The sequence below is a fragment of the Acanthochromis polyacanthus genome, chromosome 17 (assembly GCF_021347895.1).
Source record: "Acanthochromis polyacanthus isolate Apoly-LR-REF ecotype Palm Island chromosome 17, KAUST_Apoly_ChrSc, whole genome shotgun sequence".
Classification (NCBI taxonomy): domain Eukaryota; kingdom Metazoa; phylum Chordata; class Actinopteri; family Pomacentridae; genus Acanthochromis; species Acanthochromis polyacanthus.
In genome coordinates this window covers 28,161,579-28,449,936 of record NC_067129.1, presented here as the reverse complement: position 1 = coordinate 28,449,936, position 288,358 = coordinate 28,161,579, and the positions used below count along the sequence as shown (strand labels likewise).

Here is a 288,358-nt window from a genome sequence, read left to right as displayed (position 1 = left end):
AGAAATGCTTTTTTTTGACCAATGTTTACATGAACACTTTTAATATGTTAAGTTGCCATGGCAACTGCACCCTGCTGAGCTGACTGCTCCCCTTATCATTGCTTGCAGCAGTTTTTGAATTATTAGTTTTAATCAGAGCAGTTGTATTATGATGTGTTCATAGAAAACTGGTAAACTGCTCATACTGTATTGCAGTTGAGAGCTAAAATGTAATTTTCTTCATGTTGAACAGACGTTTCTCTCTGAGGTCGCCTCTACAAACACCTGGATTGGGTTGAATGACATCCAAACAGAAGGGACCTGGATGTGGGTGGACGGAACTCCTCTGACTCTGAGGTAAGTCTTCACTTTAGCATAGCATCGATATTAGCATCCACATGGAGTCACAAACCGCTCACCAACTGAACCATTCACATCATATCTACATGCTATCATCATAGAAGAAGGCTATTCACACATCAGACACCGATCTGATCCAATTCCGATTCCTTTGTCAAAGAAAAACAGTCTAATAATTATTTTTTTTTCTGAACTGCCAGCTACTGGGACACAAACCAGCCTGACAATGAAGGAGGTGAAGACTGTGCTCAAATCAGAACTCCTCCCAACACTCGTTGGAATGATCTTCCATGTATAATGTCTCTGCAGTGGATCTGTGAAAAACAACCATAATCTTGCTGCATTATTTGTTTGAGGATCATGTGTATTTGAAGGTCAGATATCTGAAGAAATAACTGTGAGAACTTCAGGCTTTTATATTAAGTATTTCCAGAACTGCTGTCATTCACACACAGCCTTAAAATTCAATACCTAAACAAATTTGCTGAAAGTGGATCATTGAGTATTTTAAAAAAAAAAGACATCATTGTTGTAGCAAAATGTCATTAGTACTTGGATGAACTGTATTTGTACTGTAACCATCACAAACCAGTGTGTTAATCAGAGCACATAATAGATCTGACTGTGAATGTTTTCTACTATTTTGTTCTGGTGTGTGATTCTGTTGTGACCAGTGTCAACACCAAGGTCTAATAACACCCAGACCTTGTGTCGTCTTCATGAGGAAACAAAGCTGTGGTGTGTAAAGAACTGATGCTATTATAAGTTTGCATTTCTTGTTTGAATGTGGATCAGATCTCTGAACACTACTCCGGTGTCAGAGCTCTGCTCTTCAGCTGAAATATTCACTCTGCATTTCTCTGCTTTATTATTCTTTAATAAATTACAAAGACAAATACTGTGTGTTGACTAACTGTTAAAGGGGAAACTGCATCAAAAAAGCTGATAAATGTCACTAGAGGAAAATTAGAAACCAAATAGATGTAGTTCTGAAAGGGCCTCATTCTTTAGTCAGCGCCAAGAAGCGATAAAAGGAGTAATTCCTCTTTTTAAAATCATTCTAAAAACATGTTTTTGTTAGTGTACATCACTGTACTTGTAAATCTATCTGTGTGAAGACCAGTTTGAATTTCACATCATCATCATCATCCTTTACACCCAGTGGTGTGAAGGGCAGCAACAAAGTTCCTCCACTTCTGCCTGTCCTGGGCCAGCCTTGTCAATGTACTCCAAGAGTGCTGCATGGACTCCATCTCACCCTCTACTGTTCTTCTCCATGTTGTTCTTGGTCTTCCTCTCTTTCTTTTGCCATCTGAGGTCCAGTGCAGTGCTGTTCTTGTGATTGACTGTGGGTCTTTACGGAGTGTGTGTCCAATCCATTTCCATCGTCGCCTTGCGATGATGGTGCCCATGTCTTGTTGTTGGCATTTCCTTAGCAGTTCTTCATTGGAGATCTTTTCGGGCCAAAATATTCTTTGAATTCGCCGGAGACATGTGGTGTGGAAGGATCAAAGCTCGGAAAGATCTGCTTCCGTCATTCTCCAGCATTCTGCTCCATACAGCAGTGTTGATACAACGCAGCTCTGGTATAGTTTCAGCTTGGTATTTGTGTTGTACTGTGTTGATCTCCAGACATTGTTCATTCCCTTAAACACACTCCTTGCCTTGCTTAGTCTACTGTGGATGTCTTCTTTTGTGCCGCCCTCGGGTTTGATGATGCTTCCCAAGTATGTAAAGCTATCTGCTTGTCGTATATACTTGCGTATATGTACATCTGTCTGTGAAAACAAAAATCCGCAAAACAAAAAAAATCTGTGAAAATCTCACAGCAAGATTGCCACAAAAAAGTATGTTGAAAAAGAAAGTTGAAAAACTTTAAAAATCTGTGAAAATAACAGAAAATGTGTGTGAAATAGTGATACTGTTGCTGATGGCTGCAGCTGAAAACATGTAAATTAATTTAAATTTTTTGTGATTTTCATAGATCTGAAGGGAAAATCTGTAAAATAATTGCTTCAAAAATGACAACTAAAAACAGTAAAGAAAAACAAAAAACAAATGAACAAAAACATTTATTTCTTCCAGTATATTTATGTGTGTGTGTTTTAAGGATAGTAGGTTTTACCTCTTCCTGTGCCGGTAGTGCAACAAAACAACAACTGTGAAAGGAACAAATCAAGTTTTAGTTTAAAAATGGATCAATCTGGAATTTAGGGACTTTTGAAGTCCATGGGATACATCTTGCATACATTTTTGTTAAAAGTAAAAAAAATAAAATAAATGTTTTTATGTTCATTATGATCATGTCTTTATAAATTCTATAATTATTCATGAAAGAAACAATCACTTATTGATAAAAACTGACTAAAATGTCAACTAACAATAAAAATGAAAGAGATGGAAGCAAATATGAGTAAAGACACGTATAATCGAACCAGATAGAACTGAGAGCTGCAATAAGAAGAAAACATGAAGACAAATCAAATGCAAGCTACAAATAAAGAAACACACATGCAAACAAACACAGAAAACAATGTAAAGAATAAACTAAACAAATATTAATATGTAGCTATCAGCACAATCCACCAAACTCACTATATAACTAATAATAATCTAATAATAATCTTATAAAAAAGCCTTTCATATTCTGTGGAACACAAACATACATTAAAGCATTACAAATGTCACTGGCTCCATCTAGTGGTACAAACATGAAGCAACCCTGACACACCTTTTAAAAAGCCCAGGAAACATCCATCCATCCATCCTCTATACACCGCTTTATCCTCATTAGGGTCGCGGGGGGTGCTGGAGCCTATCCCAGCTGACTCGGGCGAAGGCAGGGGACACCCTGGACAGGTCGCCAGTCTGTCACAGGGCTACATACACAGACAAACACTCACACTCGCATTCACACCTACGGACAATTTAGAGTACTCAATTAACCTCAGCATATTTTTGGACTGTGGGAGGAAGCCGGAGTACCCGGAGAAAACCCACATGCTCAGGGAGAACATGCAAACTCCATGTAGAAAGATCCCAGGCCCACCCCGGGAGTCGAACCAGGGATCTTCTTGCTGCAAGGCGAAAGTGCTAACCACTACGCCACTGAGCAGCCCCCAGGAAACATCATTTACACTAAAGATCCATAAAACACTTTGGAACAGACAAATCAAATGAAGTCCATTAAGGACCTGCTTTTAAAAGAAATGGTTCAATGTATAATTCTGGGAGTTTTTGTATCACAGTGGACATTTTTGCTGTTTTCAGGCCGAAAATCAACATGGCCACCTAAAACCAAACACCACATGGCATTTTTACATCGGTTGATGCTACAGGTATGGACCCGTACCTGTAGCATCTGTACTAGAGGTACGGACCTGTACCCGTAGCATCTGTACTAGAGGTACGGACCCGTTAAGGTCACTGAAGAGCTGGCGCCGGTTAACTACTATTTGCTGCACATTACAGGCAGTTTATATGAATGACTTTGACGGCGAACATTGTATAATTTAACCAAAAATACACCGTCTCCTCTCACACTTTAGACATTACAGTTTTTACGCTTTTCGACGCCGTGTATAAATTGTTTGAAGTCCAGTTCCTATTAATTAGTTTACCGCGTTCAGTGGTGGAAGCGGCTGACGAACTCCATTGCAAATGTTCCCATTTAATTTCGGACGCTAATTTACAAGATAAAGTTAAGGATGTCGCATATGAAACAAACACTGGTGAATGGTGAGGAGCAGCTCTTTAATTCGGCATGAATTAAAAAAAACCCACAAACTCGATTTACTGTGATATTGTGAGATTTGTTTGTGGTTATGTAACTTAGCCATTCAACAGAGTCCGCTAACCTTAAAGGTAGTGTCTACAGATACGGACCCGTACCCGTAGCCTGTGGCCTACGGATACGGCACTTTGCCTTACCATAAATATTAATGAGACGTACATGAATATCAATGAACCGGCTGATGAACGCGCTTTGTGATTGGCTGGTAATCCGACGTACATAAATATTAATGAGCCGTCTTGGTAATCCGAGTGATGAAGGCGCTTCCGTGATTCGAGGTGAATCTGCGTGCCGAGCCTGTCATATCAGTCATCTGCTGTTCTCTTTTCTATCATGCATAATGTCTTATAAATATCATTATCTGACTTTTTCACGGACAGCGATTTGGGGGTTGAAAACAGCACTACTATTAAAAATAGCAAAACTTTTTATTCACGTGACCCTGTTCTAATAAAGCACAAACAGCAAACAAAACAAATGGCGGAACTAACAGCCAGCAAACTACAAGTATTTTTTTACCTTCAAAAGTAGCGACAGACTATTACATATTAACAACCTAAACAAAACCCTGACGTATTTTCTACATCTGTCAACACAGACACTGCACGTCAGTCACTTTAATGTTAGCGGACTCTGTTGAATGGCTAAGTTACATAATCACAAACAAATCTCACAATATCACAGTAAATCGAGTTTGTGGGTTTTTTAATTCATGCCGAATTAAAGAGCTGCTCATCACCATTCACGAGTGTTTGTTTCATATGCGACATCGTTAACTTTATCTTGTAAATTAGCGTCCGAAATTAAATGGGAACATTTGCAATGGAGTTCGTCAGCCGCTTCCACCACTGAACGCGGTAAACTACTTAATAGAAGCTGGACTTCAAACAATTTATACACGGCGTCGAAAAGCGTAAAAACCGTAATGTCTGAAGTGTGAGAGGAGACGGTGTATTTTTGGTTAAATTATACAATGTTCGCCGTCAAAGTCATTCATATAAACTGCCTGTAATGTGCAGCAAATAGTAGTTAACCGGCGCCAGCTCTTCAGTGACCTTAACGGGTCCGTACCTCTAGTACAGATGCTACGGGTACGGGTCCGTGTCACGTGAAGCGAGTCAAATAACGTTTGGCGTTCAATGAGTTGTCGCGCATGAGCAGAAGCACTGAGGGTTGTAATGTTTAATAAAGTTCCTGGCATGAAAACGGAGCTGAGGGTGTCCGTTATCTCTCTGATAAGAACCCCGATAGAAGCGTACAAAAACGCCACATGGTGTCAGAAGCCAAACCGAGTGTGAGAGAAGAAGTCTATCGTTCGCCTTAAGTCGCTTTGGACGGGTTAGTGCATCGCCATGGCCAAGTTTTGTCCTCCGGATCCGCTGGACTTTACAAAGCCCGAAACCTGGCCGGACTGGAAACAAAGGTTTTCGCGGTACAGGCAAACTACCAAGCTAACGGAAGACGACGAGTCTGTGCAGGTTAGCGCATTGATTTATTCAATGGGAGCAGAGGCTGAGCACATATTTAAATCATTCACTTTCGCCGATGCAGAAGATGCAAGAAAGTATGACGCGGTGCTCGCAAAGTTTGATGAACATTTCATACCAAAGCGTAACGTCATATATGAGAGGGCTAAATTCCATTCAAGGAGACAGCTTGCCGGAGAAAGCATGGAGGGCTATATCAGGCAGCTGTACGAGTTAGCTGAAAACTGCGACTTTGGCGCTCAAAAAGAGGAGCAGCTGCGAGACAGGATAGTGATCGGGATTCGTGACACAGCGCTGTCCCAAAGGTTGCAAATGAAAGAGGACCTAACCCTGCGAGGTGCAATAGAGATGGCGAGACATTATGAGCTCGTGAAAGGACAAAACCAAGAACGTCCTAGCTCAGCTAATATGGATGAAATAAAGACATTCAGGAATAAGGGGAAGTGCGACTATGGCGCCAGAGCAGCTAAAACACACAAACAGAGGCATGACAACGCAAAGAAGTGTGGGAGATGCAACAGAGAACACGGTCAGTCTGAACAATGTCCAGCAAAAGGGAAAAGATGCAACAAGTGCAAAAAGTTGGGCCACTTTGCAGTAGCATGTTATACAAAGGAAGTGCAAGAAATAACTGTAAGCAACTGTAGAGATGACAGCGATGAGGACCAAGTATTTTTGGGTTCACTTACAGAGGTAAAAACAACGGTGAATGAGGTAATCACAGAAGATGAGCCACCCTGGTACACAGTAATGAACATTGCAAATACTCCTGTGACATTTAAAATAGACTCGGGGGCTGACACATCAGTGATTACAGAAGCTACATATGATAGCCTAAAGAAAAAGCCTCAACTCAAACCTATAAAAGGACCACCACTTCGCAGCCCAGGCGGCGCTGTGACCACAAAAGGACAGTTTATGGCCAAAATCAAAGCTGAGGTCAAAGATAAGCTGCAGGACTGCTATTTCAGAGTAGTAGTTGTCAAGTCATGTGGGGACAATCTCCTGGGCAGAGCCACCGCTACTAAGCTAGGCTTGATCAAACATGTAAAGCTGGACGAAGTGAACGTTTTCGGTGATGTGGGCTTATTAAAGGGAGACCCTGTGAGGATTGTGCTTAAAGATGGAGCAAAGCCCTACAGTGTAGCCACACCCCGACGTGTCCCAGTCCCACTACTGCCTAAAGTGGAGGAGGAGCTGAAACGAATGGAGTCAATGGGCATAATAGAAAAAGTCACACAACCAACACAATGGTGCGCACCCATGGTTCCAGTTATGAAGAAAAACAACAAACCCAGGATTTGTGTTGACTTGAAGAAACTAAATGAATGTGTGGAACGTGAAAAGTATATTTTACCCACTATTGATGATCTTCTTCCCAAGCTAGCAGGGAGTACTGTTTTCTCAAGCCTGGATGCTGCTAGTGGGTTCTGGCAGATCCCCTTAGCAGAGGACTGCGCCCTGCTGACAACATTCATCACCCCACTGGGCAGGTACTGTTTTAAAAGGCTGCCATTTGGCATCACATCTGCACCAGAAATATTTCAAAGGAAAATGTCAGAGCTATTGCAAGGTCATGACGGTGTGATTGTATATATGGACGACATTTTGGTTTTTGGAGAAACACAGGAGCAGCATGACACGAGACTCAGCAGGGTGATGGAGTCTATCAGGAAGTCTGGCCTTAAGCTCAATAAAGAGAAATGCAGATTGTCGCAGCCAAAGTTGGAGTTCCTGGGTCACATGGTGAGCAAAGATGGCATAAGGCCGAACCCAGCAAGAGTGGCTGCCATCACAGGAATGAGAGCACCCACAAGCATTGAGGAACTACGACGCTTCCTGGGCATGGTGAATTACATAGGTCGCTACCTGCCAAATCTGTCGACCTGTCTCCAGCCATTGAATGACCTGCTGAAGTCCAACAGAGTCTGGACCTGGGGTCCCCAACAAGACCAGGCCTTTTCAGAGGTCAAAACACTGATCTCATCAGCCCCTGCTTTGGCCTACTTTGACCCCAAGAGACCCACAGTTGTGAGTGCTGATGCGAGTAGCTATGGCCTCGGAGGCCTGCTGTTACAGGATCACAAAGGAACGCTGAAGCCAGTGGCATTCTGCTCTCGGACACTGACTGATGCTGAACAGAGATACGCCCAGATAGAGAAAGAATGCCTGGCAGGCGTATGGGCTTCAGAACGTTTCTACCAGTATCTGTGTGGCTTAGAGTCATACACACGTGGACAAAATTGTTGGTACCCCTCAGTTAAAGAAGGAAAAACCCACAATTCTCACTGAAATCACTTGAAACTCACAAAAGTAACAATAAATAAAAATTTATTGAAAATTAAATAATCAAAATCAGCCATCACTTTTGAATTGTTGATTAACATAATTATTTAAAAAAACAAACTAATGAAATAGGGCTGGACAAAAATGATGGTACCCATAACTTAATATTTTGTTGCACAACCTTCTGAGGCAATCACTGCAATTAAACGATTTCTGTATTTGTCAATGAGCGTTCTGCAGCTGTCAACAGGTATTTTGGCCCACTCCTCATGAGCAAACAGCTCCAGTTGTCTCAGGTTTGATGGGTGTCTTCTCCAAATGGCATGTTTCAGCTCCTTCCACATATGTTCAATGGGATTCAGATCTGGGCTCATAGAAGGCCACTTTAGAATAGTCCAACGCTTTTCTCTCAGCCATTCTTGGCTGTTTTTGGCTGTGTGTTTTGGATCGTTGTCCTGTTGGAAGACCCATGACCTGCGACTGAGACCAAGCTTTCTGACACTAGGCAGCACATTTCTCTCCAGAATGCCTTGATAGTCTTCAGATTTCATCGTACCTTGCACACTTTCAAGACACCCTGTGCCAGATGCAGCAAAGCAGCCCCAAAACATTACTGAGCCTCCTCCATGTTTCACCGTAGGGACAGTGTTCTTTTCTTCGTATGCTTGGTTTTTGAGTCTATGAACATAGAGTTGATGTGCCTTACCAAAAAGCTCCAGTTTGGTCTCATCTGTCCAAAGGACATTCTCCCAGAAGCTTTGTGGCTTGTCAACATGCATTTTTGCAAATTCCAGTCTGGCTTTTTTATGAGTTTTTTTCAGCAGTGGTGTCCTCCTTGGTCGTCTCCCATGAAGTCCACTTTGGCTCAAACAACGACGAATGGTGCGATCTGACACTGATGTACCTTGGCCTTGGAGTTCACCTTTAATTTCTTTGGAGGTTGCTCTGGGCTCTTTGGATACAATTCGAACGATCCGTCTCTTCAATTTGTCATCAATTTTCCTCTTGCGGCCACGTCCAGGGAGGTTGGCTACTGTCCCGTGGGTCTTGAACTTCTGAATAATATGAGCCACTGTTGTCACAGGAACTTCAAGCTGTTTAGAGATGGTCTTATAGCCTTTACCTTTAAGATGTTTGTCTATCATTTTTTTTCGGATGTCCTGGGACAATTCTCTCCTTCGCTTTCTGTTGTCCATGTTCAGTGTGGTACACACCTTTTCACCAAACAGCAGGGTGACTACTTGTCTCCCTTTAAATAGGCAGACTGACTGATTATGAGTTTGGAAACACCTGTGATGTCAATTAAATGACACACCTGAGTTAATCATGTCACTCTGGTCAAATAGTTTTCAATCTTTTATAGAGGTACCATCATTTTTGTCCAGGCCTGTTTCATTAGTTTGTTTTTTTAAATAATTATGTTAATCAACAATTCAAAAGTAAAGGCTGTTTTTGATTATTTAATTTTCAATAAATTTTTATTTATTGTTACTTTTGTGAGTTTCAAGTGATTTCAGTGAGAATTGTGGGTTTTTCCTTCTTTAACTGAGGGGTACCAACAATTTTGTCCACGTGTGTACAAGCTCTACACAGACCACAAGCCTTTGGTCCCACTAATCAATTCAAAAGACTTGGACACAACGCCCCTCCGCTGCCAACGCCTTTTAATCAGACTGATGAAGTTTAATCCTGTGGCAGTGTATGTCCCGGGGAAAAACCTTGTCGCCGCTGACACACTGTCAAGGCACCCTTTACAGAGCACAGAGCAGAACGACCTGGAACAGGAGATTCAGTCATATGTGGATGCTGTTGAGGAGACTGTTGGAGTGAGGAAGCCAGTCTTAGAACAGGTCAAAGATCAGACAGAGAGGGATGATGAGTTGCGAGTCATCCTAAACTACACAAGGAATGGTTGGCCCGACCATATTAAAAGCACAACTATGTCAGCTAAGCAGTATTTTCCTGAACGTGCAGCACTGAGTGAGTTGAATGGAGTCCTGAGACGTGGCACCCAGATCGTCATCCCACGTAGCATGCGAGATGATATGCTCCAGAGAATACATCAAGGTCACCAGGGGCTGACAAAATGTAGACAGCGCTACAAGAACGCCATCTGGTGGCCAGGCATTGGCAATGATGTTAGAGAACTCATACAGTCATGCCAACACTGCAGAATCAACCGACCGAGCCAGCAGAGAGAGCCTCTAATAACCACACCCCTGCCGGAGCTGCCCTGGCAGAAAATCGCAGCCGATCTCTGTGAGTACAAAGGACACACGTACCTGGTCATCATTGACTATTTTTCAAGATGGCTAGAAGTTCTAAATCTGCCAAAGACAAACAGCGAAACTGTTATTGGGAAGCTAAAAAGTACCTTCAGCCGCTGGGGAATACCAGAAGAGGTCAGGACGGACGATGGACCGCAGTTCTCTGCTGAATTGTTTAAGAAATTTGCAGCAGAGTTCGATTTTCAGCATGTCACCTCCAGTCCTCATTTTCCCCAGTCAAATGGTATGGCTGAACGTGCTGTCCAAACAGCCAAAACCATCCTTAAGCAGGAGGACCCTCACCTGGCACTCTTGATGTACCACTCAACACCAACAGAGCCGACAGGAGAGAGCCCTGCGAAACTCATGATGGGCAGGAGTCTACGTACGACCCTGCCAACTTTCAGAGAAAATCTAAGACCTACCTGGCCTGATCTTGAGAGAGTGAAAAAGAATGACCAGCGAGCCAAGCGGTCTTATGAGAGGTTCTACAACCGCCGGTACTCAACAAAGCCACTTCCTCCTCTCAGCTGTGGGGACCGGGTTCGTCTAAAAATTGATGGAGAGAAAACGTGGGAGACAAAAGCAGTGGTGCAGCATGAGGATGTAACGCCACGGTCATTCATATTACAAACAGCCAGAGGCGACACTCCGAGGCGGAACCGCAGGAACATCCAACTCGTGAACAACGAACTTCCAGAAGGGCCGGCACACCCAAAAACAATTCACCAAGAGCCACAGGCGGTCATGCATGAATCAGTACCCACCTTCACTCCACCTGTTGACCGTAACCCGGCAACAGATCTTGGAGGTCCAGTAGTCACAAGGAGTGGAAGAGTGATAAAGCCGAACAGACGTTATGTTAGCTAGACAGAGATGGTTGGCATATAGGGCAGAATAAACCCTGCCTCCATTCTCTTAAGGGACTGTGGTAGTCTACCCACTTCCCTTTAGTTCAGCTGTTTGCACTAAATTGTCATTTTCAGCTTATTTATGTTCATGTGTTCACTCTTAATGCTGAAACAAAACGACACTTAGTTTGCACTTGTTTATTTGCACTTTGTAAAAGAGAGTGATGTGTAAAGGAACAACAGTAAAGTATCACTAAGTTTGAACAAGCTGAATTTGAAGTTTAACCAGACTTGAAGTTAAATATTTAGACTAAGGAATCTTTATTTAGAGGGGGAGATGTCACGTGAAGCGAGTCAAATAAAGTTTGGCGTTCAATGAGTTGTCGCGCATGAGCAGAAGCACTGAGGGTTGTAATGTTTAATAAAGTTCCTGGCATGAAAACGGAGCTGAGGGTGTCCGTTATCTCTCTGATAAGAACCCCGATAAAAGCGTACAAAAACGCCACAAAACTGATCATAAAATCCAAGAACGAAGGAGCCCAAACAACAAGTTAACAGTATGTAGCTTTAAATGTACATTCTGGTTTTATGTGCTTTTAATTTATTTTTATCATGGCCACTGACATGTGTCATTCGGCTTTTCCATTTAAAGGGCTTACAATAGCTCATTTGAACATCTGCAGTTTGAGATATAAAACTCATGATATTAATCATATTGTGCAGTCCAACCGCATACAGATCCTAGCTCTTTCTGAAACACGCCTTGACTCTACTTATACAGACGATGAAGTAAAGATAGAAGGATACAGATTATTCAGGAGGGACAGAGATAAACATGGTGGTGGTATTGCATTTTATGTAAGAGAAGATATCCCTGTTAAAGTTTGAGGACCTCTTGTGGCAGAACATTGAAGCTCTGTGGGTACAAGTTCATTTACCACACCTGAAGCCTGTCTTAGTTGGCTGTGTATATAGACCCCCGAGTGCTAATATCCAATATTTAGATGACATCTGCGACATGTTTGATACTGTTTGCGGTCCAAATACAGAGATATTTATATTAGGTGATTTTAACATTGACTGGCTTTCACCAAACTGTCCCATGCATAAAAGACTGAAGTCTACAGCCATGGCAGGTGGCCTAAAACAGATCATGACTCAGAACATCAAGAGCTGCCACCACTGCACAAGGCACATCTAGTACCTGTATAGACCATATTTTCACAAATGTTTTTCAACAGTGCTCCAAAGCTGTCTCAGAACCTACTGGCTGCAGTGACCATAACAAGGAAAACAAAACTACCTAAAGGTGGCTGTAAAATAATTCATAAAAGATCCTACAGACATTTCAACCAAGAAGAGTATGTTGGTGAAATTCAAGCTGTAGACGGGTCAAAAGTGTGTGAAGACAACGACCCAAACGCAGCTCTCGAAAGGTTTATGGATATACTGATGAAAAATGTTGACAAACACGCCCCGTTAAGAAAAAGGAGCGTAAGAAATAAATTTGCCCCATGGTTGGATAAAAACCTTGAAGATTTAATGCTAGATTGAGACAAAGCTAAAAGAAAGGCAAACCTATCTGGTGAACTAGCCAATCAGGAACAGTACAGAATTCTCAGAAATAAAATAGTTAAAATCAATAAAAAGAGGAAAAGAGAGTACTTTGCAGAAAAGATCAGTAAGGCAAAAAATGACAGCAGAAAACTATGGAGTACGTTAAATGAAGTCGGCACTCAGAGGCATCATTTATAGAAAATAATGGAGTTTTCATTTCAAAACCAGTAAAAATTGCAAGTTATTTTAATGATTATTTCATAAATAAAGTAGAAACATTAAGATCTAGCATGTGCCTAAATAATCCTGTGTCTTATGATGTCATTTTAAGCAAACTAATGCATGAGAAGAACTGTATTTTTGCATTCCATCAAGTTGACAGAGTGTTTGTCGAAACAATTCTTACAGCTCTCCCTGAGGGAAAGGCATCTGGAATGGACCATTTAGACCAGGGGTGTCAAACTCAGTTCCTGGAGGGCCACTATCCTGCATGTTTTAGATGTTTCCCTCTTCCAACACACCTGATTCAAATGATCAGCTAATCATCAAGCTCAGCAGAAGCCTGATAATGAGCCTGATCATTTGAATCAGGTGTGTTGGAAGAAGGAAGCATCTAAAACATGCAGGATAGTGGCCCTCCAGGAACTGAGTTTGACACCCCTGATTTAGACCCAAGGCTTATAAGAGTGGCAGCTCAAACCTTGTCCTCTCCCATTGCCCATTAGGTAAATTTAAGCTTATCAAATGGTGCATTTCCAGAGAAATGGAAGGAGGCCAAAATTATACCATTGCCTAAAAATAAGAGAGCAACATTTACAGGACAGAATAGTAGACCTATTAGCTTACTACCATTGCTTAGCAAAGTAATGGAAAAAAAAGCATTCGAACAAGTTCATAAATATTTTTTTTCTAATAATTTAATCACAAAGTAGCAGCAGGCATATCGAGAAGGTCACTCCACAAGTACTGCTTTAACTCACATGACTGACAACTGGTTGGATGAAATGAATGCAAGCAGATTAGTTGGTGCAGTGATGTTGGATTTTAGTGCAGCATTTGACCTGATTGATCACACAATATTACTTAAAAAACTAGAATGTTATGGTTTTTCCCCATCATCTCTGTCATGGATGAAAAGCTGTCTGTCTGACAGAAAGCAGTGTGTGTTCTTTAATGGCAGATATTCCTGTACCAGAGCAGTACACTGTGGAGTGCCCCAGGGCAGCTGCCTTGGGCCTTTGCTCTACTCAGTTTTTACGAACGATCTACCTTTAGTTGTGGAGAACTCAAATGTAGTCATGTACGTGGATGATTCTACGCTGTACTGTTCAGCAGAAACTCCTAACTCGGTGTCAGACATGTTAAATCATGATTTACTAAATATTAGCAAGTGGGTGAAAGATAACAAACTGGCTTTAAATGTAGGTAAATCCACATCCATAGTTTTTGGTAGTAGATCAAAATTAACGAATGACACTCATTTGAACTTATCAGTTAATGGGCTTCAGTTAAAGCAGGAGAAGCAAACAAGTTATTGGGCGTCACTTTAGATTGTTACTTGTCTTGGTCTGCTCATATCGACGACGTAACATCAAAATGTGCAAAGGCATTGCAATGTGCAGAAAATGTATGGCATTTATTCCTATGTCTATTGCTAAACAGGTTGTTCAGTCTCTTGTTCTGTGTCCTTTAGAATACTGTCCAGTCATATGGTCATCTGCATCACAAACAGAAATACACAAACTTCAAGTGGCACAAAACAGAGCAGCAGGACTGTACTCCAGTGCTCCTACAGAACCAATGTTGCAGTCCTGCACTCACGCCTTTCTTGGCTCACAGTTGAGAACAAAATTAAAGTACGATTATCTTTATTGATTTGGAATGCAGTTTTTTAGAAATCACCCACAGTTTCTCTCTCAGCGACTAGTTTTTGTCAAAAGCACTCACAAATATCCCACAAGACAGGCACTAGGTGGAGATTTAAAACTCCCACACAAAGGTAAAAAATCTCTAAAGCGTACAGTGTTTTACAGAGCTGTATTTAACTGGAATAGACTTTCATCCTCTTTGCGAAAAATTAAAAACAAAAATAAATTCAAGAAGGCATTAGTGCAAGAACTTCTGCAGATGACGATGTGAAAACTTAAGTCCTTGGCATGTTTTAAATGTAAAATGTTTCACTGTATATGCTAATGTGAATGTAAAATGTTTTGTGTAAATTATATATTTTTCTTTTTTTAAAGGACCCCAGGAAGACCAGCGGCCATTCAAAGGGCAGCGAATGGGGATCCTAATTAAACAATAAACAATAAACAATGACGTCCTGCAGTCTGATGACGTAGAAACAGCTTCTAATATCCTGAAGGCTGGAGACAGTGAGACTAAAACAATCCTGTAAAAAGTCCCTCATTCAGGTCAAAGAATGTGTTAGTGCGGTTAAATGAGCATCTATGGAGGTCAATGAAGCAAAGAGACTGAACACTGAAGGCTGCTGTAGCACTCCTAAACATCCTTCAACTGGATCTATAAGTTATTATTGAGCTGTTTGGATGTTGTTTGACAAACTGGAATTACATTTGATGACATTTTTCATCATTTTATGACTGCCGAACAATAAAAATATAAAATTATTGTTATGAGTGGAAGCCTCTGTTCTGCTTAATAATTTGAGTTTCCTGTTTTGTTTTTGTTTGTTTTTGATGACTGTGACAGAGTTCCATTTTAAGTTCAAGGGATCTCTTGTCTGAGCCATTTCTATGCTGTTCTATTTCCAGGGACTTTTATTTTGAGATTTTTTTTATCACTTTCTATCATCACATTCTCTGATATCAACTTTACAGGAATAAACTGTTTATAAAGTCTACAGTACAAACCGTAAAATAACAGTATAATGGCACCAGAATACTGACAGTAACATACTGAAAGCATGAACTGTAAACAGCACAATATTGTGATATTTATACGGTAATAAACTGGTAGAATGCAGCAGGTTTACTGTAGAATAACAACGTCCTGCTGGAAACTTTAGCTGACAGCTCTTTACTGTAAATTTACAGGAAATTTCTCAGCGTGTAGGTTCAGAAATGTTTTTCTGTCGCTGAAATAACCTCTGAATGAAAGCAGAGAGACTCTTTTTATTCAGGCCACATGTAAATATGAGTGAGCAGCCCCCGTCTGTGATTGGCTGAGCAGCTCCCGTCTGTGATTGGCTGAGCAGCTCCCGTCTGTGATTGGCTGAGCAGCCCCCGTCTGTGATTGGCTGAGCAGCCCCCGTCTGTGATTGGCTGAGCAGCTCCCGTCTGTGATTGGCTGAGCAGCCCCCGTCTGTGATTGGCTGAGCAGCTCCCGTCTGTGATTGGCTGAGCAGCTCCCGTCTGTGATTGGCTGAGCAGCCCCCGTCTGTGATTGGCTGAGCAGCCCCCGTCTGTGATTGGCTGAGCAGCTCCCGTCTGTGATTGGCTGAGCAGCCCCCGTCTGTGATTGGCTGAGCAGCTCCCGTCTGTGATTGGCTGAGCAGCCCCCGTCTGTGATTGGCTGAGCAGCCCCCGTCTGTGATTGGCTGAGCAGCCCCCGTCTGTGATTGGCTGAGCAGCTCCCGTCTGTGATTGGCTGAGCAGCCCCCGTCTGTGATTGGCTGAGCAGCTCCCGTCTGTGATTGGCTGAGCAGCTCCCGTCTGTGATTGGCTGAGCAGCTTTAAACTCAGAACAGAAACAGGAAGAAGTCAGGAGACCTCTGACTTCAGCTTCTATCATCTGGATCATAAATTACAATTAATACATGTGTCTGATGATTTATGTTCTCACCTCTTCTGGGAAAACAGATCTTTGTCGTGGCTTTAAATGAGCCTCTGTGTGTTCAGATAGTTACAGTTTTTCATGGTGGTTGTTTTAGAACTCTAACACACATCCATAAAATTCCACTAAATTACTGTTTATCTGTGAAAAAAAATCCTGATTTTTATGTGTCATAGAAGCTAAACTTCCTTTCAAATGTTGTCTTCTCTTATTCACCTGTTAAATGTTGATGTCTTCTGTGGAATTTATTGAATGAGACTGAAATTGTTTTTATTTCTTCTTAGGTCACAGTTTTAGATTTCTTGAAACACAAAGCTTTAGCAGTGTGTTTATTTTATGAGGCAACCTGAACCAAGTATCTTACCTGTCTGTTTGAGAACTAGTTTGAGGATCTTTTCATGAGTTCATGAAGCTCTTAATGGTCTTTATCCTTCATATTTATCTGATTTGCTTTTATCTCATGAACCCTTCAGAACTTTCAGGTCTTCTAGTTTTTAATTAAACCTAAACTCAGAACAAAACAGTCTTTCATTTCTCCTTTTTTTCAAAAGATAAAACATTTCAGTGGAATGATTCTTCCCAGAGTCTTATGTGTCCAAAACATAGAACACTGACAGAGACATCAGTTTTTATTCAGTCTGTATTTCTCTACGTTTCAGGAGAAATGAAAGATTTACAACTTGTTTCCCCGAAAGCCTCTCTGGTGGTTTCCTGTTTGAACTTCAGTTCCTCTTAATGAAGGTTGAGACACAGCTTCTTGTCTCCATGTGAAGCTCCTCATAAAGGTAAGAACAGCAGCTTTTTCTGGTAAACTTGGTAAATTCTGTTAACAGATGAAAGCTCCTCCTTCACTGCACTTTAACTGCAGCTGTAAAGTCAGGACAAACAGCTGTTCATCATGTCCTCCATTTAGTGTCTGCATGTGTTTGAGTCATTTGATGGTCAGCAGCTGAACACAGTTCCTGTTGAAGAAGTTTATTTCTGATTCAGCAGCTAATGAAAAAAGTTAAGGGAAATTAGTTTACAGCATCGAGTGACTGAGTCTCATAGACAGTTCCTGCTTGATCATTAATGATTTACTTAAATATATATTGAGCATAAAATAATGACTATTTATGAATAGATACCAAATTATAGACTCATGTATGAAATACTTAGTGAGATAAATCACATTGAAATGTGATGTTTTTCATCATTTCGACTCAGAATCCACAATAATGACGTCATGAAAACAATGAAAACAGTGATATTGTCAGAACCATCTGAAACAACACATGTAGAATACTTTAACATGAAATACTTCATCACTAAAATGAGATAAACAAAGTTGAACTAAACTTTCAGAAGTGATGGAGCAGCTATGACAAGTTTTAGCATCCAGACAGAAATATTGGTGTTAGCCTGATGCTAGTTAAAGAGTTCTGGAGGTTTAAAATGTTCCATCTCACCCACAACCACTGATTATTGGATCTACTTTTACAGTGTTCCTTTTCTTGCCTTTTCTTCAGCAATGAGGTCTTCCTTCTTAAAAAAAAAAAAAAAAAAAAGCAATGAGGTCTTCCTTGACCTTCGCCCATGAAGCTCTGCTTGGTTCAGTGTGGTGTATGGTACATGATGAAACCATTACTCCAGATGGTTCCAGGTCAGCTTTCAGGTCTTCGGATGTTTTACGTGGTGTTTTTTTTTCCATAGTTTACACCAACCTTCAAAGACTTCTCTCATCAGTTTTCCTCTTCCCCCCATGTCCAGGCAGGTTCTTGACAGTTCCATGTTTAGCCAACGTCTTAATAACATTGGACACTGTTGGAACACAGACACTGAGGTTCTTGGAGATGGGCTTAGACCCTTTAGAAGTTTTGTGTTTGCTCATAAAAACACTTCTGATGTCCTCAGACAGCTCTCTAGTCTTCACCATCATGACAAAGAAACAGGGGATAATATGAGGCTTTTTAAAACATTAAAGTCATCATTCATTGGCTAATTTATGTCATGTGGGCTCTGACAGTTTATCATCAGGTGATTCTAATTTCTGATTAACCGCAGCTGCTTCAAAATGTTTAGTTTTTTTTCTACATTGATTTAAAGGGAGTCAATACCAATGTCACAGCACTTTTGTTTTCTATTTTTTCCTCCTATTGCTTTATTTTAATTGTTGTTCCATCATTTGCTGTCAGTATCAAGCATGAATTGTCTGTAGACCAAAGCTGTTTCACTAGATTCACTTTTTCAGGGGATATTCTACATTATGCATTTATATTTCACTGGTGTCAGTTATAGTGACCAGGACTGTATCAGTTTAAAGTGTTGCAGGTATCATTTTAAAATCCATAGTTTATGACAAAAAAGATATAAAGATATAGTGGAGCAGAAAGCCTCTGATGACTGGAGATAGAATAATGTAGAAAACCATTTAGACCACATTAGACCAGCTCTAACAGATCTACATCCACCTGATATGGACATGTCAGATCTGGACTAGATTGTCCCACAGAGGCTCAAGATCCTCTAAAATTTCTTCTGATTTGTAAAACCTTAATTGTATTCAGAAAAACATAAAAATGCAAGATTTCTTTGCCCCACTTTGCAACTCACAGGACCAAATGACCTGTGGCCAACATCCTGGTGTCAGACACAACAGAACACCTGTAGAGGTCCTGTTACCATGACTACAGGTGGGTTTAATGTTTAATGGTGTAGCTGACCATTTAGTCGGGCAGGTGAAAATAAGTGTTTTCCCTCAAACCAAAATTTAGTAACCCAGCACGACAAAATAAAACATATTTGAAGAAATGTTTGGAATTTTGTAAGTAAAACTGAAATGTGTCCATATAAACGTGTTCAGAGTCTATATTCAGACTTTGTTGAGCTCCTTTGGCAGCAGATTCCAGACGTCTTGTTTCAGTCTCTGAGGAACTGGACATCAGACTCAGGCTCTGGGAGTAATAGTTCAAATTTAATGTTTTATCTGTCGAAAAAAGGAGAAATTAAAGATTCATAGCTTGCTGAGAGGTGTGGTTGTGGTTTGCTGTTTCGTGTTTAAATGGCGTGAAAAAGATAACTGGTTTCCTGTTTGAACTTCAGTTCCTCTTAATGAAGGTTGAGACACAGCTTCTTGTCTCCGTGTGAAGCTCCTCATAAAGGTAAGAACAGCAGCTTTTTCTGGTAAACTTGGTAAATTCTGTTAACAGATGAAAGCTCCTCCTTCACTGCACTTTAACTGCAGCTGTAAAGTCAGGACAAACAGCTGTTCATCATGTCCTCCATTTAGTGTCTGCATGTGTTTGAGTCATTTGATGGTCAGCAGCTGAACACAGTTCCTGTTGAAGAAGTTTCTATTTGATTCAGCAGCTAATGAAAAAAGTTAAGGGAAATTAGTTTAGAGCATCGAGTGACTGAGTCTCATAGACAGTTCCTGCTTGATCATTAATGATTTACTTAAATATATATTGAGCATAAAATAATGACTATTTATGAAGAGATACCAAATTGTAGACTCATGTATGAAATACTTAGTGAGATAAATGACATTGAAATGTGATGTTTTTCATCATTTCTCATCATGACATGGACTCAGAATCCACAATAATGACGTCATGAAAACAATGAAAACAGTGATATTGTCAGAACCATCTGAAACAACACATGTAGAATACTTTAACATGAAATACTTCATCACTAAAATGAGATAAACAAAGTTGAACTAAACTTTCAGAAGTGATGGAGCAGCTATGACAAGTTTTAGCATCCAGACAGAAATATTGGTGTTAGCCTGATGCTAGTTAAAGAGTTCTGGAGGTTTAAAATGTTCCATCTCACCCACAGCCACTGATTATTGGATCTACTTTTAGAATGTGCAGATTCTGAGTGAATGACAGAATGAGACAAACTGAAAGTTTATAAGAAAAAAAATCCTCAGATGTTGCTGTTCAAACATCCTCAAATGTTCAATGTGTGGAAAAAACAAACCTGCTGAAAGTAAAGAGTAAATTATTGAAAACATTTTATTGTGTAACACATTTTACAGATCAGTCCTGATCACCACTATTGACACCTTTTCATTGTTTACATAACCTGTCAAATATCTTCAGAAATAAATGGAAATGTACCAAATTCTTATGATCAGAGTTTTATAATTGGATGTCCAGCGTAATTTAACAAAAATATCATTTTTCAACTTACATGTTGTATTTTCCAAGAGGAAACAGAACAAATGGCATGGACAGTAGTGAAGCACCCCTCCTTAATATTTGTTGGTACTTCCTTTGGCAGTGATGACTGCCTCCAAACGTTTCTTGTAGCATCTATAAGCTTCTTGCTATTCTCAGCTGGTATTTTCTCCCTCTCTTCTTTTGCAGTTTGTCCTAGCTGTTGAACATTTGCAGGATTCCTTGGCCCAATGGCAGATTTCAGCTCATGCCATAGAGTTTTGATGAGACTGAGATCAGGACTCATTGCTGGCTCCATTTCTTTCTTTTCAACCATTCCTGTGTGCTTTGGGTCTTTATCTTGCTGGAAAACCCATCATCTTCAACGCACACCAAGTGTTCTTACACTGGGTAGCACATTTCTCTCTTAAATTTGTTGGTAACCTTTGATTTCATGATTCCTGTGATATGACCAAGGCCTCCAGTACCACATGCAGCAAAGCAGCCCCCCAACATTACAGATCCTCCACCAAGCTTAACTGCTGGTCGGGTGTTCTTTTCTTCATGTGCTTGTTTGTGACATCTGGAAACAAATTGTTGGTGTGCATTGCCAAAAAGCTGTATATTTGTTTTGTCTGTCCACAGAATATTTTTCCAGGAGGACTGTGGTTTGTCCAGGTACTCTTTGGCAAAGATCAGTCGTTCCTTTTCTTGCCTTTTCTTCAGCAATGAGGTCTTCCTTGACCTTCGCCCATGAAGCCCTGCTTGGTTCAGTCTGTGGTGTATGGTACATGATGAAACCATTACCCAAGATGGTCCAGCTCAGCCTTCAGGTCTTTGGATGTTTTATGTGGTGTTTTTTTCCACAGTTCATGCCAACCTTTGAACACAACTGCTGCAGCCAGTAAGGAAAAGTGTAAAAACACTGCAACAGACTGAGAACCAGCTCTGATCAGTCTGATTAATATCACTGTCTCTCTGTGTGGAAACTGATCAGAGGTCAGTTTCTGATCGAACATTCAGCTGAATTACCTTCAAACATCACAGACTGTAAAATGAAATTATAGCTGTGGTTCCCTCATGGAGCTCACAAACGGAGAGATATTGTAAAGAATCGATAATCAACAGAAATCAAACAGTTTCCATGGCGATGTGGACGATGAATTCAGTGATCTCACATTCAGTCTCCTTCTTCTGACTGTCAGACACTTTTATTCTTTCAGCTACTTGTTGCTGTTAAACAGTCATTGGAGCAAAGAGCCAATAAAAGCCATCATTGATCTGATCAGTAGACTGAGTGTAAATCTGATCAATCAACCATCAGCTGAAAAGTTTTAGTGTTTCATCACTTCCTGTTTTAGGATTCTATCACTCTACAAAGACATACAGAACTATGAAATGTAAGTGGAACTTTGATTCTCTTTGATTAAGACAGAAAATTTTTAAAGCTGAAGGAAAATCTTGTGGTAGATCTTGTTCATTACTGTCAGTAGAAATGTTATCAGAAGAATCCTCACAGAAGTTGGGGTTTTGTTCAAAACTTGAAGAATGAAATGTATGTGGAGTCCATCAGAGACATTTATTGCAGTAATGAGCTGTTTAGTAGCAGTCAGTGGAAATAACAACCTCCACCACACCAACAACACAACTGTTCATTAACTGCTGATGTGTTGTTTGACTTTATCAGGGAGCCACCATGATGTCAGAGCTCCTCAAAAACATCCTGGATGATCTGGATGATGGTGAGCTGTCTACATTCCAGTGGTTCCTGCAGAAGACCAACAATGTTCGAGACCTTCCAACCATCAAAAAGAGCCGACTACAGACAACAGACAGGTGTAACACTGTGGATGTGATGGTGCAGACTTATGGAGATCAGAGAGCTGTGCAGGTGACCAGGGTGGTTTTAGAGAAGATCCACAGGAATGATCTGCTGCAGAGTTTACCTGCCAGCAGCTCAGGACCAGAAGGTCAGTCACAAGACAAGAACAACATGATATCATTACAGTCAGAAAGATGCATGATGGTGCTGCTACAGTTTGATAGAGTTCAGGTTCTGTCAGTTTTTCCTGAGTCCACTTTAAAGTCAGTTCCTCTGTACAATCTACTGATCAACCCTACTGACTGAATGCTGCCCCCTGCTGGTTAAACCTTGATATAACACCAAAATTAGTTCTGTAAGAGCTGACCTTCTGTGGAAGCAAAGCATGTCCTCACCTGTGTTCACTAAATTATGAGTCGATCAGACAGTTTCTGAATATTCTTCATTCATGCTGTTTAGCTGGGAGTGGTCCTGCAGTTTACAACCAGAGGGAAGCTGACCAATCAGCTCTCAGTAAGGACAGAGACATGTTGAAGCAGCTGCATTCCAAACCACAAACTTTTGCATTTAAATACATCCTACACAAAGTATTCACTGTGTCCTGCATACAATTAGAACATTCTATTTCATAATATGGAGCCTTAAACTGACTATCCCAGTCTGTAGTAATGTGGTGTCATCTGACTGTGAGTATCAGCAGCTCAAACTTATTTCTATTTTCACGACACACGGTTAAGTGCTATGACTTTTCATAAAATGTGGGTCAGAACGGCCAGAAAAACATGTCAGTTTGCGTTCTACAAAATCAGTTTGAATGCTGTAGGACAGGGGTCACCAAGTATATTTGCCAGAGGGCCAGAATTTTACTGGACAGTCACTTTGGGGGCCGGACCCTCAAACAAAAATAAATAAAAATCGAATTTTGGCATAACATTATTATTTGATGTTTATTTTTTATATTTTTTCCATTTCATTACAAAACTGAAGGCATTTTTAGCCTTTATGAGTCAGTGCTCCTATCACCTGTACCACAGTCAACCACTAGGAGTGATAGAGATATTTTGCCTCATCTCTAGTCAACTTTATTCACAGAGCACTTGAAAAAGAAACACGGCAGAAGTGACAGGAAAAGGCCTCTTAACACGGGTAAAATGGCACTCTCTAAGGCCACGAAACGAAAAGTTGATGTGGAAAACAGATCCTTTAATAATGACTGGACTGACTGCTTTAATAGTGTGGACCACATGATATTTTCTCTTTGATCCTCACAATTTTGGAATCCAGTCGCGGGCCGGATTGGACGGTTCGGTTCGACGTGTGTAATATCTGGTATGTTAGTATGTAGCACTATGTAACATTATGTTATACTTTTAAACCATCAACAACCTCCCAGTGACCTACCACACTGGAAATGTCAAGTCTTCAGAGGGTTTGGATCCAGCAATAAGGCAGCCATGTTGGCTGACTACTTAAGGGGACACTGTTGCTGCATCCTGGGCTTAGCTCCACCCTGGATGACTGTGGCTGCTTTAAAAAGACAGACCTTCTTCCCTCTATAGCAGAATGTTAATGAGGTGAAGCCAGAACACTCTGTTCTTCAGAATGGTCTGGATATGGCAGACTAATGTCAGAGGAACATTAGGTTTTACTTTGAAGGAGCAGTTTGGTGTCAGAAAACCAGAGTTAATCAGCACCATAAACTCATCAACAAATGCCAACATAAAGTCTCTTCTAAGTCTGTTGTAAGTGAAATAAAAAGACATAAATCAAAGCAGTAAGCAGTGGAGAATCTAACATGTGATCTCTGACTGTCTGTCAGTGAATGTCAGTGATGTTGGAGAGACTTCAGAGAACAGAGAATCTTCCTCCTCTCAGACTCAGCCTCCTCTTCCTCAGACTGAAGGTAAAACTGATGGATTCTTTGGTCTGTAAATAAAGATGGCAGCAGTTCATCGTCTGAAATTAAGTGGTTGTCTATGAAGTTTCATGAGGCAGCAGGTTGTAGTGTAGCTGTAGCAGAATGGTCAGTTTTGTTGCTGGTGATCTTCAAATCCAGTTTTCTAAACTGGTGTCCATTTTAAGCTGGGTTAGAAACATAAACATTCTCCAGTTCCACTCCTGCATCGCTGTGGTTCCTGTGACTCCTTCAGTGAATCAACTTTGACAAGGACCTTGGTGAGCCCAGAACAGGGCTGCTGGGCCAGATCTCTGTTTTTAGGTTCTATTGTCTAAATAGTCTTAAACTAAGTGGAACTCTGAGAACATTTTTAATTGGAGTTGAGAGAACTCCCCTACCTTCTCACTGTCTCCATCCAAATCTCTATCCTGTTTTCTCTGATAGTTAACCATCTGGGTAGTCCTTCAGCGGAGGTAATCTTTCACTCAGGTTTTTCAGTCACTTTCCTCCAAATGATCAGGGTAAGTTGTTGCATTTTGTGCAGAGGTTAGGATGAAACCCCAAGAAATAATTGTATACATTTACAATTCCCATTGACTAGAACCACCTTTCGGGAGCATTAAAAATCACACACAAACAATTGACCAATGTTTTTTTTTTATCATCAGATGTTATAGGTGAAGTCACCCATTAAGTCCAACCTCTTTTTAATTGCTTAGTATCTTCTATTAACTTTTTCTACCAACAACAGAGGTTTCTGCAGACACACACCTCACACTGTTCCCTTCATGTTTGAAACAGATGAGACTGTTCCGGTATCAGAACCACGTCCCATCACATATTACCAACAGAAGCTTCAGTCAAACTTCCAGGACAAGTTTCTGTGTGCAGCAGATGAACAGCGTCTGGTTGATGTGGATCCTCTCAGGTACCTTTTAGCCAATCTAAGTGCAAAGAGTGGAAGCAGAAGAACACTCTTAGTTCAGTCACGCATCATGACTGAAGGGAAGGGGAAACTGTTAGCCTGCTTGGCATAATGAATGGAAACAGAAGGAAGCTGTTAGCCTAGCATAGCATAAAACCATCAAACAGAAAACTGTTAGCCTGAATTAGCACAAACTCTGGAAGCAGTATTTTATTACAAAGACGAAGTAAACGAAAACGGTTGGCTGACCTTAACACAACTACTTTAAGCAGGAGGACACTGTTAGCATAGCTTAGCACAAAGACAGGAAACAGAGTAACTGTTAGCCTAGCTCCCTGAAAAGAGGAAACATCAATGAGTAAAGCTGAATAATGAGTGTAAACTGAGCTGGAACGTGAAGAGCACAGGACAGGACTTTAGAGATGCTGCATTCAGGTGTCTGTGTCTCCATGTTGGACTGGTCCTTTATCAGTGGAACAGTGTGAGAGCCATGTAACGTCCATGTGTGCTGCTGAAAGAGTCTCTGCTGCTCTGACCGTCCTCCTCCTTTCAGGGTGACGCCTGCTGGAGTCCGATGGTTGACACCAGGTCTGAGGAAGTGTAAGTGTGTTTTAATGGATTGATGGAAACAAAGCAGCACATTCAAGCATCTTCAAAGTGTCACATCTCTGAGGTCATCATCAAAGCTTTAATACTGATCACATGATCCATCAATAACTGCAGCTGTGTTGTGTTTGTTCTCTCCATCAGATTCCTGTCAACTCACAGTCGACACAAACACAATAAACAAATTCCTGAAACTGTCTGACAACAACAAGAAGGTGACACGTGTGGAGGAGGATCAGTCATATCCTGATCATCCAGACAGGTTTATCTGGTGGGAACAGCTGCTGTGTAGAACTGGTCTGACTGGTCACTGTTACTGGGAGGTGGAGTGGAGAGGAGAGGTTAATATATCAGTGAGTTACAGAGGAATCAGAAGGAAAGTACTCAGCAATGAATGTGTTTTTGGATTTAATGATCAGTCCTGGAGTCTGATCTGCTCTGATGATGATGGTTACTCTGTCAGACACGATAACATAGAAACACCCATCTGGTCCTCCTCAGTCTCTCACAGAGTTTCAGTTTATGTGGACGTTGATGCTGGAACTCTGTCCTTCTACAGAGTCTCCTCTGACTCTCTGATCCACCTCCACACCTTCAACACCACATTCACTGAAACTCTCTATCCTGGATTTGGGTTCTTGTCATTTGGTTCTTCAGTATTTCTGTGCTGAGTTCAGTCTCCAGATTCTCCTCCTGATAGAGAAACGGTGTTGAACAGATGGTTGAGTCTCTCCATGACTCTGTCCCTCACAAACATGTTTTCACATTCATGGATTAAATGTGTTTCTTTGTCAAATCCTTCTAAATGATTCCTTGTAAACTTGTTCCTCTTCAAAGATGGAAGTTGTGATTCTTCCAGGAGCCAAATGTGGTGTTTGTGTCTTTTTCCAGTCAAATGTTGAGAGTTAAATCAGGATGTGGTGTTCCTCTGACGCTCACTTCAGCTAAACCATTTCGTTCTTCAAATGATTTCATGAAAGTTCTTGTCTTTTTCTATTATTCTCCTGTGAAGCACTGAAGCTCGTATTACTGGAAGGTTTTCAACACAGTCCTCTTTGGTGACATCTGGTGGCCAAAAGTATGAAGAGCAGTTTGGATCTCCAACCTGAAATGAAGTGCTCCATTCTGGTTTCCTCTACAGTGGAGTTGACAGCTTGTGTTTAATATCATGTGACAGGTGTGTCTGATATCAGGCTGTCGTTGTGCTGCTGTGAACATGGATTTTATGGATGGAAAAATCACCTAATGTTGACCTGAATAATAAATAATGTTGATATATTAACTTTCTTTGTTCAAACATGTGCCATGGTGTGGTCTCCCTTTGCTTGGGACTGCTTGACATTTGTGAACATAATAGATAGAAAAAACGTGATATATAATAAAGTACAATATGATCTTATAATACCTTGGGAATATGATTGTGCTGTGAGGTCCCTGCCTCCACGTGCTTCTAATAATATAATAATACCTTTATTTAAATAGCAGCCTTAAGAACAACATTTATAAAGTGCTTTGACAGTTAAAACATGCAACACCGACAATCAAGCCAGATATAGGAGACGAGTCAGAGCAGTCATAATTCCATAACACAACATTTATCCATATACAAACCCAATTCCAATGAAGTTGGGACGTTGTGTTAAACATAAATAAAAAACAGAATACAATGATTTGCAAATCATGTTCAACCTATATTTCATTGAATACACTACAAAGACAAGATATTTAATGTTCAAACTGATAAACTTTATTGTTTTTAGTAAATAATCATTAATGTAGAATTTTATGCCTACAACTTGTTCCAAAAAAGCTGGGACAGGTGGCAAAAAAGACTAAGAAAGTTGAGGAATGCTCATCAAACGCCTGTTTGGGACATCCCACAGGTGAACAGGCTAATTGGGAACAGGTGGGTGCCATGCTTGGGTATAAAAGGAGCTTCCCTGAATTGCTCAGTCATTCACAAGTTAAGATGGGGCGAGGTTCACCTCTTTGTGAACAAGTGCATGAGAAAATAGTCAAACAGTTTAAGGACAATGTTCCTCAACGTACAATTGCAAGGAATTTAGGGATTTCATCATCTATGGTCCATAATATCATCAAAAAGTTCAGAGAATCGGGAGAAATCACTGCATGTAAGCGGCAAGGCCGAAAACCAACACTGAATGCCCGTGACCTTTGATCCCTCAGGCGGCACTGCATCAAAAACCGACATCAATGTGTAAAAGACATCACCACATGGTGCTACATCCGTAAGTGCAACTTAAAACTCTACTATGCAAAGGAAAAGCCATTTATCAACAACACCCAGAAACGCTGCCGGCTTCTCTGGGCCGTAGCTCATCTAAGATGGACTGATGCAAAGTGGAAAAGTGTTCGGTGGTCTGACGAGTCCACGTTTCAAATTGTTTTTGGAAATTGTGGACGTCATGTCCAAGAGGAAAAGAACCATCCGGACTGTTATGGACGCAAAGTTAAAAAGCCAGCATCTGTGATGGTATGGGGCTGTCTTAGTGCCAATGGCATGGGTAACTTACACATCTGTGAAGGAACCATTAATGCTGAAAGGTACATACAGGTTTTGGAAAAACATACACACGTGGACAAAATTGTTGGTACCCCTCAGTTAAAGAAGGAAAAACCCACAATTCTCACTGAAATCACTTGAAACTCACAAAAGTAACAATAAATAAAAATTTATTGAAAATTAAATAATCAAAAACAGCCATCACTTTTGAATTGTTGATTAACATAATTATTTAAAAAACAAACTAATGAAATAGGGCTGGACAAAAATGATGGTACCCATAACTTAATATTTTGTTGCACAACCTTTTGAGGCAATCACTGCAATTAAACGATTTCTGTATTTGTCAATGAGCGTTCTGCAGCTGTCAACAGGTATTTTGGCCCACTCCTCATGAGCAAACAGCTCCAGTTGTCTCAGGTTTGATGGGTGTCTTCTCCAAATGGCATGTTTCAGCTCCTTCCACATATGTTCAATGGGATTCAGATCTGGGCTCATAGAAGGCCACTTTAGAATAGTCCAACGCTTTTCTCTCAGCCATTCTTGGGTGTTTTTGGCTGTGTGTTTTGGATCGTTGTCCTGTTGGAAGACCCATGACCTGCGACTGAGACCAAGCTTTCTGACACTCGGCAACACATTTCTCTCCAGAATGCCTTGATAGTCTTCAGATTTCATCGTACCTTGCACACTTTCAAGACACCCTGTGCCAGATGCAGCAAAGCAGCCCCAAAACATTACTGAGCCTCCTCCATGTTTCACCGTAGGGACAGTGTTCTTTTCTTCGTATGCTTGGTTTTTGAGTCTATGAACATAGAGTTGATGTGCCTTACCAAAAAGCTCCAGTTTGGTCTCATCTGTCCAAAGGACATTCTCCCAGAAGCTTTGTGGCTTGTCAACATGCATTTTTGCAAATTCCAGTCTGGCTTTTTTATGAGTTTTTTTCAGCAGTGGTGTCCTCCTTGGTCGTCTCCCATGAAGTCCACTTTGGCTCAAACAACGACGAATGGTGCGATCTGACACTGATGTACCTTGGCCTTGGAGTTCACCTTTAATTTCTTTGGAGGTTGCTCTGGGCTCTTTGGATACAATTCCAACGATCCGTCTCTTCAATTTGTCATCAATTTTCCTCTTGCGGCCACGTCCAGGGAGGTTGGCTACTGTCCCGTGGGTCTTGAACTTCTGAATAATATGAGCCACTGTTGTCACAGGAACTTCAAGCTGTTTAGAGATGGTCTTATAGCCTTTACCTTTAAGATGTTTGTCTATCATTTTTTTTCGGATGTCCTGGGACAATTCTCTCCTTCGCTTTCTGTTGTCCATGTTCAGTGTGGTACACACCTTTTCACCAAACAGCAGGGTGACTACTTGTCTCCCTTTAAATAGGCAGACTGACTGATTATGAGTTTGGAAACACCTGTGATGTCAATTAAATGACACACCTGAGTTAATCATGTCACTCTGGTCAAATAGTTTTCAATCTTTTATAGAGGTACCATCATTTTTGTCCAGGCCTGTTTCATTAGTTTGTTTGGTAACACTTTCTATGAAGCCCACATTTATAATGCATTATAATGGCTTCCATAATGCATTATAATGCATTCATAATGCCTCATAACTACACTTATAAGCAAACATAATGCTTCATGATGCTTTATATTAATGGTCATAAAACATTATAATGTCATTTATAATGAATTATAATGACTTGTTCCATGGATGCTCATGAATACTCATGAACACTACATTCATAATGCTTTATGAGGTATGAAGCCCCGACAATCACAATGCATTATGAGGGCATTCATAACACTTCATAACTACACTCATAATGCTTTATGATGCACTATATCAACAGTCATAAAACATTATATCACTTATAATGAATTATAATGGCTAGTTATATGGATGCTCTTGAGTACTTATGAACACTTATATTATGCTTCATGAGGGCACTCACAGTGCATTATAATGCACTCTTCACTGACTGCTCAGAATACATTATGATTACCTATACACACAACTCAAGTCAACTGTAGTGACAACTCATAGTATGTAATAATAGCCTATGAAGTATCATTAGTCATCATTGTATGCATTAAGCAAAGTGACATACATCTGGATGCATTTATAATAATGCATAATCCATCATAACGCTTCATTGTAGGGGCTAAGTAAAGTGTGATGCATTTGGATGCATTTATAAGAATATATGTTGCATCTTAAGTGATTAGTATGCAAAACATAACACAGTAAATGCGGGTTCTGTAGAAATGGAAACTCAAGGTATTCAAAATACATATTCAAAGTAAGAAAAAGACCAAATATATTTTTACAGTTTATTCAGGGTGTCAAACAAACTAGCTACTATTATAAGAGATATAAAATACAAAATTTAACCGAAGAACGCCCTCCCCCCAGAGGGGCATTAAAGGACGTTTGCTTGAAGCAGCTTTTTAAAGTGCATCTTAACACTTACAGGTAAACAGTATACATATGTAAACACTTGGCCCTTAAGGGCACGATCACACTGAAGTATGTTTGCCAGCTGGGATATGACCATGCCCTAATAGTACAAACAAATAAATTTATTTACAAATACAAGTTTATTCAGGGTGCTCGAACAAACAAGCAACTATTTAAAAAGAGGTATAAAACAATACAAAGAACCTTTCATAAATCCATATCAACACTCATGAACATTAAATTTTCTAATATCATGAAAAAGGCACCCGAGAATGCCATTTCTATGCGATCTCCCAAGCCAGTACTAACACTCAATTACTCTTAAATGCTCTTTTAACAGCTTGGTCGTTCGATTGCCTCCATGACGCCAAATCTCACATTTAAATGTTTGCCAGGCCCTCTCTAAGTTTTGTGTATGGGCTCTGGTTACAGAATCTACAAAGTGTCTCCTGTGGCAGACAGTATGGTGATCATAACCTTCCTCTGACAGAGCTCTTCACTCATCGGTCACAATGCTGGATCCCCTCCTAATATGGAGCTGTATGATGGGAAGAAGCTGCTCTTTGGAACGCTTTGCGAGGATCTTGAAAATGGGTCTCCTGGTGGTCTGCGCAACTTCCAGCATACCAAATACCCATTTTTTATTCCGTCTCCATGCTGGTCCCATTCTCCCCCGGTTGTACTGTCAAACATATTTTTTGTAATTTTCGGATTAATAGTTACATGCACAGGTAATGACATTTCCTTGAATAGAAATACACACACACACACACACACACACACACACACAGACACACACACAGACACACACACCTTACCTTTCTTTTGTGTGAGAACTTGCTTTCGTCCAGCATAACAAAGCAATGATGGCCACCAACTTTCATTTGACATTGAACTCAAAGTTCGCACACAGCACGACTGCAGACCTGCATGTAGGAAACAATGACAATTCAGTTAAGCTGCTTTGTTAAGGTGTATTACTATATTCACACATCCAGCCTCAACTATGGTACTCAAAAACTAACTGTAAAGCCATGGTAGGTTTTGACAAAATTTCAAATCATGCAGCCCATCTGCATGATTTGAAATTCTGTTCCTGTTAACAAAGGCTTCAATCATATTCCACTTTGGAAATTTAATTTGAGATGTTATTCTCCTTTTCACGTTACACAAATTCAATTTTGAATGGCCTGATTATGGTCCCTGCACATTTGATTCAAGTAGGTTAAATAAAAGCAAATATGTGGTCTGTTTTTATACTTTTCTCAGAGATGAAGCCATCTTGGTTAAGGTCCTGCTACTGCCTGTAACACCATCTTCAATAAGATCTGTCTGCTTCAGACGTAATCCTTGGGAGAACCTACAAAGAGATGAAAACAACTTCAAAACCACTTGCCCAATGGACAAAACATTCCATTAACAAAAGGTGGCTCATTGTTATTCTTATGAGTGAGCCACAGTGGCTTTTCATTTCAAATTCCTAGTGCAAGCATAGCTTCCCTGTAGTTGAATGAGAAATATTTAGTTATAAAGTAGGTAATCATTTGTTTCATAGAACACAAATACCCTTTGATATTGACAGAACTTGCTAAAATGTGTAGCTTTAGGAGTCCTTCATGATTCCATTTTAAACCAGCTAAAATAATTATTGCATAAAATAATTGTTTTCCTAATGTCACATTTGCTAATGCTTCCCAAAAATGTGTAATATTGTGGCAACTTCAATATTAATCATAATTTAAGGAAATTCAAGTAAACTGAAAAATGCTTGGAAAAAATAATTTCAGCAGTGAATCTAGAAATAATCCAAATTTTACATTTTCACATCAAATATGGTAAATGCAATTGCCACCTATTTTATACACCTGACTTGAAAACCTTAAAGCAGAAGAACAGTAAGATCAAAATAAAATATTGAGACTTAACCACCTCTAGTTTTTTATACTGTGTTTGTTCAGCATATGGCTAAAACACAAAACTTCATAGAAACTCTTCTCAAACAGAATAACATTAAGCAATGGTCGATACCACCAGCAACTGGACTGCTTGAACGACCACTGAGCCATCTTCTGTTGTTTTTTTAATACCGTGAGACCAATATCGACCCTCCCCCACCCCCTGCACCTGCGATTTCAGCACAGAAATGATTCCCGGTTGAACTCCGGTCACCGTAGGAAAACGCTATGAGCCGCGGTTGGTGTCAACCGCCCTGCCCGCAACAGCTATTTTCTAAATGGAGATATCGTGCCCGCTTCAGCCCCGGTCGCCGGTCCGCCGCCGGACAACACAATAAGCCCCGGGAGTCGCCGGCGGTCGGGGCAAATGTCAACCGGGCTCATTATGTCGTCCGGCGACAGACCGCCTCCGCCAACAGCCGCGACGTAAGGCGGCGGTGGCTGTGACCGTGGCTACTTTGACATAATGAGCCCCAGAAACCGTCACAGCGACTTCTAGCTGAGAAACGTTGTCACCGTTAACTACTAACGAATATCAGGTTCAGTTAGCCAGGTACTTGCTAGCTAAGGTTAGAACAATGTATGCTAACATTAGCGCTAGCTAAAACATGCTATCACACACACGCTCTCCATCGTAAAGCCAAAGGCAGATACACATTTACTTGAATTTAAGTTACCGTCGTCGGTATATAATGTCTACTATTTAATACTCACTACAAAAGTTGCTTTTCGTGCCACGGGCTCTCTGAAAACAGTGAGGTTGTCCTGGTTACTGTCCTCCGTCTCTTCACTTTTGCCGCCACTTCGACCTTTTTCGTATCAATCCTCCGTCTTCTTTCATTTTCTTGGTCAGGCAGGTGCAACCACCATTCTGGCGCGTTACCGCCCCCTAGAAATACGTGTGTACTACACCCACAAACCACATTCAATTTAAAACAATATCCTGATCAAATGAAGAATTCCAGTTTCATGTTCTGCGGCAAATTTTACATTCATTAAATGTAAAAAATACTAGATTCAAACCTAAAAAACATTTGATTCAGTGATCAACCAAATAATTTTCAGTTATTCAAATGTGAAAATATACATTAAATGTACAATAGCTTTGTTTTACTTTTTCAGTGCATAAAGCATTATGAGTGTAGTTATGAAGCATTATGAATGCCCTCATAATGCATTGTGATTGTCGGGGCTTCATACCTCATAAAGCATTATGAATGTAGTGTTCATGAGTATTCATGAGCATCCATGGAACAAGTCATTATAATTCATTATAAATGACATTATAATGTTTTATGACCATTAATATAAAGCATCATGAAGCATTATGTTTGCTTATAAGTGTAGTTATGAGGCATTATGAATGCATTATAATGCATTATGGAAGCCATTTTTATGCATTATAAATGTGGGCTTCATAGAAAGCGTTACCGTTTGTTTTTTTCAATAATTATGTTAATCAACAATTCAAAAGTAATGGCTGATTTTGATTATTTCATTTTCAATAAATTTTTATTTATTGTTACTTTTGTGAGTTTCAAGTGATTTCAGTGAGAATTGTGGGTTTTTCCTTCTTTAACTGAGGGGTACCAACAATTTTGTCCACGTGTGTATTTGCAGTCACTGTGAAGTGTTTCTATTCATTCTGGACCTTTTTCCAGTGATTAGACGCTGTTTGGACATTTCCAGCTGCTCCGATTAAACCTGTTTTGGACATCAAGACGTTTTTCCATCTTTTTCTGAGCTAATATTCAGGAAACAGTGAGTCCTGTGCTGAACCAGAGACTCCTCTGTTCTCCTCTTTTTGTAATAATCTGTCATCATTCTGGGAGGTATTCAGGCAGTTCTGTGTCAGTTTGCAATTCTGTGAACATTTACAAAGGAATAGTTTGAAGAGTTTCAGTCGGGCTTCAGGATGCATCATAGCACAGAAACAGCTCTGTTAAAAGTTACTAATGACCTTCTCATAGCATCAGATAATGCCCTGGGGCCTCATTTATAAAGCTTGCGTACGCACAAAACAGGGCTAGAAAGTGGCGTACGCCACGTTCTACGCAAAGGTTGTGATTTATAAAAACAAACTTGGCGTGAGAATGTGCGCCAACTTTGATTCTTGCTTAAGCACATTTTGGAGACAGAGGGAACGGCAGTGCTGGAGGGTGAAGTGGCGAATTGAAACCAGACTGATCTCAAACCTTTATTGTTATCACATATTAGACTTGTAGAGCCGGATAATCATAAACCCTCATTGTTGTAGATGTTCCTATAGTGCGCCATTCAGCTGACGACTGTATTTGCAGAACTATGTTCATATATCAACAGGAGCGGATTGAACGTTATTTCATTCGGTCGTTTGACCGAAGGGCCGGTATCTGGGGCCGGTGCGGTGATCTTTATTAAATAATTTTGTTTACTGATCACCCGGCGCCCGTATGGCTCATCCATTTGTAGGGCTGGTCTCCGACGCAGTGGCCCGGGTTCGGTTCCTGCCCGCGGCACTTTTATGCACGTCTTCCCCAGACTCTTCCCCCCATTTCCTGTCACTCTTCACTGCAACTATCACAGTAAAAAGGCAAAAAAAAAAGTAAAGAATTTTGTTTATTTATCCATATGCGGCCGAATGGGATGAGCGTCCAACCATTAATCAGCCCTGTACAGGCACACATGCTTCACACCACAACCCCCCAGTGAAAATGAATTTCTCTATGTGAACCGATAAAATGTACATTCAATCAGTGTGCAAATTATTTGTACATCGGACATGATCATAACAAATTTAGTGGCAGGGTGTCCTGGGTCAACACGTGATTCATTCATCCTGACACACAGCAGTGAAGACTGCCGGCCGGCGCTGCGTGAAATGCCGTGGATCAGCAGCTTATTTATATACAGATACATTCATGAGTTACTTTGCATTGACCATTCATGGTAAAATGTGGGCGTGTTGTGGGCGGAATGTGAGGTGGATCCACCTGTGCAATCTTCCAGCTGGTGTCTGATTTATCAAGAAATTGCGTGCAGCTGTGCTTACGCAAAGTTTTATAAATCAGGGGCGAAGGGCATACGCCCATTTTGTATTTTCGGCGTATGCAAACTTTAGTATGGATCCTACGCAATGTTTTATAAATGAGGCCCCTGGTCTCCAGGCCTGTCGCGATAATCAATAAATCAGTTAACCGGAAGATAAATAAAAACATACCCGATAATTTTGTCGGCCTCCATAAATTAATATGTGCGGGCATCATGTTTGTTTCCTCCTCTAAGCTATCAACCACGCTGGATGACAAGAGAGGGTTCACTCTGTGCATTATTCTTGACACCTGGGTGCATAGGATCTATAGCGGAAAGAACGTAATAAGTGAACCCTCCTGTCACTCACTCAGTGTCTTTGTCTCATTCGGAGGAGGCGAAGCCCCTAATGCTAGTGCTAGGAGTAAAAAGTTAGCAAACGTCAATGGCAGAAGAAACGACAGTGCTGGTCTGTAAGCCGAATGCCACAGCCCCAGTGTGGCAATATTTCGCCTTCAAACCGAATGACAAAGGTGAGCCAATAAACACGGACGGTCAGGGGCCAAAAGTATAATCTGTTTTTCTGACCAAACCAACAAACGAAAAAGGGAAAAACGGCTCAATTTTCGTTTTTTCGTTTTCAACCAAAAACGAAAAAACGTTTTTTTTCTTTCTCAATTCAAAACCAAAAATGAAACCAACACAAGCAAATTACGGCCGAATTTCGTTTTTTGGATTTCAATTTTCCGTTTTTTCGTTTCAGGTCTCAAAACGAAAAAACGGAAGCACGTGACCCCTGACCGGGTCAAATGGACTCCCTACCAAAAGAAAAGCCTTACTGATAAATGGGTGATAAAAGATAAATTACGTTAAATAGCGTTTTTATTTTTGCACAGTATTTATTATATACACTACTAGGCTTGTGATAATGTTAGAAAATAATAATAATTATTATTATTAACAACAATACTACTACTACTACTATAATGATAATAATAATGATAGTAATAATAATTACAGGTCTGCTGCCTGGCCTGGATACATCTAATGCACGGACGCGAGATCGTTAAATGTTCACCTTTGCGATAAGTGTGACATCAACCGGCACTCCGGTTGATGCTATGTCTGTTGATCATAAAATACGTGGCTCATTTTAACTTTGTGACATGTCAGCTGCATGGCGTGTCCTGTTGAGAAACTCGGTCGTCCAGGAGGAGCTTGGAGTAGAACTGCTGCTCCTTCATGCCGCTTTACGCGTTGAGAACAGCTGGATGAGGCAGCTCGAAAAGAACCGTTTCCCTTAACTTACTAGGCTACCATTCAGACAGTTATTCCCTGTAATATTATTACGATTACAAAGGAATACATTTAAAGTTACGCATTGATCCGGGCTGTTCTCCACGCCGTCTCTCTCTCTTTTACAGCTGCAGCGGTGTTGCACTTCTTTCTTAAAACGTGTTCAAACTCGCCATATGAGCGCGTTAAAAACTTCCAGTTCAAAAACGCAGACTTTCGCTTCCCCGTTTCCATGGTGACTCGTCGAATCGGGGTTCCATTGATGCTGTCTTTTCAGAGTTGCGGTGCACGCGCTTAACTCCGGGTCAAACTACTCCGAGTTGATTAAACCAACTCAAATCAGCCGTTGTGAAACCGAAAACTCAGAGTTTTCTATCTCAGAGTAGATCAACTCAGAGTTAAGGAGTAAACTCAGAGTTTCTTGAACCTGCTTCGTGAAACGGGCCCCTGGACGACCGAGTTTCTCATCAGCACAGGCCATGCAGCTGACATGTCACAAAGTTAAAATGAGCCACGTATTTTATGATCAACAGACTTAACATCAACCGGAGTGCCGGTTGATGTCACACTTATCGCAAAGGTGAACATTTAACGATCTCGCATCCTCGCATTAGATGTATCCAGGCCAGGCAGCAGACCTGTAATTATTATTATTATCATTATTATTATTATAGTAGTAGTAGTAGTATTGTTGTTAATAATAATAATTATTATTATTTTCTAACATTATCACAAGCCTAGTAGTGTATATAATAAATACTGTGCAAAAATAAAAACGCTATTTAACGTAATTTATCTTTTATCACCCATTTATCAGTAAGGCTTTTCTTTTGGTAGGGAGTCCATTTGACCCGTGACAGTCAGAGGTCACGTGCTTCCGTTTTTTCGTTTTGAGACCTGAAACGAAAAAACGGAAAATTGAAATCCAAAAAACGAAATTCGGCCGTAATTTGCTTGTGTTGGTTTCATTTTTGGTTTTGAATTGAGAAAGAAAAAAAACGTTTTTTCGTTTTTGGTTGAAAACGAAAAAACGAAAATTGAGCCGTTTTTCCCTTTTTCGTTTGTTGGTTTGGTCAGAAAAACAGATTATACTTTTGGCCCCTGACCATGCAGGCTCATCTCAGGCACAACCACACACTCCAGTTTTCCCACCTTGGAGTTACAACGGCCACTCGAGGTGCAGCGGAGCCTTCGTCCCGACAGACAACCATTAATGAGGCTTTTGGTCAGCAAAGTAAATATAAACAGACCAGCGCTAAATGGTGCGCACTCACAGACAGCATCGTTCACTATATTGAGAAAGAAATGCAACCTTTTAATACAGTAGAAAAGCCAGCTTTTTGAGAAATGTTACACGCATTTGACAGACAGTACGAATTGCCTGGTAAAACATACATATCACAAAAAGCAATCCCTGGACTCTATAACCGAGTGAAAGAAGACGTATTGGATGACATCAAAAACACTGCATTTTACTCCGCTCAAACATGACCCCCTACATTAGTTTAACTACACACTACATAACTGCTGACTGGACCCTGTCCTCCAACTGCTTAGAGACCAGGTATGTGCCAGAGAACCACACTGCTGACATCCTGGGAGAAAACCTTAAAGCTGCTGTCCGGAGTTTCCGTTTGTTTTCAATTTATGTATCATTTTTTAACAAAGCTTAAATGTGTTAGTCTAGTTCGATACTATAATATAAAGTTAGTATAACGCGATATGAAAATTTATTCCTGAGCTCCGCCTTCCTCTCATAGACCCCCATGTTATTCCAAAAAGCGCCGGTTGCTGCCGACCAATCAAGTTCGAGCTTCAGCTTTGTCATGCTGTCAATCAACGGTTACGCGCACAGCAAGCAAGCCCATGCAGAGGTGGGCGAGCTACGCACTACGCAACCGCGCGCACATTTGTTTTGCTTGTGGAGGAGAGAGCATCAGGGATCAGCAACTTCCAGAAAAGTTACCAATCCCACGGCTTGTCAGGCCAAGAGACTGCAGGACGTTTTTTGGCTCGGGGTGCTCGCCTCGCTCCCCGACCACGGCCTCCATAGCCCGCCTGACGGCTTCGTTTAGATGCCCGACCTCTGGAGAAGATGTTGGGGCGTCTGGGACGTACTCTTCGTCAGAGGAGTCATGCAATTCTGAACTCTAGATAGAAATAAATAAACAATGTAACACATATACACGCGTAAATGCACTAAGTTTGATAAACAACGTCATCCAGAGGGATACACGAGCGTAATCACATATTGAAACTTTACTCGTTCGTCCTAGCAGATTCATGTTATTTTGGTATTAGGACAAGTTAGACTCAATACAGCATTCTAACGTAATTCCTTTATTATTTACTAAATGTACTAAATGTAGAAGAGGGGAAAACAGCAAAACAGGCGAGATGCTGCAGCACTCCGGGCACTTCTCTCATGTGCACAAATAAAGGGGTGAAATCAGAGGGAGGGACCAACAGTGTTTTGGGAGACGCTGAGATTCAAACTCCGGACAGCAGCTTTAAGACAGCTTTAGCAGACTGGGGACTGGATGAGGACACATTAGTCTGCATCACTACAGACAATGGTGCAAACATTGAGGCAGCAATAAGGAATCTTGGCTGGACCTGGCTTAATTGCTTCAGGCACAGCCTCCATCTTGCTGTGTCCCATGGTCTGGACAGCGACAAAGACCGGACAGCCCGTGCCATAGAACTCTGTAGAAATTTGGTGAACACATTTGACCTGAGTTGGATTAAGAAGAGAGACCTGAGGAAGGCACAGGCTGAGGCCAATCTTCCCCAACACAGTCTAATACTGGTGAGTGATATTTAATTCATTGATAGATAATATATAACACAGTGTGTGTGCACATATGTTAACAGTGGGAATGGAAAAAGACACTACTGAAATAATAACAAATATTATCTTTTCTCCATTATGTTGCCACACTTTGGGGTACTAAGCAGAAGATGGTCGAGAGGGTGCTGGAACAGCTGCCAGCCATAAGATGTGTCCTAGTTGAGGACAGAAAACATGGCCACCTCAACCCAACCTGGCAGGATGTTTCCGTATTGGAGTCCATCAATGCAGCAATGAAGCCACTGGCCGATTTCACCGATGTCCTCTCAGGAGAAAAATGTGTCACAGTGTCCTCGGTTAAGCCTGTGCTGGAACTAATGAAAGGTGACCTTCTCTCTCCAAGCCCTGATGACACTGGACTGTCAGCTAATGTTAAACAAAACATATGCAGGGTATTGACTGAAAAATACAGCCCACCAGCAATCCAAGCCCTCCTAAGAAAGTCCACCATCTTGGATCCAATTATCGTGGCACCATGGAAGAGGAAGGGGCACTGGATGATGTCAAACATCAGCTTGTACAAGAGCTGCTGGACTTAAGAGCCCGAAGGAAGTGGAGAAGGTACCAGTGGTGTGAGCTGCAGCAGATCTGCAGCTGGAGGAAATAAGGATGAACCTCCTGCACCCACAAAGAAGAAGAGGCTGAGTGACCTTCTTCAGAACAGAAGAGCTCAACTCACAGGACAGGTCCGGGCTGCGGCTCCAAAAAGAGAGCAGGCTGACGCAGAGCTGACCAAATTCCTCCAGGAAGATGTACTTGATGCATCTTCTGATCCTTTAATGTGGTGGTATGACAATCAAAAAGATATCCGTTGATGGCCAAGTTGGCACAGAAATACCTCAGCATTTGTGCAACAAACACCAGCTCAGAGAGAATGTTTAGCACAGCTGGCAACATTGTGACACCAGAGAGATCCTGCCTTAAACCAGACAAGGTCAACATGTTGGTGTTCCTTGCTCAGAATCTGCCAAACTAAAGTGGCTACAGATTTGCATTTGGCCTGTGGCTCGTCTGCACTTTTGTTTACCTGTTGTTCTTGTTTACCTGTTAAGGAATAACACCCAATGTTAATTATTTATTGAGGTGCAATTTTGTTTACAGAGACTTGATACTCCATTTTTTTAAAATTGTGTGTTAAGTGTAGTTTTTATTTGTTTTTATTTTCTTAACAGAGACAGGGTCTATTCTTTGTTATTGGTTGTAATTGTGAATTTTATTTAAGTGCAAGTTTTGTTAAAAGAGACTGAGGCTATTTTATTTTCATTCTTTTTGGTTTATTATGTTTGTTCAATTTACATTCCAGTCTTGAGAAATAAAAGTTTATTGTCTTTGACATGGTGTACTTGCATTATTAGGCCATATATTATATGTAACTGACAGTTACATATATGTCCATACATGCACTGAGCAAGACAATGAGAGAACTAAATGTACGCACAGTCCAGAGCACCTTCTTTTTCAAACAATAAAGGAGGAAAGATGAGAGAAAACAAGGACTATTGAGTAGTGATGGCGAGATGAAGCTTCATGAAGCACTGAGGCTTTCCATCCAGTTGGTTCATTCATGGTGCTTCATTTGCTCTACTGCGCCATCAAGTGGACAAATAAAGGTAAAACAGGCAGAGTGCCTATAATGACACACTGGCTTTGCTATGTGAAGCTCTGAATTGTGTTTAAATGATAATGCCAATAAACAAGTAATATACCTAATATAGTGTCTGTTTTTCCTGATAGAGATGGAGAGGAGTGTGGAAACAAATGGGGAGAGATTTGAGATCTGTAGTTTGACTGATTACGGTCAGGTTCTGGTTTTCTGTTTAAATACTTTTAATTGTAATAAGGGCTATGTAAGTAAAACATGCTTGTGGTACCAGTGAAAAACAAAAGTAGGGACAGTATTGTATTTGATTTTATTCAAAACTATGAACATTTTTCCACAGTGCTGGGATTTAGGTGGTTTCTTTTTATTTTTTTGGACAATATTTCTCCAGCTCTTTGGAACACAAACAGACACTTCAACTTTTAAAATACTAGAAAAAAAAATTGAACAAGCGATGTGCGGTGTTGTCACAGTTACTCATATTACACTTCACTTGTCATGTGCCACTTTATTAGGAGAAATCAGGACAAAGTGTTCCCAGAAAGGGGAGAATCTTCTGTTTTTGGTCTTCTTCTATGGAGAAAAAAAAACAGTCTCAAACCGATTGCAAGCAAAGATGCAGCAGACAAAAATCCAACAAATGTGAACGGGGAATCCATTGTGTTTCACTGCCCCTTATATTTTGAATTGCAGATCAAACCTACGAACCAGTTCCTGAACCAGTCGCGCAGTATAACCAGCTCATGAGGCTTTGAACGTCATCATTTTAGACTCCTCCCCTAAATGAAGCAAGCCTCGATACGCGCTTCGTGGAAACGCCCCCTCCATTACTCGACAGACTTCGAATCCTCGGCACATCTCATAACATCACTACTACTGAGTCTTCATTGTCTTTAAAGTTCAGCCAAAAGAAATAGAAATGTTCAGCACAGATGAAAGTAACAGGTTTTTTCTGGAAGCAGTGCAGCTGATGCTTGTATAGTTAAATCATGTAGTCATTTGTAAAGCACACATTACTCCCAACATGTAGGAGTAAAGTAATAAACTCGAATAACCAATGAGGATAAACTCACCAAGGAAGAATAACGGAAAGAAAGGGGTGGACAGTGTTAACCTGTCGTAATCTGACCTAAAACAGGAAAAGTTCATTCTGATTTAATGCCAGACACTGGGGGGAAAAAAGGTTGTCATTTTTATATGGTGTATGTAAACTTCTGGTTTCAACTGTTGCTGAGATATGCGAACATCCACTGAGCTCTAATGGGTAAATGAAGATTTAGTTACCAGATACATCATCAATATAGCCTAGCCACGCTAGACCTATGTTTCTGACGGCACAAGGGTCTAGGGAAGCTCGACAGGGAGGGAGGCGGGCTAAAAGGTTGTCTATCAAATCACTCTGCAGCAGTTGGGCAGGTATACAACCAATCAACGCAACGAATAGGCTGACGTAGTTCCTAGAGCGCCGGCGGATTGTGGCTAAGTCCCATTAGCTTCCCAACCAGCGGAGTCAACTGGTACATTAAGGATTTGCCATATCCCGTCGGCATAAGTCCAAATACGTCTTTCTTCTCAATGAAACACTTCAGTGCCGTCCTTTGTTTATCTTTCAAGTTGAATTTTAGCTTCAAATCTTTAAGGGCTGTGGCCAAAGCCGAGTCCAAAGATAACTGTTTATTGTGCGCCGGTTGTTTCTGTCAGAATCGTCACGCCTCTGTCGTCACTTAGTTACGCCCGCCTTCTGACTCTACACTTCATGGTGATTGGTCCGGCCAGTTTTAGGAGCATCCAACCTCAAGCCTTATGGAGGGTAACTAGACCCACCCTGGCAGAGAATTAAATTCGTTGCCGTGGGTTGTCTAGCGCGGCTAGGCTATCATCAACATATAATTTCTGAGTTTGTTGCTGAAATAACCACTGTACCAACGAACACTTTCTCCATGTTTTTCCATAATTTGTTACAAGCTGCACTAATCTCCAGCTGGATCTAAGATGATTTTTAGGGTAACTGGTAGAAAAATAATGGACTGTCACTTTTCAAAAGATCCACAAACTTACTGTGTCAAAGATAAAAATGTGAAAACGTGAAGTTTATTTGCAAAAACAGATAACTCAATTTTTATAATTATTCACAAAACTTACTTTCTTATTGTTTACTTAATTTTTTTCTCTATTGTCACATATTTTCTACTGAATCAAATCCACTCAACTTCAGTTTGACTGATCTTATCTCAAGTAAATAAAACGTTTTCCAAAAAACCCATAAAAATGGACTTATCCGTTTTTGCAAACTCTTCACTTGCTGATTTGATTGTTCCATCGGCCAGCAGATGTCGCCATTTATATTTAAAGTTTCCTAAACTTACTGGAAGCCAGACCAAGAGTCAAAGAACATCAAAAATAACAATAAAGACAAAAACTGTTTATTTCTACTTGCCTTTATTAAAAAATACCAACAGAATCCTGACATGCACGCAGCCACACACACACAAAGCAGAATCCATCCATGTGAACGACACACACACTGTTTGACATCATATAGAGAAACCGTGAAAATGAAAAGAAAAAACAACAAAAGCACATTCTTGGCAAGCCGACACTTAATCTACAACAAAACCAAACCATGGATAAGTGAAGGGTTTCATTTCAAAAGACTTTGCATCCAATTTGCTGCTAATTAAAGGTAGAGGATAAAAATGACCTGACGTTCCCCATTTGAGTTCCAAAAATATACAATATTTATATAATTACATGCAGTGAAATCTCCGGCTGGCAGCTCGTTTTGGAAGGAAACTCTTCACTTTAGAAAACCTGACGACCAAACTGCTGCTGCTCACTTCTGGTTCACATTCAGACCAAACAAAAAACAGGAAATCTACAAAAATAGACCATTTTACACTTTGCATGTTGAGGAACCATCACCGCTTCTTCTTCTTTAACCTTACAGGTCGTCTCTATTCACATATGGACAGATGAACAGGAGCTACCGTCGCTAAGCTAACGGACGCTTTTATTCACTTGGAATGAAACCGAGTCAGTGGCGGTGATCAAGAACGCAGCTCTTTGTTTAGAGTCGAACGAGTACATCTGGTACTTTTATTCTGAAGATATGACGACACTTTTCAAACAGGCAGAGGAGAAAAAAAACCGCTCCTGTTATCGACGAGAACTTCCAAATAATAAACCTGGAAATGAGAGTAAATGTGGTTTAAATCCAAGCTGCAGTTTCATGTTTCAGTTTGTTTTCTGTTAACCCGGAGGCCTCACAGCGTTCTGGAGGTTTTACTTTGGTTTCTGCACAGAATGAAAATCAGCGACATGAAGAACATTTACAGTCAGTTAGGTGGTTTTAAATGTGTTGCTGTTCAGTTTAGTGCTGCTGTAATTATCGACAAATCTAAATGAAATCAATTCAACAAAAGCTTAACAAAAACAGGATTTTCAGACTGATGCTTAGATCTCCTTCCTCTGACGGTTTCTTGGCTTCATTTCACAATAATTCCAACGAACATCACTAAAACAGCAGCAAACCAAAGAAAACAAACCTGACGTTGATTCTTCCATCCTACTTAGAGATTATGATTCCAGATGTGATGTTTTCAGACACGTTTCTAAATCAATGAAGACTTTGATAATGACCTCTGAGGCCTTTTTGTGCTGAATGTTTCCAAACTTCCTGCTCTAAATCAACAGTCTTCATGCTTTCAGGATGATTTTCAATCAGAAATGGGAGGAAACCAGCAGCCACGAGTTCTACACAGGAGTGTTTCTTTTTGGTTGTTTGACTTAAATAATATTTGGAGGAACTCAAGAAAAATAGAAGATTTACTTTGTCTTTAATGGTTGTTTGGATAAAATGAGACATTTCACCACCTGTTTGTTTTCTGCTGGACTCTGTTCTCCAATGAGAACCACTGATCTACAGCAGCATCAAACTGTGAGGTGCCTCAGCTGATCCCTCACTAGAACCTTAATTTGAAATCCAGTCACTTCCTGTTGACGGCGTCTAAAACTGAACTAAACTTTCTGTTTAGACGCTCTTTTCCTTGAACTCTGCGTCGTGGTTTCATGACGTTCGAGCGGCTAAGACCGTCTTCCCGTTTGCACCGGTGTGACATCACTTCCTGCTCTGCGCTGTCATTGGCTGACGATGAGCTGCCTCAGGTAGGACTGGGTGAGGCCTCGCAGCTCCTCCAGGGTGTAGTCCTCCGGCATCGGCAGGCGGCTGATGTGTGGCGCCAGCTGAGCCAGCGGGACGCCGAGCGAGTCGGACGAAGCGTCGCCCTGCTGGAGGCTCAGAACCACACGGAGGATGTTCGCCACACGCTTCGCCATTTCTGGGAGGAGGCAGGAGGGCGGAGCTTAGTTAGACTGCAGGTTCCACCAGACTGAGCAGAACGTTCTCTCAACACTTTAGGAAACATTGTGGAACAACTTGTGGTCATAGAATGTATTTCTACAAAAAAGCTCAGAACACTGGAGACTAAAGGTTCCACTCTGGTTAATAGATCACGGTACTGGAACATTTTAAATAAAAAAAAAATCATCTAAAGCTCTGATCAACTCTGAAAAACATTCCTGACTTTATGAGAACGTTCTTCCTTTGTTATCACAGAACAGAACCTACAGAATCCTCCAAACATCCTCTGAATGTTAAAACGTTCTCTTAACTCACAGGAACGTTCTGAAATGAGGAACATCATTAAAGGATCATGTGAACATTAGATTTAAACTTGTAAGTTTCTAAAGTTTGCAGCTCGACGACGTCAGATCGTCTAAAAACAGCAGAGAACTCTAAACTGAAGTCATTTTTCTTAAATTTCAGGTTGTTGATGTTTAGTAAAAAGATAATTCCTTAAGTGTGCTCTAAATCAGAGGAACCATGAGGAGCTGTGGTTATTTACAGGTTATTATGCTCTGGTTTTACTGGTTTTACTGGAGATCAGACTGGACTGGATGTGGTCCTTTGACTCCTCTGGTCTACAGTTACATCACCAACTACCAGCTGGCATGTACACCAGTGTTTTCAGTCCTACTCGTGTTCCCATGGAAACGCAGATCGTTTTCTCTCAAAGCAAAGGAAATACTTCAGTGTTTTCAGGTGACACGTTGTCATGGATCACCAGCTGATGTATCTTTCAGAATGAGCAGCTGGTCTGTAAAACAATCAGACTGAAACGGTTTAGCGTCGGTCAAACATGGCCGCCGTGCTCCTACCTGATTGGGCGAGCCGGTCTCTGGCGGTGCTGCAGGGCAGCAGCTCGATTCTGCTGCAGAGAGACGTCACGTCGGTGTAGAGACGCTCCAGCTCGTAGCCGGCGCTCTCCATCTGAGGAGGAGAGAGTCACGGGTTAGAGGTGGAAATCACAGTGATTAGTGAAAAACAACCACAGTACGTCCAGTTTACAGTCACTGATGTGTGGAAACAATACAAAGGTTATTAACACTGTACACAAACATCCAAGCTGCTGAGGATTTAGAGTTTCAATGTTCAGGTTAGAGACATTTTCTAGTGTTCATATTCAAGTTATTGACAGTTTTATTAATTAACATCCAAGTTCTTGACAGTTTTGTGCATCAACCTCCAGGTTACTGATGGTTTTATGTGTTGGTTACTGATGTTTTCAGAATAATATTTTACATAGAAATCATCAGAGAACACAGCGTGGTGTAACAGATGCTGTGCTTTGTCTTTTTCTGGATGTGTAGCAGCTCTTAGAGGAGCTCTGAGGGGTTTTACCTGCTGGATGTCCTGCAGAGTCTTGATGACCCTGATGTAGTCCAGGTAAACCCTCCCTGCAGTGTCCCAGTCCTGGATGGTGGCGCTGTGTTCAGGGACCGCCAGACCCTCCAGGAACTCCAGCAGGTAGTCGTGGTTGTCGTTGATGATGCAGTCTGCAGGAAAAATCAGAAGCTTTTATCATGATGTCATCATCTGGACGATGTGAGACCAAACTATCATTCAGCGGACCTTCATGACTCCTCTGGGTGTCGACTACCAGAATATTCATACTTCTGTGAGATGTTAAAGTTTTAATGCCTCTGAGCATTAATATTTTAGGTTTTTGATGCTTTACTGTGTTAATATCCAGGTTACTGATGCCTCTGTGAGTTAACAGATTATTATGAGGTTATAACCGCGTTTCCAATAATTTTGTAAAGTAATATGAAGGTTATTAATATTTTTGTGTGTTAATATCTGGGTTTATCATACATTGCATGTTAGAATTCAGTTAATTGATACTTTTGTGCGTTAATATCCAGTTTAGTAACCAACATTTCCCAGTAACGGTGACTCCAACCAGCCCTACCTGAGGCCAGGTGCTGGATGAGCAGGCGATGGCACTGGTTCCAGTATCCGGCCCGGTACAGGTGCAGCGCCTGCTGGTGCCGGTCGGCGTCGCGTCGGGCCCGGGTGGCCTTGGCCTCGTGGATCCAGCGCTCCGGGACCAGCAGCCTCTCGGTCAGGAAGCGCTCTCTGCGGACCGACTCGTCCGTCTCCTGCAGGGGGCAGTGGAGGGTCAGCATCTCCCTCACGGCTCGCTCCCGCTGGCTGAACACGAGCAGAACAAGCAGAACGTTAGACAGACCAAAGAGCTCACTGCTGCCCCCTACAGCCACAAACCGTCACTACAGCTCCACATTCTGACTCAGAAAAACCTTTTACTGCTTTACATGCAGCTGCACAGATCATACATGTGGCATAGATGTACGCAGACTGCACACGTTAAGGGTTGTTTGGATCATTTACACTGTAAAAAAAAAAAAACATCCTGTGGAAGAAAATGGCAGCAAAAGTGCCACAAAACTGGACAAAACTGTTGAAGTACTTTCTCTCTAAATATAGCTTCATATAACAGGAACTGGTGAAGTTTTTGAGAGCAAAATAAATATTTTTTTTATCTTAAATTGAATGTTCTACTTACTATGATGAAAACTGTTCCATTTTTTTTTTGCTATTTTCAGTCATAAATTCAACATTAAGAGAAAAAAACAAGTCTGATGCACATTATTGATTCAAAATAGTGTAAAACTTACAGAGAAGACATTAACTGCAGATTGTAAATTAGTAAAACTATAAATTTAAAATCATTTCCAGACCACGACAAGTTGTTTGGATCAGAAAGGAAAATACTGGATTGTTGGTTTGCGTCTCATTTTTGTGATATTTTGTCTTGTTTTTGTCATTTTGCTTTGCTCTAGTCGTTGTTTTGTGTATTGTAGGTTTTGCTTCTCACTTATGTCATTTTTTGTCTCGTTTTGTCGTTTGTCCATTTTTTTGTCAGTTTGTAACTTTTTTGTCAAATTTTTGGTGTTTTGTCTCATTTTGTTTCTTGTTTGTGTTTCCTTTGTCTACCTTCTATTTCTTGTCATTTTGTCTCATTTCTGTAACGTTTTGTCTGTTTTTGTCTGAGTTTTGTCGTTTTGTTTCCTTTTTTGTCTCACTTGTGTCGTTTGGTTTTTGTCATTACTGTCTCATTTTTGTAATATTTTGTCTTTTTTGTCGTCTTTTTGTCTGAGTTTTATTTGTCTCATGTTTTGTGTCTAGTTTTTGTCGTTTGTCCATTTTTTTGTCTAATTTTTTTTGTCTTTTTGTGTTGTTGTGTGCATTTGTCTCATTTTTGAAGTGTTTTGTCTTGTTTTGTTGTCTTTTTTGTTTGACTTTTGTGGTTGTGATCCTCCAGTAAATCCTCTGGTTCAGGTCCAGGTGACTAAACGTTGTGTTCCTTTGTAGACACTCTGATCTGGAAGTTGTGATGTGGAAATGATAAACTGAGGATGAATGCTGATGAAGCTGAATTCATTTTTCTTGATAAATTTCAGGTTCTTCATACTGTTTTGTAAAAAGATAAATCCCTAAATGTGACCTTTTCTGTGCTAAAACAGAGGAACCATGAGGAGTTGTGGTTATTTATCTGTTACTGTGTGGTGGTTTTACGGCTGTCATTTACCAATTATCCACTGCAGATATAACTGGGTTGACTGTGGACCCTGAACTGGAATGAGTTCGACCCCTCTGCTCTCAGGTGCAGCCGATTGGATGAAAGAAAAGCGTCCTAGCCGGCCTCCCTGTGGACCTACCTGTGGTCGGGGATGTGCAGCAGGATGAAGACGGCCATGTGCCAGAGGCCGGCGCTCTCCAGCTGGGCGGCGTAGCTGGTGTGGAGGAGTCCCTGCCGAGAGGAGCTCAGGTGTCCGTAGTGCAGCGCCTGCAGGACGCCCCACAGGTGCCAGCTGAGGCGGTAGTCCAGACGCTCCCAGGTGACGGTGAGAGGATCCAACAGCTGCTGCAGGCTGTAATGTCTGCAGGGGGAGACGTCCAGCATCAGGCCAGGAGAACAACAACGTGATCACAACGTCATCTCAGCTGACGGATATGAACCCATAACGGTCTGACATATGTGATGTTGAACAAGCAGACGCAAAGGAAGCCAGAAAGCTGCATTATGGGAAACGTAGGAACAGATCAGAGCATCTTAACCCTTTATTTATCCGTCTGTTTTAACTTTAATAGAGCAAAATAATTACTGCAGTAAATGTTTCCTCCTGCAGAACAAACACACATCAGGGTTTTAAATGTTTAACACCAACACATTCATTCCTAACACTCACATGCATTTCCAGATTAAAAACAGGAGCAAATTCAAAGTGAACATACCGTTAAAAACTGTATTTAAGTCCTTTGGTTCACAGTAATTTGGCACTAAAACTCACCTTAAACATACTTTTTTAGACACATTAGTGATAACAGATTAACAGTCTAACAGCAGTTTTCCTTTTTAAATGAATGAGTGTGTTTTAGTTTTTCAGTTCTTTAAAAGCAAACAAAGTCAGTTCCTTCTAAATGTTCACGTACTCGGCCGTAACCATCAAAATGAGAATTCCCACGTCGTGAACAAACCTTGAATGTGCCTGAAAGTATTCTGAATGACTGAGGTTTATTTATTCACAGCTTTCATCCTCCTGCAGCTTTGAAATGTTTCAGATCATCCAGAAACTGTAAAAACTGAAATAATCTTAATATTCAGGTCCAGTCCTAGTTGACACGCTCAATAATGCAGATCTTTCTGTCCTCCAGACTCTGATATGAACGTCTACATTCTTCTCTGCAGCAGTGGTGAGCGCTGTGTGTTTACCTGTCGCTGTAGAGTTTGAGCAGGTGGAAGCAGATGTCGTACAGCGGCCGTTTGGACTCCTCCTCCTCCTCTGAATCTGGCTGATCTGCCTCTAAGTAGGGCGGTAGAGGGGCGCAGGCGTATTTTCCGCTCTCACAGGAGCCCTACGGGGGAACAATAAACGGTTAATGGTAAAACCAGTAAAGCAGATGAAGGAAGCCCCTCTAAGTATCCAGGACTCCAGCGGCTCACCTGAAAGGCGGCTTCGTATCTGGCGAGGGCGTCGGCCACAGAGGCGGTGGGAGGCAGCATGAACCAGAGGTGGACGGCCACGCAGCGCTTCCAGTCCAACTCAGAGCAAACGTTCACCACCGACTCAGACGACTGCCACACCTGCAACCAGGAAACACATTTAGACTGACGGCTGAGGTAAAACCATGAAACCTTTATAACGTAAAAAGTTCAGCAGCAGAGAGGCCAATCGTGTCACTTTTACCATGACTCTGATTCTGTCATCGACCCAAACCCTACAGGGTCCACGTGCAGCCCAACAGTTCAGATCAAGAAAATGGATAAACAGCTTTAAAATTCATCATGACAGAGCTGGAATCCAAGCATTCTCTGCAGGACTGTGGAATAACACAGCCAAAACACGGTGGGAAGTTTCAAATTCTCAGTCTCTGATCTATGGATATTCTACAACTAGTCGTCCCCAAAGTACGATCTGAACCGGGCAAGAAAGCGTTTAGGTTTTCTGCACCAAATACTCGGAATAAATTACAACTTCAAGTGCTTGTTCCACTGAGAGAGTTTAAAGTTCTGGTGGAATCATTACAGTCTACCTGGTCTGTGTGCAGGCTTTAATGTTAGTTTGATCTGTAGTTTACGGTTTGTAATGTGACAATCAGGTCTCTGATCTCAATCGGACTAACCGGGTTAAATAAAAAAAAGTTAGAAAAAACTACCAGTAAGTTCTGTGAAAAGGAACCTGGTTTGTTGGGTTTCTTACTTCACCTTACCTTGTGAAGTTCCTACAGAAAACAGATGCCATTTATTGACGGTGTGTAAACAAAATCGATTCTGTCTGCTGACTGCTCAAAACCCCTCACCAAAAAAAGCAACAACAGGAAGGCGTGTTAGACGTAATTAAACCGTCTGCACAAGTCCGTTAGGGTCCACGGACCATCAGTGGCAGCCCAACATGAGCGACTGTTTGCACTACAAGTGTGGTAACTGCCAGGAAAACTAATTTTTGTTCTGAGGACAGGCGATGAGATTCTCCATCATCCACACCTTTACTATTATCAGTAACAGAGCTGTGACTGAAGGAGTTTCTGCAGGACTTCAGAGATGCTTTGATTTAGACGTCAAAGGAGCCAAAACAGTGAGAAGTTCTACATTCTCCAGATATCCTGAGTTCAGCCACTACCTGCTTTACAGCAAATAAACAGTATGGTGCTACAGTTTAATAATGAAGTAGATATTCTGTATTTTGGTTCAGGTGTAGTCTGAACAGAATCACATCCGTTCATCAGAAAGAGCTCATCGATGCAGAAAACATGAACTGGCCTTTAGGAGGAAAGTAACTCCAGTGTGTTGTACGCAGAGAAGAAAACAGTTTTACACCAAATGTTTATCTTGCTTCACTAATAAACTCTGGAAATAAACCCAGCGTGTCGTACAGGTTTGCCAGCGAGCAGCGTGAAGATGCGAAGTCGTTCTTCTGGCAGGTAGCAGTCGGTCTGCATGCGGTTCCAGTCGGCCAGCTGGAGGGCCAGGAGGTCCCGGCAGTACTGAGAGCCCATGGCCTGGGACAGCAGCAGGGATAGACGGTGGTCTCCTGGACGGACAAACAGGTGGACGTTAACACTTCACATTATTTACTTTCTGTAAGTCCAGATAAGGTGACTCAGACCTTTCTGCGGGTTACTGACACATTTTGGATCAGATTAATTTGAAGAATCCACTTTCTGCACATTTACAGGTTCATGGAGTCCTTTCAGGGTCTACTGATGTACCGTTAGACACTTTAAAGGCCACATCACATGGTTTCTCTCATTTCTTCTCAGCTTCCGTCTGAAACGCTCCAGAACCTACTTTTACGTCGTCTTCATATTGACCCTCCAGTTTCCTGCTCACCTTCCTTCTGAGCGAGTCGACACGCCTCGCTGATGCGGTTTCCTGTCAGGTAGCTGAACATGGCCTCCGTGTGGCGCCCCTTCCCCACCAGAGCCACCTCCTCCTCCACCCTGCAGGTGGCGCCGTGGGACAGCCAGGCAGAGAAGGTCCGCCGCCTCTCCAGCTGCTGCTCGTAGTCGCTGGGCGCCTCGACGTCGGGCTCCTGATCCGAGGGGCCCAGCCGGCCCCACAGAGCCTCACACAGGGTCCAGACCTCGGCCCAGTGACCCAGGAGGGCTGGAAGGGAAACAGAGAGTTAAGAAGAAAATCCTACAGAACAGCAGAGTGGACTGAAAACTGGAGGACCTGAACAGACCGTAAAACCTCTGGTCCCTCAGATATGACATGCTGCACATCATTACTATAGCAGTGTAAACAGAAGGAGCCAAATAAAGGGTGTCCTGATCAATAAAATGACCGACAGATTGTTGCTTAAAATCAAACTGAATGCATAAATGAATTCCCCTGGAGGACCCCTCTGAACAGTTTAAGTGTTTTTTGTTTCTGTCTCATTTTTCAAGTCCTGCAGCTCTACAGAAACAGAAAAACCACGAAGGAGAGAAAACTCAGAGAGAAAGAGGAATCATTACCAGAGAATTCTGATATCTGAATATCTTGGTTTAAGGCTCCGATTTTGTTTATTCTGGTGAAACCAAAAGTCAAATCTGACACGTTAAGGGAACATCAGAATGTTAGACATCAGATAAGTGTATTTTTGTCTAATTTTTCAGTTCCTTGCTCTGATCCTTTATGTAACTTTGACCTGCCTTTTAAATCCAGTGGCAGGTTTTCAGATTCACTTACGGTCTGCGTCTCCCTGCTTGTCGTTCAGCTCGGTGATCCACTCGGCATACTCGTGCAGCGCCGCCACGCCAAGCTGCGGTCGCACCAGCGGGCAGGCGGAGGCATCAGGGGTGCTGATGGTGCTGTGCTTCAGGCAGATCTCCAGGGGGCGCTGCAGCACCGCCTGGCTCTCTTCATCCTCCTCCTCCTCGCCGGTCTTCCCCTGTGGAGGCTCCAGACCCACCAGCTGCTCCACCACCACCTTATAGGGGCTTTCTGTCAGTCTGAAGAAAAACAGTTCAGTTTGGAAAGGATTTTTCCTTTTAATCAAATTCAAGCCTTTATTCTGTAAACTACACCTCAGCTAATAAAGGTTTCCTAATCCACTCCATCTCTGCTCTTCTGACTCAGACACAAATCAACAGTGCTTCCTTTATTTCTGAGCAAAGTAAACACAAAATATAAAACCTTTTCCTGTCACATTTGAACAAAAATGTAAACAGACATTAAATGCATCACGACATCAGTCAGTTCTTCATAAAGCCATTAATACCAACGACGTTCATGCACGTATGAATCATTTTACAAGAAGATAACAGAACATGATGCACCGTTTTTACAACTTGATCTAATAATGTCGATGTTGGTTGGTGTTTGGCTGCTGTCAGATCATATCTGCACGTCCTCTCTACCATGTTAAGAAAACAGTGAATCTAGTTTCACCACTAAACGGTCTTACATGTGTTTTACAAATATCTTGCGTCTTGTCTGACATGAGAAGATGGAACAGCTTTGAATGTAGTTCCACTAGGGACTAGATGATATCAAAATACGTTGTTGCTCTTCTTTTTCTGTCTTTTGACTGATATAAATGTGAAAACAGTGTTAAATTACGAATACAAGGGGTCCTCGGTTTATGACGTCCTCAACCTACGACGTTTCCTTGTTATGTTGGAACTGGTTACGTTGAGCTAGTTGGTGAGTGGAGTGGATAAATATGTCGTCATGCAGTGCTATCAGACGGCTTTGTTTCCATTCTCTGGTTGTACTCCACCTTGGGCTGTTCTATACTGACAGTCAATAGAAGCTTTGAGGTATAAATGTAGACAGAATTCTACTTGTAGGGGGGTTGTAATTATTCATGGTGGATTTACTGATGATCTAGTGCCCTGGTAGTTGAGATAATGATGAGTTGTCATTTTGTCATGATTCATTGCACATGGGTTGGTCACTTTGCAAAAGTGAACCAAATACACACCAAGCCATACTCAGTGAGTATCTGCACAATGTGAGAATGGGTTTGAAGGCCTATATAAAGGCCCAAAAAAGGCCACCATTGTTAGTCCAGTGAACAGCATCGTGCCGCGTCTATCACATGAACAACGTCTCCGGGCACTGGGTATGGTGGAGGCCGCTTTGAGCTACAGTGATGTATCCAGGCGTATGGGCTGTTCCCAACCCACAATCAGAAGCCTGGTCCAAAGCATGCGCCGACGGATTGCTGCCTGCATCCAAGCAGATGGAGGCCATACTCGGTATTGACTGTTGTGACTTTGTGTTTGGCAGGTGCCGTTTTCTTTTGTGAAATTCTTTATTTTGAAATCATTCTTGAAACTTTAGATTTTTGTTTCTGTATGCCAACATGCTAAACAAATGATTCATATGAAGAAAATCCAGTTTGGGGCTTCAAAATAAAAATTATGTTGAAAAATATGGTCTCAAAGTTTCTATTGACTGTCAGTGTACATTCACTAACTTTTACCTTCATTATGGCTCCCAGTGTAAGTCAGACTCTTCTGATGCTTGGAAGAAAAGGAAAGCCGTCTCCATGGAAGTGAAATTGGACAGAATAAAACGCTGGGAACAGGGCAAAACACCTATGAACATCAGCCGGTTGCTTTGCCTAAGTCACACGAAGAACTGATCGATATCGTGATGCACGTAAAGGCTTCGTTTACATTTTCGCCAAAGATCCGAAGTACGGCGAAAATCAATTTAAGTCACGGCGTAGGAATGGGACTCTGATGTCAAGGACTAGCTGCTATAAATAATTATTGAGGGCAAAACAACCTAATCTATTGTTATTTTGTCCTGTGCAGTCGGCATGTTTGCGTCTCTTACGGTTTGCTCCTGGCAGGTTTAGGCAGGAAGCTGAAGTCGGTCTTGGATGCCAGGTCTTGGTACTCCAGCTGTTTGGATGTTGGTGAACTCAGCCGGCTGCCGCAGTGAGCCAGCGTCCAGCCAGGACCCCACCCGACCCGGAAGGAACGGACCGCAAACAGCCCAGTGTCCATCAGCAAAGCTCCCTGCAAAACAACAATACGGGTTTCTACTGTGGAGGACAGCGGTCACACCAAGACAAAACTCACTGTAAGCACCTGAAACGTTTCCACATGACTGAACAAACCACTGACCTTCCCCTGAGTGACCGACTCCTTCATGGGGACGGGGCCACCCAGCCGCCGGACGCCGACCGTCCTGATCGAAGGCTCCGGAGTCCTGGGAGGAACCAGGAAGGAGGAAGGTCCAGGCCCCGCCCACTGCAGCGAGCGGGCGGGTTCGATCACTGACGGAGACGCCCGAGACAACGGCAGAGGAGGGCAGGGAGAGTCCGAGAGCTGAGAGAGGAGGCCGGAGGTGAAACGAGCCTGAAGGAGACCGCCGACTGTAGGGGGAGAGAAGGTTTGTCCAGTCAGACAGCGACTGATCAGAAACGAGCTGAGAGGACAGATTTGTGTTTCGTACCAGAGGGTCGGCCGTGAGCTCCCGGCAGGACGAGGCGGGGAGACGAGACATCAGCGGAAACCTTCATCGCTGCCTGATCCTGGAACATGTCGCTGTCATCCTCATCCTCAGCGAACAGAGACGCCTTCATGATCTGCAGACAGAGCGACAGATTCATTCAATCCGTCACACAAACAGCAAGGGCTTAGATTCAGAAATGGGATTATAGGGATCGTAATATTATCAGTTAATTCATTGCTGTTAATAAATTGGCAGCCCCCTGATGCAACTAGGTTTGTTATTTGGTCAAACCTTCCACCTTGTCAAAGGCACACATCACTAGCAGAACATCTTCTTAAGGACAGACACTACGTTTTACCAAAGTTTAATAAAGGACTGACGGTGAAGGATGTGGAAGCTGCTCAGACAATCACACATGACCTTGAAAAGAGAAAATCAGGGCGTTCTAACATCAGATCTGTCCAAGGTGAACACGACTGATTTTTTCTACCTGCTCTTTTCTACGAGCGGAAAACTGCATAGATACCACAATACTCCGAAAGTATAACAGTACTACTTCCCACCACTGTGGTTATAAGAGCAGCTGTCTGTGCCGGCTGGAGTGACTTTAAAACAGCTTCATGATCATCATCAACGTCATCACTTTAAATTTTAACATTCTCACAAACAGTTTGGTCACAGTCTGCAGCCCTGTTTAAATGCGGAAAAATATTTTAACCGATTATGCAGTGGAGGAGGGATATGTTGACTAACTGTAGTACCTGGTTGTTCCACCAGGTGGAGCTTCTTCCTGTTTAACACTGTAGGCACGACATAACGTGATTTATGTCTCAAGTCGTAACTCACAGATGTACATATACGCCTATGTCATTCACCTATGGTGACAGTCATAAAATCATAATTTAAGACATAGAAACTGTATGGTCAAAAAAGAAAAAACTAAGGAAGACAATTTGTTTTAACATCGTAACTGCCGTATGTTGGAATGACGGAACAAGATTTTCTTTAATGTAAGGGAATTGGCAACAAAAATACGAAATGCCTTAAGCTGAGGACATCGTAAACCGAGGACGTCCTGTAGCAAACCACAAAGACGCGGAGCAAAAATTAATATGAACCCTTTCTTAGATTGTTTTTATGTATAGGTCAGTTGTGTGTGTGCTCCGTTTCCATACTTGGGGAGGACGACTCGCTTGAAGCTGCTCATCTATAATTCTGTCAACACTGTGCTTCCATGTTTTCTCACTGAGGTTTGTGCTACTTTTCATGGGAATCAAGGTTGTCTTGATCCGTACAGATCAGGTTTATGTAATTAAATCCGACTCTACCTGGAGCGTGTGCGGATTGATGCCAAACGAAGACGCGATGTGTCCGGACGTGGAGACGCCGTCATGCTCTGCAGACGTGAATCCTCCGAGCTTCCTGGCCGTCGTGTCCATTTCACTCGCTGGCAGGTCGCCATCCTCCTCTCCTCCCAGCATGCCGTCTGTCGGAAAGCTCTGGGTGATGTCGGCCATGTCGCTGTCCAGCTCCGAGACGCCGCCCGGAAGATCCACGACGACCGTGGACTGAAAAACACAACGACAGTCACGACTTCTGACGTCACAAACAAATCCACAGAATCCCGCTGAGGTAACGGAACATCAGTGACTCATGTCTGATCATATGACGAGCAGAAAGTCTGCCAGAATGCCTTTATGAGTTTAAAACTCCTCAGTACCATCTAGGACCAAAACAAACATCTAGGGGATTGAGCTGCTTGGTGGAGGTCTGAAATCTGAGTCGTTCCTCAGTATTTGATGGAGCAGCTTACATTTGAACGTCAAAAACCATTTTATCTGTGCACAGTAAGAAACCTGAACCTTTAATCTCATGTTAATTGATCCATTACAACACCCAAAGGAGATGTCCTCCAACCCTATTTTTTCTAAAAAACAAAAAATGCCCCAAATGTGTATTTACAGCTATTTTGAGACCCAAAAAAACCCCAACAAATTCTTAGATTTCAGAACCTCAAACAGACAAATGTTTTGGGTTTTTGTCTGAAAACAAGGTATTTTTCCAGTTAGTCTCTACATGCAGCTCAAATACAAACCACTACTTTAGACACACATGAGAAGTTAAGTCCGACTGGTGCAGCTTCAAATAGTATTCATCTTCACACAAACGTTACAGACCAAAACTTAAATGTCAGTGACTTTATTTTTCTTTCAGAACGTCAAAGTGAAAATTAGTACAACTTAAGTCAAACATCTTAAAGCAGATCGGTCTAAAGCGTTTCTCATAACTTTGATGTCAAACATTAGATAAAATGTGTGACTACCATTAATCAGAATAATATCACATTGTTTAAACACAAACCTTAAACACAATATAACATCTGGCAAAGAAAAGGTTTCAGAAAAGTGAAATAACTTCTTCAAAGAAAATCACTTAAAGAGCGCTTCCCAACATCTGCATGATGAACGTAGGAGGTGCGATCAAGAAGTCCTGGGACTGTGAGGTGTGGTGCTACAGACATCAGAACCTGCTGGTTGGTGTACGTTTACAAACTCAAACATCTCAGTCTGTTCAAGACAGCAGCTGGATGATCCAATGACGAGGGTCTACAGCTACCACCAATGGATCAAACAACAATCTCAGACTGGAAGAGGAGAATTTCTGTGGTCGTGCTCTGTGAATTTGTCATAACCTCCTTTAACTTCGTAATTCAAACCACCCAAACTCTGGAGCCTGTTGGTGGTCCAACAATGATCCTCACCTTCCTCCTGCCTGACTCATTAAATATATCTCCCTCTTCCCCTAAACAAAACTACAGTTCAAGGGTTCTGCTTACATGATTCCACTGCTTTACAGGAAGGAGAACACCGCAGTGATGAAAGACACCAAACGTAAATCTGTTATTTTGTCATTATAGGATCAGTCTCAGAATCATTTGATCACACCTCCGATGAGCCACATAAACTCTTTGTTCGATTCACAGATAGTCGAGCTACATTAGCAGCAGAATCAGAGCTTTCTTCTGACTAAAGATGAAGATTAAACTTTAGACATTCAGAGTCTGTAAGAAAAAGCTTCCTCTGTTGATTTATTCTCGATATAATTTCTGCCGTTCTCACTGCGTCTAGAGGAGTTCTCTGGTTGTTCTGTTTCTACGGAGAAGCAGGATTTTATATCGCAGTGAAAAATGAGTCAAAAACTCTTATTATATGCAGTTGTTCTTACACTTTATATCTTATAAAACTCACTTGTAATGTCCTTATAAATAAAAAATATTAAAAACATTTCTTCCTTGTACATGGAGAAATCAAATCTGGAAGTGGAGCTCCCATCTAAAAGACTGGTTCACGTCTGCAGTCTGAAGTCATCAAGATGTTTTAATAAAGAGCTGCTATCAGATCAGAGGGAGGAACTACAGATCAACACGTTAGCTTCCTTTAAAGTTTGAGTTTTTAATGTCACAGCGCTGGCTATCGTTCAAACTAAACCACCAGAGTTAACGTGGGATTTAAAACAGTTTCCTGGTGATTCTCACTGATACTTTATCTGCACACCCACTGAGCTTTGTCAGTAATCCCACTGAACAAAGCTGTACTGCTACAGTATCACATCATATGCGTTGCCATAGAAACCCACATTCATTCAGTTGGTAATGCAGAAAGATCACAAGTATGTTTGTGTGTTTAGTCCTGATTTTAAGTCCAAACTGAAGTGATTTCCATGTCTCCATTATGTGCCCGACTTAAAGCACCGCATGTTTAAGAAGTCAGTCTGAACTTCCAGAGCGCTAATGTTGCGCTAAAGTGAAACAATCTGTTCCTAGTGACTGAATGAGGCACTACGAGATCGATCCTGATGAAGAATCAGCCTTTTACATGAACGTAAAACTAATAAAGCTGATAAACACCAAAATCACACGGTGTATTTCTGACATTTTAGGTTTTGTCTCAATAAAGTCTAAGTGAAACCTGCTCCATATTTCAGCCCTTTCCTTTCTCTGCAGTGACTTTAATTAAAAATAATAATAACAAAATTTAAAGTAATGAATGTGTTAAAATGAGAAATCACAAAAATAAGTTTTTGCAGCTGCAGACTCAAAGAAATGAAACCAGAACAGACGGTGGCTCTGCTACGAGCAGACAGCTGGACACAGGACTGAGTGGAAGTTCCTTTAATCAGCTCAGGTGTGTCAGTGAGGATGAAGAGTGTGGATGGGCGCAGGCTGCTCTACCTGAGCCTGTGGCGCCACCTGCTGCTGGGAGGGGGGAATCTGCTGCTGCAGCCTGGAGGGAGGAAGAGTCATCGTCGTCTTCAGCTTCTTGGGGTCGGCTTTAGGCGGCACGTCCTCGTCTTCATCCGAGTCCTGGAGGCCATATTTGGAGAAATGGGCCACCTGAGACAGAGAGGGGGCGGAGTCAGTTACACCTGAGGTCAACATGAGCATAAACAGCTGCTGGTGTTTTCACAGCATCTTTTAGGTTGTCAGCTTTAGTGTTCTCTCTGAGGCTGATCTAGGACAATAAACACGACAAACAGGAAGGGAGCTGAGTATCGATCAGAGACGATGTTAACTCTCTCATGCTTCCAGCTACATTCAAACTCAGAGCTTTGGGAATGATAAAAGCTGCTGAGACAGGATTTCTGATGTTCAAGGCAGAGACCTGCATCAGCCAGAACAATCACAGGTCCTCTTAACATAATATCCTCAGTCAGACATTGAGCTTTGGTGTTTTAAAAGAACTGCGACCACAATAAAGGATGAACAGGACTGTTGGTGGAAAATCTTTTTATCATCTCTCATAAAAACAAGAACTATTGGACTGATTTTACTCTTTGGGATGTCTGCATACAGATCCTGAGATCAAGATCAGGACAGATCAAAGCATTTTTTAACTTAAACTTCAGCTCAAACTTATATAGATATAAATACAGCGTTACTAATCAATAACCAGTTAATTCATATTTCAAACTGAATACACTGGACCTTCGTTCTGTTTTCTGTTTTCAGCTACAGACACATGATGCAGCAGATAGCAGTGTGCCACTGGAAACAGAAACACCGTCGTAGTTGACTCTATGACCGACTGGTCAGAGGTCATTAAGCACCACACAAGTCTTTGTCATGGTGCCCCTTTACTAGCTAAACCCTCTCAATGTTCTCTAGTGGGCAACATGAACTTCATGTAGTCCAACTGACCACCTCATCTGGCTGCAGCAAGAAGCTCCACCTGGTGGAGCAACCAGGTACTACAGCTTATCGACAGTACTTGGTAATAGCTGAGTAAATGGAATGGGAATGGGACTCAGTATAGTAAATACAGGAGGTCCTCAATGTCAATTTCTGTAAGTAGGAACTCCGGTGAAAATGTAAAAAGAGCTATTATGAGCATTAGTCCTCCTGAGAAGTCATGAATACCAGCGACTTTCATGCATGTATGAATCATTTTACAAGAAAAACACGCTGCACTGTTTTTACAACCTGATCTAATAATTACGATATTTGTCGGTGTTTCTGTTCCCAGCGTTTTATTCTGTCTAATTTCACCTCCATAGAGACGGCTTTCCTTTTCATCAAAGCATCAGAAGAGTCTGACTTATGCTGGGAGCCATAATGAAGGTAAAAAGTTAGTGAATGTAGCACAATCCAAGGTGGAGTATAACCAGAGAATGGAAACAAAGACGTCTGATAGCACCGCGTGATGACGTATTCATCCACTCACCAACTAGTTCCACATAACCAGTTAAGATGGAACAACAAAACGCACGCTGGTCGAGGACAACGTAAACCGAGGACTTTCTGTATTAAATGATTCTGGTCGGACCGGGGGCAAAAATACTAGATCAGAACATCTTTCCTTTGTCCTGACACCAAAACATGATCCTTGACGGTTATCATTTTGTATGTAGGACACTAAGGAGGGACACAAAGAGAAACTGAGATTATTACATCAGATACTATCGAAAGGAAAAGTTCAGGTAACCGACCTCGAACACCCAGGAGCCGGTCTCGGGCCGGTACTCGAGGAAACGGGCTCCCTGTTTGCGCGAGGCCTTCTCCAGCCGGCCCTCGTAGTTCATGTCGGTGAGGCGTTCAGGGCTCCTGATCTGAGTGCAGGTCGTCTTGTCGTTGGGCCAGACGCCGTCCAGAGTCACCTCTGCTCGCCTACCAACACAAAATACGACATAAACAAAAACATATTGAACTGTGTGAGTCGTTTACAGTTTATTTTGTGTTTTCACGGCTCATATTCATCGCTTTAATGTGTTCTTGGTTTATTACTGAAGTGTAAAGGCTCCCGTCACTCACCTGTTAAGCCCCTCCCCCTCTGGAGGCTTGTTCTTGTCATCTGGGTACACGATCACCTCTTTACGTCTGAAGTGGACAATCTCGTCGAGGTTCAGTCCCGTCACGTTCACCTCGCCAGGGAAGAAGATGGAGCCGTAACCTGTGAGGGCCAATCAGAGCAGAGATGACCGTCCACTCAGTGATGGCTACAGCTTAGTGGAAAAATCACACACCGAGTTAGCTGATGTCAGTTTAGTGAACAGGAAGACTGATCATTTAGAATCAGCTGTTTGGTACCTTTCCTGCCGATGGTGAAGTTTTCTACGACACACTCTCCGTTCTCGTCCACCATCTCAGCGAGGTCGTCCATGGAGGGGATTGTGTAATAACCCACACGGTTCAGAACGATGCCTGAAGAGCAGGAAGAAACAGTGTGATGATCGATCCCGGTCACAGAAACAGGTTTAAGTTTGTAAACGAGTGGATCTGACCTGCAGGATGAGGAGACTGCTGGGACTCCGGCTGCTCCTCCTCCCTCTCCTCCTGCAGAGATTCTTCTCCCAGAGACGCCGACACGTCATCGCTGCTCAGCTGAGGACACAAATAAAAACATAACATTCAACATCATCAAATTCAGCGTTACTGCTTCTGTCGAAGCCCAGATCATCTCTTCGGCGAGGCGGCTCACCTCCAGGCCGTTCCTGGACGGTTTGTGCATGTTCAGGTCGCTGATGGTGTCCTGCAGGCTGGTCTGGGCTCGGCCCTGAGGGATCGGCTTGGCGATGGGGTTCACGTAGAAGTGGGTGACCTCCGGGTCGTCGTCTGGCCGGCTGCTGGGTCCCGGAGCCTCCCTCAGCTCCTCCTCCTCCTCCACATGGCTGCACAACAGGAGGCAGTAGAAGGTTGAGGCAACGTTACAGCATCAAATGAAGCATTCAACGTACCAAGGAACCAACGGGAGACAGATGGGAATGAATGCTATACTGTCTTCATGTGGACACAAATAAAATACTAAATACAGACTGAGGCACCATCTATGGTCACACACAACCGTTCAAATGTCTGTACAGCAACAGTAACTAATATAGAGCAACTTTAATGTAGAGCAACAATAACTAATATGGAGCAATTTTAACTAATATAGAACAACTTTTATTGATAGCATTCAGAAGTTTATGATCATATAGAAATGTCCTTATTTTTTTAAAGAAAAACTATTTTTTTTCCCCCAATAAAGATAGCATTAAATGAATGATAAATCCAGTGTAGACATAGTTAATGTGGTAAATGACTATTCTAGCTGGAATATCTCCATAGGGGTACAGAGGAACATTTCCAGCAACCATCACTCTGTGTTCTAATGCTACATTGTGTTAGCTAATGGTGTTGAAAGGCTCATTGATGATTGGAAAACCCTTGTTCAGTTATGTTAGCACATGGATAAAATTGTGAGTTTTCATGGACAACATGAAACTTTTAAACAGTAGTACAGGTGCACCCATCAACTCATTACATTTATGAATTTTATTCATATTTTTACTACTGCAGTGTCTATTTTTAACCTGTTTCAGTGTTTCTAGCTGTGATTTAGATGCTCTGAAATTTAATTCTCCTTCACATCTTCTTTGAATGATGATAAAGGAAACCTTGATCTCAGCCTGGACGTCAATCTCTCACCACAAAACTAAAATTACTGCTTCAGCTTATATTCAGGCATTAGTCCTATATTTAGCAAAATGGAGGTAGAGGAGGAAAGCAAACAAGTCCCGGTCTTTGTGGACACTGAGCTTAGATGAAACAGCCGTTAGATAGAAGGACTGATGATTTGTCCAACATTTACAGACAGGAGGACATCTATCAGGAGCTAAAGATGGAAACCTGCAATGAGGTCCACTTTCAGACTGTGCTGGAGCTGCTTTGTTTGGCCTTAAATCACAGCTAAACAGCCGCTATCAGGCTTTAAACTGCGGTGGAAACGCAGAAAAACGACTGAAAAAACTGATTCCTCATTAAGTTCATGCTTGTGGCAGAAGAAAAATATATATATTCTGAGATGCAGTCTCAGTGAGTTTGAGCTTCTGGTTCTTAGGTTTTTTTGGCTGGATGAGGGCTCAAACCTCCATGAAATGTAAAATCTCCTCCCTGGATGTGATTTAAATCAAAGCTCAGTGCTGAACAGTCCTGAAACAGGAAAGTGTGCAAACCTGTGTCCGTTCTGTGGATACTCTGGGGGCGAGGCCAGGTCGTCGCTCTCTTTGTTAATCGGACTGTTGTACTGACTGCTGTTCAGGTTCTTCAGCACCAGCTTCTTTATGCTCTTCCTGCAGAGAAAACAGGCACAGATATTGTAGTACAGAAGCCGGTCTGTGACAGGACGCAATCTGTGGATAGTTGATGATGAGGCGGTACCTCGGGATGAAGGCTCCGTTGGTGAGCGACGGCTCATCGTCATCCAGGCCGTCGAACAGCTGCGACTTGGAGCCGCCCGAAGACGTCAGCGCTTTGGGCCGGACTCTGGTCGCAGGACGGGGCGTCAGCTTGTAGTGGGTGGGCGTGGTCAGGGCCTTCTGAGCCGTCGGATTGGTTGGTTTCAGACGCTGTTGGAACAGAGGAGGAGCTGTGATTGGACGATTCAAACAAACAACCTGAGCTGCTCTTTGTTTCCATCGTGGAATGATTTTTTTTCCTCTTTCAAAGAGTGAGAGTTTGTAGAATTAAAAGTTCGACACATTCGGATGACGTGATGGAGTAGCGTGGAATCATGGGAGTTGTGGTTTTTAATCACACTTAGGCAGATATCACATTCACAGATGAGGGGATGGATTAAAGTTTGTTTTCACACGTTTCTCAGGCTACAGCAGGTAAAGGTGATATGACGACACTGACAGGCGATTAAAATGAAGCACACCTGTTAGCCTGAATAAAATACAGACTTCTGTTGTAAATAGTTAAACTACATGATCCCACAGGATAACAGAATATGTAGCGTGGTGTCTTAAAATGGAAATGAGACCTATAATCCCTTTAGCCTTTTTGTCATTGCAGTCATTCTCACCTCCTCCTTCTTCTTGGGGTCTGACAGCGGGTTTCTGAACAGAGGCGAGTCTCCGTACGGTGAGTAGGCCAGAACGCTGAGCTGCTGCTGAAGCATGGCCTGCTGGGCGGCAGCAGCGTTTGGATCTGTGAGGGCTGAAAGACAAGAAACCGAAGCACAAACACAGTCAGAACGAAGCAAAGACGGAACAAACGGCTGGTCCGATGGGACTGTTTAGAATAAGAGCTGGACGAGATGGTCAGTAAAAGCACTATTATATAAAACAGGAGTCAGAATCATCTTAGTCCTGATCTCCAGTAAAACCACAGCACAGTAACGGATAAATAACTCCTCATGGTTCCTGTGTTATAGTGCGCAAATGTTCACATTTAAGGAATTCTCTTTTTTACTAAACATCATGAACAACCTGAAATTTATCAAGAAAAATAAATTCAGTTTCACCAACATTCATCCTCAGTTTATCATTTCCTCATTAAACTTCCAGATCACAGAGTGTCTACAAAGGAACACATTTAGACACCTGGAACTGAACCAGAGGATTTACTGGAGGATCACAACCACAGATGTCAGACCAAAAAAAAAAAAAGAGAGACAACAACAAAAACAAGATAAAATATTACAAAAGGGAGACAAAACTACAAAAACCAGACAACAAAAGCAAGACAAAAAGAAAAAAGAAACGACAATATTACAAAAATGACACAAAAACAATCTAGTATTCTACTTTAGGATCAAACAACAAAAAAGACAAAAACAAGACAAAATACTACAAAAATAAGACACAAAACGAAAGAAAATGAGACAAGCATCAAAACAAAAAAGAATATAAAATCAGACAAAAAAGTTACAAAGCGCCAAAAAAAATGGACAAAACACACAAACGGGACAAAAAGGAAACACAAAACAAAAACATGATAAACAGCAAGTCAGACAAAAACAAGAAAAAGATTACAAAAATAAGACACAAAATGACAAATAATGATAAAAACACGAGTGAGACAAAAAGGAACCAAAATGACAAAAATGAGAAACAAAAGTCTGACAAAAGAAAAAACAAAAAGACGAAATATGAAAAAATGAGACAGAATGACAAAAGAACAATCTAGTATTTTACTTTATGATCAAAACTACTTGTCATCGTCTAGAAATGATTTTAAATTTATAGTTTTACTAATTTACAATCTGCAGTTAATGTCTTCCCTGGAATTTTTAGACTTTGAGGGATTGGACCCTCTGGAGGACCACTTTTGGCCCATGGGCCTCATGTTGGACACCCCTGCTCTAAAAGACAAACTGAACTGTTTAAATTATTTCTCATTCCTTCTTAAACTTTTTTAAACACAGAATGAAACAAGCAGCTGCTCACCGACGGGCTGCTGTGGCGCTCCGAAGCCCAGCGTGCTCGTTCCGCTGTTGAATCCCGTCGTTCCGAACGTTCCCATCGTTCCCAGTGTGGTGCCCAGTTTGTTCTGGTTGTTCGCAAACAGAGTCTGTCCTGTGCCCACTGCTGGACGCACACAGCTTAGTGTTAGCATGTAAGAGGACAGACTAAACACTAACAGACCAGTCCTGTGTGCTGCAGTCCGACTAGTGCTGAAATAATTAACTCCAGGGTTCTCGCCAGCGCATTTCAACGGGCCGTTACGCTGTCGTAACGGGCCGTTACGCTGTCAGTTTAAAAGATTACGCTGTGATTAGGGCCGTTACGCCAGCGCATTTCAAAGATTACGTTGTTATGAGAGTGTGTGGCTCCGTCATGAGAGAGAGAGAGAGAGAGAGAGCAGCGTGTGTGTGTTTGAGAGAGGGGGAGAGCGAGATGTCCAAGCGACCTTGAATGCAGCGCGAGCGAGAGAGACGGCAGTCGGTTCAGTCAGAGGAGAGAAGGTGTGTAGTTGCTGGGTTGGCGGTACTGTGCAGTTCACCCACTGTTTATAGACAATAAAGGCTGCAGTGTTCTTCGATACGGCTGCTGAGGAAGTGAAGGGGGTTAACCCCGGGCTTCCTGACCACGGTCGGGGGCCGAACAGGAAGGGTTAACACTGTGATTAGGGCCTCTATGCTGTTAGTTTGACAGATAACGCCATGTGCGTTTGTTTTTATCGACTGGGTGCCTATCTAGGTTAATTTATGTCTCCCCACCTCAGCCGTACTTTCCTGTCGATTGACCCGTTCCCGTCTATTGCACATGCAAGAGGACCTGCCGTTACGCTGAAAAAAAATCCTGGTGAGAACCCTGAACTCATGTAAAATTAACTGTCAACTATTATCATAATCTGACAATTTTTCTTGGTCAAAACACATAAAAAATATAGGATTTACTGTTCTAGTCTCAAAATCATCCGTCACATCCTCCCATCCTTGTTTAGTCCACAAAGAGCTGATTAACTGCAATGATTTTTGCTGAGCTACAACATAAACACCTTTATATAAAATTCTAGGGTTCCTTACACATACAGCCAAAATAAATACTTTCAATACAATTATATATGACTGAAGTGGCCCAGAAACGTGTTTGTGCGTTACCTGTTCCAAAGCTGGTTCCCAGTCCGGTCCCCAGTCCCCCGGTGGTCGACTTGTTCCCAAACAGATTCCCTCCAGGAGGGGTCGCCCCAAAACCTACAGCCGGAGAAGAAACAAAAACATTAAAACAGTAAAATTTAAAAAGCCTGATTGCTTACATTAAACACTAAATTTAAAAATGTGCTAAAAAAAAACAACCAAATCTGTCAGCCAAGGGTTCAGTCGCTTTCTGATTTGGTACAAATCAGAAACTAGAAAAGCCCTCATAGAGCTCAGTCCTCCTCCAAAGCTGCTCATTCTCATTCCCATTTATTTATTAGTTATTGATGATCAGAAATCACAGCAACATACAATGTGTCCATTTAATATAGATGTACCCAAAAACACAATGACCTTGACCTCAGTACAGGCGTGTGTTCTGCATGTGTACGTTATGTACGGATACTGAATCACATGACCTAAATATGTAGCGGGTGGTGAGAATTGATGGGACTCAGAAACACCCCCAAAGCTTAATCAATTGTTCCTTGGATCATTTCTAAGTTCCTGATAAGTCCTCAGTGGTGGATTTGCAGAAGGATCAGTCATGTGATGTAGTGATCACTTGTTGTCATGGTTACAGTGACACCGTGTCGCCATCTCACAATGATACAGAAATCTTTAACAAATCTCCATATTTGACCAAAATGTTTAGAAATTTGTCCACTGCTTGATCAAAAAAAATTCTCTTTTCCTGTTCACAATCTGTCCAAAATGAGTTAAACTTCCAGGATGGCTCAGAAGGGTTCCACAAATGACCAAAAACTATAAAAAAATGTCCAAAATGACTCAAATTTGACCTCATAAAATAAGTGTGTTCTCTAAATGTTGTTAAAATTTGTCAAAAGTCACTAAATATGTGAAAAAAATACTAGAATATATTTGGTAGTGTCTACAGATACGGACCCGTACCCGTAGCCTGTGGCCTACGGATACGGCACTTTCCCTTAACATAAATATTAATGAGACGTACATTAATGAGCCGGCTGATGAACGCGCTTTGTGATTGGCTGGTAATCCTACGTACATAAATATTAATGAGCTGGCTTGGTAAACCGAGTGATGAAGGCGCTTCCGTGATTCGAGGTGAATCTGCGTGCCGAGCCTGTCATGTCAGTCATCTGCTGTTCTCTTTTCTATCATGCATAATGTCTTATAAATATCATTATCTGACTTTTTCACGGACGGGGTTGAAATCAGCACTACTATTAAAAATAGCAAAACTTTTTATTCACGTGACCCTGTTCTAATAAAGCACAAACAGCAAACAAAACAAATGGCGGAACTAACAGCCAGCAAACTACAAGTATTTTTTACCTTCAAAAGTAGCGACAGACTATTACATATTAACAACCTAAACAAAACCCTGACGTATTTTCTACGTCTGTCAACACAGACCCTGTCACAGTCACTTTAATGTTAGCGGACTCTGTTGAATGGCTAAGTTACATAACCACAAACAAATCTCACAATATCACAGTAAATCGAGTTTGTGGGTTTTTTTTTTATTCATGCCGAATTAAAGAGCTGCTCCTCACCATTCACGAGTGTTTGTTTCATATTCGACATCCTTAACTTTATCTTGTAAATTAGCGTCCGAAATTAAATGGGAACATTTGCAATGGAGTTCGTCAGCCGCTTCCACCACTGAATGCGGTAAACTAATTAATAGGAACTGGACTTCAAACAATTTAGACACGGCGTCTAAAAGCGTAAAAACTGCAATGTCTAAAGTGTGAGAGGAAACGGTGCATTTTTGGTTAAATTATACAATGTTCGCCGTCAAAGTCATTCATATAAACTGCCTGTAATGTGCAGCAAATAGTAGTTAACCGGCGCCAGCTCTTCAGTGACCTTAACGGTTCCGTACCTCTAGTACAGATGCTACGGGTACGGGTCCGTACCTGTAGCATCAACCAATATATTTAGTATTATTTGTCCAGAGTTTGCTCAAAAAAACCCTCCTTTAATGTTCAACAACTGTCCAAAATGAGTTTATCACCTACTATGGCTGAGAAGGGTTTAAAAAATGCTAAAATGGGTCCAAAATGACTTTAAATGTCTTCAAAGTAATTCAGTTTTCTTTAAAAAGTAAGAATTATTCACAGCTAACGTTCGTGGTCCTGAGTGGTGGATTTGTAGTAGGATCACAATCAGCTGATGTAGTGATCACTGGTTGTCATGGTTACAGTGACGCCGTGCCACTATCTCACAATGATACAGAAATCTTGAACAAATCCATGGATCCAGACTATAAGCTGCATCACTACCAGAATCTAATCACTTGGTCCTTGTGTCATTTCTGACCTTCACTGAAGATTTCATCCAAATTCGTTGGGTTTGTTTTTGAGTAATGCTGATATCAGACAGACGCCGATCGTCACATAACTCCACCGTTCCTTTGTGCTTCTAATGTGTTTCAAACTGAGCCTGACTTACCGAAGGTGGAGGTGTTGGTTCCGGTTCCCAGTGTGAGAGCCGGCTTGTTTCCAAACAGCCCGGTGCCAAAGGACGGAGCACTGGTGGTGGTGGTGCCGAACCCGGCCGTCTTAGTCCCGAACAGACTCTGCTGTAAAAGGCAGCACGAGGAAAACACTCAGAACCCTGCAAGAACGGTCTGACTTAACAGCAACAGATTATGATGAATCTTTACCTGCGTGCCCACGTTTCCAAACCCAGTGTTGGTTTGACCGAACAGCCCGGTGGCCGTCCCAAAACCGGTGGCGGTGCTGGTCTGAGCCGTGCCGAACAGGCCGCTGGACTGAGACGCTGCCGTGTTCCCAAACAAACCCTGAACAAACACCAACACATCCTCACTTTAAAACACACACATCCTGACACATCCAGGCTGTCGCTGTGTCAAAATAAAACTCCAGTTTGAAATGTAAAAACCTGCGATACAGTGAGACCGAGTTATGGCGAGGAATGATTGTATTTGTGAAACCAGCAACTTTACATTAAAAAAAAACACCAATCAAACTAACATATGACAGTTTAAGTTGTAGTGACGAACACATTAACAGGGTTTCTGCAGAAATCAGTCAAATCTAATGCTGTTTAACCCCTTAAGCTTCAGTGTATCGCCGGCGGTACACCTACTAATTTGCATAGGAATTTCAAGAATGTCCGACGGCTGCAAACACGATTATACAAACACTATACGCCGATGGAAAGCTTAGATTCTCATGAATCCGCCGGTATAAACCACTTTCAGATGTGATTACCACAGCGGGTGAGAAAAACACATTTGTCCGACAAAAACAAATATTCATCCATCCGTTCTCTATACACGGCTTCAACGCACACAGCGCGACTCACATTTCTGGGTTCATTATTACACACAGATGAAAATATTCCACAAAAAACGGCCATAATCCAACCTTTTACATCCAGACGACACAAGCCAGTAAACTATTTTGTCCAAAACATGTCCTGAAGTCGTATAAAATCCCCGAATCGGTCATTTTCAAGGAAATGCACCTCGTGATGCCCGTCCAATATTCCCCGTATTTTTCGTAATTTTTTAAATTTAAAAATAGAATATTAGCGATTTTTTGTACTGAAAACGGCTGGAATTGACTGAAGCTAAAAGGGTTAATGCCATTTTAATGCTATACAGTAAACATTTTAATGCCATCACTGTGAACTCAACAAATTACACAGGTTTGCTTTATTGTAAAACATGATTTTTATATAAAAACTGTCCCTACATTTCACTATTTCTGAATCCAGAAACCACCCCTGACCACCCACTGGCTGCAGTCATTCTCTGGATTTCACGTTTTCTGGTCATTTTTGCTGGAATTTGCATTTCCCCATTACCCAGCTCTCCTCCACCTGGTCCAGCCTGCCGGTCGCTTTACAAACATGCAGTTTTTAGCAACTGTACCCGACCGGTCGGAACCGTCATCACAATGCTTCAGCACATTTACGCAGACAAATCACAGTGTATAATTACATATTATCATAATCAAACATTTTTATTGGAAACTGCAGAAAGAATTTTAATGCCACTAAGAATCAAATTTAATGATTCTTAATGCCATTTAAGGCCTTAATTTTCACAGTCAATGTAATGCCTTTTAATGTCCTGCAGAAACCCTGATTAATGCCATCAGAGTGTAACAAACACAGCTCAGGGTTCTCACCATGCTGCTGGTGTTGGCCTGTCCCATGGTGTTGGTGTTGCCGAAGGAGAAGCCGGTGCTCTGAGCGGCGGTGGTGGTCTGACCGAACGGCTTGAAGAGGCTGCTGGCTTGCTGCTGCGTCTGACCGCCGAACAGACCTCCTGTGGTCGTACCGAAGCCGCCGGTGGCTGCTGGAGAGAGGAAAACACACGGCATGTAGCTTCATCAGCTCCAACGCTCGAGGTCGACCCTCCAGGTTCTGTCTTCGTCGTCACTTACCGCCTCCAAAGGTGCTCTTGTTCTGGCCGAAAGAGAAGCTGGTGTTGGGGGCCGCGGAGCCGAACAGGCCGGTGGTGGCGCTGGATGTGGCGGTGGCCGGACCAAACAGGCCGCCGGTCCCTGGAGCCATCGGGTTGGTCGGACCTTTCCTGCCCGCCTGGTAGTCCTCCAGCCTCAACTCCTGCAGGCGGACGGACAGAAATCAGGTCATGATGGTGCAGAATGACATGTTGTTTAAGGGAAACGGAACACATCAGGGCCCATTTAAAAAACCATTTCTGCTGCAACGCCTCTGATTCGCCTCAAAGTTTTATGGAAGGGGGGCTAAATTCATTCTAGTCCAGGTTCCACAATCAGCCCAGTCTGAGCTCCAGTAAAACCAGTAAAACCACAGCAGAATAACCTGTAAATAACCACAACTCCTCATGGTTCCTTTGTTTTAGTGCAAAAATGTTCATATGCAAGGAATTCTATTTTTACAAAACATTGTGAACAATGCGACTCGGCCCCGGATAAGCGGAGGAAAATGTATGGATGGATTGTGAACAAATTGAAGTTTATTAAGAAAAATAAATTCAACCAGAGTGTCTACAAAAGAACAACATTTAGTCCTCTGGAACTGAACCAGAGAGGATTTTACTTTATGATCAAAATGACAAAAGTCAGACAAACACAAGACAAAATATTACAGAAATGAGACACAAAATGAAACAAAACGAAGAGAAAAATTAGACAAAAAAGTTGAAGTTTTTTGTACGGGCTACCAGAAATTTAGATTTGGCAAGAGTTGGTGGCCCGTATTTTCCTGTAGGGCCACCAGAGATTTTGATGAAGCTTACACATTGAAATAATACAAAAATGAGACACGACACGAAACAAAAAAAGAGGAAAAAGTCAAAAAGTGATTTTTTAAAAATGGATAAATTACAAAAACTAAACAAAAAGGACAAAAGCGAGAAACCAAATGCCCAAAAAAATAGACAAACGACACAAGCAAGACAGAAAACCCACGAAATGACAAAAGTGACGCACAAAATGAATAAAGAAAAACACAAAATGACAAAAATAAGACAAAAAACACAAGACAAAAAGGAAACAAAATGATGAAAACATGAAACAACAAAAGGCTGGCAAAAAAGACAAAATATGAAAACAACGAGGCACAAAAGAACAAGGATCATTCTAGTACTTCACTCCAGTAAGTGGAAATTACTTTAAATTTATAATTTTACTAATTTACAATGTGCAGTTAATGTCTTCTCTGGAATTTTTATACTTTCAGGACCGGATTGGACCCTCTGGAGGACCACTTTTGGCCCGTGGGCCTCGTGTTGGACACCCTTGTTTTTTGGCAAACATGATTATTATATAAAGATATTTGGAAAATTTCAGCTTGATAACTCATAGTTTCTGTGACGTATTGTTTTCAGATCGATGTCTTGGTCGTGCTCATGTTATTCTGATGCCATTTATTTGATCTAATGCAGTAAAAATTACACAGAACAGACATGACAAGGTTTAAATCTGCAAAGTGGGGTCTGAAAATTAAAAAAAATTCCATTTATGAATATTTATATTTTCATTACTATTCTAAAACTCCAGACTTCCACACAGATTTCAGTTCATGTCAAACCCACTCAATCAGCTATGAAGCTTCACTGTAAATAACCGTTCTGGATTTTTGTGACAAACTTTTCCAAAACAAACTATTCTACATGTTTTGTAATTTGTGACCTGCAGCTACGTACGGTTCAGAAAACATCATTGGTTGACTTCTGATATTTTTCTTAATGAGCTCAGAGATTAAACTTTTCATGACAGCTTCAGCTTCTTGTTTTTGTTCGTCATATTACAACTCGCCTTGTTAGATTGAAAATGCTGGAATAATTCACTGGTTGGCGTCAGATTGCTGACGTCGCTAGGCTTATGCTATCTCCAGGAGTTCTGCTGTTCCCTGTAGCCTGCTGCTAACGCTATCTGGAGCACTGTAACGTTCTCCTAAAGCCACATTAAGTGAATCAATTCTCTAACTGACAGAAAGATCTCCTGAGCAGAGACACAACCTGTAAAAACTGAAGAAGCAGCACAGAAATCAGTACAAATCAGGATTTTAGCTGCTTTCACTGTAGCTAAGGCTAGGCTAGCAGCTCAGAGTAAACAGAGGTGATGATACTTTACTTCCATTACTGTGATGTATATTCAGTTACAGTAATCCTGATTAAGCAGTAATCTTATTCTCTGTATAATATAATAAACATTTTAACACATGAGGCTCCAAACTGACCTCCAAGGACTTGTTCTCGTACTCCTTCATGGCGGTGATGCACTGGTGCTTCGTGTTGATGCTCGTGGTCACTCCTGCTTTTACCATCGTGTCACTTCCAGTTGGGGGCTAAAAGAGGGAAAAAAAGTCAAAAAAATAAAGCAGAAAACGTGTGAATAAGCTGCACTGTTTGTCTGCAATAAAACGGTTTAAGCTGCCTTTTAATCACCAACAATTCAGTGTTTCCACGACAACTGCACAGGCTAACAAGAACCCGCTGCCAGGCCAAAACATTTAGCTTTAATGCTAAAAACAAATATTTATTTGGAAATACAGTCTGTCCCTTTATTAACCAACACTGTGTTTTTCATTGGCAACCCATCTTAATAAACTATTGTTGTTTTAAAGTCCGTTTCCAGGGCAGTTTACACTGAATAAAACATAAAAATGAGAATTATTCCCTCATTATATCGGGAAAATGATTCACTGAAGGGAAAACAGTCGAGCAAACTGAACGCTGCAAAGCAGTCGACTGTTTCAGCAAACTAAAGATGCAAATTTTATGGTTTTTGGTCAGTCAAATAGTCCTTAAAGGAAACGAGACAGTGGCTGTTTGTGAAGTCATTTTTAACATTTAACTGATGTTTGCCACAAAATCATCTCCTCTGACTGCTGTTCCCAATAAACATTTCCTTGTTTCTTAAACAAGAACACGAAACCATTAACCATCACTAACTGCTACAGAAGCCTTCACACGGTGTCTGTTGATTGATAAACGTCCACAAAGCTCTCTGGAACCAACTCTGGAAAATACTTCACAAATCTACAACAACAAATCACTAAACTACAAACACTTTGGATTTCAACAATAACGTTCTCGTGGTTCTTTGAGTCCGATTGACGGCCTCCTCTTGCAGCTACAGCACTAAACAGAAGGATGTTCCACCTGGTGGTGCAACCAGGTACTACAGGGCTTTTGGGCGAAGTAACGGCCTTATATTTATTTTATAATTTATGGCTTTATAAACCCTTCCACACTCATAAACACTCCTCATGCTCTAAAGTTTATGATGTGAAATAAACAAGGCGAGCTGCTGAACGCCGCTATACGTCCTACAGAAAGCATGAATGATGCTACGCTCTCTCAGCATTTTATTTCCATTTAATATTACTTCAACCCTTCTGTTAGGTTCGTTTCTCAGGAACAGCAATGAAATTTAATTATTCAAAAAATACCAGAAACCTAAAAATCCCAATAAACATAGTTTATATCTCATTATTAACTCCATTATGAACCACTTCTACCAATATTTATTATGATGGTGTTCTTTATCTTTCACAGATCAGGTTCAAGGAGAATTCCCGACTTTTTCCCATAAAAAAATCCACATTAAAACTTTTATGACATTAGAAAGACCTACACACAAAACAGTTTAACATGACAATGATTTTTTTTATTACTTTTACATTAAGACTTTTCTTTTTATGGAGTGAAGTTGATAAATTAACATCTCTTCTGTTGACGGAAGGTTTGAGAATATGTCAAATGAACCACTTTATATGTTGATTACACTTAAGTCAAACAGAAGAAACTTCATAATGAAAAAACACCTTCAATAATTGTTTTTAGCTTATTTCTACTTTTAAATGGACCCACAACATAACAGGAGAGTTAATGGGTTTTAATTATTACTCTTTATATCGTTTACATTTTTTTAGGTTAGAAAACGTTTATTTTGCCGCAAAAATTATTTAAATTATATTGCAAAATCCAGCAATATAGCAGAAAATCCGTGATACAAAATTAGATATAAACAACTTAAAAGTCTGTGACACAGTGAGAGCGTTAAAAGAGAACGGTGATTTGGTGAGGGATGAATGTAGCATTAGAACACAGGAGTGATGGTTGCTGGAAATGTTCCTCTGTACCCCTATGGAGATATTCCATTAAAAATCAGCTGTTTACAGCGACAATAGTCATTTACCACATTAACTATGTCTACACTGGATTTATCATTCATTTAATTTTATCTTCACTGGGAAAAAAAACTGTTTTTCTTTAAAAAATAAGGACATTTCTAAGTGACCCCAACCTTTAGAACCATAGTTCACACTGACATTCATGTTCTTTATGAGTTAATAATTCAACCAGTTAAAAATCTCTTGGCGGTTTCTGAGTACAGGCGGACAGACGGAGCTCTGCAGAAACAGACCTAGTGAGGAAATGTCAGACTGGAAGCTTCTCGTTCTTTATTTGAGGGTCAGACCAGCTGTTAGGCCACACGTTATAAGGTGACAGACATAACTAACAGAAGACAAGCCTGGACTTCAAACATGGAGTTCCATGTGGAAGAGAGCGACTAACGTTTGACATGGACTTTGTGAATTTGCAGATTTTTACATCTGAAGACAAACTGAAGGAAAAAAGGAACTAAACAGAGGAACGTCGGCTCTTTGAAGTCTACAGAACAACATTACACAAACCCTTTACCAACGTGCTGTTGAGAAAAACATTTTAAACATTGCTTCTGTTGGAGTTTCCCTGAGATCCTGTTAATTCTCATCACTGAGGACTTTTTCTCTCAAAGCAGTGAAACAAATTACGACACCTCCAGCCCACATCAGAGTATCTTATCTGTCAGCTGCAGACCTTCTCACTGGTCGGTCTGCCTCCTGAACTGATAAACTCCTTTTATCGTTTTCTACGTCACTTCTACCTCTACAGTAAAGACGTCAGAGACCATATGAACATTTTAGACTGAAAACATTTGATAATTCTGTAGAACACTATGTTTTGTGTCAGTCTCTCTATTCAACAACAATATGATGATGATCTGCTGATCATGTCAACACAGCGCAGGAAACTTCAGGGAGCAAAATGCAGCCAGATTAAAAAGTAGACAGTAATCACCAACATGTAGGACTAAATAAAATCTGTGACAGGACACTCCCTCATGTCAGGGTTTCATAGCTGTGGTCTGATTCCTGCTGTTTGACAGAATTAACACACGAACAGCTGCTAGTTCTGTCAAGAGTTAAACTGAGTGTAATCCTCCTTTTTCATTGGTGCGGTTCTGGAAATAACATTTCTCCAACACCAAATATGAAGACAGGTGGCTTCATACAGGATGGATGCTTTCCTAAATTGGTCACTACACACAAACGGGTCTTTGGATTTTTGTCGCTGAACTACAGCTGCAGCTATCGATCATTTTGATGACTCATTATTCCATCGATTATTCTGGTGATTAATCTACTAACCTGATTCCATGCCTAGCCTTACAGCATCAATAGTGGAAGTGAGCGTACTGTGCAGCAGAAATAACCGTCCTGGTGGAACAAAGGCGGACATCTGTGGTGTGTTGTTCATACCCGGTATAGTACAGAGGTATTTAAAACTAAAGCCATGGGAACCCACATGCATTTAGCTGGAGATGCAGAAATCACATTAATCTGTTTTTATCTTTGCTTTGTTTAGATCAGCAACTTTAGTTTCACTTTGACTTGGTTCAAATTAAAGTGATTTCCTTCATTATGAGACAGTGTCAGACCTACAAGCACCTCAATACAAAATCATGTTTAATATATGAAGTCTGACAGTTTCATTGTTCAGCTGTCTGTTATCAATAATCAGCCGCATTGATCAGCAAAAAAAAAAATATTAAAGCACAATTAACAGTTTTCTACGAGCCTTCCTGTGTGATATAACTTACAGTAGCAGCTTTTTACTGTCATAAATGCTTACGTTACTCATTGTTCTCCATTAAAACAACCTGAACACCGTCGGTTCACTTAGTGCAGAAAATGATGAAATGATCGTTAATCCTTCTGTTTATGTGACGAGTTTGAAGCAGAAAGTCTGAGTGAACAAAGAAAACCACCTTCATACCTGTTAACTCTGACTGAGGTTCTAGTTTTTGTTGAGTCACACACAGAAAGTCTGACTGTTAAACTGCCTTTGTGTTCAGTTCTGATCTGATAAACGCCGTAAACACTAGAAAAGCTGCTCTGGTTAAAATAGAAGCGTCCTGTCAAATTTAAAATCGGGTGAAGTCTGTGTCCAGACCAGTTAGTGACCTGGGATCTAGGATGTCGTAGATTAAATGACGCCTCGATTCAGAGAATTTTGCCTCGAGGAATTTTAGAAATTGAGTTACTGGAATAACTGGAGGCTCAACCACAGTTCTTGGAGACATTCTGAGCATTTTTGCCATCGCTCATTTCCAAAACTATAAGTGTGTAACAGTTTCACTTTTCAACATCAGACGGCCCAGACTTTCTCAAAAAATCACATAATGTTTTACATTTGAGCCAGTCAAGCGCAGCTAATAGTCAATAATAATGATTCTACAGTCAGTAGACAGACAGACAGAGTTTAAGCAGCTGCAGCAGAAAGCACGAGTCTGCATCCTGTCTGCGTGTGAAAAACTCACGTTGAATTTCACGGTGGTTCCTGGCTGCTGTGCGGCAGAAAACCCGGAGCCTCCGAACAACGAGTTGGTTCCACCGAAAGGGTTGGAGGTGGTGTTGGTGGACCCGAACAGGCCACCGCTGCTGGTGCTCGTCCCAAAGCCTGGAGGGCACGAAGACAGGGAGGTTCAGACGTAGAAGTTTAACCTTAATGACAGACATTCTGAGCTCTATAACAGGGATAAAAACAGCCCTAAATGTGATGCAGCATGGCGGGTTCTCACTTCCAAAAGAGGTGGGTTTGTTGGCACCGAAGGCATTGTTCTGCTGGGAGAAAAGTCCGCCGCTGGTGCCCGTTCCAGTGTTGCCAAACAGGCTGGTGGACGTGCCGCTGGCTGCACCAAAACCGAAGCCGGTGCTGGTGGAGGAAGTCGCTGGTTGGCTGAAGGTACTGGAGCCGAAAAGACCACCTGGAGGAAGCAACGGGGATGGATCAGTGTTCAGTAATGCAGCTTTTAAACACTCGGCCTCCTTTTATTGTGCACCAACGTGTCTCCTACAGGCTAAAGTAAACTAAACATGTTTCTCCAACATTGGTCCAAGGGTCCACAGGTGTTTCTAACAGTACATAAAAAGCGACGCCTCATATATTGTAGATATATTCACTATTTCTACAAACTCTAGAAAGAAGTTTCACCGTGATGGATGTATCCTCCACCAACTTGCTCCTCTGTTCACTGTTTTTGAGCCATGCTGCATTTATTTTATTCAACTTTTTGTGGGTTTGGGCAGATTTCGAATCCGTTTGGACAATTTGAATATTTCTGGACACATTTGATGTCAACAACACTGACGTCAGTGTAGTTTACATTTGCTAACCCTACTCTAATCACAGTAACAGGGTTGCTAATCCATGCTAATGTGATCTTTTTCTCAGCAGTAGAAGCTAGATATTTAGCTAGCTGTTACTGCTGACCAAGAGGACAAACTGACTGACGGAAAACAGTCCAAAGAATGAGTCTGATCCTGATAATATGAGGTAGAGTGAGACATTCTGTCAAGGCTGACAATGTGAGGAAAATAGAAGAGAGGACATAGCTTTGATCTACCCATTCTTTAGGAACACTGTTGGATGATGTAAACGACAAAAACAAAACATAAAATGACACAAATTGGCAAACACAAGACACAAAATGACAAAAATACACAAAATGGCAAAAACAAGACACAAAAAGACAAAACGAGTCAAAACGACAAAAACAAGTCAGAAAATGACAAAAACAAGACATAAAATTACAAAAACAAGTCAGAAAACAACAAAAACAAGACAAAAAAAACCTACCAAAGCCACTGAAACACACCTGGTTTATTCTGTGTGGAACCAAACAGTCCTCCGGTGTTGGTGGTCGTCCCGAATGCAGACGTCCCAAAGCCTCCCGGTGTCCCAAAGCCTGTGTCTGCAGAAACACAGTTCACATGAGGACACGTGGACGTGGACGATTTAAATCACCGGCTTTACGATCGTCTATAAACCGACTTACTTTGCTGACCAAAGGTTGATGAGGTTCCAAACCCTCCCGTCCCTCCACCAAAGGGAGTACCAAACGACTTGTTGAACATGTTGGCCTGCTAGCAGGACCGCATAAGTCTTCTGTAGGGAGACAAATGGGAACAACCAGGTTAAACACGACTCAGATGAGTTTTGTTCTGAATCTAAACTAGAACCAGCCTGATTTATGTGACTGCTGCTGAGGCTTATTTCTAAGTGACATATGCAGAAAAACAGGCTGGACATGAGTAAAACGTGGAGTTATCAGATAGTTTGTCCAGACATATAGAGTTTTATTTAACGTTTACAATAAAGGCGCTATTTCTGTCTTCACTTAGAAGTACTGCACAATGAGCGACTGTTTGTAAACATCAACAGTGAGTCTGCTAAAGATGACATTATGAAAAGAAAGAAGAAAAAAAACAGCTCTGGATATAAAAACACTAAACCAGGGGTGTCCAACATGAGGCCCGTGGACCAAAAGTGGTCCTCCAGAGGGTCCAATCCGGCCCTCAAAGTGTAAAAATTCCAGAGAAGACATTAACTGCAGATTGTAAATTAGTAAAACTATAAATTTAAAATAATTTCTAGACCAAGAACGTAAAGTAAAATACTAGATTGTTCTTTTGTCATTTTCGGTCTCGTTTTTGTCTCATTTTTGTAATGTTTGGTCTCGTTTTTGATTTTTGTGTTTTTCTGTCTGACTTGTCGTTTGTTTCTTTTTTTGTCATTTTGTCTTTTGTTTTTGTAATATTTTGTCCTGTTCTTGTTGTTTTTTGTATTTTTATTGTCGTTTTCATCCAAAAAATACTAGATTGTTCTTTTGCCATTTTGTCATTTTTGTAATATTTTTGTCTTGTGTTGTTGTTTCGCATTTCCTTTTGTCTTGTTTGTGTTTTGTTTTATTTGCCATTTTGTGTATCTTTGCCATTTTGAGTTTTTTGTCTCACTTCGGTTGTTAGTCTATGCTTTGTCGTTTTGTTTCTTGCTTTGTCCTTTTTTGTCATTAATCCATTTTTATAGTCATTTTATAACTTTCTAATTTTGTGTCTATTTCCATTAATTGTCATTTTGGGTCCCAATTTTGTAATATTTTGTCTCATTTTTGCAATATTTTGGTTTGTTTTTTGTCGTTTTGATCGTAAAGTGAAATCCTGTATGGTTCAGTTTCAGAGGACTAAATGTTGGGTTTGACATCCCTGTCAAACACAATAATAATAGTACCTTTAATTGTACAGCAGCTATACAAATAAAGGCGTTATTATTATTATTATTATCGTTACAGACACTGCAGAATGTTTCAAGCAGGGTTTATGTCTCTTTTTTGTGCATGTTTACATCAGCAAAAACAGTCCCGGTTCAAACCAAACTGTGAATCCTGAGTTTTTGTGATGTAGACCAGAGTAAACAGAACACTGGCTGCGAGGAGACACAATGGACCTGACATGTGGGGTCTGAGTCCTACTGATGCTACTGAATCAGATGGAAGTCTGGAGGACGAAGCAGCACATCAGGTTTTTTTTTTTTTTTTTTTTTTTTAAAGTGTATCTGTTGTTCTGTAAATCCTGGAGGGTCAGAATCAGATCCAACAACAGCACCGGACCCCGGCTCGCCCCTCGCCACCTCACCTGACCTCCAGCTCCACGTGCTAACAGCTAACCGGGCTGCACCGTCGGTCGGCACCGCTCTTCCAAAACACAACATTACTGTCACGTGCGTGCTATCTGGGTGAGTTTAAACCGGTTGGGAAACAAACCAGGGAGGGACCGAGCCAGATGAGGCCAGTTAGAAACCAACCGCACCTCAACCCGGCTAGCTGACGCCGCTAGCATAATATCCACTCCAGCTAACAACAAGTTCGCTCAGTGGATTCACCGAACAAACCAAACCGAATCGAACTGCTGCCGTTTACGGGCAGCCGGCACACCGATATTATCCGGTGTCGGATATTTACCGCCGTATTGACAGTTGGAAGTTACCTGCGTCAAGCTAACGTTAGCCTGCTAACTAGCTACTCAGCTAGCGCACCCACTAACTTTGGAAAACAAACGAGGGCAGAGAAGGAACAGCCGCTACTTTCACCGACATTTACCGTTAGCGGTGTCCGGTCTCTCTGTTCGCCGTCCTCCAGCAGTGGTGAAGCCACAGAGTCCAAAATGTTCAGCGAAGGAAGTGAGTTTGCCTGAACATCAGCTTAGCTTCATCCGCGAGGAGGGAAAACTGTCCACCAGCAACCGTCACCACGCACTTTCATCGTCCTACGTCATGACGTCGAGGACGCAAACGCAGCACCAAATAAAATAAATTAAAACGCGTTTTATTATTTAAACTGTTTAAAATTAATCAATCAATAAATACAATTTTGAATAAATAAACACTGAATTTATTTTATTTTTGGAAATTGCATATAGTTGTCAAAAACTATTTAAAAAACGACCCAACTTGTATGTATTCATTAAAACGTTTAAAATCAAAATTAAGTAAATATACAAATGAATAACACACCTGTTTGCTAAATTGCAGGTATGTAGTCAAAACATTATATAAAGATTTCACAGACATTTAAACAAAGAAAAGCTAAAAAAAAATATAATGTGTATTAATTTAATAACAATCAATTAATATTTTGTGTCTCATTAAATTAATAAACAAATTCTAACCAGTGCAAAATTTTATTCAACAAGTTTTTATTTGTATTGATTAGTTTAAAATAATTAGATGATATTTATGTCTCTCATTATATAATTTTTTGGGTTGTATGTATTTATTGAAAACATTTATTGTTAATAATATATTTTATTAATAAATACAATAAAATATAATGTTAATGTAAAACAATTAGATAATATATTAGTCTTTATTGTACGCTTTAATTAAAAAAGTAGTGATATTTTATTTACCATTTAAATAAATACTGAAACAAATATCATGTTATATTTATTTAATAGTATATAAGCATGAAAATGATTTTATATGCCAATATTTTATATACTATTAAAATAAATTGTTACATAAATCCAATAGAGTATTTATACAACACTATTCTAGAGATTCTGGGGGTTATCATTATTATTACACACGTGGACAAAATTGTTGGTACCCCTCAGTTAAAGAAGGAAAAACCCACAATTCTCACTGAAATCACTTGAAACTCACAAAAGTAACAATAAATAAAAATTTATTGAAAATTAAATAATCAAAATCAGCCATCACTTTTGAATTGTTGATTAACATAATTATTTAAAAAAACAAACTAATGAAATAGGGCTGGACAAAAATGATGGTACCCATAACTTAATATTTTGTTGCACAACCTTTTGAGGCAATCACTGCAATTAAACGATTTCTGTATTTGTCAATGAGCGTTCTGCAGCTGTCAACAGGTATTTTGGCCCACTCCTCATGAGCAAACAGCTCCAGTTGTCTCAGGTTTGATGGGTGTCTTCTCCAAATGGCATGTTTCAGCTCCTTCCACATATGTTCAATGGGATTCAGATCTGGGCTGATAGAAGGCCACTTTAGAATAGTCCAACGCTTTTCTCTCAGCCATTCTTGGGTGTTTTTGGCTGTGTGTTTTGGATCGTTGTCCTGTTGGAAGACCCATGACCTGCGACTGAGACCAAGCTTTCTGACACTAGGCAGCACATTTCTCTCCAGAATGCCTTGATAGTCTTCAGATTTCATCGTACCTTGCACACTTTCAAGACACCCTGTGCCAGATGCAGCAAAGCAGCCCCAAAACATTACTGAGCCTCCTCCATGTTTCACCGTAGGGACAGTGTTCTTTTCTTCGTATGCTTGGTTTTTGAGTCTACGAACATAGAGTTGATGTGCCTTACCAAAAAGCTCCAGTTTGGTCTCATCTGTCCAAAGGACATTCTCCCAGAAGCTTTGTGGCTTGTCAACATGCATTTTTGCAAATTCCAGTCTGGCTTTTTTATGAGTTTTTTTCAGCAGTGGTGTCCTCCTTGGTCGTCTCCCATGAAGTCCACTTTGGCTCAAACAACGACGAATGGTGCGATCTGACACTGATGTACCTTGGCCTTGGAGTTCACCTTTAATTTCTTTGGAGGTTGCTCTGGGCTCTTTGGATACAATTCCAACGATCCGTCTCTTCAATTTGTCATCAATTTTCCTCTTGCGGCCACGTCCAGGGAGGTTGGCTACTGTCCCGTGGGTCTTGAACTTCTGAATAATATGAGCCACTGTTGTCACAGGAACTTCAAGCTGTTTAGAGATGGTCTTATAGCCTTTACCTTTAAGATGTTTGTCTATCATTTTTTTTCGGATGTCCTGGGACAATTCTCTCCTTCGCTTTCTGTTGTCCATGTTCAGTGTGGTACACACCTTTTCACCAAACAGCAGGGTGACTACTTGTCTCCCTTTAAATAGGCAGACTGACTGATTATGAGTTTGGAAACACCTGTGATGTCAATTAAATGACACACCTGAGTTAATCATGTCACTCTGGTCAAATAGTTTTCAATCTTTTATAGAGGTACCATCATTTTTGTCCAGGCCTGTTTCATTAGTTTGTTTTTTTAAATAATTATGTTAATCAACAATTCAAAAGTAATGGCTGTTTTGATTATTTAATTTTCAATAAATTTTTATTTATTGTTACTTTTGTGAGTTTCAAGTGATTTCAGTGAGAATTGTGGGTTTTTCCTTCTTTAACTGAGGGGTACCAACAATTTTGTCCACGTGTGTATCATTATTACTAGGTACGCTTAGATCACATACATTTAAAACTCTAAACAACACGTGATGTTTATTTATGTTTTTGTTTCAGTTCTTGATGAAAACACAGAATCCCTCCTTTGTCTCTTTTTCATTCACCTTTAATGATTACACATGTTTCATAAGTTCTAAATTTTTTCTAAATAAATTACAGGAACATTTAGAAACACTTCTTTATTGTTTACTGTAATTTATTACACTGAGAAAATGAAATAAGTTACAGTAAATAAACACAATAAGATCATTTTAGAGAGTTTAGAACATCTGTAGCACTTGATCTGAAAATAAGGTTTTAGAGAAACAGCATTATTGACTGACAACAGATTCCAGCTGCGTTCATGACATTTACAATCCAGTCATTGTTTACATTTAAAGCACTGCTTCACCTTTTTCTGAAATATTCATTAAACTATCGGCTTCTTTCTCCTCCCCGTCCTGCATTAGTTTTCTGCCTATCTTTATTTCTAATCGTGCTGACTGTACAGCTTCATTTAAACATTCTGCAGGTAAATAGAAATGCATAAAACTGTAATGCAGATAAATTAGACTTTTGTTTCTGTAAAGCGATGTTCTCAAAAAACACATTAAAGACATGAAGCAGCAGAAAAGTGCATCATGAAGCCCGTTAAAATCAGCCACGTGTTTCAGACTGGAGGCCAGACTCTCAAACAACATAAATGAGGCCAAAAAATGACCAAAATCTGGAAACAAAACCACAGAAATGAGACTTAAAACAGCAAAACCCTGACAATATGACAACATTGAGGCTCATAAAACAACAAAACCAAGACACAAAACTATAAAATCAACCCTGAGCCTGGACTTCAGGAAAACATTGCTCATGTTGAATCCACATTTTTTAGAATACAGATTTTTGCCTGATTTATAAATAACATCATTCTACTTGTTCCTTCCAGCAGAGAAGACATTTCTGAGTTCTCTCTTATAACTGTATAACTTTAGATCACAGTCAATAGCAAGCCCACAGTGAGTAATAATAAGACAGGAGCAGAAAACAATCACAAACTGCCTGGAGTTCAGAGCATTAACAGGACTATCAGTGACTTTCAACCAATACGGACATCAACAAATGAATAATTTTCACATCAACCTGTCTCAGAGTTTGTTGCTGGACGGAACCACGGAGCGTCCGAGTCGGCAGCAGAGGTGGTCGAGGAGGACGGGCCGGATCCTCTGGTCTCTGAGTCCGTAGATGAGCGAACTCAGACATCGGGGTAAGATGACGAAGCAGACGTAGAAGACGTTCTGGACTCGCACAAACACGATCCTGGAGACGGCCGTGGACAGAGCGATGAGCAGCGGGTTGTAGATGGTGGAGGACAGGCTGAGGCCCAGCTGCACCAGATGCAGCAGAAGCGTGTTTCGAGCTTTACGGGCCGAAGCTTCGTCTGCGGAGGCCGCCCTGGCTGCTGCTGCCACGCCGACGTAGGAGGAGGCGATGGCCACGCCGGCCGACACGAACAGAAAACCTGTGAAGGCTCTGTCATAGTCAAGAGACACAGATCCAAGCATCAGGGCTATATTAGAACAGAGATCTTTCACCTGCAGAATCCCCAACTTCTGAAACGGAAAAGACAAGAGAAGTCGAGTGAGATTGTTGAGTGAACTGACGGCCCACACCGCGGTGACGGCCACCGCTGTGTTCCTGATGGTGATGATGGTGGTGTGTCTCAGAGGGCAGCACACAGCCACATACCTCTCCACAGACATCAACACCAGAGTGAGAGGAGAGATCACAGTGGTGAGGTTAGTGAGCAGAGTGAGACAGCCACACACCGGATAGGACAGCTTCACCCTGCACACGGCCAGAATGAACATGACCTGACTCAGAGCCAGCTGCACCGTGTCTGCAAACAGGAGGTTATACAGGAGGACGTAGCGAGGAGTGTCACAGAACACCGGCTTACTCCTCAGAGAGAACAGCATGGTGCCGTTAACGTAGAGGAACACACAGGAGGGAACCGTAGACAGAGTGGAGACCATCAGCCTCTCCAGGAAGCCCCGGTACTGCAGCTCCACGGTGGCATTGGAGGGAGGCTGAGATAAAGACGACATGGCAGAGGAAATTCAACACGTTAAATATTCATAGCCACTGAAGCACAACAGCACAAAGTTCCTACAGCAGTTCAGATGAAAGCCAGGAACATGCAGATCCACTTTCCTGAGCAGTCAGCAGGAGTTTGTTTCCAGGTGGGCAGAGCTGATCTGCAGGTTCTGCTTCACCCCACTCACCGTTTATGAACTCTGAGCTCACGGTCTGGTCACATGACGCATCACATGTCAACATGAAGGGCAGATTCACAACAATGATGAGACGGCCTACAGACAGGAGGTCCTGACCCTCACCACCCGGTGCTACCTCCATGACCTGGTGCTCAAATAAGATTATCCGGGGGGACACAGTAGAGAGGGTCAGGGACTGTACATTCCTGTGAACATACATTTCTCAGGACCTTACATGGGGCACTATAACACCAGTGTCCTTATGAGAAAGATACAGCAGCATCTGTACTTTTTAAGGTCATTGAGGAAGGTCAACCTGTCCCAGGACCTGCTGTAGGCCCTCTACAGATGTTCTGTACAAAGCATCCTCACCAACAAAATCTTAAAGCGCTTCTTCACTAGCACCTACTCGGCTTGACTTGACTCAGTTTAGGTCGTTTTCCATTACAGTTGAGTGTGTGACAATGTCTACACTGGTTTTATCATTTACTTAATGCTATCTTCATTGGAAAAATGTTTTTCTTTCCAAAAGGAGGACATTTGTAAGTGACCCCAAACTTTTGTGTAACATTATTTTGTTAAGCTACTGTAATATGCTTTAGATTAACGTGGTCTTGTTTAGGCTAATGTTGTACTGTCTAATAATGTTATCTCACTTAATGTTATTTAGTTTATGCCAGGGAGTGTTCAGGTAGAAACCCATGTGCAGACAGCACAGATGGGCAGGCAAACTTTAATCAAAACTGAGTTAACAAAAGGCAGGGGAGTAAACAGATGAAGGCTGAAAACCAAGGAAAATTTCAAACTAAAAGTAAAAGGAAGAACTAAAGACCTAATCTAAAGACAACCCCAAGAATATTAGAGCAAAAAGACAAACCCCACAGGAAGGACGTAAAACAACAGAAGAGCTTCCAGACATCCCAGTAAACAGTCCAACTGAAATATAAGGTCAAACTAAGGTATTCAGGTCTACACTCCGTCCAACCAAAGGTTCCTGATCCAACCAAAAACAGGGCCGGTCCATAGCTGGACTCTTCTCCTCTGTGGTTCCCTGGTGGTGGAAGGAGTTACCAAACTGTTCCATCTGCAGAACTCCTCTCAAAATAAAAAAGTTTCAAGTACAGCTGCACAGAATGTCGTTTTAGCTCCAAACAACAGCTGAAACACAACATCCTACGACTTTTTCTGCTTGTTGGCACAACTCTTGAGTTGAGGGTTCTTGGACTTGTTGACATGCAGGATGGTCATGTGCTCGGCAGAACGAGGGAAGGAAGACGTCTGCGAGAAGAAACACATCAGTTGTGTTGAGTTACTTTGACTAGAGACAGAATTAACTATTGCCAGTACATGAGGAAATGTGATTAATTTAAATCAGCCTCATAAAGAGAGCACAGACAGATCTGAATGAAGTCCACAGCAGAAAGCCACTGGATCGGTCCATCTCAATCATCAGGACTCTAGGACAGTTTCTGCTCAACCATCAACACGTTTTAACAGCATCAATGTAGAGATCTATAAAGATATCTGAAACATAAAAATATTTGATTAAGGAAACTATCTGATGGATTTGTTAAAGATTTCTTTATCATTGGGACATCTGTCATATGGGGTTAAAGAGCAGTCATGGCGGTTTTCTAGTTTAAGATGAAACCATTTTAAGTAAATCAGTAATAGTCGAGCAACAGGCCTCTAATTTGGATGCAGGTAGAAAGGCTCCAAATGACTTTCCTCCGACATTTTAGGATGCAGATTCACTCGCCTACATAATCATCCCTTTCCAACTCTTTCCAAATAGAGTTATTCAAGTCAAATTATCAAAATATAAAAACTAATTTTGACAGTGAAATTATATCTGGTGTCCGACACAGACAGAGAGATGGGAGAGATCTGGAGATAACTGGATTTAGTGAGGAGAGTCTGAGTTATGGAAACCAATAACACCTGTAACTATGGTAACGGCACATTAAAATGGAGACAGCTGCAGCCTGAAATTATTTAAACTTAAAATATCACAATCAGATTACAGGTTTGCAGTGTTTGTGTGGAAAAAATGGAACAAAAAATTGAAAATTCAACAAACTAAATCGACATAGGGCGTTTACACGTCTGAACACTGAAGTAAACTTTGACTTTGTTTTACGTCCACATTTGCCTCCATAGAGGTTTACATCATCCCTTCTGTCCTGAAAGACTCCTTAAAACCTCCACTGGGAGCCAACAATCATGTCAATATTTAGTGAGAGCATTAATTAGTGAAAGCTGAATATTAAATGTGGCTAAATTAGTTGTCAGGAGACTGGCCGATGGGAGAGTGAAAGTTCAGCAGCTGAAAAACAACATTGTCCCTAATGAAATTAACAATTAAGCAAACAGGACCTTAAATATCATATTTTAATATAATCCAATGATTTTTATTAAAGTATGGTTGTAGACGTTAAAACTGAATCACGTTTCTCGTCATTTTATTCCTGCAGTTCAGAAACGTTTACGTCTTTAAATGGAACGTTGCTCCAGATGTACACTACCGTCCAAAAGTCTGGGGTCATCCAAACAATTCCATGTTTTCCATGAAAACTCCCACTTTTATCCATGTGCTAACATAACTGCACAAGGGTTTTCTAATCATCAATGAGTCTTTCAACACCATTAGCTAACACAATGTAGCATTAGAACACAGGAGTGATGGTTGCTGGAAATGTTCCTCTGTACCCCTATGGAGGTATTCTATTAAAAATCAGCCATTTACAGCTAGAATAGACATTTACCACATTAACAATGTCTACACTGGATTCATCACTCATTTCATGTTATCTTCATTGAACAAAAATGCTTTTCTTTCCAAAATAAGGACATTTCTAAGTGACCCCAAACTTTTGAACTGTAGTGTAGGTTCTTGGCATTTAGCCTTAATGGCTGCTAACGGCTCGTGCTTGAAAATATAGTGCTATGTTCACATCTGGTTCTAAAAGTCATGCACTGCAACCTCAGTTTAATATTTTTTCACTAATAGTTGGCATTTAAATCTAAACATGTCATCATTAAATTGTGAGTGATGATTGGAAATGCCACCATCATGCAAAGCTCTCCATAAAAAGAGGACTGAAATCACACAGGTCTGCTGAAACGTACCAGTCTGATGGATGGACAAATCTGATCCTGCTGAGTAACCAACCTCATTTTACGTGTATTTAAAAGTTTAAAATTACTGAATGCGAATTTGACTTAACATCTATTTTTGAATATCCTCGTCACCAGCAGCAAAGTCTGGGAACATCCAGACAAAGTTAGCTAGCCTAAACTTTTGTCTACACATTAGTGTTTGCATTTTATTTTTGTTTTTGCATGCTGTTTACTATCTGCTTTTGTATACTTTTGTCTTCACTCACTGTTAAGTTTGGTCTTGGCTGAGCGTTTACTTTTGACTTTGCTCGCTGTCCACTTTCATTTTTAACACACTTTACACTTGTTTACATTTATCTTGACCATTGTCATTTCTCATTTTCACTCACTGTGGTTTTTGTCATTACTTGCTGTTAAATTTCATCTCTATTTGGAGTTACCTATTGTTTCACTCACTGTTTACATTCATCTTTACTCGCTGTTGACTTTGATTTTTAAGTGCTGTTTAGTTGGGTCATCACTCTGTGTTAACTTGTGCCTTCGGTAAGTCCTTCCCTGTGTTCTATAAGAGTGATTGACTCTAGAGCAGTGAAAGTGGAACAATAAAGGATCTGTGTCAATTCAAAACATATTTCAACAAATGCAAATGATAGATTAAGGAGGCCATCTAGATCAGGAAGTGGGTGAGCTGCTCAATGAACCAGGACAAGGGGCCTACACCCTCTAATACCTGGGATTCCATCCTCCAGAGACCTCCAGATGGCGGGGGGTAAAGCCAGTGTGACAGATTCTGACAGATCAGCTACGTGATAAAAAAAAGAACATACTGTATCATCACATGTCGGATGCCGCTCTGAGGAAGACTACAGATGTAGTCGAAACATGTCAACAAGGTAAAAACATACTTCCCTTATTTAGCTGTTGGTTTAAAAGTAATGCTATTCTAGCATAACAAACGAAAAAATAAACAAATTCCAACTAGAACGTGGCCTGGTCAGATGAATTACATTTTCTTTTACATCATGTGGATGGCCGGGTGCGTTCCTTAACTGGAGAATATATGGTACCAGGATGCACTATGGGAAGAAGGCCAGCTGGCGGAGGCAGTGTGATGCTTTAGTAAATGTTCTGCTCGGAAACCTAGGGCCCTGACATCCATGTGGATGTTATTTTGACACATACCACCTACCTAAGCATTGTTGCAGACCATGTACACACTTTCATTGAAACAGTATTACCTGACGGTTAAGGCCTCTTTCAGCAGGATAATGCTCTGTACCACAAAGCAAAAAAGGTTCAAGAATGGTTTGAGGAGCACAGCAGTTTGAGGTGTTGACCCAGCCTCCATATTCCCCAGATTTCCAATCTAGCATCTGTGGGATGTTCTGGACAAACAAGACCGATCCATGGAGGCTCCACCTTGAAGCTTCCAGGACTTCAAGGATCTGCTGCTAACATCTTGGTGTCAGATACCACAGCACACCTTCAGGGTCCAGTGGACTCCACATACCACAGCACACCTTCAGGGTCTAGTGGAGTCCACATACCACAGCACACTTTCAGGGTCTGGTGGAGTCCACATACCACAGCACACCTTCAGGGTCCAGTGGACTCCACATACCACAGCACACCTTCAGGGTCTGGTGGAGTCCACATACCACAGCACACTTTCAGGGTCTAGTGGAGTCCACATACCACAGCACACTTTCAGGGTCTGGTGGACTCCACATACCACAGCACACCTTCAGGGTCTAGTGGAGTCCACATACCACAGCACACCTTCAGGGTCTAGTGGAGTCCACATACCACAGCACACTTTCAGGGTCTAGTGGAGTCCACATACCACAGCACACCTTCAGGGTCTAGTGGAGTCCACATACCACAGCACACCTTCAGGGTCTAGTGGAGTCCACATACCACAGCACACCTTCAGGGTCTAGTGGAGTCCACATACCACAGCACACTTTCAGGGTCTGGTGGAGTCCACATACCACAGCACACCTTCAGGGTCTAGTGGAGTCCACATACCACAGCACACTTTCAGGGTCTGGTGGAGTCCACATACCACAGCACACCTTCAGGGTCTAGTGGAGTCCACATACCACAGCACACTTTCAGGGTCTGGTGGAGTCCACATACCACAGCACACTTTCAGGGTCTGGTGGAGTCCACATACCACAGCACACCTTCAGGGGTCTAGTTGAGTCCATGCCTTAATGGGTCAGGGCTGTTTTGGCAACAAAAGGGGTACGATTTTAGCCAGGTGGTCATAACGTTATGTCTGATCACTGTAAATTCTATGCATTACTTTAAGAAGTCTGTGTAACCATTACTCTGTTTTAACAGACAGTCAGCCAGCTTCTCCTGCTTCATCCTCCTCAGGAACAACACTGTGATCTGCTCAAACATCTCTCTGCTGCTCCTCTGATCTTCATCACCCTCCAACTCCTCCTCATCCTCCCTCTGACTCTCTGAGCATTCTGGGTAATCTGGACTCACAACCTTCTTCATCTTCTTCAGCTCCTTCTTCACAAAAGTCACCATGTTGTCCTCCAGCAGCTGGAACAGAGAAATGTGTCAATGAGTCCATCAGAGTCAAATCATGGAGCCAAACATCAGATCCATGTTGGACACACTGACAGTCCACTGGTCTACAAAGAGCAGCATGGAGACGCCTGAACACAACAGATGGAGAACAACTTGTTGTCCATGAACTCACCATGAATATGGAGTCCAGGTGATGCTGCTGGACAGACTGAGGTCTGGGAACCTCTGAGTTCTGCTGCTCCACTCTGTGGATCAACATCAACAGTTAACTCTCATTTTATCACACAGAGACAAACACCAGCTGAAGGTCCATGATGTTCATTAGAGATTCCAACATTAGTCTGTTTTCCACTGCAGGAACTTTCTTTTCATTTTGGCTCATCATCAGTCTTTGTTCTGACCACAGTAACTGTCCCTGTAGAACCTCTTTCAGGACTGTTTCTAGGAGTTAAAAGTTCCTCCTCCAGGGTTGGAACTTCTGAGAGAACCTGGAAAATTGCTGTGTAGGTCTGGATGCTGACTGATTAAACTCAGAGAGGACAACAAGAACCATTTTTCTGTCCTCTCCATCTAACATCAGTTGTCTCCATCAACAACGTAAAATTCACCCTATAGCCCACTCATTAGGGCTGGGTGATATGACATAAAAAAAATAAAATGTCAGATTTTTTCACAAAAAATCACGATTCACGATTTATTCGATTTTTTTTACCTTCTACCTAAAATCAATTTGTAGATGACAAAGAAATTGTTCAAAACAAGTAATGCCACAAAACCCAAACTAATTCCAAACAAGAAAAGCACTCAGAGAGTGCAGTACTCCGCCAAGGATGCTTAGTTGACGTATCATTTTCAACAGATGAAATCTTCAATAAACAATTACTCTGTGCTAAGTACAGGCATGTGTTATGCACGTGCATGTCATGTATTTATACCGAATCATGTATAAATTACTCTTTTGAAGGTCTGTTGATCAGTTCATCAATTTTGGAAAGCCTTTTTTTTGCTAGTGTTAAGTTTTCCCTCCAGGCTTTTATTTTGAAGGCATATTTTGAATGCTATGGGCTTTTATTTTGTAACCATTCCAGTGGCACAGGAAGTGATTCTCCAAGAAGAGGTTTCTTGACGTGATAAAGATGTTGCCGAAAGTCCAAAAGTTGACATAAAGATGAAAGAGAATGGTTCCACGCTGTTGCTGTTTAGCAAAGGATGTGTCTGAACTTAGAAGCAGCTGGAATGAGGACAAGAAATGAGTGAAGGCAGGAAGGTGAATTTGTGTTCACAATAAGGCTGATGGCTGAACTTAACGTGTCTGGCTGGGGTTTGCTACATCGTGACCTAACCATGTAGGGGGCGGCAGGAATTGATGGGACTCAGAAACACCCCACAGTTTAATCATTTGTTCCTTGTATGATTTCCATCTGATAAATAATAGTCAATTTGTAGTAGGATCGCAATCATGTGATCGTCAGCGGGTAACTGACAGTGTTCACTTAACCCTTTAGGCGCCACAGTTTTTTCAATAAAATGTTCAGTTCTGATATTTTTTCAAAAGGTTGTAACTTCAAAATAGTTAGAGATAAAGACAAACTGTAAATGAGAAAAATCATCAGTATGACCCAAAGTTTATGATGGAAGTAAATTCAATCATCTAATTTGCATATTATGACATCACCAGGCGGCGGACATATGGATTACATAACTTTATTGATGTTTAACGATCAAAATGGCATTGTTTAGCTCAGAATTTGTCAGATCCTTGTCTCAACGATACCCAACAGGCTTATCAAAATGTCTGATCCACTTGTGAAACTCTTCCTCATCTGTCAAGCAAACCCAGCGATCATCATCGTCATTTATGACGGGGCCGTGAACGCCACTGCAGCCTCCATCAGTGCATTTTCTCCTGCGTCTGCTGCTATTTCCGCGTTTTTTTTCAACCCCCGCTATCCCCCTCATCATTAGTGGTGTTTTGACCACCCCTGCTACACCCACCACGTCCCCTCCTGCCACCCCGGACCACGTGAAGCAAAGTTTCGGCTCCAGTATGTGCTGTCATGGCGCACCGCTCTGCTGCCGTTACGCACAGACGTGGCGGCACTTTCTGTCTCACTGGACAACTGAACATCTTCATCAGAGGGTGAATACTCCTCTTTAGAATCATTACATGACAAAGTACTTTGTCAGCGTTGACCAGACCTCTCGGTACGGTGAGTTTTCTCACTCTAAAATGTGCCATCCTGCGCTCTGATACGCTCCGACGACGAGTTTCGTCTCCGCAGTTTTCAATCTCTATAAGTTCCTAAACTGTGAATGAAAACACGCCCCCAAATGATGCTTAGATTGAAGTTCAAGGTGTCCGCCATCTTCTGGTGTAAAGTAGGAACTACATGAGGCAGTATATTTGAAGCTATGGCTTGTTATGTTCAGCAATGTTGCTTGTCGCAATATGACAGGACAGAAACAAACAGCAACATTACTGAAGTTAAAGCAGCAAACAAAGCAAACTTACACTTTATTCAAAGCGCTGAAGAAGAAGAAGAAAGTTTCCAGTCCACTCCTGGACGCTCAGAAAGATGATCTGTTTACTGGAACCAGTCAGGACTCCACCTATGAGGAAGCAGCAGGCAGACTTCTTCTTCTTCTTCTTCTCTCTTTTTAAATGGCGGGTCGCAAACAACTTAAGGTGCATACCGCCACCTACTGCACAAGAGTGTGTATCATCATTCAGTCATTTCTATTTACCTATTTATATCTTATTTAATAACCCTGTGTCCCTCAGGAACACAAGTAGCGCCCTCCTCCCTTTCCTTATCTCTTCCCCCTCTCCTTCTGTTCCCAACATTCCAACTAGACTCCACTTCCTACCCGACTCCTTAACTTTCCTCTCCAACATTTCCCTTTCCACTGAAAATTTCCTACACTGCATCACCACATGTTCCACGGTTTCTTTAACTCTGCATGTTTCACATAGATCATCTCCTCGTTTCCCTAACAGATACATGATATTGTTAAGCCCAGTGTGTCCTACTCGTAAACGTGAGATGACAATTTCTTCCCTCCTGCTCCTTTCTTCGTAGATATTAACTTTCACTGATTTTTGAATTTTATGAAATCCCCTACCCTTCTTATCTTCATCCCACTTTTTCTGCCATTTTTCCAGTCCTTTCCTTTTAATTATTGTTTCCCCTTCTCCTCTGCCTAATTGAATATGCAGTGCTATTTCTCCCTTAAGTGATGCTTTGGCTAATTTGTCTGCCATCTCATTCCCTTTCACCCCCTCATGTGCTGGTACCCAACAAAACTGTACATCCACACCACCCCGATGTAGTCTAAATAGGCTATGCTGTATTTCCATTAGAAGATCTTCTCTGTCTGAATTAGTTGTCTGTATACTTTGTAAAGCTGCTGCAGAGTCAGTGCACACCACCACCCGTTCTGGTCTGACTTCCTCCACCCACTGCAAGCATACAATAATGGCCACCACCTCTGCTGTGTAAACTGATAACTGATTCGAAATTCTTTTAGATATACATATATTGAAATCTGGGATAAAAATACCAACACCCACATATTCATGTTCATTTTTTGATCCATCTGTAAATATTTTAAGGTGGCTGTAATAATTTTGCCTCACATATGTATTTACTTTTATCCCAGTTTCTGCCCTACACCATTCTCTTTTCTTTTCTAAAATGCACATATCCACTTTTATCTCTGGGTACAACCATGGAGGAACATTACTTATTGGATTAGCTATTGCAAAATCCAAATTCTCCATGTTAAGCTGTTTCACCTTATTATTTATCTCCCATCCAAAGCCTCTCCTTTTAAATGTGGAATACTCCCAGCACTGTTTTAATGTATTAGTCACGGGATTCTCACCTCCATACCCTTTTAATTTTACCCAGTAACTTAATGCAAATATATCTCTTCTTATCTCCAGTAGTACTTCTCCTGCCTCTATTATGACTGCATTAGTTGGTGTTGTTTTAATGAGTCCTGTACAGATTCTCAAAGCCCTATATTGTAACCTGTCTATTTTTTTGAGAGTAGTTACTGCTGCCGCTCCATATATTATACAACCATAATCTATGGCTGACCTCATCAGTGCTTTATATATGTCCAGTAATGCTTGTTTATCTGCTCCCCAATTACACCCAGCAACAGCTCGTAAAAGGTTTATTGATTTTTTACATTTTGTTTCTAAATGTTGAATATGAGTTTTCCATGTATATTTATTGTCCAGCCATAGACCCAGGTACTTAAACTCAGACACTTTCTGCAGAGGTTGCCCATACAACGTTAGATTTATATTATTAATCTCCCTTTTATTTGTTATTATCATGTAACAAGATTTACTGACTGAAAGTTTGAACCCCCACTCATATGACCACCTCTCCTGAATCGCATTCATCACATTTTTGGTTACATGAGCCACATTTCTGCTTCTCATCCATATAGCACCATCATCTGCATAGAGGGCTGAATTAATATTCCAGTTTAGATTTGAAAAAATATCATTAATCATGACATTAAACAATATTGGACTAATGGCACTTCCCTGAGGAATACCATTTTCTACCTCAAAATCCTGAGACAGCGTTGTTCCTACTTTTACCTTAATTTTTCTATCCGTTAAGAAATTTATTATCCAGTTATAAACTCTTCCACCAATACCCATTTGGTTAAGTTTAATGAGCAGACCATCTCTCCACACTGAATCATATGCCTTCTCAATATCAAAAAAAACAATAATCATAACCTCTTTCATTTTTAAAGTCTTTTCAATCTCATTACTCACTCTAACTAAGGCATCCACTGTTGATCGCCCTTTCCTGAACCCATACTGCCTAACATTCAACAATCCTTTCTGCTCTAAATAAAAAGCTAATCTATTTACTATGATTCTCTCCATCCATTTGCAAATATGTGATGTTAATGCAATAGGTCTGTAATTGATTGGATTTCCAGGATCTTTTCCTGGCTTGCTAAAAGGCAGAATAACTGCCTCCTTCCAACTCCTAGGTATCTGTCCCTCTCTCCATATTTTATTGAAAAGATTCAATATTATTTGCATTGTTACTTCAGGAAGCTGTCGGAACATTGCATAACATAGTTGATCTTGTCCTGGAGCCGTGTTACCTGTGCCTTGCAAGGCTGTTTTTAGCTCTTTCATTGTGAACTCCATATCTAATGGTGAGCTGCAATTTTCTTTTATTTCCCAGATGTTTCCATGTTCCCTAAGAACCAATTCTCTCCTTTCCCTGTGTAAATCATCTAGATGATCACCACTATGAATGGCAGCAAAGGTTTTCCCAAGTAATTCTGCTTTTCCTTTATCTGAAGTAATCACCTCATCTTCATGAATCAGTACTGGGGATTTACCTGAGTTCCTGTTACCATTCATTTTCCTAAACATGGACCACACCTGATCTAACTTGGTTTCTCTCCCAATGGTGGAACAGAAATTTCTCCATGATCTCTTCTTTGCCTCTTTAATTATTTTCCGAACACACGCCCTTTTTCTTTTGAACTCTATTAAATTCTCTTGTATCATATTTTTCATTAGCTTTCTAAAAGCCCTATTTCTTTCTTTAATTGCTTTAGTGCATTCCTCATTCCACCATGGAACTACCCTTCTCCTACTCCCTGTTGTTTTCTTACCAACATTCAAGTTTGCAGCATCTATAATATGTTCTGCAACCTGTTTAGCATTATCCTCTATATCACCTTCTAGACTGATGAGGCCTACTGTGACTTCACACCAATGTTTAAATTTCTTCCAGTCAGCTTTATCAAAGCACCATCTCGTAAAGGTGCAGCCCATCTGTTTGGATACCTCTTTATTAATTTTAATTAGTATTGGAAAATGATCACTACCTACCAGAGACTCATTCCTAACTCTCCATTCACAACAATTAGCTAACGATTCAGACACTATTGTGAGATCTATACATGAAATGGCACCTCTATTTACATCAATTCTAGTCCCTTGTCCATCATTTAGACAAACCAGTGACCTTTCATTTAAAATTTCTTCTATTATTGAACCATTTCTATCCGTATGATTACTACCCCATAAGGTATTATGAGCATTAAAATCACCACACCATATTTCTCCTCTGTGTGGATTACCAGCTAATTGTTCTAACACTTCTACCTCCAGATTTTTACACGGGTTGTAGAAATTTATTATCTTAATATTTCCTTCAGTTCTTCCACTGCATACTTCAAGGCTCACACCCTCAATATCACTAACTGTTGGTATCCTCCTGTAAGCTAATCCCTCTAGCAGGCAGACTTTCACAATAAGAGCACATTTTACAGGCTGATTCTGACTGATTTCATGTGACGGATTATTTCAACATTTTGTTGCATAGTTTAATAATTTAAATGACTTTAATAAAACAAACATACACCTTTGACTCTCCTCTTTTTATTTTTTGGGACATGAAGTAATCAAAAAGTAGTGTAACTTAGTTACTTTCTTGAGACAGTAACTAAGTAATGTACTCAATTACTTTTTAGAAAAGTAACTAGTAATTTGTAACTAATTACTTTTTCAAAGTAACTTACCCAACACTGGTGATGGTCACACACATGCACTAAATAATAAGATATTTGGCTGCAAGACTAAAATATGCATTAATCTCAAAGTGTTGACACCCCTTCCATGGAGTTAAACAATGAGAATAAATGCAGACAAAAAAAAGGAAAAAAAAAAGAAGAAAAAGAACTCTGCAGCTGAATTCCAGCAATGTCCTTACATCCTTTGGCGGAAAGTCCGGTGACGACTCCACAGGTCGATGATCTCCGAATTCAGTGTCTGTCTCTCTCCTTTATACTCTCATCCTCTAATGCACACACATTATCTGTATGCTCAGTTGCTCAACTATCAGGCTCACAACGATTACACACTTTGTCAAGGCCTATTCAAGGCACACTGAGAATGGTTAAGACATTCTTCATGTGCTTCCTATAACCATATTTTGAAATGTGCACGCACTCCTCACAGGTCAAGATTTCCCCAGCATTGTAGTTCTGCTTTTTTGGAAGTGCGCAGTTCAAAATGGGTTACCTCTCCTCATACACAGAGTTTTTACTCATAATCACTTCTTTTAATCATTACATCTTAGCATGATCATATTACTCATTTTAAATCATTCTATTCTATAGCAATCATCATTTCAGAATATATATCAGCCTATGAAAATCATTCTTGCCTCAAGCATAAGCAGAATCATGTGGTTAACTTCTATAGTTTCTCCTTTTAGCTTTTCATTGGTCTGCTTAAAGCCTTTATTTATGTAGTGGTTGCTCCTGGGATTTCAAAGAGCTAGGCCCCACTTGACATCTTGTAAAAATAAAATCTTTAATCACTTCTGAGTTTTTTCGTGTCTCTTGCCCAGCACTCAAGCCTTTGAAAACCATAACGAAAGGAATATGAGAAAACAAAAATTCTCCTTTTATTCAGCTCATCATGGCAAGAGCAACTGACAGAACAAAAGTCACTTCAAAGCAAAATGGTCCTTTAAAGTTGAAGTTTTACAGTGAAAAACAAAACATTTGAGTTATTTTCAGATAGTCCTGTATAAATCAATTAAAAGCCTCCAGCACTGCGTGCTTAATTTGCCTGCAGCCGTGCACTTGTCCAGAAGAGGTCCCCGTAACTGAAGCCTGGAGTGATGAACCCATTTTTTACAACAACTGGTGCTTCACAAAAGCTTCATTTTCCCATCAACAGCTTCCTGTCATACTTTAGGAATGATGAACACCTAAATAAACGCACAGGTTTATGTGCATCACACATTTTTATTGTTACTCATTTAGATTTTGTGTACACACTGATTGTTCCAATAACTACGACAGATTCATGTTTAAAAGTTTGCATGACAGACGAGCTTTAAAGGCATTATGGAGGATGTTTTTTTTGTTTAATTTGTCTGATTCACATAAAATGAATATACTGACCTTTAGTGGACTTTTATGTATGGTCTCTAAAAGAATAAAAAATGAAAAAAAAATAACTGTGGACATGGCAGGACCTGAAAAACATCAGCCAATCAAAGCGCTCGAACCGAGGCGTTTGGTTTGCTCCCTTTCCTGTCAATCAAAAATCTTCTGACTCAGACCTAGTTACGTAGATTACGTACGCCTTGGACGTCCGTGTTTTCTGTATGTGTTGCTTTGGTATACCTTCGTAGTAAGCTGGCGACTTGTTTTGCTCATCTTTTTTTACATAATGGCAGATAAAGATCCAGGGGGACCCAGCCGTAAAAGACAACTTCACGAGTCCTACGCAAGTTTCTGGAGGCGGGCGTTTCTTCGTAAATGTTAAGAGGGGGGAGGTTAGAGGGGGGTGAGGGAGAGGTTGTATGTGCGCATGCTATGTTCAAAGTCGTAGGAAATTAAATCTCCTCTAATGCCTTTAAGAGAGGAAAGACCCACAGAGACGGACTCCTAAACAAAGCAAATTACTTTCACATCTTCTAAACAGCTTCAATTCTAATGATCTTTTTTCCTTGGATTTCTGCATATGCTGACAGTGGTATTTTCTCCAGTAGCCTTTCCTTGAAGTCGCCGTCCAGTCTGACATAAAAGGCCTTCTGCAGAGATGAAGAGGCCACAACAAGCGTCTGCACCTGTTGGCTGATCTCTGCCTCCAGCTCGGTGTCGGTTCTGCCGGCGTTTATGATCCCTATAATCTCAATTCTGACATTCTGGACGGCAGCACTTTGCATCTGCACAGAAACAGATTGACGGTCAATTTTAGGACCTGCTGAGAAAACAATAAATGACAGCTAACATAGTACAGACAGAGCTGGATACAAATCACGTTATTGTTGTGGGCATATACAAGCCATTTATACTTACCAAAGCCCAATCTGGCACAGATTTATCCCCAACATATGCCTGAATCTTCATTTACGTTTGTTATCACATGACAGGAAGATGCTAAAATGGCCACTAAAAGTGGGATTCATAAACACTGTGCTAACTTAGCCCAGCCTAACTTAATATTTGCTGCTGCGGTGCTTCTTTAGTAGCTAAACCCCCACAATGCCTCTGCCTGCCAACATGGCAGTCTTTGTCATGGTGCTCCTTTACTAAATAAACTAAATGCTTATTGCTTGCCAACATGGCAGTCTTTGTCATGGTGTTCCATTTACTAACTAATCTCCCATGATGCTCTCTGCCTGCCAACATGAACTGTAGTCTGAGTGACTGAGTGACTACAGAATTAAACAGTAAGAGGCTCCAGCTGGTAGAACAACCAGGAACTACAGCAGATCTACAATCCTGACAGTCATTGGTTAATGGTTTACCCTTATATTGCTCCTGTCTACCTTAACAGTACTGAAAGCACTTAATGATGTTTCCTATTCACCCATTCCCACACACACTCATACACCAGTGGTTACAGAACTTCCATGCAAGGTGCCCGCCTAAGGACGCTTTGGCATGCAGAGGAGCTCAAACCGGCAACCTTCTGATTTTATCAATGAAGGTGGTAACAGACTGGGACTCAACAGATATTAAATGTTCAGTAATTAAAAATGGAAACATTTCAAAGTGACGTTGGCGTCAGCAGCATAACAGCTACCTTGACAATCCTGGTGTAGTCCGTAGAGTTCAGTGATACCGTGTCATAGTAGTGGTTGGTCTTTACGTTGGCCACCATGACATAGTCTCCAGATGATATTCCTCTGAGCCGCTGGGTATCGTCTCCCCACAAGGTGATCCTGATGGAGCCCGTCTTGTCTTGCAGCTTGAAGTCCTGCTTGGCTTTGTTCCTGCGTTTGGTCTTCAGTTTGACGTGTTCAAGAGGTCTGATCTGGGAAAAACCAAACACAACCAGATCAGCACCGCAAACAACCCTGCAGATTGATTACATTTAGACATGTTTGGATGAAGAAGGCTGTGACATTTTCATTAATGTGTCAGTCTGAGTTGTGGGTCGGTTGTGATTTATTGGATGGTTTCATATGCGTGACTCCAACTGTGCCTCCTGTGAAGCTGGAGGCCAGTTTAAACCAAAACAGCCATGGAAAGACTTTTTGCTGTTTTATTTTCCTTTGAGAGAGAATGGAGTTATGTGTGTAGTCTGACATGTAAATCCAGGTTATTCTGTTTGTGTTAAGGGTCGTATTTCTTTTTTATCAGGGGAAACACCAGTATTCAGTTTATTAATTTTCTTGAGTATCATGCTTCTGTTTGATTAGTAATTGAAGTAACAGAGTTATAGATAAATGACAGGTTCCTGCTACCACATCCTGTTAGTACAGAACATTTAATGCAAATCAGTTCCAAATATTAATCATCTGTCTTTCTTGATAAACAATGCTTGTTATCAGTATCAGCCTGGAAAACCATATTGATGCGTCCCTCCAGTCAACCCTACGTCCTCTGTGGCTCAGGCAACATGACATCATCACTGACAGCAGTCACTCCTGTTTCAGTGGATTAAAGACCAACACCTCCCTCTAGTGGTGAGGGGATGTAACCGCATGTTCAACAAGAGGATCTGCAACAGCCGAACACGGACTTAATGCAAAACAACGACACCATCACGGCTGCAATGTAAGACTTGAAGCAGCAGAAATATGATCTTGAACTTGGCACCTTGTAGAGTGAACACTACTGACTGACGTACCAGAGGACGGCTGGGAGTATCAGCCTGGCATTGGTTACACATTTCACACAACCTCCTCCTTCACTTCTACTGTCAACGTGTTATCGTTTCCAAAATCCACCTCACAACAGCAAACAGTGCAACCAAACTCCACTCTACCAACCTGCCACAGTCTGGTAGGTTTTTCAGTGAACACCAAAGGCTACTTAGTTCCAGACCAGACATCTGGGATCAGCTTAAAGAAAAACAAACAACCACAGGATAGATTTTTACCAGGATTTTCACCATTTTGCTGTGAGGCAACAGAACACTGGCTTGATACTCCGCCAGATACTTTCTCTGGTACTGAAAACCCCAAAACTGGAAATGCCTGCTGCCTCTCAGCACTGAAACCATGAGAGAGACCTCCCCAGTATGAGGCAGGAGGTTTCTATGTTGAGGTTGATTGGTCTCTGGTCCGGTCTAGCTACCAGTCTGCTGCTGGCTCAGTTGAAGAGAGGATTCAAAAGCAGTTTAAAGGTAAACCAGGTAGATTTATGACAGCACTGTGGTGTCCGGTGGCCCAAACACACTGAACATGATCGGTGGACTTCAACACAACTTTGGCATGACTGTAAATATGTCCTGTAACGTATCTAATGGAACTCACCTCTGTTACAGTTCCCATAACACTCACTAGTGTCTTGTCATCATAGCTGCAAGCCGTTGCGATGGAGCAAACTGGAATGCTGGAATAAAGGAGCAGCCGAGCTTTCAGATCCAGATCTCCAGGGACATCAAAACGGCCCGTGTCTGAAATTGTGCTACATTTGGTGACTTTCATGATGGAATTCTCCATGAGCACATTTCTGAAAGTGTAGAAATTCTCCTCCTTGAATTGTTGAAAGCGCTCCTTTCCGTAGACCATCACCTTAATGATGTCTGTATCATCGGCGACTGCCAGGTAAAAGAAAAACTTCTTCTGGTCTTTAGTTTGATATGTACGCAGACCAGATTTCTGCACAACTTTGCCAAATATGGTTTTTTTGGTGGCATCATGAGTGATTTTTAGATCCTCAATGGTTGTTCTCTGAACACAGACAGAAAGAAAACATTAATGACATAAATATCTAAACAAATCCAAACAAAGTCAAATGCTGTGAGCAATACAACAGGACTCAGAACTCAACTCACCCATGTTTGAATTACATTTTCCTGTAAAATAAAAACGTCTGTTAATGCTCAGTTACTCATCATGGAAAACAGTAGCAACATTTATCATTAACCAAACAAGTTTTATTCATGGCTGGTACCTTGTCAGACTTGTGGCTCTTCAGTTCATCTGTGAAAGAAGAAACAAACATGAGTCAGTCAGTTTCTACACTCCTGAGTGTGCAAGACTTCTTCTGATCTCATTCCATCCATCAGTAGACTTTACAGGTCACCACATGTTCTTCCCATCTGATAGCACTCTATTTTATTGTGTTTTATGGTTGTTATAAACTTACAGGTGTTAAGATTAAGCTCCTCCACAACTAGACAGACTCCCTGCATTACAAGCCAGTAAGAATTCAGTATAAGTAGCCAACCAATAGTTGTCCAGCTGTATAGCTCCGCCCCCTCATTTCCTCCAGGTGGACCAATCAGAATAATCCGCTGCCTCACAGTCCACCAGGTTTATCTACTTTCTGCAGCATATGAGGAACTTAATGCTCAGTAGATTACTGTCATTACTGATGGTCCCCACAACACTGGGACAGTCCTTAGTGTTAGCAGGTTGTGGCTAATGTGGCTAACATTAGTTTCACTGTTCTGTAGGGTGACCATACGTCCTCTTTTGCCCGGACATGTCCTCTTTTGAGAGGCTGTCCGGCCGGCGTTTATAAAGTCCTTCAAATGTCCGGGTTTTTCATCTTGCCTAGCTTGAGCGTGTCACAGACCAGTGTATTTATCATTCACGTTGAATGGTTCCTTTGGAAACACGCTCTGAGAGGCGGAGTTTGAGCCGAACCCCGGAACGTGTATTAATCATTCACAAAGCAGTACAGAGACGCTCCACACTCACTCACTCCTCGCAGGCTGACAGGCAGGTAGGCACACTGCGAGAGAACACTCGAACCGAAAGAAAATGCCAAAACGCAAATGTCATTTCACTGATGAAATGCGAAAAAAGTACCCCTGTTTTCGTCCGGGTCGTGACAAATGGGAGGCAGAATGTACAGTCTGCAAAGCTGGGACTTATGTCTCTGTAGCTAATAAGAAAAGGAAAAAGAAGGAAAAAAGGACTGTTGACTTGAGGCATTATTTCTATATTTTTTTCATTTGCCATTAGACACATTATTTTGAAGAATGGGCTAACTGAACATTGAAGAATAGGCTACCTCTCTTTTTTCTTTGTGTTTAATATTTTGAGTCATTATTTCTATTTTTACATAATTGATAATTAGGAAGGGCTGCTCAGTGAGTAGTGGTTAGCACTTTCGCCTTGCAGCAAGAAGTTCCCCGGTTCAAATCCTGGGATCTTTCTGCATGGAGTTTGCATGTTCTCCCTGTGCATGCGTGGGTTTTCTCCGGGTACTCCGGCTTCCTCCCACAGTCCAAAAACATGCTGAGGTTAATTGGTTACTCTAAATTGCCCGTAGGTGTGAATGTGAGTGTGATTGTGTGTCTGTATATGTAGCCCTGTGACAGACTGGTGACCTGTCCAGGGTGTCCCCTGCCTTCACCGAGTCAGCTGGGATAGACTCCAGCACCCCCCATGACCCTAGTGAGGATAAAGCGGTATATAGAGGATGGATGGATGGATGATAATTAGAAGGTTATTTTGATGAATGGTACTCTACCTCACTTTTCCTAACTAAGGTGTAAGTGTCAGACTTAAGAGAGATGATTATTTCTTATTTTGTTAAACATCTGAATACACGTGTTCCTACACAACTTGAGTCACTGAAAATTTTTCGCGGGCGAGCTGGAAGTGTGTCCTCTTTTCAGAGAAACAGAATATGGTCATCCTACTCTGTGGTTTCCTGTGCTTTCGTGTCTCCTGTTGAGCTTCAGTTCAACCTAAACTCAGCAACCTTTAGCATCCGTTAGCTTCTCTCAAGGATGAAACACCGACTGACAAACACAGCAAACACAGGAGTTAAAAACGACGGCTGAGGCTAGTATTCAGAGATCCTATAGAGTCTAATGACCTTCTCATAGCATCAGATAGTGGTCTGGTCTCTATACTTGTTTTGTTGGACCTTAGTGCAGTATTTGATACAATCGAACACAAACTTTTATTACAGCGACTAGAATATTGTATTGGCATTAAAGGGACAGCACTGGACTGGTTTAAATCCTACTTATCAGATAGGTTCCAGTTTGTGCATGTCAACAATAACTCTTCTGAGCACACTAAAGTTAATCATGGAGTTCCTCAGGGTTCTGTCTTAGGACCGATACTTTTCACATTATACATGCTTCCTTTAGGCAATATTATTAGAAAGCACTGTATTAATTTCCATTGTTATGCTGACCACACTCAGTTGTATTTATCTATGAAGCCAGATGAAACTAATCAGTTAGCGAGACTGCAAGATTGTCTTAAGGACATAAAGACCTGGATGAGCTGTAATTTCCTACTACTGAATTCAGACCAGACTGAAGTCATTGTATTTGGCCCCAAACATCTTAGAACCTCACTTTCAAAGCAAATAGTTACTCTGGATGGCATCACATTGGCCTCCGGTACTACAGTGAGGAATCCTGGAGTTATTTTTGACCAGGACATGTCCTTTAACTCACACATAAAACTAATCTGTAGGACTTCATTTTTTCACCTGAGAAATATTGTAAAAATCAGGAACATCCTGCCTCAGAGTGATGCAGAAAAACTAGTTCATGCTTTTGTTACTTCCAGGCTTGACTATTGTAATTCCTTATTATCAGGTTGTCCAAATATTTCTCTGAAACATCTACAGTTGATCCAAAACGCTGCAGCCAGAGTACGGAAGGGAGTTAAAGAGAGATCATATTTCTCCTATACTACCCCTCTACCTCTACCTCTCGACTTGAGTCAGTTTGACCTGTAGTTGGCGCTATATAAATAAAATTGAATTGAACTGAATCTGTACATTGCATTGTGTGAAGATAATTATAATTCTGTGCAGGTGTGTTGACGTACCATCTGCTGACTTCTGCTTCTTGTTCGCTGACCTGGAGTCAGTTTCTTGTTTCCTCTTTGTCCCTGTAAAAGACGTTTTTCAAGATTAACCACAGACTGTTCTCCAACAGCAAAAAAAGAGAAAGAGAACCGCTTGAAGACATTTTCATCTGTATTTTTAATCTGCTGTTAGGAAACTCAGAGGGAATTAAAACAAACAAACAAAGTGTTTCCAGTTGTGTAAAAGATAATAATTGAATTTCTCCAACAGGCATTGATGTAAGTGATTATTTTCAGCAGCTGTTCATGTAAAAGAAACACGATTCTTCATCATCAAATTCAAAACATCAACTATTAGAATAATCCATTTATTTTTAGTGAATTTTGAAATAAGACATGTAGAATAAAACAATATTAAAGAAACATTTGAAGCTCAGATTAGATAAATTTTCACGACGAAACGGGACGTCACACATGATGCATTCAAGGACCGTCCGAAAGTTTATCATCTGATGATTCTTTCTGTTCTTTTTGTTTCTGTCTCTGATAAATGGTGTCATTTTATAACCCTGTAACATAAATTTAACTTACACTGAACTTCAGCTGTGCTTGAATACCTTTTATAAGCGCGTTACTTCAGTAAACAGAATTATACAATAAAGAGAGTACATTGTTCTACATTCTCATTTTTTATAGAAAGTTGACTACATAATACACATCAAACTTTTGTAAGATACACTTCATTTGATGTTTTATCAGGACTTGTAAAAAAGAGTCTGGCGTAAACGACACTGAGCTGTGCGGACTCACCCTTCTTCTCTTTCTCCTGGTTGCTCCTCACTTTGTCCACAAAGGGGCGCAGCAGGTCCTGGACAGCAGAGTCCTTCCTCGGTATCTTGTCCATGACCTCGCTGACTTCTAGGATCGATTGTTCCACTCCGTAGTGCTCGATGATGGTTTGTGGCATGTTTGCCTTCTGCTTAGGACTCTTCTGGCTTTTGGGGATTGTGAGATAGAGAAGCATCTTCGAGTACTGTGGCTTGTCCAGTTCCTCCAGGAGGTCAGTCAGAGCAGACTTCCAATTTTTCTCTGAGATCCGTGGCATCTCTGACACACAGAAACCAACATTTTTACTTTTTACTGCATTACATTAATGTCCTGGTTAATATAGCTGAAGACAGTTTGTCCTGTTGAAAAGCAGCTCTTCAGCTTTTTGACACTCATCACTCAAAATAGAACGTCCTTCTTTAAAATACAGTCAAACAGCGTCCTCCAAACATCCTCTGAATGTTCAGCGTTCTACCTTAGTTCACTTTTACCTTCACAGAAATATTCTTAAGACGTTCTGGAGAAAGTTCTGCAGAGTTCTAGTAATGTTTACAGTGGGATGTTTTCTTTTAGTTCCCAGAAAGTTCTTCTTAAAGGTAGGGTAACTAAACATGTTCCTAAAAGGTTTGCTGAACGTCGCACTGGGAACGTTCTCCTTTTGTCATTATCTAACATTTTGGGAACATTGTTAGAAGAACATTCGATAATATGTTCCATCAACAATGTCCCCAGAATGTTCCACCTTGGCTCAGTTCTTGATGACTTGGTCCAGAGTCCTACCTCCAACTGAACATATCTAAAACTAAAGAATCAGAAAGTAGTTGAGAGGGACAGACAAGAGGAGGACACTAAGAAGAAAGTCACCCTGCACATGCTGACTGTGTTCGGCTAAACATACAGCTGAGAGAAAGCTTTCTCAACTATGAATATAATCCAAACTAAATATCGTACCAGACTGACCAATGAGCTCCAGATGTGTTTGAGAACAACCCTGACACCATTCAGACACCATTCAGAATTCTGGCAGGATAAGCTCAGTTCTCCCATTAAACAGCAGGGATGTAAGGGAAGTGATGTAAGGCAGGAAAAAAATGTAAAAGTGTTGAATTCTTTAGATTTTTTGAGATTTAGGAATCGTTAAAGATATTTATTGTTGGTTCAGGTTGTTCGGTCATTATTTTTTGAAGTTCTGCTCTTTATTTTCACATGTTCAGATGTACAGTTATATCAAAAGTTATTTATTAATAAATGCTGTGAGAATGTTTTGAACCGTACTGAATTTATTTGATTTGATGGTCAGTTATTGATACAGGCAGGCACTAATAAAACTACTGGGTCTCATCAGCATATATCACACTAATTTAGGTTAGACATTATGATGTTCCGGACCTTTGCTTTAATACATTTTCTCTGACTGGACCTTTTAGAAATTTAGTTGAATACTTCTGCTCTACTGGATTGGATTTTTTTTTTTAAACTTGTCAACAAGTTCGTATCGGTCTCTTACGATGTTTTTGAATTTTTGTTATGAAAATCCGACTTTTCTGTCAGTTTTTGTCATTGCATTCAAAAATCAATGCTTGATTCAGTCAACCGATAATGTCATGGGTTGGTCTGGGCCAATAATGCCAGGGCTGTTTTTTTTGCCCCAGTCCACCCCTGAACACAAATCAGTTGCACAAACCGGAGAATCTACTTTGTTCCAAACCTGAATTTCATGTTTGTTTTTACATTAAGGTGTCTCATCTGGAACACAATTACCTTTAAACAGCATTAATACTCACTTTCTGCTTCTCTGAGTTCGTCGTGGTATCCGATCGCTGCTGCAGTCACCAAACGGCGGGAAAACGAGGACTCAGATCTCTCTGAAACAGCAACAGCAGTAGTCGGCTGTTTCCTGTTATTCAACATGCTGTCATTCACGCTATGTTGAAATACTTGTTTCCCGCTTCTTTTCTTCTTCTTCTGAGATCAGCTTGATACAGTAGAGGCTTACCGCTGCCATCTAGAGGTAATTTCTGGTATGACATGGTTAGTACAGAGTCCAGTACGCTTTAGTAAACAGCAGCGTTCATCAATCTGGTTGAGTTGTGAGAACTTCTAGAGAAGTCATGTTCAACCAACCAAACCGAGTCAGAGAAATCAGATTTTCCAAATGAATTTTTAATTAATTATTGGCAGCATAAACAAAAGTTTTTAGGTTGATTTTGTCTCATTATAACCATCAGCAGCCTCACAGATTGTCTTTGGTCTAAATGTCTTCAACATCTGCCTGTGTAACTCGTTAACTGAACTTATTATCTTGACTTTGTTGAACTTGCCTTCTCAAGTGCGTTTAACTGAACTCTGCCAATTTTACATTTTCACAGCTGAACCTTTACTGGCTTGTTATCCGTACAAACTGATGCTCAGTTCTTTGTTCGCATCTGTAATCACACAGATTCCGGATATACAGCATTCCCCTGAAGAAAAAACATCTATGGCAGATTCTAAATAGATTTCAAAATCAAAACAGATTTACGTCATCTGGACGTCATTAACCTCCACAGAAGTCTTTTTCATGGTGCTCCTTTACTGGCTAAACCCCCACAATGCTCTCTGCTTTAACATGAACTGTCAATGACGTATACACACGTGGACAAAATTGTTGGTACCCCTCAGTTAAAGAAGGAAAAACCCACAATTCTCACTGAAATCACTTGAAACTCACAAAAGTAACAATAAATAAAAATTTATTGAAAATTAAATAATCAAAATCAGCCATCACTTTTGAATTGTTGATTAACATAATTATTTAAAAAAACAAACTAATGAAATAGGGCTGGACAAAAATGATGGTACCCATAACTTAATATTTTGTTGCACAACCTTTTGAGGCAATCACTGCAATTAAACGATTTCTGTATTTGTCAATGAGCGTTCTGCAGCTGTCAACAGGTATTTTGGCCCACTCCTCATGAGCAAACAGCTCCAGTTGTCTCAGGTTTGATGGGTGTCTTCTCCAAATGGCATGTTTCAGCTCCTTCCACATATGTTCAATGGGATTCAGATCTGGGCTCATAGAAGGCCACTTTAGAATAGTCCAACGCTTTTCTCTCAGCCATTCTTGGGTGTTTTTGGCTGTGTGTTTTGGATCGTTGTCCTGTTGGAAGACCCATGACCTGCGACTGAGACCAAGCTTTCTGACACTAGACAGCACATTTCTCTCCAAAATGCCTTGATAGTCTTCAGATTTCATCGTACCTTGCACACTTTCAAGACACCCTGTGCCAGATGCAGCAAAGCAGCCCCAAAACATTACTGAGCCTCCTCCATGTTTCACCGTAGGGACAGTGTTCTTTTCTTCGTATGCTTGGTTTTTGAGTCTATGAACATAGAGTTGATGTGCCTTACCAAAAAGCTCCAGTTTGGTCTCATCTGTCCAAAGGACATTCTCCCAGAAGCTTTGTGGCTTGTCAACATGCATTTTTGCAAATTCCAGTCTGGCTTTTTTATGAGTTTTTTTCAGCAGTGGTGTCCTCCTTGGTCGTCTCCCATGAAGTCCACTTTGGCTCAAACAACGACGAATGGTGCGATCTGACACTGATGTACCTTGGCCTTGGAGTTCACCTTTAATTTCTTTGGAGGTTGCTCTGGGCTCTTTGGATACAATTCCAACGATCCGTCTCTTTAATTTGTCATCAATTTTCCTCTTGCGGCCACGTCCAGGGAGGTTGGCTACTGTCCCGTGGGTCTTGAACTTCTGAATAATATGAGCCACTGTTGTCACAGGAACTTCAAGCTGTTTAGAGATGGTCTTATAGCCTTTACCTTTAAGATGTTTGTCTATCATTTTTTTTCGGATGTCCTGGGACAATTCTCTCCTTCGCTTTCTGTTGTCCATGTTCAGTGTGGTACACACCTTTTCACCAAACAGCAGGGTGACTACTTGTCTCCCTTTAAATAGGCAGACTGACTGATTATGAGTTTGGAAACACCTGTGATGTCAATTAAATGACACACCTGAGTTAATCATGTCACTCTGGTCAAATAGTTTTCAATCTTTTATAGAGGTACCATCATTTTTGTCCAGGCCTGTTTCATTAGTTTGTTTTTTTAAATAATTATGTTAATCAACAATTCAAAAGTAATGGCTGTTTTTGATTATTTAATTTTCAATACATTTTTATTTATTGTTACTTTTGTGAGTTTCAAGTGATTTCAGTGAGAATTGTGGGTTTTTCCTTCTTTAACTGAGGGGTACCAACAGTTTTGTCCACGTGTGTATATAGAGCTAGACCGCTCACTGGCCGCTGAGAGGCGGCAAATAGGAGCTGACTTCCGGTAGTGGCAAGACGGGGATTTCACATTGGAACGTCAGCACGGAATGTGACTTTGTGTTTCGTGATTTACCAAGGTACAGTAAACTTCTGTGTTGAAATCATGTCACAATGCTTGAAATACGTTGAGAACACCAGACCAGGAGGCCCTAGACCAGCACTGGCAGGGTTTTTCAGTGACTGCAGCTGAGCAGACTCTCCTCAGGAGAGCGCCCAGTTCGCTGTCATGCTCATGGCTCACCATTCCCCCTGTGCCTGTGGTCTCACTCTGACCTGGTGACGGGTGACAAGGCTATTTTTGTCATCAGAAAATATGTGTTAATGAACTAGAAATCTGTTTGAGAAGGTGAACAGCACGGCACGATCATATCTGACACTGACAAGTGCATAAGTCACTGCATAGCACTTAGCAGTTAGCACTTCTGCTAGCTCCTTCAATGCCACCAGTTTTGTGATTCCTTCTCTGGAATGTAAGTGAAAGGAAACGTGCTGACACTCACCTTGCAATCATCCCATCATGAACCTGTTAATTTAAGTGTCTCTGTTGTTATGGTTTCAGGTGGATGTGGCTAATATCTGACCATGGTGAAGTCGTGTGCTGCCATCTCCTGCACGGACAAGGTACGTTTTATCCGTTTGATTCCTGGCTGTAAAAGACACAAGCAGAAACAAAAAATCAAGCCGTTTTTTCGTTTTTTCATTTTGAGCAAAAAACAAAAAAAACAGAAAACGGTTCGTTTTTTCGTTTTTTCGTTTTGAACAAAAAACAATAAAAGAGGAAACGGTTGGTTTTTTCGTTTTTTCGTTTTCACCCCCAAAATGAAAATACGACTCCATATTTCGTTTCATTGGTGGGCGGGGTTTCAGAGCCCACCGGTGCACAATAAAGCTCCTGCCCATCACAATAAAGCTCCTGCGCTGGCAGGCATAGACAGACTGACTTTCATTGTATTGCCTGCCCCCACTGCACTTCCCCTAACTCTAAATCAAAGCAAGTCGTGTACACAATAATGACAGTCATAACCAGTGGTGTAGTCTAGTTTTTTCTACTGGGTATACTCCAACCTCATAAACCAAAGCCAGGTCAGGTTCTCATATGTGCGCGTGCACTCACACGTCCACGCGTACACACACACACAGCAGCTCCTTTATTTCAAACTACCAATCAGATACTTATAGACATTATAGCGTCAGCAGCTCCTCCTCCTGCCATCAGGTAGAGCTGATGTTTCCTCTTCATCAGGCTCCCTTTCCTGAACGTTAACCTTAGCTCCAGCTGTAGTGTTCCCTAAAGCGGCAGTATTCACAGGACAAGCAACAGGCTTATTAAAACACTGAAATAGTTTCATTTAGCTTTGCTTTCTTTTTCTCCACTGACTGATGTTGGGTCATTAAAAGATGTTGTCACGTGTTAGCTAGGCAGACCCGAGCCGAGAGCCACTATACCAGAACCGGAGAAGTTGAAAAAGGGTTTTATTGTACAGGGGTGGATATGGCTGGAGTGCAGAGACCGGGATGCAGGAACAGGGATGCTGGTGGAGGGAGGATGTGGCCGGGTGGGTCTGGGGACGGGGATCGGCGGTTGTCCAAGGTCCGGGCGGGACCGGAGCGTCGCAGATGGCTGTGGGGGATCCCTGGCGGCCAGACGTCAAAGGGCTCAGAGTTCGATGGAGGAGGAGGGGTTCGGAGGGAACGAGACGTAGCACTCTGACGATCCGGGGGGCCGAGGTGTTGGACTGGCCGGGCAGAGACGGCGTCTCGCAGGCGATGTTCCGGGACGAGCTCCGGGAGGCAGGGAGCAGTCGGTTGACTGCTGCAGCTCCAGCGGCCGGGAAGGAAATGGGTCGGGGGTTCCAGGAGGGGGTCCGGGCGGAATGGGGGATCCGAGTGGGGAGGAGACCGGTGCCGAATGGGTTGGGGGGTTCAGGTGAGGGTTTCGGGTGGGTAAGTTCCCGGGCAGCTGGGTCTGGAAGAAGGCAGGAGAGAGATACGCTAGAAAAACGTCAAATTTTCAACAAACTTTCTGGAGGCTAGAGAGTGAACTGACAGCAGTCTATTTCAACAATCTGGCAGGGTGTGGAGTGTTGAGCCGGTACTTATTGCTTGGTGAGTAATCAGGATGATTTCTTCCAGCTGCCCGGGACTCGTGGAGGAGGTTGATTACCTGAGTGGAGACGGCTGTGAAGCCGAACTCCACTCAGGTGCAGTGCTGTGAGGGAAAGCAGAGGAAAAGGGATGGATGGGAGACAGGAGGCAAGACAGGGAGGAAAAGGATAAGGGAGGGGGTTTTGTTTGGGATGCCAGGTGGGGAGGGAATGAGGAGAGGACCCTGACAGTTGTAGACTCATGTCCCTCTTCTGCTAAGCCAGGGGTATTCAGCTAAAATTCAGAGAGGTCCAGTCAGCAAAGGTCCAGAACATCATAATGTCTAACTTGAGTTACTGTGATATATGCTGATGTAACCTGGTAGTTTTATTAGAGTCTGCCTGTTATCAAAAACTGACCGTCAAATAAATTCAGTACGGTTCAAAAACATTTAGACATTTATTAATAAATAACTTATATATAACAGTATATCTTAAAATAAACTGCAGAACTTAAAAAAGCATGACTGAACAACCTGAATCAACTTCTATACATCACCAATTATGTAGGAGTTCAGGCATCCCACGTGATGCTACTCAGCCAATGACATCGCTGAATTGCATCGCAGCTCTGCCTTCAAAAAGCAGCTGAGAGATGAGGGACAGAGAGGACAGTAGTGATGCAAGTTCGGCTCTTTTTTAGAGAGCTTTTGGCACTGCTTCCAAAGAAAAGCCGGTTCTTTCGGCTCCCAAATGGCTCCTAATTTATTATTCTTTGTAGCCTCATATTTTATCCTAACCTGGCAAATATGAATCGTTTGTGTTTTGACAAACTCTTTTTCATTCAGTGTTTTTATGAGAAGCCTTATAATTGACTCATTTTGTACATTTGCTCTGTTACAAAAACAGGTATTCTTGCTTTTGTTTAATATTTCAACCAAACTTTTTTGCACAAAAACAAATGAACAAAACTCTGCACATGAACCCACAGAACCAGAACAGAAACAGAACCAGACTCAGTATTCAAACAGTATAAATGTCCTCAGAGCAGGCTGACATTCAGAAAAATCAGATGGCTGAGCTTGGATGGGCTGATACATTTCCTCTTTCAGTGAATATCTGCCGTGTTTTTGAGAAGATTCTCTCAGATGGAAGAAGTTGTCTCTCCTCCATCACCTTCACCAGGTGGGGCAGACTGAGGCCTTGTCCTGCCTCCAGCTCAGTGGGTCGTCTGCTGGTTGGATGAGGGGTTCCTCTAGATATGATCCTCCATTACCACATCAGCTGTAGGATTTCTCCTGAATCATCTCCTGCAGCTCTTCCATCAAAGAGGCTCCACACAGCAGAAGTTTGAGGTTCCTCCTCCACTTGGTCCTCTAATGGTGGAGGTGTCAGACTGCTGCTGCTCTTATTCTCTGAAGTTTCTCATCAACAGCTCTGTTGCCACTGAAGGCAAGCTTCTTTAATCTAGGATCCAGTAACGTGTTTTCTGTGAGGACAGTGTTAAACTCCATACTCCATTAAATACGTTAGGAGTCGGCTCTTCAGATTCACTACAAAGCATCGGCTGTGAGAGTCCTATCTTTTGTGCCCTATACATCTCTAGAGGACAGACTGTGGTCACATGCTGACCATGTTTGGCTCAGCAAACAGCTGTAAGGCAGCTTTCTCAACTATGAACATAATCAAAATATGTTTTGAGAACGGCTCAAACAAGCAGCAGCTCAGCTCTCCCATTAAGCAGCAGAGATATTAGGGGAGTGATATGAGACAGACAAAATGTAAAAGTGTTCAAATGTTTACATTTATGAGATTTATGTATTGTTAAAGATGTATAGAAGTTGATTCAGGTTGTTCAGTCATACTTTTTTAAGTTCTGCACTTTATTCTAAGATATACAGTTACATATAAGTTATTTATTAATAAATGTCAAAATGTTTTTGAACCGTACTGAATTTATCTGACGGTCAGTTTTTGATTACAGGCAGACTCTAATAAAACTACCAGGTTACATCAGCATATATCACAGTAACTCAAGTTAGACATTATGATGTTCTGGACCTTTGCTGACTGGACCTCTGAATTTTAGCTGAATACCCCTGGCTTAGAAGAAGAGGGACATGAGTCTAGAACTTCTAATGACCCAACATCAGTCAGTGGAGAAAAAATAAGAAAAGAAAGCAAAGCTAAATGAAACTATTTCAGTGTTTTAATAAGCCTGTTGCTTGTCCTGTGAATACTGCCACTTTAGAGAACACTACAGCTGGAGCTAAGGTTAACGTTTAGGAAAGGGAGCCTGATGAAGAGGAAACATCAGCTCTACCTGATGAAGAGGAAACATCAGCTCTACCTGATGAAGAGGAAACATCAACTCTACCTGATGGCAGGAGGAGGAGCTGCTGACGTTATAATGTCTATAAGTATCTAATTGGTAGTTTGAAATAAAGGAGCTGCGTGTGTGTGTGTGTGTGTGTGTGTGTGTGTGTGTGTGTGTGTGTGTGTGTGTGTGTGTGTGTGTGTGTGTGTGTGTGTGTGTGTGTGTGTGTGTGTGTGTGTGTGTGTGTGTGTGTGTGTGTGTGTGTGTGTGTGTGTGTGTGTGTGTGTGTGTGTGTGTGTGTGTGTGTGTGTGTGTGTGTGTGTGTGTGTGTGCGCGCGCGTGGACATGTGAGTGCACGCGCACATATATGAGAACCTGACCTGGCTTTGGTTTATGAGGTTGGAGTATACACACTAGAAAAAACTAGACTACACCACTGGTTATGACTGTCATTACTGTGTACACGACTTGCTTTGATTTAGAGTTAGGGGAAGTGCAGTGGGGGCAGGCAATACAATGAAAGTCAGTCTGTCTATGAATGCCAGCGCAAGAGCTTTATTGTGATGGGCAGGAGCTTTATTGTGCACTGGCAGGCTCCGAAGCCCCGCCCACCAATGAAACGGAATATGGAGTCGTATTTTCATTTTGGGGTGAAAACGAAAAAACGAAAAAACCAACCGTTTCCTCTTTTATTGTTTTTTGTTCAAAACGAAAAAACGAAAAAACGAACCGTTTCCTGCTTTTTTTGTTTTTTGCTCAAAACGAAAAAACGAAAAAACGGCTTGATTTTTTGTTTCTGCTTGTGTCTTTTACAGCCAGGAATCAAACGGATAAAACGTACCTTGTCCCTGCACCAATCCATTTGTAATATTTCCTTTCATAAGTAAGTGGCTCTTTTATTTGGGACATTCTGCCTCAAATTTGCTCTGCTTCTTTGTTTGCAAACAGAAACTCCTTCTGACCTTGTCTTGAGTGCTGCACTCAGCCAGTTTAGCTGAATCACTAACTGTACAGTGTAAGCTGGTGTGACTATTAGTATTCAATGACAGTCACAGTGCATCATTGTCTATGGATGTATTATAATATGCCACACATTTCAGGTTTCCCAAGCAGTCCAAGGACAGCACACTGAGAGAGCAATGGATACAGGTCATCAGTAGAGAAGCGGTGGGGACCAAGAGGAGATGATCATAATTATGTCTGCAGCAACCATTTCAGGAAGGAGGACTTCATCCTCTCAAAACATGCGCAACACAAGCTTCTCAGGCCAAGGGCTGTACGGGGACAAGGTACGTTTTATCCGTTTGTTTCCCGGCTGTAAAAGACACAAGCAGAAACAAAAAATCAAGCCGTTTTTTCGTTTTTTCGTTTTGAGCAAAAAACAAAAAAAACAGGAAACGGTTCGTTTTTTCGTTTTTTCGTTTTCACCCCCAAAATGAAAATACGACTCCATATTCCGTTTCATTGGTGGGCGGGGCTTCAGAGCCCACCGGTGCACAATAAAGCTCCTGCCCATCACAATAAAGCTCTTGCGCTGGCATTCATAGACAGACTGACTTTCATTGTATTGCTGCCCCCACTGCACTTCCCCTAACTCTAAATCAAAGCAAGTCGTGTACACAGTAATGACAGTCATAACCAGTGGTGTAGTCTAGTTTTTTCTACTGGGTATACTCCAACCTCATAAACCAAAGCCAGGTCAGGTTCTCATATATGTGCGCGTGCACTCACACACACACACACACACACACACACACACACACACACACACACACACACACACACACACACACACACACACACACACACACACACACACACACACACACACACACACAGAGCAGCTCCTTTATTTCAAACTACCAATTAGATACTTATAGACATTATAGCATCAGCAGCTCCTCCTCCTGCCATCAGGTAGAGCTGATGTTTCCTCTTCATCAGGTAGAGCTGATGTTTCCTCTTCATCAGGTAGAGCTGATGTTTCCTCTTCATCAGGTAGACCTGATGTTTCCTCTTCATCAGGCTCCCTTTCCTAAACGTTAACCTTATCTCCAGCTGTAGTGTTCCCTAAAGTGGCAGTATTCGCAGGACAAGCAACAGGCTTATTAAAACACTGAAATAGTTTCATTTAGCTTTGCTTTCTTTTCTTATTTTTTCTCCACTGACTGATGTTGGGTCATTAGAAGTTCTAGACTCATGTCCCTCTTCTTCTAAGCCAGGGGTATTCAGCTAAAATTCAGAGAGGTCCAGTCAGCAAAGGTCCAGAACATCATAATGTCTAACTTGAGTTACTGTGATATATGCTGATGTAACCTGGTAGTTTTATTAGAGTCTGCCTGTAATCAAAAACTGACCGTCAAATAAATTCAGTACGGTTCAAAAACATTTTGACATTTATTAATAAATAACTTATATGTAACTGTATATCTTAGAATAAAGTGCAGAACTTAAAAAATCATGACTGAACAACCTGAATCAACTTCTATACATCTTTAACAATAATTAAATCTCATAAATGTAAACATTTGAACACTTTTACATTTTTGTCTGTCTCATATCACTCCCCTAATATCTCTGCTGCTTAATGGGAGAGCTGAGCTGCTGCTTGTTTGAGCCGTTCTCAAAACATATTTTGATTATGTTCATAGTTGAGAAAGCTGCCTTACAGCTGTTTGCTGAGCCAAACATGGTCAGCATGTGACCACAGTCTGTCCTCTAGAGATGTATAGGGCACAAAAGATAGGACTCTCAGAGCCGATGCTTTGTAGTGAATCTGAAGAGCCGACTCCTAACGTATTTAATGGAGTATGGAGTTTAACACTGTCCTCACAGAAAACATGTTACTGGATCCTAGATTAAAGAAGCTTGCCTTCAGTGACAACAGAGCTGTTGATGAGAAACTTCAGAGAATAAGAGCAGCAGTCTGACACCTCCACCATTAGAGGACCAAGTGGAGGAGGAACCTCAAACTTCTGCTGTGTGGAGCCTCTTTGATGGAAGAGCTACAGGAGATGATTCAGGAGAAATCCTACAGCTGATGTGGTAATGGAGGATCATATCTAGAGGAAGCCCTCATCCAACCAGCAGACGACCCACTGAGCTGGAGCAGGACAAGGCCTCAGTCTGCCCCACCTGGTGAAGGTGATGGAGGAGAGACAACTTCTTCCATCTGAGAGAATCTTCTCAAAAACACGGCAGATATTCACTGAAAGAAGAAATGTATCAGCCCATCCAAGCTCAGCCATCTGATTTTTCTGAATGTCAGCCTGCTCTGAGGACATTTATACTGTTTGAATACTGAGTCTGGTTCTGGTTCTGTTCTGGTTCTGTGGGTTCATGTGCAGAGTTTTGTTCATTTGTTTTTTGTGCAAAACAGTTTGGTTGAAATAATAAACAAAAATAAGAATACCTGTTTTTGTAACAGAGCAAATATACAAAATGAGTCAATTATAAGGCTTCTCATAAAAACACTGAATGAAAAAGAGTTTGTCAAAACACAAATGATTCATATTTGCCAGGTTAGGATAAAATGAGGCTACAAAGAATAATAAATTAGGAGCCGTTTGGGAGCCGAAAGAACCGGCTTTTCTTTGGAAGCAGTGCCAAAAGCTCTCTGAAAAGAGCTGAACTTCCATCACTACTGTCCTCTCTGTCCCTCATCTCTCAGCTGGTTTTTGAAGGCAGAGCTGTGATGCGATTCAGCGACGTCATTGGCTGAGTAGCGTCACGTGGGATGCCTGAACTCGTACATAATTGGTCTGTGCGTTTCTGAGCCGATAGACCAATGATAAACACGGGAAAGCTGCACCGGTAAAATAGAAGCGACCTGTCAAATTTACACCCGTATAGACGGCGTCTGGGTCCAGATCCGGACCGCGGTCCGCCTTTAGTGAACCCTGTTCTCAGCCAGACACCTTCCCCTGTCCCATACAGCTTCACCGCTTCCTGACACAGAGAAAAATGAACGTTATGTCAAAAAAACATACTAATACATGTGTTTGCGCATTTTTAAGTGGTTATATGGAAATTCGGACCGTATCTTTTGTGCCTTATACATCTCTAGAGGACAGACTGTGGTCACATGCTGACCATGTTTGGCTCAGCAAACAGCTGTAAGGCAGCTTTCTCAACTATGAACATAATCAAAATATGTTTTGAGAACGGCTCAAACAAGCAGCAGCTCAGCTCTCCCATTAAGCAGCAGAGATATTAGGGGAGTGATATGAGACAGACAAAAATGTAAAAGTGTTCAAATGTTTACATTTATGAGATTTAATTATTGTAAAAGATGTATAGAAGTTGATTCAGGTTGTTCAGTCATGATTTTTTAAGTTCTGCACTTTATTCTAAGATATACAGTTACATATAAGTTATTTATTAATAAATGTCAAAATGTTTTTGAACCGTACTGAATTTATTTGACGGTCAGTTTTTGATTACAGGCAGACTCTAATAAAACTACCAGGTTACATCAGCATATATCACAGTAACTCAAGTTAGACATTATGATGTTCTGGACCTTTGCTGACTGGACCTCTCTGAATTTTAGCTGAATACCCCTGGCTTAGAAGAAGAGGGACATGAGTCTAGAACTTCTAATGACCCAACATCAGTCAGTGGAGAAAAAATAAGAAAAAGAAAGCAAAGCTAAATGAAACTATTTCAGTGTTTTAATAAGCCTGTTGCTTGTCCTGTGAATACTGCCGCTTTAGGGAACACTACAGCTGGAGCTAAGGTTAAAGTTTAGGAAAGGGAGCCTGATGAAGAGGAAACATCAGCTCTACCTGATGAAGAGGAAACATCAGCTCTACCTGATGAAGAGGAAACATCAGCTCTACCTGATGAAGAGGAAACATCAGCTCTACCTGATGAAGAGGAAACATCAGCTCTACCTGATGAAGAGGAAACATCAGGTCTACCTGATGAAGAGGAAACATCAGCTCTACCTGATGGCAGGAGGAGGAGCTGCTGACGCTATAATGTCTATAAGTATCTAATTGGTAGTTTGAAATAAAGGAGCTGCTGTGTGTGTGTGTGTGTGTGTGTGTGTGTGTGTGTGTGTGTGTGTGTGTGTGTGTGTGTGTGTGTGTGTGTGTGTGTGTGTGTGTGTGTGTGTGTGTGTGTGTGTGTGTGTGTGTGTGTGTGTGTGTGTGTGTGTGTGTGTGTGTGTGTGTGTGTGTGTGTGTGTGTGTGTGTGCGCGCGCGCACATATATGAGAACCTGACCTGGCTTTGGTTTATGAGGTTGGAGTATACCCACTAGAAAAAACTAGACTACACCACTGGTTATGACTGTCATTACTGTGTACACGACTTGCTTTGATTTAGAGTTAGGGGAAGTGCAGTGGGGGCAGGCAATACAATGAAAGTCAGTCTGTCTATGAATGCCAGCGCAAGAGCTTTATTGTGATGGGCAGGAGCTTTACTGTGCACTGGCAGGCTCCGAAGCCCCGCCCACCAATGAAACGGAATATGGAGTCGTATTTTCATTTTGGGGGTGAAAACGAAAAAACGAACCGTTTCCAGTTTTTTTTTTTTTTTTTTTTTGTTCAAAACGAAAAAACGAAAAAACGAACCGTTTCCTGTTTTTTTGTTTTTTGCTCAAAACGAAAAAACGAAAAAACGGCTTGTTTTTTTGTTTCTGCTTGTGTGTTTTACAGCCGGGAATCAAACGGATAAAACGTACCTTGTCCGTTTCCTGTTTTTTTTTTGTTTTTTTGTTCAAAACGAAAAAACGAAAAAACGAACCGTTTCCTGTTTTTTTGTTTTTTGCTCAAAACGAAAAAACGGCTTGATTTTTTTGTTTCTGCTTGTGTCTTTTATAGCCAGGACGTACCTTGTCCCTTGTCCGTGGTGTATTTTATATTTTTTGGTAACAAGTTGGAGCAGTATTCCGTTGTAAAAATAATTAAATACTTTCAATGGTTTCCTTCATTATATAGTGCCTGTTTGTAAGAAATTGACTGACACCGTTGTAACACTTCTGCTGTATCTCTGGAAGTATTTGGTCTAGAAGAGGGATGTCAAACTCATTCCACAAAGGGCCGGTGTGGCTGCAGGTTTTTGTTCCAACTAAGCAGCATCACACCAGACCTGACTCATTTAATCAACCGATCTCAGTCTGCAGACAGGTGATCGGTCAGACTGTGTGCTCTAGGCTACAGCATTTAGTTCCAACATATCTACAGCACACAGTCTGACCGATCACCTGTCTGCAGACTGAGATTGGTTGATTAAATGAGTCAGGTCTGGTGTGATGCTGCTTAGTTGGAACAAAAACCTGCAGCCACACCGGCCCTTTGTGGAATGAGTTTGACATCCCTGTTCTAGAAAGTCATGGCTGGGCTCAAACTGCTCAAAAATCTCCAGATTGACTGCAACTTCAGCCTCTACTTGCAGTACTCAAGGCTGTCTGAACTGTGAATTTTCCATCCCTCTTTACACTGAAACATAATTTGGAATTTTGACTACTCCATGTGCTGCTTTTCAAAGTCCAACTGAATAATTTGAATTGGAGAGAAATTGTTTAAAACACTAATTTTCTAATTTGGCATTGGTTCGAATATTTTCTAGAGCCCATGTAAGTGAAGCACTAATGCTGCAGAAAGTATGAAATATTTTTTATTGACACAATCACTGCATCAGCATTCAGCAATCATTATCACTGTGAGGGCTAAACTACGCTGTGATTGCCGTGAAAACGTGCCTAGGACAGAGATGTTATTGTCTGCTAACAGTAAAAGCCATAACATAACACATATTGTCCCATCAGTGATGACAAGCAGGCCTTGAAGTTGGTGTATTCACACAGGATCAAATAGCGCTCCATAGCTTCTTGCCACTACCGGAAGTCAGCGCTGATTTACCATGGCGCCGCTGTTGTCCACCGACCAGTGAGCAGTCCAGCTCTATATATACGTCATTGTGAACTGTAGTCTGAGTGACGCCTCCTCTGGTCTCTACAGGATGAAACAGGAAGAGGCTCCACCTGGTGGAACAACCAGGAACTACAGCCGATCTACATTTACTGACACCATGGAGAGAAAACAGGTTTTCTACGTCTTTTGGAGCCTCAGTACATCCTATCATCTAATACCACATTTACCCATTTCATTTCATCGTTTATTTCATTCACCAAAAACAAATGCAACAAATATCTATGCAACAATAAATATTTGAATGAAAGGGTGGCAGAAAGAAGCAAAAAAACATATAAAGTCTGCCCCCTCTGACACTACGTTTACCCTCTGATGCCACATTTACCCTCTGACACTACATGCACTTTTGACATAAACGTCTTTGATGGTACAAAAAGAAAACAGTCATTTGTCCGTTTTACACACAAACTTTATTGCAGGATGTTTTTGTCACATCAACACTTTTAAATCCATTTTAATGACAAACAGATGTTCTTTTCTGTAAAGTTTTGGTTTCTCAATGTTTGTTTCTGAGTCGATAAAACGACAATGTGTCTGACATTAATACAAAGGGTTTGGAAGCAGAGCGGTCTGACCCACTTTCTGTCGTTTTAGAGAAAAATGAGTGAAGTTTTGTGTTTTGAAGAACGGTCTACCACTGGAAGCACCGCTGTAGTGCTGTATCAGGGCTGGTCAGACCATTCTGCTCTTAACCCCGTCACTTAAATCATGAAATAAATGTCTAAGGTTTGGTCACTTTCAGGAAGAACTCATTCACAGGAATCATGTCACATTTCATCCAACAACAACGACAACAAACAGGTAAATTCAAAATAAATAACCCTGGCCCCGCCCCCTCATTAATCTAAGCCAATCAGACTTGTTAAAACTCCGAGGTGCTCCTTATGTCACCATGTACTCCTGCCGCTTGTTGAGTCGGACCTGGCAGAGCGAGACGGCGCCGACGGCCACGTAGACGGCAGCGGCGATGAAGCAGTTGATGCCCACCTGGTTGTAGAGGTTGTAGATGTTCTGAGGAGGGCTGGCACTGCAGGACAGAAGAGATAAAGGACATCTGAGCAGCTGGCTCACAGGTTAATAAAAGACTGAAAGCTAAATTACAAACAGCTGACTGAGTGTCTGAAGGTACGTGTCCACTAGATCTGATTTTCCAAAAGTAAACGTGCCGCATCTGAAAATCACACGGATGGTGGGCGGTCACTAGCAGGCCGCTACGTGGTCACATGACCGAGCTATCAGCTACACGGTCCGGCTGATGAGTCTGATAAACACAGCAGTTCAGCTGCAAACTTTCTCTTTTATTTCAAAAACACTTCAGCAAAAACTATTTCTGAAAGCATTTGAGGTGAGAAATAATGTGCAGCAGCTGAATCTGTCCGGGTTTTAGTTCACCACCAGCTAGTTTAAAGTAGAATTCCAGTCTACTTTATGCAAATGAGCTCCGGGTAAACACACCGGATCACAGCTGGAAACGCACCGCAACCGGAGCAGCATGCAGCATGTGAGGGGTAGGGGGGGTGGAAGGTGGTGAAGCACATTTTAGAAAAGTTTGATGTTACTATTCGGATCTCTAAATCAATATTCAGATACCACCACAACGACCAAACATTCGGTTATTGGGGTCCAGCTCTAGTTTTCAGGACTCACTCCTTACGGATGTCCTCCTCGGTGAACGGGACGTCCTCGATCAGGACGGCAGACTTGGCGCTGAAGAAGATTCCCAGCATGGCCTGCAACGACAGAACAGGGAGGGTCAACATGAGGTTCTGGGACCCAGCAGGGCCGCGGGACGGGAGGTCAGAAATAACCAGTAAACGCCCAAAGATGATTCCATCAGTTGCTGATTAGTCAAAGAAACGTATAAATATACACTGCTGCTCTGGAAAAACTAATACGACAACTTTGAATGATTGTTTTTTTCTAAAAAAAAAAAAAAACAAGTCCAAATGTCCAAATGTGTTTTGTTGGTAATCATATGAAGAAGAAAAGAAGAAGGTTCTCTGATCTGAGAGGCAGCAATCAGAGAACATTTGGTAGAATTAAACGAGGAAATCTGAGCCATTTTAAAGCAATTTTAGACCATTTTCTCAGTGATTTTATGGAAAGGTTTCCAGGTTTCAGTCATGTCAAATAAATCTGTGTTATTTTGGAAAATGTATTTTGAATTATTCTGACAAGTTTAAATCACTTTGGGCAAATTCTGAGTCATTTTGGACATTAATTTAGGCATTTTTCAATTATTTAGCAGATATTTGAGCCATTTTCTCACACATTTTGGACAGGTTTCCATGTTAGTCCTTTTAAATATGAACATTTCTCTCATGTTTGTCATTTCGTGTCTCATTTTTGCCGTTTTGTTTTGCTTTTTGCCAATTTGCATCTAGCTTTTGTCATTTTGTGTCTCGTTTTTAACACATTTTCAATTAAACAAATTTAGCTTGAAAAACAATCCAAGTGATTATTAGAAAAATTACAGGATATTTTTCTGCTTTTCTTTCCAACAGACTAACTGATCCTTTTGGTTTTAGCGCCATTTCACTGCAATCTGAGGATAACAGTCTGACTATTGTGTGACTCTTTAAAGACAATAAATAACAATAATAATAACAATAATAAAAGGAAGAAGAAACATGAGGGCTGCAGCAGAAGAACTGAGTTCCTCGTCTGAAGCATCACATGAGGACAGAAAAACACTCACATCATCCATCTGGAGGACATTTAACTCTTTAATGAACCAGATCTCACCAACATGTTAAATTAATACCAGATTCCAGGGATTAGTCTGTTCATGGATGACCTCCTGCGGCACCTTTACAATAATCTCAACACTTTAACATTTGAACTCCCAACGTTTAGGTTCATTTCACAGAAAAGTCAGACTTTAGCCACCTCCATTACGTTCATTTGTTATTGGTGCAGCGTCAGTGACAGCAGCTGAAGAGCATTTAGCTTAACCTACGCGGGCTCCGTCTATCTCCCGGAGCAGAGTTGGGTTCAGGGATTAGTCTGCGATACAGTCTGTGTTACACCAACAGGAGCTTCATCAAAAACCTGCACCGAATAGTTCTGATCCTCATTTTCAATAAAAACATCTCAGACTCCGTGAGAAGCTCTTAGCTAATCGGTACTATTCCAGGAAATAGTCGGGGCCCACCCGGAGCTTACCAGCATAATGACGCCCCAGATGCTGATCACGATCCCGCAGGCGGCCATCTTCGGCCCGCAGAACAGAAGCGACGGCATGTCGGCGTTCACCTGATCGATCGATTGATCACAAACTGACTTTATTTATTTTTTAATCTCTAAACTGAGAAACGATCCATCGAAGCACCGAGTCTCTCAGTCAGCTGATCCTCTGCACTCGGCTTTACTCGGAGAAGTTCGGTGACCAATGAAATGTTTATCCCTACACGCCCCACCTCTTCCGCTGAAACCGACCAATGGTGTTCAAGTTATAAAGTCGCGCAACATTCCCTTTCTCCGTGTGTCTTTGTTGATCGATATGTATATTTTTCCTCCGAATATGTAATTTATTGTTGACTCCAGATCAAACCACCGTCTCTGATCGGATCTGACCTGCCGAAGGTTTCTGGTTTTAAAGAAAAAAATAATCTCACGTAGCTCTTTATGGACGCTGTTGGTCACCGGAGCTAGCTTCAGAAGCTAACTTTAGCTAGTAGCTAGCCTGTGACTAAAACAAACAAACAAAACAAAAAACAAGTTTAACGAGAAAACCTGCCGCCGTTTCACCGACATGACGTCAGCTTCCGCCAAGGTAAACTCTCACCTGGTTCTCCGTTAGAGCAGCTTTTAGAAATCTGCTAACAGACTCAGAGTAACAGAAACAAACTGTCAATAAACGAGTTTTAAACGTTTCCAGAGGTTCAGTCTTTAAAATAAACCCAGCCACCAGCAGTGATGTGTTCCTGAGGTTCAGACCTGATATTTCACATTTTTTATGTTCTTTCAGAGTAAAGTTCATATGAAATGTGAGCTGGTGGACACTGGTTACTGTTTACAGTTTTACACAAACTGTCGACTTTCAAAGGAAGCTTTTGTCGTTTGTCATTTTTGTGTCTCATTTTTGTAGTTTTGCATGTTGTTTTTGTCGTTTTGTCACATTTTTGTAGGTTTCTGTCTTGCTTTTGTCACTTTGGGAACAGATTTTAAATAATTTCAAACACTTTTTCAGTAATTTTGGACAAGTTTTAAGTCCTACAGGAGTGCTTTAACTCCTCAGCTCATTCTTTCTCCGTTTTACAGCTTCTAGTTTTACTTTGCTGTGTTTTTGCCGTTCAGACCAGCTGCTGGTGTTCAGACCGTTAATCAGCCTCATGATGTTCTTCTGTGCAGGTCGGGGAGATTTTCTCAGCAGCCGGAGCAGCTTTCACCAAACTGGGAGAACTGACGATGCAGCTTCACCCGGTGTCCGACTCCAGCCCTGCAGGGTGAGGAACCAGTTAGTCAGAACTACCCACCATGATGAACACATGAAGTCTGGGGTTTACAGACGGAGCTGCACACTGTTTCAGTCACAATATAATAATAATTCATGGAGTTTATTTGGTCCTCAGAGCGAAGTGGACGGAGACGGAGATCGAGATGCTTCGTTTGGCTGTCAGACGCTTCGGAGACGACCTGAACAACATCAGCACGGTGATCAAGGAGCGCACAGTGTGAGTGTTAGCCGGCCCTTCAGCGCCACAGATACAGGAAGTTACACAGTTCTGTTTCCTCATGGTTGTTTTGTGTCTTTGTGTTGTTTTTTGATGGTTTTGCGTCTTTGTGGTTGTTTTTTTATTGTTTTGTGTCTTTGTGGTTGTTTTGTGTCATTGTGGTTGTTTGTTTGTGTCTTTGTGGTTGTTTTGTGTCTGTAATGTCTGTGCATTATATTTGCTGAAGAAAAATAACGAGAGTCGTTGTTCTAACTCGTGGCTTTAATCAGGGCCAAACAACCAGTAACTGAACTGCTCACGGTGCATATCCCGCATACTCCCAGTGACCTCCGGTTCCTGTCTGTAGTAGACCTTCAAAATAAAAATGCATCTTTCTAAACATCACATCGCCCCCTTTTTTTTTTTTTTTAAGACAGATGGCAAATGGACCGAATATATTCCATTGCAACTCACACATTTAGCTTATAGTTTAAACTTAGTGCAAAAATACTGTATTGATGCCCTTAATACACTTATAATATTCCTACATTAAACAGGTAGTAGTTAGCCAATCAGCAAACATTAGGTTTAGCTGAACAAGCAAATAATCAAATGTCATGAATGATCAACATGAACTTCAAACATATCTCACATGGCCATAGACAATCACATTGAGTGGCAACGGCAACCTAAACTGTGGGCATGACGTAATCATTCAAATGAGCAGGAGCGCGCCTATTAGCTCTGACTGGATATTTGGGTATGACAGTAGGTGTAGAATTGTCTTCGGGATCAGGAGGCACATTTTCAAGATCAGACGTAACCTTCTTAAAGAATGACGCATTCCTGACAATGGAGTGTCCATCCCTAGATGCTGTAACTGTTGAACCTTTGACTTCAGTCACGGTGTAAGGCATGATGTTGTATGGTGTAGACAGTTTGTTGTGCTTGGGTTGGCGATGTAGCACGGTGTCGCCTGGGATGAATGAATGTGGCCTAGCATGACGCTTTGCGTCTGCGGTCTCTTTCATTTTGGCTTTTGCGTTATTGTCTCTCGTTCTCATTTCCAGATCAGAGTTTCGGTCTGCTTGGTGGCTGAAAGAAGGAAGTTTTGTGTACATTTTGCGCTGGAACAAAATCTCTGCTGGTGAACTTGCTGTAGTGCTATGCGGTGTGGCTCGATATTCACGCAGGAAAATGTTCAGTTGCTGTTTCCATGGAATGCCTTGTGTTTCTGCAACACGGAGTGCTTTGCCTAAAGTTCTCATGAATCTTTCGGCGGTGGCATTGGCTTGAGGCCAAAAAGGTGTGATCTTACGATGATGAAACCCCAAATATTCTGCAAACTTTGCGAAAGAGTCACTGTTGAACGGCGGACCGTTGTCTGTTTTTAAAATCCTGGCTATTCCAAACATGGAAAACACTTTGTCAATAACTGGAATGACAGTAGATGCTGATGTCGAGCGCACAATTTCAACAATGGGGTAGCGAGAGTAGTCATCCATAACGACGAGCAGATACTCTCCTGTGGGAAGTGGTCCATAAAAGTCTGCGCTTACACTGTGCCATGGTGCTTCAGGTAGTGGTGACATTCGCAATGGTTCCTTTTGTGTGGCAAGTGTGTTAGCTTGACATGCCAGACAATTGTGAACTATAGCTTCTGCTTTGCGATCAATGTCGGGAAACCATACCTTGGTTCTGAGTAACGCTTTGGTTTTGACAATACCTTGATGTCCTTCATGAGCGAGGTGTATTGCTCTTTCTTGCAGGACAGCTGGAATAACGATTCGAGTGTCTCTGAGAACAATGTCTGAAGAGTCAGCCACAGTTAATTCATTGCGAACATGTCTGAATTGCTGCAGTATAGCGGCACGTTGTGACTTGTCTGTTTGATGCCACGTGCTGTTTCTCACATGACCGATGACTTCCTGTAGAACAGAGTCTTTCAATGTTTCTGCTTTTATCTCTTGGAGTGACATAGCTTTTGGTGTGGAGTAGTAGGAGAAGAAGTTTACATACTCCTCTGCAACTTTACTTGCACGAGTGCTTTCACTTGTATGTGATGGCAGTGGATGGCTGGACATGAAGTCAGCTGGATTGTCCGCACCTTTTCTGTACTCCACTCTGAAGTTGTATGGCTGAAGTCTTAGTCCCCATCTTTCAATCCGGGCTGGTGGTTTTGATCTCGGGTTGTTCCAAATGATTTCGAGTGCTTTGTGATCAGTCACCAATGTAAAAGGATGTCCATAAATGTACAGGTGGAAGTGTTCACAGCTCCATACAATAGCAAGTGCTTCCTTCTCAGTTTGTGAGTATCTTCTTTCAACGTCACTCAGTGATCTGCTGGCATATGCTATGATATGCTTCATCCCCTTTTCGTCTTTTTGACAGAGAATTGCACCTAAACCCACTGGACTCGCGTCGACAATGAGTTCAGTCTGTCTGTCTTGGTAGAAGTAGGACATGGTTGTGTCGCTTGTAAGATTGTCCTTGAGAGCCTTTAATGCAGCTTTTTGTTCTTGACCCCACATCCACGGGGTGTCTTTCCTCGTAAGCTTGCGCAGCGGCTCAGACAGTGATGAGAAATCTTTAATGAACCTTGAGCAGTAGTTTGCCATGCCTAGAAGGCTCTTGATGTCAGCGGGTGTCGTCGGGTCGGGAGCGTCCTGAATAGCGGCGACCTTTTATGGATCCGCTGAGACTCCACCTGCAGAGAAGATGAAACCAAAAAACTCAAGCTTTGTCTTATTGAATTCACACTTCTCGCGATTTAGAGTGAGTCCTGACTCTTTAAGTCTTTTGAACAGAGCTTTGAGATTGTTGTCATGTTCCAGTTGGGTTGTGCCGTAGACAATGATATCATCACTGAGGTTTTTTACTCCTTTCAGTCCTTGAAGTGTTTGATAGATTGCGTTTTGGAAAACTTCAGCTGCAGAAGATATTCCGAAGCTCAGCCTCTTGTATCGCCGTAGTCCAAGGTGAGTGGTGAATGTAGTGATATAGCGACTGTCTGGGTGCAGTTCCAGCTGATGGTACCCAGCTCTGAGATCGAGTTTTGAGAACACAGTTGAGCCGTTTAACTCATGTATGACATCATCAATGGTAGGTGTAATGTGTCGTTCTCTTTCGATGGCTGTGTTTGCCTGCCTCATGTCCACACATATTCTTACTTTGTCAGGGTCCTTGGGTTTGGGTGGTGTTACAATGGGCGAGACCCATGGTGTTGGTCCGGTGACCTCCTCAATAATGTCATCAGCTTCAAGTTTACGCAGTTCATTCTCCACTTTTTCACGTAGGTAAAAGGGAACACGCCTGTGAGGTTGACAGGTTGATTTGACATCAGTGTTTATGTGTAGTTTTACTTGAAAGTCTTTCAGTTTGCCGATCCCTTTAAACAGCTCCGGGTGGCTTTCAACCAGCTCATCCGAGACTGAGCGCTGTATTTGGCCGGACACTGCTGTGACAATGTGGATCAGTCCCAAATCTTTGGATGTTTCATAGCTCAAAATGTTAAAGCCATCTCCTTTGATAACGAAAACGGTACATGTTGCCTTCTTATTGTGTTTCTCTACACAGCACTCAAATGTGCCACACACTGGTAGAGAGTGTGTTGAACGATACGGATAGATCTTAGTGTCGGTTGGATTCAGTGTGGGACGGGGCAGTAGCTTGTTGTAAGTGACTTCGCTGATGCAGTTGGCAGTTGCCCCTGAGTCAATGAGTACAAGTGTTTGAGTGCCCATCATGCTGACAGTGGTTTGTGGAAGTTTAGCAGTCTTGGCTGTATTCACCACATATACATAGGCTTCATCACTGCTAGACGTGTGTCCTGTTTTCTCACCTGTTGCATTATCTGATATTTGATGCACAGTTCGTGGTGGCTGACTTTTCTTGCGAGTGCGTTTGTAGTTTGTTTCCTTTGCTTTCGATCTGCACTGTTTTGCAAAGTGATTCATCTTGCCACATGCCCTGCATTGCTTGTTTTTAGCTGGGCAATCACCTTCATGGGGATATGGTCCTCCGCAGTTTCTGCAGTGATTGTTCTGTTGCTTTTTGGGTGTCCAGTTGCTTCTGGGTGGGTTGTTGCTATCAGTTTTGTGATACACTTTATTTACTGTCGCTACACTGCCAGTTTCCATGCCTGTAGCTTGCATTTCAGATACCTCACTTGCACGTCCATGGTTTAAAATGTCTTCCAGAGTCAAATCAGGCTCTCTCAATGCTTTTCTGCGCAGCCTTGATGAAATGCAGCACTGTATTATTTGAGTTTTTATTTCTTTACTTGTGTCAGCAAACTCACAGTTTTTTGCTAGCATCCTCAGTCTGGTATGGTAACTGTCCAAGTTTTCTCCAGGTTCTTGCACGGCCTTTCTGAACAGATAGACTTGATACTGTACATTTTTTTTGGAGAGAAGTAGGCAGAAAGTTTCTGTTTTGTATCCGCGTATTTGTCGCCCTCTGCTGCCAAGGTGTCGTAAATATCATGCACTTTTTCTCCAGCATTGTGTAGTAGTAATGCTTTTAATCTAGCATCTCCGGTAATATTCATTGCTGTGATGTAGTTTTCAAACCTTTGGAGCCATTTTGTCCAACGAGGTCCAACAGAGCCTGGTTCAGTCTCTGTGTCAAAGGGTGGAAAAGGTGAAGCGTGGGCAGCCATGCTTGTGTTCAAAGCAGCCTGCTCCCACTAGCTTGCTTTTCCCGTTCTCCCGTCCTTGTTTGAAAAGCTCCGCAACGTCTTCACGTGTATTGTCCTTGCCTTTACGCTCGTCGCCAATGTAATGTCTGTGCATTATATTTGCTGAAGAAAAATAACGAGAGTCGTTGTTCTAACTCGTGGCTTTAATCAGGGCCAAACAACCAGTAACTGAACTGCTCACGGTGCATATCCCGCATACTCCCAGTGACCTCCGGTTCCTGTCTGTAGTAGACCTTCAAAATAAAAATGCATCTTTCTAAACATCACAGTGTCTTTGTGGTTGTTTTTTTTATTGTTTTGTGTCTTTGTGGTTGTTTTGTGTCTTTGTGGTTGTTTTTTTATTGTTTTGTGTCTTTGTGGTTGTTTTTTTATTGTTTTGTGTCTTTGTGGTTGTTTTTTTTATTGTTTTGTGTCTTTGTGGTCGTTTTGTGTCATTGTGGTTGTTTGTTTTGCGTCTTTGTGGTTGTTTTTTTATTGTTTTGTGTCTTTGTGGTTGTTTTGTGTCATTGTGGTTGTTTGTTTTGTGTCTTTGTGGTTGTTTTGTGTCTTTGTGGTTGTTTTTTTTTATTGTTTTGTGTCTTTGTGGTTGTTTGTGTCATTGTGGTTGTTTGTTTGTGTCTTTGTGGTTGTTTTGTGTCTTTGTGGTTGTTTTTTTTATTGTTTTGTGTCTTTGTGGTTGTTTTGTGCAGCTTACTCGTTTCTACCAAACCAGTTCCTGTACTTTTAGTGGATTTTTACATGAAATGTCATCTTTGACATTTTCGTCCTAATCATGGTTTCATGAGTCTGTGGTCGTTTTTTTTTTGTCATTTTGTGTCTTTGTGGGTGTTTTCTTATGTTGTGTTCTTTTCCTGTCTCTGTGGTCAGTTTTCTATGGTTTCAGTCATTTTCAGTCTCTGTGATTGTTCTTGTTGTTTTTCTCGTCATTGTGGTAGTTTTTGTTGTTGTGTGGGCACTATGGTCTTTTTGGAGTCGTTTGCATCTTTTCGTGGCTCTTCATGGTTGAATCTGGATTTTTAGATATTTAACATCCTGCTGTTTCTTTCCGGCTGTTTTGCATCATTCTGGTTGTTTTTGGTGGTTTTGTGTCTTTGTTGTTGTTTTTGTTCTTCATGTTGTTGTTTTTGTCTCTTTGTGGTCAGTTTTGTCGTGTTGTGGTTGTTTCCATGCTCTTCCTGTTAGTTGTTCATAGTTTTAGTCATGTTGTGTCTCTTTGTTGTTGTGTTTGTCAGGCTCTGTGGACTGCAGCTTGTTGCAGTAATTCATAGATCAGAGGAGTGTTTGTTTAAATGTTTCTAAACGTTTGTCGGCTTCACTGTTCGAGATTTCTGGTGATAAAAAGTTTCAAATGTTTCCCAGAATGTGGAACTTTTAATCTGAGAACCAATGAGAAGCTCCGGTCAGTATCAGGTGGTTTAGGTGGGTGATCTGGATGCTGATTGGCTGACAGCTCTTCCTGCTCTGCAGCGCTCAGATTAAGAGCACGGTGAAGAGGAAGCTGTACGAGGACAGCCGGGTCCCCATTTCCTCTGAGTCCCCGAAGAAGACGGTCAAGAAGGCGGCCATGACGTCGCCCCCCGCCCCCTCCACGCCCACCATGATCGCCGTGCCGACCTCACAAGTTGTCGTGGCGACGGGGATGCAAAGCACCCCCTCCCTGGCTCCGCCCATCAAGAAACAGAAGACGGCAGGTAAAAAATAAAACTCCAACCAGCAGAAATGATCAATAAGCATTAATCACTGATTGATCACATTTATATCAGAACCAGAATCCAGTCTGGAGCTATTTAAGTAACATATGTAGAGCTCAGACAGTGTTTGGAATCTGGAATAATTGATCATTTATTAAATTAATTCAGCGCTGCAACAGGTTCAGGTTCATTTTTTTAAATAATGCAAATGTTGGCTGCTTTCAGCCGTTCACACATCAGGATTTAACGCTTTTCTTCATCTCATGTAACCCGAGACCGAAGATATTTTAGGTTTTGGACCATCAGTCCAACTTTTAAAGACGTCACCAGTAAAGTTTTTCCCGACGTCTCACAGTTTTAAATGTCTTTCTTGATAAAACAGCTGTCAGATTGATCAGAGATAGAAGTTATTAGTTCATATCTCTGCTGGAGGTGGAATCATTCATGATGATCAAACAAACATCACATTCCTCTGGATTCTCAGTGATGAGAAGTTTTCTGTTCTGATTTCAACATAAATCAAATATTTTGACTGTTGGACAAACAGAACATTTACTAACCTCAACCTGATCTGGTGACTTTAAATCCTGACTGCTGGGTCTTAAACTGGATAATCAGCAGAACGTTGAACCTTCTGTTGTTGTTTAACCTGAAGTCTTCAGTTCCTCCTCAGGTTATTTGTTTCTTTGAATGACATTAACTGGGACCTCCTCCCTGCAGACGTGACGCTCAGCGCTCTGAATGACTCGGACGTGAACAGCGACTTGGTGGACATCGAAGGACTCGGCGACGGTTCGTCCAACAAGAAGCTCAACTTTGACCAGGGTGAGTCTAAAGTTCAGAGTTTTACTGCAGAATTACTTCATCCTGAGCAACACGTTCCAGCAGCGACTGTCCCTGAGAATTCACAAATCTACAATCTGAAGCTTCTAATGCAGCAGTCTGTAGGAGATGGAGCTCTCTGGTCTCTAAATACAAGACTATCCCTGTTTCAGCCCTCATTTCCAGGATAATATGTAGTCATATATACCCAGAAAATCATCCGTCCATCCATCCATCCATCCAGATCAGTGTTTCCAAAGAACTGAGATGACAGCGGTCTTGTTTCGTCCAAAGTTCTTCAGTTTACTTGGGGTAGTCTTATATTCAGGAACCTACCAGTGTTTTTCCATCTCTTCATAGACGTAAGCTTCAGATGTTTTTACCTTCACAACCCGACCCCAGAGAAGAACCATAACATGGATGGACAGATCAATAGTTTTAGATCTTCTTTTGAATCCTTTTTGAATACTTTAAAACCTGTGTCTCTGGTGTCCAAGTTTAAGACCACCCCACGGTTTCAGAGCTTTATTCCAAGAGAACAGTCTTATATTTAGGCTAACACACTGTTCTGTGTCTCCAGGTTTTTATTTTTTGTCCAAATCAGACTTATGATTGAGGGGAAACCTCTACTTACTGTGTTTTACTCCAGCTACAGAAAAGGTTTCATTTCAAATGAAGCAAATTCCATCCAAACTGTGGGAGTAGTCTTCTATTCAGGCCCCTATGAATGATTTTTAGATCTTTTCTACAGACAGATCGGTTGTCCTTGCAGTAAGTAAAACCAGAATTCTAAAACCGCCTCTCTAGAGTCCAAACATAGGACAACTCTGCTGCTTTAGACCTTTATTTCAAGAACACGTAGTCTTATATTGGTTCATTTCCAGCTCAGTCTTGTGACCTTCAGACAGATCTGTTGTCCTGGTAGAAACTGAAACCAGGATTCTAAAGCCCACGTCTGTCTGGTGTCCAAATATAAGACGACGCCACAGTTTCAAACCTTTCTGTGTCTTTGCGGTTGTTTTTTGATTGTTTTAAACCTAATTTCCAGGTAAATAATCTTGTATTTGGGCTGCTACATGAGTCCACGGTGTCTTGTTGTGACATTCAGGAACCCTTCAAGTGTTATATTGTGTTTCACTTCAACTTTAGCAAATATTTCGTCTTAAATTAACCAAATCCCACCAAAAGTATAAAGGGTAGTCTTATATTCAAGCCCTTACCAAAGTTCTTATACCAACAGTCTAAATCTTTTCTAAAGCCCACGTCTCTCTGGAGTCCAAACATAAGACGACTCTGTTTCAAAGTTTCCAAAAACCCTAAATCTTCACCTTAGATGAACCGACTCCCTGAGAAACTGTGGGGTAGTCTTATATTCAGGCCTACATGGATGTTTGTTGTATGTTTTCTACAGTTGGTGCTCTCTTTCATTTGTTTTACTCGTGACTGATTGTGAAACTCACCTGTTTCCTCAGAGAGCCTCAACCTGGACTCCAGCCTCATCATGAACTCCAGCGACCTTCCTCTTCTGTCCCGCTGACCTGGAGGTGGTTTTTCTTTAAAGAGGACGGTCCTGTTACCTGAAGTTTCTAAAACTCCATTCTCTGCATTCTGTAGCTTAAAACATGAAACTTAAACTCTTTATTTTTGTGTTGACAGATCATTTTGAAGCAGAATTGTTTTTTTTCCAGAGACTTTTTTGTTTTCATGTCAGTTTCTGTTTTTGAAATCACACAAACATCCGTCGTTTATCATGAAGAATTGTGTCAAACTAATGCTTTAAATAATGTTTTCATCCTCAAACCTGGAATCTGATGACTTAAGCTAAATGTTGTGCCGCCTGATCACGTCTGTAAAGTCGGAATCTATTAAAAATAAAGACGTTTGTGTTGGAGAAAGGTGTTCAAACATTAAATCTGTTGGAGCAGAACCTCAGAACACGAAACACTGGAAGCAGACTGTCATCATAGATCCTGTTGTTTGGAATAAAAAAACTTTACCTGCATCATGAAAGTGTTTTTTATTTTGAAGGAACCTCAGAAAGTGACATCAGGCTGCTGCCTTTGGTTTTAAAGATGAATCAAAGACTTTCTGACGTGTGGAGACTAAATCTAAACCTACGTCCACAGATGGAGTGAAAACTGTTGAGTTAAGCATCAGGATCTAAACAGAGGGAACATCAAGTGAGTAGGATCAGGATTTTAAAGTTCATCCTGGAGTTTTTTAGTATTTCTGCTGTCAAAACTCACCGGTGTCTACTGACGACATAAAAACAAATACAGCAGGTCTTCGGTTTACGGCGTTTCCTGGTTACATCTCCCATAAATTCATTAAGAAAGTCTTGTTCCATCATTCTGAAGCTAAGATGAAGGAATGATTAAATCAGACTGAAACTGCTGCTGAGGACAGACAACACGTTTTCGGATATGAAGGTACATCTTTGTTTTATTGATAGTTTTCATATACAATATAATATATATTTATAGAGTGTACATGAAGAGGTTCCACTAAAAACTAAAGTCATTCTGGGTCTTTTTTTTTACAGCCATGCGATCATCACGAGGGAATGAACACTTGAATATAGTCTTTGATTTTTCACTTGCATAAAAATACCTCATCTGGTTTTGTGTTACGTAAAAGAAAGAAGAAACTTGTTTTGTATTTACAGTGTGAAAACAGTCGCTTCTACAGATGTGCTTCTAGTTCCCTTCGTCGCCTCCCATCCAACGCTAGCAGCCCTTTCTAAAGTCGGCTCTCACTCTGGTAGATCGCCGGCAGTTTCCAACCAAATCTGACAAACTGACGTTCTGGTGACAAGTTAAATAAAAGGATAAAGCTTGGAGCATCGATTTCATTAATTTAAAGTGCTTTCTTTCATTTCTGTCTGCTGCAATGTTCAGTTTATCGAGAAAACGTGTTTTTAGCAAAACAGAAATGAGCTAAAACTAAAACACGGTTCAGTTGCATTTTAGTATTTAGCTTAAGTCGGAAAATACTTTGAAATCACGTCGTTCTGATTGTCAGAAAACTCCATAAAAACTCTAGAAACAGCCGTTTGACACACTGAAGGTCCAGATCTTAGACTTTCCAGATCTTTCAACCAGATCTCCTGATCTTCAGTCAGCTCATTAAGGTAAAAATTCTGTCGCTAATTATGAACATATTTCAACAAACAGATGATATTAGTTCATGATTTGGTTTCGTTTTATTCCGTGTTTGCTAACTTCTCTGTTTTCTACAAACTTCTTTTATGGAGGTTGAGCTGCTGATAAACGGAACGATTGATGAAAGTTTTCGGTGCAAATTCAGGCGAGAATTTGAGAAATTAGGAGTTGTTCTTATGTTTTTTTAATGTGGCTGATGTGTAAATACCTTTAGTAAAACGCTGCTCATGAAGACGCCGTTAAAAGTTCTGGAAAAGACTAAAATTCAGACCTCAGTTCAAGATTTGTTCTCCAATAATGCTGATATTCACAGAGTACTAAACTGATTTTCATTGTTTTCTGTAACAGTGACAATAAAGGTCTATTCTCAAAACGTTTCAGCGGTTTTAGTTCCGTTCTGTCCTTTGGAAGAGCAGCTGGACTCTCGTTGGTTATTAATGCATCGTTTTAGGCGACGGAGACAAATAATCTCCTCACATCATCCTGACCTGGATGGAACTTTTAGGTTCTAGAAGAATCAAAGTTAAGAAATCTTCAAGAACCTCAAAGTGAAGTCCATCTGCTTTTTACTGAAGCTCCTCCTCTAGAGCAGGATAATGTTCTCTAAAGATGTTCTAAAAGTGTTTGGGGATAACGTTGCTGGACTGTTGTTCCCCAACGTTCTCAGAAAGTTTGGCAAAAACAATTTATTCTCGTGCAACACTTTGGGAGAACTTCAGCCTAAATGTTCCAGCTTTTCTGAAATTACAGATTATTGGAACGTTCTTATCCAGAAAGTTCTGTCGTCTGAGGCCTCGATAACATCTGGACAACATTCCTGAACGTTCTTCCTTTGTTATCATGGAACATAATCTGAGAGCGTTTTGCAAACATCCTCTGAATGTTAAAATGTTTCATGTTAGCTCACAGGAACATTTTTGGAAATATTTTCAAAACATCCTGAGAACATTGCAGGGTTAATCTATCACATTACTGGAACATTCTGCTGTTCTCAGCTCCATTTTAACCTCACAGAACATTACTTAAAATGAAAAACATCTTTACAACGTTCTTTTGAACATTAGATTTAAACTTCTAAAACGAATCAAGCTTCAGACACGATCAGAATTTGTAAATGTGTTAACTAATGTTCTGGAAACGTTTCCTGCTAGTCAGAAGGAACCTCAGGGACTAAACATCGACCACAACGCAACTCGACGTTTGCAGACATTTTATGGATGTGATTTGTGGCGTTTATTCGTCTCAGTCACCAAAAAATGATGCATTAATCTGTAGAAACAGACAGAACGTGATTGGAACCACGGAACGGTTCTCCGCTGCTCCTTGAATGGTGAAATCACTGCGTTCTGCCAGAGTGAAATGTGGCTTTAATACTGATAAAACTGGTTTCTCGCTACGAGGAACAAACAGAACGTCAACGGTTCTCTGGTCACCAGGAGGAAGAAGATAAAGAAAGTTTGTAATGAACTCACAGTAAGAACGTCCAACGGAACGCTTCAGTCTCTAGGAATCAAAGACAAAGCAGCTGAAGATCCGACATTTCAGGAGGAACGCTGGAGCCAGAAGATAAAACTCAAAAAACACAGTGTGAATGAAGTTCTAAAACCTTCTAGGTGCTGTCAGAGGTTCTAGTTCCAAAAACATTCAAAGTTCTGCTGCCAATGTTTTCACCATTCTAGTTCCTGGAATGTTCTTCTTAAATGCAGTTTAATTACAAACTTTTGGTAAGAACATTGTTAGACCGTTACACTTCAATGTTCTCAAATCTGAATGTTGCACATTGTGGAAACGTTTTCTAATTTTTAGTTTGACAGAAAATCCGCAAAACTTCCCAGAACATTGTAGCTGCAATGTTCTACCTTTACATTAATACATCATAGTACAGGAACGTTCTGTCACCTGCGGCTTGAAAACATTTTCTGAATGTTGCATTGAGAACATTCTTCTTTTGTTATCATTGGAGAAACATGTTATGGAAGAACATTCTATAATGTGCGTTCTACCTTCAATGTATCACATTAGAGGAACATTATAAAACGTTCTGTCATCTGAGGCCTCGATAACATCTGGAAAACATCATTTGAATTTTGGTTTAAGAACATTCTTACTCTGTTATCAAAGGGACATTGGAGAATGACTGAAGAACGTTCTATAATATGTTCTTCAACAACATCCTCAGAACATTGCAGGCAGAATGTTCCACCTTTGTCAATTCCTCACATTACAAAAACGTTTCACTGAGGCTTCGATATCGTCTGAAAAACATTCTTTGAGCGTTGGTGTGGGAACGTTCTGTCCTGGAACATAATGTGTGTTCCTGACAACGTCCTCTGAACGCTGACATTAAAATGTTTTAACTTTAGAACATTCAAGGAACTGAGAATCTTCTTAAAACTTTGGAGATCTGGTTTAAACGTTTTCTGTATGAAGTTATTAGAACTTGTAGGTGATGTAGCCAATGTTGTGGGAACGTTCCCTGACAGCTGGGAGAACCCGACTATCCGATCCTGAACCCGTTATGTTCTCGGAGAACATGACGGGACGCTTTAAGGAACATTTAAAGAACACTGACAACACTCTTCCTCCGACAATCTGCTGCACACGTAGAAGAATTTTTGGCTTGAAAACGTTCTCTGAAGCAGAAACTACAACGTTCTCGTCACATTTTGATGCGGCTACATGAAAACTGTTTGTCTCTTCATATGTGGACGCCGACAGAACGGGTTCTAAATGTGCAAAGTTCAAAGTAACACACCTTAAAGCTACAGTTTGTGTCTGTACAGCGACATGAGTTTGGCAGCTTGTCGTTTCCTCTGAGGAACGTCTCAGTTCAGAGTCTGTCCGTCACTAGAACCTCACAACCTGCATCACCGGTTCTAGCTTTAATCTCTGAAGATCAGTTCTGTCATTAAACATAAATGAACGTTCTGCTGCTGATATGAGAAGATAAAGTTTTCTGAGACGTAAACATGAGAGGGCTGATAGATATCAACACATATGCAGATGATGATGTGTTTTAATCGACCAAAATCTGATCAAATTTGGACTAATTCAGACACTTTTTCCTTCTTGTTGATATAAAAACTCAGCAAAGTTTGGTTATTGAACTTTAAAAACCTAAATCTGATATGAAGCCAACATTAAATCTAACCTGTACTTTTATTTTTTTATTCTTTCATGAAACACACGTTTGATTTGAATCCAGGTTTTTATGCTGGATTTTTTAGAAATAAAACTAAAGATATCTTAAATTTCAGAATCAGATCTTGTTTCATTTTGTCAACCAGAAAACAAAATGTCCATGTTTTTGTGAGCAAAATGAAATAAATCCTTTGAAAAAGAATAAAACGGGAAAGTTTGGTTTCTGTGGCTGCTGCTGCTGATTTAACGACCAATCAGTTGATTATTTGTGCTTTTCCAATTAGAGGCCTTCTGAAACTGTAAGTTTATGTAAACAAATTTAGCATAACCTTCGTAAAAATACATGACATGCATGCATTTCCAAAAAACTAAACCAATATAAACATCTAAATGTGTATTTTGGATGTTTGTTTTCTACCGGTTCTGGAAGCAAAACATCCTAAAATACCCTCTAGACCGTCACTTCCACAACTTTGGATTCCATTGTTCAATACAAGTAGATTTTATTCGTACGGTGAAGTTTTGGTGTTAGAAAAATATATTGTGTCACAGATCTACCGATATTATATCTAAATGAGAACTTTTTTTATGAGAATATAACTCAGTAAAGGATGCTAATTTAAAAACGGTGAGATGACGCAGTCTGCAGCGCATGTAGCAGAGCAGACGGTGGTGTGGAGTCAGGTGGTGTCTTCAGTCAGCCGTTAACTAGTTTGTAAAATGTCTTTCTGGAATCTGTAAACAGTCAGCCCATAATTTTTCCTTTTTAATTTGTACATGTACTGTACATATAGAGATCAGATATTGTCCTTCATTGTGTGCAGATATTTGTGCTTTTTGTGCTGCTACTAGATATTTTAAAGCCGTATTTTCACTCCTGACAAACTCTGAAACGGGACAGACTCTCAGGAGGTAACGCTAAAAAATAAAGCAAGAAAACAAAAAGCATCAAAACTCAACTGCATTTCTTACACGACCACGTAACAGAAAGTTTCAAATGGTCTCACTGTGCAAAGTTCGGAAACATTACGTCAAACCTGCCGCTGAGGAAGCGTTTGGAGCAACTCTTCAGTGGAGAATAAAGACACTTGAATGGAAACAGCTTATAGAGACGCTTGAACACACCTCGCAGGTGAAGGTGGGACGTCGGTAAAACCTCGGATTGGACGTTTGAATCCTCCAAAATGACGACATGTTCAGGCACAACGATGAGTGAAAGTACAAAACTGTACAAACTGTCAAAGTGCAAAAGCTGGAAGCAGAACTGCAACCGTCCGACCGTCCGCTGACCCCCGAGACTTCAGGAAGTCGACTTTGTGCTCATCTTCTATCGAGGCGAAACATTCAGATCCAGGCTGGTGAACCGCTGCTCACTGGACAAATGTTAGTGAAGGACGTCTGAAGGAACCTGATGGCAAACATCTAGTAATGAGCCTCTACTGGTGGACCACCGTCTACTGGTGGACCTGTGGCGTCCAGGATTAATCCATTATGTCTGGAGGAACAGAACACCCCCACGTTTTTACCACTTTGGACCGGTCCGACCTGATGGAGGTCGTTTATTCTGACTGAATGTCAGCACATTTTTCTTTGGTTAAATTGACTTTTGAGTATTTCTGGACACATTTTCAGTAATTCTTGAAAATTTAAGTCTTTTTGGATCAGTTTCAGGTTACGTTAAACAGATTGTAGTTTCACCACAGACCTAATCGTGCTCTGATAGAGGCTCCTTTGCTTTCAGAATAAAGCCATTAAACTAGAACCAGGGCCGACGGATCATACGACAACATCCCAGGTATTTAGCGGTAATAGTTTGGAACACAATGCGGCAAAAACGTGCAAAATCACATCAAATAAACGGATGTTGAAACGTCTGGTTCAGCTCAGAACTACTAGAAATCAACCGGTTTGGATCCAATATTCAGCGTTTCTCCAATTATCTGTTTTTTTAAGAAGCTACATGAATTTAAAAATGAAAGTTACATGTTGAAAAGTTCAGTTTGAATTAAAACCATCTTCACTATTGTTCAAAAGTTTGGGGTCGCCCAGATAGTTTCATGTTTTCCACACTTTTATCCATGTGCTAACATAACTGCACAAGGGCTTTCTAATCATCAATGAGCCTTTCAGCACCATTAACTAACACAATGTAGCATTAGAACACAGGAGTGATGGTTGCTGGAAATGTTCCTCTGTACCCCTATGGAGATATTCCATTAAAGATTTCCAGCTAGAACAGTCATTTACCACATTAACAATGTAGTAATGCTCAAAAATTGTGAAAAAGGAGCCAAAAGCGCCCCAAATAACCCAAAACATTTTCAAAATGACCTGAAACTTGTCCAGAATGAGTCTAAAATATTCCCAACAGAGACACATTTGCCCAAAATTACTTGAAACTTGAGTAAATTGAGTTTAAAGCTTTTTAAAATGCTTTCGAAATTGTGCAAATTAACTGAAAATGGCCATGAATACCTTCGATTGTGTCCAAAATAAGTTAAATACTGTCTAAACTGCTTTGGAACATATCCAAAAACCATCCTAATGGACTCAAAATTGCCCAGAGTGATCCAACATTTGTCAAAAAAAACTGCTTAGAATGCTGTGAAAACTGGACTGGATTTATCGTTCATTTAATGTTGTCTTCATTGAAAAAACTGCTTCTCTTTCAACAATAACAACATTTCTAAGTGACCCCAAACTTTGTAACCGTAGTGTAGCGTTCAAAAGTTCAACAAAGGTTTGTGTTGAAGGTTGTGTTATTGGTCTCCTGGGTTGCTAAGAATCGATTTTGACTCTTAAAAAAACATTTCAGGACTGGCAGTAGTGACTTATTGTCAGATTTACAATCCACCCTAAAAACAGAGTCCAGCGTTGGTCTTAGGGTTCTGGTTCCTGGGGTTTTGTTCCACATTTAAACTGTCTTTAACCAATCAGACGACCTCGACAAGCGTCCGATCTTCATGTTTCTGGAGAACGGTGTGGAGTAGAACAAGTCGGTCGGAGAGAAGAATAAAAAGTATAAATGCAGCTCAGAGAAGGAAGATTCACTATGTACATTTAGACCCTGCAGGCTGAGGAAGGTATTCACATATAGATACACTATTAACAGCCAGACGAGCTGCTGCCGTCCCGCTACGCCAACAACATCCTCAACAACCACCGGCACTGAGCCAACACTCAGCCGACAGGACGAGAGTTTTACTAAAACACAAAAAGCCTTCGAGGACTGAAGCTTTGTTCAGAGGAACCAGAGAGCTTCAGGACTGAAGGTTTGGACGAAGATATGTTCAGGGTGTTTGTTTGGGAATGATGAGCTGGAGTCCAGACGCTCCTCTACAGAGAACAAAGGAGCGGATCAAACTGTCGACGCTCCAGAACCAAAGGCCTGCTGTTTGGCTTCGTTCTCAGGAACAACCCGAGACCTCATCAGAACATCCGACAGATTCGATCTGAACCAGGAAGTAAACCTCAGTTTGTTTGGTGTTCAGGTTTACCTACGATTACCCACAATCCTCTTCTCCTTGAGTCTGATCAGGATGCTGATGATGAATCTTCTCCAGATCAGAAACTTCCAGAAAAACAAAAATGTGTCTGGAGCTTTTTAGAAAAATAAAAACTATCCGAACAAAGTGAAACTCAAACCAGCTGAAGGCGTCGTCTGTCAGTCAGGTGAGGCGGTGGTGAGGAGGCGGGACTTACAGTGATGCTGGCAGGTGATTGGAGCAGAAACAGGAAGTGCTGGTGGTGGCCCAGGTGGCGGGGGGCGGGGCCTCAGTGTCCCGGGTGCTGGTGGGAGGTGAAGGGGGTAAAGGACGGGGGAGGAGACAGAGACAGACGGCCGGACTGAGGACTGACGCCCCCTGCTGGGGGGGAGTCGGCCGTCGCCTGGGAGACGCTGGAAGGTTAATTAATGAAATCAATTAATCACTTAGGTTTGAATCAATTAAGACATTTATAATAATGAAGTGTTAAATACAACCTTCTAAAAGCTGAAACTACCTTTACAGTCTGGATTTTTATTCATTATTTAAATTAATTCTTATCAATTATTATTTTTACTATTTACTGAGACACTCTGAGGCTTCATGTTTTAATTAATACTAACACATTTATATTAAATAAATACCTGTTTAAAGGCAAAAGTACGTTTTAAGTCCAGGTTATAATTCAATTTATTAATTGAATGCAGTGTTATTATCATTATTTATTATTCATAGGCAGACTTTACCAGTTTAGTTCAAATACAGGTAATATCCTATAAAATTACTGAAAGAAACAGGAAATAATATAAATGTTGGTGTTAAAAATGAAACAGAATGAAACACAGAATCAAAAATCTGTGTTTCGTCAAATACTACTTTGTCTTTTTATGTTTGACTGTAAAAATATACAATATTTTACTGTATATAAATCAGCAAATATATCGATATGTAAGAGATATTTGAAAGAATTGGTAAATTACAGATAATACAGATATCTTGCAAGATCACAGAAGAAGAAAAAGCATCAAAAATGAGTTATAACAAATACTAAGTAGCTTTTAGTCAGAAACAGTTTTGCTGTGTTTAAATTATCTACAAATGTCATTATTTTACAGATACTTGCTGTCATTTTCAACCATTCAGCTGATTGCTTTGATCAGTTTGTTATTTTGCAGTGAATAAATGAACAGAATTAGTTTAAATGTTCTGTTTTTATTCTCCTGTGGCTGTAACGAGTCTCTCTGTTGTTTTTTGAGGCGTCTCAGGTGTTCCTTACCTGACTGTGTAGCTGCTGCGGAGGGCGGGGTCTGTCACCCCGGCAACAAAAAGCTTCTTTGGGGGTCCGTCAGACTCCACCCCTCCTGAGGAACAAAGATTCACACTTTTATTCCATAGAATAATCTAAAAATGTCTGTTTCTACCCCCAGCAGGCTGACATCGGTACTGCAGGTTGGATTCAAACGTACCTTTCCTCTTCAGAGGCGTTAACGCCGGCCACCTGACGGTGGCGCTGACTGCAGGTCTGTCAGACAACATCACAAACGTCAGTAACGAAGAAACCAACTGAAAAACTTCCAGTAAAACCAGAATAAATGTTTTTATGAACCTGAACCTCCTTGTGGGACTCGGAGACGAGTTGGGAGTGACACCGCTGTCCTGTGACGGAAACCACTGAAGAAGAAACAACGAAAAACAAGAAGAGGTATCAGTAATCTGGATTATTCAGTATAAACACTCTGATCTGGACTGTTCAGTCTAAACACTCTGATCTGGATCCAGTTTAGATAATCTGAACTGGATCCACTCCTTTTGATCTAGATACAATCTGAATCTTCTAATCCGAATTTAGTCAAAAGAGTCTTGTTTAGACAATCTGAAACCAAATCTGGATGTAGAGTAAATTTAAATCAGAGGTAGATCAATTCCTGGTGGTCTGGTGTGAATCCAGATCAGGATTCGATGTGAAACCTCTAATCTGGATTCAGTCGAAACAATCAGAACTGGATTCACTCCAACCCTTCTGATGTACAGCAGATGCAGTCTGAATGATTTGATCTGGATTTTGTAGGAATCCCCTAATCTGGATTTCATTTAAAGAACCTGGTTTAAACAGTCTGAACCCTACTCTGGATTTACACTGAATCCAAATCATAATTTCAGACTAAATTCTGTGATTTGAGAGTGAATCCAGATTCAGCTTTCTTATCTGGATACAGACTGAACAATCTAATCTGGATTTAGTCTAAGAGTCTGGATTAGATAGTCAGAAACTGAATCTGGATTTAGAGTAAATTTAAAGTTTGACACCAAATCCATGGGGGTTGGTGTGAATCCAGATCAGGATTCAGTATGTAACCTCTGATCTGGATTCAATCCAAATAATCTGAAGTGGATTCCCTTCATCCCTTTTGATCTAGATGCGGTCTGAACCCTCAGATCTGGATTCTGTCAGTCTGAGAACTAATCTGGATTTAGAGCAAATGCAAATCAGAGTTTCAGACCAAGTTCAAGAGGTCTGGAGTGAATCTCGATCAGGATTTGGTATGAAACTTCTAATCTGGATTTAGTCTAAGTAGGCTGGTTTAGATCAGTGTGGAAACTAATCTGGATTTAGACTGAAATCCAAATCAGAGTTTCAGACTAAAGTCAGTAGGTTTAAAGTGAATCTAGATCAGGATTCAGTATGAAACCTCTAATCTGGTCTAAACCTAAAATCTGGATTTACGTGAACACATGTTGATCAGTTTATACTCTAATCCTGATTTACTAGATCTGGACTGAGTCTAAATCCTCTTATTTGGATTTAATCTTAACAGTCTAATCTGGATTCGGATCATAATCCAGATTAACATCGAACACAGTGAGACCGTTTAATCTCCGTCTCTCTAACTGCTCTGAACACTACATTACCCACAAGCCTCAGCGGTCTGGAAGCATCAGAAGGAAGTTTAGATGCTCACCACTGATGTGTGGTCGTGCCACTGGACTGGAGGAACTGGGATCAGACTGGAAGGACTGGGAGACAGAAAACGAGAGAGGAACGGGTCAACAACAGCTGGACTAAACCCTCAACAGCTGGACTAAACCCCCAACAGCTGGACTAAACTCCCAACAGCTAGATTACACTCCCAACAGCTGGACTAAACTCCTGACAGCTGGATTAAACTCTCGACAGTTGGACTAAACCCCCGACAGCTGGACTAAACTCCCAACAGGTGGATTACACTCTCAACAGCTGGACTAAACCCCCAACAGCTAAATTACACTCCCAACAGCTGGACTAAACTCCCGACAGCTGGATTAAACTCCCGACAGCTGGATTAAACTCCCGACAGCTGGATTAAACTCCCAACAGCTGGACTAAACCCCCCCGACAGCTGGACTAAACCCCCCCGACAGCTGGACTAAACTCCCGACAGCTGGACTAAACTCCCGACAGCTGGACTAAACTCTCGACAGTTGGACCAAACTCCGTACAGCTGGATTACACCCCCAACAGCTGGACTAAACCCCCCCAACAGCTGGACTAAACCCCCCCAACAGCTGGACTAAACTCCCGACAGCTGGACTAAACTCCCGACAGCTGGATTAAACTCTCGACAGTTGGATCAAACTCCGTACAGCTGGATTACACCCCCAACAGCTGGACGAAACCCCCAACAGCTGGACGAAACCCCCAACAGCTGGACGAAACCCCCGACAGCTGGACGAAACCCCCGACAGCTGGACGAAACCCCCGACAGCTGGATTACACTCCCGACAGCTGGATTAAACTCCCGACAGCTGGATTAAACTCCCGACAGCTGGATTAAACTCCCGACAGCTGGATTAAACTCCCGACAGCTGGATTAAACTCCCGACAGCTGGATTAAACTCCCGACAGCTGGATTACACTCCCAACAGCTGGAAATTTGCTGTAATGTTCTTCACCTGAGTCTCTGCAGACTCCCTCTGAGCGTCGTCTCCATGTTCTCCTCCTAAAACACAAACAGGAACTTTTAGTCTCCATGTCGATCTGCTGGACAAACAATAAACTGAATCCACGTTTCCCTCACATCTTCATTTAAGGTTCTTTCTCCGAACAATAACATCATGAAGGCACAGATCTGTTAAACACTGAACTCCTTCAGCATTTCATTGTTTTTTTTTTAATCTTAACCAATGTCTTACATTAAAATTGAGACTCATACAGATTTTATAAGTCCGCTGTTTTGTCTATTGTCCTCTAAATTACTCCGCCAAGGAATGCAGTGGAGTTATGTGACGATCGGTGTTGGTTTGTCTGTCTCTCTGTCTGTCAGCAACATTACTCTAAAACAGACTAACGGATTTCGACGAAATTTTCAGGGAAGGTCAGAAATGACACAAGGACCAAGTGATTAGATTTTGGCAGTGATGCAGCTTATAGTCTGGATCCACAGATTTGTTAAAGATTTCTGTATCATTGCCAGATAGTAACACCGCGTCACTGTAACCATGACAACCAGTGAACACTACATCAGCTGATTGTGATCCTACTACAAATCCACCACTGAGGACTTATCCATCAGAAATGATACAAGGAACAACTGATTACATTGTGCGGGTGTTTCTGAGTCCCATCAATTCCCGCTAAATATTTAGGTCACAGGATTCGGTATCCGTACATAACGTACACATGAATAACACATGCCGGTGCTCAGGTCATTGTGTTTGTGGGTACAGCTATATTAAATGGACACATTCTATGGTACCATGATTTCTGTCACAAATTTTTTTCAAGATTTCCTCCGCTGGAAATGAAACAACTGAGCAGCCTTGGAGGAGGACTGAGCTCTCTGAGGGCTTTTCTAGTTTACTAAATGAATTCAAAATTGCGATTGAGGCGAGAACTCTTCAGAAAAATGTTTACTGATTCAACAAATCAAGTGGAACATTTGTTCACAGACTTCTATTCATGAGGTCCTCGGCTTACGACGTCGTCGGCCTACGGAGTTTCGTCGTTACGTCAGAACTGGTTGTGTGGATCTAGTTAGCGAGTGGAGCGGATGAATACATGGCACTATGTTTACATTCATCGGCTGTACGCCACCAAAGTCGTTGGTATTCATGACATTTTCCAAAGAACTGATCATATCTTGATGCACGTAACAGTTTTGTTTACATTTTCACCAGAGTTCCGAGTTGCGGTGGAAATCAACTTACATCAATCTGTAGGAACGAAACTCTGATTTAAGTCAAGGATCCCCCGTACAATCATACTTATCAGCCAGAGGACTCGCCCTCTGCTGGCTGTCAGACAGAAAGCAGCTTTAAGGTACTTCAGCATCAGTTTGTCTGAGATTTTACAAACGTAAGTCCAGGACTGCTCTAAATGGAGGGTAAAGAGAGTCGATCCTCACCTGCCTCTTCTGGTCGAGTCGATCTCCGGTCAGAGAGAAAGGAGATAAAGGGACGAGCTGAAGGAGGGAAACGAAAAGATGAACAACATTCAATAAACAACAGGAGCTGAAAGAAACGCTGATGATTCTCTGGTTTCATCTGGTTAATTGAATTTCATTCATACACAGAAAGCTCTGAGTTTTTATGTGCCGACAAAAAGTGGTGTCTGTAGATCTAAAGGACCGAATCAGTTTTTCAAGTTGTATAAAACACGTCACGTTTATAAAACATTTTTGTTCCTCCTGTTAACACTGAAAGTATTCAAGGCTTATATGAGAACGATCTTCCAAAGGCACAGCCTTCTAATTTGTGCTGCAGTGTGAATTTTTACACTAAAAGTCAGTAAATTTGAAAAAGTTCTACCTGATTTGAAAAAAACAAAACAAACTGGCAACAAAGCAGTGAGTTTGTCCCCTAAACGCCTCACATGCATCAGTAGATTCTACTGTTCCCCAATGTTCCCTGAACACCTCACATGCATCAGTAGATTCTACTGTTCCCCAATGTTCCCTGAAAGCCTCACATGCATCAATAGATTCTACTGTTCCCCAATGTTCCCTGAAAGCCTCACATGCATCAATAGATTCTACTGTTCCCCAATGTTCCCTGAAAGCCTCACATGCATCAATAGATTCTTTTTTTTTTAAATTTTATTTTTATTTGGAAAGAGTAAAATTACAAAGGCATGTACATCTTAATACTTATTCAACATTTCTTCCCTTTTTTTTTTTTTTAAAGTAAGTTGTGTGGGAGAATTTTCCTCTAGTGTAAAATCGCCTTTAACAAAAATGTTACCTTTTTAATATCCTCTCTTTAAAAAGCTGGAGATCAATTCCCCTCACACATTGCCAATATACAAACAAAAATGAACAATTGGAACATAGAAGCAGAATGCAAAAGGAAAAAAAAAACAAAACAAATTGGAACTACGAACTTCAAAGGGGAGCCTACAGTACGGTATTTAAAAAAGAAAAAAAATAGTAATACATAAATAAAGATACATATAAAAGCACCTTTGGTCAAAACCACTTGGAGAAGTCATAAAAATTCTGGTCTCATTTGAGCAATGTAATTGATCCATTTATTCCAAATATCATAAAATTTGTCTTTCCTTGTATTTAAAATATAGGCAAACTTTTCCATGGTAAAGATTTCCAAAATTATATCAATCCAGACATTTAGAGAGGGTGGAGCAGTAGTGAGCCATTTTCTTGTAATTTTTTTTTTACTTGCAGCTAAAAGGGCCTGTAGCAGTTTTTTATCACTTCTCCGTTCCAAGCAAGTAACATGGCCCAAATAGAGGCTTTCAAAATTAAATGGTATGTTAATTCCAAATACAGAGTTTAAGCTTCTATGAATCTCTTTCCAGTACCCATTTAATTTAGGGCAATCCCAGAATATATGGTAGTGATTAACGTCCTCTGAGCCGCACTGTCTCCAGCATTTTGCCGTCTTTGCATATTTACCCAGAGCAGGTATCTTGAAGTATCTCACAACATTCTTCCAACAGTGCTCACGCCAAGACAGTGAACTAGTAGAAGACCACTGGAATGACCAGATTTCCCCCCGCATCAATAGATTCTACTGTTCCCCAATGTTCCCTGAACGCCTCACATGCATCGGTAGATTCTACTGTTCCCCAGTGTTCCCTGAACACCTCACATGCATCAGTAGATTCTACTGTTCCCTAATGTTCCCTGAACGCCTCACATGCATCAGTAGATTCCACTGTTCCCTGAACGCCTCACATGCATCAATAGATTCTATAATTTACCAATGCTCTATAAACTTATCACTTGCATCAGTAAACACCACAATTCACCGATGTCTGTGATTCATCCCTGTTCCCTAAATGCCTCGCATGCATCCTTAGATTGAACTATTTGCACAAGTTCTATAAACTTTTCCCTTGCTTTGGTAGTGGCTACAAATCACCCCTGTTCCCTGAATCCTCACATGCATCAACTAACTCTACTATTTCCCAATGTTCCCTAAATGCCACACTTGTATCAACTGACACTACAATTCACAGATGTTCCCTAAACACCTCACATGCATCAGTAGTCCTTAAAGTTCATCATTGCAGCTCATCACACATTACAATTTATACATGTTCTCTAAAGAGTGCATTAATAGATTCTACAATTTCACTAATGTTCCCTAAACGCCTCACATGATCAAGTAAATGCTTAAGTGTACAGATGTTCCATGAACGCCTCACATGCCTTGAATGATGATGCAATTCCCAAATGTTCCCTGAACACCTCACATGCATCAGTAGATTATACAACTTAAAGATGTTCTTTCACTAATGTTCCCTAAATGCTTCACACGATTTAGTAAATGGCAAAGTTTACAGATGTTCCCTAAATGCCTCACATGCAGCAGCAGATGATTCACCAAAGTTCCCTAAAAGCCACATGTGCAGAGACATGCATTGATGGTCTTTAAACTCATTACTTGTACTGGCAGAAGCTATAAACAATGTTCCCTAAATATAACACACACCTCAGTAGAAGCTACAACTCACCAAAGCTCCTTGAACGCCTCTCGTGCTTCCATTGACACAATTCACAGATGTTCGCTAAAACCTATGCAGGCTTTGATTCACAAATGTTCCCAAAATGCCTCACAACCATCAGTACATTATACAACTTAAAGATGCTGTTTCACTAATGTTCCATAAACGCCTCGCATGATTCATTAAACGCATAAGTTTACAGATGTTCCCTAAATGCCTTACATGCCTTGCTAGAAGCTACAGTTCACGAACTTCCATTAACACCTCACATGAATCAGTGGATACAACAATTCGCAGATGTTCCCAAAACAACTCGCAATCCTTGGCAGAAGCTATGATTCACTGATGTTCCCTAAACACCTCACAAAAATCAGTAGATTCTACAATTTAAAGATGTTCTTTCAACAACTCACACACCCTGCTAGAAGCTCAGATTCACCAAAGTTCCTTTAACGCTTCATGTGAATCAGTGGATGCTACAATTCACAGATGTTCCCTAAATGCCCCACACGTAGCAGTAGATGATAAAATTCACCAAAGTTCCCTAAAAGCCACATGTGCATAAGTAGATTCAACAATTTAATTGGCCTAAACAATGTTTCCTAAATGCTACACACGCCTCAGTAGAAGCTATGACTCAACAAAGTTCCATTAACGCCTCACTAGAACCAATTGATAGTACAATTCACAGATGTTCTCTAAATGTCTCACAAGCATGAGTTGGTTCTAGAGTTTACAGATGTTCCCTGAACGCATCACAAGCATCGGCTGATACAATTTGTAGATGTTCCCTGAATTCATTACATGTACAGGTGGAAGCCACGGTTGACAGGTGCTCCCTAAATGCCTCATTTGAATCAGTTGACGCTACAATTTACAGATGTTCCCTAAACACCCCGCATTCTTTGTTTACGTGACAATTTGTTCTGACAGATTTCTGGTCACAACTTCAACACATTTCCTCTGACTGTTCACCCACTGCTGGAGGACAGAAACAACCCACAGACCCGTATGAAACATTTGATCACATCTGATTTCAAGATCACCTCTGGTAAACTCATGCACTTTCAATCCGCTCCCTGCTGAGTTTCTCGGACTGATGATGAACGTGTAGATTTGGGCTTAATGACGCTTTAAAGTGGAGCTGATTCAGATTCTACCTTCTCTGGGTCATAAATGTGTTTTTAACCTGACAGCTGCAGTTTCTCACCTGTGAAGGGCAGCTGGGGTTGATGGAGACGCTGCTTCGTCGGTATCGAGCTGAAGACACGGGACTGAAGACGGTCATCCCATCGCTGAGAGACATTCGTACAATTCAACAAAAAAACGTAAAGGACTTCATTTATTCACCTGCATGCAAATATGTGCCATGAAAACAACATTTTTAAGAAAAATAAATACAGTAAAATTACTTTACTGGTTAGTCAAGCATTAGAATTGAATGTGTTTGGGATGTTTTTGTGGTTGCAGAAATACATGAAATTATGTTTTTGGGGTGAAAGAAATTATTACATTAGAACAAGGCAAGCAACTTTAAAAGAGAGATTTATTTTATTTATTGTTCTGCTCGGTGTTAACGAGAATTAAAGAGCACCTCTGATGTACTCAGAAAAAACCTGTGTATAGTATTAAATTAAACATGTATGGCTCCATGTGAACAACATTCTAAATTCGGTATTTTTTGAATGGGGTTTGGTGTTGACCATGTGGACGTTAATAACACTGACCTGACAATGGTGGTTGTCTCTAGATTGTTCAGTATTTGCATTTTTTCTGTCATGTATCTCTAATATTTGTTGCTTTAATTGTACAACTCTTCAATCAACTTTTGTTCATTTCAATGTGCTTCAGAAGTAAATTTGATTTGATATGAGACGAGTGGAAAACAGGGTAAACAGATATAAACAAAGAATGTATTTTCTTTCAATGCTGCTTCTTGTAAACCCGAATTAAAAAGAGGATTTTTGAGATTCAGAAAACCATTTTTAATCTCTTTTGATTTAACGTTTATGTCTAACAATGAAGTAAACATTTAAATTTATTGTTTTTTGACTGGGGTTCTGTGTGCTCATGTAGCTGCAGTACCACCTACCTGACACTCGTGATCATAGGGGCGCTGTTCGATCTGCGGAGAGCCCCGCCTCCTGCCCCGCCAGCTGCGCCTGCGCACTGGTCCACTTCCATCCGTTCCATACCTCGGTGCGCAGGCCCGGCGGTGGCGGCGTCAACTGCCGGCCTTCGACCTGCCGACGGCGGCGTTGGGCTCTACTCGAGCCCGGTGGAAGCCTGACCCGCAGGCCTCACTGGCCGCAAACCCGGAGCCGCCGAGTCAGCGGGCTGAACACCGAAGCTCTCCGCTCTCTACCGCATCTCCCTCCGACCAACACGTTATCCTTGTGTGTCTGCGGGCCGGTCCGTCCCGTATCCCCGCAGCTCCGCTTCACTTACGGCTGTCTGAACCGCAAATTAACGGCCGCGTTAAACCGAGAAAGAACGGCGCGCTAAACCTCCGGGACAAAGTTTCCTAACGGTAGATAAGCGACGCTCCACCGGTCGTTCCGACTCCACCGAGAAACTTTTAATTCGAGTCCGCGCCGCTGACGTGACTTTTCGGATTAGCTGTTGAGCTAACTTGGTCTCAAACCTCCAGCCAGCAGCAGAAAACCGCTCGAGCTGCAGCCGGAGAAGATCCAACCCGGCCCGGTCCAGCCGTAGGCAGGCACCGGCGCTCACACGGGCCCCGAAACCACCGACCGGAACCCCGGAAAGCCCGAGAAACGGTGCAGAGAAACAAGTTTGAAAGATTTTTACAACATAGTCCTTCAGCAAATAGAGGCAGTTCAGCAGCCTAGGAAACAGCGCCGCAGCCCGGCTGCTGAGGGAACTACAGGCGGTGAGAGGGCCCAAAACACAACAAACCGCCTTTTAACCGCCGAGGAAGGAGAGAAACACAGAGTCATTAAAAAGATGGATTTATTTCGAAATAAATAAATAAAGATAAATAATTAAATCAATAAGTCCAGGTCACCAGCAGTAGAAATAATAAACCTACTGAAGATATTTATGTTTACAGTTTTTCTACAACAAGTCTTCTAGACTTAACTCCACTCATGACTTTAAAGTCATTTTGGACTTTCTGTCAGTTCTAACAAGTTTCTGAGCAGATTTGGTCATTTCTTTGAGTGATTTTGGATAATTTATTAAATATTTTTGGACAATTTTTGTTGTTTTTGTTAAAGTTAAAAGTCATTTTAGACACATTTTGAGTTTTTTGGAGTCTCAAATCATTTTACACAAATACTTGTTCTTTTGGAGTGTTTTTGGACGATTTCTGTATAGTTTGAAGGACTTCCTGAGAACATGGACAATTCTCAAGTCATTTGGGACATTTTTGGTTTTATGAAAGGTTTGAAGTGTATTTTGGGGGGGATTTATTTATTTTTTGACAACACTGGATTATTTAGAGTAATTTAGGACCAAGTTTTTATAATATTAGACTCATTTAAAGTGATTTTGGAGGAGATTCAAGTCCACTGGAAACGTCTAGCAGACATGTTTCTCCAGGCTGAATGGGGCTCCAACTATTGGATCCTCTGTTCACTGTTTCTGAGCCGTGCTGACTTTATTTTTTTGAGTCACAATGAATGTGGTTTTGTCTTTTTGAACACATTTTGAACAAATTTTACCTCATTTTAGACAGACTTTTGTTATTTTAGACAAATATAAAGTTATTTTGGACTAGTTTTTATCATTATAGACCGGTTTTGAATCACTTTGAACATATTTTGTGTCATTTTAGACAGGTTTATTTTGTTATTATAGACAAGTTTTTAGAATTTTGAACACATTCCAAGTCATTATGTACAAGTTTTTGTAATTTTAGACATTTGGACATGGTTTTGTCATCTTGGACGTGTCTCAAGTCAGAAGAGATGTTTCTCCAGGCTGAATGGATCTCCAACCACTAGGTCCTCTGTTCACTGTTTCTGAGCCATGCTGACTTCTGTGTTCATCCAGTAGGTTTTATTGTCACATGAATGTTGGTCTAAACTGAAAATAAAGTGATTTTCATGAAATACCTCGATCTTAAGTTCATATTTGGTTGTTTTTTTGTCTCGATAAAATCATTTATTTTACCTGATATGTTCCTGAAACAAGCAGAATGGGATAATTTTGGTTTTATATTTTTGTTTCTGGTGATGTATTTTTTCAGAAGACATATTTTTCAAACCTGCTAGTGTGTAAAATGTATGAAAAAATGCTAAATTAAGCCTTTATTTTCTCCTTTTGTTGTTTTCTGTCTGTTGTTGCTCATCAGTTTGAAACATAACATATAAATTAATATAAATAAACCTGATTTATGACAAAAATCTCCATATTTACAGCAACATATTACCTCATTAAGAACTATTGCTGTCTACAGCTGAAGTGTGGTACTTTAGTGTGTTTATTTTGTTCCAGTCAGGTTTCTGATGGGATTTCACACATTCTGACAGTTAAAGGCGTGTTAGAAAAGGTGTTGAGGTGGTTTTAAACTTCCTACATTAAGATTTAAGCTGATTTCTGACTGCTGTGGATGTTTGTGATTTTATTCTGATTTGTTATAGTTTCACCATAAAACTCATAATAACTTCTAAGAAAAGAGAAGAAAATGAGCCACTATTATTATTTTTATTATTATTATTATGTATTTTATACTTTCTTCACGTTTATTTACTGAACTTTGAAACTGTGAAACAAACAGTTCAAGTTTTTTTCTTTTTCTTTAATTTTATTTTGAGTTTAATGATCAAATAATTCCTCTGAGTTCAAATAAGTAACAGATTTTTATTTTTTAACCACCAGTGGAAATAATCATTATTACTCAGATTTCAGGGCCATAAATATGAACCCTCCTGTTGTCTTCATTCATGGACACCAAAAAACTGTTCCCTTGTCTGAAAAAAATCCAAAATTTCAGCCAAAAAAAATCCCCAAATTATTAAACAAAAAAAATTGCAAAATCTTCAAAGTTCCCAAAAATCCTTAAAAGTTTCCTTTAAAACTTTTATTTTAAAAATATTGGGAAGAAATAAAATTTAAAAAATAAATAAAAATTATAAATATTTTCAAAAAACAAATAAAAATCGTCTAAAAAAATCCTGAAAATATCTAAAGTGATTACATATTTATCAGTAAAACTTATAATATTTTCTTTAAGAACATTCAAAAAAAAAATCAACCAAAATCCAGCGAAATTCACTGGATTTTGGTTGATTTTTTTTCTGAATGTTCTTAAAGAAACATTTTTTTTTGAAACATTTCTTTTTCTCTACAAAAACAATTCAAAAATGTTGAAAATGTGGAAGTTTTCATTGTGAAAATATATGTTTTCCCCAAATTTTTAAACTTTAAAACAACCCGGGGTTTAAATTAACGACTGGCTGGTGTGTTTGACATTTGTCTAACTATTAACGGATAATTTAACGACTAAATGGTCAGAAAGCGGTGAGAAATGTTCCAGATGACGTCATTAAATGTTCACTTTTACCTGAACGACAGTTAAAACCTAAAAACTTTGGGTTGGGAGCAGAAAAGGCTGCGTCCACAAAGCTGGAGTCACGTGGAGCAGGAATGCTGTGGTGTTCCTCTGCTGCTGTGAATCTCATCCACAAAAAATGGAGAAACTGGACACCAGCGGGATTTAACTCCTTCACTGCTGCTGCACATGGACCTGGTCCTCAAATAGAATCAGGACCGGGACCAAGACCGGGACCGGGACCATATGTATGAAAGTTGAAATACTTTTACTAACTAATAATCACAATATTTATGTTTCTGCACCAAAAAGTCCACTAAAACTGATCCATCCAACTCCATATCAGAGTTTTACAACTGAATTATTTCTATTTTTTGCAGCTTTATTCTAATTTATTTGCCTCTAAATTCATCCTTCAGTTGCAGGTTGTTTCCACATAAATATTTTACACACAAAATATCACATTTTGTTATGAATAAAACCACCAACTGAAAATAAATAAATCTGAATGAGCTCAACTATAATAATAATAATAATAATGCCAAAATTTTACTTTAATTATTTCTTATTATTAATACTCAAAATTAATAATAATATATTAAATAATAATAACAATAATGATATATTAAAATATTAATAGACTCAAAAATAATTTTACTATGCTAAATTATAAAAAAATATTTTTAAGCTGAGTTGCGACTGTTTCACGTAGCTAGTCACAGCAGCCATCTTTGATTTCGTAAACAAACTAGCTAGCTACGTGAAACAGTCGCAACTTGGGTTAAAAAAGATTTTTTTATAAATTCTGCGCACAATCTTTAATAGACTCCAACGGTATGCAGTTTGCAGAATAGATAAAAATATTTTATGCCGTTTAACAAGTTAGAAATAAAGGATGGCCACTGTGACGAGCTACGTCAAACAGTCGCAACTCTGGTTTAAAAAAACTTATTTTTTTTAAATAATTGAACATACTAAGTATAATTTCTGAGTATATTTTCATTCTTATAAAAGATTCCAAAAATATTCAGTCTGCTAAATTATTGAAAACATTTTAAACCCGAGTTGCAACTGTTTCGTGTAGCTAGCCACGGTGGCCATCTTTGATTTCGTAAACAAACCAGCTAGCTACGTGAAACAGTCGCAACTTGGGTTGAGAATATTTGTACTAATTTAGCGTAATGAATATTTTTAGAGTGTATCAAAGACTCCAAAAGTATTCAGTTTGCGGAATTAAAAATCTATTTCAAGCCTTTTAACAAATCAGTTCATGAAATTAAAGATGGCCACTGTGGCTAGCTACGTGAAACAGTTGCAACTCTGGTTTAAAAAAAATGTTTTTTTTTAAATAATTGAACATACTAAGTATAATTTTTGAGTATATTTTCATAATAAAAGATTCCGAAAATATTAAGTCTGCTAAATTATTGAAAACATTTTAAACCCGAGTTGCAACTGTTTCGTGTAGCTAGCCATGGTGGCCATCTTTGATTTTGTAAACAAACCAGCTAGCTACGTGAAACAGTTTCAAATGGGGTTTAAAATAGTTTTTAAAAGATTTAACTTTTGGAATATTTGAGAAGAATGAAAATAGACTCAAAAGTACTCTGTATGCTAAATTAGTAAAAAAAAAAATTATTTACAAGAAATCAAATATGTGCTGTGGCTAGCTATGTGAAACAGTCGTGATCCGGTTTGAAATAGTTTGAACAATTTACCATACTAAATACATTTAGAGTCTTTAAGGAGACCAAAAGTAGTTTGTGGCTTCATCAGCTATCATTATTTGTGTTTTTCTTATGGAGAATCCTGAATATTTTGAAGCTAAACTGAATATTTCAGATTTTTCGAGGATGTTTGGAGGTTTTTTGGGTGAAATAATTTACTCTCGGGTTGAAGATGCCAGAATCCCTCAGGACTTAGAAACAATCGTCTCTTCTTTTCAATTAAACTCTAAATTACCGTATTCCGGTGTGAACGGTGTATTCCGGTGTGAACGGTGCGTCCCGGTATGAGCTGAGGGCTGAGCGGGGAGGTGGGCCGAGCCGCCGGGAGGAGGAGGAGGAAGACCCGGTCCGGCCTCCTTCTCCGACTCCGAAGACTTCGGGAAACTTTTCTACCGACTTCCTTCCATGTTTCCGTGAAAACGGTCCGCGGTTCGTCCACACAGCAAGGCCGCCGGGCCGCAGCGAGCCGCGGGGAGGACCGACGGCGGCATGTCGGAGGGAACCGGAGCCGTCTGGACGTGAGCGGTCGGCGGGGAGGAACCTCCAAGGAGCCCCGCTGCTGGTAAACAACAGGCGGGGACGGCTGGCTCCACAGCCCGCTGGGAAGAGGCTGGAAGCAGCTTTAATCCGCTTTTAGGGCAAATTCACGAACTTTAGGAACTTTTTAATGCTGGAACAGAACTTTATTTGTAACTGATCAAACTCACAGCAGGAGGAAGGAGCTGATATCGATAATCTGATCACTGATCGAAGCAGCTGATTGATAATTAATCAAACTTTTTTAACGTCATTTAAATCAGTCGTTTAACCTTTTACTACAACATTTAGTGGAAAATATGCAAAAGTTGGGATTTAATTCAAGTTCAATATTAACTCTAATTAAAAAATAATAAAAATAATAAATAATAAAAATATAAATATTCTTTTAATATTCTGATGCATCTTAAAGATATAAGTTTAGTCAATTTAATAATTTTATAATATGGCACAGATTAATTAAAAACTGTTCTGGGTTCAATAAATAAATAAAACAATAAAAAAATAATATTCAAAGTAAATATCTTAATCGACACCTTTTTGTGCTATTTAAGTAAAGAAATAAATCCTTTTAATTCATCGTGCTATAAACCAGCTCCTCTCTGATCATAAAGTTTATTTAATAATCTGCAGGCTTCACTAATTTAAAACTTCTCATTGTTTTCTGATTATTGATGAGCTATTGATAAACTAGCATTTAAAACAGCAGCTTGTTCACTTTTCCACTCTTTACAGCCATGATTTTTTAATTTAATGCTGAACTTTTAACTTTTAAATCAAGATTCTTGTTATAAAAAGCTTCTTTGAACGTGACAGAATGTAGTTTATAAGTTATAAAGTAATAAATGATTCATTTATTTTGAACCCAGACAAACATTCTTCTTCCTGCACTGAAGCTTCTTCTACAGTTTTATTCTGCTTGTTGTCTTTTTTTCTTGTCGTTTTTGTGTCGTCTTCATCTCCAGAGGAAGATGGAGGAGGAGAAAGAGACGTCTGAGGAGAAGGAGGAAGAGGAGGAGCAGCTTCATCATCACATGGCGGCGTCCTCCGTGGACCAGCAGGACCTTCCCATCATGCACTGGGAGGACCTGAGCCAGCGGATTGCTGAGCTGGAGAAACAGGAGCAGGAGAGGACCAAGGTGGAGACCAGAGACCAGGGTTTGGTTCTGCTGAAGGCCTCCAAAGATTATACATTAGACGACTTTTTAACTCTAGTTACCCTAAAACTGATACATCCCAGTCAGATCACCATGGTTACGGATGCTGTGGAGTCAGATCTCCATGGTAACTGATGCTGTGGAGCTCTGTCTCCATGGTAACTAATGCTGTGGAGCTCTGTCTCCATGGTAACTGATGCTGAGGAGTTAGATCTCCATGGTAACTGATGCTGTGAAGCTAGATCTCCATGGTAACTGATGCTGCGGAGCTCGGTCTCCATGGTAACTGATGTAGTGGAGCTCTGTCTCCATGGCAACTGATGTCACGAAGCTAGATCTGGTCCAGGTTCTGTTCAGAGTTCAGGTTTAAATCTGCTGTTAAACGTTTCCCTTTAACTGAATCGATTCTCAGCTGATGTTTTCTCTGTAAACCTGCTGATCTGGACAATATTAAAACCACTGGATGAAGCTGTTACAGTATCACACGCTGGATGCATCACGTTGCCATGGAAACCTGAACCTGTAGAAACAAGTTACTGAAGATAGAATAATGTTTGACGTCTCTGACTGGAGTTTTAGTTCTTGTTGAGTTGACTTCCACAGAGAAACCCTGGATGTGTTGACCTGTCCGTCACATGAGTTCAGTCTGATGCTGTGCTGCATTCTGGGAAACAGTTTTAAGACCTGACACACATCTTGGCGTCTTTACGGTAGTTTTAGTCAAAGCTCAGCTCCAGCAGTAGAACCTCATGTAGGAGGTGGAGGAGCTGAAAATGTGAAGCTGCACCGCTGCTTTCTGGGTAATGTAGTGTTTGGAGAACCATAGCTCCTCTTTCTGCCTTTAAAGAAGCCAAATATCTGGAGAACCTGTGATTAAATTATTAAATGTTGTTATTTTGGTCCTCAGCAGGAGTAGATCATGTTTACTAATGACTGATGGTACAGAAAGAAAAGAGTTACAGCTTCAAATCTTTTGGTTGTCAGGTGGTTTGATGGTCGCTGTTAGTAGATCTGATCCGTCTGCGTTTCTGTTCTCTGATTGGTGATAAATAATTCACATTTAGTGGTTTAATCAGATTCGTCCTGTTTGTTCCAGAGGGTGACGGGGGTGAGGACGGAGGACGAGGAGGACGACTTCAGGAGGTGTCGAGTCGCCGTCGTCACGTCACGGTAACCGAAATTTAGAAGATTTTGGCCACAAACAGAAACTACAAACACAAACCTCTGCAGAGACGCAACAACTTCATGATCTGAACATCAGAAGCTGCCATTGTGTCAACTAGATGTGAGAAATAAAGAAAACAACACAAAAAATGACAAGAGTAAGACACAAAATGACAAAAAGAGACACAAAACGGCAAAAACGAGACACAAAATGACAACAATAAGACACACAATAAATGAGACAGAAAATGACAGAAATGAAGCGGCAGCAGGAAGTTCAACATGTTTGTTGTTTTTCCAGGTTTTCCAGCCACAGAAACCTTCAGCTGTGTTTCATCAACAACAGCGACAGCGACGAGGACGATGAAGGACGTGAAAAGAAGGTAAAACCACCGTTAGCATCGTAATGCTAAGAAAGTATGAGCAGAGCGGTTCTACCTGCTCAGAATGGAGGAGCAGAGGCAGCTAAAATCTGAATAATGTGTTCAGAGGAAGCTGCTGCTGGATGGTATTTCCTACTATATTTTATTTTGAAAAGCCATCACAGTCCCAATTAAGTCTTTTGTAACATCTTAAAACTTTTATTTTGATAGTGCAGTGTACATCGATGTATCCTGTTGATTCTTTATTTTCATTTCGCTAACTAGGGCTTTTATTTTGAAGTCTTATTCCAAAGATGGCTGGTTTTGTCAGCTGTACAGTCGACTTCCTGTTTACTTTAATGGGGATTTTTAATGCATTTTATAGCGACTTGAAACTAAATGATAACTATGAATTATCAGCTTTTTAAACTGGAAAAATATGTGATGATTCCAACTGATACGTATGTGGTCCAGTGTCTCCATAAAGTTCCTGTAAGTGTATATCTATGGATGGATCCATATTTCTACTAAAATACAGACTTCGGTCCACATTTCTCCAACTGTTGAGGCTCTAACATCAGTAGAATCTGATGAGAGGAAAGTATGTTCCAGTTCTTTGCTATGTTTAATTCAAACTTGGTCAAAATGAGTCCAGATTGGTCCGAAGTATGGGAAATATTGTGAAAAATGTCTTAAAACTTCCATCCATCCATCCTCTATACACCGCTTTATCCTCATTAGGGTCGCGGGGGGTGCTGGAGCCTATCCCAGCTGACTCGGGCGAAGGCAGGGGACACCCAGGACAGGTCGCCAGTCTGTCACAGGGCTACATACACAGACGAACAATCACACTCGCATTCACACCTACAGACAATTTAGAGTACTCAATGAACCTCAGCATGTTTTTCAATTCAATTCAATTCAATTCAATTTTATTTATATAGCGTCAATTACAGTCAAATCGTCTCAAGACGCTTTACAGAACCCATATGCCTGACCCCCAGAGCAAGCCCAAAGGCGACAGTGGCAAGGAAAAACACCCTTTTAACAGGGAAGAAACCTCGAGCAGAACCCGGCTCTAAATAGGGGGGACCCATCTGCCTGCTGGCCGGGCGGGTTGAGAAGGACAGAAGAGGGCAAGGGGGAGGGATGGGAGAAGAGGGAGGGGTGAGAAAGCAAGGAAAACACAACACACATTTGAATACATGCATGACAGGATATGTGACACAGACAAAGTATAAGCTAACACTGAAAACTGACTCATAGTTTACTCTTATGATGTACGGCTCTGACATTAAACATACTCCTTATATAGCTAGCAGTAAAATTCAAACAGTATGTAAGTTAGCATAACAGTATATTGAAGGCGATGCAGAGTTGACTCGTGGAAAAAGGGAATTGGAAGCAGAGGGCTGGTGGAAGGTCAGTAGCAGCATCCCACAGTGGACATGGTGGAGACTGGACCAGCTGGTGGAACATCGACCGCAGATCTGAAGCATCCAGCTCTGGGACCAGGGACACTCGGAGAAATAATTTTTGGACTGTGGGAGGAAGCCGGAGTGCCCGGAGAAAACCCATGCATGCTCAGGGAGAACATGCAAACTCCATGCAGAAAGATCCCAGGCCCAGACCGGGATTCGAACCAGGGATCTTCTTGCTGCAAGGCGAAAGTGCTAATCACTACGCCACTGAGCAGCCCTGTCTTAAAACTTGCCCAGTATAACTCATTTTTCCCCTAAATGACTTCAAACTGGTCCAAAGTGTCTCAAAATGCTCCAATATAACACAGAAGTCACCTTACGCCGTCCCATCTCCAGGTTGCCGTGGGAACGAGACACAACGGTTGCCATGCCGCTGGGCTGAAACAGGAAGTGGCCACGGCTCTGAGGACGCTGAGAGACGAGCTGCTGGCCGAGCAGAAGCAGCAGGAGGTGAAAGAAAGACAAGAAATGACAAAAATTTACCCAAAATGACTAAAATATTCACCCAAAATGACAAAAACTGTGTGTCGCAGCATCTGGCCGGCAGCAGCTGCGTCTCCCAGAGGAAACATCTGGAGCGTTGGGAGCTGCAGCAGCGTTCGGTTCAGCAGCTCTGCAGCCTGAAGGCTTCACTCCAACGCGATGTTCATGGTGAGATTTATTCACGCTTAGTCTCCTGAGGAAAAAAAACCAGACAGTTTTATTCAGTTTGATTTTTGCTCATTTTACTCATCGAAGTCTGGAGGTCAGTCTGTGGAGCTTCAACCACAGCGTGCAGAAGGTTTCTGACAAACTGAAAGCTCCTTCAGATCGATATCAGTGAGAAGAAACCAGAAATATTCACATTTACAAAGCGGCAGACGGAGAATTTACACAGTTTCTGTCTTTAAAAAGTGACTCAAACCAAACCAAGTTTTTTTTACAGCACGATCATCTCTTTCCATCTCTACATGCTGGTACGGTAGGTCTACCAAACCATTCTGAGCTCAGCCTGTAGGGGGCGCCACAACTACCAAAATGAGCTGTGTCCATTTGTTCCGGACAAAAAGGTCTGAATCCGATTATTAATTCAGTTACTTGTAAATCCCTCTGAGGTGAAACGTCTTCTTGAACCTACCAGCTGATTCCTGCTGAAGCTATGATCACCACGACCTAGATGACTGAATCAGTGCAGAGATGATTAAAACAACATTCAAACTAAGACCTAAAACAAAAGGTCAAAGTCACTTGAAAGTTGTCCAGAATAACTCAAGATTTGTACAAGATGTCAAAAATGTGTCTAAAATTACTCAAAATTTGCATGAAATGACAAAAACTAACCCACAATGAAAGAAATTTACCCAAAATAAATAGAAAACATTCCCAGAATGACAAAAACTTCCTCAAAATGACTAAAAACATACTCGTGATGACAGAAACTTACCCAAAATAATTTAAAAAATGTACCCAAAATGACAAAAACTGACACAAAATGAGTTAATGTGTACCTACAATGTCTGTAAAACTGACCCAAAATAACAAAAAAGTACCCAAAATAACTAAAAACATACTTAAAATGACTACAACTTACCTAAATCATTCAGAAGTTGTCCAAAACAACTCAAAATTTGTACAAAATATCAAAAAATTTGCCTGAAGTGACAAAAAAAAAACCTGACCGAAATGGCAGGTGACATAAATGAAATGGTGACCTGTCTGAGATCGTTGAGTACAGAGTAAGTTTACCTACGGAACATGGAACCTCCGTTTATTTCCAGTGTTGATTAAATCTGTGGACATTTGTAAACATTTGAGTCCAGTTTATCTTTCTGAGACGTTCTTGGCTGAACTTCGGTGTTTGGTTCTGCTCCCGTTAGCTCTGGTACTTATAGATTTAGTTTCCTTTTCTTCTGTCTTTGGCTGAATTAACGTCCGTCTGCCTTGCTTGCAGCTCTGAGCTCGGAGCTGGTGGCCCACTTGCTGGTCCGAGACCAGCTGAGGACGAAGCAGGACGCAATGCTGCTGGACGTCCAGGACCTGACCTAGCCAGAGGTCCACCACCGGGACCAGATCAGGACCAGATCAGGACTCGTTCAGTCCATCAAGTCAGAATTCAGGAAACATGTTGCTGCAACGTCTCCGTTCAGAGTTTATCTAAAGTTTTTCTCTGGGACCCAAAGCTAAGGTCTGTATAAACATTTTTGGCTGCGTTCTGAGAGTTTATTCATTTTCAGACTCACCTAAGGGAGTCATTTAAGGGTCAATATCTCCAGACGTTTAACCTCCACAGTCAAGAAGTTTGGTGAAGACTCAGATAGCAATTGAAAGTGGTCTAGTGTCTCCATAAAGTTCCTGTAAGTGTATATCTATGGATGGATCCATATTTCCACTAAAATACAGTCTTTGGTCCACATTTCACCAACTGTTGAGGCTCTAGCATCCGTAGAATCCGATGTGTGGAAAGTATGGCAAGAAAACTCTGGCTATTATGACTTGAAACTTGCCCAGAATTATTCGAAATCAGTCCAAAATAATTTAAAATTTGTCCACAATGATTAAAAGTTAGTCCAGAATGACCCCAGAGTTACCTCTAACCTGTCTAAAATTAGTTAAAATTTGTTCAAAATTACTTTAAACTTGTCTAAAATTGCTCAAAATGGTCCAAAATGACAGTTATAAAAAAATTATTGCCCCTTAAAATGGAAAAAAGTGGACAATTTGCAATCCAGGTTGGTCCAGTGTCTCCATAAAGTTCCTGTCTGTCTCTATCTATGGATGGATCCATATTTCTGATAAAATCCAGTCTTTGGTCGACATTTCACCAACTGCTGAGGCTCTAACATCAGTAGAATCTCAAGATGTTGGTGTTCATAGAGGTCTAGATGTTTATAGAGGTCTAGATGTTCATAAAGATCTAGATGATGGTGTTCATAGAGGTCTAGATGTTCATAGAGGTCTAGATGTTCATAGAGGTCTAGATGTTCATAGAGATCTAGATGTTCATAGAGATCTAGATGTTCATAGAGGTCTAGATGTTCAGAGAGGTCTAGATGTTGGCGTTCATAGAGGTCAACTTTAGGTCTTAAAGGTCTAAATTCTCAAAAGCTGCTTCAGCGTCTCTGTTGGTGTTGATGTCTGGTGCATTAGTTGAAGCTGAATGGAGACAGGCTGCACAGTGGCCTAGTGGTTAGCACTTTTGCCTTTAGCAAGAAGATCCCGGTTCAAATCCTGGCCTGGGATCTTTCTGCATGTAGTCTGCATGTTCTCCCTGTGCATGCGTGGGTTTTCTCCGGGTACTCCGGCTTCCTCCCACAGTCCAAAAACATGCTGAGGTTAATTGGTTACTCTAAATTGTCCGTAGGTGTGAATGTGAGTGTGATTGTGTGTCTGTATATGTAGCCCTGTGACAGACTGGTGACCTGTCCAGGGTGTCCCCTGCCTTCACCCGAGTCAGCTGGGATAGACTCCAGCACCCCCCATGACCCGAGTGAGGATAAAGCGGTATATAGAGGATGGATGGATGGAGATGGAACCTGAACTGTTGACACCATCAGATGGAGACACTTAAACTTAGTTTTGGGTTCCAGATAATAAATAAGATAAACTCTGAACTAAACATTGGATTGATCCGACTGAAGAATCAGCAGAAGTTCAGAGACGGAGACACAACTGGATATTCGGGTTTAAAAGAAAAGTTCCTTGAGAAGAATTCATGGACTTCAAGCAGCAGGAAGAAGAAGAACAATCAGCTCTCAGATCCTTAATCTGACTCAGGATCTGGTCTTCAGGTTCATGATCAGCAGAAAAAGGGTTTCAGCACATATTTACGGACTCTTCAGAGAGGAAGGAGCTGTTTCCGCTCGGCTTTGGATATTTTTTCGCTCACAGTAACCATGAACTGAGGAGGTTTTCATACTTTTACAATCTCCAGCTTCAATCTCATTACCTAACAATCATGAGTTGGAAAGAAATGAAAGCTGTGAAATTATTTTTCTTTTAACGCCAGCGAGATGGAAACACATTTTTAAGACGTTTAAAATTAAACCAAAACTTTAAAATCCTCTACAGGAGAAATAATAAACCATGAGGTTTTCACTGAACGTTCAATCACTGAATCTTTAGATTAGATTTAGTTCATTAATTCATCAGAAATCGTGTTTCTTTTCTTTTATCTGACCGACAGACTAAAACCCTGAAATGAAGATGAACATTAAATCCTCAAACTAAACAGGAAGTCAGAAAAAATCTGTTAATTTTCATTCAGAATCAGTTTGTTTGGAACATTTCTGCTACTGTTCAAAGTCTTAGAAACTAAATTTAGACGTTAAATGCATCCTGAAAATATAAGCATGAGCAGAAAAGTATAAAATTAAAAAATGTCCGTCATACAGGAACGTTTATCAGAAATAAAGTTTACTTTTAGGAGGCAGTTTGAACAGATTTCAGTCATTTAAATCCAGCTATAAAACAATCAGTTTTTCAGAGACAATCATCTGATCGATGGTGGAACATTTTTCCTGAACGTCGTGTTTGAGCAATTTAAGTTAATTCCACCTTAAGATTTTATAAATATTCATTTGCTTCATTCTGCGTCTTTTTCACTTGTTTGACGAAGAACATTGTTTCGAAGTCGATGAATCTATGAGTTATTTGGTCTAAAAATACCAGAAAAATGGTGAAAAATATCCTTCAGTTTGGTCCAAAACCTAAAATATCCAGTTCACCTTCATAAAGGAGGAAAGAAAGCAGAAAATATTCACGTTTAAGAAGCTGCAATAACAGAATTTAACCTCTTCTTTTGGTTCCACCTTAAATTCTGCTAAATCTTTGAGTTTTCGACCAACGAACGAACAAAAGGCTCAATTGAAGACTTCATAATTATTTTAATCCGCTGTGTTTTTAAAATAAATTACCAAAATGATCATTTATCCGTCAGAAACAAACAGAATCTTCAGATTTCCAACGGCCATTGAACACATCATAGGGTTCCATTGGGGAAAAATGTTTAAAAATTGCCAAAATAAAGCGTTTCACCAACACGGATTCCATGAAAAACTAAAATGTTATGATTCTCAACACAACTGAGACCCAGCGACCAACTCAGCTGAGACCGACGGTAACGTGAGAAAAATTCTGAGTGTTTAGACGTTTTTTTTTTCCATAAAAAGTTCTCAAACTAATTAATGAGATCTGAAAACAGCTGAGAATAATGAGTCAGTGTCAGACATTTGACCTCCACCGTTTGGAGAAGCAGAAGAGTTCAGAGTTCGTGGAGTTTATGGACTGATGGGTTTTTATCTGCTCCAGATTCAGACGTAAATATTTCACACGATGCAGAAACGTTTTCAGGAAATCTTCAACCAGAGGAAGGTGGATTTAAAGAAGATCTTCATGATAAAGTTTAATTTGAATGCAGGAAACAAATGTAAAGAGGATTTTCTCAGGTAGAAGCAGCAGCAGTTTGTCAGAACGTTCAGATCTGAAGGTTTTTCCACTTTAACACTAAACTGTTATTTTTTTCTATAAATCGTGTTTTTGCTGAACGATGAGACAAATCTAATGAACTAAAAGGGATTCAGCTGTTTGGACTCTAACTTATCTAATTTAAGTTTTATTGTTTTTTATTTTATTATTTTGCTTGATGTCAAAGGGAACATTACAACCAGAAATCTGGATGTTTTCATGTTTTATTCTGAAAAGCTGAAGAGGAATCTCACCAAAACTCATTTCCTCAAAACTAGAATAAAATTTTAAAAAATGGCGTTTGCTTTTTAGTTTAAAAACAGCAACACTAACTTTATATTAATCTATAATGTTACACAAATGCATTGAAAGAACAGAGTTCTGGTGGTGTTCCTCTTTATCTCCAGGTCCAGTCAGACGTTCTGAATGTTTACCCTGAATTCAAAGGGAATAATCCACTGAATGAAGATGTTTAAGGTTCGTTAACTCCACCTGCGTACTTTAATTAACTCCCTGGACATTTTTAAGGTGGTTTAAAATTTTCTGAGATGAGAAGCTGAATGTTATTTACATGGAAACACTAAAAGGGAAACTTTTTTATTCACATAGAAATATTTAAAGTCACTGAAATGTGGTTTTGGGAAACGTTGAGGGAGATTTACTAAAGAGACAACGAAGGAGAGTCGAGTTTTTAATTTCACTGTGACTTTAAGAGTATTTAGAGATGTATTTTAAAATGTAAATAAAATAAATTACAAATGTAAATGCAAACATTAATTCTAAAATATATGTTGAGATGCAAAAACCTGCTGGTCTCTGGTGGTTTCTTCCATGATAGCATGCTAGCATTGTCTTGCTAACAGTTGGCCTTAGTCAGACCATTCTGCAGTGTGGGATGGTGGTTTTCTACGGAGCTTAACAGGTTAGCATGCTAGCATTCTAGATATAACAGTTGGTCTCAGTCAGACCATTCTGTAGTGTGGGATGGTGGTTGTCTGTGCAACTTGGCGTGTTAGCATGCTAATATTCTTTTGCTAACTGCTGCTCTTAGACATTTCTGTAGTGTAGAATGGTGGTTTTCTGTGTAGCTTGGCATGTTAGCATGCTAACATTTTGTATATAACAGTTACTCTTAGACTATTCTGTAGTGTAGAATAGTGGTTTTATGTGAAGCTTGGCACATTAGCATGCTAACATTCTCTTGCTAACAGTTGGGTCTTATTCAAATCATTCTGTAATATGGAATGGTTGTTTTCAGCGTAGCTTGGCGTGTTAGCATGCTAGCATTCTCTTGCTAACATTTGGTTGTGGTCAGACCATTCTGTAGTGTAGGATGGTGGTTTTCTATGCAGCTTGGTGTGTTAGCATGCTAGCATTCTCTTGCTAACATTTGGTTGTGGTCAGACCATTCTGTAGTGTAGGATGGTGGTTTTCTATGCAGCTTGGTGTGTTAGCATGCTAACATTCTCTTGCTAACACCTGGTCTTATTCAGATCATTCTGTGGTGTAGAATGGTCTGCTGCACCTCATTAGTATCCTTCTATACGGGTAAAAAAATAAGTTCTGAGCTGTTTGTGTTTCTTTTTAAACTAACTTCAATGACTTTTAGGCAGAGCTAGCTACCAATTCATGTTTCCGTAAGCCGCTAAGCTACCATTTGTCCAACAGGACAACGACTCGTCACCCTTCATATCAAACACAGAAAAACAGGAATTTTTACAAGATATGAAAGTAAATGCAATCATTAATTCTGAAATGTATCTGGAGATACAAAATAACTGGTGGTCTGTTGATGTTTTCTGAGTAGCTTAGCATTTTAGCATGCAAATTTATTCTATGCAACAGTTTGTCTTTTTAGTAATTTGGAAAACTCTTCTTTAAAAAAAAAAGCACAATTAATAACTTTAATCCAGTCTGATGTGGGTGTGCAGGCAGAGACATCGCCTCCTGCTGGTCGTCCATCAGATAACACGTTTTTACCTGAAATAACTCAACTCTTAAACTGATTCTGATTGGCTGAGTCTGACTTTACCCAAAGCCATCATGTGTTCAGATCCATGTAGCTCTTTGTGTCGGCTGAAGTTTACGGCTGAACCAGAGCTGGTGATGATGACGAGGATGATGATGATGGAGGAGGAGGAGGAGGAGCTCATACGTTCACTCTGGTTTCTAAGTAAAGCCTCAGAAAACGAGGGTCGAGCAGAAAGCGAGTCGTTGGAGGAAAAGGTGAGATTCAGTTTTGTCTGCTTTCATTCAGTGAATAAAGACGTTTTAAAGTCAGAGTGTTGATTCAAACGTCTAAATGATGTCGGTAATTCTGACTTTAAATGTGCAAATCTATATTTAACCTGATTTATTTCTAATGCAGTCTTCTGGTTCCTCACATGTTCCCATTATGTTGATGGTTTGTTGTTTATCAAAATCAGCACTAAGCTGTCAGATTTAACTAAAAACCTCCAACAGCAGCACCAACAGATCAACATTTGATAAATCCATCCAGCGCTGGGCGGATGTTTGGTGTTTAACGATGATCTGTGACGATCTGGAGCCTGAGCCTGAAGCTCCCGTTGCTGTGAGCCGCCTCCTCTGCAGTCCTGGATTGGGTTTCATTCCTGCAGTTCTGACTGAATGAACGCTGATCAATTATTTACAGAGAAGCTGAAGGTCGGAGGAGGAACCCCGAGAGAACCTTCGGCCCGAAACAGACGCTTCTGGACCGCGACTCGGACCAAAGGAACCGGACGAGACGAGCTGAAGGTAGGACTCCTGATCCAGACATGTTCTGAATGTCAGATACTAGACGCTAAAACGGACAGAATCAGATGTTTTCCATGTTTGATACAGCCGAGGTCAACCAGGCGGGTTAAATCCAGCTGAGAAAGTGACTGAATCATCGTTTCTCAGATCAGAATAACTTGAATCTCGCTAACTGGGAATTAATTGAAGTCATTTTATAAACAGAACCGATGAAGTTCTCCACGTTCAGCCTGTGAATGAACGTTCTAGATCTTCATTCAAGTCCAGCGCTGATCCTGAAAACCTGCTGGCAGCTTTGAAATGAGTGTTAGAAAATGTAAAAACAGGAAAATAAAATGATAGATTTTCTACTTTCCAACAGTTCTTGAAGTAATCTTCTGTTTTGCTGCTCAGTCTTAAAAACTCACTAAATCTAAGATTATAAATCAGAATGTTTCATAAAAATCACTTTATTATGCATCTTTTCTTTAAAAATGAGCCAAAAATGAGACATTTGCAGGAACCAAAACAATCAGTTCTCCAGGACCGCCTCAGTGAGACCAAAACATTCAGAGGTTTAGGTTGAACTGCAGGCAGTGTTTCCTCAGAGAGACTGAGAGGAAAATCAAAGCTTGTTGGAGAAACATCCAGCATGGTGAAACATCTTTCTACAGCGTATTCAGATTCAACATGACTGATAACCTGTCCAAAATAACATAGATTTGTGTACAAATTGTCAAAAATGATCCAACAATGGTCTGAAATTACATGAACTCACTTAAAATGACTCAAAAACTGTCTAAAATGGCATAACGCTGTCTGCAACTGTTAAAAATATTTGAAATGTGTCCAAAATGACATAAACCTGTGCAAAATGACTAAAAACTGTCTAATATGACATAAATCAATGCAGAATTGTTGAAAAATGATTCTAAATGCCCCAAAACTTGTTAAAAATTAAAGTTAGAAGACAATAAATCCTACTGGATGAATGAAATAAATGCAGCATGGCTCAGAAACAGAGAACAGAGGAGTTACAGTAGTTGGAGATCCATCCAGCATGGTGAAACGTCTTTCTACAGCTGAAAATATTCACATTCAAAATGACTTAAAAATGTGTCTGAAATGACATAAACTTGTGTAGAAATGGTCAAAAAGTACCCCAAAACTGTCTGAAATTACTTGAACTCACTTAAAATGACTCAAAAACGATCCAAAATGGCATAAACATGTCAGCAGTTATTGAAAGAAATATTCAAAATGTCCAAAATGACATAAACTTGTGCCATAAAAATGCAAAAAATACTTAAAAATTGTCTAAAATGTCATAAACTTGTTTGCAACTGTTAAAAAAAAGACATTCAAATGCTTCGAAATATGTCCAAAATGGCGTAAACTTGTTTTAAAAAAAATTAAAAACTGTTTAAAATTATATAAATCTGTGCAGAAAATGATTCTAAATGCCCTAAAACTTGTTGAAAAAGTAACATTAGAGGACAATAAATCCTACTGGATGAATAAATAAATGCAGCACGGCTCAGAAACAGAGAACAGAGGAGTTAAAGTAGTTGGAGATCCATTCAGCATGGTGAAACATCTACTATGATGAACAGAGGAGAGAGGAAATGTCTGGAAACATGGAGATAGAAGGACATCTACAGGATGAGGAAGAGACAAAATTAGAAAAATGAGATGTAAAATGAGAAGAAATTGACAAAAAAAATGGAAATTGAGACACAAAAGTAGGAAAATTAGATAAAATATGGAAAAATGACACACAAAAATGAGAAAAAATGAGACTGAAAGCGACACAAAATGAGAAAATCATGACTCAAAATTAGGAAAATGAGATATAATATGGAAAAATGACACACAAAAATGAGAAAAAATTAGACTGAAAGCGACACAAAATGAGAAAATCATGATTCAAAATGAGAAAAATGAGGGAAACAAGACAAAAATTTGGAAATGAGACACAAAATGACAAAATAAGATGTGAAATACGGAAAATGAGAAACAAAACAAGGAAAACAAGACAAAAAGTTTGGAAATACGATGCAAAAGATAGAAAGCAACACAAAATGAGAAAATCGTGACTCAAAATGAGGAAAATGAGACAAAATATGGAAAAACAAGACACAAATTGGCAAAATAACACATGAAATATGGAAAATGAGAAACAAAATGACAAAAATGAAATAAAATTGGGATAACAAGATGAAAATATATTAAAAAAAAACGAGATACAAAATGAGAAAAATTAGAAAACAGACAAAATGAGGAAAATTATAAAATAGGGAATAATTAGACAAAATCTGAAAAATCGAGACAAAAACTGAGAAAATGAAAAAAAGACACATAAAATTATACACAAAATGAGAAAAAGTTGACCAAAAAATGAAAATTGAGGAATAAAATTAGGATAATTAAACAACATACGGAAAAAAGATACAAAAAACGAGACTGAAAATGAGAAAATCATGACTCAAAATGAGAAAAATGAGGAAAACAAGACACAAAACTTGGAAAATGAGACATAAAATGACAAAATAAGACGTGAAATATGGATAATGAGAAACAGAATGAGGAAAACAAGACAAAAAGTTTGGAAATACAATGCAAAAGATAGAAAGAGACACAAAATGAGGAAAATAAGACATAAAACAGCAAAAATGAGTCAAGCTGTCTTTCTACAGATGATGAGCAGAGTAGAGAGGAAAAAATGTCAACTTTAAAGATGCAAACTATCACAGAAAGACTTGAAAATCACCAATAATATGCTGGAAATCACCACAAAAAGATGTGAAAAGAGGAAAGTCAAAGCTGATGGATGGATAGATGGATAGATAGATACTGTAGATAGATAGATAGATAGATAGGGTTAAAGGACAAACTAGTTGGAGTTCAGAGATAATGTTAAAGTAAATATCTTTCAACAGACTATAATATCAACCTGATAGTGGCAGTAGAGGTAGACATAAAGGAATCAGTGACATCACAGCAGCACAAACTGGAAAATTATGGTCTGGACTGAACCAGTGGACAGATGTACCTACAGTACTCTAACCTGTGCTGTACCTGAATGTAAACATGGATTAATGTGTTCCTCTTACAGTGTTTGCTTCACATCAAACTGACTTGAACTTAAACCCCGACACGCCGCTGACCTGCTGAACGCTCAGAGGTTTCCGGAAAAACTCGTTAATGATTGAGGGGCTAATTGAGCGAGACGTGGCCTTCATCAGCAGAACATTGTGAACCGACTAATGAGGCTGTGTTTTCTGTTGCTGCTGCAGAGACGTGGACCAGCGCAGTCCGCCAACAACAGATCAACAGATAGATCTATAGATCTACAGATGGATGAAGGAGCTGTCCGGAGCTGAGATGACACCAGACGGACCCGAGTGGAGCCACAACTAGCCCCCAAAGGTCCACCATGAGGCTGACTCCGGCCTCCAGCGTCTCTCCACACACCAGCCACCTCCCCAACGCTTCCTCACCGACATCTTCGTCCTGCAGCATTGACGAGTCCTACAAGTACGTCTTCCTGCCCGTCTGCTACTCGCTTACCTTCGTCTTCAGCCTCACGTTGAACTCGGTGGTGCTGCTTCGCTCCTGCCGTCTCCATGGCGGTGGCGCTGGTGGCGGGCGGCGCTGGAACACGTCTCTGATCTACATGGTGAACCTGGCCACCACCGACCTGATGTACGGCCTGTCGCTGCCCTTCCTGGTGGCCAGCTACGTGCTCAGGGATCGCTGGGTGTTCGGAGACTTCATGTGTCGCCTCGTTCGCTTCCTCTTCTACTTCAACCTCTACTGCTCCATCTTCTTCCTCACCTGCATTTCCGTGCACAGGTAGGTCGCCACGGAAACACGACAGCCAGACGGAACATTAAGTCGAGACTTCTGGAAATAGTTAAATATCTAGAGAGAGAGTGTCGAGAAATAGTTTGTAGAAGCTGTAAACATGGAAATAGTTAAATATCTGCAGTATGTGGAGCAGAGGATGGATTTCCAGTGGTGGTAACATTGGTGGACACCAGTGGGAATCAAAATGGGGCTTAAAATTGTTTAAACTAACCCAAACGTTGTCTTTTTTTTTACAACTTTTAAGACATTTTGGATACTTCTTGAATCAACTAAAGGCTATTTCTATCATGTGGGACAAGTTTCAGGTTATTGTGGAGAAACTTGGAGTCACTTCGGAAATTTTATGTTACTTTTTAATAAGTTTCAAATCATTTTGGACAACTTTAGACAAAAAACAACAACAAAGGACACAGCATGGCTCAGAAACAGTGAACAGAGAAGCAAGTTTTTTGAAAATACATTCAGCATGGTGAAACTTCAAGAATACTACACTTTAACACTAAACTGTCCAAAATGATTCAAAGTCTGTGCAAAGAGACAAAAATTGCAGTGAAATATCTTTCAAGAGTTGATGTACAAAGTAGAGAGAACCATTTTTTAGAAGCAGTGGACATGGAAATAGTTAAATATCTGCAGTATGTGGAGCAGAGGTTGGACTTCCAGGGTTGGTAGCGTTGGTGGACACCAATGGGAATCAAAATTGGACTCAAAAATGACTCAAATATTGTCATTTCCAACTGATTTTGAGTAATCCTGGACTATTCTTGAGTCAGTTCGGAAAATATTTAACCTAACTTTGACAAATTTGAATTACATTGGACAAGTTTCAAGTTATTTTGGACAAATTTTAGACAGAAGAACAAAGAACCTTCTGGACCTTTCAAGACTCGGTCCCAAAAGTACACAAAGTTTTGTTGTTATTTGTTATCAGTTACCGTTGAATCTAAAATGAGATAAAACTTGATAAATTCAAAGTTTTGGGCCAGATGTTGCACAGAAAAAAAAGTGAAGACAACAAAAGCAAAAAAGATAAAAGTATGGGAAATTACTGGAATAAAATAAGTAACTGACATGACTAGAACATGAAAAAAGTGACACTGATTTAACGTGATCATTAAATATTCTGCTCCATATTTTATATAAAAGTCTGCACCAGAAATATGAAAGGAAAAATTAAATATCGCACATTTTATTGGCAAAGTTGTGCATTAAAGTGACCTGATTGTTAGCAGTGACATGACTTTCAGAGTAAAAGCAGCGTTCTGGATGTTTGACACGTCAGTTAGTGAACTAAAAAAGATGAACTGCAAACTGTGATTCAGCACTTTGCCTTCATGACTCAGCTTTTTATTTTAAGCTCATATGTTGTCATGATAACAAAGTTCCTGCCTGAATATATTGATAGTGACAGAAGATGACAGCAGAAAACTAAAACATCAGGAGAATAATGGACTAGTAATAACAGACCATCAGATCAGGATGGATGCTTCATTAAAATCAGCTTTTTATACGTTCTCTCCACCTTCACGCTGCTGCTTAGAAAAGACTGAATCATTGCATGAATCTGTGCATCTTTAGTGCACATTTTAATCTCCTCATTTTTAGCAGCAACGTGACTTTCAGAGTAAAAGCAGTGTTTTGGATGTTTGACATGTCGGTTAGTGAGTTAAAACCGCAAACTGTGATTCAGCACTTTGTCCTCATGACTCAGCATTTTCTTTCAAAGTTCAAACGGCTGCTTCGCCTTACCGTTTGAACTTTGACTTGAACTAACCGTTACATGCAGGAGGAAGCTGCTGAAATGTGTAGAGAAGAGTCCTGCTGACCTGCAACAGGCCGGTTCATTGGTTTAACCTCCAGGAAGTGAAGCGTCATTCCGTCGTTCTCAGGATAGAATGATGGTTGGTTGGGCTGTTAATGTTCTCACATCTTATAATCTGGGGTTTATATGTGTTTTATTTAGTACTTTCTTGTAGGTTGTAGATTATTTACAGTTTTGTTTTTCCCTTTGTTGCTTTTTTATTAATATTTTCAGTAACTTTACCCTTTGTAGGAGTGTTTGTTCTTGGATTTTTTGTAAATAATGGCACACGTTGTTTTTCTTGTGCTGCCTTATTGGGGTGAAATCAGTCACGGTTATGAATGATCTTCTCTGTTTGTCTGGACGTGGGGAAACATGTTTAAACTGTTTGATCCATGTTTTAATGAGAGGAAAGGTTTTATTGCTCAGCACACAGTTAAGGTTCACTAGAAGCTTCTGTTTGTTTCAATCCATAATTTCCTGTTGAACCTTCACTGGCTTCTGTTTTCTGCTGAAATATTTACCTTTCTATCTCCAGAGGAAGACACTACATTATGACTTTATTATCAGAAAAACACCTGCAAAGTAACTGATCTTGGTAATTCTACAAAGTGAAGCTTCATAGTTCATAAAATCACCACAGAATTAAATTTAAATTGGAGAAAAAGATCCTAAAAACTCAACATTTGTAAAGAGCCGGTCTCTCAGTTTGGATATTATTCATGTTTAGGGGCAGAAATCCTTTGAAAGCCTCAGCTGATTGTTGGTTTCTGAGATTAACGTGATGCTCATGAACTCACCTGTTTGCAGGTATCTTGGGATCTGCCACCCGATGAGGACCATCACTCTGGAGAGTAAGCGGGTGGTGAAGGGTACCTGTGCGCTGGTCTGGGTGGTGGTCTTCATCCTCACCTGCCCCATCTTCAGGTTCGCCCAGACCGGTTTGGTAATGCGAGGCGGCGGGGCGGCGGTCGGACCTGGAGGGGCAAAGGACGGCGGGAACTGGACCAGCGATCAGGACGGGGAGGGCTACATGAACTGCTGGGACGACGCCATCGACAAGGAGTTCGCAGACTACGTCCCGTACGGCATCGTCCTCCACCTGCTGGGCTTCTTCGTGCCCTTTGTCATCATCGCCTGGTGCTACTCTCGGGTGGTCCGGACCATATTTCAGACACTGCGTTCCCCTCCCAGCTCTGTGGAGGGCGGCGAGGACGGTCCGGTGGGCGACGGGACGGCGGAGGGAGTCCGAGAGCGGGAGCGAACCTCAGTGTCCATCTCCGGCTCACAGTACTCGCACTACATCCGGCGGCGGCGGAAATCCATCAAGACCATCGTGACCATCACGCTGCTGTTCGCGCTCTGCTTCCTGCCCTTCCACGTGACCCGGACCCTCTTCCTGCTGCTGCGACGGGGGCAGCTGGGCGGCTGCAACGCCATGAAGGCGGTTTCCATCTGCTACAAGGTCACCAGGCCGCTCGCCTCCTGCAACGCCTGGCTCAACGCCCTCCTCTACTTCCTGACGGGGGACAAAGGCGCCCCCTGCTGCTGGCCGGCAGGACGCAGTGTCCGCCGGGACCGACGTAGCGGCTCCCTCTGGTGGCCGCTGAAGATCCTGAAGAAGGAGGGCGTCGGCGATGATGACCAGGAGGTGGCTGAGAAGGTCGAGAGGGAGGCGCACATAGAGAACGAGTCCAAGTCTTCACGGGTCATCTTCTAGAAAGTTCTCTTTGTGAACAACTCAAAACAACCTGATGCAACAGATAACAAACAGGGCGCTGTTCCATACCGCTGACTATTACTACCAGAAACATTTCCAACTAAAACTGGTGAAAAATCTCATTAAATTTCCAAATAAGCAGCAAAAGCAAATACATTGACATAGACCGATCAGCCACAACATTAAGACCACCGACAGGTGAAGTGAATAACATTGATCATATTGGTTCTATGTGGTGTTCTACTGGAGGATCTTTGATTTTGGTAATTTTGATTTTGTTGAGACTGAGATACCAAACACTCTCCCAGAACAAACACACTGCTTCATACAAATGGAAACCCTAAATATCACTGGTCTACCCCCACAGGAAAATGCACCCCACCACATCGCAAAAACCCCAAACAATCAGGAACATCTTGAGGAACATGACAATCACCCAAGATGTTGATTTGACCTCCAAATGTCCTAGACCCCATTCTGATGAAACAACAGGAAGCAGTGGAACCAGTTTGATTCCCAGAGAACCCAAAGGATCCACCGCCAATTTCCTAGTCCAGACCTCATAGGACGCCCTAAGAGATCCTCTGGTCCAGACCCAAAGGTTCAGAGCTTTTTTGTCGACATAAGGGGACCAACACAATGTTAGACAGGTGGTCATAATGTTCTGCCTGGTCGGTATTTGTTTCCATCATAGACTGTATATAAAAAGTGGACATTGGTGGTTTACTCAAGTCTGGAATTGGTCACTGCCATCTTGGTTTTTCTGGAACAACAAATGAACAGTCCTGTTTGACTGCCAGAATTTTGTCAGGAGCTGTTTTAAGTTAAGAACAACTCAAAGCAGCTCCTGACAACAGTCCAGTGGTCAAACAGGACGAGCTCAGTAGTGCTGGTTAATCAGATTTCTATACAAAACTGATGCAAGAAAACAATAAATCTCCACATATGCAGCAAAAGAAAAACCTAATTAATGCAAGTTTCCATCATAGACTGTATACAGAAGGATGATGGACTAGTCAAGTTTGGATTTGGTCGCTGTAATATTGTTTTTTTGGAACAAATAGTGACCATAAGCTGCTTTACGTCAGTATTCCTGTAGATGGGAGAATAAGCTAGTGAACGGACATCACGCTGTGTTGGAGGACTTAAAACTAGCATTTCAACAGGAGAATATTTATTAAAGGGATAAATCAAATGAGATATTGGCTAATTTTCTGTATGCTCAGACCTCCTGCTCCAACCAGGAGAGTCACCCCCTGCTGGCTGTTAGACAGAATGCAGGTTTAAACATCTGAACTCCAAGCAGCTTTTTCTGGGTGTTTCTCATTTTTCTCCACTGTTGTTCATTTTTCAGTCTGAAGTCCTGCTCCTCTCTGGAAACAGAACAACATGAAGAAGCAGAAAGAACTCAGAGATGTCTTCTGTGCCGTTAGAATGAAGGAAATCAGAAAAAAAAAGAAGATAGAATCAAAACGGACCTTTTCCTGGTGTTCCTAAAAGGTTTCTCATTTATTTTCACAGACTGAAAACTTTTTGATGTGTTACTGTTTTTGGTAAAACATTTGATATTTTGCACAATCTGGTTGGAGTTAACAGTTATTTTGATTTTTTTTTTTTTTTGTAGAAAACAGTGATTTGATGAAAAATCAACATTTCAAACTTAGATTTAATTTTGTGTTGGAAAACTTTAGGACCAAATTATTCCGTTTTTATAGTTTCTGGTTGATAAATGGTGTCATTTCTGTGTTTTTTTTCAAAGATACCACGTTTCTTCAACCTGCCAGCCCGTTTTTGGGGTTCCTTGACCGCCAAAATAAAACGTTTTTCAGTTTACAAATTATAAATCCAACAGTTTGACAGTTTGCAGCTCATCGATGACCTGTAAACTCATAAACTGATGTTTTTTCTTTCAGAGTTCCACTTTAAAAAACAGACCGAGGGTAAAACATGTTTCTGAGAGAATCCGCTTCAGTCCAGCTGAAATTTAAACGGTTTAAAGGCCATTCCACCCATTTTAAAGGCAGGATTCTTCATGTGCACCTACATGTTTGCTCCAGCTTCATGTTGTTGTTGTTGTTGTTGTCAGACCTCTTCCTGTTGGCGTATTTTTGTGGTTCTGTCTGGATTAAAGTGTTGTCGACCTCCACTTTCTGCGCCTCATTCATGGTTAACAAGAGGATCCGTTCGAATCATAAATCATTAATGGGCTCGAAGTCTGTCTGGAAGGGAACATCTGCCGACTGCTGCTGAACTGAAGCACTGCTGGACAACACAGAGCTCCGGTTTGTCCTGTTTATGATGTGAAACCTGTTCAAGAATTAGTAAAACTTGTCCGAAATAACCTCCATCCATAATGACTCAAAGTTTGTCCAAAACAACTGAACATTGGTCCAGAATGACATAAAACTCCAGAATTACAATATTGAAGAGTTACTGAACCTTGAAAAAAAAAAAAAAAAAGAATGACACAAAATTTGTTCCAAACAACCTGAAATTTGTCCAATATTTTTACTCAAAATTGTCCAGAATTAAATTAAAAATAGAAAAAAGCGCATTTTTTTTTCAAATGAGATTGGAACTATGTCTGCATAGAATTCATAGGAGTGTATATCTGTGGATGGATCCATATTTCTACTAAAATACAGTCTTTGGTCGACACTTCACCAACTGTTGAGCCTCCAACATCAGTAGAATCTGATGATTTTTTAACATATAACCTTCCAAGATGAGCGAAAATTGTTCAAAATAACTTGAAAGTCATTCAAAATAACAAATGTTTCCAAAACAAATGAACATCTGTCCAGAACGACTCAAAAGTGGTCCAAAATTACTAAAACTTTGGAAAAAATTGAGAATTTTCAATAAGATTGGAACTGTGTCTACAGAAAGTTCCTATATCTGTGGATGGATCCATATTTCTACTAAAATCCAGCCTTCGGTCCACATTTCTCCAACTGTTGAGGCTCTAACATCAGCAGAATCTGATGAGTTATAGTTTGACCAGACAAGGTTCCAGTTTTTAGGTATTTTGATTTGGAATTTATCCCAAATTGTTGACAATTGTTCAAAATGGCTTCAAATTTGTCTGAAATGTGTCATAATGTCAGAAATCACTTGAAATTCATGTAAAACATGTTACAGTTTGTCCAAAATGACTCAGAATGGTCCAAAATGTAAATAATTAACAATAATCTGCAATTGAAAATAGAAAAAAGGGCAAAAGTTTCAGTCCAGGCTGGTCTACTGTCTCCATAAAGTTCCTGTCAGTGTATATCTATGGATGGATCCATATTTCTACTAAAATACAGACTTTGGTCCACATTTCACCAAGTTTAGAGGCTCTAACATCAGTAGAATCTGATGAGGACTCAGACAGAAAAGTTTTCAACAGATCAAATGATTGAATGTCTCCAGCAGAAGATAAATTTTCAATGACTGACACTTGAAAAACCGCAATTTTGAAACATTTTGACTTAAAACCTGCCCAAATTGACTAAAAAATGTCTAAAATGACGTGAAAAATTACTAAAAGATTAGTCAAAAATAAGAAAAATGTCAAAGATTACTGATAATTGTCTAAATAGTCGATCAAAGACTGTATTTTAGTAGAAATATGGATCCATCCACAGACAAACAAATACAGGAACTTTATGGAGACACGTTGTACTAAAGTCACTGTATGAGGAATGAGAACTAATAAGATGTGAACAAAACAACCACAAAGAGACACAAAACAACCACAGAGACACAAAACAACCACAAAGAGACACAAAACAACCACAGAGAGACACAAAACAACCACAAAGAGACACAGAACAACCACAGAGAGACACAGAACAACCACAAAGAGACACAAAACAACCACAGAGAGACACAAAACAACCACAGAGACACAAAACAACCACAGAGACACAAAACAACCACAAAGAGACACAAAACAACCACAGAGAGACACAAAACAACCACAGAGACACAAAACAACCACAGAGAGACACAAAACAACCACAGAGACACAGAACAACCACAGAGACACAAAACAACCACAAAGAGACACAAAACAACCACAGAGACACAAAACAACCACAAAGAGACACAAAACAACCACAGAGAGACACAAAACAACCACAGAGAGACACAGAACAACCACAGAGAGACACAAAACAACCACAGAGACACAAAACAACCACAGAGACACAAAACAACCACAGAGACACAGAACAACCACAGAGAGACACAAAACAACCACAGAGAGACACAAAACAACCACAAAGAGACACAAAACCACCACAGAGAGACACAGAACAACCACAGAGAGACACAAAACAACCACAGAGACACAAAACCACCACAGAGAGACACAAAACAACCACAGAGAGACACAAAACAACCACAGAGAGACACAAAACAACCACAAAGAGACACAAAACCACCACAGAGAGACACAAAACAACCACAGAGAGACACAGAACAACCACAGAGACACAAAACAACCACAGAGAGACACAAAACAACCACAGAGAGACACAAAACAACCACAGAGACACAAAACAACCACAGAGAGACACAGAACAACCACAGAGAGACACAAAACAACCACAGAGACACAAAACCACCACAGAGAGACACAAAACAACCACAGAGAGACACAAAACAACCACAGAGAGACACAGAACAACCACAGAGACACAAAACAACCACAGAGACACAAAACAACCACAAAGAGACACAAAACAACCACAGAGAGACACAAAACAACCACAGAGACACAAAACCACCACAGAGAGACACAAAACAACCACAGAGACACAAAACAACCACAGAGAGACACAGAACAACCACAGAGACACAAAACAACCACAGAGAGACACAAAACAACCACAAAGAGACACAAAACCACCACAGAGAGACACAAAACAACCACAGAGAGACACAGAACAACCACAGAGACACAAAACAACCACAGAGACACAAAACAACCACAGAGAGACACAAAACAACCACAGAGACACAAAACAACCACAAAGAGACACAAAACAACCACAGAGAGACACAGAACAACCACAGAGACACAAAACAACCACAGAGACACAAAACAACCACAAAGAGACACAAAACAACCACAGAGACACAAAACAACCACAAAGAGACGCAAAACAACCACAGAGACACAAAATGATTGAAAACAACAAAAGCATCAGTAGAATCTGACCAGACAAGGTCAGACACAAAAAACAGAAACTTAATCGACAGGGTTGTTGTGGGAAATGTTCCATGTATAATAATAATTATTTAAAATATTTTTATTTAAAAAAAAATGTTCCCACAATTACAAGAGACATCAATGAAACCAAAAAAAGATTTAAATTTCATTTAAACAGTTTTATTAGACATTCAGTTTGGTCATCAGGAGGACGAGAGAAAAATGTGATTTTAGGGGAACTCCGGACTTATTTGGTATTTTAAAACACTTTCTAACATTCTTTTCTCCTAGTTTTTTTTTTTTAGATTTGATCTCAGGATGAGTACATTTACACAACTACTGCATGTTTTAGTGTTTTCTACATGGATTATCTAAATTACATGTAAAAGGTCCTCTGGTTCTGGAAGGACTCTCCGAGTTCTTCTCCAGGTGTTCCGTCCTTCAGTCCACCACCTGCCACTCGCTGTCACTGACCAGCCGGTAGTTGGTCCTTCGGTAGTTCTTGGGGTGAATCCTTCTCCGCCTCCAGACCTCCTCGTAGAGGCTGCGGGTCACCGGAGGAATCGGAGGGAAGCCTGCGGACCGAGCCAGGACCCGGCAGTACTCCCACTGGTCCTGCTGTAGCACCAGCAGGTGGCGCCGCTCCACTCCTCGCTGCTCCTTCTGCTGCAGCGCCAGCCGAGCCTCCTCCTCCATCTGAGCCCGAGGAGGAAGAACAACAGAACCGTCCAACACGGAGAGAGCAAACTGGACCTGCAGAGAGGAAAGGAGCTGAAAGAACCGAACATCTCAACACCTGAGAAACATGGAGGCTGCAGGTGGAGGAGAGACGCACAAAACAACAACAAAGAGACACAAAACAACCACGAAGAGACACAAAACAACCACAAAAAGACAAAAGACAACCACAAAGACACAAAACAACCACAAAGAGACACAAAACAACAACAAAGAGACACAAAACAACCACAGAGAGACACAAAACAACCACAGAGAGACACAAAACAACCACAGAGAGACACAAAACAACCACAGAGAGACACAAAACAACCACAAAGAGACACAAAACAACCACAGAGACACAAAACAACAGATAGACACAAAACAACCACAAAGAGACACAAAACAACCACAGAGAGACACAAAACAACCACAAAGAGACACAAAACAACCACAGAGACACAAAACAACCACAAAGAGACACAAAACAACCACAAAGAGACACAAAACAACCACAGAGACACAAAACAACAGAGAGACACAAAACAACCACAAAGAGACACAAAACAACCACAAAGAGACACAAAACAACCACAGAGACACAAAACAACCACAGAGAGACACAAAACAACCACAAAGAGACACAAAACAACAACAAAGAGACACAAAACAACCACAGAGACACAAAACAACAGATAGACACAAAACAACCACAAAGACACAAAACAACCACAAAGAGACACAAAACAACCACAAAGAGACACAAAACAACCACAGAGACACAAAACAACCACAGAGACACAAAACAACCACAAAGAGACACAAAACAACAACAAAGAGACACAAAACAACCACAGAGACACAAAACAACAGATAGACACAAAACAACCACAAAGACACAAAACAACCACAGAGACACAAAACAACCACAGAGACACAAAACAACCACAAAGAGACACAAAACAACCACAAAGAGACACAAAACAACCACAAAGAGACACAAAACAACCACAAAGAGACACAAAACAACCACAAAGAGACACAAAACAACCACAAAGAGACACAAAACAACCACAGAGACACAAAACAACAGATAGACACAAAACAACCACAAAGACACAAAACAACCACAAAGAGACACAAAACAACCACAGAGACACAAAACAACCACAAAGAGACACAAAACAACCACAGAGACACAAAACAACCACAGAGAGACACAAAACAACCACAAAGACACAAAACAACAACAAAGAGACGCAAAACAACCACAAAGAGACGCAAAACAACCACAGAGACACAAAACAACCACAGAGACACAAAACAACAACAAAGAGATGCAAAACAACCACAAAGAGACACAAAACAACCACAAAGAGACACAAAACAACCACAGAGACACAAAACAACCACAGAGACACAAAACAACCACAAAGAGACACAAAACAACCACAAAGAGACACAAAAGAACCACAGGGACACAAAACAACTACAGAGACACAAAACAACCACAAAGACGCACAACATTACAGGTTACTTGCGTAGCCCCGGTTCTCATTCTCAGCATTGGTTTCGATGTCTCACTGTGGAAACTCCCGTATTGCCAGACATGCTTTTGTCAAACCAACCACCAGCACTTGTAGTAGTTGTAAACAGTGATACAGACTGATTTATGTATGGGACAATTTAGCGCCGATCCACTAGTAATGCCTTCAAAAATGGCCGCTTGTGATCAAGGTAAGCATTGATAGAGTTGAAATGTGCATCGATCCACTAGTAATGCCTTGGGGCTCCAGCAGGTTGTGAGCATGCACTTTTTCCCTCGCTTAACACAGACGAGTGAGTGGATGAACGCCGTGCTGTGTGTTCTACAACATTTGCCCTCGCTTCCTAGCCTAGCCATGCTACACCCATGTTTCTGACGGCACAAGGGTCTAGGGAAGCTCGACAGGGAGGGAGGCGGGCTAAAAGGTTGTCTATCAAATCACTCTGCAGCAGTTGGGTAGGTATACGACCAATCAGTGCAATGAATAGGCTGATGTAGTTCCTAGAGCACCGGCGGATTGTGGCTAAGTCTCATTAGCTTCCCAACCAGCGGAGCCAACTGGTATATTAAGGATTTGCCATATCCCGTCGGCATAAGTCCAAATACGTCTTTCTTCTCAATGAAACACTTCAGTGCCGTCCTTTGTTTATCTTTCAAGTTGAATTTTAGCTTCAAATCTTTAAGGGCTGTGGCCAAAGCCGAGTCGAAAGGTAACTGTTTATTGTGCGCCGGTTGTTTCTGTCAGAATCGTCGCGCCTCTGTCATCACTTAGTTACGCCCGGCTTCTGACTCTACACTTCACGGTGATTCGTCCGGCCAGTTTTAGGAGAATCCAGCCTCGAGCCTTATGGAGGGTAACTAGACCCATCCTGGCAGAGAATTAAATTCGTCGCCGTGGGTTGTCTAGCGCGGCTAGGCTACTCGCTTCCCTTTTTAAGGGAAAAGCCCTCTGCTCTGAGGTCCAGCACTCCGTCCTGCATGAGGCTCAGAGACGTCCAGCTGAGAAAAGTGGACAAAAGTGAGAGATGAAGACCAGCTTGCTGCTGAACTGAGACCCCTTTATAAAGGCCCAGGATGCAGCCAGGTCACATGTAGGATGAACCTACAGGCCCCGAGACGTGTCAGCGGGGCAATTATTCCCACAATCCAGTATGAGAGCCTCTGCTTTGTGATGGCCTGCCCCTGTAGGAGATAGCTCAGGACACAAGGAGCTGACCACTTTTCCAAAACCCTTTGTCCTGTCCATACAAATCCACAAGGCACAGACCGGACACATTTCAGGGCTCCAGACTGCCACTGAATGGTCACATTTTGCCACTATAATTTGAGACAGTGCGAGTAATTTTTCATCTACTCGCGCATGTGCAACCAGCAAATTTTACTGATTTTTTTGAAAAAATTACTATTGAGTATTTTTTGTTGTCGACAAACTTCTGCTCCACACGTCAGCCCAGTACATAGTAATGTGCAAAACAGCTGGTTTAACTGACATTAACACCAAAGAAGAAGAAAGGAGACGAACACCAAAGAAGAAGAAGGCGGGCCAATGTGTGTGAGAGTGGGGGATGAATGACGGTGAAGCTCCTGATGTTTCACAAAGCCTTCATTTACGTTCAGCCTTATTTTGAACACAAATTCACCTTCCTGTCCTTCACCCCTTTCTCGTCTCCATTCCAGCTGCTTCTAAGTTCAGACACATCCTTTGCTAGACAGCAACAGTGGAACCGTTTTCTTTCGTCTTTACGTGAATTTTCGGACTTTTCTGCAGCGTCTTTGTCATTTCAAGAAACCTCTTCTTAGAGAACCACTTCCTGTGTCGCTGAAATGGTTACAAAATAAAAGCCCGTAGCATTAAAAATATGCCTTCAAAATAAAAGCCTGAAGGGAACGGTTGTTTTAACACGAGCAAAACAAAGGCTTGCCAGAACTGATGAACTGATCAACAGACCTTTATAAGAGTAATTTACACGTGATTTGGTATAAATACATAACGTGCCAATGCATAACTGCTGCACAATAAAATGTTAATTGAAAACATAGTTTCTGCATTTAATGTGCAAGTATTTATCAGTAATACAGTGAAAATGAGAGGAAATGTGAATATTTACTTTGCAAGTTGATTTTGTGTGCGCCCCTAAATTTTCTGGTTGCGCTCCTAAAATTTGAAGTTAGGGGCCACTGTGGTCCTAGGAAACAAAGTTAGTGTGGAGCCCTGTCTAGTATGTGCAACCACTGCTCTTCAGGAGAAGAAAAAGCCGGTGGAGAAAATGCTGTAAGAACAATAGGAGAGCATGAGCCAAACACCTCGGGCAGGAAAGCAAGGTGGGGCTTCAGTGACACCCCGACATGCCCAGGGGCAAACTGAGGGCACGAGGAGTGGAATGAGGGGCATGAATGTCACTGACATGGTTGGCAGAGGTCAACACCAGCAGCAGTCCTGTCCTCACAGACAGCTGCTTCTAGCTAACCTCCTCCAGAGGTTCAAATGGAGCCCCAGAGAGCCCATTCAGAACCACTGCCAAGTCCCATGGGGGGGGCAACAAGCAGCCTGGTGCCCCTTTCATGAAACTGCAGACCAAAGGATGCTGGCTGGTCGTCTTTCCTTCAGATCCCACATGGCATGCTGGAATAGCAGCCAGGTACACCTTATTGGTGGAGAAGACTTTTTGTCTATCAAGACAAAAATCACACCAACAGTGCACTGAAAGGAGACGTGTCCTCTCCTCTGACACAACTCCTCAAACTCCGTCCACTTACAGTCACAAAGACAGCTGGTGAGCTCTGAACACTGTTAATCACACTGTGAGGAGCCCTGTGGTGTTTAACTTACACCTCTCAGACCAGGCCCACAGAGCCAGGCTCTCTGGGTGTGATGGATACTGCTGACGCTGCCTAGGAAACATACACACGTGGACAAAATTGTTGGTACCCCTCAGTTAAAGAAGGAAAAACCCGCAATTCTCACTGAAATCACTTGAAACTCACAAAAGTAACAATAAATAAAAATTTATTGAAAATTAAATAATCAAAAACAGCCATTACTTTTGAATTGTTGATTAACATAATTATTTAAAAAAACAAACTAATGAAACAGGCCTGGACAAAAATGATGGTACCTCTATAAAAGATTGAAAACTATTTGACCAGAGTGACATGATTAACTCAGGTGTGTCATTTAATTGACATCACAGGTGTTTCCAAACTCATAATCAGTCAGTCTGCCTATTTAAAGGGAGACAAGTAGTCACCCTGCTGTTTGGTGAAAAGGTGTGTACCACACTGAACATGGACAACAGAAAGCGAAGGAGAGAATTGTCCCAGGACATCCGAAAAAAAATGATAGACAAACATCTTAAAGGTAAAGGCTATAAGACCATCTCTAAACAGCTTGAAGTTCCTGTGACAACAGTGGCTCATATTATTCAGAAGTTCAAGACCCACGGGACAGTAGCCAACCTCCCTGGACGTGGCCGCAAGAGGAAAATTGATGACAAATTGAAGAGACGGATCGTTGGAATTGTATCCAAAGAGCCCAGAGCAACCTCCAAAGAAATTAAAGGTGAACTCCAAGGCCAAGGTACATCAGTGTCAGATCGCACCATTCGTCGTTGTTTGAGCCAAAGTGGACTTCATGGGAGACGACCAAGGAGGACACCACTGCTGAAAAAAACTCATAAAAAAGCCAGACTGGAATTTGCAAAAATGCATGTTGACAAGCCACAAAGCTTCTGGGAGAATGTCCTTTGGACAGATGAGACCAAACTGGAGCTTTTTGGTAAGGCACATCAACTCTATGTTCATAGACTGAAAAACCAAGCATACGAAGAAAAGAACACTGTCCCTACGGTGAAACATGGAGGAGGCTCAGTAATGTTTTGGGGCTGCTTTGCTGCATCTGGCACAGGGTGTCTTGAAAGTGTGCAAGGTACGATGAAATCTGAAGACTATCAAGGCATTCTGGAGAGAAATGTGCTGCCTGGTGTCAGAAAGCTTGGTCTCAGTCGCAGGTCATGGGTCTTCCAACAGGACAACGATCCAAAACACACAGCCAAAAACACCCAAGAATGGCTGAGAGAAAAGCGTTGGACTATTCTAAAGTGGCCTTCTATGAGCCCAGATCTGAATCCCATTGAACATATGTGGAAGGAGCTGAAACATGCCATTTGGAGAAGACACCCATCAAACCTGAGACAGCTGGAGCTGTTTGCTCATGAGGAGTGGGCCAAAATACCTGTTGACAGCTGCAGAACGCTCATTGACAAATACAGAAATCGTTTAATTGCAGTGATTGCCTCAAAAGGTTGTGCAACAAAATATTAAGTTATGGGTACCATCATTTTTGTCCAGGCCTATTTCATTAGTTTGTTTTTTTAAATAATTATGTTAATCAACAATTCAAAAGTGATGGCTGATTTTGATTATTTAATTTTCAATAAATTTTTATTTATTGTTACTTTTGTGAGTTTCAAGTGATTTCAGTGAGAATTGTGGGTTTTTCCTTCTTTAACTGAGGGGTACCAACAATTTTGTCCACGTGTGTATCTCTGTGCAGAGGAATCTGCTGTCCTGACAGCAGCTGATAGATCTCCACCAGCCAGTGTGGAGCTATCAGAGTTAGTGTGTGGCGATGTTCTCTGACTGTCCACAGTTGGAGGTTTCAGAGCCAACGAGGGGAAGAGTACAGGAGGACCGGCGGCCAGACGTGCACGAGTGCGTCCACGCCAAGCGATGCACCTGGATCATAGATAGAGAAAAACAGTGGACACTGCATTTTCTCTCATAGATCCACCGTGGCTCTGCTGAAGCGGGTCCACACCTGCTCTGTGATGGGTGGATGTAGCGTCCATTCCCCGCAGAGCGATGCACACCTGGACAGCAGGTCCACCCTCAGAGACAGGAGACGTTGGTGCTCCACAGAATCAGTCTGCATGTCAGCATGTGGAACTGAAGGGAGCGCAGACCCTCCTGACGATCCATATATTCCACCGTCGTCTTATTGTCCGTTCTCACCAGAACATGACGTCCACTGAGAAACGGGAGAAAGCGACTGAGAAACACCGCTAAGAGCTCCAGAGAGTTTATGTGAGAGCGCTGGAGATCTTTGCTCCACACACCTCTCAAACATCGGCCCTCACATAGACCACCCCAGCCGGACACGCTCACATCTGCAGTGACCACTTTCTGGGACAGAACCTCGTTGGTGACTGCTGTGTCATCTGTGGACCAGTAGGGGTCCTGGCCAGACAAGCTAGCTTGGTGTGCTAGGTGTCTTTGGAGACTCTTCATGGTGAAGTGGGAGCAGTGCCCGCATGAACCGGGGGCTTCGATAGCCTGTTGGGCGAGTTGCAGCCCGAGGCAAAACGAGCAGACTGGTGTGAGTCGCAGCTCGATATTTTATTGCCACAGGCACAGAGCCGAGCCCCGGAGTGTCCATCTCCTCTGTGAGAGGAGCACGTATGTCCATCCTGATTAGCTGGATTTCTGAACAAGTGACGCTGTGAATTAGCTGGTGTGCTAATTAACCGAAACGGTGTTAGCGGGTGTGATAAACTGTCAGAAGCCATACCTTGGTGTGGTAGGTGGTCGACTCTCCAGGCTGGAGGGTTGCAGGTTTGGTAGCTTGCGTTCAGCAACAGAGCAACAACCAAGTTAGCTCCAGTCTATGAACAGTTCAGCTAGCTAGCACTTATAAAGTTGAGAAATGCTACATGAAGTGAGAAGAGGTGTTTGAGTGATGCTGCATGGTAGACCAGGCTACTGAAGGGGAGGTGGCTCCAAATGATCACCAGCCAATCAGGATTGGTGTAACGAGATAAATGCTTCTGAGGCACCAGCAGGGGGCGGATCCCATGGAGAAACATTGGAATGAATGTTAGGAATGAGAATGACTACAACGACACACATAAAAAACACAAACGTACACAAAACAACCACAAAGAGACACAACCCCCTCACCTGGCAGTTGAAGTTGGGGAAAGGGAGGATGAGTTTGCACATTCCGATGAAGAACAGCGAGGGGAAGGCAGGAGGCATCATGAAGCGGTACAAACCCCACAGCACCTCGTCATGGATCTCCACGCCCAGCTGGGCTCCGTCCAGGAACCCAAACCTGTAGTTATACCCGGTGCAGAAGATCAGGACATCAGCCCCGCCCACCGAGCCATCCTGCAACCAATCACAGCCAAGTTTCAGGTTACCATGGCGTCACACCTGATTTAAACATTTAACAGCTGCTGTCGCTGTGAAGAACTAATAAAGTTCACAGAACATCTGGACACAACCACACAGAGACACAAAAAACAACAACAAAGAGACAAAACAAGGACAACCTGGAAGCGAATTCTGCCGTCGTCTTCGACCGCCACGATAGAAGTGGACTCCTGGATCCCAGCAGGTAGAGGGAAGGAGAGGGGAGGATGACGATGACTCAGAGTTACCTGGAGGAGGAAAACATTTTGTCAGCAGTCTGACATTAAACTTCATCTACTTCTGTAATAATTTGCTCTTCAACAACATTTAACTGTAAATCTCTCCATGTTCACTGGATTTAAATCAGAAATAAATCAGTATTAAATGTAAATTACAGATGAAAACTTCTTCTGTGGTCATGATTTGTCTCTTTCAAACTCCTGCCAACGTCTCAGTTAAAACCAAACCAGTCCTGAGCGGAGCTAAAGAGTCAGAAGGTTCTGATCACAGCTCTGAGCTTCTTCCTTTGTCTTTGGTTTCAGGACGTTTCCATGGTTACCTGAGCACCAGCTTCAGCCAGCTCCATGGAGATGTCCAGACCCGAAGCTTTGGCTCCCAGAACCACCACCGACCGACCCGAGAACGGTTCTGGAAACCGGTACGAGTGGCTGTGGAGAACCTGTCCTGAGAACAGAGACGGGGACGTCTTTAGACTAGCGTAGCCTAGCGTAGCGTAGCGTGGCGCTAACACAGGCAGTTTCCATGTAAAAGCAGGATGCTAACGAAGCTAAATGTGAATCATTAAAGTACAACCAACAGAATCATCACTAACCTTAAATACGTGAAACCAGCAGTTTTTGTTGCTCTTTAGGGACCTAAAGACTGTGCTCTGATAAAAACCTTCCTGTTAGCGTGTCTGTACCTTGAAAGTTGTGTATTCCTGGGATGTCAGGGATGTGAGGATCCGAGTAGTGACTGAAAAACAAAAACATTTAACCAGATGAACAACACAAATCAGGTCTGGAGGTCATTTCTGTTTAGTTTCTGTCTCTTTTGGGGTATCTTTGTTGTCATTTTCGGCATCGTTGTGTTTTCAGCGTCTGTTTGTGTTGAGTTTGTGTGTCTTTATGGTAATTCTATGTCAATTTGTGGTCATTTTGTGTCTTTGGAAAATTTTTTTGTCACTTTGTGGTTGTTTTCTGTCTTTTTGTCGTAATTTCATGTCTTTTGTAGTATTTTTACAGGTCTTTATGGTCATTCGATGTCTCTTTGCAGTCACTTTGTGTCTCTTTCCTTTATCGGGGTGAAGTTAAATCTCACCCTGAGCAGACGAACACCGAGTCAAACGTTTCCGTTTTCTGACATCCAGACGAATCAGAAAACGTCACTTCCCACGTCGCCGTCGCCTCCTCGCCCTCTGTTGTCATGACGACAGGCTCCACCTTCTCCACCACCGTGCTGAACTGAAAAACAAGAGTCACAGAGATGAAAACAGTCTTGAGAATCAGGTGATCTTATCAGTAAAGACAATTCTGTTGTCTGTACGTAGAAAACTGGAAAAGCCTGTTTGCGGTCCTTCTGTGGTCGTCTTGCATCTCGTTGTCATTATTTTAAGTCTCCTTGTACTTTTTTGTGTCTTTTGTAGCCATTTTGTGTCTCTGTGGTCATTTTGCATCTCTTGTGGTTGTTTTATGGCCTTTGCAGTTATTTTGTGTCTTGCTGTAGCCATTTTTTGTCTCTTTGTGGTTGTTTTGTGTCTGTTTGTGGTTGTTTTGTGTCTCTGTGGTTGTTTTGTGTCTCTGTGGTTGTTTTGTGTCTGTTTGTGGTTGTTTTGTGTCTCTGTGGTTGTTTTGTGTCTCTGTGGTTGTTTTGTGTCTGTTTGTGGTTGTTTTGTGTCTCTGTGGTTGTTTTGTGTCTCTGTGGTTGTTTTGTGTCTCTGTGGTTGTTTTGTGTCTGTTTGTGGGTCATTGTGGTTGTTTTGTGTCTGTTTGTGGTTGTTTTGTGTCTCTGTGGTTGTTTTGTGTCTGTTTGTGGTCCATTTGTGTGTCATTGTGGTTGTTTTGTGTCTGTTTGTGGTTGTTTTGTGCCTCTGTGGTTGTTTTGTCTCTCTGTGGTTGTTTTGTCTCTCTGTGGTTGTTTTGTCTCTCTGTGGTTGTTTTGTGTCTGTTTGTGGGTCATTGTGGTTGTTTTGTGTCTGTTTGTGGTTGTTTTGTGTCTCTGTGGTTGTTTTGTGTCTGTTTGTGGGTCATTGTGGTTGTTTTGTGTCTCTTTGTGGTTGTTTTGTGTCTGTTTGTGGTTGTTTTGTGTCTCTCTGTGGTTGTTTTGTGTCTCTGTGGTTGTTTTGTGTCTCTCTGTGGTTGTTTTGTGTCTCTCTGTGGTTGTTTTGTGTTTCTTTGTGGCTATTTTGCGTCTTTTTGTGATCTCTGTGCGGTTGTTCATGAAAGCTGTTGTGAAGCTCAAACTTCTAACATCATAAGATATGACAGAGAAACGTGTTTTTTTTGTTCTGTTTTGCAGTTGAAGCAGGCCGACAGACCCGGATGTGCGGCCCGATGTGGTGGTTCTGGCAGTACTTCTGCAGGTACCGCTGGACCTCCTGATGGGGAATGAAGCTGCTCAGCTGAGGGTCGAAGGGGAAGTCTGGGAACATCATCACCTCTTTGGGCAGGTTGGTCCTGAAACCATGCAGAGGGTTTGAACTGGGAGGAGACGACGCACAACACATCCAACAACAAACTACACACTGAAACACACTGAGAGGGGTTTATCTGGAAAACACTCAGAACACATTCTAGTTCAGAGACTTTACAGACAATAAACAACCATAAAAAGATGCAAAACAACCACAAAGAGACACAAAACAACCACAAAGAGACACAAAATGACCACAGAGACACAAAACAACCACAAAGAGACACAAAACAACCAGAAAGAGACACAAAAAAAACCAGAGAGAGACACAAAACAACCACAAAGAGACACAAAACGACCACATAGACGCAAAACAACCACAAAGAGACACAAAACAACCACAAAGTTACACAAAACAACCACAAAGTTACACAAAACGACCACAAAGTTACACAAAACAACCAGAAAGAGACACAAAACAACCACAAATAGACACAAAACAACCACAAATAAACACACTAAGCAGCCTGTCTCTGTGCAGTGAACCTACCTCAGGTCTCTGTACATGCTGCTGTGAATCGGTCGTCCGTTGTCGTTCGTCCTGATCCGCTCATCGTAACACCAGGTTCCTCCGACTTCGTGGCTGAGTTCAAAAACCACCGGAGGACAGAAGCCTGGACGGGACAGGATGTGACGGGCTGCACAGAGTCCAGCAGCACCGGCACCGATCACCGCCACCCTCTGTAACATCTTTATACTACCAAACCAGAGAGACAGACAGGAGAGACTCAGATCAACCATAAAGAGAAAGAAATGACAACAATAAAGGCACACAAAAAAGACTTAAAATTATCACAAATACACATAGAAACAAGTAAAACAACCACAAAGGCACAAGAGAAAAAAAAAACAACGAAAAATAGATGCAGAACGACCACAAAACGTCACAAAATGATGCAAAAACACACAAAATAACCACAATGGGATGTACAATGACCACAGTGAGACACAATTTAACCACAAAGACTAAAAATTACCAGAAAGGCACACAAAATAGTCAGAAAGACACAGAAACTGACCATAAGTAGACACAAAACAGCCACAAAGATGCACAAAACAGCCACAAAGACAAACGAAACGGCCACAAAGACAAACGAAACGGCCACAAAGACAAACGAAACGGCCACAAAGAGACACAAAATGACCACAAAGAGACATAAAATTGTCAAAAAAGACACAAAATGGCCACAAATAGACACAAAATGGCTACAATAGACACAAAATGGCTACAAATAGACACAAAATTGCCACAAAAAGAGACAAAATGTCTACAAAGAGAGACAAAAAGTCCAACAGACACAAAATGGCCATAAAAGACAGAAAATGGCCACAAAGAGATGTTAAATGACACAAATAAATGGAAAACAAACACTAACTACAACAATAATATCCAAAAAGTGACGCAAAACAGCCATGAAGGTTCAGGAGGTTCAAGAGGTTCAAAGGTTGTTTATTATCGTTGTTATAAAAACGATGAGAAGCACAGCATCTCCAGCAGCGCAATAAATTAGCAGTGATTAAAATAAATACATCGGCTTTCATCAATAACACAAAATAAATGAAGAGACACAACACGACAGTAAAGAGGCAGAAAGACACAAAATGACGAGAAAAGAGACAAAAAATGACCACAAACTAACCGCAAAGACAAAATATGATGATAAAGACACACAAAATTATCAGAAAGTGACACAAAATGACCACAAAGATAAGATAAGATAATGTTTTATAACCCAGAGGAAATTTCCACTGGTACGGCATCACCTGAGGGCGCCATTGAAGTTTTTAAAAAACAGCTGAAGCCTTTTATGTTTTTAGAAGCGTTTTCTTCATGTGCTGCATTTTTATTGATGTTTTTATCTGTAGCACTTTGAGATTTGGTTTTCTAATGTAAAGTGCATTATAAATTAAATTTATCATTATTATTAACATCTCTCACAGCAGCACTAAACATATGTATAGTAATAATAAACAGTAATAATAATAACACCAATAATAATCATAATGATATGTACAATATATACAAGAATGAAGTGGCATGTGGAACCGCCACCCTAACCTAAAGACAGTAAAAAAGATGCAAAACACAAATAGACACAAAACCACCACAAAGACACACACAATTACTGCAAAGAGACAAAAATGACCACAAATAGATGCAGAACGACCATAAAGAGACCAAAATGACCACAAAATGGCTTCAAAAAAGCCAAAAACAGAAGGAAAACAACACAATAAAGACACACAATTCAACAACAAAGACTAAAAATGACAACAAACGCACACAAAACAGTCAAAAATACGCATAAAATGTCCATAAACAAACAAAAACATGCAAACCAACCACAGAGAGACACAAATAGAGTGTAACTATCAGTGATACTCACTGCTGCAGAGATGAACTTCACCTGTACAGGTAAACTCAACACCTGTTGGTTTATTGGGGAAATCACCAGCCTCAGTCCGGTGTTCAACATTAACTGGTGACACCGGTGTTTCTGAGACAGGTGTTTGGTGGGCGGGGCTTGTCAGGACCACTTACCTACTGAACAAGAAACAACCAATCAGACAGCGTCTCTTTATGGTCATTTTTTATGTTTTTGTGGTCATTTTGTGACTCTTTGTGGTCGTTTTGCGTCTCTTTGTGGTCGTTTTGCGTCTTTGTGGTTGTTTTGTGTCTCTTTGTGGTCGTTTTGTCTCTTTGTGGTCGTTTTGTCTCTTTGTGGTCGTTTTGTGTCTGTTTTGTGTCTCTTTGTGGTCGTTTTGTGTCTCTCTGTGGTTGTTTTGTGTCTCTTTGTGGTCATTTTGTGTCTCTTTGTGGTTGTTTTGTCTCTTTGTGGTCGTTTTGTGTCTCTTTTGTGTCTCTTTGTGGTCGTTTTGTGTCTCTCTGTGGTTGTTTTGTGTCTCTCTGTAATCCAAAGAGATGAGAACACCAAGTTCACTAAACCATGTGATAACAGAATGCCAAAGTGTTGCAGTATAACATCAATATATTGATACCGTATTGACAGATTTAGATCACATTGTAGCTACACTGTCTTATTTAAATCTACAAACGTCAAAATTTTTACCAAACAGTCCAGCAGTGTTTAATGGACTGAATTTGAAATTTAGCAATTTAGCAAAAATTCGGAGGACATTCATGTTCATCTCTCTTCGTCTCTATTTACTATTGTTCTACGTGTTCAGAAATGGAAATACCTTAAATTTTGTTTTCTGCACGTAGCGGTTGCGAACTCAAACTCTACCCTGCGTTCTATCCAGGAAGAATCCCCAGAAAGTTTTGCGAGATCCTGAGAAAGTTTCGTGAGATCTTGCAAAAGTCACATCAGTCTTTTTGGACATTTGCTCTTCAGTTCAGCTCTTCTGTGATTGGCTACCTGTCTTCATCGTAGTCACAGGCAACAACAACTACATCTGAGATAAGATAATGTTTTATAGCTCCCCACGCCAGAGGAAATTTCCACTGGTACGGCAGCAACATCTCTCACAGCAGCACTAAACATATGTATAGTAATAATAATAATAATAATAATAATATGTACAATATATACAAGAATGAAAATGAACAAACAGTATTACTACACTATAAATGACAGCAGCATAAAGTGGCATGTGGAACCGTCACCCTAACCTAAAGACACAAATAGACACAAAACAACCACAAAGACACACACAATTACTGCAAAGAGACAAAAAACGACCACAAATAGATGCAGAACGACCATAAAGAGACCAAAATGACCACGAAATGGCTGCAAAACAACCAAAAATAGAAGGAAAATAACACAATAAAGACACACAATTCAACCACAAAGACTAAAAATGACAACAAATGCACGCAAAACAGTCAAAAATACGCATAAAATGGCTATAAACAAACAAAAGTAGAGGCAAACCAACCACAGAGAGACACAAATAGAGTGTAACTATCAGTGATACTCACTGCTGCAGAGATGAACTTCACCTGTACAGGTAAACTCAACACCTGTTGGTTTATTGGGGAAATCACCAGCCTCAGTCCGGTGTTCAACATTAACTGGTGACACTGGTGTTTCTGAGACAGGTGTTTGGTGGGCGGGGCTTGTCAGGACCACTTACCTACTGAACAAGAAACAACCAATGAGACAGCTGGGTCTAGAAAATGACATTTCTGCTGGACTATCCATTGCTTTGGAGCCATTTAGTGTCTTATTGTGGTCATTTTGTGCACAAAATGACCACAAAGAGACACAAAATGGCTACAAGAAAGTTTTACGTAATCTCGTTAAACTTTCTCGGGATTCTTCCTGTATTTTTTTCTCCATGTCCCTTGCAGGGATCAGTAGCAGACTGAGACCGCTATGTAGGGGGGCACACCCCAGGTCTGCAGGGCCGAGAAGGAGTGCGCCCACACCAGTCACTATGGGAACCAAACATGTAACAAGTGACTTCAAATGGACTCATTAACCCCGCTATACATAGAACACACTGCTGGTGAAGTTGTAAGTCCTCATTAAACCGAGTACTTTACTGGTGGACTGCACAGCTCTGAGTCAGAACAGAGCAACAACCACATGTGGGATTAATGTTGAAGGTGACAACAAGAACATTTTATTGACGTCTGTGTTCTGAACAGGCATCGGTACAGTCACCTATGATCCGTATTGCCGCCTCCCTCACCGAATGTCACCAGATAATCTAGAACACCAATTAATCTGGAACACCTGACTTACACTCAAAGAAGAACCCGTGATTTGAAGATGAAACGGATACATATTACTTAGTGTTATTTAAATGAGCGCAGAAACAGATCGCCTTTAAATTATTCACTGAAAAATCAAAGTTAAAGTCATTTCAAGTCAACAAACAAGCTAACTAGAGTTAACCGAATCTTAATGAAGTCATTACATGCGCATGCCCACCGCTTCCAACGGTTCCAAACTTTCTAGCTAGCTGTGCGGCTTGCTACTTAGTGGCATTAAAATACACACTTTTACACAAAATACTCAGCAATAATAAGAAATAATCGATAAGATACGCGCTGCCCGACTCAAGGTCTGTCGTTACCCGTCGGTGTCCCGGCTGTGGCGCTGCAGAAATCAAGAAAACATCGCTGAAATAAATCGGTGGAGGGGGACACTCTTTCTGCTACAAAATCAGTCATAACACTGGACCGTTAGAGTAGAACGGCAGAGGTGTAGCGGTTTAACTGGTTCACAGTGTCGAGCTTGTCCGCTGAAGGCTGCCCAGGAAACTGCCTGAACATAAACGATATTTACATACACATATATATTTACAATCGAAACGAGTAAAAAATAAAAACAAAATATTTTAATAAGATATTTGTTTGTTAGTTGTTTGTACAGAACAGAAAATTGCACTGCGTGGTTTAGACTACATTCCTCCAAAAACTAACATATTAAAGACAATAAAACAAATCATCAAATAAAAAAAGCTTCATACATACACAACAAAAATATAAACGCAACACTTTTGTTTTTGCTCCCATTTTTTATGAGATGAACTCAAAGATCTAAAACTTTTTCCACATACACAATATCACCATTTCTCTCAAATACTGTTCACAAATCTGTCTAAATGTGTGACAGTGAGCACTTCTCCTTTGCGGAGATAATCCATCCCACCTCACAGGTGTGCCATATCAAGATGCTGATTAGACACCATGATTAGTGCACAGGTGTGCCTTAGACAAGTCCCAGCCCTAACCAGAACATAATATTGTGTTAAAGTACATTTGTGTCCGACTCTGTCCCATAATGCAGGAAATCACTTTAATTTATGGTCATAAAATGAAACTCATTGATTGACTATTCTCTGTAATAAATACCAATAGATGATCAATGTTCAATCAGCTGCAGCATCAGCATGGAAACAGACCAAACATAGAAATCTATTTATGTGATTTCTGCATCATGAGTTGCACACATGTATGTTTCCATGGCAACGTGATGCATCCACTAGTTTTAGAAACGTCCAGATCAGCAGGTTTACAGAGAAAACATCAGCTGAGGATCGATTCAGTTGAAGAGAGACGCTTCTAACAGCAGATTTAAACCTGAACAGAACCTGGACTGGGTCAGCATCAGTAACCATGGAGACAGAGCTCCACAGCATCAGTTACCATGGTGATCTATCGGGTTAAACATGGTCCCCTGACTACCAGCTGAACATACCTGCTGACCCACTACTCTTACTTCCTAGTTCTTCTCCAGGTGTTCCGTCCTTCAGTCCACCACCTGCCACTCGCTGTCACTGACCAGCCGGTAGTTGGTCCTTCGGTAGTTCTTGGGGTGAATCCTTCTCTGCCTCCCGACCTCCTCGTAGAGGCTGCGGGTCACCGGAGGAATCGGAGGGAAGCCTGCGGACCGAGCCAGGACCCGGCAGTACTCCCACTGGTCCCAATCCAGGACCAGCAGGTGGCGCCGCTCCACTCCTCGCTGCTCCTTCTGCTGCAGCGCCAGCCGAGCCTCCTCCTCCATCTGAGCCCGAGGAGGAAGAACAACAGAACCGTCCAACACGGAGAGAGCAAACTGGACCTGCAGAGAGGAAAGGAGCTGAAAGAACCGAACATCTCAACACCTGAGACACCTGGAGGCTGCAGGTGGAGGAGAGACGCACAAAACAACAACAAAGAGACACAAAACAACCACAGAGACACAAAACAACCACGAAGAGACACAAAACAACCACAAAAAGACAAAAGACAACCACAAAGACACAAAACAACAACAAAGAAACACAAAACAACCACAAAGAGACGCAAAACAACCACAAAGAAACACAAAACAACCACAAAGAGACACAAAACAACCACAAAGAGACACAAAACAACCACAAAAAGACAAAAGACAACCACAAAGACACAAAACAACCACAAAGAGACGCAAAACAACCACAAAGAGACACAAAACAACCACAAAGAGACGCAAAACAACCACAAAAAGACAAAAGACAACCACAAAGACACAAAACAACAACAAAGAAACACAAAACAACCACAAAGAGACGCAAAACAACCACAAAGAAACACAAAACAACCACAAAGAGACACAAAACAACCACAAAGAGATACAAAACAACCACAAAGAGACACAAAACAACCACAAAGACACAAAACAACCACAAAGAAACACAAAACAACCACAAAGAAACACAAAACAACCACAGAGGCAAAAAACAACCACAAAGACACAAAACAACCACAAAGAGGCAAAAAACAACCACAAAGAGACACAAAACAACCACAAAGAGGCAAAAGACAACCACAAAGACACAAAACAACCACAAAAAGGCAAAAAAACAACCACAAAGAGACAGAAAACCACAAAGAGACACAACTCCCTCACCTGGCAGTTGAAGTTGGGGAAGGGGCAGATGATCTTGCAGATGCCGATGAAGAACAGCGAGGGGAAGGCAGGAGGCATCATGAAGCGGTACAAACCCCACAGCACCTCGTCATGGATCTCCACGCCCAGCTGGGCTCCGTCCAGGAACCCAAACCTGTAGTTATACCCGGTGCAGAAGATCAGGACATCAGCCCCGCCCACCGAGCCATCCTGCAACCAATCACAGCCAAGTTTCAGGTTACCATGGCGTCACACCTGATTTAAACATTTAACAGCTGCTGTCGCTGTGAAGAACTAATAAAGTTCACAGAACATCTGGACACAACCACACAGAGACACAAAAAACAACAACAAAGAGACAAAACAAGGACAACCTGGAAGCGAATTCTGCCGTCGTCTTCGACCGCCACGATAGAAGTGGACTCCTGGATCCCAGCAGGTAGAGGGAAGGAGAGGGGAGGATGACGATGACTCAGAGTTACCTGGAGGAGGAAAACATTTTGTCATCAGTCTGACATCAAACTTCATCTACTTCTGTAATAATTTGCTCTTCAACAACATTTAACTGTAAATCTCTCCATGTTCACTGGATTTAAATCAGAAATAAATCAGTATTAAATGTAAATTACAGATGAAAACTTCTTCTGTGGTCATGATTTGTCTCTTTCAAACTCCTGCCAACGTCTCAGTTAAAACCAAACCAGTCCTGAGCGGAGCTAAAGAGTCAGAAGGTTCTGATCACAGCTCTGAGCTTCTTCCTTTGTCTTTGGTTTCAGGACGTTTCCATGGTTACCTGAGCACCAGCTTCAGCCAGCTCCATGGAGATGTCCAGACCCGAAGCTTTGGCTCCCAGAACCACCACCGACCGACCCGAGAACGGTTCTGGAAACCGGTACGAGTGGCTGTGGAGAACCTGTCCTGAGAACAGAGACGGGGACGTCTTTAGACTAGCGTAGCCTAGCGTAGCGTAGCGTGGCGCTAACACAGGCAGTTTCCATGTAAAAGCAGGATGCTAACGAAGCTAAATGTGAATCATTAAAGTACAACCAACAGAATCATCACTAACCTTAAATACGTGAAACCAGCAGTTTTTGTTGCTCTTTAGGGACCTAAAGACTGTGCTCTGATAAAAACCTTCCTGTTAGCGTGTCTGTACCTTTAAAGTTGTGTATTCCTGGGATGTCAGGGATGTGAGGATCCGAGTAGTGACTGAAAAACAAAAACATTTAACCAGGTGAACAACAAAAATCAGGTCTGGAGGTCATTTCTGTTTAGTTTCTGTCTCTTCTGTTGTTTCTTCCTCATCGTTTGGGGCTTTTTTGTTGTGATTTTCTGCATCTTTGTGGGGGTTTTTTACGCTCTTTGTGGTCGTAAAGAATCTCTGCTATTATTTTTAGATCTTCTTGCAGTTGTTTTGTGTCTTTTTGTGGTCATTTTGTGTGTCCGTGATAATTTTGTGTCTCTGTTGTCATTTTGTGGAAATTTTATGTCTTTTGTGACGAATTTGTGTCTCTTTGTGGTTGTTTTCTGTCTTTTTGTCATCGTCTTACACTTCTTTGTGATCATTTTAGGTCTTTAATGGTAATCCTATGTCTCTCAGTGGTCATTTCGCATCTCTTTGTTTTCATCTTGTGCCTTTGTCATCGTTATGTGTTCCTTTATCTTAATTTTGTGTGTCTGTCTGGTGTCATTTTGTGGTCCTTGCTTAGTTGTCCTGTATTTCTTTGTCATTATTTTAAATCTCTGTGTTCATTTTGCGTCTCAGTTAATGCATTAGGAAGAGATTAATCGTTAACACGTTCAGGGGTTCAGGTCTAAATGTTTTTATGATGCGTCAGTTAAACAATAAAAGTTAAATGTGAGATTTAAAAACCAGCAGACCGATCCTTTAAAGGAGATGAAGTCAAATCTCACCCTGAGCAGACGAACACCGAGTCGAAGGTTTCCGTTTTCTGACATCCAGAGGAATCAGATGACGTCACTTCCCACATCATCGTCGCCTTCTCGCCCTCCGTTGCCATGACAACAGGCTCCACCTTCTCCACCACAGTGTTGAACTGACAGACATGAGTCACAGCAAAGCGTTAAGAGGAAAACGGTCTTTAGAAGCAGACAGTTTTATCAATAAACAGAATAATCCTGTTGTCTGTTAAAAAACTGTGAAAGTCTGTTTGTGGTCCGTTTGTGTCTTTTTGTGGTCATTTTGTGTCTCCTTGTTGTCGTTTGCGTCGCTTTGTCGTCGTTTGCGTCTCTTTGTCGTCATTTGTGTCTCTTTGTGATTGTTTGTGAAAGCTGTGGTAAAGCAAAACTAAATTCTGATTAGTTTGACCTAAAGCTCAAACTTTTAACATCATCAGATACAGACACACATTGAATGATCGCATTTAAGCAGCTTTTTGTTCTGTTTTGATTGAAAACGATGAAGCGGTTCTAAAGCAGGCAGACTGACCCGGATGTGCGGCCCGATGTGGTGGTTCTGGCAGTACTTCTGCAGGTACCGCTGGACCTCCTGATGGGGAATGAAGCTGCTCAGCTGAGGGTCGAAGGGGAAGTCTGGGAACATCATCACCTCTTTGGGCAGGTTGGTCCTGAAACCATGCAGAGGGTTTGAACTGGGAGGAGACGACGCACAACACATCCAACAACAAACTACACACTGAGAGGGGTTTATCTGGAAAACACTCAGAACACATTCTAGTTCAGAGACTTTACAGACAATAAACAACCATAAAAAGATGCAAAACAACCACAAAGAGACCCAAAAAAAACCACAGAGAGACACAAAACAACCACAAAGAGACACAAAACAACCACAGAGACACAAAACAACCAGAAAGAGACACAAAACAACCACAAAGAGACACAAAACAACCAGAAAGAGACACAAAAAACCACAGAGAGACACAAAACAACCACAGAGACACAAAACAACCACAGAGACACAAAGCAACCACAAAGAGACACAAAATGACCACAGAGACACAAAACAACCAGAAAGAGACACAAAACAACCACAAAGAGACACAAAACAACCAGAAAGAGACACAAAACAACCACAGAGAGACACAAAACAACCACAGAGACACAAAACAACCACAGAGACACAAAGCAACCACAAAGAGACACAAAATGACCACAGAGACACAAAACAACCAGAAAGAGACACAAAAAAACCACAGAGAGACACAAAACAACCACAAAGAGACACAAAACGACCACATAGACGCAAAACAACCACAAAGAGACCCAAAAAAACCACAAAGTTACACAAAACAACCACAAAGTTACACAAAACAACCAGAAAGAGACACAAAACAACCACAAAGAGACACAAAACAACCACAAAGAGACACAAAACAACCACAAAGAGACATACTAAGCAGCCTGTCTCTGTGCAGTGAACCTACCTCAGGTCTCTGTACATGCTGCTGTGAATCGGTCGTCCGTTGTCGTTCGTCCCGAGCCGCTCGTCGTAACACCAGGTTCCTCCGACCTCATCGCTGAGCTCAAAAACCACCGGAGGACAGAAGCCTGGATGGGACAGGATGTGACGGGCTGCACAGAGTCCAGCAGCACCGGCACCGATCACCGCCACCCTCTGTAACATCCTCCTGATCCAGACGGAGCCGAAGAATCAGGATTTGTAGTTAGAAAGTCAAATAACTGACCATACAGAAACGCAAAATGGCCACAAAGACACACAAAACAATAACACAAGGATTCAAAATGACCACAAATGGACAGGAGATGACCACAATAATACACAAGAACAATCACAAATAGATGCAAAACAATCACAAAGGCATACAAAATTAATGCAAAGATACACAGACCAACCATAAATAGATGCAAAACAACCATCAAGAGACAACAGGATACTAAAGAGGCAAAAAGAGACACAAAATAATGAGAGAATAGACGTTAAATGACCACAATCCAACCATAAAGACACACAAAAACAAACAGAAAGTGACGCAAAATGAACACAAACCAACCATAAAGGCATACAAAACATTAACAAAGTCACACAAAATGACCATGAAGAGACAGAAAACATCAACAAAGAGACACAAAATGATCACAAAGCCACACAAAAGATGTCAAACAATCACAAACGGACGCAAAACAACTACAATGAGACTCACAATGACCAAAAGGAGACACAATTCAACCATAAACACTAAAAATGACAACAAAGGCACAGAAAACAGTCAAAAGGACACGAAAAATGACCACAAAACACCCGTAAAGAAACAACAAAACGATAGAGAAGACACAAAACAATCAGAAAGTGACAGAAAATGAACACAAACACACGTTAATAGATGTAAAACTATCACAAAGGCACACAAAATTACTGCACACACAAACCAAACACAAAATGGCTGCAAAACAATCAAAAACAAATGTAAAATAATCACAATGAGACACACAATGACCACAAAGAGAGACAAAATTACTTCATAGAGACAAAAACCTACCATTAAAAGACACAAATAGACTGTAACTGACCCTCACTGCTGTAATGACTAACTTCAAGTAAACTCAACACCTGTCGGTTTGAACTCACCGGCTTCAGTCCAGACTTTGACCCGCTGACACTAACAGAACAACCTGCAATTTAAAGATGAAACAGAGACATATTACTTAGTGTTCTTTAAATCATTCACTGAAAAATCAAACCTAAAGTCAATTATTGATATGTTTTAACAAACAAGCTAACTTGAGTTAAACCAATCTTAATGAAGTCCTTACCTGCGCATGCCCACTGCTATCGGCTCCAAACTTTCTAGCTAGCTGTGCGGCTTGCTACGTAGCGGCATTAAAATACACACTTTTACAAAAAATAGTCTGATAAATCAGCAGTAATTAATAAGAGACGCGCTGCTCGACTCAACGTCTGTCGTTACCCATGAGTGTCCCGGCTGTGGAGCTGCGGAAATCAAGGAAACATAGCTAAAATGAATCGGTGGAGGCGGACACTCGTTCTGCTCGGTCTACAAAACCAGTCATAACACCGGAGCCGTTAGAGCAGAACGGCGGAGGTGTATCCATATCTATGGGGGTAGCGGTTCAACTGGTTCACAGTGTATCAATGGTGGAGGTGTTCCGCTTAAGGCTGCCCAGGAAACTGCCTGAACAAAACCGATATTATTTACAATCGAAACGAGTAAAAAATAAAAACATAAAATATTCTAACAAAATTTTGGGAGGTATTGTTTATTGGTACAGAACAAAAAATTGCACTGTGTGGTTTAGACTATATTCCTCCAAAAACTAATGCATTAAAGACAAACAAATAAAGTAATAATATAATAAATAAAATGGGATTTAAAGTTGCGTTTTGGCCATTTTTGACTAATAATGAAAGTAACTGTACAATTAAATGCAAAAATAACTGCTGGCAACTAATCAGAAAATTCTTAAATAACTGTTTATTTCTGTGTTTCCGGGTTTTTTCCCTTTAAAGTGGCCCTGTGATACACCATCATGAGATTTATTTGTATATTGATAGTATTAATGTTTTTAATTACTTCTGCTTCTGTAAAGCACTTTGTAATCTTAGAAAATGTTGTGTAAATAAAGTTTCTGTAAATAATAGTGAAGTTGCATTTAAAACCTGGCGTTTGACTCGTCTTAAATATTACATTTATCATCAAATCAATGACGATCAGAAGAAAAACAAAACCTTTACACTTCAAACATTTAATTTAAAAACAGAAAATTGTAAAAAGAAGAGGAAGAAATGAAGAGAGAATTTAAGTTGTTTTTCAGTTCAATGAACCAGAAGCTTTTAGTTTATCAAAGCTCAACATTTTACTTGTTTTTGAACCAAACTATATTTTCCATTTCCACCCTTTAGTTCCCATAATTATCATTTGTTAACGATATTTAACAGACGCTTCAGTTTGTGATTTTTAATGTCTGTTTACAACAATCTGACATCAGAAGAAAACAGTCAACAAATAAACAAAACAACATTTCTGAGTCATTGCTGCTCACAAAGCTGCCATTTTTTAGGATTTATTTCATATTTTAAACCTTTTCGACCCGTTCAGCTTCAGAGCTACTGGAAAGTTTCACCAGAAAATACGAAACGTTCATTTTCTGGGTATTTCTCTTCTCCAGGTTGTTTTCTCCTCTCTTTCTACTCTCAGATGTTTGTCATTCCGGATTAAAGATAAATGAAACTGTAGAAACTGTAATAATTATGAGTGAATCGACCAGATTCCAGTGTTGGCATTTCTTCTGCAACTTGATGGCAACACCTTTGACCAATCACACTTGAAGCACTTTTTGCACTTACTACAGGTTTTTCCTTATGTCTGAATTCTTGCTTGTGTTGTATGTCGCTTTGGACAAAAGCATCTGATAATGAAACTGTAGAATTGTACTATGGCTGCAAAGGGTAAAAAAACATTAAAAATGGGTCCAAAATGACTTTAAAATGTCCTCAGACTATTAAAATTTATTTCAAAAGTAGGAATTATTCATAGCTACAGACAGACGTAGATCTTCACATAACTCCACTGAGTTCTTTGGTGGAGTAATAATTCAGTTTAGACTGAAGTCAGAAGAAAAACAAGAGCAAACATTTGTAAAGATTTATTTTCAGATTAAACCCAGATGAACTCTTTAAAGCGGGTCAGAGACGTTCCAGGAAATAGTCTGCTCCTTTGGGCCGGTTTCAGGGAGAACCTTTTGTCCAACAGTTTATGAAATCTTCCTGAGTCCAGAATGAAGCTCCTCAAACACCAACATTCAGTCTCATCGTCTCCGATTCGTCCTTCCGATGGTTTCTCTAAAATCCGTCCACGGTGACGCTGAACTGGTCACTTGGCGGCGGCGTTTCCGTGCGGCGGCGGCTGCTGCTGCGGCTGCTGCTGCTCGGCCAGCGCCTGCTGCAGCCGCGTCCGTTTCCTGGAGTAGTGCTGCCAGTGGAGCAGCTGCTGCTCGTCGATGAACTTGGTGCACTGAGCGTTGACCAGCTCCTTCCTGAAGTGTTCGTACTGCAGCAGCTCCAGCATGTGGAGGCAGTGGGGGTACCTGGACACAGACAGGCGGGAAAGCAGGCGGGAAAACATAAAACGGGGGAAAACATAAAGCAGGCGGGAAAACAGTCAGAAAAACATAAACCAGTGAGAAAAACAGTCAGTTCTACATCTAACAAAAATAACTGAGTTCTTATTTAAATAAGCGTGAGCAGATGTTGGTCCTACTTGAGGAACTTTGCGTATTCGGGCTCCTTCCAGTACAGCAGGTACTTCAGGTAGTTGATGAACGGTCGTTCTCTGAGGAATCCTCTCTGGGCCAAAACTGGACATAAAAACAACAAACATTCATCAGAAAACCACGACCAGCATAGAAACTTTACAGTTTTCAGACGCTGCAGTTTGTCAGAAACACAACAGATGCAGAACGACCACAAAGAAACTACATAACACACAGAAAAACATCAGAAACAGACACAAAATGACCACAAAGAGACACAAATCAACAATGACTCAAAATGACAACAAAGGAACACAAAATAGTGAAAAAGACACACAAAATGATACTAAAGAAGCAAAGAGACAAAAAATCAAGAGAAAACAGACATAAAATGACCACAATCCAAACATAAATACACACAAAACAATCAAAAAGTCATACAAAACAACAACACAAATACTCAAAATGACCAAAAATACACATTTAATGACCATAAAGAGCCACAAGACAACAAAGACACACAAAAATCTGTTTGCTCTTCAACAACATTGATCACTAAAAAGGATTTAATCAGCATTTAGGTAAAAATAAACGGCGTTTCAGTAAAGACCCAGTTGATCCTGATAAATAACAAATAATAATAAATATTTCCGTCACTCACAGTTGAGGTAGTTTGGGTTTGCCAGACACTGGACGAACTCCAGCTCCGACTGGAACCGGTTCCTGGCCTGTTCCTCTGGAGACACACCAGTAAGGAGAAGCATTAAACCAGTAGCACATCATAATCTTTATTATTATTATCAACACTATTACTGAATTTATACCCAATAAATTAACATAAACACTCTCTCTCACGTCATGTATTTATGTAGAAAGTTAGATAGTTCTAATCCTTCTGAATTGACCTAAACTTGTAGTTTTCCATCTGAAACAAATCCCTCGGAAAGAGTCTTTAAAGTTAAATCTGACTGAACCAGACTCTGTTCAGAAATGTCACCATTTAACCTGATTTATTCTGGCAGACATACATTTTAAACAGTCAGCTTATCAATTAATTAAATCTATTGATGAGTAAAGATAGAGCCGATTTACAGAATTACAGTCTTCCATTCAGAAACGACCTCATCGAGTCCAGAAACATGCATTTTAGTTGAAAATATGTGTTTGTATTAACCAGAACAATTTCAGAATGAGTTCTGAATAGCGCTGCCTCAATACAGGGAAACAGGCGTTTATGATAACTGTTAAATACATATAATGCTACAAAACTACCGCGGTATTTAAACATTAGTGTTCATGTATCATGCTAATAAATCTCTTTAAACAAACCCCTATGTACAAACCAGACTCCGTTCAAATAAGGGTCAATTTAACGCCTCCTACTAACAGCTGACTACTGGAAGCTTCTGAAAATGTACCATAAATGTTTGCATCGTGTTGCATTATGTGATCTTATTAATTTAACAGTTATTCCGCCCTCTGTGCTCATCTTCTGTTGCTTTATTCTCATTTCAAAACGACATTTTACACATTTTAGCGTACTGTCGACGGTGAAGGAGTCTGAAATAAAAACACAAATCAAATTATTGAAAACCTAAAATGTTCGCCGAGTTCAATACTCAGTCTCCGTTACTCGGATAATCCCTCCAGTTGTTCACAAACACGCACTGAAACACCTCAGAGTGTTGAGCAAAAATAAATCGCCTGATTTACCGGCAGACTTTCGTTAGCTTCCGATGCTAACCAGCTAACAGTTAGCTGCTATCGGCTACAGACCTGTTTCCATGGCAGCGGCTCGAATACAGAAGGTCCTGAAGGCAGCAGAGATTCTTTATCTGGATGAAAACGAGTAGAAACTGTTCATGAATATTTTTCAAACTGCCAACAGGAACAAAATATTAGTACGCGGCTCTTTGTCGATGTTTACTCGTCGCCATTAAACGAAAGTCGACATGTTTGACGGAAATCTGAACCGTGTTTGCGACACTCGTATCGGCTTACGGCAACTGCGGTTTGTAATCTCACCACCAGAAGGAGACATTTGACAACAACGCGCTCTGATTCCGAGAATGAACAGGGAAATTCTCAACAAGTCGATACTTTTCATTGATAAAAACAAAACTAATTATGGAAGAGAGAGAAATATTTACCGATTTAAGGCAAATTTGAGGTGATTTATTATTTTTCTATAAATGACTTATTATTCCCATTAGATAAACAGACAAAAAAATTCTGTTTTCTGTTTGTTTGTGTTGATTTTGGGTCTGTTTTAATTAGTTGCAATTTATTTTTGATCATTTTGTATTTTTACCTTTTAATTTTGAATGTTTTGGGGTCTTTTTGCATTTATCGCTCATTTTGTGTGTCTTTATGGTTATTTTGAATGTGTCTGTCATCATTTTGTGTGCTTTTATTGTCACCATGCATCTATATGTGTGCATCATCCATCTTTTTCTTGTAATTTTACATTTATAACCATTTTGTGTGACTTAATCATCACTTTGCCACTCATTTGTGTTCATCTTCCATCTCTTCCTGGTCATTTTTCGCATGTTCGTGTTCATTTTTGATCTTTTTCTGATTATTTCTGTCTTTATGCTCATCTTCTGTCTCATTCTGGTCATTTTCATCTGTTTGTGTTCATTTTGCTTTATCATTTTGGTCATTTTTTGTGTATTTGTGGTAATATTGAATCTCTCAGTGGTTATTTTGCATTTATTGGTCATACTGTGTGCCTTTGCATCGGTTCACTTTTGGTTCGTTATGTTCATTTTTAATTTTTTGTATTCATTTTGCATGTCCTTGTGATCATTCTCTGCATCTTTCTGGTCATTTGTATGTCTTTGTGGTCATTTGGCATCTCTTTGTGTTCTTTTTGCCTCTTTTTAAATATATTTTTGTGTCTTCATGGTAATATTGCATCACTTTTTGTTCATCTTGCATTAAAAGACACATCTTTCAGTGGTTATATTGCTCATTTTCAGTTTGTTTACAATCATTTTGCAGCTGTTTGTGTTCATGTTGTGTGTCTTCATGCTCATTTTGCATTTACTGGTGTTCATCTTGCATCTTCTTTTTGTTGTTTCGAGTGTCCTTGTTATCATTCTGTGCCTCTTTGTGGTCGTTTTGCATCCTTTCGCAATCATTTGGGATTCACCTGTCCTTTTGTGTTTGTCTTTGAGGCGTTTCAAGATATCATTCAAGATATTTGCGTAATGTTGCATTATAAATGTCACACGTTTGTTTAAAGATCCACTTTTATTAATACCAAATACACCTGTTAGCAACACGATGGTACAAAACTGTGGAGGTTACTTATGTACACAATAAACACACTCACACCAACTGTTTAAATAGAAAACAATACAAAACACACAACATATTCACCAATTACTTCCAATTGACAGGGATGAGAGAGGACAACAGCTGTAAATAAAAACAACAACAACATTTAAACCGTGGGTTGAAGAGAATCAGCAACAGGATAGAAAACTGCATCGTCTGCGTAAAGACGAGTTTCTAACCGACCTTCATGCATTAATGGCTTTCAAAAGGCTGACAGACGAACTTTATTTCATTTTTCATAGAACTTACATTTCTGACAGCCTTTACTTCTAATTTCTGTGTTTTATCATCAAATCTGAACTGGGAATCTTTTGGAAATATTCTTAAAAAACTGAAAACGTTCGTCCTTTGTTATCAAAAACAGGACGGACACATCGCAGAAGAACGCCCCATAATGTATGAGTTAAATATCTCATTACAGAAATATTATTGTTGGAAATGACAATGTTTAAATGTTTAAACATTAGATCAGAGGTGTAAAACATGAGGCCTGTGGTCCAAAAGTGGTCCTCCAGAGGGTCCAATCCAGACCTCAAAGTGTAAAAATTACAGAGAAGACATTAACTGCAGATTGTAAATTAGTAAAACTATAAATTTAAAATCATTTCTAGACCATGACAAGTTGTTTGGATCAGAAAGTAAAATACTAGATTGTTCTTTTGTCATTTTGTGTCTCGTTTTTGTCATATTTTGTTTGTTTTTTGTCTTTTTTTGTCTGACTTTTGTCATTTGTCTCATGTTTTTGTCATTTTGTTTCTGGTTTTTGTCCTTTTGGTTTTCCTTTTTGTTTCGCTTGGGTTTGTTGTCTGATTTTTGTCATTTTGTTTCTTGCTTTTGTCATTTTTTGTCGTATCTCATTGGTATAATTTTTTGTCTCATTTTTGTTGTCAATTTTTTGCAACTTTTTCGTCAAATTTTTTGTCTCTTTTTTGTTTTGTTTTGTGTCGTTTGTCTCATATTTTATCTTTTTTTTCTCGTTTTTGTCATTTTTGTCTCGTGTTTGTAATATTTTGCCTTGTTTTTTGTGGGGTTTTTTTTGTCATTTTGATCATAAAATAAAATACTATATCATTCAGTTCCAGATACTTGTGATTAAAATGTGAAGTTATGGTTGTTTATAACCTATAAATATATTTATTTATAGGTTATTATGCTGGTATTTTATTGGTCCAGCCCATCTGAGATCAAACTGGGCTGAATGTGGAACCTGAACTAAGATGAGTTCGATTCCCCTGGTTTAGATTGAAACTTTAAACATGATTGAAACTTGTAGATAACGTTAGATTACATTGTGGGAATGTTCCCTCTTGGCTGTGAAAATGTTCCAGCTGAAAATGTTGAGTTTGTCTGATGACAGCGATCAAAGAAAGGCCTTCAAATAATCAGTGAAAGACAGTCATTATTAAAATTAATTTAACTCATCAGATGGTTCGTCTCTCTGGAGGTTAAAGTTCCCGTTAAAGAGCGGCGTTCCCAGTTTCAACCCAAACCCTGAACATGTTCATACATTAACAGACTGTTTGTGTCGCTATATATAAAATAACGGAGAGGCAGGAGGTCAGACGGGCACTGTGACATTGGCCCACGATGGGAAAGTGTCCAGAGAAAACAGGAAGCGACCCCAGCTGTTGATGGCCAAACTGATGCAGCCGATTCCGATGATGTTCATGACGACGCCGGTTTTAGCCTGCAGGGGGCGCAGCGGGAGAGGAGGAGGTTATAATGGTGAACATGATGATGATGGTGGGTCTATAAGGACAGCAGGACTCACCATGTCGGTCACTTTGAGGATGCCGTAGGAGAAGACGATGGCGTTGGGGGGCGTGGCCACCGGCAGCATGAAGGCGAAGGAGGCGCTGAGCGTACACGGGATCATGACGTAGAGCGGATTCAGGCTGATGGACTGAGACTGGAGACGACAAACACATCAAAACCAGCAACATCCTGTCTGAGGAGCTTCACAGTAAAAGCCTGGGTTTATGTTACATCTGTTTATTACTCTGCCAAGGAACGGTGGAGTTAAGTGATGATCAGCGTTGGTCTGTCTGTCTGTCTGTCTGTCTGTCTGTCTGTCTGTCAGAAACATCACTCTAAAACAGACTAACAGATTTGGATGAAATTTCCAGTGAAGGTCAGAAATGATACTCGGACCACCTCATTAGATTTTATCAGTGATGCAGCTTATAGTCTGGATCCACAGATTTGTTAAAGATTTCTGTATCATTCCCAGATAGCAGCACGGCGTCACTGTAACCATGACAACCAGTGAACACTACATCAGCTGATTGTGATCCTACTACAAATCCACCTCTGAGGACTTATCAGGACTTATCCATCAGAAATGATCCAAGGAACAACTGATTAAACGGTGGGGGTGTTTCTGAGTCACATCAATTCCCGCCACATATTTAGGTCACATAATTCAGTATCCGTACATAACGTACACATGCAGAACACACACCTGTACTCAGCACAAGGTCACTGTGTTTGTGGGTACATCTACACTAAATGGACACATTCTATGGTGCCGTGATTTCTGCCACAAATTTTTTCAAGATTTCAGCTGTCAGAAATGATACGACTGAGCAGCCTTGGAGGAGGACTGAGTTCCCTGAGTGCTTTTCAATTTGTAATTGTAAATGAATTTATCCAGAAATGGGCCACCATGACAGAGACTTCTGCGACTCTTAATGGCCTCCAACCAGTTTTTATTTTCAAATACCGAGGGATGATGCTGCTTTCATAAAGAAGATAATGAAATAATTGTTTCACAACAGACAAACAAATGTTTGTTTGCATTCCGTTACCATGGAGGCGAGGACGGGCAGGAAGAGCGTTGCCGTGGCAACGTTGCTGGCGCACTCAGTGAAGGTGGCGATGAGGAGGCAGAGGATGACGGCGATGGCCCACGGAGGGACGGAGTGCAGCGGAGTCATCTGAGCACCGAGCCAGCGGGACAGACCAGACTCCTGACACACGGACAAAATAAATAAACAAACAAATAAACAGACAGACAGATAAATAAACAAACAGACAGATAAACAAACAAGAAAACAAACTAACTAGCAGACAGATAAATAAACAGACAGATAAATAAACAAGAAAACAAACAAACATACAGATAAACAAACAAGAAAACAAACAAATAAACAGACAGATAAATAAACAGACAGATAAATAAACAAGAAAACAAACAAACAAATAAATAAACAGATGGACAGACAAATAAACAGACAGACAAACAGACAAACAAATAGACGGACGGACGGACAAACAAACAGACAAACAATTAAACAAACAGACAGACAGATAAATAAACAAGAAAACAAACAAATAAACAAACAGACAGACAGAAAGACAACCATCAAGTCCTGATCATATGAAGAATGTGGAATTTTAACTCAGAAACTCTTAGAAAAGGACTGCATGGGTTTATTTTTTGTTTTGAGATTTGTTCCACCTGAAATACAACTCTCTCCCTCTCTCTCTCTCTCTCTCTCTCTCTCTCTCCCTCTGATTTTACCAGATATTATCAATAATTTACCTAATCCATAAAGTAGCAGTAAATCATTTAAAACTTATAGTAAAAAAACGTTGAATTTTTGGTAGATTTTTTTTCTCCATAAATGTTTTTCTTGCAGCAGAACTGACCTCGCTGCCTTTAGCCAGAGCGAATCCTCCTCCCAGCAGCAGCACGATGTTCCACGGCATCTTCTTCTGGGTCACCTGCCAGGTGAGCAGAGGAGGGGCGGGGCCTCGGGACACCTGGGACTCTGATTGGACAGAAACACATAAATGCAGCAGCAGCAGGTCAAAGTGGAATAAAGTTTGTAATTACTTTGTTTGTAATTCACATAAATCCTCCTAAATGCCATGAGTCTATCTGCTGTTCTGATGAAGTTCTGAGGCTCAGAAATGATGCAAAATGGAAATATCGATACCGTAAAACGGGGCTATAAGGGACAGCAGGGTAATAAGGGACACTTTTCCGGAAAATGTTTTAAATGCAATTCTGCGGTTTTTATGTTGAGCAGGATGCGATTTTGCGTTGTTTTTATCAATTATCCATGAATTCTTAAAGAAATCTAGGTAAAAACCGCAGAATTACATTTAAAACATTTTCTGGAAAAGTGTCCCTTATTACCCCGCTGTCCCTTATAGCCCCGTTTTATGGTAATCTGAAAGTCGAACTTTGTACGAATTCACTGAAGTTACTGCAGATAAAGAACCAGAGGGAGTCAGGAGGAACTTTTCTCAGGTTTTTTGATCTTCTAGCAGGAAGTTTGTGGTTAATCTTAAGTTGTTGTTACCGGAGTCGGAGCTCCTCCAGAAGCAGAGGTACCTCGGCGGCTCAGACGGAACAACAAACAACAGAACAGCAACGAACAGAGAGACGGTGGCGTCGGTGACAAACCTGCAGACAAAACCAGAAAAAAGAGTTTTATTCAAATGTTTCACATCACAAACACACAGAAAGATTCTCCAGATACTGACGGACGTTAAACACACCATTAACAGTCAGACCGACTGGTTTGTTCCGCCAAAATACTACTTCCTGTCCAAATACTGACACTTTAAAAAGACCTCTCCAACCCAAAATACCATTTTATGTCCAACTATGGATAGTTTTAAAAGGGCACTCCATCAAAATACTACTTCCTCACCACGCATTTCTTGTTTTCAGGTTCATTTCATGTAAAACTGTTCATAGTCATGTTTACACCAGTGTTTGTGGGCTAGAAGAGATGGTTCTTCTGTGCAGGAAACTAGTAGTTACCATGTTTTCTGACCAGAAACTATTTACTGTAAAAGTGCTTTTGGTTTAAAAGGCTTTTCTACTCTACTTAAAGAAAAAACAAGCTCCTGAAGAAGCTGCAGAGCTACTTGTTCCTCCGGATGTTCTGAAACTCTCATTGACTCAGGTTCTGCTGCTCCGGTCATGGATCCAGATTGTGTTTGAACAAACCTGATGACCAGATGGAACGTTCCAAACTCACTGTTGGTTTAGATGGTTTAACCTCTTCATGGCTTCACTCTTTTATTCTATGAAAGTTAAACCATCTGAACCTGCAGACAGACCACCTGAAGGCAAAGGAAAGATGTTCTGTGACATTCTACGTCTTATAAAGAACGTTCTGTCTTCTTTCCTGAAGAACTTTCTCTTTTTTATCATCATGTAAATGTTTTATAGAAGTATATTCCATAACGTGTTGTGTTTTGAGGTCATCAGATGACATCAACGTTATAACATGTTCTGTTTGAAAAATGTTCTGTCTTTTGAGGCCTCAAGAACATCTTGAAAATGTTTTTCTATTACTGGTTTGAGGAAGTTCCTCCTTCGTTATCATGAAACATTGTTAGAATGTTTAATAGAAGAACGTTCTGTAATGTGTTCAGCAAAAAGGCTCAATGTTCCACTTACAATACATCACATTACAGGAACGTTATAAACGGACTGTCTAAAAAAACGTTCCATCTAAGGTCTTCATAAGATCTTGGAAACATTTTCTAGACGTTTCACTGAGGACATCCTTCCTCTGTATCACTGTGGAACATTTTAGAAACATTCTGCAATATGTTCCGTCAACGTCTTATCAAGAACGTACTGTCATCTGAGGTCTAAACATCTTCAAAATGTTTTTGGAATAACGCATTGTTTCCAAAACACTGTTATATTTGGAAACGATCCATCGCTCCTTATCAACGGAGAAACGTCTTCAAGAAGAACGTTCCATAAAGTGTTCCCTCAACAAAAAGGCAAAATGCTCCACCTTTAGTATCTAACACACTGCAGGAACGTTATGAACGTTCTGTCATCTGAGGCCTTGATAACGTCTAGAAAACATTTCCTGAATGTTGAAGATATTCTTCCTTTGTTATCACAGAACTCTGAGAGACTGTTCTGTAGGAGAACATTCTGTAACGTGTTCCCTCATTGAGAAAGCAAAATGTTCCACCTTTAATATATCAGATTACCGGAACGTTTCATATGTTGTGAATGAAAGCGTTTGTAATCTGAGGCCTCGATAACATCTAGAAAACTTTAACTTAAATATTGGTTTAAGAACGTTCTTTCTTTGCTATGATGGAACATTGTGGGAATGTTTTAAATACAAACGTTCTGTAATGGGTTCCCTGAACAACATCCCCAAAACATCCTGTGAACATTGCAAACAAAATGTTCCACCTTTGTTAATGAATCAGTACAGGAACGTTTTTGATAACATCTGGAAAACCTCTCTTGAATGTTGCTCTGAGAACGTTCCTCCTTCGTTATCATAGAACAGTGGTCGGCAACTGGCGGCCCGTGGGCCGAACCGGCCCGTCAGGAATAATATCTGGCCTCCAGATGATTTTGAAAATTTGATTTGGCACGGAGCCAAGCCAGTCCGTCACCGCAACACGAAACTCGCGTGGTCGGCTGCTGCGGGCATTTCCACGTTTGCGCTACTGGTCGGACACGGTAGAAGCTCCGCTGCTCGCGGGTAAAGCCCCCCCCCCACTCGCGGACTCGGAGCGCACCCCCCCTCAGGTTGGCCGCTTTTCGATTGTTTACAAACATTTTGGCCCGAAGCCACATCCACTTGCCGACCCCTGTCATAGAACATCCAGGGAATGTTGACGATAAAACATTATATTAACTTCACAGGAAAGTCACTGGAGATTAAAATATTCTTTCTTTGAACGTTTGATGAAAAACATTTTCTTTAACAGAATACTAGAACTTGTAGGTACCGTTCTCTAACGTTGTGGGAATGTTTCCTCCAGATTACTGTCCTTTAAATACGTCTAATCTGAGATTTAAGGAAGTACAGAAGTTTTCTCTGCGTATATTTCATTCCAGCTGCCTGAATGTCCTGATCTGTCAGCTGAAGAAGCAGTTTGATGTTTTCTGAGCTTCGTTATCAAAACGAACGGAAATGTGTTGAAATCATTTGTTTGCTCAAAGGTTCAGAGAGCATTTTTGGAACCAGGTCAGAGAGAACGTTCATTCCGACCACCTTTAGACTTCGGTTTGTCTGGTTTTAGGTTGCCTCGTGGTTCAGTGGCTTCATCAGAAACTTCACAATTTCAACACTTTTCAGGATAAGACGAGAATTTTGAGAATCAAATAAATTTAAAAAAATCAAATAACTGAGAAACAAATTGACGACTAAATACTACAAATAAAGAACATTAGTGGGCTTTAATCTCTGTTTTCTGCTGCTTTATATTCTAAACTTTTATACCGACACCCTGTTCTAAAAGGTTTAGTAAGTTTTCAGCTGGAAGTTTTAGTTCTCAGAATGTTCTCCTTGAAGGCAGGATAACGTTCTGTAAAGATGTTCTGAAAATCGTGAATGTTCTTCTGTTTTCACGGAACATTGTGGAACACTTTACAGAATGTCCGCATAATATGTTTCCAAAACAGCCTGAGAACATCTGCTGAGAACATCTGGAGAACATTCTGAAACTTACAGCCTGAGAACATCTGCTGAGAACATCTGGAGAACATTCTGAAACTTACAGCGAGATTTTTGTTTTTCTCCTAAAAATGTTCTAAGAAAGTTCTGCAAAGTTCTAGTAATGTTCTCAGCAGGAAGATGTTCTTTTTTGTTATGAAGTTCTTGAAAGTAGGATAATGTTCTCTAAAGGCGTTCTAAAATGCTTGGACTATTATACTTTAACATTCCTGAAACGTTCCGTAAATGTTGCTTTGTTCTCGTGACATCACGAGGAGGTTTGATAGAAGAAGTGCAGGTTAGATGTTCCGCCTTTGTTAATAAATCACATCAGAGGAACTTTTTTAAAGAACGTTCTGTCATCAGAGGACTTGAAAACATCTGGCAAACATTCGTCAACTTGTTTTGAGAACGTTCTTTTTATGTTCTCGTGGAACATAACCTGACAGCATCCTCTAAACATTCATGTTTAACCTCACAGAAATATCCTCAAAGTGTTCTGAGAACGTTCTGCAGAGTTCTAGTGATGTTCTCAGCAGGAGGTTTGTTTTTTGTTCCCAGATTGTTCAGAATAATGTTCTCTACAGATGTTCTAAAAATGTTGGTAGCATTATTGGACAGTTGTACTCTATGCTGCAGCGAGAACGCTCTTCTGTTTTCATGGAACATTGTGGGAACACTTTACAGAACGTTGTATAATGTCTGTCCTCTGAACATGTCAGACTAACGTTGGATTTCTGTTAATAAATCACATCACCTGAACATTTTACAGAAAAATTTGTCAGGATTCGGCCCTCTGGCTGCCTCTTGTTCCACTTTTCCCCTTTTCCTTCCTCCCCTCGTTTGATTTGACCCTTTTTGGACTCTGTTGTTTTCTGTTAAAATGTGTGCTTGTTTGTTCCTTCTGTGTTGGTTCTTGTCGTGTGCATTTTTGCTGGTGTCTTTGTTCCCTCTGTTGTGGCCCTTCTCTCCGTCTTTGTCACCTGCTCTGATTACGGCCGAGCATCAGCTGCCACCAATTAGTCAATTCTAATCACCTGTCTCCTGTATTTAAGCTCTGCCATTCCCCTCAGTCTTGCTGGCATAGTTAGACAACATGCAGTTTTCTCTTCACTCCCCACAACCCTCCTCTGCTGGATTCTCAGTTGTTGACTTCGCCATTTTTTCATCCCTTCTCTGGATTACCCTCACTGGACTTGTTACTTGTTGAGACTCTAGTTTGTTCTTGTGTTAGCTGTTTGTTCTCCTCCTGTAGTACCTCTAAGTGTAGCCGTTGTCTTTGTCTAGTTTAGTTTTTGCCTCCTCTTTTTAGTCTTGCTGTGGTCTTTGTCTAGTTTAGTTTTGTCTCCCCTTTTAAGTCAAGCCGTTACCTTTGTCTAGTCTAGTTTTGTCCTTGAGTCCCCTTCTGAGTCCCTAATGGTTTTTGATTAAGTGAATAAATTCTTTAATTATGCCTAACGTTTTGTCATTTATGTCTGCACCTGGGTTCTCCACACCCACCAATCCTAACAAAAATTAACCATCTGAGGCCTTGAGAACGTTCTTAAACTTGTGTTGAGAACGTCCTTTTTATGCTATCATGGAACATAATCTGACAGTGTTCACTTGAAACCTCATGGGAACATTTTCGGAAATATTCTTGAAACATTTTGAGAACATTCTGCAGAGTTCTAGTAACGTAGGGCCTCATTCATGAACGCAGTCATAGAAAAGCGTTCGAAAGAACGGCTTTAAGAACTCCCAAGAGAAAAGTACATTGATTCAAGAAGCGTTCTTGACAAGCCAAATCTGTTTTAGAGGGAGATGCGCCGGATTCAAGAACAGTCTCTACGAACACCCTCCCCTCTCATTAACATGACATTTACATTGTATTGACTTGTAAATGTAAAAGGTACACCCTCTAAACTTCCTTATAAGGCAGCAGCAAGAGAGTGTTTGAGACACGTGAGCACTGGAGTGCAGGTGAAACTCCGCCCACCAGAGTGATGGTCATTTCTGCAGGTGACAGAGCTTCAAACAGCCAATGAAGTCTGACCTGAGACAGCTAAACTTTTATACTCAGAAAGGGTGTCTGTCGTAATAAAACACCCTCTGGCTCTGCTGCAGTGACAGGTAAAACTGCCCAGGCCATGTCTGCCTTGTCTCCCCGGTCAGCGCGCGCGTGCACACCGGGGCGCGTGCACGTGGCGGTCAGCGTGGTGGATATTACGTGCGCACGTTGCAATAGTTATTGCGCGTGCACGTCGTAGTGGTCATTGCGCTTGTACCTCCCACAGACCTCTAAACATTTAATGTGACCAAGTGCAGCTTCAGAAAAATCTGATTTTGAGTTTAACTGGCAATGAACTATAAAACCATTGATCACTAAAATTCACTTGAATAAATCTAGTTTTAAATTAAATAATTTGTGGTAATATTTGAATCATTTTAAGAAAGAAATTCAGATTTTTGGATCACTTGACTCTAACAAAATTCTAAAAGAACAGATTTTTTGTGTGTAAGAGTCCTCCTGAGTGTTCTTAGAATTTGTTCTTACTTTTAAGAACAGGTCAGTTAAGAACACGTTCGTGAATGCCAAAAATCTTATTAAGAAGGCTCTAAGAACAGATTTGTTCTTAAGAACGCTTCATGAATGAGGCCCATAGTTCCCAATTTAGTTCCCAGAATGTTCTCCATAAAGGCTTCTACAGATGTTCTAAAAATGTTTAGCAATAACATGGTTGGACTGTTATGCCCAACAAGTCCTCAAATTCATACGACCGCATAGGTCGTTTGCACCGTGCACCGGAATACGACCTATGCGGTCGTATGAACGTTTGCGCCCCTACGGGGAAAACGAACGCGTTACAGGATTTAATTCGCGAAACGGCTTTTCCGTCGCAAAACGGCTTTTTCCTCACTTTCCCAGCAAGGGTTTAGGGTTAAGGTTAGGGACAGGGACAGGGATAGTGTTAGATAAAACTTTGTTCATGGTGACGTTTCAGCTGACCCACCGGAGTGTCGATATTTACTCAACCGCTAGAGATCGGAAACGTCAAAACGTAACATGCGGTTGTAATACGGGCGTGTAGACGACCTATGTGGTCGTTTATCTTTTGAGGACAGGCTGGTTATGCCCTAACGTTCTTAGAACCGGATGTTTCATTGAGAACGTTCCTTCTTGGTTATTGCAGCCCATTGTGGAACATTGTGAGAACGTTCTGTAAAGTACTTGCTGTCAGAACATTGGAGTTCTGAAAATATTCCACCTTTGTGATATATTATATTATTGGAAAGTTTTATAAAGAACGATCTGAGTTCTCGATAAAATTTGGAGAACGTCTGGAGAACATTTTTTGAATATTGCTTGGAGAACGTTCTCCTTCTGATATCATAGAATATAATCTAAACATCTTCTGAATGTTAAAAATGTTTTGTCTTAGTTTACATTTAATCTCACAGGAAAACTTTTGGAAACATTCTTCATATGTTCTAAAACTGTTCTAGTCGTGTTCTCCGTGTTGTTTGTTTTGAATTCCCAGAATGTTCTCCATAAAGGCAGGATAAATTTTCCCACAGATGTTCCAGAAATGCTCGGTGATAACATTGTTGGACTGTTATGCCCCGACGTTCTTAGAACCAGATGTTTCATTAAGAACGTTCCATCTTGGCTATCACAGCCCATTGTGGAACATTGTGAGAATGTTCTGTACAGTATTTGCTCTCAGAACATTGGAGGCAAAATGTTCCACTTTGTCAAAATATTATATTATTGGAAGGTTTTTAAAGATTCCTCTGAGTTCTCCATAACATCTGGAGAAAGTTTTTAGAACGTTGGTTTGTGTGAGGATCACAAACTGAATAAAAACGTCCAGAAGCTCCAGATATTTTACGGCTGTTTGTTCGTTGAAAGAATAAAATCTCCCAGCAGTCACAATATTTGCTTTTGTCTGGAAGAGTTTAGTTTGTTTTTCATCAAATCAGAAACTCTGATGTTTTGTTAGAACAGTTCCCCTGAAAATCCTGAATACGAGCCAAGTTCTTTCAAAATAAAATCAGACTGTAATCTAGAAGGTGAGTTTAGTTCGTCAACGTTTCGCCTCCGGTTCCCAGAAACAGACTCGTATCATGTTCTATTTCCAGGCCAAACCGGACAAACAGATCGATGATGATGCAGGTGACCTGGTTCTATGTTTATGAATGAACTGACAGGAAGCAGGCGAGAGGTGAAGGGGCGGAGCCAGGACGAGGTCACGCCAGGTGTAACACAAAACAAACCTCTGATAGCGGAACGTGAACAAACAGTGGACGGGATGTCTGCAGCTGTAGGGGTGGAACAGGATGATCTGACAGGGAACGTGTGTTACTGAGAGGTTCTCATACTTTACCAAAGGAAATGTTTTAATCAAATGTTTGAAGAACGTTTTAATTTCCCAAAGTGTTCCTGTTACATTAATTTAATGTTTTTTCATCAGGAACACAGACTATGTTCTATGATAACAAAGGAGGAACGTTCTCAAAGCAACACACTGGTTTCCAGATGTTTTTAAAACATTCCCATAATGTGATGTATGAACAAAGATGGAACCTTCTTTCTGAAATGTTCTGAAGATGTTCTGGGGATGTTACTGAGGGAACACATTATAGGAGGTTCTCCCACCATTTTCCAGGATAGCAAAGGAAGAATGTTCTCCAACCACACTGCTGTTTTACAGATGTTATCAAGACTGCAGATGTTTTTTTAGACAGAACGGTTCAGAAAAATGATGTACTAAGAGCAGAACATTGTCTTTCTGCTGAGAGAACGTTCTTCTTAAAGACTTTTCTTCGTATATAATGAAGGAAGGATGTTCTCAGTGAAATATTTAACAAATATTTTCTAGATATTTTACCACAGTCTCAGATGTTTTTTAGACAGAACGGTTCTGTAATGTGGTATATTAACAAAGGTGAGACATTCTTTCTGCAATATTCTGAGGATCTTTTGGGGATGCTACTGAGGGAACACATCATTGAAGGTTCTCCTCTAAAACATTCCTACAATGTTTCAGGATAACAAAGGAAGAACGTTCTCAACCAACACTGTTGTTTTCCAGATGTTATCAAGGTCTCAGACGTGTTTTTTAGAGAACTGTTCTGAAATGTGATACACTAAGGGCAGAACATTTTGTCTTTCTGCTGAGAGGACGTTCTTCTTGATGCTTCTCCACTGATAACAAAGGAAGGATGTTCTCAGGCTCTCAGGTTTTTAATCCCCAGAATTTTCTTCTTACAGACAGAACAAAGTTCTCTGAAGATGTTCTTGAAATGTTTGGTATTAAAACTGTTGGAATGTTTTTCTGTAACGTTCTTAAAACCAGATGTTGCTTGGGAACGTCTTTTCTCAGTTTTTACGAACATTAAAAACCTTTTACTGAAGAAATCAGTAAAATCAGCAGGCTAAACGTCCACTATTGTTGAATGTCACATTTCAGAAACGTTTTAGAATTATTATTATTTAAAATCACCTGTTGTTCTGCCTCAGTTAACTTTTAACCTCAAAGGAACATCACATGAATCGATAAATATCCTTAAGACATTCTTCAAATATTAAATTAAAATGCTAGTAGAACTGGTGGATAACATGTTGTGGAACGTTCTCCTCTAACTGGTGATTTTAAAATAAAGATGCTGTTCCTGCCACATTTATTTCATTTTGTTTGATTTCTAAAACATAAATGTGATCTTCTCTGGTTCCTTAACACTGAAATCACAAAGAATTCTTAATTTCTGCAGTTTTACTTCAGTAAACTAAAGTTCTAAAGCAGAACTCAGATGTTTTCATTCCCAGATTGATGATTAAATCAGTAACTTCAAGCTCTTCAGGATCTAAAAGTTCTGCAGGAGAACAGTGAGACTACAGCTGTATTGAACTCCGTCCATCAGCTGACGAGACGCTAAAGTTCATCATTTGTACTCAGAACACGTTCTCTCTGTTTGCTCTTCGCCTTGAGGCAAAGTCTGCCGCCGTTAAAACGTCGTTCGGGTTCATTCGTTCCTCTTTTTTTTCCACTTTGCATTAATGCAGGACCAGAGGATTTGTTCCAGACAGCGGTTCTGTTTAAAGGAACGTTTCACCGAGAACCGAAGAAAAACATTTACTGATTAAAGAAAACTCAATAATGTGTCCGATAAAAAACTTAAGAGAAGGAATATTCTCACAACATTGGATCACCTAGAAGTTCTCAAAATTATTAGAGAAAATGTTCCAATTAAATGTTTAAGGAATGTTTAAGAACATCTTTATCTCAGGTGATGTTTCGATGAAGTTAATATGATTAACGTCAACATTCGGAGGATGTTTCTAAGAAACAGATATGTTCCAAAGAGAACCCCCAAACTTCAAAAAAATCCAAAAATGTTTTCAGATGTTCTCAGGCCTCAGATGACAATAACTTTATTATCTGTCCAAAACGTTTTAAGACGTTCCTGTAATGTGACAGATTAAAGGTAGAACACTTTGTTTTTTGTTGGGGGAACACGTTATAGAAGTTCTTCGATAAGATGTTTCGCAAATTCTTTCAAGTTCTATAATGTTACCTCGTGACGTTAATATAATGTTTTAAAAGCCGACATTCGGAAGATGTTCTGAAAACACAGATATGTTCTATGATAAAGAAGGAGAACCCAAACTTCAAAAAACGCTAACAATTCCAAAAATGTTCTCCAGATGTTCTCGGAAGCCTCAAATGAAATGTTTTTTATTTACAGAACATTTATGACGTTTCCTGTAGCGTTATATATTAAAAGGTAGAATATTTCACCGTCTGATTGTTACTCATATTTTCAGTTTCTATAATGTTTCCTACAACATCATAGTCTCAGGAACACAGATGGGTGTTCTATGATCACAAAGGAGGGAACGTTCTCAAAACCAACATTAAGAAAATGTTTTCCAGATTTTATCGACTCAAATGACAGAATGTCTATAACATTCTTGTAACGTAACATATTACAGGTAAAACATCTTTTGTTTGGCTTTTTTTTAGGGAACATGTTGTAGGAATGTTCTCCTACACTTACACGAATGTTTCTCAAATGCAAACATTGAAAATAAACAATTTTTTAGATGTTATCAAGACCTCAGATGACAGAACGTTCTTTACAAGATGTGTCTGTAAACGTAAGTTATTAACAAAGGTGGAACGTGGACGGGCTGTGATGTTCAGAGGAACCTATAAAAATGTTCCATTATGTTCCACAAAGTTCCATGATAACAGAAGAAAACCATTCTGTCAGTTCTGAGAACATCAGGGCAGAAAGGTCAGAAACATTATCACCTATTATTTGTAGAACATCTTTACTTGGAATTTAAGGAGAATTTGTGGGAACTACAAAAAATTAGTAGAATTTGCAGAACTTTCTCAGAACATTTAGTAAGAAAGAATTTTAGTTCCACAACCTAAAGTCCCGTCGACTGAAGACCTCAGCGACTCTGAAGAAATCATCTGTTATGAAAAACCTTAAACTAATACTGATGCATTCTGAGCATCGGGGGTTCCACTGTTCTACTACGCCCTCCTTGGGTTCTTCTGGTACTCACTCGGCCTTGGCGTTGAAGACGTTGGTGGCCCAGCCGTCATGGACCTGGGGTCTCTGGTGAACCACAGCGCCCACCATCAGGATGAATAGCGCCAGAACGCTCATCTCTCCGTACTCATTCCGCCCCAGTCGGCAAGTGCTCGTCCCGGATCACTATGTACGCCGCTCGTTCTTTTCTGACTGGGCGGTGCCCCACAACCCCACGTTCCTCCGCAGGCTGAGGAACGCCTGAATGTTAGTCTTTGTTCGATTATGATTGAATATTAAGATTAAATCATCTGGAACCATCAGGTTCCTCTGCTCCACCATCTCTGATCGGCAACTTTAATTACGTAAACTTTGATATTTACAGAACAGCAGGAAAATATTTTTCTAATATTGCTTTCAGAACATCTCTCTTTGTTATTATGGAACATAATCTGACAGCATCCTTCTAACATCCTCGTTCTGCAGGGTTCTAGTAATGTTTTCAATTGGAAGATTGTTTTTAGTTAACAGAATGTTCCTTCTTCTGTTAACAAAGGTGGAACACTCTGGATGCAATGTTCTGGGATGTTTTGGGGACATTGCTAAGGGAACACATTGTAGAACACATAAAATGTTCATTAATGTTCTGTGATAACAAGGGAAATGTTTCTCAGTGCAACGTTGACTTTGAGAACATTAAGAATATTACCCACCAACATTTTTAGAACATGTGGGGTTATCCTGCCTCAAGAGAACATTCTAGCAACACTTAAATGTTCTGTCCTTAGATCACTGTTGATCTCACAGGAACACTTCTGCAGAGTTCTTAAAGGCAGAGAAAACGTTCTCTAAAGAGGTTCTAAATATGTTTAGTGTTAAAATTGTTGGAACTGCCTTGCCCTTAAACGTTTCTAAAAATTGTGTGTCGCATTGAGAATGTTCTTCCCACTGTTTTCCACACAACGTCATGGGAACATTTTGCAGAAGTTTCCCAAAACAGCAGGCTGAATGTTTCCACTGCTAACATCCCCAAAAGTTCCAACGTTCTGTCTTAGAACAATTTTAAAAACATTATTTAAACATTCTCAGAGTTCTAGTAATGTTTTTGGTTTAAGTCTGTTTTTTCTTTAGATCCCCAAAAGTTCAGAATAATGTTCTCTGAAGACGTTCTACAGCTGTTTGGCGGTTTATTAAAGAAAATGTTAAAGTATGTATATATGTATAGTTATTAAAAAAACAACACCTCAGAAAGTGTTTGATGAATTAGTTTAAAGTTCCACAGTAATCTTCATAATCATCCATATTTTACCCCTAAAACATTTCGGTTAAATTGGACACGGTCGAGCAGAAAGTTCGAGGTGAAATCAGAGTTTGTTTTCTGGGTGAAGTGACTCACTTGCAGCCGATGTAGAGGAACTGCAGCCAGAACCAGGCAGCGTCAGCATCAGAACCATGGTGGGGAAGGCAAATACAAACCAGGACGCAAAGTTGATCACGTCACCGTTCTGAGGGAAGAGTCTGCAGGAACAAACCAGAACGTTCAATATTAGAAAATCAGCACGGAAACGAAACAAAGGCAACCATGTAAACGAGGAAACAAATCAGCCGCTGCTCCTCCGTGTCATCATCAGAACCTTCCTCTGTTTCAGCAAAGATTCAAACTTTATCAGCACTCAGGAGTGGGACGTCACAGTTAAGGTCCAAACCAGTCCCATACCAGCTCAAAACCAGTCCAAAACCAGTTTAATATCAGTCCAAAACTAGTCCAAAACCAGCTCATAACCAGTCCACAAACATTTACACCGATATATATTTTTAGGATAAAAAAACACAAAGAAAATGTTCAAATGCAGCTACAGTAGTGTACTGTTGGAAAAAAATCTGTAAAATCTGAAGTGTTTTTAAGGAAAAATCAAGAATGAGTGTTAAAAGTCAACAAACATTCAGACGGTGTTAAACGATCTTTCATCTGGTTTCAACAACACATCGACCGAATGTTCCCGTACGAATAGAACCTCAGATTAGTGACCTGCTTCTTTGTGCTGGATCGCAGATGTGATGAACTACCTGTAGAAACGTGTTGGATCCCAGATGGATAAACTACCTCTAGAATGTGATGGAACTCAGATGTGATAAACAATCTCTAGAACGTGTTGGATCTCAGATGTGATAAAACTATCTCTAGAACGTGTTGGATCTCAGATGTGATAAACTATCTCTAGAACGTGTTGGATCCCAGATGTTGATAAACTACCTCTAGAATGTGATGGAACTCAGATGTGATAAACAATCTCTAGAACGTGTTGGATCCCAGATGTGATAAACAATCTCTAGAACATGATGGATCTCAGATGTGATAAAACTATCTCTAGAACGTGTTGGATCTCAGATGTGATAAACTATCTCTAGAACGTGTTGGATCCCAGATGTGATAAACAATCTCTAGAACATGTTGGATCTCAGATGTGATAAACAATCTCGAGAACGTGTTGGATCCCAGATGTGATAAACAATCTCTAGAACATGTTGGATCTCAGATGTGATAAACAATCTCGGAGAACGTGTTGGATCTCAGATGTGATTAAACTATCTCTAGAACGTGTTGGATCTCAGATGTGATAAACTATCTCTAGAACGTATTGGATCCCAGATGTGATAAACTATTCTCTAGAAGTGTTGGATCCCAGATGTGATAAACTACCTCTAGAATGTGATGGAACTCAGATGTGATAAACTACCTCTAGAACGTGTTGGATCTCAGATGTGATAAACTATCTCTAGACCGTGTTGGATCTCAGATGTGATAAACTATCTCTAGAACGTGTTGGATCTCAGATGTGATAAACTATCTCTAGACCGTGTTGGATCTCAGATGTGATAAACTGTCTCTAGAACGTGTTGGATCTCAGATGTGATAAACTACCTCTAGACCGTGTTGGATCCCAGATGTGATAAACTACCTCTAGACCGTGTTGGATCCCAGATGTGATAAACTACCTCTAGAACGTGTTGGATCTCATATGTGAGACTTACTGGTTCATCTGTCCGATCAGAACCAGGTTAGGTCCGGTTCCCGTCAGCGTGGCGATCCCTCCGATGCTGGCGGCGTAACAGACGCTCAGCAGGAGGCCTTTACTCATCCTCTTGGACTCCTCGTCTTCATCGCTCAGCTCCTCCAGCTCCATCGGACAGGAGATGTTTTCCACATTCTTCAGGTCCACCACGGCTGAGTCAATCAATATTTTATTAGAACATTTAGACTGTGTTCCTGTAGTGTTACAGAGAACGTTCCCTAAAACGTTCACACTTTACACGTTGGGATTCTAGGAACCTTGAAAACCTTTAAATAGGAACCAATGCAGAATGTTTTAACATTCAGAGAATCTTGCAGGATTATGTTCCATGATAACAAAGGGAGAACGTTCTCCAAATGTTATGGAGAACTCAGATGATTCTTGAGAAAACCTTCCAATAATGGAATATTTTAACAAAGGTGGAACATTTTGGCTCCAGCGTTCTGAGAACAACATTACAGAACGTTCTCACAATGTTCCACAACGGGCTGTGATAACCAAGCAGGAACGTTCTCAATGAAACATCTGGTTCTAAGAACGTTAGGGCATAACAGTCCTATAATGTTATCACACACATTTTTAGAACATCTGTAGAAGCCTTTATGGAGAACATTCTGGGAAACAAAAACAAACAACACGGAGAACACTACTAGAACAGATTGTTCTTAACAGATATTAAGAATGTTTCCCATAAATGTTTCCTGCGAGGTTAAATCTTAACTTAGACAGAATGTTTTTATGTTCAAAAGATGTTTGAAGGATGCTATCTGATAATGTTCCATGATAACACGGGGAGAACGTTTTCCAAGCTACACTCAAAAAATGTTTTCCAGATGTTATCAAGTCCTCAAAATGATTCTTTGTCAGATCTTCTTGTTCGGGGGCATCACAGTCTAATGATTTTATACCAAACTTTTGAGAACATCTTCAGAGAACATTTTTCTGATCATCCTAGGAACTAAAAACAACTTCAAGCTGAAAACATTACTAGAACTCTGGAGAACGTTCATTTTGAGAATATTCTGTGAAGTTAAATGTGAGCTAAGACAGAATGTTTTAACATTCACAGGACACGGTGTCAGGTTATGTTCCACAATAACATAAAAAGAACGTTCTCAAAACAAGTTGAAGAATATTTTCCAGATGTTATTGAGGACTAAGATGACAGAATGTTCTTTAAAAATGTTCCTGTAACGTGAATTATTAACAAAGTTGGAACATTTAACCTGCAGTTCTTCTATCAAACCTCCCCTTGATGTCACATGAGAACAAAACAACATCTATTGGACGTTTCAAGAACGTTAAAACATAATAGTTCAAACATTTTAGAACACCTTTAGAGAACATTTTCCTGCTGAAGACACTAGAACTTTGCAGACATTCTCAGAAGAAAAACTAAAAATCTGGCTGTAAATTGTATTTTCAGACTAGAACTTTGATGAACTTGTTGTGAAACTAACAGATGATAACTAAACCAATGAGGGTTTCCTTCCGGTTTGTTTTTGCTCTCTGGACTCACCAGGACTGTCTGAAGGAGGTTTGTCTTGAGGAGTCGGTTTCATGATTTCCTGTTTGTCCCTCTGATCCTCCTTCTGATCTTGCTGGTTGCAGGTTTTCTCTGAGTTGTTTTCTGTCTTTGTTCCACCTGGAAACAAACGAGAAACGTGGATATTTACTGAATCTATCGTCTTCTAAGTGTCCTTGGCATCTTTTAAGGGGCTTGCAGTGAAGTTCATCTACACTAACTAGATAAAAGTCCAGTTCTTCTGGACAGAACTACACCATGAAGACTAAAGACACCTCCAACAGCTGGAGGTCCGTGAAGACAACATGGTACCTTTCTCCATGGTGTTTGGGGCGTCGGTCGGCAGGACAGTTTTCTCCTGAATGGGGACAATGCTCTTCCTCGGTCCTTCAGGGAGGTCTGAGGATCCACGTTTCCGTTGAGCTGGTCCAGGACGGCCTGGACGATGGGCACCATCATGGCGGTGGTGCCGTGTTGCTGATCCACATGGACAGGAACGCCGTCACCTCCCATGAAGCCCAACATCACCTGAGAGGCGACAGAAAACACGATGACACGACCGTCCTCAGCGACAAACGACATCAGAGACAAAATGCAAACCGACCCTCAGGAGGAGACGCTTGATGTTTGACTTTACAGACAGATGAAAGGAATGGTTACTGCAGCTTTGAGAACTTTAACCATTCATGCTAACTGGTATTAACTAACCAGAGTCTGTAGAGATAACTTCTAACACCTGGAAAAAAAAACGGTGTTTTGAAATGTACCTGCTCTCTTTGGGCAACCAAAAGTCAATACGTTGGTTTCTCAACGGAGCGTTCACAGTAGAGTTTATTTAGAGCAGTTCTGGCTTAAAAAGTGATCATGATGTGATACTGGACTGCCAAATTTCAGAAAACAACATGAAAGGAAATGAAAATAGTTGTATATTCTCAGTGTTTGTGTTGACATGTCAAAAATGAACCAAAAAAAGCTTCACGACCAAAAAAAGTAATATTTTGTGGTTCAATGAAGATTGTGTTCAAAGAACCTTCAAGGATTCTGGAAATAAACTCAGAATCGAGTTCAGTGACGTGTTTGACATCAAAAATCTGTATAATTAGAAGCACAAGTTTGTTCTTTCACAATGTGTGATGCTTTTTTGTCTTTAAATCCAGTAAAAGTATCAGTGTTTTACAGATACTTTCAGTTTTCTTTAACGGTTTTTCAAAACTTTCACCAAATTTTTTAACATATTTTCCAGTATAGACTTAAAACATCAGCTGAGATGGCTGCAGAATATTCATGTTGTGTTCCTTTTTCTGTGTTCTTCTGTCTCTTATTGTTCAGTAAAATATGTGTTGCGTGCTACCTTTGACTGTTGTTGACCAAAATCATAGGAGTATTCTTAGATCATTCTCTAAATGACAGACTTTGGATTCTTTCACAGTCTGGACACACTTTGCTGTAAACACATGATCAGGATCAGGTGAAAGTGAAGGTGTAGATCAGGTGAAGGTGTGGATCAGGTGAAGGTGTGGATCAGGTGAAGGTGTGGATCAGGTGAAGGTGTGGATCAGATGAAGGTGTGGATCAGATGAAGGTGTGGATCAGATGAAGGTGTGGATCAGATGAAGGTGTGGATCAGGTGAAGGTGTGGATCAGATGAAGGTGTGGATCAGGTGAAGGTGTGGATCAGGTGAAGGTGTGGATCAGGTGAAGGTGTGGATCAGGTGAAGGTGTGGATCAGGTGAAGGTGTGGACCAGCTGACTCACAGGGCGGGTCGGACTCCGACCAGCAGCAGAACTCTGAGTGCGATACGTTTGTGAAGGTTCCAGTGTTCCACGGCCACGGCCACCATCAGCCCCCCGACAAACAGCATGTTGGTGTCCTTCAGGTACTGCATGCACACCTGAGCAGAACATCACAGGGTCAGTCCATGAACAAGCAACCACAGCCTCCCTCAGAACCAGATGACTCTTCATCTACAGTAACATCAGTATATTTACTGAAGCACGGTGGTGGCAGCATCATGATCATTTCATTTTATTATGTTCTCTCAGCTCAGATTATTACAGTTCAGGTTTTGTCTATAAAGTAAGCAGAAACTGGAATCCAACAATAAACAACAGAATAAAGTAAAAGAAATGGCTCTGATGATTCTTTGTCCTCTTCGTATTTCGACCTCATCAGTAAAAACAATGAGGTAAACTCTTCTGAAGGTACAATCTGTGATCATTAAGCTTGAACTACACTAAATTTGAAATGAAAATCAAGAAAAGATTATTAGAATCCTGAATACTGTTGTTATCTACCATGACTCAGCAGGAAACTGAACATTAACGTAGATTAGATGTTGGATAATGTAAGAAGACTGAATGAATGTTCTGTTTTCAGACTCCTACATCCTCACTGCAGTTCATGATAAAGACCCTCAATCAATCAAACACGTATCAATAGTATTGATCGGTGTTGGTGTCCAGTCTTACGTCTTTGGACTCCATGATGCCGAGGACGGGGAACAGGATGGTTGGCAGCAGCGCCGTCACTGCTAGAGGCAGAACCTCAGTGCACCAATAGACCGCCATGAGGGCGATGACATAAGCACAGGCCGCCTCCTACTCACACACACACACACACACACACACACACACACACACACACACACACACACACACACACACACAAACACACATTAACAACAGAAAACAAACAGTTTCTTAGTTTTTTGTCGGCTCTCATACGTGTTTTATGTACATACGTGTTTACATGTGTTCATACATGTATTTGACAATTTGAGGATTTAAAATGTTTGAATGAAACATGACAGAATTAGAGGCTCGATCAGGTTGGTTTAACGTTGCTTCGTTAATTTTAGCTCAAAAATGGGACTTTTTGTGGCACCCTAAATATTTATTTTCATATTTCTTCTCACCCACAATCAGACATTTTTTTTATTATTTAATCAACTGGTCCATTCTGAACCAAGACCATGATGAGAAATAACAGTGAAGATATCAGAGTTTAGTCTTTAACACTTCATGAGACATCAGACTCAGGTACAGAACTTGAAGTGTTCCTGTGTCAATATACATCGATACGTTCCACTACTGTTCTTATATAACATATAAAACTGTCTAAACATGAGCTGTTGGGAGACGTGTTGTTTCAGACTCCTGCTGTGAACTCTGCAGAACAACATTCACACGGAGTCACGTTGGGATCCACCTGAGTCCAGTAGTCTGTCTTTTAGCTCCGTGTTTGGTCTCCACACCTCCTGAAGGAACTATGGGAGGGAACGTTTCCATTTCCAGTCATGTTCCTATGGAGTTGATCTAATGTTTTAATGTCAGGAATACAGATTATATTCGAAAGAATTGTTCTCCAGATGTTTTTGAGACCTCTGTTCATTTATATGAATCCTGTAATGTGATGAATAAACAAAGGTGGAACAATCTGCCTACAATGTTCTCCCAAAATACATTAAAGCAGGGGAGTCAAGCTCATCTTAGTTCAGGACAACATTCAGCCCAGTTTGATCTCCAGAGGACCAGACCAGTAAAACCACAGCATAACAACCTCTAAATAACCACAAACCCTCATGGTTCCTTTGTTATAGTGCAAAAATGTTCACATTTAAGGAATTGTCTTTTTACTAAACATCATGAACAACCTGAAATTTCTTCAGAAAAATAAATTCAATTTCATCAACATTCATCCTCAGTTCATCATTTCCACATTACAGCTTCCACATCAGAGTGTCGACAAAGGAACACAACATTTAGTCACAGATATCTGGACCTGAATGATACAGTATTATATTTTAGGATCAAAGCTACAAAAAAGACAAAAAATTAAAAAAAACGACACAAAATATTACAAAAACAAGACAAAAAATGGCAAAAGCGGGACGCAAAATGACAAAAAATGAAACAGGTGACTTGAAACTAAACAAAAAAGAGACAAAAAAGTAGACAAAAAAGTTACAAAGTGACAAAAAATGAGACAAGACAAAAATAACACAAAACCACAAAAATGATGCACAAAACAACGAATAAAGCAAAAGACAGTGACAAAAATAAGAAAAAAACACAAACGAGACAAAAAGGAAATGACAAAACACAAGACAAACGACAAACTCTGACAAAAAAAGAAAACAACAAAAACAAGGCAAAAAATGACAAAAATGAGACACAAAACAACAACAGAACAAAGAACAATCTAGTATTTTACTTTCTGATCCAAACAACTTGTCATGGTCTAGAAATGATTTTAAATGTATACTTTTACTAATTTACAATCTGCAGTTAATGTCTTCTCTGTAATTTTTGCACTTTGAGGGATTGGACCCTCTGGAGGACCACTTTTGGACCACGGGCCTCATGTTGGACACTCCTGCATTGAAGAGCATTCTTCTATAAACGTTCTCATTATGTTCCATGATAACAAAGGAAGAGCAAAACCATTCCACAGATGTTATGGAGGCCTTGGATGACTGAAGGGAAAATGACTCTTTCCTCTCTCTGGCTTACCAGGCGGTCACATGACAGCACTTGAGCTTCAGTCTGGTTGAAACTTCGGACAAACATCGTGGCACAAACTTCCTCTTTAAGTATGAAAACAGTTCAGGAAAATACATTTCCTGAAAGCATTTGAGGCAACAAAGGAGCTGCTGAATCGTCCTGGTTTTTAGTTCAACAACGGTGAGTTTAGACGTTTGACGTTTGACGAAAGTTTCACGATTTTTTTTGAAAATGAGCTCTGAGAAGACGCATCGGATCACAGCTCAAAACGCTTTGCAACGGAACCAGCATTTCACATAGACAATGAATGGGATGTGAGAACTGTCGAATCCTGTGGAATCGTACCTGAAGGTCATAATGGTCCTTCAACGCTGCAGGAGGGCAGATATCGTCTATTCTGATGTGACTAAGCAGACGAGTTGTCTCCATATTGGTCTGTAATCTAAATCTGACCTTCTTCCAACTACAATATCTACCCAAAGATCAGAGAGAATCCTCAGAACTGATGCTGACATGTACTGCTGCTCTGTCGGTGTCAGCAAACTTTCCTCTCAAGCTCAACCATCTGAGTCTCCCGTGAGTCTCAACTTCCACAACAACGACAGAACGTTTCATAACGTTTTCTTCTACTAATTATCTGCCAGAAGCTTTAAAAACACAAGAAACTGGAAGATTTTTAACTTTCCGACGGTCCTTGAACTGTCCACGTGTGACTTGAAAACAACCAAATCTGAACTAAAAATTAGTTAAAATCTTTCAGATGCAGGAATGTCGAACAAAAACAGGTTTTCTGCAGACGGTGAGGAAGCCGTTGAATGTTTAACTCAGAGTTACGTAACACCAGGAACAGGTTAGTTCAGCTGTTTTTAAATCCTCCTTTAATAATAATAAAATCACTTTGGTCGGTATTCTTCGGTGTTACAGAATCCCAATATCAGAGTGGAACCTCAGAATCTCATCAAATCAAAAATAAAAGCTGTTTTAACGATCTCCACTGGCAACAGACAGAGACACAAATGACACAAAATGAGAAATGCAGCACAAAATGAGAAAGAAAAATAAGATTCAAAATGAGTGAAACAAGAAAAATAAGAAACAAAATCAGAAAAATGAAGCACAAAATGAGAAAAAGACTTAAAATGAGTGGAATAAGACAATAAATGAGAGAAATGAGACACAAAATGAAAAACAACAAAAAAGAAGAGAAATGTTTTTCTAAAATATTATTTTAAACAGTTTTTAACTGTATTTTTAGTTTGTCTGATTTAACAATTTAATTAGAGATTAATTACAACGCCCTCCATTATTATTGGCACTCCTGGTTAAGATGCGTTGAAAGTCTTAAAATAAATTCAATTTTTATTGCAGAAACATACTCTCACACTGAAAATTGTACACTGACAGTCATTAAAAACTCTGAGACCATATTTTTTCAATATAATTTTTATTTTGAAGCCCCAAACTGGATTTTCTTCATATGAATCATTTGTTTAGCATATTGGCATACAGAAACAAAAATCTAAAGTTTCAAGAATGATTTCAAAATAAAGAATTTCACAAAAGAAAACGGCACCTGCCAAACACAAAGTCACAACAGTCAATACCGAGTATGGCCTCCATCTGCTTCGATGCAGGCAGCAATCCGTCGGCGCATGCTTTGGACCAGGCTTCTGATTGTGGGTTGGGAACAGCCCATACGCCTGGATACATCACTGTAGCTCAAAGCGGCCTCCACCATACCCAGTGCCCGGAGACGTTGTTCATGTGATAGACGCGGCATGATGCTGTTCACTGGACTAACAATGGTGGCCTTTTTTGGGCCTTTATATAGGCCTTCAAACCCATTCTCACATTGTGCAGATACTGAGTATTGCTTGGTGTGTATTTGGTTCACTTTTGCAAAGTGACCAACCCATGTGCAATGAATCATGACAAAATGACAACTCATCATTATCTCCACTACCAGGGCACTAGATCATCAGTAAATCCACAATGAATCATTACAACCCCCTACAAGTAGAATTCTGCCTACATTTCTACCTCAAAGCTTCTATTGACTGTCAGTATAGAAAAATGTATTACAGGAGAAGATTAGGTGCTGTTTTGTTGGCAAAAGTATTAACATCAGGGGTGCTAATAACTGTGGCACACATGATTTGATGTAAAATAATTATTTCTTTGATTTTTTTCCGCACTGAATAAATGCACTTGAATTAAAAGTTGGATTTTCCTCTTTTTTTCATTGTGGTCCTATATTATTTTAGCCTAGGCGCGCTAGACCCATGTTCTGAAGACACAAGGGTCTAGGAACTCTCGACAGGGAGGGAGGCGGGCTAAAAGGTTGTCTTTCAAATCACTCTGCAGCAATTGGGTAGGTATACAACCAATCAGCGCAACAAATAGGCTCCTAGAGCGCCGGATATCAGAGGATGCGGGAGTTCATTGAAGCCTTATTTATACAGTCAATGGGTGAAGCTCAAGTATGTTACAGACATGTTAACAGAAAGATTATTCAGAGTCGGTGCTAATGGAGCTCAACGACTGTTGTCGTTTTTGTTGTCGATCCTGGCAGAGAATTAAATTTGTTGCCGTGGGTTGTCTAGCGCGGCTAGGCTAGTTGTTTCCGGTTGTTTCTGTCAGAATCGTCGCGCCTCTGTCGTCACTTAGTTACGCCCGCCTTCTGACTCTACACTTCATGGTGATTGGTCCGGCTAGTTTTAGGAGCATCCAACCTCAAGCCTTATGGAGGGTAACTAGACCCACCCTGGCAGAGAATTAAATTCGTTGCTGTGGGTTGTCTAGCGCGGCTAGGCTAGTATTATTTAGAAAAAAATGAATTTATTAGAAGCTAAAGAACAGATTTTCACCAGGGGTGCCAATAATTATGGAGGGCACTGTATGTTACTAATATTAAAATATACATAATAACTGACATAAATAACTTAGTCTTAATAAAAAAGACCAATAAATAATACCTTCAATTAATAAATCTGTATTTGAATTATTTTGACAGAAATTTGCTGTAATTTAAAAAATTGCAAATTAAGGTTTGTAATAATAATAAAATAATTTTTAGAGCTATTTATTTAGATATCACAGAACTGACATGTTAATTTACATATTAAGGTTTGAAAAATATTTTTTAATGTTATTTTACAGATTCCCTCATTTAAATCCCAGAAAACGACAAATAAATTCACAGTAAAATGTAATAATTGACAAAACTGCACACAATGTCCACATAAAAAATCTGTATTCATATATATGTATATATATATATATATATATATATATATATATATATATATATATATATATATATATAAATTAAATCTGCAGAGTTTTGTAGCTTTAATCATTTAAAGAAATTCTTTTATAAAAACTTAAACAAACAAGAAAACACTTTTAAATTAATCCCATATAAAATAAATCCACTTTGGAACAATAATTAGATTTATTTTTGCATTTTTGACAACAATTGTCAAATTAAATGCTTCTAGGTAAGAGTTATTTTAGAGATATTTACTGATATTTTAAAGAAAAAACAGTTTTTTTTTGTATTTTAAAGTAGTTTATTGAAATTAGTTTAAGATTTTATTCAGAGAAGCTCATAAAAAACAAGCATTAAATAAAATCTGTAAAAATGAATAAAACTGACGTCCAGACGTTGTTAAATAAACATGTTTCAGTCTCTTTTCTTCCCAGATAAAACCTGAGTATGACCTTTTCTAACAGTTTGTCAATCAGTGATCAGCTGCTGCAGTTATTGATCAATGAGAGTGGGAAAATCCGTACAGAGGATTTGTACGGAGGATTTATACGGAGGATTTGTACGGAGGATTCGTACGGAGGCCCAGAGAGGACAAGAGTCAACACAGTCAATAAATTCAGACAATAGAACGACTAATTAATTAATTCTACTTTATGTTTATCACTGAGGAGCACGAAAATGTTTTTATACGAGACAGAAATATAAATAAAACACTGAAACTGGTTCTTTAGACTGGTTAGTGTTCAGTAAACTGGTTCTTTAGACTGGTTAGTAACATTTAAACTCATTTGTTCTTTATAAACTAGCCGTTTTAGTCAGTTACTGTTCATAAACTGATCATACTGATTAGTTAGCCCTCAGTAAACTGGCCATCAGTAAACTGGTTAGCCCTCAGTAAACTGGTGAGCCCTCAGTAAACTGGTCTTATTGGTTGGTTAGCCATCAGTAAACTGGTTAGCCCTCAGTAAACTGGTCTTATTGGTTGGTTAGCCATCAGTAAACTGGTGAGCCCTCAGTAAATTGGTTAGCCCTCAGTAAATTGGTCATATTGGCTGGTTAGCCCTCAATAAACTGGTCATACTGATTGGTTAGCCCTCAGTAAACTGGTCTTACTGGTTGGTTAGCCCTCAGTAAACTGGTCTTACTGGTTGGCTAACCCTCAGTAAACTGGTTAACCCTCAATAAACTGGTTAACCCTCAGTAAACTGTTTAACCCTCAGTAAATTGGTCATACTGGTTGGTTAGCCCTCAGTAAACTGGTCTTCCTGGTTGGTTAGCCATCAATAAACTGGTTAGCCCTCAGTAATTTGGTCATATTGGCTGGTTAGCCCTCAGTAAACTGGTTAACCCTCAGTAAACTGGTCATACTGATTGGTTAGCCCTCAGTAAACTGGTCTTACTGGTTTTTAAAGCTCACCGTGGTGCTGATGGCCAGCGGCAGCAGGATGAACGGGCTGCACACCAGGATGACGACGCCCTTCAACTTCCAGACCTGCCGCAGCATTTTGACCCGCAGAGGAAGAACCGCCATGAGGAGAGGATGAGGAGAACGAAGACGGAAACGAAGACGAAGATGAAGACGAAGACGAAGATGAAGACGAGACGAAGAAATCTGAAAGATCCTTTAAGGAAAGTGGACGAAGGAGACCCTCTACTGCTCACGCTCCGTCTGCTGCTCCGTCCAACACATTAGTGATGCACTTCATGGCCGACACTAAATATTAACTTTAGGTGTGTGACCTCACACACTGTAACACACAGTAACACACAGTAACACACACACACACACACACACACACACACACACACACACACACACACACTGTGCCCCTGCAGACTTTATCTAAACTCTCACCAGAACAAACAGAGAAGTGGAAATCAGATCTGTTTGCGTCAGGCTGAGCTCACCTCTGATCTCCACAGAATCAACAGATCTGCTCAAGAGTGACCTGAAAAAAAAACATTTTATTGTTGGTATTAACTTCTGATTACAGTTTTAACTTCTACTGCAAGACTCCAAACTGCAGCTTTAAAACACAAGCAAACTGAACGAAAAGTAGCTTTGACTGATTTATGTTTTTAGGTTTTATGACCAAACAGGACAGAAAGTCAACCAGCTCTGAGTTCTGGTGTTCCTCCTCCTAAACATCCATCTAAACATCAATGGTTCCCACAGTTTTGGGGTTTTCTTGTTAGCATGCTAACACAGTAAACAGAAGCAAATTCCCCAGACTTCTGAAAATTCGCAAAACCTTCGGTAAGAAAATTCCAATAATTCCTGAAAAGTTTCCCTTAAAAGTTTTGTTTAAAACAAATCCCCCAAATTTTGCAAGAAAATTCTTTTAAAAATGTAAAAATCCTTAAAATATCTAAATATTTATCAGTAAAACTTCTTATGTTTTCTTTAAGAACAGTCACATAAAAATCGACCAAAATCCAGCGAATTTTACTGGATTTTGGTAGATTTTTTTGTGAATGTTCCTAAGAAACATTTTTAACATTTCTTTTTTTCCACCAAAATATGTTCAAAGATTTCCCAAAAATGTAGAAAATGTGGACATCAGAAGTTTCACTGTAAAAATATTTTTTTCCCAACATTTTCAAACTTTAAACCGGGTCAATTTGACCCGCAGGACGACGTGAGGGTTAACTTTAATAAAGTTACATCATCTGTTTGTCATGTGTCTGTGCTGGGAGAGGCGTTGTCCAAGGATGTTCTTTGTCTCCGCAACGTACTGGAGAAGGAATTTTTTGCACTGTATGATGTAGATGCAGTTGGTGCAGTTGAGTAAGATGTTCCTTGTTGGGGTTAGGTGGACCCAGTCGTTCTGTTTCTAATCGTGTTCGTTCCTCAGGGTGGTTTTTTTGTTTTTGATGGAGTCTGTTAATTTAGTTAGAAATCTTTGAGGTTGGGATTTCTTTTGAAGGCTGAGACTATTTTGAAATTTGTGGGGAGTGTTGTGTTTTCAAGTATTGTCTGGAAATTCTTTTTGATTTGGAAATTTGCCTGATTGGAGTAGGAGAAGTAGGTTGAAATTACTGCGATCACCTGTTTTTTGGTTTCTGGTGGTGTGGAATTGTCCAGTTTGTTTGCATAGGTGTCCTTCAGGGTGGATCTCAGGAGGGTTCTGGGCAGGGGTGAAAGTAAGCCGGAACGGTCCGGTACTGCGTACTGGCAAAAGATCTGGTGGCGGTACGTATTACCGGGAAAAGACCCGGTGGTGGTACGCCGCTCTTCCACCGGTATCTATGGGTACGCTGCCCGGCTTCCTGCTATTGACCGTTCACTCAGCAGTACCTGAGTGCGCATGTGTGTCTACTTTCCGTAACACAGCCACTGCTATGGCCAATAGCAGCCAATAGCAAGTAGGTGCGCTTGATTTATTGCACTGGGAGATTTACCACCACTGGGAGTGGTGAGTGTTTAGGGTGTTGACTAAGGTCTGGAAATCATCACTGGTGTGGGTCCAGACCCCCATATGTCATCTAGAAATCTGTAATACTGTGTTAGTAGTTTACTACACTTCTGGAAGACTATCTCTTCCCAATCTACCATGTAGATGTTGGCGTAGGCAGCGGCAAAACGTTTTCCCATGGCTGTTCCTTTTAATTGTAAGAAGAACCTTCTGTCAAATTCAAAATCATTTCTCGTTAGGCTGATGTGTAGTAGTTTAAGGATTTCTGTGTCTGGTCGGTTCTCCGCCGGGTATCTTTGAAGATATTTCTTCACTGCTGTCAATCCAAGATTTGGGTCAATGTTTGTGTGTAGGCTGGTGACATCCATAGTAAACAAGAGGCATGGTTCCCGTAGTGTCATATTCCAAATGTGTTGGATGAAATCCTGTGTGCCTCTTATGTAGCTTGGGTGTCTGTTTGATAGGGAAGTGAGGAAACTGTCCAGATAATCCACCACACCGTAGCTTTCACTGTTGCATCCGGACACAATAGGTCGTCCCGTTGGTATTTTGTTAGGTATTGTCCATGATTCAGGGGGTTTGTGGATTTTTGGTAATAGATAGAAGTATCTTGGTCTGGGAGTGTCTTCATTTCTGATATACATTACTTGTTATTTAGTAAGATAATTTTTTGGTGTAGTGTGTCCTGAATGGTTGAATTTCAGCCTGCTGTCTGTTGGTAGATGGGTTTTTGCAGTGGTATGTATTAACTGTGGTCATTTAGTTGGTGTAGGGTGTCTTGGACATAGTCCACCCTGTCCATTATCACGGTGGCACTACCCTCGTCTGCTGGTTTGATGACAATGGATGTATTTTTTTCTGAGTTCTTCCAAGGCTATTCGTTCTTCAGTTTTCAGGTTTTCCTTGTCTCCAGATGGTCTCAGTCCGTTGGTTGTTTTTTGATCTGTCTCTATAAGGTCTAATATTTGTGGATGTAGTTCAGTTGGATCTGGTTCTCAGGTGGATCTTGGAGTGAAAGACTTTGTGGCTGTTGGTGTTGAGGGGCTGTAATGGGCACATAATTTGATTCTCCTGTGACACTCTGTGAAGTGAGCCGCAAAGGGGGATCTTTTGTTCATGGGTTTTTTCAGTGTTGGAATAAAGGAAAGTCCTCTCTGCAGCAGTCTTGTTTGTGCTGCTGTTAGTTGTAGGTGTTTAGAGAGATTAATGACCCCGTCCACAAGTGGTGTGGGCTTTCTGATGAGGTCTTTTATCAAAAAAAGCCATCCAATGATGCCATATCTAGGCTGCAGTGGTCCAATGTATTCCATTTTCCTCCATTTGGAAGTTTTGGGTCCAGTCGTGGTATTGCTTTGTTGGTGGCTGTGATCAGTTCATTTAGCTGTATGAGGTTTATTTGGGTTATGGGCGGTAGATATTGTGCGAAGTCAATTTCCAGGATGAAAATCCTGGCCTGAGGGAAAGTTTTTCTTGCTGCTCTGAGCATTCTACTCAGGTATTTTTGTAGGAGTGAGGAGTTTGTTTGGCCCTTGTTGTTTAGGCCAAACGATAATACAACTTTGGTCACAGTGTTTGTAGGGTCAGTCTTATGTGGGAGGATGTTTGTGGCGTTGCTGATTTTGGCTCCTGGAAAGCAATCGATTTGGTCATTTGTGATCTGTGGAAGTCTGGCCAAATTGGAGTCTCCCATGATAATGATGGGTTTCTTTGGTGTTAGACTCCAGTTGTAGAGTTGTCGCCCATGTGGTCGCGGAGTGTATAAAGGGAAGTTTTCCTTTGTTCTGGTATGGTATATCCACTTGAAGTTGTTGGTTCTTCCACCTTGGGTGGGGGGGCGGGGGGGGGGGGGTACTGTTTTTTATATACAACAGCATCACTATGGTGTCAGTCTGACTGTAAATGGGCTAAGGCTGTGTTTCTTTATTGTGATTGTATCTGGGTTTTTCGGACCTCTGGGTTGGGCAAAGAATTCATCCAGGTTCCAAGAACCTGATGTGGACTGGTCTTGGTCCAGCTGGCCTTTTCCCAGCCCTGTGGTTGGTTTTGTTGTAGGTGAGCTACCTAGTTTGGGGGTTAGGGTTTGTTCAAGTTGTTCGTTTTGTTCAGGTTGTTCGTTTTGTTCTGGTTGTTCAGTTTGTCCAAGTTGATCGAGGTTCATGAGTTGTTTCTGAGCTTCTGTCAGAGTTTTGGCCTTTAGGGATTTCAGGTCTCTTTTTGACCATCTAATTGCTACTTCAAGGAACTGCTCCCAATCGGTGGTTGTGAGGGAGGCAATGTTAGATTGAGCCTCCTCCATCAATCTGCTGTAGTGTTGTTCTAGGATTTGCAGGGATGTTATAGACCACTTTTTGGCATTTGCTGCTCTCAGGTCTCTAAATTCCTGTGTGGGTTGATCGGGTCAGATTGCTTGGGTAATGCTCTTTTTGATGCTCTGTATGTGTGCCGGCATTTTGGATTCTGGTGAGATGTTGCTTATGGTGGAATGCCTTGATATATTGGTATATTTGTGACTGGTTTGTTTCTGTCTCTGCGTTGTGTTATGAAAGACTCAGGCATGCATCTTTTTGGAGGCAGTCTCCATTTATTTTCTGGATCCTGACATGAAAATATTAACAGAAAATCCTCTTGTCAGTGATCGCCACAACACATGCCCCTCTCCCACAGAGATTCATGACAAAAGGGTAACGTTAAATTTTTCAAACAGAAAATAACATACCTGACAAGAAAATATTAACAGAAAATCCTCCTGTCAGTGATCGCCACAACACATGCCCCTACACAGATCAAATGATAACAAAGTAAGCATCTTGTGACAAGTTTTAGCTTGCTAGAACAGGAATTTCGCTGGACAGCAAAACCGCTTACTTCTCCCACAGAGATTGATGACAAAAGGGGAGAAAATCGGCGCGAAAACACTACTTATAGAGGGCAGTGTTACATAGAATGTGGCTGTAGTAATACAAACCGAACCAAAGTTCCGCTTACTGACAAGGAGGCTCAACTAGTCAGGCATTAACTGAAACAAAAACAAACAAAAACAAATCCACAGACACAGATTTTGTGTAATTATCACAATAACTAAAGTACAATATACTGTATTCCATATACACACACATATATTAATGTATAATCGACCCTGTTACATATTTGCTCTGATCAAGCGTTGGAAATCATTCAGCTGTCTTGGTTCTGCCATGTTTGATTCCTGTGAGTCAAAGAGAAGGTATGTTGATCACTGAGGGTTTAGAAGGAGAGTATACTTTTCCAAGGCACTGGCTGGGTTAGGTTAGGGTTAGAAAATCTCGATGCCCCCCCACATCATTCTCAACCAATCTCTTTTTGTTGGTTTTTTCATTCATGTCTCTTCTAATTGTGGGATTTCTTTAATCAACATATTTTAAATAATGATTATTATTCATGGAACATGACCCACATCATGTTAGTATGACCTGTTGATGATGTTTTTGTCATTTTATGTCTTGTTTTTGTCGTCAACATCATCAAACAGTGTTCCTAAAGAATGTGTAGATCAAAGCTGTCCTCTCTTCTATTCTTCATATTTTCATCTCATTTTCAGCCTTGATTGAATGTCTCACTCTACCTCATATAATCAGGATCAGACTCATTCTGTGGACTGTTTTCCATCAGTCAGTTTGTCCTCTTGGTCAGCAGTAACAGCGAGCTAAATATCTAGCTTCTACTGCTGAGAAAAAGATCACATTAGCATGGATTAGCAACCCTGTTACTGTGATTAGAGTAGGGTTAGCAAACAGCACAGAAAACATGGAATAAAAAATGCTATCGTTCATGTGGAAGCTGAGCCAATCAAACCTTTAATAGTTTATTACCTATTATTGTACAAAATATTTTTATAAATCTTAGTTTTGGGTTCCAAACACCAAAATAACCAACATATTCTCAAAGAATCTCTGAATTTGAGACAGTCAGGAAGTCTTTAAGGTCCTTGTTCTTGGAGTCAAACATCTTTTCTTCTGTTCCTGCCCTACAGTTACCTCTCCTTCTCCTCTGTTTGTTCTGTCCTCGTCCTGCAGAGTTTCAACAGGATGGATTCTCCCCGAGCCTCACAAACACCCTCCGTGTTCGGAGAAAACTGGAAAAACGTGTCAAATAGAAATGCTACACTTCAGATCAATAGAGTCGCCTCAACCCAACAATCAGAGAGATTCAACATTTTCTGCTACCATCTGATTTTATTGTATTTTATTCAGTTTTATCTTCATGGAACCAAACCTCTTTTCTTTAAAATAAGGACATTTCTAAGTGACCCCAGAATGTTTAATGGTAGTGTTTTTCTGCAGCGTTGTTTTATTTTATGACTTTAACTTGAATTTGTAGTTTTTGTGTGAAGCTGATCTGTGGTGAACATTCTGTATTTATTTTATGTTTAAAGGAATCAGAGACGTTCTAAAATACTAAATGTATTTAATACATAAAGTTACAGTGTGGTAATATTCAGACATTAGTCTTATTTCTCTTATTTTAAGCCCTTTGCATGAACTCTAAGTTAAAATCTATTTCTAGTTGCAGTTCTGATCTTTTGAATGTAAATGACCTTTCTGGTTCTTCAGCGTCTGTCCATCAGAGCTGAGAAAAGCTGCCGGTTCTCCAGTTTATCCTCTGCTGCCACCTAGAGGACAAAACCCACCGACTGGTTGGACTTTTATTAAAAACCTGCTCAGTGAAGCTTCAACTCAAACAACCCTTTGGTAAACAGATAAACTCCCTAATATTTATATTTATTCAGATTATATGATCAGAACTAAACACTTCAACAGCTCTGATTGTTCATTTTCATTTATTTAACCCTTACACACATCAGTGGGTCTAAAATGATCCAGTCAGGCCGTTTTCTAGCAATACGTTTGTAAAGAAAAGTTGTTTTCATTTCATATTCCAACCATTCCTCAAAAACATGTTTTCATATCATTCATTTACATTTTTAAGTTTTCTTTTATACTTCTTAAGAAGTTATGATATTTTTATAACTACCCCATGCTTTCATAAGTATAAATAATCTATCTATCTATAGATATATAATAAATCACTTAAAATAATTAGTACTTGTACAAACAGATATTTAATGAGAACGTTACTTTTTAGTTTAGAGGAGGTGGGTGAGAGGAGGATGTTGGCAAAGCTCACATCCATCAGGGACAACCCCTCCCCCCCACTGCATGACACTGTGGAGTCTCAAAGTAGCAGGTTCAGCGTGAGACTGAGACACTTAACCTACAATACGGAGCGCTATCGCAAGTCATTCATTCCATCTGCTGTAAGACTTTATAACACCAGCATCACTGGCTGATGTTAACACAAAAATGGACTGCTTCACACAATCCCTTACCACATAATCTGCATAGTTTTTCTGTACTTCACATCATTCCATTCCATAAGTCACCTTTCCCTTCCTACACTCCTGGACATATTATGATTGTTATTATGATTACCATTATATTGTTGTTGTTTATTGTTGCTATTGCTGCTCTACTGTATGATGTATGCTGCTGTAACATGGGAAAGGATTATCTTATCTTATCTTATCTTATCTTATCTTATCTTACTGTCTTTATTTTAACATACAGGCTAAAATTCCTTTATATGCATATTATTTTCTTTAAGATAACAATTATCTGTAAAATAATAATATTTATCTGATTAAAATACACAAAAATGTACAATTTTACAGTCACATGCTGTAAAAAGTATTTGTTCTATTATTATACATTACATAGATTTGATGTGGACATTATTATTTCGTTTGTGTTTAAAGTTGGTATGTGAATTACATTTTCTGCTGATTTCATTATGGTTAAAAAAAATAAGTTAAGGAGTGTAAAAAATGTACAAATGTAGAAGAACAAATGTATTTCTTTAAAAATGCAAATTTTTAATAATCTTTCCAACATCTTAACATGTAAACTAATGTTTATTTGTGAGGTTTAACTAACTGGACCACTTGCAGATGAGGTTCATTTACATGCAGGAAAAACAGATCCAGTGGAGAAATGCAGCAAATCTGAGAGGTGATGGACAGAACCAGAGGAGAGGATGATGGTGGGGATGACAGGGAGGAGGTCTAGTTGACAGGTGGATGATTTAGATTTCCTGATGAGTTCTGATGTCAGCAGAAGATTGAAGGTCAACAATCAAGAATCTTTATTGTTGTGTTTCCACACAGCAGAATTTTCACTGATGACTCCCACCTATAGATAGAAGAAAAAGGAACATTTTATACTAACAAAATATAAACACTCATCCATCCATCCGTTCATTATCTGTCCATCCATCCATCCATCCGTTCATTATCTGTCCATCCATCCATCCATCCATCCATCCATCCATCCATCCATCCATCCGTTCATCATCCATCCATCCATCCGTTCATTATCTGTCCATCCATCCATCCATCCATTCATTATCTGTCCATCCATCCATCCATCCATCCATCCATCCATCCATCCATCCATCCATCCATCCATCCATCCGTTCATCATCCATCCATCCATCCGTTCATTATCTGTCCATCCATCCATCCATCCATCCATCCGTTCATTATCCGTCCATCCATCCATCCATCCATTCATCATCCATCCATCCATCCATCCATTCATCATCCATCCATCCATCCATCTATCCATCCATCTTCTTCCTCTTATCTGGGGTCGGGTCGTGGAGGCAGCAGATGAAGCAGGTCATTCCAGACGTTCCTCTCAGTGATGCTTTCTTCCTGGAGGATCCCGAGGTGTTCCCAGGTCAGATAAGATATAATCCCTCCAGAAGGTTCTGGTTCTACCCCGGGGTCTGCTCCCAGGAGAACATGTTCAGAAAACCTCCAAAGGAAGTCTCCCTGGAGGATCTGAATCAGATGTCCAAACCACCTCCACTGGTTCCTTCAGAGGTGAAGGATCAGCAGTTCTACTCTGAGCTCTCTCCAGATGTCTGATCTTCTTCTCCTATCTCTAAGGCTGAGCCCAGACACCCTACAGAGGAAGCTTATTTCAGACGCTTGTATCCATGATCTCACTCTTTGAGTCTCTACCCAGAGCTCATGACCATAGGTGAGGGTTGAAACGTAGATGGATGGTAAACTGAGATCTTCTCCTCGAGGTTCAGCTCCCTCTTCACCACAACGGTTTGATACAACACCTTCATTACTGCTGACGCTGCACCAATCCTCCTGTCCATCTCAACCTCTATTTTCCCATCACTCATGAACAAGATCCTGAGATACTTGAACTCCTTTACTTGCAGAAGTAACTCCCCCCAACCCAGAGGGAGCAATCCACCAGTTTCTATCAGAGAACCATGGCCTCAGACTTGGAGGTTCTGATCCACATCCCCATCGCTTCACACTCAGCTGCAAAATGAAGGTCATGATCTGAGGAAGCCATCAGAACCACATCATCTGCAAAAAGCAGAGATATGGTCCTAAAGTCTCCAAACCGGACACCCTCCTGCCCTGGCTGAGTCTTGAGATCTGTGAAGACCACAAACAGGATCAGAGACAAGGGACAGCCCTGGAGGAGTCCACCAGCCACTGGAAACATGTCTGACTTTTAAAAAATGTTAAAATCCTCAAACGATATCAATATGTAAACAGAGTTAGTGCAGATGAGCAGTAGGATGGGTGACAAAGTAAAGTCCAGTACAAGACCCAGGTAGATAGTGAGTCTGTTGTGTGTTCAGGTGGAATGGGTCGGACAGCTCTGGGATAAAACTGTTTTGCAGTCCGGAAGTTAGAGTTTTTATGTTTCTCTACTGCTTGCCCAAAGGAAGCGGAACAAACAGTCCATTTCGTGGGTGGGTGGAGTCGGCAAAGATATGCCGGGTTTTCCTCTGGACCAGGGCATATCAAGTCCATGGAGGTGGAAAGGGACCAGGAGGGAGTGAACTGCAGGGGTGTGAGAGGTCATTTGCTGCAGGGTATTATCAAGTTTTGCAACGAAAAGTTCATGAGTGCGTTCTGGAGTCTAAGTGAGAGGGAAAGGAGTCCAAGTGTTCCCCTAACCAGCACTGATCATTCTATAAAACAGGGACTATTCGTAATTTGTTCAAAAGCATTCATCATAAACTGTTAAAACAGTTTTTTTTAGAGTATTTCTGAGTATAAAACCTGCTCATACTGATGATGAACTGCTGTTATTGTGGGGGTTTACAGTCTGCTCTGAAATGTCAGTGATCAGTGTAGCAGAGTGGGAGGATCAGGCTTCATTTTCTCCAACATTTGACCTTCCAGCTGCCATGTTTGGTCTGAGAGCAGCTGGTAAATAAATGGTGATTCAGAGCAGGAGGATGGAGGTGAACCTTTGTGGGCGTCGAGGTCAGAACAAGACAAACAGTCGCCCACAGTTTGTGCTCAGAAACACTAAAAACCATCTGAAGCTCTCAGTTCAACTTCAGCTTAACTTCATTTCCTACATCAGAATCACTTAAATCTTCCATATAGGCTCATTTTAAAGTGCTGTCGCTGAGACATGATGTTAAAACTCAGCTCATGTTGTGTGCCTTTGTGGTTGTTTTGGAGCCACTTTGTGTCTTTCAGGTTACTATGTCTCCTTTAGTCAGTTTTGTCTGTTTGCGTTCATGGCATGTCTAATGTTTTGGGTGTCGTTGTGGTTATTTTGTTTGTCTCTAAGGTTGTTTTGTGTCTCATTGTGGTTATTTTGTGTCTTTGTGGTCATTGTCTGACTATCTGTAGTATTGTGAAAGTGGAACCTTTGGTTACCAATGGTGATCGCCATAAATATAAGAAATCTAAAACTGACTAGTGATCCTTTGGGTTGGCCTACTGTCTATTTTAGAGGGAAGAGTTAAAGACAAATGATTGTTTTACGCCATCTGACAGGAGATAAATTAGTTCACTGAACAAATGAATGAATTTCAGCAGCCAACCTATTCAGGCTCCAGATTCACCGACGTGTCTGTTTAACTCTAGAAAAAGCTTCACCACAGTCAGCCTCTGAGTCCCTACATGCTGTCCTGATGGCAGCCATGATGGGTACAGGGTTGATGATTAACTGTCCAGCAGGGGGAAGGTAGTCGTCCAGTCCAGGCACTGAGCTGTCCAGCCTGCAGCAGCTTGGCCACATCTGTCTCTGCTCTCATTCTACTAACTTATCTCTTCATCCCTTCTCCTCCCGCCGTCCGTCTCCACATCAGCCCAGGTGAGTTCACACCATGTTTGGCTTCAGTTCTTCACATCGGCCTCAGAGGAAACTTTGCTGCCAATCAGTCACTGCTGAAGTAATCAGTAAAACGATTCATGACGAGTGTTTAGAGTCGTACATATGCAGATGACCCACATGTGCAGTTTATGTCTATGAAGAAGAGTCTTATCTGCGAGGTGGATTCATGCAGTTTGTGTAGTTCCGTGTATTCTGTGTTCTGTGTATTCAGTGTGTTGCAGCTCAGCCAAAAAAGGTTCTGAAACAGTAACCTTTAGTCTCCTGGTAAACACAGCAGCCATATTTTACACAGCACTCTGAGCACAAACACTGACAGCTACCATTACAGAGAAAACTCACTTCTGCCTACAGACTGGCAATTAAACTCACCATTATGGCTTCCAACAGTTCAGTGAACATGATCAGCTGTGATGCTGAAGTTTGAAATGCTCACAGGAAACAGTCCAAATACAAGAACAACAGTTTACATCCAGCTATAAAGACCATGTCTATCAGGACCGTCTCATTTCCAACGACTCCTATAATCTCACTTGTCTTTGATGGAACCATTGCAGTGTTTGCCACGAAAAATAAATCCTGCATTTTGTGTTTTTCATAGATTTATTACAGATTTTTGGGAAATATGGCAAAATCTTCTGGGTGAAACAGCAACTTAAATGATCAGTTTTGGTGATGTAGAAAGTTGTGTTCATAAAATTTTCTTCTCCTGAGTGATTCCAGTCGACTACAGCTGCTGACTCCTCTGATCCAGTTTAAATAGAACTATTAGATCCACTCATTAGACTCAAACACTACAGTGGGAAAGTCTGAGGAGCTCAGAAAAGATCTGAAGAAGAAAATCATTGGTGGAACAAGTCAGAAAGTCACTTAGAGCCATTTCAAAGCAGCCTCAGATCCTACATCATCTGTTTGTCAGAATAAAGTTCATGGTCCAGTTGTGTTACTGCCACCATCAGGAAGAAAACACAAACTATCAGCTGCTGCTGAGAGACCATTGGTAAGGATGGTCAAGAGTCAACCAGGAATCATCAGAAAGCAGGTCTGAATGAATGAGAAGCTGCTGGAACACAGCTGTCAGTATCCACAGGGTTTTCCATCAACATGAGCTGAGAGGATCCATGAAGAAGGAAGTTCTTCCTCTAGAAGCAGAACCTTAAAGCTCCACAAGTCTGCTGCTGATCACATGGACAAAGAAAAGACCTTCTGGAGGAAAGTTCTGTGGTCAGATGGGAGACAAATTGAGCAGAAACATGTCTGGAGGAGAGAAGGTGAGACCTTTAACCCCAAGAACCCCAAACCTTCATCAAGCATGGTGGCGGCAGTATCATGCTCTGGGGCTCTAGAAGTGCTTCTGGACTGGATTCAGACTGTATGTTAGACTGTTTCTGGATTTTCTTGGGACTGGTTCATGTCTGGTTTCAGTCTTGTGATGTGATTTAAAGTTGGTCTAGGATTTGTTTTACTCTGGATCTGGTCCTGGATGAGGACTGGTTTCAGATGGTCTTTTTTTAACCCCAAGAACACCAAACTTATCATCAACCATGGTGGTGGCAGCATCATGCTCTGTGAGCTTTCCACAAAGTAAATGGAATAATGAAGAAGGAGGATCACCTCCACGTTCTTCAGGAAAACCTAAAGCCATCAGCAGAAGGTTGATCTTGGACACAGTTGGATGTTTCAATGAGACAATGAGTCCAAACACACATCAGACGTGGTAAAGAAATGGTTCCATCAGGAATGAAGGTTCTAGAATGAAGGTTCTAGACTGGTCTCCTCAAAGTCCTGACTTAAACCCATCAAGCACCTGTGGACTGATGAAGAAACAAGTCTGAGTCAGAAAGTCGAAGTTTTGTTGAACAACTACATGTGTCGTCTTTCTGTCTCAGACTTGACTCAGTTAAATTGATAGTACAATAATGCCACCTCCATGCTTGACGGTGGGTATAGTATCCTGAGGGGACAAAGATAACCAGAAAATTGGAAGGCAGAATAAATGAGATGAAAACGCTCAACAAAATGTGTTCAAATTAGCATTTCTGTATGAATACTTTCAACCCAGAAGATTAATCTATGAAAGAACCAAAATGTAGGATTTTTTTATTGTGACAAAGACTCGTGTCATTCAGTCATTCCATCATAGTAAAGAGTTATAACAGTCATTGGAAGCTAAGGACTGTTGAGATATATGAGGTCCTTTGATGCTGGAGAAGTGAACTGTATGTTTTTTAAAGTTTTCAGTACATCATTTAGGACGTCATTTTAGTTTCTGGTTCCCCGACTCAAGCATCCAGACAGAGAAGTTCTCATTAGTTGTTCTGTTATCAGCATCTTTACAAATCAAATGGTTGGTGTCTGTTGGTTTGTTTTCAGGCTGGTTCTTTGGAAATGAAGCTTTGTCTTCTGCTGCTGCTGTTTTGTGTCTGCCGTCTGGGACTGACTGTAAGAAGAACCTCAGTCTAGTTAAACTACCTTCAATGACCTGATGTTGTAGCTGTGCTCTTCAGGAAGTTTCTGTCCTCGTGTCTTCAGGAGGAGCCCAGTCCAACAGCTCTTCATGCCTCCGGTACTGTGGATGAAGAAGAGGACGACTCGGCTCACGGCTGTGGAGGGACGTTCAGCCCTGAGCAGCACCGGGCGATAGGGGGCGTCGTAGAGCAACTGGGTTTACAGCTCCTGGAAAACCTTCCCATCAGTCCACAGCAGCCAAATGTGATCCTGTCGCCTCTCAGCCTGGCTCTGGCCCTCGCTCAGCTCACCTTAGGTTGGTCACAGTTCAGCTTTCAGCAGTTTAGGGTGAATTTTAACCGATTTTAGCTGCTTTGTTTATCCACAAACGGACAGTAAGAGGATTCATCTCTATCTCATTAACTGTTTCACATGACTCAGAATGTCTAAATTGACCCAAAAAATGATGAAACTTCACTAAAAACTTCCCCCATTTTGACTAAAACTGTTTAAATGACTCTAAACTCGCCCTACAGGACTAAAATTTCTCTAAACATCTTGAATTTGAACCAAAATTAGCTAATTAAATAATTTTAAAGTTGTGTTAATCGATTAAAGCTGGCTAAAATTAGTTTAAAACTGTCCAAAAGTCTCAAACATTGTCCCGATGCACTAAAACTTCTACAAACTCTCTTGAAACTGCAAAAACAGTAAAACGCACCAAAAGTCTCAAAATGTGTCCAAAATGACTCAAAAATTGTCCCAAAGGACCTACATTTCTCCACTGCAATGCAGAATCAGTGATTAAAACTGGTCCAAATTAGTTGAAACTGTCAAAAAGGGATCAAATTTGCCCCCAATTTTTCCAAAACAACCTAACTGAAGTGCCTAAAATCAAATGGTCCAAAATTAGCTAAAACTGTTCAAAATAATTTTAAAGTGATCTAAAAAAACTCCTGGGACAAAAGTGACTTAAAACTTGTCCAAAATTAGCAAAAAAAAAAAAACTTCTACAGTGTTATAAAGCCCATAAAATATGAGTTAAAACTGTTGAAAATTACTGGTAAAGTGTCTAAAATGAGTTAGAAACATGAACAAAATTAGCTAAAACTGGCCAGAATGTCAAGTTGGCATCAAACGTCTCTAAACTGACTTGTAATTTGTTTAAAACCAGCTAAGAACTTCTCCAAAATAAGGTAAAACCATAGAAGAAGTTGTCCCAGAAGACTATGGTGACAAAAGTAACTCTCTAAAACCCTCTATCTTCAGTGTTGTAAAGTCTCTCCAAAATTACTTCAAACCAATGTTAAAGGAACATCAGATATTGTTTTCTGGACAGTGTTTACGTCTAATCTGTGGATACATCCTAGCTTAACTGTTAGCTGTTAGCATAGCCTTAGTCGCAGCTAATGTCTTGATTTGAGGAGGTTTGTGTTTCTTGCTTAGTCTTTCCAGCAGAATTCTGAAGTTGATATAGAAAGAAGTTCGGGGTTCCCCAGATAGCATTAGCCATAGGCTAAGAGGCATTTAGCCTAGCAGATTAAGTTCCAGCTACAGTGACACCAACAGGTGGATTATTCTGATGTTTTAGTGTAATGAGAAAACTGGGCATGTTTTTTTCAGAGTGTGATTTCTGATAGAACTTCAGAACGTCTTTCCAGTCGGAGTTCTTATCCATCTGTTCACAACTGTCATTTTGTGTCTTGTTTTGTGTCTCATTTTTGTCATTTTGTGTCATGTTTCTGTTCATTTTGTTGCATTTTTGTCACTTTGTGTCTCATTTTTGTCATTTGTCTCGTTTTTGTCATTTTATGTCTTGTTTTTGCTGTTTTGTGTCTCATTTCTATTGTTTTGTGTCTTGTTTTTGTGGTTTGGAACAGATACTAACTCATTGTTAGCTGGCTTTCCATGGTTTCCATCCATCACCACCCACCAGCCAACATTTCTATCTGAGCTCTTCTTAACTTCAGAAATGGTGTACTATAAAAAACGTATAAATAAACTATGAGAAGATGAGTTTTCCATGGTCAGCCATGTTGATTAAGTCTGTCTGTGTCACAACTTCAAGAAAACTCTGAGCTCAGAATTAAAGACATTGAATCCTGATGTGATTTAAAAGCAGCACTAAAGGCCAGAATCCCATCTGATGCTATAATGACATGCTAACATGCTAACACGAGACGTCCTGATGAAAGCCTGCTGAGTGCAGAGCAGATCCTCTCATGTTCAGAGGATTTCATAATCAGATTTTCCTGTCAGGTGCTCGTAATGAGACGGAGAAGCTGCTGCTGCAGAGCCTCCATGCCCTCCAGCTGCCGTGCTTCCATCACATCCTGGGGAGCCTCGTGCCTCATTTCAGCCACACGTCTGTGGAGGTGGCAGCAAGAATGTACCTGAAACCAGGTAGGACCTGATGAGCAGGGACTGGTGCTGAGTTACAGCAAGATCAGCATAAATCTGATGATGTATTTTCTATTTTCTCTGTCCTTTACCGCCTCAGGGTTCGATGTGAAGTTATCCTTTGTGGAAGACTCTCTGTCCAGGTAGAGTAGAAACCTCCTTCATGTTTCCTTTAGAAAGGATTTCAGCCTCTACTGCAGGTTGAGAAGGTGTGAAACTCATCGGTCTAAATGATGCTTAATGTCTGGTTCAATAGTAAAAATCTGCAGCAGAGAATTAATTATGATTCTCAAAGTGAATTTCAGTAAATAAAGTCTTCAACTAAAGTGAACCAAATAAACTGGTGGTAAAATGAAACAATAAGGACTCTAATCGACCTGTCACAAAAGACAGAACCAGCAGATTATCCAAAGATGAACCAGACCTCCACAGAGCTCTGACTGAACTCCACTGACAGCCTGAATGAATTATAATCAACATAAACAGCTGTGGACAAACTGAACCTCAGAGGAAACACCTTCTAACTGAACAGCCTGAGTTCTGTCTTTAAGATAGTTTGCAAACCATCCTGCTGCATGTACAGAAAACCCAGCTGCTGTAAGAAATTCAGTCAAAATGTCATGGTCCACGGTACCAAAGGTCTTAGAAAGTCTATAAAAACAGAAAAACAACACTGTTTATTATCTAAAGCTCCTGTTATATCAACAATAATTTAATAGTGTTTCTATTGTGGTGATTTTAACGATGGCGTTTGTATGTGTTATGTGTAATGTCATGGGATATGGGCAATGCTGTTATGTAACTGCTGAGATGGCATTGTTTTCTGTTGTTGTGGCTGTTGAGGCATTTATGGCACAGTTGCTGAGTCTAAGACAAATTTCCCCAAGTGGGATGATAAAGTGTATTGTATTGTACTGTATACCCTTCAAGGCTGCAGTGGTAGTACTGACTGGGAAATCAATAGGCCGAATATTCTTTAACTTGTTCACTAACAAGGAATTCAAGTACCTTAACCAGAACAGTTTAGAAAAAGGCCTATAATTGTTTAGAATGGTTGGCAATCCAACTATTCTTCCTTTGTTTCCACAGAACATTGTGGGAATGTTTTATAATGCGTTCCTCCAAAACATCCTAAGACCGCTGCAACCAAAATGTTCAACCGTTGCTAACAATCACATCACAGGAACGTTATATAAAGCATCCTCTGAGGCCTGGATATGTCAGGAAAACATTGTTTTAAAGTTAGTTTCAGAACGTTCTTCCTTTGTTTTCATAGAACGTATTCATACAGGATCCTACAAACATCACTAAACATTTCTTTATGTTCTTGTTTTCTATTTACACAGTAAACCACATAAACAGCAGAGAACAGCAACTGTTCTGCTGCAGGGAGTTTAAGGACAGTGACAGCTGAAATGTGGGACTAAATGCAGCTGTTAGCCACTAGCCGCTAGCCACAATAGCTCAGCACTCTGTGTTTACGCCTCTGACCACAGTCACATAAACACATTTCACCAGGTGATTACAGACGGAGAACCACAGCTGGTAAACAGCCTGAAGCACAAAGGGAAACAGATGTGGAGATAAATATACTCTGGATGTCCTGATCTGACCTCAGATCAGCCTCAGGGCCATTTTTAACTGATTAGCATCAGAACCAACCTCAACTGGATGATTTTTTACATTTGCTGCCACACAGGTGGTATAAAAGTAAAGCGCAATTTGTGGAAAGATGATGAGGATGCTAATTTTGATTCATTTTCTTAATCAGCAGCAATAAATAATAATATGTCAATAAATAATCAATTAATTGATAACACAAACTGAGCACAGTGGACATTAGCTTCATGCTGATGTTTCTGTTTTAGTCACGGACACATGATTTGGTTTGTTTTAACCGCATAAACTCTGGTTGGACGTGATTAATCTTCACAAAAGTCTTTGTGATGGTGCCTGTTGTTAGCTAAACTGAATGCTCTCTGCTTTAATACAAACTGTAGTCTGAGTGACGCCTCCTCTGGCCTCTACGGTATTAAGCAGTAAGAGGCTCCACCTGGTGGAACAACCAGGAACTACAGCTGATCTACTATAGATTTACTGACACACAGGTAGAGAACACAGGTTTTCTACGTCTTTAGGAGCCACAGTAGGTATACTTTCCCCCCTAATTCTACATGTCAGACAGTGTTTTATTGAGACTTTACAACAAAGTCCACTCATGTTACATTGAACACCAGTCTAAATGCAGGAATGTAATGTACGTCTTAGTTATACTGTTGTCAAGCAGACACACTGGACTGATTTTTATAACTTTAATGTAGTTGAAGTGTGTATCATCTTGTAAAATGGTATCAGATAATATCAACTTCCCTAATACATAGTATAAAATGATGGAGATGATGTTAAGATAAACATAAGTATTGAATACGAGTATGAATGAAGTTTTACAGGATGTTCTTCCCACATTTGCACTACCTCAGTTTTTTTCTCTGCTGCTGTTGGATGTTAATGTGTTTTTTTCCAGGTACAAATCACAGCCTGTTCCTCTGGTCTCTGTGGAGGAAGTCAACCAGTGGGTGGAGAACGCCACCAACGGACACATCGCCAACTTCCTGGAGAGTATCCCGCACGACGTGGTGCTGATGCTCATGAACGCTGTATACTTCAAAGGTGAACAAATCCACCGAACAGCCCTCAGTACGATGGACGATAATTTAGTTACACACTAATAACTCTGCACTACACAATAACGCAAGCCAGACGGCTTTAACATTCACAGAAGTCTTAGTCATGATGGCCTATTGCTAGCTAAATCCCTATAATGCTATATAAACCCCACTAATGCTAGCTAAACTCCTACAATGCTAGATAAGCCCCACTAATGCTAGCTAAACTCCGACAATGCTACCTGAACCCCCACCATTGCTAGCTAACCCCCCACCATTGCTAGCTGAACCCCTACAACAATGGTAGCTAAACCCTACTAATGCTATCTAAACTCCTACAATGCTAGCTGAACCCACACCATTGCTAGCTAAACCCCACTAATGCTAGCTAAACTACCACAATGCTAGCTGAACCCACACCATTGCTAGCTAAACCCCACCAATGCTAGTGAAACCCCTACAATGCTAGCTGAACCCCCACTATTGCTAGCTAAACCCCACTAATGCTAGTGAAATCCCTACAATTCTGGCTGAACCCATACCATTGCTAGCTAAACCCCACTAATGCTCGTGAAACCCTCACAATGCTAGCTGTACCCACTCCATTGCTAGCTAAACGCCACTAATGCTAGCTAAACTACTACAATGTTAGCTGAACCCCCATCATTGCTAGCGAAACCCCACTAATGCTAGATAAACACTCATAATTCTAGCTAAACCCTACTAATGCTAGCTAAACCCCACTAATGCTAGTGAAACCCCCACAACGTTCTCAGACACATTAACTGCAAGAACCCCATCACCATACAAAATAACACAACACAAAAGACGCAACAATCACAAAACTACTTATCTAACAATCTGAATTTATACATTCCCATGGCTCTCTGCAGCAATGTGGAACTGTGAAACCTGTGACCAACACACGATATGTTAACTCTATGTGCCACTTTAATATAAGAACGCTGTCCTAGTTGATCCCAGCTTGCATTTAAAACATGACTTCTGATTGGAGGTCATTAAGCGTCAGAAGTCTTTGTCATTGCTAACTAAACCCCCACAATGCTCTCTGCTTGCCAAAATGAACATTCACAATGATTACTCTCCAGTATTTTTTGACATGCGTGTGCTTCACTTTTTGCTTTGTTACTCACGTTGTTACTGTATTTTTGTTAGGCAAAATTAACACCAGTTAATCGAATAACTACTTTTTTGCTGTTCCCTGTTTGGCAGGTGAGTGGCAGACACGATTTGACCCATCAGTGACCTCTAAGGGAGTGTTCTACCTGGACAACCAGAACTCAGTACCAGTGGACATGATGAAATCTGCCCAGTACCCTCTGCGCCTGCTGGACGACCCCGAGCTGGAAGCACAGGTAACACCGACATCCAGCAGACAACGTCCACCACAGATGGAAGGGCTGAGCTTTGATTATTGCTAAAAACAAAGAAACAAGCAGCAGAGATTAGTTGGATTTGTATGGCAGCTGATAAGAAGAGAGTCCTTCCTTCTTGTCCAGGTTGCCAGTTTTCCATTCAAAGGAAACACCAGCTTCTTGATCGTCCTGCCCAGAGGAAACGTGTCATCGCTGCTTCCCAAACTGAACATCTCCGATCTCTACAGACGTCTACCTCTGGAGAAAACCATGCAGGTCAGCTTACCCAAGGTGAAGCTGCAGTACCGCCAGGAGCTGCAGGAGGCGCTGACCAGCATGGGTGAGGTTACGTCTTCATGGGCTCAGGATGGTTGTCTAGAATAAACAGAACAGACATTGATTATGGTGGTAATACAGGAGGTCCTTGGTTTACGACATCCTCGAACTGTGGTGTTTCATTGTTATATCGGAACTGGATACAGGCGGGTCCTTGGTTTATGACGTTCTCGACCTATGCCATTTGGTCGTTACATCACACCTGGCTACAGGCGGGTCCTTGGTTTATGATGTTCTGAACGTTTCCTCGTTAGGTCAGATCTGGTTACGGGCGGGTCCTCGGTTTATGACGCCCTCGACCTACAACGTTTCGTCATTACATTGGAACTGGTTACGTGGAACTAATTAGTGAGCAGAGCAGATGAATACATCATCACGTGGTGCTATAAGACGACTTTGTTTACATTCTCTGGTTGTACTCCGCCTTGGATTGTGCTGCATTCACTAACTTTTTGTCCTCCATTATGGCTCTCAAGCATCAGTCAAATTATTCTGATGCTTCGAAGTAAAGGAAATCCATCTCTAAGGAAGGGAAATTAGATAGAATAAAATGCTGGGAACAGGGCAAAACACCGACCAACATCGGTATTATTAGATCAAGTTGTGAAAACAGTGCAACATGTTCTGTTAAAATGACATGCATGAAAGTCGTTGGTATCCGTGACATTTTCCAAAGAACTGATCGATATCATGATGTATGTAAAGGCTTTCTTTACATTGTCGCCGGAGTTCCAACTTACGTAGGAATACAACTCCGATGTAAGTCAAGGACCCCCTGTATCATTTCCAATTGGCTAAAGGCCAACACATGACCTTGTCCTCTGTCTGGATGTTTCAGGCCTTGGCTCTCTGTTTTCTGCTCCGAATTTCTCGGGGATCTCTGACTTCCCCCTTAAGGTGACGAGTGTTCGCCATGCCAGCACTGTGGAGCTCAGCGAGGAAGGCGTGAAGGCATCGGCCACCACCGCCGTCACCTCCATGCGCTCCGTCTCCCTGTTCTCCGTCAACTCACCCTTCCTCTTCGCCCTCATCGATGACGCCTCTCTGGCCCCCCTCTTCATGGGCGTTGTCACGAACCCCGCTCCCGACCATGACCCCATGCTCCGTGACGATCCCCACGGCAACGGCAATATCACCATGAGCGACCAACCGGTGACAGACAGCGCCAGGAAACGAGACACAGTCGGCGACCACGGTGACGGACTACACATCGAGGTGGTGGAGGGCAGCAGCCGGCAGCCCTGCAGCGCCCCCTCTGGTGATAAACATGTAAATGAACTGCAGAAGAAGACGCAGGAAGACGAAACCTGCATCAAACCAGACAACTCTGTACCTGCCTGAGCTCTGACAGCTTCTGATTAAAGGAACAGAGCAAATTTAAGTGCCAACAGCAAGTTAGCTTAGCTTAGCATAAACACTGGAAAACACAATCCACCTGGCAGCACTTGTAGAGTCACCAACTAACGGTAGAATTTTCCCCAAACTGTTTCCTTTAAAGCAGATTCAGACAAGCAGCAGAGATGTTGCTAAATGTAGCTTAACAGAAAGAATGCCAATGAATTGTGATTTTGGTGATCAGGACTGAGTTTTATATCTAAAAATTAATTTGAAATACTTCAAACTCCAGCAGATTGATGTTTCTGTTATCCTATTGATTAAGTTTCTGATGTGATGAAAATGTGAAAATACAGTGTTCCTGCCATGTATTTCAACACTATTATACTCAGACAAAGAGAAAATTCAGATTTTCATACAAAAAAGTTTTTCCAAAAATCTGCATCATGAGTGTTTTATTCTCTGCAGCAATTTTATCTACATTGTGATGACTACATGGAAACAAAACGCTACACAGGAGAGTGTATTAAAATACAAACTGTTTCTGTAAATCAACTCATGTTTCCATGTACAGGGTGTCCCAAAAATATATATATACACACTTCAAATAATTGTAAACTAGGTGTTTATTTTAATATGTTTAATTTTCAACATGTAAAAGAATCTACAAACATAATTCTATTGTTTTGTCACTGCCTGTTCTCAAACTGATGTCCGTTCTGGTCCAGACACTGCTGACAACGTGAAGCGATGGAATAGCACACATCATGAAACAATTCCCTTGGTATCTGCGTGCATTCACGTTCAGTGGTTGCTCTCAATTCAATGACTGTTGCAGGTCTCATTGGTAGACTTTGTCTTTTAGGTATCCCCATAAAAAGAAGTCTAGTGGTGTGAGGTTAGTTATCAGCTGCTAAAAGGTGTACACATTTTTTTGGGACACCCAATACATTTAAACAAAATGAATAGTAATATAAAATTAAAGTTACTGTTATTTTTACAGTGTAGTCATGGCTTGGTTAACAGAGAAACGCTGTAAAACCACCAGTTGCCAAACAAGTACCATTAAATAAAAGTAAAATATTTTAATTCAAAACTTTAATTCTATTTAGCGCTGACAAAGATTTAAAAAAAAAAAGGGGGGTGTGGGGGGTGGTTGGCAATTCTTCTGCAACCTTTGACCAATCGCACTCGAAGCACTTTTGGCACTTACTACAGGTTTTTCCTTATGTCTGAATTCTTGCTTGTGTTGTACGTCGCTTTGGACAAAAGCGTCTGCCAAATGAAATTGTAGAATTGTAGAATTGTAGAAAACTTTAAATATATACATACTTACATTATACGTTTAGGGAGAAAAGTTGTAATTTTACAAATTTTTCCTGAATTCCGTCCATCCATCCATCTTCTTCCTCTTATCCTGGGTCGGATCGTGGAGGCAGCAGATGACGCAGGTCGTTCCAGACATCCCTCCCACCAGCAACACTTTCCAGCTCTTCCTATTGGAAGAGGGTCTACCCCGGGGTCTCCTCCCAGACAGACATGTTTGGAAAACCTCCAAAGGAAATCTTCCCAGAGGAATCAGATGTCCAAACCACCTCAGCTGCCTCCTTTCATTGCATAGGAGTGGTGGTTCTACTCTGAGCTTCCTCCAGATGTCTGAGCTTCTCAGACACTACCCAGAACACATGACCATAGGTGAGGGTTGGAACGTAGATGGATGGTAAACTGAGATCTTCTCCTTGTTGCTCTGCTCCCTCTTCACCACGATGGTTTGATACTATGCCGTCATTACTGCTGACGCTGCACCAATCCTCCTGTCCATCTCTCGATCCATTTTCCCATCACTCGTGAACAAGATCCCGAGATACTTGAACTACTTCATTTGGGGAAGCAACTCCCCCCAACCCAGAGGGAACAATCCACTGTTTCCATCAGAGGACCGTGGCCTCAGACTTGGAGGTTCTGATCCTCATCTCCACTGCTTTGTACTTGGCCACAAACCGCTCCAGTGCTGCTGAAGGTCTGAGGAACCAACAGAACCACATCATCTGCAAAACGCTGAGATGTGATCCTGAGGTCTCCAAACCAGATACCCTCCTCACCCCGACTGATCCTTGAGATCCATGAACACCATGAACAGGATCAGAGACAAGCGACACCCCTGGAGGAGTCCAACACCCACTGGAAACATGTCTGACTTTGTATGTGGACACAGCTCTCACTTTGGTTGTTCAGGGACCAAATGTCTTGTATCAGAGAGCCCGGTACCCCATACTCCCTCAGTATCCCCCACAGAGCCCCTCAGGGGGCACGGTCATAGACCTTCTTCAGATCCACAAAACACATGTGGACTGGCATTGGTTCGGTAACATACAATCTCTCAAAATATCTGGCGAGCATCATAAAACCTCTCCTGGCCAACACAGATCAGCATTGCAAAAACTCCAAAGAACTGGTAAAAGACCTCAGAAACATAAAAGTTGGAAAAGACAAGGTTTTCATATCTCATGATGTAGTATCATTATTCACCCGAACTCCAGTAGAAGCCACACTAGACTTAATTCATAAACAATTGACAACAGACAAAACATTCAAAAAACGTACAAAACTCTCTGTACAGGACGTCTCCCAGCTGCTCCGGTTTATTGCCGAATCCAAATATTTCCAATTTCGCAGTGTAATTTACAGACAGAAGGAAGGTTTTGCCATGGGGGACCCTCTGTCGGCGATCATGTGTGGTGTTTTCATGGAGGACCTGGAGGAAAAAGCAATAACATCTGCACCCGAGCACTGCCGACCGACTTTGTGGAAACGCTACGTTGACGACGTATTGGAAAAAGTAAAATCAGGACACACACAACAGATCACAGACCACCTCAACACCATAGACCACACCGGACAGATCAAATTCAGGAGGAATAGCTGTCCTGGACATAAACATCGCACACACAGACGATGGCGATATGAAAGTAAAAATCTACAGGAAACCAACATCCACTGACCAGTATTTATTATGGACGTCAGAACATCCAACTGCACACAAGATGTCAGTAATAAGAACTCTATATGATCAAGCACAATTGATCACTGAGGAGGAAGACAAGAAAGAGGAGGAAAAACACATCCAAACCGCACTCACCAGATGCCAATATCAAAAACGGGCAATAAAAAAGGGACGACAGCAGGTGAAGCAGAGGGAGCACAAGAAACTGGAAAAAAGAAACTCAACATCAAAGCCGTACACAGGGGAACAGTCACATTGTCGTACATCAGAGGCACAACTGAATGAATCCAGAGGGCCATGAAAAAACATCACATTAGCACTCCAGTCAAATCTTTTAAAAAACTCAGACATCTCCTGATACACCCAAAGGACAAAGTCAACCCAAACAGCAAATGTGACGTTATATATGAGATCCCAAGCCATTCTTGCAATAAAACATACATTGGAGAGACAGGACGCCCTTTTATCGTACGAAAGACAGAACATCAAAAAGAATGTGAAAAGGAAATGGCGAAAAGACAAACAAGATCAACAGAAGAACAGTCACTGCAAGAACACATGAAATCAGCGATCACGGACCAGTGCAAACAAGAGAACCCTATTATGAACTGGGAGAAGGCCAAAATCATCAGCACAGAAGCGAACAGACATCAACGTTGGATAATGGAGGCAGTGGAGATCCGGAAACGGTCCCAAACGGTCATACTTTCACACACATGTAGTGACAGTGTCGACCTGTCAAAGTTTGACAGGTCAACACCGCCCCAGTGAACATCAGCTGATTTTTAACTACACACCACCTGACGAAGATGGAAGGCTCCGTCAACATGTCAGGTATGTTTTTGACAAAATTACGTGACTGATCACAAAAAAAAAGGTTTTAAACGCATATGGACTGGCAGGTAGAACTCCCATGACCCCCTCAGCAGCTCCGCAAGGGTAAAGAGCTGGTCCGCTGTTCCATGACTGGGACGGAGTCCGCATTACTTCTCCTGAATCTGAGGTTCGACAATCAGTCGGAGCCTTCCTTCCAGCACCCTAGAGTAAACTTTCTTGAGGAGGCTGACCCCTAAATTCCACATAACGCGAAACCGCCGTGCCGCGCAGCACCGCGCAGTGCCGTGCTCTTGAATCGTACTGCAGCACTTCGAACCCATTCTCTTCTATCAGACAATTTCCACTGCACACGCTGCGGAGCGCCAGCGCCGCGTCTCTGAAGCGCCGTCACGCACCACGGCGCTGGAGATTCGCTTCAGGTCTATTTTCTGCGCCGCCGCTACAAAACCTCGTAAATTCACTGTCGTTGAGAAAGCACCAGACAGGAAGTTAAACCGGAACTTTCAAAATAAAACACAATGCACAACCTCTCGGATGTAAATTTTTCCCTATATGTTGTTATCACACCTCCGGAGGCACAAGCATCAGGTCAACAGGATCCCAGACACAACACGACGCCATGGACAAGAGAAATTACCATTTTTTATATAGAATAAACCATACAAAATTAACTATTGGATAAAGAAAAGGACTCATTTGAGATCAAAACATAAATCATGTACTCAACCATGCTAGAAGTCTATAAATCACAGAGCAATGTGGCCGGGACGAGCAGAGCGACCTTGTAGAAGCGAAATGAGGTGTGGTTTATTTATTTTCTGCTTATATCATGCGTTTTTATCGCGTGATATCGCTATTCACACGAGAGCCTCTCTGAGGAGCAGCCCTCCCCATCCGGACGGCGCGCCGCTGCGCTGCGCTTCCAGTGTGCTTTCACTTTCGGAGCAAGACGGCGGCGCTTCGTTCCGTTGCGCGGCGCGGCGTGATCGCGTTATGTGGAAATTCGGGGTGAGAAGTGTGATACCCCAGTAGCTGGAACAAACTCTCCGGTCCTCCTTTTTAAACCAAATGCTCACGTGACATTGAATAGACGTGTCAGCCAAGACAGTCCAACAATGTCCAGAGCCTTCAGCATCTCAGGATGGATCTCATCTGCATCTGGTGCCTTACCACTGAGGAGCTTCTTAACTACATCGACAACCTCTGTCACGGATCAGGACAAAGATTCCCCCAAGTCTTCAGGCTCTGCCTCCCCCACAGAGGATGTGTTTACCAGATTCAGGAGTTCCTCAAAGTGCTCTTTCCACCGTTCAACAACATCCTCAGTACAGGTCAACAGTTCTCCACCAGACTGTACACAGCCTGAGCAAAGCCCTGCCTCCCCTTCCTGAGGCGTCGAACGGTTTGCCAGAACCTCCTCGAGGCCAACAGAAAGTCCGTCTCCCTAGCCTCCCTGAACTCCTCCAGAATTATTAAAATCAAACACGTCTAAAAGCAACAAAAAGCTAACGGTTAAAAGCTGACATCAATCAGCTAGTGGCTAACTTCTGGTGGCAAACAGCTAATGGCTAAATTTTAGCGGCAAGCAGCTAACAGCAAACAGATAGTGGCTAACAGCTAACGACAAACAGCCTAGCAGCAAACAGCTAGCAACAAATAGCTAGCAGCTAACAGCTAGTGACTAACAGTTAACAACTAAGAACTAACAGCAAACGACTAACAGCTAATGCCTAAAAGCTAGCAGCTAGCGGCTAACAGCTAGTGGCTAACAGCTACATACACACCATGTTGTAAAATCCACCAAACACACATTTAAACCTCTCCATCTGAATTTACAACAGCGGCAGCTGAAGCTCCGCTGGTTGAAGGAGAAATGAAGCCGTAAGAAGCTGCAGACTGAGGTCAGAGGTCAGAGGTCATCATGTGACCCTGGCTAATGGACAAGTCGTTTGTTTTTTATATATATAAATTATTATTTTTAAATATTCTTTATTTAGTAGATTAAACTTCACAAACACTAAAATATAAAATAATTACATGTATTACTATCAAGACAAGATGTAAACAGGAAGTAGAAACATCGGCAGCCTAATGAAACCAAACAGACTAAAAACAGTGTTATTATAAAAACAAATATAAAATGTGACCCACCAAATGCTATCGATCAACACAGACCTGTGGGTTGTGTATAAACCAACACATCATTATTTGCTGTGGTTTTTATTTACTGTTGTTGTTTGAATTCATCCACTTATATCTAAATTCAGGATTTTTTCCTGGATTTTTTTTGTACAAATTTAGTATCAACAAACTAAAATAAGTTGAAAAGAAAATGCATCAAAACTTCCATTTTTAGAATCAGAATCAGAAATGTTTAATTGCTAAGGAGGTTTTCTAAAACTAAACTCAGACTTCTGTGATTTAATTAAATTATTAAGTGAAGTCGTTGCAGCAGCTGAATGTTCAATAAAGAGGTAAAAGAAAGAGACAGCACAGACTATTAGGGGATAGAATAAAGGTAGAAGAAAACAAGTTTTGAGTGATTCTGGACCTTTGTTGTTGTCATTTCAGGACATTTTTTGCTTAATTTTGGAAAAATTATTATCATTTTGGACCTTTTTGTCATTCCAAGCAATTATTGTTCAATTTAAAAATATGCTTGTTAATTTGTGCAGATTTTCAGTGATTTTGGACACACTTTCAGTCATTAAACAAGATATTGTCATTTTGGTCAAATTTTGAGTTGTTTTTGTCACATTTTTCCATTTTAGGCACGTTTTGAGTCATATTAAAGAAATACTGGGTGATTTTGGGCTTTGTTTGGTGTCATTTCAGGCAATTTTAGAAAAAATTATTGTCATTTTGGCCAGGTTTGTAGCTGTTCTGCTCACTTTTTTGTGGTCATTTTAGACAGGTTTGGGTCATCTTGGACCTTTTTTTTTTTGTCATTTTAGGTAATTTTTACTTCATATTAGAAAAAAATAGTTGTTTATTTGTGCATCTTTTGAGTGACTTTGGACACATTTTTAGTTTTATTATACATGATGTCATTTTGACCAAGTTGTTCTTGTCACACTTCTGGCATTTCAAACAGGTTTTGAGTCATTTTTAACAAGTTTTTGTCGTTTTAGATCCTCTATCTTGGTGTCATTTCGTACATATTAAATATGAGTGAAAGAATGTTCTTGGAAAACGATTTAAAACGTGTCGTCGGTTTGTGAGAACATCGGATAAGTTTCAGCCTTTCTGCGCGTCCCCGTGGCGCTCCTCTGGCACGGCTGAAGGCGCGCCGCCGTGAGGTCCGGGGAGCGCGCGGGGCTCGGAGGCGTCAGCGGGAGGAAGATTTCTCATCATCATCTTCATCTTCTTCTTCTTCAGCAGCGACGTGGAGCCTCAAAGGTGAGCGGAGCTTCTTTCTACTTTTTACTAAAACGCTGAACTTTTCCTGGATCCGTTTGGATGAAAAGTTTCAGTTTTAGAGCAGAAAGTTTGAAAGTCTGAAGGTCTGAAATTCTGCAGCTTTCACCCAGAAAACTCCGACAGGATCCATAACGGCGTTAAAAGCTGCAGAGAATCTTCGGCTTCAGTCAAACCTGCAGTGTTTCAGATTTTTGCTGCTTTTATTTTCTTTACAGACTTCAGAATATTTGTGTTCAGATTCCAGCAGTTTGGAGCCAAAACGAGCAAAGTTCATGAAACAAAACTAAACAGAACCTTCAGACGTTCAGCTCTGGGAATGAGGCTGGAATAAGGCAATGAAATGATTATTATTATTAAACAAATTTATGTTGTTTTGTAAACAACAGATGATAGAAATCAGACATTATTTTCCATTTTTATTCTAAAATCTGTGAGTTTTTCATTCTTTAACAACATCTGATGTTAAATCTGTTTTTAAATCAACAATATTTTACAGATAGTTTCTGTTATTTGAGGGGAAAAGATGTTTAATAAAATCTGAAAATGAAATATTTTCCCTGTTTTGTTGCAAAAAAAATTAATAAAGTCCCAGAAAAAAAACAGTTTACATGAGTTAAAAACATGTAAGAATTGTCCTTAAAAATATTCTGCATTTTCACTTAAAAAACTATATTATCATAGAATTTATATATTCTATATATTTATTTATTTGCATTGATTATTATTGATTATTTGTATTTATATATTTACATTTATTTTATTTTATTTATAGATATAATTATTATGCATATCTTTATACTTATATTTGTAATAATTCGTTCTTTTATGATGTTTAATTGTAAATAAAAAATATCTGTATTTTATATAATATTTATCATATTTCTGTCTATATTTAAAAGAGAAAATATGAATATTAAAGATTTGAAATTGTTAAATTATTATTTTTTATTTTTTATTTTTTTAACAAATTTTCCATTTAGGTCAGTTCTATGTTTTATAAAATAATAATTTTACTATTAATATTATATTTTTATTATCAATTCAGTTTTATTTTATTTATATCCACTAATAATTAAAAACAGATTTTAGTTTTTATTTTAAGAGAATAATTCTGAAAATTAATGACTGAATAAATAGTCACAGTAATATTTGTCATTTAATAAACTTTTTTCTTCCTTTCTAAATCGTTGTAAAGAAAAACAGAATCAGTTAAAATAATTTAAACTTCAGATATCTGCTGTTTGTTTTTTTTGTTTTTTAACAGTTTCTCTTTAAATCTCTCTGGAGTTTTTTTTTCTTTCAGGTTCAAACTTTGCTGCCAAAACCAACATTTGTTCCAATAATCAATAATCTGAATGAACTCTGGAATAAAAAACATCCAGAGAGAAAAACCTGCAGATAAAAAAAAACCCAGAAAACCACCAGAGGTTCAATTTAAAGAGCTGCTGAGGAACAAACAAACTGAATAAAAATAAAATAAATAAACTGACAAATAAACTTCGTGTTTAGTATAAAAACTAAAATGTTCGTAAAAAAAATCTGAAAATGTTAAAATAATAATTTATTACCTGAGATCAAATTTATTTGTCTTTTGATCATTAATGAAAAATATTTATGTGTAAACAAACAAATACAAAACTAACTAACTAAATAAATAAAGTTACTCTTTATCTTGAGGCCAGAAAATGTATTTAAGTACAGAAAATGATTTGCAGTAATGCTAATAATAATAATAATAATGATATTATATATTTTATAATACAATAATAATTTTAAAACATATTTATATAACTAAATCTAAATATTTAAATCCATAATTAAAAATAAAATATAATTATAAAAAAATGGTAATTTTAATGTATTTTAATAAAGGAAAATTATATGTAATAAGAATAGCAGTAAAAAAAATGTTTAAAAAATATATAAATCAATAATTTAAAACATATGTATAGTTATAAAAATAATTAAAATGCATTTGTTTATGGAAAATGACTTGAAATAATAATAATAATAATAATAATACGAATTATGACCAATTACTTTAAAGTAAAATAAAAGTCATAGTGTAATTAAATGACAGTAAAATCTTTGTATAAATAAATCTAGATCTATAAATTAACAATATAGTAATGTTTATATTATTATATTTAATAATATTTAATTTAAAAAATGTAAAATGTATTTTTTTTGTTATTTTTGCTCCCAATTTAATAATTTTTTTCAAATATTGTAATAAAATATAGATAAATTTAAAAAACTATATTCACAATATTAAACTTGAATTTAACAGTTTTATTTATTCAATAAATTGAAAATATTTGTGAAATTACATTAAATTTGTAAAAATGGTTTTTTTTTTACATTTTCATTAAAAAATCTGCTTTGTTTTAACTAATAGACATGAAGATTTTATTTTACTGTGGATTTTCTGTTTTGTACCTTTAAATTTACAGATTTCATAAAAATATTTCTATTTTTGACAGTTTATAAAGTCTATTAATACTAATCACGTGTCCCATGCCTTTTAAAACATTTATTCAACGTTTTTGTTGCGTTAGCTGCAGAACTTTGCTCATTTCAAGAGATAAAATCTGCTTGATTAAGTTTCCCTGAAACAAACATGAGAAATAGAAATGAAAACATGGTGACAGATTCAGGCGATTCTGGTGACGGTGAACAGCAGATTATTCTCCAGAACCACATTTACAAACAGGAAATTCATCCTGAGTGAGGAAAAGTAAAATATTGAACACTTTAAATGCTTTTATTTTCAGTTTTCCTCAATTTTTAGTCTCATTTCATGTCAACAGAGAAAAGAATCTGAAAGTTTCACATCTGGATTTCCCATCAGACATCTGGAGAGAGAGAGAGAGAGAGAGAGAGAGAGAGAGAGAGAGAGAGAGAGAGAGTGTGTGTGTGTGTGTGTGTGTGTGTGTGTGTGTGTGTGTGTGTGTGTGTGTGTGTGTGTGTGTGTGTGTGTGTGTGTGTGGTCTGCGGTTTTAAATGACAGACTTTTGTTTTCGTGAAACCAAGACAACCAGATCCAGATGTTCAGAACAAAAGAAGCTTTGTAGAAGGAGAAGAAGGAGGAGAACCGTGTCTTCACCATAAATCAGTGAAGACAATGAACAATTGTGTCTAAATAGTAAAAAAAAAAAAAAAGATGCAAAATATGAAGAGGTTGGTGTCAAAAAAGAGCAATTTGGTGAAGAAAACAAACATTCATCCAAATAGTGAACAATTCAGTGCAGAAAATGAAAGAAATGGTCAAAAAATGAAGAAATTTCTGCAGAAATGAGCAACTTAGTGAAGAAAATGGAGAAATTACTGCAAAAATGAACAAATTACTGCAAAAAATGAAGAAATCTGTGCAAAATTACAAAAATGAATGAAGAAAATGAAGAAATTGATTTAGAACATGAAAAGACTAGTCCAAAAAGTGAACAATTTCATGCAGAAAAAGAACAATTTAATGCAGAAAAGGGAAAAAATATTGAAGAAAATGAACAAATTGGTCAAAAAATGAAGAAATTTGTACAGAAATTAACAATTTAATAAAGAAAATGAATAAATTGATGCAGAAAAGGAACAAATTAGTGCAGAAAACAAAGAAATTATTGCAGAAAATTAAAAAAAATGTCCAAAAATGAAGAATTTTGTGCAAAAATGTATAAATTAGTGAAGAAAATTAACAAATAATGAAGAAAATGCAAAAAATAGTCAGTAAAATGTACAGATTGGTCAAAAATGTAGAAATTTGTGCGGGAATTAACTAACTAGTGAAGAAATGAATCTGTTTTGCAAAAAATAAACATTTGTGGATAAAAATTTCTCAGAATTCAGGATTTTTCATGTTTGATGCTCAGAAACCTGCAGTTCCTCTGCTTTTATTCATTTTTATTCATTTATTTATTTAGTCGGCTCAGTTGCAGTCCGGGTTGTTTCAGGCAGATTAAAGGACACTTTTATTTCAGATATTTCCTGTCTATCGAGGCGTTTAAAGGACTTCAGGATCAAACTGAGTTCCTCAAACAGCAGATGTTTCTGGTTTTCTTTGTTTTTTGATCTGGAACGTTTTCTGTCCAACAGGAACTTTGTGGAGTTTCAGGATGAAGACGACGACTTTGCTGATGTTTGGATTCTTTCTGAGCGTCTGTCAGGCTCAGGTAAGCTCACCTGGTTTATTTAACCTGGTTTATTTTAACCTGGTTTATTTAAGCTGATTTATTTAACCTGGTTTATTTTAACCTGGTTTATTTAACCTGGTTTATTTTAACCTGGTTTATTTAACCTGGTTTATTTAACCTGATTTATTTAACCTGATTTATTTAACCTGGTTTATTTAACCTGGTTTATTTTAACCTGGTTTATTTAACCTGGTTTATCTAACCTGGTTTATTTAAGCTGATTTATTTAACCTGGTTTATTTTAACCTGGTTTATTTAACCTGGTTTATATTAACCTGGTTTATTTAACCTGGTTTATTTTAACCTGGTTTATTTAACCTGATTTATTTTAACCTGGTTTATTTAACCTGGTTTATTTTAACCTGGTTTATTTAACCTGGTTTATATTAACCTGGTTTATTTAACCTGATTTATTTAACCTGGTTTATTTTAACCTGGTTTACTTGACCTGGTTTATACTAACCTGGTTTATTTAACCTGATTTATTTAACCTGGTTTATTTTAACCTGGTTTATCTGACCTGGTTTATTTTAACCTGGTTTATCTGACCTGGTTTATTTTAACCTGGTTTATATTAACCTGGTTTATTTAACTTGGTTTATATTCACCTGGTTTATTTAACGTGGTTTATACTAACCTGGTTTATACTAAACTGGTTTATACTAACCTAGTTTATTTAACCTGGTTTACTTAACCTGGTTTATACTAACCTGGTTTATTTAACTTGGTTTATTTTAACCTGGTTTATTTAACTTGGTTTATTTTAACCTGGTTTATCTAACCTGGTTTATTTTAACCTGGTTTATACTAACCTGGTTTATATTAACCTGGTTTATCTAACCTGGTTTATTTAACCTGGTTTATACTAAACTGGTTTATACTAACCTAGTTTATTTAACCTGGTTTACTTAACCTGGTTTATACTAACCTGGTTTATTTTAACCTGGTTTATACTAACCTGGTTTATTTTGACCTGGTTTATACTAAACTGGTTTATACTAACCTAGTTTATTTTAACCTGGTTTACTTAACCTGGTTTATACTAACCTGGTTTATTTTAACCTGGTTTATACTAACCTGGTTTATTTTGACCTGGTTTATTTTAACCTGGTTTATACTAACCTGGTTTATTTTAACCTGGTTTATTTTTACCTGGTTTATTTTAACATGGTTTATACTAACCTGGTTTATTTAACCTGGTTTATTTTAAGTCCTTCAGCTCTGTTTAGAAGAATCCTGGAACAAACACATCAGCCGGTTTTTACCAACAGAACAAACAGATGAGTTTTTGTAATTTAATCAAATCTAAGTTGTTTCGCACAAATGTTGGAAAGCTTTTCATCATTTTCTCTCAGTCTGAAGGAGATTCTGTCTTCTTGGACTATTGTGGAGAAAAAAACGTTATTTTGTGTAGATTTTCATTCATTTACACAGAATTTGAAAATTGTCTAGTATTTTACAGAATAAATGTCATTTTATGCAAATTTATTTTTCATTCTGGAGAAAATTTTGTTATTTTGTACAAACTTTCATTTTTAAGGTTTTTTTTATACATTTTGTGCAAATTCTCTGCCATTTTTTAGAAAATTTTGTCATTTTGTGCTTTTTTTTTGCCATTCTGGAGAAAATTTGGTTGCTTTCCACAAACTGTCATCGTTGCAGAAAATCTTGTCATTCTGGACAAATTCTTGGACCTTTGTGGAGACGATTTTGACATTTTCTAAACATTTTCTGTCATTTTAGAGAAAATTGTGTAGAAATTTTCTGTCATTCTGGACAAATTCAAGTCTGTTTGGACATTTTTAAAAATATTTTTAACCAAAGTTCTGAAAAAGAAAGCCTTCTGTGCAGTACCACGAAGTTAGTAATCAGATCTTTTTGTTTAAATAAAGTTTTCACTCAGCATGTTCCTCTGTGCCCATCAGCTCTGACGTTTCACCATGAAGGTCTGACCATGAAGGTCTGACCATGAAGGTCTGACCATGAAGGTTTGACCATGAAGGTTTGACCATGAAGGTTTGACCATGAAGGTCTGACCATGAAGGTCTGACCATGAAGGTTTGACCATGAAGGTTTGACCATGAAGGTCTGACCATGAAGGTCTGACCATGAAGGTCTGACCATGAAGGTTTGACCATGAAGGTCTGACCATGAAGGTTTGACCATGAGGGTCTGACCATGAAGGTCTGACCATGAAGGTTTGACCATGAAGGTTTGACCATGAAGGTCTGACCATGAAGGTCTGACCATGAAGGTTTGATCATGAAGGTCTGACCATGAAGGTCTGACCATGAAGGTTTGACCATGAAGGTCTGACCATGAAGGTCTGACCATGAAGGTTTGACCATGAAGGTCTGACCATGAAGGTTTGACCATGAAGGTCTGACCATGAAGGTCTGACCATGAAGGTTTGACCATGAAGGTCTGACCATGAAGGTCTGACCATGAAGGTTTGACCATGAAGGTCTGACCATGAAGGTCTGACCATGAAGGTTTGATCATGAAGGTCTGACCATGAAGGTCTGACCATGAAGGTTTGATCATGAAGGTTTGACCATGAAGGTCTGACCATGAAGGTCTGACCATGAAGGTTTGACCATGAAGGTCTGACCATGAAGGTCTGATCATGAAGGTCTGACCATGAAGGTCTGACCATGAAGGTCTGACCATGAAGGTTTGACCATGAAGGTTTGATCATGAAGGTTTGACCATGCTGGATGTGAACCTCTCTCACCTCATAGAGGCTCTGACTGGACCGTTCCTAAAGCACATCTGTTGTCTGTCCCCTCATTGGTCCACTGCAGTCAGACGCGGTGGCCGAGGAGACGGGAGGGGAGGAGGAGCATGTGGAGCTCTTCACCACGCCAACAACTAAGATGGCCGCCGCCACCTCAGACTTCGGCTACAACCTGTTTAGAGCTCTGAGCAGCAGAGAAGCTGGAAACATCTTCCTGTCTCCTATCAGCGTCTCAGCAGCTCTGACCCAGCTGTCCATGGGTGAAGACACAACAGACACAACAGACACAACAGACACAACAGACACAACAGACACAGACACAACAAACACAGCAGACACACAAACACAACAGACACAACAGACACAACAGACACACAAACACAACAGACACAACAGACACACAAACACAACAGACACAACAGACACAACAGACACAACAGACACACAAACACAACAGACACAACAGACACAACAGACACACAAACACAACAGACACAACAGACACAGACACAACAAACACAGCAGACACACAAACACAACAGACACAACAAACACAGCAGACACACAAACACAACAGACACACAGACACAACGAACACAGCAGACACAACAAATACGCAAACACAACAGACACAAAAAGACTATAAACTTTATGGTTGTTTTGTGTCTTTTTGCGGTAGTTTTGTGTCTCTTTGCGGTAGTTTTGGTTATCTTTGTTGTAGTTTTGTTTATCTTTGTGGTTATTTTTGTGTCTCTTTGTGGTTGTTTTGTGTCTCTTTGTGGTAGTGTTGTGTCTCTTTGGTGTAGTTTTATGTATCTTTGTGGTATAAATAGCCCACTCTGCTGTATTTCCGTTCTGTAATTCTGCTTTTCCTTCAGGAGGGTCGGATTCGGCCCAGAGGCAGCTCCATCGGGCTCTGAGGTATCACACCCTGCAGGACCTTCAGCTCCATAACACCCTCAAAGAGCTGCTGGCCGCCGTCCGGACGACTGGAAAAGGTCTGAGCAGCACCGCCCGGCTCTACCTGGCCCGCCGTGAGTTCACCTGGACGGGAAGCAGAGCACAACCCAACACCTGAATGAAGCAAAACACCTCCAGAGACAAAACAGGGGAAATCTGTTTTAACCATTGCGACCATTTCTCAGTCCTTATTCTGCTGTTTTCTTTGTAAAAAAAACAAACAAAACCCATGTGATCCCTGTTTACAGTTCATGTGATTAGTTTAGTTATTGTTTCGGGAAAGTTTACTGTTACTAAAATGCAAAAATTCTTAATATAGATACATTGTTTTCCAAGTAACAACAATTATCCTAAGAATAATGCTGCTGGGTTTTTCGCTGATATAAATACTATTTCAAAAACGTTGCTATTTTTATTTATTTATTAAATTTCTTTTTACAATTTTTGCCCTTTTTAATGTTACGACTGAGTTTAAGGTAGTTTTCTCGTGTTTTGGGGAAAATTTTGTTATTTTGTACATTTTTTTGCCACTCTGGAGAAAATTGTGTAGTTTTATACAAATTTTCTGTCATTTTTGCAAAAAAAATGTCATTTCGGGCAAATTTTCTGGAATTTTACTGAAAATTTTGTCATTTTAGTCAAATAACCTGGCATTGGCATTGTTGCAAAAAGTGTTGTAGTTTTGGGAAAAATTTCTGGCATCTTTGCAAAAAATTTAGTCATTTTGGGAAAATTTTCTCTCATTTTGCAGAAAATTTTATAAGTTTGTGAAAAAAATTTTTCATTTCTGAAAAGACTTTGGCATTTTGGGAAAATTTTCTGAAATTGTTGCTGAAATTTTGTCAGTTTGGGGATTTTTTTTCATTTTGCAGAAAGTTTTGTCATTTTGGGAAAATTTTATGGAATTTCTGAAAAGTACTAGTAGAAGTAAAAGTCTGTAAGATGACAGGAAGTCATTTTTAAGGTTTCTGATCACATTTTGGGGTTTTTTTCTTCGCTCCAGACATAAAAATCTGAAGCCACAAACCTGAACCTAAACTTTGTCTCTACAATCTGTCGGCAGCTTTATTTAGTATTTTTATTTGTTTATATTTTTAAAAACTGCAGTATAAATACTCTCTAATTGATTTAGAATCCTGCTCACATAAAAACATCTTAAACCTTTTGGGCGTTTCTCTTCTTTAACTTTGTCTTTTTGGTGTTGAATTTGGAAACTCTTCTTCTCAGGCCTCCGTCTGAAGCAGGACTTCTTCGCCCTTGTCGAGCAGCAGTATGGCGTCCGGCCCAAAGCACTACTAGGCGGAGCCAGAGACGTGAAGGAGATCAATGATTGGGTGTCCCAGGAGACGGGCGGGAAGGTCCAGCGCTTCCTGTCTAAGCCCCTCCACGAAACTCGGCCGTGAACACCGTCAGCGCCGCCTACTTTAAAGGTAAACAAAGTTTAGTTTCTTCACTCCTGGATCAGTTTTGGTGTTTTGACCGACAGCGTGAGGTAGAGGAACCGATAAAACCTGAAGAACGCAGATCAAACCAGGTAACAGTCAAAGAGTTCAGGTAAGAAAAGTCTCCAGAGCTCCATCAGCACCAGAGACCTCCACGGTTCTCGGTGTTTCCTGTCTTCAAAGCGTCTAACCAGAACGTTTCACCCAGAGCTTTGTCTCGTTTGTCGCCACATTCGTTGGGTTAGAAGACTGAACGATGCGTTTTAAAGCCTTCGGGCGTCATGAGGTCCGGTTGCTACAACAACAGACGTTTGCTAGTTTCAGACGTTCACAAAGAGAAAACGTTGCTTCATCTGGATGAACAGTTTTATGTTCTTAAAACACTGAACGACACATTTTACTCCTTTTAAAAGATTTTTAGTTGGTTTAACAAACAGAAGGACACCTGAATACAGTTATGTGATCGATGCTTCATAAATACTTAGAACTTTGTTGAGCTTCAAAACCAGCTGACATCATGGAGTGTTTATCAGTTTTAATACAGTTTATGTCTGTGACACTGCTTTAAGTGCTCCTGCAGCATTTCTAACACCTCCTGGATGTTTTCTTTCCTTTTTCTGTGATTGTAAATCTCCTAAATATGTTTATCACTCAGGAAATTATCTTTGAGGTACTAAAATGCACATTTTAGTCATTCAGAGAAGTTTTGAATTGGTTTTAGCCTCAACACAGTTTCTGCTTCACACTGTACAAAAATGTACAGTTTTCAGTCTGGAATTTGGTGCAAATATGGATAAGAAATGTGTGAACCAGAATCTGTAAAATGAGCTTTATAAGATATATTTAATAGGTTCACACTAAGCCTCAAAACCAGGTGATGTCATGGAGGGTTTACCCAACTTTATATACAGTCTACAGTATGCAACTTTCACCAATCAGTCTGAAATCTGGTGCAGTTCTGGACCAGAATCTGTAAAATGAGCTTGATAAGTTCTATTTTTTGTAGGTTTATTTTTCTGTATTTACTCCCGTATTTTGGTGGAAACGGATAAATTCAGTAATCTGTGTTTGTACGTTTAATGGGACTCGTGTGCTCTTCTGTTCAAGCCGTCAGCGCTGCTTCTGTGATGTTTGCGGTTGTGAAGCTTTAAATAGAGGTTTGTAAGAAGAGCCAGAATCAGGCTTTCAGTACAGCTGCAGGAACAGGAACACCACTGATCAACTTCTGCTCGTTGAACAGGGAAGTGGGCGACTCGCTTCTCTCAGAGCGGAGCGCTGGAGAGCTTCCAGGTGGACGGAGCTGCCCCCGTCCGAGTTCCCATGATGCAACAGGACAACTACCCGGTGAAGATGGGCGCCGACTCGGACCTGAGCTGCACGGTGGGTGTTTTTTAAAAAACGTCCTCGTTGTCCAAGACGCTCTCTGAACGTTCTCTCCCTCCTGGTCCAGATCGCTCAGATCCAGATGCAGGACGACGTTAGCATGTTCGTCTTCCTGCCGGATGACGTGACGGCCAACATGACGCTGCTGGAGGAGAGTCTGACGGCCGAGTTCGTCCAGGATCTGTCCATGACGTTGCTTCCTGCCCAGGTGACGCTGACGCTGCCGACGCTGAGGTTCAGCTACTCCACCGATCTGCTGCCGCTGCTCGGCGACCTCGGTCAGTCCCACAAACCAGGTTCCAGTGAAGAAAGACTCAAACAGATGAGTCGCTTCTGCACCTTTATGTTCTTACCTGTTTAAAATCCAAGTTTGAATTTTGTCAGATGCCTGCAGGGTGTTTGAGCAGCCGGATGAGACAGGATAAAGATGAGTATTTGGGGCGATGGGATGAAGATTCATTGGCTTTGAAAGGCCCATCCTTTAATGGGTCTTCCAAAGCCTGTCGCCCCAAATATTAAATCCGAAACTCCCCCGAACCAAAGTTTGTCAACAATCAAAGACTCACGCTAATCAAAGCTCATCAATGACCTAAAACTGAATGAATTGAAGTTTATAGGAAACCTGAAACTTTGGATGATTCGTGACTCGGCAAAAAAACAAAACTCCCCAGAACCAAAGTTTGTCAACAACCAAAGACTCATGCTAAACAAGGCTAGTCAATGACCCAAAACTCAATGAATCGAGGTTCCTCAATGATGGTCAAGTATTGGCTTTCAACAGCCAATGAGAGGATGGGAATTCGAAAGCCAATGAATCTTCATCCTGTCACCCCAAATATGAAACTCCTGGAAGTTCTGTAAATATAAAACTCCCAGAACCAAAGCTCATCAACAACCAAAGACTGACATTAATACATACGGTACATATTGGCTTCCTTTGATCCTTTGATGGACCTTCCAATAAATCTTCATCCTGTTGCCCCAAACACTCACTAAAGCACCAAGTACAGATTAATTCACTGTAAAAATAGTCCCATTTGTTTCCTAAAACCAAATTCAGCAGCTGTTTTAGGAAATTACAGGACCTGTTCGAACATCGTTTATTTAGAGGAACAGAAATCAGAGCAGCAGCTAACACTTCCTCATTGATTCTTTTGCCAAACTGACGGCACAACCAGAAGGAATTTATTTTACAGCTGCGTTAAATATAGAAAAGAAGGAAATCCTCAAACTTTAAAGCTAAAACCTGAAGGACATACTCAGCTCCTGTGTTGGCCTGAATAAATTATGATCCCAGTTGTATGACAATGCCAACGAAGAGCTGCAACACTCACCGTACTGCTTTATTTCTGCATTAAAGACGTCAGGAGACATTTGAACTTTTCCATCGAGGCACTTTTGAGGGTTGGTTCAGTGTCGAATCTCAAATCAGTTCTTTGTCTCTCAACAAACCGGAAGATTCAAGATTCAAGAATCAAAGTTCGTTAACCTCTCTGTGACTTACCGATGCTCGGTTCATGGTAGTTTCATGTCATTGATAAGTCTCAATATGTGCAAAGTTTGGGTTGTTCATCCTCGACTCATTGAGTTTTGGGTTGTTGACAAGCCTCCATTATTGTGAGTCTTTGGTTGTTGACGAGCTTTGGTCCTGGGGAGTTTCAGGATGTTGATGAGTCTTGAATCATTCAAAGTTTCGGCTTTCCTACAAGCCTCGATCCACTCAGTTTTGGGTCGTTGATGGGCCTCCATATATCAGACTATTAGATTGTCAATGAGCCTCTATTTGTGGTAATTTTAGGTCATCATTTGAGTTTGGGCTGAGAATAAATTCATGAAACTCGACCAGTGAGTCAGAGCTGAGGTGGTGGGAGGTCTTGAAGAACCAAAAACCCGTCCAGGTTCCTGTGACTGCAGTATTTATGATTCCATTAACATGTTCCGTCCTCTTCCTTCCCTGCAGGCCTCTCAGATTGGCTCGATAACCCCAACATGGAGAAGATCTCGGCTCAGCCCGCCAAGCTCAGCAGCGTCAACCACAAAGTTGTCATGGAGACGGTGCCCGAGGGGAACCAGTACCCGGCGACCACCTCGACGCCCAGCCACCTGACCTACCGAGTGGACCGGCCCTTTCTCTACCTGGTCCGGGACGAGGCATCGGGGGCGCTGCTGTTCATCGGCCGGGTGGTGAATCCCAAAGACCTGAGGATGTAGCCGGGTCTCCGTCTCTTAGCAGGTCCTAGGAGGGATTCAGGTGTTTGGTTCTGGTTTGATTTGTACTTTTCATGTTGAAATCATGTTAATCTGATGGGAAACACGCTGACGACGCTCTGGATTGTTTTCTAAGAAATCAAATAATGTCATCGGTGTTAAAAAAAGAGAAGAAATAAACACGACAATGAAACCAAACACGTCTCTGGTTGTTTATTTCCAGATGGCTTATCCAACTTTATATACAGTCTTTGGCTGTGAAGCTCTGCTCCAAGTGCTCCTGTAACATTTCAATAGAAGTCCTGTTAACTTGTTTTATGTTTATGGACAAGAAATGTGTGAACCAGAATCAGTATAATGAGCTTTTTACATTCTATTTTAGTTGGTTTACATTGAGCTTTGGGGCAGAAAGTTGCTCTCCCTTCACCTACAGTCTTTAGAGCTCCTGTAACATTTCAATAGAAGTTCTGTTTATTTGTTTATTTGTTGTTAATTCTATTCAACATGTTTCTTATTTCAAGCAATCTAAAAAACTGCCTTTCTTAAGAAGACATATCTCAGATGGGATTAGATTTCCCTCATCTAGATAGACAGACCTTTAGAAACGTTCCTGAGGACAGAACCGAGCTCCTGCAGACTGAAGATCTTAAAGTCTGTGGATGTTTAAATACATGTGGTGTGGGCTTTCCAGCCACAGATTCCTGAGGTTTCTGAAACACTTCCAGACCCAAGAAGAAGAAGAGAACGGGAGAGAATGCATGTCCCGGAAAATCCATTAACCTGAAGAGAACCAGATGAGAGTCCTGGACCGGTTCAGGATTCCAGAGGAGGAACTTTAACTCTTTCATTTATTAAAGAACTTCGCTTTCATTTCAAGGTTGTGTTTTTCATTTCCTTTGACCGGCAGTGATGTTTCTGTCCAGCAGAGGGCGACAAACTCATTAAAAACCAGCAGAGAACCAGTAGAACCAGAGAACCCAGAAACTCCAGCAAGGACTCACAGAACCCAACACAAACAAAACTCTAGAGAACCTTTAGCACCTTTTTGTTACAATTTTCTGCCTTTTAGTTACAATTTAGAATCTTTTTGTTACAATTTTATGTCTTTTGTTGTCATTTTGTGTCACTCTGTTGCAATTTTATGTCTCTTTGTTGTCATTTTTGTGTGTCTCCCAGTTTTAATTCCTCTGATCTGAGGTGTTCTGTAAGGAACCACCTCCAGACCAACATCATGGTTGTGTTCCGTTGTGTTGATGTTCCGTCTGTTTGGCCTTTTATTTCCACCACCTCTGGGAATAGTCAGGTTTATTTTGGGAACTGTGAGTCCTCAGATAACGGCAAGTTTTTGGCAGAATGTTCCAGAGCATTCCTGTAATGCAACAAAACTAATGATGGAATATTAGGAGTTTTTGTTGAGGAACACATGAAAGAACGTTCTTCTGTAAAAAGTTTTTTTTTTTTCTACAGTGACAAAAGACGAAACATTCAGAAGAAGTTTTCCAAATGCTGTTGAGACCTCAGATGATGGAACGTTCTAGATGTTTCCTGTATATTAACAAAAGTGGGACATTTTGTC

General features: G+C 40.6%; 14 protein-coding genes, 2 long non-coding RNA genes and 1 pseudogene across 31 annotated transcripts in view; 8 read left to right on the top strand and 9 right to left on the bottom strand.

Moving 5' to 3' along the window:
* Window positions 1-340, top strand: part of LOC127530648 (CD209 antigen-like protein A) — a 2,181-nt gene extending 1,841 nt beyond the window's left edge. The window contains exon 2 of the mRNA XM_051937926.1: window positions 233-340. Within this exon, the coding sequence (XP_051793886.1) occupies window positions 233-340 (108 nt within the window). The remainder of the gene's footprint in view (window positions 1-232) is intronic.
* Window positions 1-27,038, top strand: part of LOC127530663 (protein NLRC3-like) — a 139,439-nt gene extending 112,401 nt beyond the window's left edge. Inside the window, exons 6-7 of one of the 2 annotated variants that reach the window (XM_051938016.1) lie at window positions 25,718-25,764; window positions 25,915-27,038. The gene's annotated coding sequence lies outside the window, so the exon portion shown is untranslated. The remainder of the gene's footprint in view (window positions 1-25,717; window positions 25,765-25,914) is intronic. The other variant, XM_051938015.1, reaches the window with a different exon arrangement.
* nup98 (nucleoporin 98 and 96 precursor) overlaps window positions 1-83,076 on the bottom strand; it is a 132,802-nt gene extending 49,726 nt beyond the window's left edge. The window contains exons 1-35 of one of the 3 annotated variants that reach the window (XR_007937293.1): window positions 82,911-83,076; window positions 80,811-80,920; window positions 80,631-80,726; window positions 79,554-79,739; window positions 79,293-79,432; window positions 74,881-74,988; window positions 72,597-72,777; window positions 72,339-72,508; window positions 70,844-70,981; window positions 70,630-70,759; window positions 68,155-68,247; window positions 66,998-67,138; window positions 65,632-65,765; window positions 64,986-65,173; window positions 64,781-64,897; window positions 63,265-63,454; window positions 63,068-63,167; window positions 62,874-62,987; window positions 62,598-62,736; window positions 62,276-62,453; window positions 60,522-60,683; window positions 57,619-57,858; window positions 56,291-56,423; window positions 55,960-56,210; window positions 55,667-55,851; window positions 53,567-53,829; window positions 52,724-52,999; window positions 52,267-52,424; window positions 50,837-50,977; window positions 50,606-50,748; window positions 49,551-49,772; window positions 47,780-48,021; window positions 47,209-47,363; window positions 46,686-46,797; window positions 44,617-45,805 (exon numbers count right to left, since the gene is read on the bottom strand). Coding sequence is in view for 2 of the 3 variants with exons in the window: in XM_051937940.1 (XP_051793900.1) it covers window positions 45,606-45,805; window positions 46,686-46,797; window positions 47,209-47,363; window positions 47,780-48,021; window positions 49,551-49,772; window positions 50,606-50,748; window positions 50,837-50,977; window positions 52,267-52,424; window positions 52,724-52,999; window positions 53,567-53,829; window positions 55,667-55,851; window positions 55,960-56,210; window positions 56,291-56,423; window positions 57,619-57,858; window positions 60,522-60,683; window positions 62,276-62,453; window positions 62,598-62,736; window positions 62,874-62,987; window positions 63,068-63,167; window positions 63,265-63,454; window positions 64,781-64,897; window positions 64,986-65,173; window positions 65,632-65,765; window positions 66,998-67,138; window positions 68,155-68,247; window positions 70,630-70,759; window positions 70,844-70,981; window positions 72,339-72,508; window positions 72,597-72,777; window positions 74,881-74,988; window positions 79,293-79,432; window positions 79,554-79,739; window positions 80,631-80,726; window positions 80,811-80,889 (5,505 nt within the window). In the remaining variant the exon portion in view is untranslated. Of the gene's footprint in view, window positions 1-43,890; window positions 45,806-46,685; window positions 46,798-47,208; window positions 47,364-47,779; window positions 48,022-49,550; window positions 49,773-50,605; window positions 50,749-50,836; window positions 50,978-52,266; window positions 52,425-52,723; window positions 53,000-53,566; window positions 53,830-55,666; window positions 55,852-55,959; window positions 56,211-56,290; window positions 56,424-57,618; window positions 57,859-60,521; window positions 60,684-62,275; window positions 62,454-62,597; window positions 62,737-62,873; window positions 62,988-63,067; window positions 63,168-63,264; window positions 63,455-64,780; window positions 64,898-64,985; window positions 65,174-65,631; window positions 65,766-66,997; window positions 67,139-68,154; window positions 68,248-70,629; window positions 70,760-70,843; window positions 70,982-72,338; window positions 72,509-72,596; window positions 72,778-74,880; window positions 74,989-79,292; window positions 79,433-79,553; window positions 79,740-80,630; window positions 80,727-80,810; window positions 80,921-82,910 lie in introns of those variants that run through there. The other 2 variants (XM_051937940.1, XM_051937941.1) reach the window with 2 other exon arrangements.
* A 17,840-nt stretch (window positions 83,077-100,916) lies between these two features.
* On the bottom strand, window positions 100,917-111,171 carry LOC110945844 (uncharacterized). Its single transcript, XM_051937997.1, has 8 exons — window positions 110,844-111,171; window positions 109,042-109,338; window positions 108,253-108,315; window positions 105,398-105,426; window positions 105,279-105,299; window positions 104,755-105,174; window positions 103,077-103,307; window positions 100,917-102,213 (listed from the first exon to the last, which is right to left on the bottom strand). The coding sequence occupies exons 1-8, from the start codon at window positions 110,968-110,970 to the stop codon at window positions 101,962-101,964; spliced, it is 1,440 nt and encodes a 479-aa protein (XP_051793957.1). The 5' UTR covers window positions 110,971-111,171; the 3' UTR covers window positions 100,917-101,961.
* Window positions 111,172-114,834: 3,663 nt separating this feature from the next.
* Window positions 114,835-121,186, bottom strand: LOC127530691 (uncharacterized). Its single transcript, XR_007937372.1, has 2 exons — window positions 120,096-121,186; window positions 114,835-115,841 (listed from the first exon to the last, which is right to left on the bottom strand). It is a non-coding gene; the product is annotated as an uncharacterized LOC127530691 (long non-coding RNA).
* Window positions 121,187-125,106: 3,920 nt separating this feature from the next.
* Window positions 125,107-128,098, bottom strand: rnasekb (ribonuclease, RNase K b). Its single transcript, XM_051938051.1, has 3 exons — window positions 127,885-128,098; window positions 126,367-126,449; window positions 125,107-125,746 (listed from the first exon to the last, which is right to left on the bottom strand). The coding sequence occupies exons 1-3, from the start codon at window positions 127,960-127,962 to the stop codon at window positions 125,602-125,604; spliced, it is 306 nt and encodes a 101-aa protein (XP_051794011.1). The 5' UTR covers window positions 127,963-128,098; the 3' UTR covers window positions 125,107-125,601.
* An 88-nt stretch (window positions 128,099-128,186) lies between these two features.
* Window positions 128,187-138,588, top strand: c17h17orf49 (chromosome 17 C17orf49 homolog). The gene is made up of 6 exons (XM_051938035.1): window positions 128,187-128,494; window positions 129,073-129,167; window positions 129,294-129,395; window positions 135,541-135,764; window positions 136,485-136,589; window positions 138,059-138,588. The coding sequence occupies exons 1-6, from the start codon at window positions 128,474-128,476 to the stop codon at window positions 138,121-138,123; spliced, it is 612 nt and encodes a 203-aa protein (XP_051793995.1). The 5' UTR covers window positions 128,187-128,473; the 3' UTR covers window positions 138,124-138,588.
* Window positions 138,589-139,010: 422 nt separating this feature from the next.
* On the bottom strand, window positions 139,011-157,199 carry LOC110971807 (P2R1A-PPP2R2A-interacting phosphatase regulator 1). Its single transcript, XM_022222214.2, has 9 exons — window positions 156,408-157,199; window positions 155,526-155,610; window positions 151,755-151,811; window positions 150,304-150,350; window positions 149,334-149,388; window positions 147,980-148,044; window positions 147,840-147,895; window positions 147,650-147,734; window positions 139,011-146,786 (listed from the first exon to the last, which is right to left on the bottom strand). Exons 1-9 carry the CDS (start codon window positions 156,506-156,508, stop codon window positions 146,663-146,665), a joined length of 675 nt encoding a protein of 224 aa, XP_022077906.1. The 5' UTR covers window positions 156,509-157,199; the 3' UTR covers window positions 139,011-146,662.
* A 4,620-nt stretch (window positions 157,200-161,819) lies between these two features.
* Window positions 161,820-172,508, top strand: im:7136398 (schwannomin-interacting protein 1). The gene is made up of 7 exons (XM_022222213.2): window positions 161,820-162,122; window positions 163,063-163,236; window positions 164,351-164,424; window positions 164,720-164,801; window positions 166,598-166,711; window positions 166,795-166,912; window positions 168,192-172,508. Exons 2-7 carry the CDS (start codon window positions 163,069-163,071, stop codon window positions 168,284-168,286), a joined length of 651 nt encoding a protein of 216 aa, XP_022077905.2. The 5' UTR covers window positions 161,820-162,122; window positions 163,063-163,068; the 3' UTR covers window positions 168,287-172,508.
* Window positions 172,509-172,771: 263 nt separating this feature from the next.
* On the top strand, window positions 172,772-183,976 carry LOC110971969 (P2Y purinoceptor 3). 2 transcript variants are annotated; one of them, XM_051937998.1, is made up of 3 exons: window positions 172,772-174,460; window positions 177,736-178,294; window positions 180,921-183,976. In XM_051937998.1, the coding sequence occupies exons 2-3, from the start codon at window positions 177,876-177,878 to the stop codon at window positions 181,828-181,830; spliced, it is 1,329 nt and encodes a 442-aa protein (XP_051793958.1). In that variant the 5' UTR covers window positions 172,772-174,460; window positions 177,736-177,875; the 3' UTR covers window positions 181,831-183,976. The 2 variants fall into 2 exon arrangements, with proteins under 2 accessions (XP_051793958.1, XP_022078073.2); XM_022222381.2 differs by lacking the exon at window positions 172,772-174,460 and having other exon boundaries at window positions 177,541-178,294.
* Window positions 183,977-187,194: 3,218 nt separating this feature from the next.
* LOC110971968 (uncharacterized) lies at window positions 187,195-203,354 on the bottom strand. Of its 12 annotated transcripts, none has more exons than XM_051938000.1 (11): window positions 203,226-203,352; window positions 202,123-202,280; window positions 200,564-200,721; window positions 198,667-198,873; window positions 198,022-198,160; window positions 196,806-196,948; window positions 196,408-196,460; window positions 196,045-196,169; window positions 195,626-195,733; window positions 195,252-195,461; window positions 187,195-187,801 (listed from the first exon to the last, which is right to left on the bottom strand). In XM_051938000.1, exons 4-11 carry the CDS (start codon window positions 198,864-198,866, stop codon window positions 187,472-187,474), a joined length of 1,308 nt encoding a protein of 435 aa, XP_051793960.1. In that variant the 5' UTR covers window positions 198,867-198,873; window positions 200,564-200,721; window positions 202,123-202,280; window positions 203,226-203,352; the 3' UTR covers window positions 187,195-187,471. The 12 variants fall into 12 exon arrangements, with proteins under 12 accessions (XP_051793960.1, XP_051793971.1, XP_051793964.1 ...); XM_051938011.1 differs by having other exon boundaries at window positions 187,195-187,783; XM_051938004.1 differs by having other exon boundaries at window positions 200,564-200,718.
* A 120-nt stretch (window positions 203,355-203,474) lies between these two features.
* On the bottom strand, window positions 203,475-210,622 carry LOC110971971 (uncharacterized). Its single transcript, XM_051938012.1, has 10 exons — window positions 210,281-210,622; window positions 210,096-210,139; window positions 208,933-209,136; window positions 207,975-208,113; window positions 207,440-207,582; window positions 206,682-206,734; window positions 206,319-206,443; window positions 205,900-206,007; window positions 205,526-205,735; window positions 203,475-204,715 (listed from the first exon to the last, which is right to left on the bottom strand). Exons 3-10 carry the CDS (start codon window positions 209,130-209,132, stop codon window positions 204,404-204,406), a joined length of 1,290 nt encoding a protein of 429 aa, XP_051793972.1. The 5' UTR covers window positions 209,133-209,136; window positions 210,096-210,139; window positions 210,281-210,622; the 3' UTR covers window positions 203,475-204,403.
* Window positions 210,623-211,694: 1,072 nt separating this feature from the next.
* Window positions 211,695-270,530, top strand: LOC127530697 (uncharacterized). The gene is made up of 2 exons (XR_007937380.1): window positions 211,695-211,837; window positions 267,823-270,530. It is a non-coding gene; the product is annotated as an uncharacterized LOC127530697 (long non-coding RNA).
* med31 (mediator complex subunit 31) lies at window positions 211,964-214,726 on the bottom strand. Its single transcript, XM_051938041.1, has 4 exons — window positions 214,514-214,726; window positions 213,399-213,473; window positions 212,746-212,842; window positions 211,964-212,572 (listed from the first exon to the last, which is right to left on the bottom strand). The coding sequence occupies exons 1-4, from the start codon at window positions 214,521-214,523 to the stop codon at window positions 212,359-212,361; spliced, it is 396 nt and encodes a 131-aa protein (XP_051794001.1). The 5' UTR covers window positions 214,524-214,726; the 3' UTR covers window positions 211,964-212,358.
* Window positions 215,977-245,108, bottom strand: LOC110971691 (solute carrier family 13 member 5-like; annotated as a pseudogene).
* Window positions 255,869-267,046, top strand: serpinf2a (serpin peptidase inhibitor, clade F (alpha-2 antiplasmin, pigment epithelium derived factor), member 2a). The gene is made up of 9 exons (XM_022222078.2): window positions 255,869-256,025; window positions 258,417-258,485; window positions 258,576-258,807; window positions 260,751-260,894; window positions 260,992-261,034; window positions 263,416-263,561; window positions 264,791-264,933; window positions 265,078-265,273; window positions 266,108-267,046. Exons 2-9 carry the CDS (start codon window positions 258,432-258,434, stop codon window positions 266,608-266,610), a joined length of 1,461 nt encoding a protein of 486 aa, XP_022077770.2. The 5' UTR covers window positions 255,869-256,025; window positions 258,417-258,431; the 3' UTR covers window positions 266,611-267,046.
* Window positions 270,531-273,691: 3,161 nt separating the features above from the next.
* serpinf1 (serpin peptidase inhibitor, clade F (alpha-2 antiplasmin, pigment epithelium derived factor), member 1) lies at window positions 273,692-286,980 on the top strand. The gene is given in 9 exon segments (XM_051938014.1): window positions 273,692-273,844; window positions 277,955-278,031; window positions 280,857-281,049; window positions 281,668-281,823; window positions 282,977-283,129; window positions 283,132-283,179; window positions 284,432-284,571; window positions 284,642-284,852; window positions 286,535-286,980. Coding segments are annotated over 8 exon segments (1,209 nt in total). The 5' UTR covers window positions 273,692-273,844; window positions 277,955-277,974; the 3' UTR covers window positions 286,786-286,980.
* Window positions 286,981-288,358: the final 1,378 nt, after the last annotated feature.

What these genes read in the sequence shown, in the direction of transcription:
- LOC110945844 (XM_051937997.1), bottom strand. Translation starts at nt 110,970, where the DNA reads ATGTTGAATAACAGGAAACAGCCGACTACTGCTGTTGCTGTTTCAGAG. An exon ending in CCAGGAGAAAGAGAAGAAGG is followed by an intron (nt 108,316 to 109,041) that starts GTGAGTCCGCAC and finishes CGTCTTTTACAG; the next exon opens with GGACAAAGAGGAAACAAGAA. An exon ending in GAAGCAGAAGTCAGCAGATG is followed by an intron (nt 105,427 to 108,252) that starts GTACGTCAACAC and finishes CTTCTTTCACAG; the next exon opens with ATGAACTGAAGAGCCACAAG.
- rnasekb (XM_051938051.1), bottom strand. Translation starts at nt 127,962, where the DNA reads ATGCCGTCGCTTCTGTTCTGCGGGCCGAAGATGGCCGCCTGCGGGATC. An exon ending in TCTGGGGCGTCATTATGCTG is followed by an intron (nt 126,450 to 127,884) that starts GTAAGCTCCGGG and finishes CTGTCGTTGCAG; the next exon opens with GCCATGCTGGGAATCTTCTT. An exon ending in GAGGAGGACATCCGTAAGGA is followed by an intron (nt 125,747 to 126,366) that starts GTGAGTCCTGAA and finishes TCTGTCCTGCAG; the next exon opens with TGCCAGCCCTCCTCAGAACA.
- c17h17orf49 (XM_051938035.1), top strand. Translation starts at nt 128,474, where the DNA reads ATGACGTCAGCTTCCGCCAAG. An exon ending in TGACGTCAGCTTCCGCCAAG is followed by an intron (nt 128,495 to 129,072) that starts GTAAACTCTCAC and finishes TCTTCTGTGCAG; the next exon opens with GTCGGGGAGATTTTCTCAGC. An exon ending in GTGATCAAGGAGCGCACAGT is followed by an intron (nt 129,396 to 135,540) that starts GTGAGTGTTAGC and finishes CCTGCTCTGCAG; the next exon opens with CGCTCAGATTAAGAGCACGG.
- LOC110971807 (XM_022222214.2), bottom strand. Translation starts at nt 156,508, where the DNA reads ATGGAACGGATGGAAGTGGACCAGTGCGCAGGCGCAGCTGGCGGGGCA. An exon ending in ACCCCAGCTGCCCTTCACAG is followed by an intron (nt 151,812 to 155,525) that starts GTGAGAAACTGC and finishes TCCCTCCTTCAG; the next exon opens with CTCGTCCCTTTATCTCCTTT. An exon ending in GACTCGACCAGAAGAGGCAG is followed by an intron (nt 150,351 to 151,754) that starts GTGAGGATCGAC and finishes TTTGTGTTTTAG; the next exon opens with GAGGAGAACATGGAGACGAC.
- im:7136398 (XM_022222213.2), top strand. Translation starts at nt 163,069, where the DNA reads ATGGAGGAGGAGAAAGAGACGTCTGAGGAGAAGGAGGAAGAGGAGGAG. An exon ending in AGGAGCAGGAGAGGACCAAG is followed by an intron (nt 163,237 to 164,350) that starts GTGGAGACCAGA and finishes TGTTTGTTCCAG; the next exon opens with AGGGTGACGGGGGTGAGGAC. An exon ending in CCGAGCAGAAGCAGCAGGAG is followed by an intron (nt 166,712 to 166,794) that starts GTGAAAGAAAGA and finishes TGTGTGTCGCAG; the next exon opens with CATCTGGCCGGCAGCAGCTG.
- LOC110971969 (XM_051937998.1), top strand. Translation starts at nt 177,876, where the DNA reads ATGAGGCTGACTCCGGCCTCCAGCGTCTCTCCACACACCAGCCACCTC. An exon ending in ACCTGCATTTCCGTGCACAG is followed by an intron (nt 178,295 to 180,920) that starts GTAGGTCGCCAC and finishes ACCTGTTTGCAG; the next exon opens with GTATCTTGGGATCTGCCACC.
- LOC110971968 (XM_051938002.1), bottom strand. Translation starts at nt 198,866, where the DNA reads ATGTTACAGAGGGTGGCGGTGATCGGTGCCGGTGCTGCTGGACTCTGT. An exon ending in AGCATGTACAGAGACCTGAG is followed by an intron (nt 198,161 to 198,666) that starts GTAGGTTCACTG and finishes GCATGGTTTCAG; the next exon opens with GACCAACCTGCCCAAAGAGG. An exon ending in AGGAATACACAACTTTCAAG is followed by an intron (nt 196,170 to 196,407) that starts GTACAGACACGC and finishes CTCTGTTCTCAG; the next exon opens with GACAGGTTCTCCACAGCCAC.
- LOC110971971 (XM_051938012.1), bottom strand. Translation starts at nt 209,132, where the DNA reads ATGTTACAGAGGGTGGCGGTGATCGGTGCCGGTGCTGCTGGACTCTGT. An exon ending in AGGAATACACAACTTTAAAG is followed by an intron (nt 206,444 to 206,681) that starts GTACAGACACGC and finishes CTCTGTTCTCAG; the next exon opens with GACAGGTTCTCCACAGCCAC. An exon ending in ACGGCAGAATTCGCTTCCAG is followed by an intron (nt 205,736 to 205,899) that starts GTTGTCCTTGTT and finishes GATTGGTTGCAG; the next exon opens with GATGGCTCGGTGGGCGGGGC.
- med31 (XM_051938041.1), bottom strand. An exon ending in AAACCCAAACTACCTCAACT is followed by an intron (nt 212,843 to 213,398) that starts GTGAGTGACGGA and finishes TTTTATGTCCAG; the next exon opens with TTTTGGCCCAGAGAGGATTC. An exon ending in GAATACGCAAAGTTCCTCAA is followed by an intron (nt 212,573 to 212,745) that starts GTAGGACCAACA and finishes GTCTGTGTCCAG; the next exon opens with GTACCCCCACTGCCTCCACA.
- serpinf2a (XM_022222078.2), top strand. Translation starts at nt 258,432, where the DNA reads ATGAAGCTTTGTCTTCTGCTGCTGCTGTTTTGTGTCTGCCGTCTGGGA. An exon ending in TCTGCCGTCTGGGACTGACT is followed by an intron (nt 258,486 to 258,575) that starts GTAAGAAGAACC and finishes TCGTGTCTTCAG; the next exon opens with GAGGAGCCCAGTCCAACAGC. An exon ending in GAACGCTGTATACTTCAAAG is followed by an intron (nt 263,562 to 264,790) that starts GTGAACAAATCC and finishes CCTGTTTGGCAG; the next exon opens with GTGAGTGGCAGACACGATTT.